Below are 286,677 nucleotides of genomic sequence, written 5' to 3'. Positions count from 1 at the left end.
GGAGAAATGTCAGCATGGTTCCCCAGATAGTGGGGCAGATGGCCCCTCCGCCTATGCAGTCACTGAGGGCTCCCTGAGATTGTTCAAACTTGTAAGCTTGGCCTTTGCCTTGGTTTTCTCTGAGAAACTCAACGCAGGGTGTGGCAGGCAGGGCTCGTTAGGGTGGGGTGGACTGTGTCACCCAGGGTGGGTTTTTTCCCCTTTACCTGTCCTCTGGCTGCTGGGAACAGCTAACTCCTCTCAGGAGAACTGGCCGTTTCAGCTTGGGGGCCCATGACCAAATGCTCCTGGCTGCTGTTTTACCAAGTTGCCCAGCCTCTCCCTAGGCATGGTGGATGGAGCTCCTGGGAAAACACTTCTTCCTCCCTGCACCAAAGCCTCAGGTGAATAGTTGCAATGAAAACTCCTGGGCTCTGGGTTTGGAGAGAGGGAGGGAAAACATAACACAAAAGTGTGGCCTTCTCTCCAACCAGCTCCGCCTACGGGTTCCAGCTTTCTCTGCATCCAGGAGCCCTGCAGCCTTTCATGGCTGGATGTTATGGGGCCTGCGGGTCTTGGCTCTCGGGTCTTGGCTCTCGTGCGCGGGGCTGTGGAGCCCAGCCTGGGTTCTGGGCCTCTGTCTTCTGAGGGAACAGGCTCTCCCACAGCGAGAAGATCCCTCCTCCTGCTCGGCCTGCCGGCCTGCCACCCCTGGGATCTAGGTCAGCTCTTCTCACGACCTCGCCCTTCCTACCGGTCTCCAGGTGTTTTTTGTCCTTCCTTGATATAAGCCTCCTCCTCAGCCGGACCTCAGTTGGTAATTCCAGGTGAATGTTCTCCAACTCAATTGTATTCCCAGTCTGGCCCTGGGACGAGGTGAATGACAGGCCTGCCTATTCGGCAGCCATTTTATTCTCCTCCCAATGGAGAGTTTTAACCAAGAGTTTGAAGCATGATGTGATTTTAATTTGTGGAAGACTGATATCCATTTCTGCCCCTGGTAGGTAACAGGGACTAAATGGGGTAATTAGAAAACTGGACAAAATGTGTGAAATAACTGTTGTTCACCATTGGACATCAAGCAGTCTCGGTCTGTGCTCATGGAGGAGACAGACCAGGTGAGCCCTAAAGTCACCCTGGCTTTCTACTTATGCTACCTCCTGTCTATGGAGCAGAGAGAGGAATCCCAGGCACGCACAACAGTCTTGATAAGTTGAGGAGGCACAAGTGGAAACTTGGGGAGCCAAAAAGGTTAGAATGTGTCGGGCAGAATTATACAGAGAGGGATCTAGGCAGTAAAAGAACTCCAGAAATTTGTATGGTCTTGAATCTTAACGGAACACTAAGATGCATGTGTATGGGGTGAAATTTCATGAAACCATATGAGCAGTGACCCAGGAGCTCTGAGCTAAACAGTTTCCAGGTGTAACAGAGATGGGTCAGCATTCAAGATTAGATTAGCCAGTGACGAGTCCTCCTTGACAACTCAGGGCTTTCACTAGAGAAACCAGAGGGCCAACCCTAGAGTAAAGTCTACATTTAGACTCACCCTAACAAATATTTAAAACAAGCCTCAGAAGATCAAACTGAGCCACAAGTTCAATTTGTCTGAAAAAAGATCTTGTCCAAAAAAGTCTTTATTTCACCATCTGCCTACCAAAACAAAGCTCAACGCTTTGTAAAGGAAGACAGAAAAATCTACACACTCAACAGTGTAATAACCTAACTCCCAGCACCCAATAAAAATTACTAGATATGTTAAGGAGGACAAGGTGATCCATAACCTACAGAAAGTCAGCAGAAACAAGACCAAAAATGATAAGAATGATGGAATCAGCAAGCAATGACATTAAACTAATGATTAATGTATATTCAGTATTTAAGGAAAACATGAATATAGTAAAGAAAGAAATTTAAGATATGAAAATAAGACTTTCTAGAGATGAAAATACAAGATCAGAAATGTAAAATTTACTCTATCGCATTAACAGCAGATTAGAAAATGTAGGAAAAAGAGTACTGAACTCGATGATAGAAATAATCCAAAATGAAACAAAAAGGGGAAAAGACCAGAAAAAAAATGGAACAGACTTTCAGTGACCCAAGTGACAATACCAAGTGTGTGAAATTGGGGGAACAAGAGAAGTGGGAGGTGGGGGATAGCGGACAAAAATTGGAAGAAATAATGACTGAAGATTTTACAAATTTGTTGGATGCTATAAATCCTCAGCTCCAAGAAGCTCAACTAGCTACAAACTGGATAAGCACACCAAAAAACGCATACCAATGTATGTCAAATTGCTAAAACAGGGATGAAGAGAAAAAAATGTACATATTCAGGGAAATATGACCCATTATGTATTGAGGAACTAGCAATTCACAAAAAAATATGTATTTAAGCCAGAATGACGATGGAATGACATCTTTAAAGTTCCGAAAGAAAAAAAAATTGTCAAATATTGGACAACAATAGTGTCCAATGGAATTCTATGCCCAGAAAAATTATCACTAAGATGATGGCAAAATAGAGACTTTATAGACAAAAGAAAAAAGCTGATAGAGTCCACCAGTAGCAGATTTGCCCCAAAGAAGTATAAAAGAAAGTTCTTAGAGCCAGCTAGAGACTTAAATCTACACAAAGGAATGAATGGCAAATATGTGAGTAAATATAAAATATATTTATTTTTCATTTAAAAATTATTTTAAAAGATAATTGACATAAAAAAATAGCAATTTGTAGTAGTTTTTAGAACATGTAAAAATAAAATATATGACCACAGAGCACAATGGATGAGACGGAGTAATGGCAGTCTATCATTTTAAGGTTATTACATTATATGTGAATGGCACATTATTATTTGAAAGAAGACTAGGGTAAGTTCAAGATTCAAATTGATAAAAGTGAAATTAAAAGGCCTAGTTTATAATCCAATAGTGAAAATAAAATGGAATCATTAAAATACATTAGCAAGATGTAATAGCTATAAATCCAACCATATCATAATAGCATTAAATGCAAATGGTCAAAATATACCAATTAAGCCCTGGCTGGTCTGGTTCAGTGGTTAGTGTGTTGGCCCACAAAACAAAGGTTTGTGGGTTCAATTCCTGGTCAAGATCACATACCTTAGTTGTAGGTTCTCTCCCCGCCCCTGGTTGGGGCGCATGCAGGAGGCAACCACTCTATGTGTCTCTCTCACATCGATGTTTCTCTCTGTCTCTTTCTGTCTCTCTCCCCTCCTCCTCCCTCCCTTTCACTCTCTCTGAAACAATCAATGGAAAAAAATATCCTTGGGTGAGGATATATATATATATATATATATATATATATATATATATACTGATTTAAAGACAGAGATAATGAGGTTGGATATAAAAGCAACTACATGCTATCTTTAAAAAGCCACTTCAACTATGAAGACAGGCCATTTAGAGTAAAGAAGATAGACTAGAAATGGAAGATAGACATAAGTAGCTGAAGTGGCTGTATGAAGTAGAATTCCACACAAGAAATAGCACCAGAGCTAACAAGATGACCTGCTGCAGTGATAAAGGAGTCTATGCATGTGACAGTATGTCAATCCTAAATATATACACATAAATCATAGAGATTTCAAAATACTTGAAAAGATACTTTAGCTGGAAGGAGAAATAGACGAATACAAAATTATGGTTGCAAATATCAACATCCCGAGTTAGAAATAGGGGGGAAATCAGTGTGGCTCTAGAACACCTGAACAACGTCACCAACCACCGCGGCCCACATGACATCTTCAGATGAGCACTGCTGGGAATATCCCGCCCAGCAGCAGAATATACTTTCTTTTACATCCATGGGCATCTTCACCAAGAGACAGCCGTGGGCAAACTACGGCCGTTTGAAATGAATAAAACTAAAAAAAAAAAAGACCGTACCCTTTTATGTAATGATGTTTACTTTGAATTTATATTAGTTCACACAAACACTCCATCCATGCTTTTGTTCCGGCCCTCCGGTCCAGTTTAAGAACCCATTGTGGCCCTCGAGTCAAAAAGTTTGCCCACCCCTGCCAAGAGAGATCACAGCTGAAAAGCGACACCTAAAATGCTGCCTTCACCCAGCGCTGGCGAGTGTGCAGGACAACGGGAATGCGCATGCAGCCACTTTGGGAAGAGTTTGCTGTTTCTTACAGAGTGAAACATGCATTTACCATCGGCCCAGCAATCCCAGCTGTGCAACCAGTTCAGTGCCGGATCGTGCTGAGCCTCGAATGCCAGGTCCAGACATGGCGTCTGACCCCACGAAAGGCCTCATGCCCAGGTGTCCCCTCCACCCCCCGTCCCCTACTCAGGTCAGTGCTGTCGGGACGCCAGCAGCCCATGCACATGAAGGGCACGCTGACTGGTGGCAGCTCGCCTGAGGCCCAGCCCTGCCCCACTGCAGGAGACACGGGGTCTCAGGGGTCAGGCACCAGAACGAGGGCAGAAGCTCAAGCTTTTTTGCTGTTGTTTGCAGGCCTTTTCTGTCTTTGCCGGGAGATGGGGACTTCTGGGAGCCTGACACGCTTTCCCTGCCTCTCTGCTCCCCCTGAGAGGGCAGAGCCTGCCCAGTGGAGGCAGGTGGCTACACTCAGTGTTGCCTTTAGACAGTAACAGAAGCCCGTGCACATGTGCTCCCTGCTCTCCAGCACATATGCAGCCGCGTGGGACGGCAGGTACCTGAGGAGTCCCCCCCCGCCCCCAGCTGCACGGAGGCACGGAGCAGATGGCAAGACCCCTGGAGTCTGAGCACACGTCGGCGTCCCCCCTGGAGGTACCCTTCCGTGTCCACTGCCTCCCAGCAGGACTGGCTCCGGGCAGAATGAAAGGGTGGGTCGCTCACTGAAAACATAGTCAGAATTTGAAGGCAGTGACAGCAGAACGTCAAACCGAGTGCAGACTTCCTGAGGGAGGGCCTCTGTGTGGCTGCCCAGTCAGGACCCTCTCCCCAAGCCCCGCTGCCTCTAGAGACCTGCCCTTCATGCTGGGTGGCTGTTTGCATCCTGGTCTCACTGACACGAGGGCACCTGGGCCTGGTGCCTCTCGGGTGCCTACTCGTCGGGCCCGGCCCAGCCCGTCGGGCTCCCCTGGCTCTCGAGGGCCGGGGGCTGTATGTTCTTGATTCTCCTCTGACCCCTCTTCCTCTTACTTCCCCACTCCCTCCTCTGAGTTTACAGTCTTAAGATATTGTCTTAAATTCCCTTGGATCAGTCCTAGCCCACCCCGTGTTGGTGGGCTTCCGCCGATCCTTTCATGTCCCCAAGAGCTGCCCCTCATCCTTCTTCAAAATGCCGGCCGCACCTGCGGGCGCGGTGGCCGTGGGACTGCTCACCAGGCAGGTAATTAGCTGGGATGGCCCCTTTCTTCTCCGGAGCTTTGAGCTTTCCTTCCTTCCAGGAGGCCGGCTCGGTCTCAGCACCGGACCGCGGGGCCAGGAACAAAGGAGCAGCCATCCCTGCAGAAGGGAGCCCCCAGCACAGCCAAGGCTGTGCGTTCATTAGCCCTGGCTCCATCTCTCCGGAGCCGAGGGGCGGAGTGGCTGGCTCTGTGCGGAGCGCCAGGTGCTGGGTGGGAGGCTGGAGGAGTGCGCTCGGAAGTTGGCTCTGAAGTCCCATCTCGGGTTCAAATCCCAGCCCTGCCACTTGCTAGGAATGTAGCGGGCAGTGTCTGAGCATCTCAGTCCTCAGTTTCCCCAGCGCCTACCTCACAGGGCTGTGGAGGGGTTGAGGGCGACAGGGCTGCAGTGGGGTGAGCTCTGCCCACTCAGGACCTGATAACTGTGAGCTGTGACGAACAAGCCCGGCCCTGATGCCATCCCTATGGAGGGTCCGAGCAAGACACTGAGGCTGGCCTGGCACTGGGCGTCTAGACTAGATACCACCCCCTCCCCGCCCGCCCCCACCTCCCTGCCTGGGCTCTGTCCGGCTTTGCTCTTCTTGGCCCCTCTGACCAGGGCTCCTTCCTCGCAGGCTCCAGGCTCAGCTGGGCATGCTTGTCCCTCCTGCTTCTGGTTTTGGTCACTCCTCAGGCCTCAGCTCCCTTCTCAGGGAGCCCCTCCCCCACGCAAAGCATGGCCTCCTCAGCGGCCCCCCATCTTCTGTACCTTTAATGTATGCACACACATATCTAAAGCTTTGCAGTTAAAATAGTGCTGTGACTACCTGGTTAATTTCTGTCTCCCCAGCTCTCTGGAAGCTCTGAGGGGACAGGACTGTGTCCATGTTCCCCACGCATCCTTGCTGTTTAGCACAGGGCCAGGTAGAAAGGCGATGCTAAGAAACCTTCGTTGCGTCAACAAATGAGTTTCTGGATGAGACAAGGAGAGAGACAGAGGTAGAGAGACAGAGAACTCAAGAAGGCCAGCGTGCCTGGGGTGTGGACGGGGTGGGGGGTGGGGAGCTGGCGGTGGCATCTAGATGTGGTCGGGCTGCAGACCATCTGGCCCTGGGCCGGGCGAGGACTCAGTCTTCCTCCCGGGGCCCCGCCCTCTGAAGGGCACCGCTGCTGCGTGGCGCATCCCATTTGCATTTTAGGAAGATGAGCCGGCAGCTGTGCAGAGTGGATTTATAGCCCGGCTTCTTTGTTCAAGTCCCCAGAGTCATTTTCTTCTTTTTTATAGGATTCTGCTTGTTAGGGCCTGAGCCAGGAACTGATTGTTTCTTCCTAACTCGCTTTGTGACCTTGGGTGAGTCCCGGCTGCTCTGTGGGGAGCCGGACAGACCCGCGGCTGCCCGCCTCTCCCAGGCTTCTGCTGCTTCTGCACCCCGCCCGCCACCCTCCCTGCCACTGAGGTGCCCCCGTGGCACAGTCTTCCCTGCATGGAGCGTGGCACACACCTCAGGTTTTCATGCTGCGGCTTCTCCAGAGGGGGGCACAGGCAGGACACACGCACGTGTCACCCTGGTCCTCCCTGGGGACCTGCTCTTGCTCAGTTGGTGGAAAACACAGCCGGGTCTACCCTGTTGGGTCCCAGGATTGAGGAGAATCGTGTGGACCGATTCTTGGTTTCTATCTAACCCCCTCTTCCCCCATCCCTCCAGTCTCCCCGACTCTTGGTCCGTCGTCATGGCTGCCCTGGAGGGGTGGCACCGCCAGGATCAGGGGAGCCGGCCTCTACTGCCCAGCCACCCTGACACCGAAGGGGCGCCCACCCACCCACCCGTCCGCACCGGGGCTCCACTCAGCACCGGGCCAGCGGCGTGCCCCCGGCACCTGTAAGGTTTGCTCAGGGGGGACCCTCTCTCCACTTGAAGAAACCCACCTACAGGTTTGGGTTTGTTTGTTTGTTTCTCTGAAAAACAGATGAAGGTTTTGGCTGGCCGTCCTGGAGGTGGGGGTGGGTAGGGGAGAGGACATTTAGCTGAGCTTTATTGCCCTGAGGAAAACACACTTGGGTTATGAAGTATGCCCCCTTGAAATCTCACTTGACATTCTGCAGAGAAAAAAGGAACGTTTTTAAGAACTTGGCCGAGCCACCTAATACCCTGGCTCCAGAGCGAAGGCCTTTTGAAAGATTAATACCGAGCTGCAGACAGTCCGTCACCGTAATTGCGCTCACCCCGCTCGGGCCTCTGCCCACGGCGCTGGGAGCCGCAGGAAGCTGCATGCAGCGGCAGCTCAGGTACAGCCCAGGCTGCCAACCCTCGGAGCCCTGCAGACCCCAGAAGCGCGGACTCGGCGGGGAGGCCGGGCCAGACGCTGACTTTGGGGTTTCTGGGCATTTTAAATAGGATTGAGGATGGTCTCCAAACTCACCTGCCTCGCACACTGCTTCCCCGCCGTCTGCTCAGGAACCGTAACCCCAAGTGGGCTTTTCACGGGCAGCCTCACCTTTCACCTGAGAAAGTTACATGAAAGAGAAGTTGGGGGGACTGGGACCGCCCCCGCCCCATGACCTTCTCAGACGCAAAATGCCCCCAGGGATGCTCTTTGCTGTGCTGGCTGCTCCTGAAAATGGCCAGGATGGTGGGCCTTGGCCCGGTCCCTGGAGACGACACCCCTCACCCCTGCTCCAAGGCCATGCCACAGGCTCTCAGGTAGGACAGGGGTGACCATGGCTCTGCCCTGCTGAGTCACAGAAGTGCCCCCACCCTGCACCCCCGCGGACCCTGTGGGTTTCTTCGTGGCACTCGCACATGCCTCTGATCGTCACGGTCGGGGCCACCTGGAGTCACCTGTCGGTTTTTCATTGACCTCTTACCTCCACTTGGCTGGTCATATGACCGGCCCTGAATTGTCACGTGGGCACCCTTGGGACCTCAGGGGCTGACTACTGAGATGGTTGACGCCTCCCCACCCCACCATCTGTGGGGGAGCACACAAGCCCCCAGTGACATGGTATTTAAATGGCGTCACCCCACGGAGAAGAGGCCGGGCTCTCGCCTGGCAGTGGGGTGGGGTCAGCACTGTAAATGTTAGGGAGACACGGTGTCTTCATCTGGGGGGGGGGGGCAGGGCGGGCGGCAGGTCTGCCCACGGAGAAATCGGAGCGCCAGACTCGCTGACCACTCCGCGGTGTGGACGGACTTCACCGGCGGTTCCCCTCAGTGTCGAGGGCAGCTTCTGACCCAGATAAAGTCTGCGCTAACCGTGTGACCTTCACGGAGAGGCAGGGCGGTGTCCCCTCGGGGGTCCCTGGAATAATAAATCACCCAGGAGCCGCCCGAGGAGGCAGACGAAGGACAGAGAGGGGACGGGAGCCCCCACTTCCAGGGAGCAGTCATTTCTGTGAAATGTAATTATGATCCAGTAACACAAACATCCACATCTGGAATTCTGCCGTCTGATTCCTGTCTGTCTGTTCAGCTGTGGAATGCTAAACAGGCCCCATTTCTTTCCTGCTCACGGACAGGTAGCAAGGCGCTCGGGGAAGGGCTGGCACGGGGGGAGAGCGGATCTGCTCGCTCCGAGGGTCCGGGGCCATCCCTTGGGCCCCCGCCCTCACTCATCCAAAGAAGCGAGCATCCCAAACCCAACCCAGCGGAGGCCTGGAGAAGACACTCTCGGAAACAGTGGTTTGAAAACCACCAAGAAGTAGGGCAGCCTCATCACAGATCTGTACTTGCCCTTTGCCTTTCTGTCCTGGCTCACAAGATGAATTCTAGGCCAGGAGCTTGAAGATCTTGCTTTTTTTCCTCCTGAAATTAAGGTCCAGGGAAGAAGCTGCTCTGCCCAGCAAGAGGCGGAAAGGGCTGTGATGTGCCCGGCGTCTCAGTGATTAGCGCCGCTGCCCTCTGGAAATTCTCTTTCCCATGTATTTGGCGTCTTTTCTTCTGGTAGTTATTACTTTTTAGCTTTTATTACCCTCACCTGTACATTCTACCTCAAAGGCCCTAAGACAGGGCTCAAAGGGGTTTGCAGACACTTAAAGTAAAGAAGTGCCCAGCGTGAGACCTGGCCCCGGCAGTGTGGTTCCCATCCCCGCACTGGGGGCGAAGGAGCACCCTGTGTCCCACAGGGGCTGGCGAACCCAGAACCACAGGGCTGCGGACCCTCAGCCCGGGGCCACTAGTTTTAATGAGCAGATGTTTGCCTCGCCAGAACCCATTTCAGTGTGCATTTCGTAAGCCGCTGGTCAAAACATGCAAGTGCTTTAAGCCCTGAAACAATCACTAAGTCAGAAATCCAGCCGTTTGTAAATCCGCAGAATGTTATGCCTTGGGGATAGCAAGTCTCTGTTTTTCTGTAGATAATGTACGTGAGACAGAAGTCATAAGTAGGGAAATAATGAAACCGCCGTGACTCCTCCCCCATCCCCCCCGACACAGGCAATCACAGATTGTAGCCCCAGCATCAGTTTGTCCCCACACAGTGACAGCTCCCAGAAGCCAGGTGGCAGGGCCAGGCTGCTTCCCGGGGTCAGGCATTGGGTCCTCGCCGCCTTTAATAACATTCTTCTCCCTTGACGTCTTCCCCGAGAGCCGGGGAGGAGGCCCCGCCGCCCGGCTCCCAGCGAGCTCGCGTCTGGGCGCTTGTAAGTGCAGGAGCCGTTACATTTTCCGTTTTCCGGCTGGGAATGGAATGTTGATACTGTGTGATTGTTTTATTTATTTTATACGTTTTCCTTGGAATGTCTGCATGTGGCCCCGGCCTGGCTTGGCGGCCTCTTGATTTACGGTAGTTATAAACATTCCAAAGTAGACATGCCAGTTAAATGATACAATAACATTATACAGTTACAATTCTGTTATAAATGTGCGGACGGTTCCAAAAACACCATTTTCTGCGTCCCCTCGCCCACCCTATTCCTTCCTGCTACCTCCGCCATGATGACTTTGGAAGCCGCCGGCCCAGTGGAAAGAGGGCAGAAGATCTGAGAGCTAGTCGTGGAGTGGCCTCACCAACCCCCACCCTGCTCCCTGGAAAACATTTCCCAGAAGCCTCAGTACTGCTGTCCAGAAGCAACAGGCTCATTTGAGAACACGTCTGAACTTTCCTTTCGCTGAAAATCACATTTATTCACATATCCGAGGTGACCTCCGAGGAATCGCGGGTCCAGCGTGGCGGCCAGGAGACTTGAGATGACCTGCCTCTCTCCTGTCCTCCTCACCTGACAAAGAGCGGCCTGTGTTCCTAAAAGATGCTGGAAGGGAGGAGGAGACAAGCCCTCCGCAGACACAGCCTTTCGGAGCCTTAGCATTCGGTCAGAAACCCGCCGTGGCGTCCCCCACAGAGAAGGACCAGGGAGAGATTCCTGCACCTCTTTTCAGAGAACACGGTGCCACTGCACAGACTGGCGGGACCCTCTCGTTTCTAACCTTAGGATGTGCGCACACCTGACAACCGATGCATGAAGTAAGATGTGCAGGAAACTCTCCCCCTCTCTCTCCTAGAGTGGAGGCCGCAATACGGCCCACGTAACTCCCCGTCATCCACTCTTCTCCATCAGCACTCAGATGATTGCAACAGTTTCCTACTGGTTTCCCTAAAACCCATCCATTTATCGGTTACTCCCACCATTTATGCCACCATCCCACCATCTATCAACCATCCCACTATCTATCCATATATCCCACCACCCATCTCTCCATCCCACCATCCATCTATCCATCCTACCATTCATCCATCTCTTCATCCCACCATCCATCCATCTATCCATCCCACCATCCATCTATCCATCACACCATCCATCCATCTATCCATCCCACCATCCATCCATCTATCCATCCCACCATCCATCCATCTATCCATCACACCATCCATCTATCCATCACACCATCCATCCATCTATCCATCCCACCATCCATCTATCCATCACACCATCCATCTATCCATCACACCATCCATCCATCTATCCATCCCACCATCCTTCTATCCATCACACCATCCATCCATCTATCCATCCCACCATCCATCTATCCATTACACCATCCATCTATCCATCCATCCCACCATCAATCTATCATCACACCATCTATCCATCCATCCATCCATCCATCCATCCAATCCATCCAATCCATCCATCCATCCAATCCATCCATCTATCCCACCATCTATCCATCCCACCATCCATCTACCCATCATCCATCACATGCTTATTTAGTTGTTACTATGTCCCAAGCACTGTGTAGGTCCTCGTCCAGGTGGGAAACAAAACAGATTCCCTGCTCTCAAATGAAATAGTAAATTTCAAAGTAAGATACCCCCGAGGGAAAAGAGTAGACTATCTGGAAAGAGAGTGACATCAGGGAGCTACTTAGGGTTTTTTGGGGGGAGGATGGGGGGCTCACCATAGAGGCAGAAAGAACATACATACAGTTTGTTGCTCAAACTGGGATGCTTTTGAGAGTGAGAAGGGAGATATTAGAAATTATTCTAGGGGAACAGACAGAAACAAGGACGGACCCCGGTCAGCTGAGAGGTATGGTCACCTTCCCACCAAGATTCAGAGAAGCTGAGAAGGTTAGGGACAAGGAGGAGGAGGGCTCCTTCTTTTCCTTGAGGAGAGAGGCTGCACACCAAATAAAAAACCAAACAAAACAGCAGAGAAAGGACGGAGGGAAAAGAATGGTTATGTGGTGTTGGGGCAATAGTGGATTTGGTTGAGGTTGAGTGAACGAGCCTCGGAAGGGAGAGGAAATAAGATAGAAGCAATGTTTCTCCAATTTTCAAGGGCCAGCAAGAGCTGCTGGGTGCCGTGGTTTTTCTTTTAGTGTGAAACACGTAGAGAATTTCAACGCAAGTCCCGCAGAGCTACTCTGTGAAAGTCGGCGGCGCCGACGGTGTTCTCACTTCAGCCGCTCCCACGATCTCTCGCCCAGGAGAAGGGGCCTCGTGTCTTATCTCCGTGCACCGTCTGTGTGCAGCACGGCACACAATTTCTGTGGACCCTTCACCTTTTCAGCATCTCTATCAGGAATGCCAAACCCAAGTTCACCGCTTGGTCCAAATTGTCCAAACACAAGGCTTAGACCAAAAATAAAAACGTTCCCTGGACTGTGAGCCGAGCTTCCTTCAGCATTGTTTTCATTGTCATTCTAGCAAAAGGTGCAGGTCAAAGAGCGGGGTTCTCTTTTCATTCCTTTAATAAGTTTGGCTGTTTGGAATGTATGTCTGAGTTTGCCTCCCAGCAGGCCCTGGGCCGGGGGTGGGGACCCTGAGGTTATCTAGGCACCCTCTCTTCGAGTCTTTTGTCTGCTCCCTCACTTGACCATGAGCTTTCTGAGGGTAGGGACTCGGCCGGCTCACCTCCAGCCCCAGCACCTAGCATGGGCTGACACTTAGTATGTGCCCAAAAAATGTGTGCTACGGGACTACCCACTGGGCACCCTCAATGAGACACCCTAGAGCAGTGGTTCTCAACCTTCCTAATGCCGTGACCCTTTAATACAGTTCCTCATGTTGTGGTGATCCCCAATTTTATTGTTACAGATTGAACATAATTAAAGCATAGTGATTAATCACAAAAACAATATGTAATTATATATGTGTTTTCCGATGGTCTTAGGCGACCCCTGTGAAAGGGTCGTTCGACCCCCAAAGGGGTCGGGACCCACAGGTTGAGAACCACTGCCCCAGCTCATGCTTCATTTCACGTCCTGTTCCCATGGAAATGGGGTTCTTAATGTCAGAGTTTCATCTTCTCCCACACATGGCTGGCCTCAGCTCCACGCCCGTCAATTCCCTAAGGCCATCCAAGGAGCCTCATGAGAGCAGATGGCTCACGTGACCTGAGATGAGCACTGAGCTCCACACCTCACTGCCGGGCAGTCTGGCAGCTTCTGTTAGAATCAGCGGGCCAGGCAGGGTCTCCAAGCAGAGCCCCCACGCCCTGTGGCCAGGCCTGTCCATCCTGGGCTACCACCCCTGAGGTCAGGGTGATCGTGGCCAGTGGTGATTGCGATTGCAGACTGGGGGGTCTCACCCTAAGCATTCCTCCAACTAGCTCTGCGAATCCGGGCGAGAGCCTGCTGTCTCTGAGCCTCAGTGGGCTCTTCTGTAAACTGGGGACAGCAGAATGTCCTGGGCAGTAGGTGACGGCGCCGTGCAGGAAGCGTGGCTGTCCCCTCGCACGGACTGCAGGCAGTCCGGCCCCTGCAAGGCCCTCTCTGGGTGCCCACGGCAGGGGCAGGTGAGGTCCTAAAAGGTGTGGGGACGCTCAGCTGGGCCTCGCTGCCTCTGTGACAGCCTCCGTTTGTCACCCAGCAAAGGCCACGGTGTCGACAGCACCTGCCCGTGGCTTTCTGTGGCCTCGTTCAAATACCTGATGACGGCTGGGCCTCCCTCCCAGGAACCTGGTAATGAGCACTGTCCCTGGATCCCGACACGATTTAAAACTCGCTGTTTATGCTGCTGGGAAGCAGACGAGACTGGCATTTGAAGTGGCCCACTGCGTCCCGGGGAAGGGAGGTGGTGCAGCTTCTGGGGTAATGATGTTTTCCGAGGCGCAGGCCTGAGTCTACAAGGCGGGAGGTGGGTAGTGGGTGTGAGGAGGGGCGTCAGGTGGTCAACTCCTTTGTTAGGGACGCTTCCTCCAGGGAGGAGCCCAGGGTACACGATGGCAACAATCCAACCCTGCATTCTGCTCTGTGGGCATCCAGCATGTACCAAACCCCCTGGGTCAGAGGGAGGGAGGGGGTGTCTGAGAGGACTGGGGAAAGCGATTCTCTAAAAAATGTGCGGGGTGGGCAGGGTTTAGGAAAAGCAGCGAGGCTGGGGTGGGCCTGGAGGACTGGAAATAGTGGGGACCTTTAGAAAGGGGACCCGGAGCCTGTGCCGGAGAAAGCAGAAGAGCGAGCCCCACCAGGTCTCCTCCAGGTGCCTCACTGGCCAGACGACCCAGAAGCCAGGGCTTGGGGCCTGTTGACTGGTCCCTGTGGCGCAGCTCCCTGGCGCCCAGAGTAAGGTGAGAAGGGCCAACAAATCATGCTCAGCCCGTAGAATCTCAGCACCTGGTTCAGGGATGCAAACTCAGGGGCCTCACGGGGCCAGGCAGGTAACGAGTAGGGGGAGCCACAGGGGTGTGTCCATAAGGGAGGGGGGAGAGTGTGGCAGATGAGCTTGTTCATCCAGGACGGAAAGTGGCCCAGGTGGCTGCATCTTCTAGCTTGTTTGGTAGAACCTGGAAATGGGTGGTGCTGTTTTTTTGTTTTGTTTTTTTATGAGTTATCTCTTAATTTTTAATCTTAGCAGCAAGGTCAACATTTTTAAAAGAAGACATTTTGCAGGCAAGACGAATGGGATCTGTCTGTTGGCGGCTGATACTCCCCAGTCCTGGTTAGGGAGCTATCGTCAGTGGGGCCGTGAGATAAATGAGTGTGAAGCCCCAAACTGGGCTCACTCCCAGGGCAAAAAGCGGGGGGAGGGGGGAGGCAGGGGCAATAGGCGGGGCTGCCTGGGCAGGGGCAGAGCTAGACCTGCCATTGGGAGCTGTGAACCTGGCACGCTCTGAGTGTTGTCCCTGACCAACCCACCCCCCACCCCCACCCCCCATTCTCCATCTGTGCACCCTGTCATTTATAGAGTATTTATCCCAACCTGTGAGCAAGTGTTTCTTTACTCCTTTAGTCAGCTTTCCCTCCCTTCCCCAGGACATATGTCTGTTTCCTACCTTATTCCCAGAGCCAGGCAAACAGAAGATGACGGATAGGCATTTGTTAAGTACCTGCTGTTCCACCTCCTTAGGGGAGGTATTGTTATTGCTAGCAGGAGTAGTAGCTGTCATTGTCATAGTCATCAGCCGTATTTTATAACTGAGGAGACACCGGATGGTTGGATGGTTAAGAGACGTGGTTAAGATTGCGGAGTCGGAAAGTATTGGAGTGGGGACTCAACCCCAGGACTGATGGATTCTCAGGACCTTGCTCTTAGTGTGGATGCTGGTTCATTCCTCAGCACCCCTTAGATTAGAGCATAGACCCTACCTCTTCCAGGAAGTCCTCCCTGACTTACCCACCAGCTGGATTAGGCACTGCCTCTGGGCTTCCCAGCCCCTCAGATCCTCTACCAGGATTTCCCTGTCAGCATTTTCCTGCTGCCCCTCTCTTGTGCCTGGGTTGTAAAGTTCACCTTGAAGGCAGAGAGCTTGTTTTGTCTATGATGCCACTCCCAATCCCTACAGCCCAGTGCCTGGGTGTACCCATAACGATAATTCTAATAACACTGAGAAATGAAGAGGCGTCTCGCTCCTGAGTGACCACCTTGTGCCAGGTACCCGGGTTTCATTTCATCTTCACCACGGCCTCCTCCTATAGACCCGGAGCCAGGGACTCTGAGAGCAGCTGGCCAGAGACTACATTGCTTGCCAGAATCGGAAGTAGGATTCAAAGCCAGCCCTGCCTGTCCCTGTCCTGGCCTCTCACCACTGTACTGCCAGGTCCCACTGCAGGTGCTTCGTAATCACCAAACAAAAGGGTGGGCAGCCTTGTTCTGGGGAGGGCGGGAGAGTAAACTCTCTGGGCTTTGGGGGCTTTGTGGTTTCCGTCACAGCTCAGCTGTGCTGTCAATACGCGGAAGCCGCCCTGAGAGCTCACCCACCAATGGGCATGGTTGTGTTCCAATAAAATTTTATTTACAAACACAAGTGGTGGGCCAGATTTGGGCTGTGGGCCTTAGTTTATGGAGCCCTGCTATATGTTGTTGCATCAAAGATGTCGATGTTACAAGGCATCCTGGTTTGAGAGAAATTGTCATGTGGACAAACTATGCATCTCAGAGCCAAAGAGTTTTGATATTTGTTGAATGAATGAAAAAATGAGTGAATGATCGATTTTGGGGGGGTGTCCCTGAGTGTTTGGCAGGAAAGACGAGTACCCAATAGTGAGTCCCATGAATGTACTGCGAATGTCCTCCAAGCGTGCTTTGCTCCTTCTTAGGGGACCACCACCATTGCACTGTACCTAAACGGGACACGGAGGCCCACTTTCCTGAGGGGAAACTGAGGCCCCAGGAAATCAGGGATTTGTTCAGGCCAACCCACCACCGTGGTTCTGGTGGAAGCCGGGTTCCCAATTCGAGGCCCATTTTGGTGAACGGGATGCAGTTCCTCATCAGGCGAGGAGCCAGCCCGAAACTCGTGGCAGGCGCACAAAGAATAAGCCTGCACCTCGAATCCATCCAGATGAATCCAATCAGAGCTCATTGCACACCTTTCGTCGCAGCTCAGAGGGGAGAGGGGAGAGGGGCCTATAAAACACAGCTCCTGCCCTCAGGGAGCCTAAGTACAGTGAGTCTCATAAGCCACCCGGATGGAAAACTGGCGTCTGAGTCCAGAGGCTCGGGCCAGCCTGGCCCCGTGGGGCCTGCCGAGGCCTGTGATGTGGACGTTGGAATTAATCACAGCTTCGTGGCCCTCCACACCGGACCTTACTTCATCCGTCTAGACCGGTGATGGCGAACCTATGACACACGTGTCAGAGGTGACACGCGAACTCATTTTTTTGGTTGATTTTTCTTTGTTAAATGGCATTTAAATATATAAAATAAATATCAAGAATATAAGTCTTTGTTTTACTATGGTTGCAAAGATCAAAAAATTTCTATATGTGACACGGCACCAGAGTTAAGTTAGGGTTTTTCAAAATGCTGACACGCCGAGCTCAAAAGGTTCGCCATCACTGGCCTATACAGAGCCTTACTCCACGGGAACAGTGTGTACTGTTCTCCACGGCGCACTCGCGAGGTGCCAGGCTGCTCCCTCCATCCCTGGGCCAGTCAGTTAGATTCAGATTAGGGGAGGAAGAGAGCCAGGCGGGTGAGCGAACACCAGAAGGTCGCTGCGCAGAGGTGGGCACATATAAAGCTCACAACGTCTGTGTCTGTCCGTAAGCAGATCGTCACCTTGAGCAAACCGGCTGGCCAGCAAGGGGCCGGGCTGCGGGCTGAGCGGCAGCCCTGATCCACCATCACACTCCTTTCCCGAACCCAGGTCGGTTCACTGCTGGTCTTTGATCCACCCGTGAGTCTGGACCACCTTTGACGCAGACCTCCCCTCCTTGGCTCGAAAGTTTTCCAACTTGGGGCATAAGATTTTTCAGGTGCCTCTGGGGAGCAGTGGCCAGGAAAGGGGCACGGGGAGGCTTGCCTGGAGCACAGTGGAGCGAGGAGGGGCTGCACTCCCCAAACTTGCCTGGGTGGACGAACCCCGAGGTGGATCTGGGTGCTTTAACAAGCATCCCGGGTAACTGTGTCCACAGCTTTGGGTCTCCCCGGGGCTCTAATCGAATCTTCCATAATCTTCTCAATCCCTGAACCTGACGCTCCAGAGAGCAGAAGGGTGGCTGCTTCCATTGCGGCCACCATCCTCTGCAGGGAAGGCCTGAGGGGGCTGGTGCCCTGCTGACCTGGGAGTTGGGGGCAGGGGCTGGGCACCTTGCCCGGAGTGCAGGGAGGAAGGGAGAACTCCTAAAGGAAGAGAAGATGGAAGGGGTCCCAGAGGACCCCAGCAAAGGCCAGGAAATCCGGGTGGGGGGAGGGCGGGGAGCCGAGGTGGAGAGTGGAACCACCCGTGCAGGGGTGATGTCGCAGGACCTCCCCCAGAGGATTCAAAGTGGGACCCCCCTTCCTCCCACTCCCCTCCCCAAAGGAAGTCCCGCTTGTCACGTGTGAACTCTTCAAGGTCCAAGTACCCTGACGTCGCTTTCTTCCATTAACAGGACCGTATGGAACGCGATCCTCTGTAACTTCTGTTCCGCGCGTCCATGCTTGGAGGTCTCCCCCATCTGTGGGAAGAGGCTTCCCACACTCTTTTATCTTTCTTTCAAAGCATCTGATTTTTATATCATTTTATAAATGTGGTCAAATACACATCACATAAAACGTGCCGCTGCACCTATTTGAAGTATATAATTCAATGGCATTAAGAACCCACAATACAGTGCAGCTATCAGCACAGCCTAGCCCCGGAGTTTTCCTCACCATGAAGGGAAACCCCGTACCTGGTAGGCAGGCATACCCCGCTCCCCGCCCCCTCCCGCCCCTGGCAGCCACTCATGACTTTCTCTCCGTGTGGATTCGCCTGTTCTGGGCATTTCATATTAATGGAGCCCTACAAGATGTAGCCCTTTGTGTCTGGCTCCTTTGACTAAGCGTGTTTTCGAGGTCCGCCCACATTTTGCATGAATCACTGCTTCCTTCCTTTCTAGGGCTGCGTGATGTTCCACTGTACGGATGGGCCCCGTTTGTTCAGCCATTCCTCTGGTGATGGACATTTGGGTTGTCTGTACCTTTTGTGAATAGTGCTGCTGTGAACATTCATGGACAAGGTTTTATGTGGACACCTGTGTTCATTCTTGTGGGAATAATCCTGGGAGTGGTCCTGTGGTAACTGTGTTTAACTTATAGAGAGCTTGCTCTTCTTGTTACCTGCTACATAGCATTCCAGGTTGTAGCTCCTTTACCGGGGGCCCATCAGCTTCAGGAAAGGCTGGATCCAGGTGCTTGGATAACGTCAGCAGGACTTGGAGCCCCTCTCTGTCTCTCACCTGCTTTCTTATATGTTGGCTAACTCTTGGGCAGGCTGTCCCCAAGTAGTGGCAGCTCAGCAATCCCAGTGGAAGAGAGGATCTTTTTCAAAAAAGTTCCAGTGAAAGCCCCAATCTTGGCTCTGATTGGACATTCTGGGTCACATGCCCACCCCAAGTCAGAGGTCAGGAGTTGAGTCTGACCTCGACTGTATGCACTGGGAGCGGGTGAGGGTGGTCAAATTGGGGGTTTTGAAGAAGGGGACTTCTTTCTCAATGATGTGGGCTCCTTGGGTGAGGCCAAGGACTGGGCACAATGTCCTCTGCACAGGGTGCCCCAGGGGCCAGTACATGGTACCAGCAGGGAGGAGGGGAGGCTGGAGCCTGAGGTCCCAGACGGTGGTCAGTTTGCCGAAGACAGCTGAGGTGCAGAGCAGAGGGTTTGAGGAGCAGAGCAGAAAGGCAGCCAGGCCCACTCCCAAGCCAGATGTCCTGCCTCCACGGCACCAGCCGGGGACCTGCTCGCGGCACGAAAGCATCAGCAGGTCTCCCTGACTCACTACACTGATTTCCCTTTTTGCCTCCGCTGCCAGGACTCAGGGACTTAAACAAGAAATAATGTCACCTTTGCCCTAAGCCCAGGTGTTTGGGAGACTGCCTGACCCCTCCTCCTGTGTGTTATTCTTGATTCTTCTCTTTCTAGTTAGCAGCCTCTCCATTTTATGTGTCATTTATTGTAAACCACCTCCAATCCTTTTTGGAAGCAGGCAGGGTATAAATTATAAATCGATTTAATTTTAAAAACTCAATAGGGCAGTTTCTCTGTAGGGCTTCTAGCAATTGCTTCTACTGACACTTTCTTTATTACCCCATGGAGAGGTGTCGGTGAGAGCAGCTGGGAAGGGGCTTAATTGTTGGGGTGCTGCTACGGGGGGTGGGGGGCTTGGCCTGGGTGTGGGGTAGTGCCAGGAAATGGGGCAAGCCATCCCTCCAGAGAAGCCGCTCTGGTGGAAAGCAGCCTCAGCGGTTAGTGTGGCCTGGCTATGTGATGGGGGTGGATATCCAACCTTTCTGAGCCTTCACTTCCTCCTCTGTAAAGTGGGTCTAAAAACAGAACCTATTTCAGAGGGCTGATGGGACGATAAACTGCGTTATGGAAACATATCTGAAGCTCAGAATGGTGAAGGCATCGCAGATGCTTAGCCCGATCTGTGCTTTTGTTCTGCACGTTTGCTTTTGTGAAACACACACACACACACACACTGATGTAGATCATCTTTACAAATTTCCTTCTCCTGTCCCTGGCCTTACGCAGAAACCCACATTATTTAACAGAGGCAAAGTCATACGAGCCATCTGTCCATTGGCCCTTTGTCCTCCCTCCCTCTCCCCCCGCCCCCTCCTTTCTTTCATCTTCTCAGGTGTTTGTTGAGCATGTACTTTGTTCTCAGCACAGAGGAGCACAGGAAGCAAAGACAGATGTGGTCCCTGCTCTCCTGGAAGCCACATTCCAGGCAATACTTAAGAAAACAAACAAAAAGAATTTCAGAAAATGGAAGGACGGTGCAGAAAATAAAAGAGTTTGGAGAGTGGATTGTGAAAGGTGGGGCTTGCCGGTCTGGACGTCTGAGATGGGGCCTCAGTACCAGGAAAAGCCAGGAGGGGCACTCTGGGCAGCAGGGAGGGACCGTGCAAAGGCCCTGAGGCAGGGATGAGCTTGGTGGCTTCAAGGCACAGAGAGAATGCCGGTGGGCTGGAGGGGATTGAACCAGGGGTGGAGTGGAGGGCGGGGAGGGGGGAGGTGCAGACAGGGGCCAACCCCGGTGGGTCTGGTATGGGTTTTATTCTAAGTGCTCAGAGCAGAGGAAGAGGACCCCAGGGGCTCCTTCTCTGGCCACATCCTGCCCCTGTCCTGAGGCCCCCAGGCCAGCTGACCATCATGACGGACTTATGGGAGTCAGAGCTGGGAGGATGGCAGTGGCCAGAGGCCTTTGGTGGCCTGACCTCCACAACCTGTCCCCGATATCGCTCATCCTGGGGCTGCCTCCCAGAGTTCTGGCGCTGCGGCCACGGGGCTCCGCACAGCGCCAAGGAGGGGACGGGGGTCTGTTGATGTCACTGGTTTATGTTCCATCGGCACAGAAAGTTTGTGCTTTATTACATAGACATGGCCTCCCATTTTCCAAGGGGGCTCTTTCTTTCCCACCTGCTCCACGCTACCTGTAGAGCTCTCCAGCTTAAAGGAACAGTGACTCGATCCATTGACTGCTCAGAGATCTTTTTGCTTCCCCTCTGTGGGGATGCCAGGCCTGGAGGACACGGCAAGCAGAGGTCATTGTTTCCGCCCTAAAGGAACTGGCAGGGGGGCAGCACAATAACCGACAGGTTAAAGACAGTGGAACAAAGGATGACTTGCTGGCGGAACCTGTGTGTCCGCAAACTGCGGAATATTCCTTCTCGAAGCTGCTGCTGAAAGAGGGCTGTGGCCAGACACGGTTAGATTAAGCAGAGTTAAGAAGCTGCCTTCTGCAAGACTTGCCAGAGCCTTCACACCCTCAGTTATCTCCTCATTTCCCCGGTCCCTCTACCGCTTTCGCTTTCTTATTGGTTCCTGAGAGCTTCCACGGCTGGGCTCCAGCACCTGCAGCTCTCTGTTGAAGGCTGCCCTTTGTCTGTGACCCTGATGAGCAGGGAATTCACACTCCTACCCTGGGCACAGCCTTACCCAATAACTTGAGGGTGTGGGTGTGAGTAACTCCCCTGCGCCCTTACTCTGATGGGAGGGGGTCAGTCGCCCTGCCTGGGACAGCCCCCGCACTTGACCTCCCCACCCGTTACCCCCAGGCTTCTTCTCCAGTCCCCTCTGGTCTCTCCTGTAAGTGCTTCCTAACACGTCACTCTGATGTCTCAGGCTGGGGATCAAACATGGCATTAGGCAAAGTTAGATAGCTGCCTATACTGCAGACCTTGTCAGAGCCTTGACGGCTGGTGCATGCTGGCACTCCAAGAGGGGAAATAGCAGGCGGCACGGCACTCACATTTCTTTGCCCAGGGATTGCTATAAGGAGAGGCGAACTCTCGCCCCTCTCACCACGTGGGGGGACGGCTTTGACCCCGGGCAGTCTGACACCAGAACTATCTCCCCGACTTATTCCCAATGTTTAGTTCAAAAAATTTCAAACATACGCAAAAGAGAGGAAATCGCCTGTTGAGCCTCTCCACGCCCATCACCCGTCACCGCCCGCCATGCTTTTCCATCCTTGTAGCGGGGCACCTCCCGGCCTGCACAGCCCTCCCGTGCATCGAGCTGCTGCGGCTCCGCTGTCCTGCTGTGGGTATAAGTAACTCTTCTGTCCCCACAGACAGCCTCCCCACTGGGATGCAGGCTCAAGAGTGGGGACTTCGTTTTGTCTGTTATTGTATCCCCAACACATAACTCAGTGCCTGGTACATAGTAGCTGCTCAATAAATATTTGCTGGCTCTCTCTCTCTCTCTCTCTCTCTCTCTCTCTCTTTCTCTCTCTCTCTCTCTCGGATGCTATGCATCTACCTATCTACCTACCTACTTTATCTTACTACCTACTCTATCTATCTATCCAGCCATCTATCTATCTCCACCTGTCAATTATATCAATCATCTACCTAAACACATATTTTAAATAAAAACAAGGTCCTTCTAAACATCCCGTTTTGTGACTTTCTGTTTTTCCCTAACAACTTGCCCTAACCACTGCTCCATGCCAGCAAGTGGGCCTCCTGCTGCACCAGAGTTAGGCCTGCACAGCGTTGCGTTGTACTAATGTGTCATCGTTTGTTTAACTGATCTTTGTGGCGTTGAGGTCATCTCCGATTTTTCGTTGTTGTAAATGATCCTGCAGCGACTCCCCTGTTTATGGGCCTCTGGGAACACCCACAATGATGTTTTAGAACCAAAGAAGTCTGGGTCAGAGAGTGCGCATCTTAAAAAGATAGTTTTAGTATTTTTAAAGACGTTTTTGATGGGTCTTAATGATGGACGGTGACCTTGATCAGTAAAAAGTGACTCCCTACTGAATTATTTGTACCTGGAATTCTGTTTGAGAAAATGGATATGAAAATAGGTGCCATCGAAGGGAGCTGGCGAGGGTCCACTTAGCTGGGCAGCACGGAGCGCGCTCAGCAGACGCGGCCAGTCTCAGGGGCAGCGCAGCCATTCCCGGCTGCTCACCCCCAGGGAGGCCCCATCTAGCTCACCTGGAGTCACCCCTTTGACTGTGAGCCTTTCGGGGAGCCTTGGTTGACATGTGGCCCCGCTGTCCCCTGTGGGAGGACATGCGTCTCCTCTCGGGGCAGCTGGAGTTTGGAGGCCGTATATCCTAGTGGCTAAGACCAGGGGCTTCTGGAACCAGGCAGCCTGGTTGGCGTTCCAACTTGACCATTTCCTAGCCGGGGGCCTCAGGCAGCTACTTACCCCTCTGTGCTTCAGGTAGAATCCCAAGTGCCCCAGGGAGCCGGGGTGGGTGCAGGAATGAGGACTGAGTGCTGGCGTGCAGGCCACCTTGCCGCCTCGCAGGCAACACAGTGAGCACACATGTGCCGGGGCCTGGCCCTGAGCCCTTTGGGTCCGGTGTGCTTGTCCTAAGGCCGAGGGAAGGCGCTGGTGCTGAGGGTCTGGTGTTGGCGTTCCCTCCCCCGCACTCCCGGGCATGGTAAACTCTAAGGAGCAGGGATCCTGTGCCTGGTTTGCATTGAACCCCCATGCCTGGCAGGTGGCAGGAAGTCCATGGGACAGCTGGGCAGGCAGCAAATGGCCCGAGACCCTGGGGACAGACACCTCAGATGACTGGCATCTCTCGGAAGAGAGAGGCAAGGAGGCCACCCTCCTTCCGCAATCATGGGAAGGGAATAAAGGGGGAGGACCCGAGCCCAGGGCAAGAGAGGGTGGTTCCTTTCTGCAGAATGCCGGCCAGACATCGGGACAGAGAGGACAGGCCTCCCGGGCAGCAGCGGGCAGGCAGCAGGGCGGCGGGCGAGAGCCCATCGTGCCTGTGTTGCTGGGCGAAGGGCCGCGCACAGAATCGATCTGGCTTTGGAGGCTGCAGTGTTGACAGAGGCTGGGGCGCGAGCTGCCTGTGGTGGCCGCGGGACATCCAGGCCCGGGGCTGGGACAGAGGAGCCGGGCAGAACTGGGTAGACATTCCAGCTCTCCCCACGATGTCATCATGTGCCACTGGCCGGGCACGGCCCCCCTGAGCCCCAGCGCCCTCAGCCTCCCGAGCACAGGGCTGGTGCTGGGTGGTCCTCCGTACATTCCTGTGGCCCCGCCCTCTTTCCCCAGCGCTTCCAATCGCTAATGTGTAAACCCAGCCGCCAGCACAGTGCCGGCCGGCACACAGCAGGCTCTCAATAAATGTGTGTGGGATGAATGGAGGACTGAGTCGTAACCTCCCTATTCTCCCCCTCCCAGTAAAATGAACGCCTGTCATTCATGATTGGGGACACGCACACCTGTCCCCCTGCCAACAGCTGCTGGCCACCATGCGAGACAGAGTGCTGGGCGGACGTGACAAACAGAGTCTGGGAAGTCCCAGCAACTTGGCCTCGAGTCACAGCTGAGCCACTGAGCTGTGTTGCTCCCCTCCCAGCCCCTTGTGTGTGCAATGGGATGACTCCCCAGACGGGTGTGGGACCAGGGTGACCCTTATACTGCGTGTGGCAGAGCGCTGGCACAGGGCGAGCACTCAGCTCGTTGACCCGTAGCGGTGCTGGCTGGTGAGCGTGGCCGCGGGGCTGACTCGGGAGATGAGGCTGGACTTGTCGCCTCCCATGATCACCAGTGTTGACGTGTCTTGCTCAGCAATGAGCCATTATGTGCTCTTCCTCACCTCTGAGATCGGGTGGGGCGACCCTAATCCTAACCCTAACCCACACCCTAACCCTCACCCTAACGCTCACCCTAACCCTCACCCTAACCCTCACACTCACCCTCACCCTCACACTCACACTCACCCTCACCCTCACCCTCACCCTCACCCTCACCCTCACCCTAACCCTAACCCTCACCCTCACCCTCACCCTAACCCTCACACTCACACTCACCCTCACACTCACACTCACCCTCACCCTCACCCTCACCCTCACACTCACCCTCACCCTAACCCTCACCCTAACCCTCACCCTCACCCTCACCCTCACACTCACCCTCACACTCACCCTCACCCTCACACTCACCCTCACCCTCACCCTCACCCTAACCCTAACCCTCACCCTCACCCTCACCCTAACCCTAACCCTCACCCTAACGCTCACCCTCACCCTCACCCTCACCCTCACACTCACCCTCACACTCACCCTCACCCTCACACTCACCCTCACCCTCACCCTCACCCTAACCCTAACCCTCACCCTAACGCTCACCCTAACCCTCACCCTAACCCTCACACTCACCCTCACCCTCACCCTCACCCTAACCCTCACCCTCACCCTCACCCTCACCCTCACCCTCACACTCACCCTCACCCTCACCCTCACCCTCACCCTAACCCTCACCCTCACCCTCACCCTCACCCTCACCCTAACCCTCACCCTCACCCTAACCCTCACCCTAACCCTAACGCTAACCCTCACCCTCACCCTCACCCTCACCCTCACCCTCACCCTCACCCTCTGAAGGAGAAACTGGAGTGAATGCCCCCATTTCCCAGACGAGGACAGAGAGGCTCACAGGGGAAGTGCTTTGTGCCAGAGTCCCACCATCACCAGCACAGAACAGTTCGCTTACTCAACCAGTGTGACTGTGCGTCTTTGTACCCTGGGCAGCATGCTTGGATCATGCTGTCCCCCCAACAGGGACTCAAGCAAGTACTATTGTGAGCCCCTTTGCAACCGAGAAGCCAAATCCAAGGTGGGAGGAACCAGGTAGCCTGACGCAGCATCAGGTGGCCAGGAAGTGCTCCCCCTCCACTCTGGGGGAGCTGGGCAGGCAAGGAACAAGTTCCTTTCTGGCTCTCTGGGCATCCAGCCCTCCAGTCTTCCAGACCCTGGCCAGTGTCCACAGCAGTAGACAGAGCTGCCCGACAAGTCCAGAGGCCCGAGGTAGAATCTCTGGGGTTGGCTGAATAATGGCCCACAGAGGTGTCCACACTCTAAAACCCAGAACCCGTGGAATTGTTACCTAATGTGGCAGAGACTTTCCGATGTGACGGGAGATTGTCCTGGGCCATCTGGGTGGCCCCAGTGTCATCATGAGAGTCCTTATAAGAGAGAGGCGGGAGGGTCAGAGTCAGAGATCAGAAGATGCTGCACTGCTGACTTTGACGATGAAGGAAGGGGCCATGAGCCAAGGAATGCAGGTGTCCTATGAAGCTGAAAAAGACAGGAAATGGATTCTCTCCTACAACCTCCAGAAGGAACCAGCCCCTACTGATGCCTTGATTTTAGGACTTCTAACTTCTAAAACTGTAGGATAAAGAATCTGTGTTGTTTTAAGTCACTAAGTGTGTGGAAATTTGTTACAGCAGCAAGAGGGTACTAATACAGACTATGTCTGGGAAGATGCTGTCCAAACCATTGCACCAGAAGGTGGTGCTCCAGCAAGGCTCTGGGAGAACTGGAAGCACCAGGAGGCATGGGGACGTACACTGCGGCCAACAGGGCTGAGTTGTCACCTCTGGGGCCACACTTGAGTGGCCATCTGCACTGCTCTTGGCCACACTGCCTGCTGGTTTCATGGCACCATTAGCTGCTACCAGGAACAGGAGCTCTGCCCCCAACTCCTTGTGCTCCTCCAGGGACAGCAGCTTTCTGGCAAGGGGGAGAGAAGCCAGCGGAGGTCAGGGTGTTGCCTGGAGCTGCTCGAAGCCTCCCTTTGGAAAGGGGTGAGGGCAGAGGGGGCAGTGGGCTCATTGCTGGGAAGGGGGTGGACTGTGATGAAGTTAGCTGGCCTTGGAGTGAGAGGTGGGGGGTAGACACTGCTTTCCCGAGAAGAGCCCACGTCACTACAGTCTGCTCCGTCCCCCTCGCTGTACCTTTCCACCTTTGCATCCATCATAAGCATCCAGCTTGCCCTCTGCCAACCTCGTTCTCTCCTGGGCATGTCATTGATTTTCTAATGGGATTGGTTGTTTTTTAAACTTATTGTCCCTTTCCCCACTGGTTCAGCAGGTGGACCTTAGGGTTGGGAGTTAGGGGTCCGGCACTGGACTGATGGCTGTCTTTTTGCAGCTTTGTGGCAAGCCTCAGAGCCTCGTCTTCCACAGCCATACTCCCTCCTTGTGGGCTGTTGGGGAGATTCTGTCTCCCAGCTCATCTGATGTGAGCTAGGTCATGTTCACCCTGGGGCCCCAGCACCCAGCTCACGAGAAGCAGCTCCTAGATCAGTGATGGTGAACCTATGACACGCGTGTCAGAGGTGACACCTGAACTCATTTTTTTTTGGTTGATTTTTCTTTGTTAAATGGCATTTAATTATATAAAATAAATATCAAGAATATAAGTCTTTGTTTTACTATGGTTGCAAATATCAAAAAATTTCTATATGTGACACGGCACCAGAGTTAAGTTAGGGTTTTTCAAAATGCTGATAGGCCGCGCTCAAAAGGTTCGCCATCACTGTCCTAGATGTTTGTTGAGTGAATGAGGCCCATGCATATATACAACTCAGTGCCGGCACACAGCAGGCTCTTGGCCAAAGCTTGGCCGTGAGGATGTGGCTGACATCCAGCCCCCATCCCATCCTACCTCCCAGCTGTCTCCTTCAAGCTGCGTCCAGACTGCCTCCATGTGGAGACTCTGATAGACTTTTTTAAATTGTCTTTCACAAAGCAACTTTGGAAGTTGGACCTTTGGTGTCTGGGCACACTGTGTGGGTGCTTTTCTGTTCCGTCACCGATGGGCATTGCGAATCTTCCCTGCCATCCGGGAGCTTGGCAAAGCAGAGAGACAGCTGTTTGCCTCTGCTCCTCAGAGGCACCTGGCCTCAGAAACCTGTGCTGCTGATCGAGAATGATGGACGGAGCGGGAAACAAGTGTGAGTGAAGAGTGAGCCTGGGCTTTGCTATAGCGCAAATGACCTTGGAGAACGTGCGTCTCTAGGGTCTGCATTTCTAAAGCATCATCCATGGATAAGCAATTCTGCCAGACATTCAAAAAATGCAAACGTTTGTGTGTTGTGTTTTTGTTTGTTTGTTTTTTGCAGCGGGAGGGGTGTGTGAGGTGTTCCCAGGGCCAAAACAGTTTGGGAAACACTGGAGTTTAACCAAATTCCGCGGGCTTCTTTGGGCAGGACTTCTCAGCGCCTTTACTCTGCTGGCGTGCTCTGCAGATTTCCCAAAGGAGCAGAGATTACAGTTTTCTGCAACATGTCGATCACGAGCCTGTGTTTCAAGCACAGGGTTCAGCAGAACAGGTGGTGGAAAAGCTGTTCCCGGGGGAGGCTGTTTGGAGGGGCTGAACTGCCCTGGTCTGGCCGAAGGAGAGGCAACTGAAAGAGAGAGCAGATGGCCACGCAGCCCAGGTCAAGAGTAGGTCCAGGAACGACAGGCTTGCTTGTTGCGAGGCAGGTGACCCCCTGCGAGACAGACTTGGCGTCTCCCAGGAGCCAGGGATGTGGTTATTGTTGTTGTCAGTGAACAATTACCTGCCTCTATTCAGGGCGAACAAAGGATTCTGCCGGGTTTTATGTTTTCTTCTTCTTTTGTCCCCACTGGGTCCCGGCCACAGGCCACGGTTCCCCCAGAAAGTGCTTGCGGAGGGTTAATCCATAAGGTCACTTGAAAACGAAGCCATTATTCCCTTCTTAAAGGTTAATGTATTTTTTCCAGGAGTGTGTGAGTGGAAATTTCAAGTATCCCACATTCTTCATTTAGCTGGGTAATGTCCTGAGCTACTCCAGAAAAAATGAGCGCGAGAACAACAAGAGAGCCCAGCAGGAGATGGGAGGGCGGCAGGGGTGGCTGGCTCTCCCAGGTGGGATCCCTGGCTCAGGAAACACAGAGTCTGCTAAGGATGCTAGGACAGACTCAACAGAAACCCCTAGGTTCCCAAATAGCCAAGGGCACCTGGAAGAGGGAAGGGTGGGCCAGTGATGGGTTGACCAGTTGGCCAGCAGCTGGAGTAATTTATCCCAGAAGTCTGCCTGGAGGAGGTGGTTTTGCATACTTCCTTGGATGCAGGGAGGAAGGGAGGAAGGGAGGAAGGGAGGGGATTCATCCGGATAGCCCAAAGGCATACCCAAGAGAGGCTGGGGCTGGAGGCTTTGATCCTCACCAGACCTCTGTCACATTCCTTTGACACTCCTCTGTGGAAATACTGCTGATTTCCCTCTACCTTAAAGAATGTAGCAGGGCAGTGATCACCCAGAATAAAGACCTTATTTCTCAACCTCCCTCATAGCTAGATGTTGCCCTGTGATAGATGTGGCCATTGTAATGTGAGTGGAAGTGGTGTAAGCCATTTCCAAGTCACACTCTTAATTGGAAAGGGCAGGCCCCCTCCTTGTCCCTTTATTCCTTCCCTCTGGAAAGCAGAAGTAATGGCAGGAACTGGCGCAGCCATTTTGCATCTTGAATTGGGAGTTATGTGTATGAGACACAGAGAAATGAGGTATAATTTACCTGGGTCTCTGAAGACCACAGAGCTTCCCTACCCACACTCTGGGCTGTGACCCTAGACCTTTATGGGAGAAAGAAATGAATGTGTTGTTTTAGCCACTCTCATTTGGGGTCTCTCTGGTACAGCAACCAAACCTATAACATAAGACACCCCAAGGCAGGCCCAGTAAACACACAATCTAAATAAAAGGGAGAGGTTTGCTATGCAAATGCAGCTCAGAAGCTTCTTCCATTTGGAAATTAGGGGGCCCCTCACTACTACTCTGCTCTGTCCTATGTGTCTCCAGCCAGCCTCCCTCCTCCATCTGGCCAGAGGCCAGCTCTCTCCCCACCCCAGGTCTCCGCATACATTTCAGGACAGAGGAAGGAGTGAGGTAAAGGAGGGTGCTCAGGCAGCGAAGGGCCACGGAGACTTCTCGTCCTCAGCAGCCCCTGACCTTCGCCTTGGCCTCCCCGCTCCCTGTGGACGGGGGCAGCTGCAGAGAATCAGGGTCAGATGTGCTGAGGGGCTGCTGGGAACAAAAGGCTGTCAGGATTGCAGATCAGCCTGCCAGGATGTCAGAATAAAAATTCAAGTCCAGGTTCATCTGGCCTCCGCCGGGCGGGGCTGCTTTTCTCGATGATCTCAGCGTCCCCATTCCAGCCCTGTTCCCATAAAATCACAGGACTTCTGCCAATTAACGGCCTGCCAGCCAGGCCCTCTGAATGTAATCAGCCATAATTACTTAATAGCCTGAAGTTTGGGAGGCTTCCTTTGAAGCCTGGAATCCTCAGCCCAGTAGCCCAGTGCTCCGGAAAAGCCTGCGCTGCCCTGACCATACCAATCATCTCTGCATTCCTGCTCTTGGGGGCACCTTGCCATCCCCCTGACAGCACCGTGCGTGCTCCAGGCTCCGGCCCCCATCCCAGCGGCGTCCCAGCACAGATTCCTGAGAGAAAACACAGTGCAGAGCACAAAAGGCTTGGCTGCAACCACGCACATCCACACACACCGAGGGAGATCGAAGACGGTGCCCACTGGGTGACAGAGATCATTCGAGAATGAGAAGGGCTATAATCAGGGAGAAGATGTAATATGCAATACTTCATGTTGGATTAAGTGTTCCATGCAGCTGGAAAGCGAGGCTGTAGATAGAAAACAAATGTTCCAACATCTTCGCGGGTGACCTCCAAGTTTCCACAGGCTCCTAATCCTTCTCTCATAATTCAAGCTCGTTGGCCGGGAGATGATGGCTTGGCCGGTGGAATTCCATGATCAATCAGCAGTTCTCCCAAGGCCAGCGCTTCCCTCCACGGACCGTGTGCTGACACGCCTCTCCAGCAGGATGGAAGCCATGTTTCCATGGGCTGGGCAGAAAACCACCTCTGAGCTCATCTTCCCCAGCTCAGCCGGTGCAGGGGCGGGGAGGGCTGGGAGAGGGCAGGGAGAGTCCGAGATGGGGCCAGTGTTCTGAAGGCCACGCTTCTCAAGTTTGTCCTTGGTGGAGGGGTCTTTTAGTGATTTTAGCATCCATCCTTCTGTTGGTCAGCGTGCCTACCCTTCCTCCCTCCTCCCTCCTTTCCCTTCTTCCTTCCTCCTTTCCTTCCTCCCTCCCTTCCCCCTCCCTTCATTCCCTTCTCCCTCCCTCCCTCCCTCCCTCCCTCCCTCCCTTCTTTCCCTACCTCCCTTCCCTTCTTCCTTTTTCTCTCCTTCCCTTCCTCCCTTCCTTCCTCCCTCCCTCCCTTCCTTTTCCTTCCTTCCTTCCTTCCTTCCTTCCTTCCTTCCTTCCTTCCTCCCTTCCTTCCCTCCCTTCTTTACCCCTTCCTTCCTTCCTTCCCTCTCCCCTCCTTTTTTCCCCCTTCCTTCTCCTGTCTACCACCAGTCATGCTCTAATCTTAGCACCACTTAAAAGCATCTACAATGTAGCCTATCATAAGTCAAACTTTTGGTCCGCTCCTCCATGTGTAGGCAGCTTCTGAAAAGACTCCCCCAGGCCTGGGTTTCACACCCTCATGTAGCCCCTCCCCTGGAGTGTGGGCAGAACCCAGCGATTCGCTGCTAACAGACTGTGGTAGATGCGATGGCAGGTAACATCTGAGATTGTTCCAGAAACTGACATCCATCTTGCCCAGCTTCATGGAGAGGCCCAGGCAGTGGGGAGCTGGTGTGTCTGGCCAACAGCCAGCAAGGCCCTGAGGCCTCAGTGCAGCTGTGAGAGTGGTCTTGGAGGCAGCTCCTCACCCAGGGGAGCCTTGAGATGACCACAGTGCCAGCTAGCACCTTGATTGCAGCCGCATGAGACCCTGAGCCAGAAGCACTCCACTAAGCCGCAGACACTGGGAGACAGCACATAGGGGTTGCTTCATCACTCAGTTTTAGGGTCCTTTGTCACTCAGCAGTAGGTGACTAATACACCCAGGTCCCTGGCTTGTGGCTGCATCACCCCATCTCCACCTCCAACTTCACGTGCCTTCTCTGTGTCTGCTCTCCTTCTGTCTCTTTATAAGGACACTAGAGGCCCAGTGCATGAATTCGTGCACAGGTGGGGTCCCTCTGGGTGGCCTGCAGGGATCAGGCCGAATCCCGCAGGCCAACGCCACCTGCAGCTCCTACCTGCTGCTCCCGCTCATCCCGGCCCCACTGTGCCTGCCATGGGCTCACAGTCAGTCCAGATCCGGAGAGGCTCATGCTGCTACAGCAGCGCTCACCAGCCATGAGCCCTGCATCTGGTGCCCTCCCAAGGGGAGTAGCCTGTGGGATCTTGCTGAAACTGGCTCTCCAACATTCCCAAGGGCTCCCAGATTTCGAGAAGGTGCAGGCCAGGCCAAGGGACCCCACTGGTGCATGATCGGGCTGGGGAGGGACCGTGGGGGGCTCCAGGGTGTGTCCGGCCCATCTTGCTCAGTCCCAATCGGCCAGACCCCAGCAGCAAGCTAACATACTGGTCAGAGCATCTGCCCCCTGGTGGTCAGTGCACATCATAGCCAGCGGTTGAGCAGCCTTAGCATATCATTAACATATTACGCTTTGATTGGTTGGTTGGTTGTTCTGCAATTTGGTCTATTTGCATATTACCCTTTTATTAAATAGGATATGTCATTGGGTATAGAGCCCACCTGGGTAATCCTGAATGATCTCCTCTCAAGATCCTTAACTTAGTTATGTCTATAAAGACCCTTTCTCCAAATAAGGTCCCAATCGCAGGTTGTGGGAGACATGTCTTTCAGGGGAATACCATTTAACCCACAACATCTTGCTCACCAATGTATTTAACTCTAGGGCCTCCCACAATTCCCAGCCTGTCTGGAAATGCTCACCAAGTGTTTGTTGAGGGAATAAATGAATGGATGAATGAGCTCACCCATTACTTTTGTGATTCTAAACGTGCCCTCACATCAGATTCACCAGGAGGGCTTCTTAGAACAGATTGCGGAGCCCACACTCAGAGTTTCTGACCCAGCAGTGTCTGGGGTAAGGCCTGATGATTTGCATTACCAATGAGTTTCCCAGGGTGCTGCTGCCGCTGCTGCTGGGGGAGGGTGGGCCACACTTTGGCACCCTGCTCTAGGTGGCTGTGCTTCCATTCAGCCATTCGCACCTGGGCTGTAATTAACATTTTATTTTCCCCTCAAAGAGCTGATAGGCCTCTAGCATCTCCCTGCTGTCCCAGGTTCTTCCTTGTCAAGGAGAAAAAACTATCTGATTACCTAATTCTTTCCCAGGAGTCTGGTACCTTGTGTCCTCTTGTAACCGGACAACCAAGGGGTCTGGGCTGCCTGCCGCTACTCGAGCCAATTCAGCAGAGGCAGGGTTGAGTCCTATATGAACGCGTATTCCAATCCTGAGGGCAGCGTGGGAGAGTAGCAGGTCACCCACAAACATCTGCTCTGCACCCCATAAGCCAGCTGCTAATATTGGGTAGAAGGACAAAGATTACATGGGGAAGTAGGACTTCAGGTATGGAAAGTGGGCACGGGATAATCATTACAGGTTACAAGTCATGGGGAGTTGGGGGAGCAGTGGGAGGGGGCGGGCACCTCCAGGCGCCCTGGGACCAGATTACAGGTAATAGAAGCTGGGGTTGTAAAGAGCAGGTGCCTCCAGGACTAGGCTGTCTCAGCCACAAGGTTGTAAATCTTTCCAGGATGACAGGCAGTTCTCAGGGCAGGAGGATGGACTGCATTCCGATGTGAGCTCCCATGTCCCAGGGCGTGCAACTCCCAGCCAGGTGAGAATGTGCTTTCTAATCAGAACAGAACAATCACAGTTAACAGAGCATGATTAATAGTTCTTATAATTATAGTTAGTTTCCAGTGTTCTCTTTCTGCCCCGACACTCCCTGGTGATAACTGCAGTGAAAACAGCTCTCCAAAGAAGACAGGGCAGAAGCAAAGATGGAGCCTCCACCAGTGACCGGGCACTGCTGGTGCAGAAGGTCAGGGTTCCTGCATTCTCTCAAATCACAGTCCTGGGCGTGGAGCGCGCCAGAGTCCAGGGGCTGGTGCAAGACTCAACCCAGATAGAATTTCTGGGTTCTGGGACACATGTTCCATAGAGAAGAAAATACAGACAGGGACTATTTGGGGGAGAAAATCACCATTGAGATGGATTTTTAGCTGGGAAGACAGGCGGTGCATTGGGGTGGGTCGCCCCTTAAGCACAGGTGCCTCACCTGGGGTGCTGTCTCAGGGACTCCCACCTTCTGTCCAGCAAGGCCTAGGGAATGTATTTTTTCTTTCCTTTTGGTCTTGATTTTTTTTAAAGCATTATAAAGATGTAATTCATACGCCACATGATTCACCCACTTTAACTGTATGATCTAATGGTTTTTAGTATATTCACAGATATGTGCAATCAATTTTAGGCCATGTTTGCAACCCCATAACCTTTAGCTATCCCACTCCTATCACTGCACCCCACCACCAGCCCTGAGCAACCATGAGTCTACTTTTTGTCCCTGTAGATCTCCCCGGTTTGGGTTTTCATCTATTTGGACTCACCTCCTATTTGTATTTTACGATCATCCAGCATAATGCTTTTGAGGTTCATTCATGTTGTAGCAGGTGGCAGGGTCTCTTCCTTTTCCCGACTGAATAATTCATATTCCATTTTCTGGATAAACTACATTTTGTTTATCCACTCATCAGCTGGTGGAAATGGGGGTTGTTGTGACTATTATGAATGCTGCTGTGGACATTTGTGTACACATTCTGTGAAGACCTGTGTTTTCGTTTCTCTTGGGCCGATACCTCGACCCGAATTGCTAGGTCATGTGGAACTCTATGTTTAATCGTTTGAGAAAATGCTGCACTGTTTTCCCAAGCAGCTGAGCCATTTTCACTTCCCACCAGCAGTGTGTGATGGTTCTGATCTCTCCACCTCCTGGCCAACACTAACTACTGGGCTTTCTTACTCTAGCCATCCTATCGGGGGGGTGTGGTTTTGATTTGCCTTTCCCCATGACTGCTGATGCTGTGCTTATCGGCCATTTGTATACTTTCCTTGGAGAAGTGTCCACTCAGATTCTTTGCTTATTTTAAAATTGGGTGTTGTTGTTTTTTATATTATTAAGCTGTAAGCATTTATTATATATTCTGGATACTAGACTCTTATCAGAGTCTAGTAAATATTTTTTTTCCTGTCCAGTGTTCTGTATTTTCACTTTCTCTTTTTAGATTTTAAAAAATCCCCACCCAAGAATATGATTTTATTGATTTTAGTGAGAGAGGAAGGAGGTGAGAGAGAGGAGAGAGAGAGAGAGAGAGAGAGAGATTGGTTGCCTCCCATATACCCCGACCGAAACCTTTTGGTGTAAGGAGTGATGCTCCAACCAACTGAGCCACCTAGCCATGGCTGTCTTTTCACTTTCTTGATGGTGTCCTTTGAGGCACAAGTTTTTAATTGTGAAGAAGTCCAATTCATCTGTATTTTATGTTGTTGCTCATACTTTTGGTGTTATGTATAAGAATCCTTTGCCAAGCCAAGATCATGAAAATTTGCCCCTGTGTTTTCTTCTAATAGTTTTATAGTTTTCACTTTCACATTTAGATCTTTGCTCCATTTTGGATTAATTGTTGTATATGGTGTGAGGCAGAGGTTCACTTCATTCCTTTGCATATGAATGTCCAGTTGTCCCAGCACCATTGGTCAAAAACACAATTCTATCCCCAATGGATGGTCCTGACACTCTTGTCGAATGGAAGAATCTTTTTAAAGTCACCTTCATTGAGGTATAATTTTCTTAGAGTGAAGTTCACCCTTTTCAAGTATACAGTTCCATGAATTTTGACAGATAAATACAATCTTGTAGCCACTGTTGTCAATAAGGTATAGAATAGTTTGTAACCCCAGAAAGGTTTCTCCTGCCTCTTTGTAGTCAAGCTCTCTCCCAACCCCCAGCCCTCAGAAACCACTGGTTTCTTTCTTGTCCATATAGTTTTGCCTTTTCCAGCGTATCATGTGTATAAATCATGTAGTGCGTATCTTTGTGAGCCTGGCTTCTGTCACTTAGCAGAATGCACTTGACATCCATCCATGCTGTGCAAATATCAGTAGTTGGTTTCTTTTGATTGACAAGTAGTCTAACATTGTAGGGATATACCATCATTTGTTGACAGACCTCCAGAGTGGTTTCTAGATTTGGCAATTACAAATAAGGTAGCTATCAATGTCCAGTCATGTGCAGGCTTCTCGTGAACATGAGTTTTCCTTTCTCTCGGCTAAGTATAAGTGGCATTGCTGTGTCCTGTGAGGAATATATGTTTAACTTCATGAGAAACTGCCCGGCTCTTTGCCACAGTGGCCACACCATTTTGCATTGCCACCTGCAGTAAGTGAGAGTTCCGGCTGTTCTATACCCTTGTCATCGCCTAGAACTGTCAGGCTTAGAAATGCTTTCTGTTCTAATAGGTGTGTGGCTGTGTCTCAGTGTGATTTTAATTTGGATTTCTCGGATGATGAATGATGTTAAGCATCTTTTCGTGTGTTTATTGACTACTCATAGATCTTTTGTGAAATTCCAGTTCAAATGTTTTGCCTTTGAGATTTTTTTTTTTAATTACTGTGTTGTGAAAGCTCTTCCTATATTCTGGATATGTGTGTTCTCTGGTATGGTCTGGCAGACATTTTCTCCCAAGTTGTGGCTCGTTGTATCAGTTCTCTATTGCTGTGTAACAACTTATCTCCGACCTTAGAGATGAAGATGACAGACACTTATTATCTCCCACAGTTTCTGGGGATCATGCATTCAGAAGCAGCTCAGCCAGGCTGGTTCTAGCTTGGGTTTTCTCATGAGGTTGCCAGCAACACATCAGCCAGGGCTGGCGTCATCAGAAGGTTGGACTTGGACTGGAGGATCTGCCTTCATGGTGACTCACTCACCTGGTGCTGCTTGAGCATCCTCACAGCGTGGCTGCCAGCTTCCTGCTGAGGGAGCAAGCTAAGAGAAGGCAAGGTGGAAGCCAGAAGGTCTTTTCTGACCTAGCCTCAGAAGTTACATGATAGTTTCCACAAAATCTTACTTAGGTTTATACAGATCAGCCTTAGTTGATATAAGAAGACATTTATAAGGTATGAATGAATGGATAGCAAGAGGTGAGAATCTTTGAGGATCACCTCGATGACCGGGGACCAACATTTGTATTTTCATCTTCTTACCAGCCTGGGGATTTGATCGTCCCTTCTGAGCCTCAGTGTCTTTATCTGAAAATGGGGGTGCTGATCCCATGTTCAGGAGCTAACATCTTTGAAAGCACTTTGTGGACCCATGTGGTCCATTCAGCTCCATGTAACTAAACTCCAGCTTCTCCCAGACCCCAGGCATCCATCCTCTCATTCATTTATTTATTAGAAACCCACCAGGAGCCTGACGCTGGGTGCTAGTGACTTAGCTGTGGACAAACTAGAGGTCCTGTCCTCATGAAGCTTCTCATGGGGAAAAATGGGCAGTCAACCAACACTAAGAGGAAATGAAAGCTAAGCAGGGTAGCATCAGCAACTCACAGGGCATCCCCGATGTTTCGTGTAATTCTCCCAGGATCCTACAATGAAGCCATGATAGGTCCATTTTACAGGTTTTGTAAAAATTCAGGAAGATTAAGTGACTTGCCCAAGGTCTTGCAGCTGGCCAAACCCAGCGGCATCTGGCTCTCAGCCTCTGGGGAAGAGAGTCAACTCCTAACACTCCTGAAGCATCCGTGAGAGTATTGGGGATGGGTGGGTGGGTGCTGGACCACAGGGGAGAGGCGGACCTACTCACGAGTTCTCGCATTGCCCCAGGGAAGCAAGCCCCTCGGCTCCGCCACCGTCCCCCCCAAGGTCCCAGCAGAACCACTGGCCCCTCGGCACCTGATCAGGGCTGAGGCAGATTTCATGAGCAATTACACTCCATGCAAGATGAGACCGCGGAGGAGATGCTTAATTAGATTCTGTTTAAGCCTTGGGTTTCTTTGAAATGAAACCGCCAGAGGGCTGTGGGTGTTGTGCGTGTGTCTGTTTTCCCAGAAACAGTCTCTGAGGCTGGAATGAAAACACAGCTGCTGCTCCGAGGGCATGTGGCTGGCTGCAGAGCGTGATCCGGCGCCCACACCCGACCCCCACCTCCCCCTGGGCCATCTGACTGCTGCCGTTGGTGGGAAACCATCCCAGGTGAGGGGGCAGGGTGGACTGTTTCTCACTCGGGAGATGCCAGGTATCGGGAGATGCCAGGTCTGAGCCCAGATGGCCCCTGACCACCAGGAAGGCCTCCTGGGGCCCCCATCCAGCCGGCCTCCGAGCCACCTCTACAGGCCTCTCTCGGAGGGACCTCCACAGTCGTGCCCTCTTGGCGTCACCTGTGCAAGCTGCTGGTGACCCTGGAAGGTGCAGCTGGAATGATTCCTGGGAGCAGGGGCCTTGTCTGTGTTGCTCAGGCGGGAGCCACGAGCTTGTGCTGTGCGTGGTGAAGGACACCGCCTGCCCGTTTGCGTTCCTGAGAGGCAGGTGTCACGCGGAGGCCTCTGGTTCCTTGGGCACCCACATCAGCTGGGGAAAGGGTGGCCAGGTTCAGTGCAGGACACCCAGTCAAGTTCAAATTTCAGATAAACAATAATCTCTTAGTGCAAGCATGTCCCAGGAGAGCACACCCCCTCTCTGATCCTCACCTCTCTGCTGTGACAAGTGGGGATCTTAAAACCCGCCTCACAGGGCTGTTGGGGGCGTTGGCGTGAGCACAGAATCTGGAAGAGAATTTGGTCTGGCGGCGGGGAGGGAATGGCTCTGACCTCAGCCTTCATCTGAAAGCCACATGTGCCCCTTCTGACTCCTCCAGTCCAGTCTCTATGGTGACCATGGTCCTCTTTTCCCCTTACCATGCTCCCTCCTGCCTCAGGGCCTTTGCATGAGCTGCTTCCTCTGCTTGGAATATCCTTCTCTGCAGAGCTCACTGGCCACGCCTGTCTTCTCTGTTTAATCACCAGCAGCAGCCTGTCCCTTGCTTTCATTAAGCTTGTTAGAGTGGGCTCGATGCCCACCCTGGGGCAATGACTGAACTCCCTCCCTCTGGCCCGCGAGCTCTGAGAGGGCAGGGCCATGCTGGCTCTTGTTCACCGTGCTTTCCAGCGCCGCACACCTCGCGGCCCACAGCGGGACCGTGGGTGGAAGGAGGCAGAGGATGGAGGCTCAGGAATCTCACGCTGAGCCCTGCACTCCTCCTCCACCCCTTTGTTCTGATCCCTTCCCCAGACGGCACGAGGCCCAGGGCAGAGGGAGGAAGCCACGAGGCTGTTGGCTACTACGGGTCTTGCAAGTTTGAGGTGAAATGTTCTGTGTGGCTTTTCTGAGGCTGGCTGGTGCCAAAATAGACACATTCCCCACCCTGCTTCTCCCGCCCTGGCTGCAGCAGACTCCTCTGGCCTGCAGATATGCTGGGGCTGGGCTCCAGTTTCCCTGGGCCCCTGGAGGGGGACGTTCAGGCCACACAGTAATCGGCTTCTTCCCACCAGCTTGCCCAGGCAGCGACCCATGCGAACCGGCCCGATGGGGACCTGGGTCAGGTCTCCGCCAGACCAGAGGGCAGGAGCGGGACCCTGGAGGCGGGAGGGACAGTACAGGGACACAGCCCCCGCCCCCCCCACCCCCCCCCCCCCCGAAGACTGCAGTTAAAAGAAGTTAAAGGAAAACCCAGACGTCACTGCCCATCGGCTTGATGTGCTCATTTCACTTTAAAACAAATACACGGGAGGCTGGACGGAGGGCACGGAGCGTGGAGAGCACCAAACCTGAGCTCAGTACCAAACCCTAATCTTGGCCTTCGCCTCCCTCATTCCAGTCCCTTCCAAGATTCCAAGAATCAAAGTAAAAATGTTGGACCACACGCCAACCACAGTCATCTCTCCCTCTAGTGGGTTGGGGAGATCCAGGGCCTTACCAGGAGGGTGAGGGGGGCTCATGGGGAACCTGGAAAAGGAATTAAGGGTCAGAGGACCAGGATTGTTAATATTTGGGCAACACTATCCTAGAGCAACAGTTCTGTTTGTTTGTCGACCTGCTCCTGCCCTTCGCCCTGTGTGAGAGGACAAGCTCCAGGAAGCAGGGGTTCATCGCCCCCTGGCCTCTGGGCCAAGGCGGCCGGGAGGCCTCAGGACCGGAGTGCTGTGGGCAGGAGGCCAGCCAAGGTCTTCCTCTGTCATGTCATTTACTCTTGCTGTCACCCCCACTTTACAGATGTGGACACCGCGAGCAGGGACTCCTGGTGTGTGCGAGAGCTCAGGAAGGCTGCAGGCCCCCCAGGACCCGGGGCGGGGAGGGGGGACGGTGGCTGGGAGGGAGGCCTCTGAGGACCCGGCTTTCCATTTCTCCTGATGGAGCATCATCCTGAAGTTCCCTGTTGCCTCTGGAGGGGCGAGCGGGGCTGTGAAGGGACCCAGGATTTGATGAGGCAGAAAGAGCCGGACCACAGGACGGGCGGCGCTAACCAAAGCTGACGCTCAGACATGTCCGAGGGCCCTGGAACCGAGGCCTCGAGCTCAGAGGCCTCCGTGGAACCTTCCTTCTTCCTGGACCCCAAACAGGCCCCTCGGAAGGATGGCCACCGGTCAGCACCACGCCCCCCGCCCGCCCAGCAGCTGTGAGGGACACGCCTGGGTCACAGAGACCTGTGGCTGCTCTTGCCAATGGGCCTCCAGGTGGGGGTGCCAAGAAGGAAGGTGGGGCCGAGCCCATGTTTCTTGGACATCTCTGCCAGCATGGAGCCATGAGCTTGAATTGGGCAGGTGATTAAACTCCTCCGGGCCTCAGTTTACCACAGGCCCAGGGGCCACACTCTGGCCCGCATTCCCAAAGTCCAGGTCCTCCTGCCGGCGGTGCCCACCTGGACCTTCTGTGGGCCTCCCCCAGCCAACTGCTCAGACACCCACTGGCTCCTCCCATATTAACACAGCCGCGTGTGGACCGGCAGTAGCTCCCTTCAGCCTTGAACTCGCGAACCAGGCCCTGGCGTTGGTGCACATCTTCCAGACGTGGACACTGAGGCCCAGCCACGTGGAGGGATGGGTGCCCGCAGGCCCTCACAGTAGCAATGGCAGCGGGGGTTCCAGGGCGACCCCGCTGGACGCCAGCGTATTTGAGCCTTTCACCCAGACTCACACTGTGCTTGAAGCATCCAGGTGGCTGGAGAGGAAGCTATCTCTCTCTCTCCCTCCTTTCACTCATCCCTCCCCACTCCTGCCATCCATTCATACATGCTTCGGAGTCCCCCCCCCCCCTCCCCCCCCCAGTAACTAGATGACTTAGCTCACATTTTCAGCTCGCTGCGCATGCCCCAGGTGAGCTCCCCAAGGGGCGGCGCCCTGGTGCAGCCAGGTGGACACCTGGTGGAAGGCACGGCTCTCACACCTGCAGACTAGCCAGTGGCCCAGAGAAGGCCCCTGGGGGTGGGCACGGGGAGGCGGGCCCGGGGCTCCCTGCCAGCAGGAGCCTCGTTTACTCTGGCACCCCATGAATAGACTTGGGGAGATGCTGTGCCCCACTTCCTTGGGGAGGCACCTCGTCTTTCTTAAGTCATTCCATCCTGTGGACAATGCCTATTCTTCCCCCCGGGCCACCTGCCAAGGTCAATGTTTGGATTGTTTTAAAAACTTACATTCTATCACTGTGGGAACCTGGGCGGACAGAAACCTTTATTTTTTGTTGTTTTAAGGAGGTGGCTGGGTGGGAGGCATGGGTAGGAAGCATTATTATTATTTTAAATTTTCCTATATTGCTTTAACACGAGACATGATTTGTATGGTCTTGGCTTCCTGCAGCTCCAAGAATATGAATTTATATTATGTTTGGGACTTTCTCCCTCTTCCTCCCCTGAGAGGGTAATACAGTCCCCGGCCATTTCCCAGATAAAAGAAAAAGGACCGAGGAAGAGGGACAGGGAAGGGAGGTGGGGGCTTCCTGGGACCCGCCTGTTCTCAGGAGGAAAGTTTGAAAGCTGCAGCCAGGAAAGAGAAGTCGCCTTGTTTGTCGCGGAGCCATCGGCCCTGCAGGGGACGAGGACAAAATTAGATCAGGCCTGGGCTTCAGGTACGTGGAGCCTGGGGACCTGTCTCAGGCAGGCTGGCCACCATCTCGTGCCCGTGACACAGCCGCCACCGACAGTAGGGTCCCCAAATTGGATGCCGTGCCCTGGCCTAGCTCAGGCTCAGGCAAACCAGGACACAGCTGCCATCAGCCCCCAGCCCAGGACACAGGGACTTGTCCTCGGTGACTTGAGACACCAAAGCTCATCTCGGGGGGACCAGCAAGCCCCTCTGTGAGCTAGAGAAGGACAGGGGGTGAGGGGTGCAGAGGGCGAGTGGGGCGTTAGCAGAGGGGACTGTGTAGACACAGAAATGGAGGAGGGCAGGCACAGGAGCTGTCACTCAGAACGATGAGCTGTGCTGCTGGCCAGACTGACGGGAGGGCACAGCACATCCTGGCAGCCTGCACAGCGAGGCCTCCCCAGGGCCTCGGGGTCACCCGCACGGCTGCCCTTCCTTCAAAGGCCGGCCCACCTGGTCTCTCCGTGACGCACCAGGGCCAGCCTGAGTCATCGTGCCCACGCGCCTGGGCCCCTGTGGACAGCCCACTCTGCCTGAGCACTTGCCCACACCTCCACACGCTCCCGGCAAACGTGCCCTCCCGGCCCCTTTCCCACTCGAGGGGAGCTCCCCCGGGCTGCTCACCCCTCCTATCTGCATCCTGGCAAGGATGCTGCCCACACTGAGGGCACCGTGCCACACACCCACCTGGAGGCTCAGTTAGAAGTGGACAAATGGTGATGGAAAAAAATTAATTAAATAAAATAAATTCTAAAAAAGAAGTGGGCAGGCTTACCTGGAAGGTGAGGAGCCAGGGGCACATGAAAGCAAGGACCCCTGGGAGCACGAGCCCTGTCGTCTGGGACTGCTTTCTCTTCCAGGACTGTGTCTGCTACTCTCTGCACTGCTTAGCTGTGCATCTTTGGGCAAGTGACTTAACCTCTCTGAGCTTCAGTTTCCTGTCCAATGGGGCTAGTGGCAGTTCTTGCCTTGTGGACTCATGGTGGGTGTGGGGGATTAACACACACAAAGCATTTAGAACAGTGCCTGGCACTGGGCACCCCTCGTTCATCTTTCGATCTCCCTCTGGCCCTGAGATCCCTGTCCCTCGATGCCTAGGTGCCCTGTGCCAGGCCCCTGTGTGTGCTTATGCTGGTTGTGAAATGGGAGACACAGACCCTCCCCTCGTCGGTGTGCCCATCTCAGCCAGGTGCCACCAGTGGCTGAGTGTCCTCTGGGTGCTGGGCGCTGGGTGAGGCCACTTGGCACGTCTTTTCTCATTGTGATCCCACAACTGTCCCAATCTCACAGATGAAGAAACTGAGGTTCAGAGTGGTCCAGCTGCTACCCTAGCACCTCACAGCCCGCGAGCAGTCCCACAGTGCACCCTCCCACTGGCGCCACCCCTGCCCCTGCCGACCGTGATGAACCTTCCTGGGCTCCACAGATGCTGCAGGTGTGTCCACCGGACTCTGAGGAAGCAGCAGGCGTGGCTCCCTCGCCAGGGTGCCGTCAGCAGGATGCCAAAGGCATCCCCGGGCTGGCTGGCTGGCTTGGAGGGAGGTGTCTGCAGGAAGTAGCGAAAAGACTCACAGAGCTGTCCACATGCTCGTTCCTCCTGAAAGCATCTCCTCTGACAAAGAACAGCCAGGCCAGGTGGGCAGAGGGCTCAGGTTGGCGCCAGGGCCCAGCCAGCATCGTTCTTAGAGGCACCGGCCATTCATCTCATTGACCGATGGGATTAGGAAAGTGGTGAGACAAACAAGGCACCCCACACAGAGCTGGGGGGCTGCTGGCACATCTGGGCCCGGGGGCAGGCAGGGAACCAGGGATGCTGGCCTCAGAGGGCTGTGGCACGGTGGGCTCCCCCACCTGCCCTGGTTGCTGCTCAGGGACGCTGGGCGAGGCGAGCGGGCCACGTGGGACCCAGCCTGGCACACGGCCGGGATACCACCGCCAAGGGTGGGAAATGTCTGACTCAGGCCGGAATTCTGTCCACACTCGGAGCTGGAGGGCTCTCTGCTGCGCTGGGGGCCTGCTGGCTCGGTCCCATCAGGTCCTTCTGGCATCATTTGGCCAACGGCGCTGAGCACCGTGCCAGTGCCCGTGCCCTTCAGCAGGCCTGGGGCCGCTGAGCTGCGGGCAGCCATACAGCTTGAGCGGCTGCTCCCTGGGAGGTTCCGGAAGGAGACTCTTGAGCCCCACCGGTCCCAGGACACATCCGGAAGTGCCTCCTAAACAGGTGCAGAATAAGCTGACGAGGGCCCGCCCTGCCTGGCTGGGAGCTCAGCCTTCAGGTGCCGTCTCTCATTTCATCTCCCAACAGCCCCGCAGACAGGCGTCGTGCTGGGGCCATGAGCTCAGGGCTCAGAGAGGAGGAGGCAGGGGTGCCCAGGCCAGACAGGGGCCCACCGCCACGAGTTCTAACTACTCGACTGAGAACCGCACCCTTCGCCTGCGTGACGGGTACAATTCCAGGGCTTTCGGCCTCGTTTCAGAGCTGTGCAGCCGCCACCACAATCTGCATTTTAGAATACTGCATCCCCCCACAGCCCGTCCGCATTATCAGTCACCCCACTCCTTTCCGTCCCCTGCCAGCCGCAAGCAAACACTGGTCGCTTCCCCTCTGCGTGGATTTGCCCCTCCTGAATGTGTCATGTGGAGGGATCTCTGGTGCCGGCTCCTTTCACCGAGCATCATGCTTGAAAGTTTATCCATGTTGTAGCAGGTGTCAGAACATCATTTCTTGTTGTGGCTGAAAACGATTCCGTTGTCGAGAGACCGTACTAGTATTTTATTTGTTGGGTCATGAGTTGATGGGCTTTTGAGCTGTTTCCACGTCTGGGCTCTCGTGAATGATACCGCCATGAACATTTGCGTCCACGTGTTTGGGTGGACACAGTTCTCATCTCTCCGGTGCACACCTGGAGCGGGGTGACTCCACCAGACGGCAGTTGTGGGAGTGACTTCGGGAGGAACTGTCAAGCGCTTTCCCCAGGCAGCTGCGCCGTTTGACGCGCCCACAGCAGCATATGGAGGTTCCGTTCCTCTGAATCCTCGCCAGCTCTTGTCTTCTTCATTCCAGCTGCCCCAGAGGGTGTGATGTGGCGTCTCCTTGTGGTTTTTATTTGCATTTATCCACCAGGTTTACCATACTGCTTACCCTCTATCACAGCGGTTCTCAACCCGTGGGTCGCGACCCCTTTGGGGGTCGAACGACCCTTTCACAGGGGTCGCCTAAGACCATCGGAAAACACACATATAATTACATATTGTTTTTGTGATTAATCACTATGCTTTAATTATGTTCAATTTGTAACAATGAAATCGGGGGTCACCACAACATGAGGAACTGTATGAAAGGGCCGCGGCATTAGGAAGGTTGAGAACCACTGCTCTATCGAATGAACGAAGTGGTCGTCCCTCCCTGCCCCTCTCCCTGCCTCCGCTCCACAAGGCCGCCTGACGGAGGGTGGCGTGGCGTGTTTGAAAGGACGGGAGGGACAGCAGACCGGGCCTCCGCTCTCCATGCTAAAAGTCCATGGCCAGGTCTCAATGAAGCGCTGGAGGTGCGACTGGCCCTGCAGGGGGCCAGAGGGGGCGGGCACGAGAGCCATGCTAGGTTGTACCATGAGGCAGGGCACGCGCGGGGAGGGGCACAGACAGCCCTGCAGTTGTGCCTGGAGGAGGGCTCTGGAGGACAAGAAGCATTTTGATGAGAGGAAGGGATGAGAGGCTTCGTATTTTTTCCTTCCTTCACTTAATAACTATTCTTTAATTGCCGATTGCGTGCTGGGCATTGTGCATAGAAGCCAGAGACGCAGGTGTGGGGCGATGCCCATTCTCTGCCCCTCCCGCCAGGTAGGTGGGGCCAGTGAAGGCAGGCTCAGCCTGGGGTTTGCTGCAGTCCCTCCCACTGTGAGCAGTCCCTAAATCGCAGGCCAGCTTGTGTCGCCAACGATTTCATACAAATCATGAAGATGAGAACAGTGACATTTGTGACCAACTGGACACACATAAGCAGCCACCAGTGCCTTTGTAGCCATTAAACACAATGGCCCGTGCAGCGGCCTTCTAATTGCTCCTGCCCGCAGCCGCAGGCCCCGCGGCGCAGCCCAGGAGTACGTTACTAGCAAGATCTCGGTGTTTCCATCTTGGTCTCATGGGCGTCTGGGCCATTGGGAGAGCGGTTCCCAGGGAAGAACCCCCCGCAAAGGGTCAGGTTTTTATTTGATGGGGTTCCCGGGTTCTTGATGGCATACACGCTTGTGCGTGGCAATTATTTTGTTCAAGGTCTCAATCCTTTTCTCCAATTCAGGATCGGAGCATAGAGCTTTGGGGGACAGACAGTCCCGCCCCTGGGCTCCTGGGGTTTGGGCAGAGGCTCCGGCCACCCGAGGCCGCCCCTTGGATCCCTGCCAAGTGGAGCCTTCCATCACGGCCCCTGCAATAACCGCGCTATCGGCACCATCTGTGGCTGTCTCGCGGCCCCGTCATGATTTATAGGTTTTCTAGATACTCCGCGTCCCCGCGTCTGCGAGGACTTTTCAATAAAAAGCGAGGTCGTTTGCTTTGTGTTGGGGATGTGAGGGGCCCTTTTCCTGTTTCTTTTTCACTTCAGCTACAAGTGCTGCATTTTAGAAAACAGCGCCTCGGCCCCGTCTGCAAAGGAACCATCCTGGCTGCTGGGAAATGTGAAAACGGAGGCCGTCACGGGCGTCTTCGGCCTCACGGGGGGATGTGGGAGGAGAAAGTGGTGAGCTCGGCTCACTAATTATATTTTAAAATCTAGCCCCGCTTCTGCAGCTGACCATGTCACCGAGACCAGGCCCGGCGTTGCTCGGGGACGAACGACCCCTGCCCTTGGCTGCCAGGGGTTGGCTGAGCGTTTGCTCTCCAGGGGCCCCACCTGGGGCACCCCCTCCGGACCTCAGACAAGTTCAGGCCCCCATGAGGGCTGGAGGTGATGGGCAGAGCAGCCACAGGGCCCATCTGCTCCAGCCCCGGGGTCTCTGTGGGGGAGACGCAGATTCAGACGCAGAGGAAACCAGGGAGAGACGCCCTGAAGGGCAGAGAATCCAGGACAAAAACTGGGGTGCATCTCAGAGGTCAGCAGGCTCCAAGGGCAGATGCAGCTGTGGACATCACCAGCCCCAACCCGGGACCTCTCCTGGAGGTCAGAGAGCAGGGAGGCTGAGGCTGGGCAGCTTCCTTCTGTGCCCAGAGCCTGGCCCGTCCAGAACGCCAGGGGCTCTGAGCCTGTCAGCCTGTCAGTGGGGGCTTCCTGCACCCCTGGGGGTTCTGGCTCCCCCCCTCAGCCCGGAGGCTGCTGGGTAACAAGTGATCCCTGCTCCCCGCTGGGGTCTCTCCCTGAGGGGCAGGCAGACCGCAGGTGGCTTGGCACCCTGCCCTGTCGCTCACTAAGCTGCACCGGTTGTTCAGTCGCGCAAGGCTATTTTCATTCAATGCTGACTGACTCCTGCCACACACACCGCCCCCCCCCCTCCCCCCCGGGGCTGCACTAACCCCCTGATGTGCGTGGGGAGCGAAACCCTGCCCCCCCCCCCCCCCCCCCGCTCCAGGCTGCCAGCTGGGTGCAGGAAATCCACGAAATAAATGAACCACACATGTAAACATGTAATTACATATAAACATGCAATTACAAATGTCGAAATAAAAGAATCATGCACGTAAACATATAATTACAAATGTGCAACGCGCCATGAAGGAGAATGAAAAAGACATGATGAGCGATTACAGCGAAGCTGACGTATTTCAGAGGAGGTGGTCAGAGACAGCTGGGTTTGGAGCAGGCCCTAAAGGAAGAATCGTCATCAATCATTTTTGGGGTGCTTCATAGGTAGCGCGGTAGCAGGCATGGACTCTGTGTTGACGTATTTGATGTTGATGTGACATGAGTAAGAACTGTCGTTTTCTCCATCCTGCGAATGAGAAAACCGAGGCTTGGCAAGGCCCAGGGTCCTGTCCTGGACAGAGCAGTGAAGAGCTGGGATAGGGTTAGGGTTAGGGTTAGGGTTAGGGCAGTGGTTCTCAACCTTCTGGCCCTTTAAATACAGTTCCTCATGTTGTGACCCAACCATAACATTATTTTTGTTGCTACTTCATAACTGTCATGTTGCTACTGTTATGAATCGTAATGTAAGTATCTGATATGCAGAATGGTCCGTGAAAGGGTCGTTCGACCGCCAAAGGGGTCGCGACCCACAGGTTGAGAACCGCTGGGTTGGGGTTAGAGAGGATGATTAGCACTTTCTTAAACAGGGGCATGGCCTGAGTTGGTGATGCTTTTCCGGTGGGGAAATGCAGGCACAGCCCAAGCCTCGGCCCCTCCAGCCCAGCGGGGGCCCCTTCAGGAGCCTCAGCCCTCGTCCTGTTCATGCCCACGCCACTGCCGGGATGAGGCTGGGCGGGGCAAGCCCAGTTTTCTAGGCCAGTCCCTGGCGGCCCAGTGCCCTCCTGACTTGATGGCGGAGGAGGGGTTCTCAGGCCTGGCCTCTGCCAGGTGCCCCATGCCCGGCCCACCAGCACACTATTCCTACCCTCGGTGGGCAGGGGAGCGGGCCGCCCCAGCATCCCGCAGGTTCCATATTGAAACCGAAACATTTGTAGGGGACACTGTGCTCCCAAACCGCCGTGGACAGCAGTGGAGACCACTCGGCCGCTTTGGCCTCTTCCCTTTGGTTAGAGACAAAGCAGTATGTCAGGCTGCGGCCTCACATCCTGGAGCCAGGCCCCACGGCACCCTGAGAGAAATCCTGCTGGAGTGGGTGCCGCGGCTCCTTGCCAGGCTGTGCCAGCGCTCCGGGGCGGCAGGGGGCGCCCGAGGGAGGGAGGGCCGGCGGGGCCGGCAGGTACCAATGCGCGCCTGGCAGCGAGACTAGATAAGCGCTGTGGGCCTGGAGGCAGCTCGGATGGGCAGCTGCGGCTGCATCTGGGAGCTGCCGGTGGCTTCTGTCCGTGGGGAGGATGCTGGGTTTGGGGTCTGCTTTGTGGACGTGTTCCTCTCCCCTGGCTCCCCACTCGGAGGATTAAACAGATTGGAGAAAGCAAGGCAATAGCATCTTGGTGACAGCCCAGTTTTCCTTCCGTTGGGAAAGGTTTTCACGTCAACTCTCACTCCCAGGTCCTCTCCCAGAGCTCCTCTGCGCCTCTCTGCTCCCCCTTTCCAGCTTGCGGATACTGGCCTAGAACACCCCACCTCCCCTGACCCCGCCAGCCAGGGAAGGCTTCGTAGATGGTAACACAGAGACGAGCCCCAGGCCATCCAGCACAGGCATGCGAGACCCTCTGCCTCCCACAGCCCGGCCCAGCCTGGGAGACCCGGCTGCAGCTCCATGTTGGTCCCGGGACCCAGAACATAGCTCTTGGTCCTGCTGGGCACCTGGGCTCCCTGTGGCTGTTTCTTTGTATCTTTGGGACAATGGGCCGAGCAGTGCCTACCTACTTCCTAGTCCCTTGAAAGCCTTTCTGAGAAGCCACCAATGGAAATCTTCTTGGAGTTAGAGTTGAGGTTGGGGTTACGGTACAGTAAGCTTTAGGGTTAGGAGTAGACTTTGGATTAGAATTGCGTTGGGTTGAATTGGGTCGAGATTGGGTTGAAGTTGAGTTGAGTTGGGTTTGAGACTGGGTTTAGAGTTAGGAGTAAAGCTGAGTTGGGTTAGGTTGGATTGGACTGGGGGTAGAGTTGGGTTGGAGTTGGTTTAGGTTAGATTTGGAGCTGAGGTTGAGTTGAGTTAGTTAAGTTCACTTGTAGTTAAGTTCACTTGTGGTTGTCCTCTCTCTCTCACTGTCGTTCTCCTGTGAGTAGGAATTACGTTTAGTTAATGTGTGCATGTGTGAATGTGAGTGTGAGAATGTGTGAGTATGTGAGTTTGCATGTTTTAGTGGGTATGTGTGTATTGTTCTGTTTAGTAAATCTAGCATCTAAACCTGGCCTATTCTGGGTGGTCCCAGAGACAATCCCACCCAACTTTTAGAAGCCATGAACAAAAACAACCTCTACAAACAACAAGCCCATCGTGACAAGCCATCTCACAAGGTGGATTCGGGGCTCCGAGACCTCGCCGTTGAGGGTCTCTCCTCCCTGTTGGGGTCCCCTTCCCACCTCCCTCCCTGGTCCTGGGAGGCCGATGGGCAGTGCCTGGAGCAGAGACCCAGTGCCTCTGAGAACTGCGTAGGAAGCCTTTGTCATGCTTCCTGGTTTTCCGTGATGGTCTTGGACTGCTGACTAGACCCACCAGGTTGGAGCCCAAGAAAATGAAGCCTGGGGGCCCTTGAAGTTCTGACTCTTGTGTAGAGTTTCCTTCTGTGGGCTCAGATGCGCTGTGGTACCCACTTTCCGAAACTCTGGGGACTCTTGCTGTGGGCTGGAACTAAGCACAGCGCTTACAGATGCCATTGAGGTCGCTCCCTGGGCACCAGCCTTCCCCCCACCTCCATGGCTCTCACCCCACCTCCTCCAGAAGGCTGCCCAGCACTGTCCAAATCCGGGGTCCCCATTAGAGAATCCCATCCGCCCGCTGAGGGACTCATGATCTTCCTCCAACCTGCTCGCGCTGCCCTGTTCTCAGGGAGCATCACCACTGCCCCCTTCCTGGCCATCCAAGTTCAAATCCATGCATCAGCCTTCACTCCTCTCGCCCTCACTTCACTTGAACCCTGGCCGTGCCACCTCCTCCAGGAGCTGTGCCCTCGGGTGGGCTGGGGTATGCATCTCTGGTTCCGAGGCCTATGTTCTTAATAGGAAGGGTGGGAGGGAGGAGAAGGGGAGAGAAAAGGGAGGAAGGTGTGCAGGTGTGGTGCGTAGTGAGAGTGCATGAGTGTGTGGGTATATGTGCAGGGTGTGTGAGTGTGAATTTGAGTGTGTAGAAGTGTATGTGCCGGTGTGTGTATTTGAGGGTGTATAAATGTGAGAGTGTGTGCGCACATGTGTGGCATCCTCCTGTGCTGCCTGCCAGCTCTCCCATTATCAATGTGCATTTTTAATGCCGGGTCTCATCGCTGTGCCGAGGGCATCCGCACGGAGCTGACTCACACCACTTACAGGGTGAGTCACTCCCCGCCTGAGCCGTGGAAGCGGGGGCGCGCTCGCGCTAAATCCCGCTGGCCTTCGGTTCTCAGTCTGAGCCCCCGCCGAGTCACCCACACCCACTCCTGAGCCGGTTATTGTGTTGAAAATGCCACTTCTTGAGCTGGAAAGGAAGAGTGACAGGCTCAATGAGACAGTGGATGCTCCCCAGCCAGATGGGAGAGGGCAGAGGGCAAGCAGCTGCCTCTCCAGACCACCCTGCTCAGAACCCCATGGGCGCCTCCCACGTGCAAGCTCTGTCCAGTCCACTGGGAGGGTCCAACGACAGACAGACAGATAAATAACAAGGAACAGACTAGATGGTGGGAGGTGCTGCTCGATGCTCTTTTGTAGCTGTCAGAACCCCTGAAATTACCGTCCACAATTGTTTGTTACCTGAATGCCAACCCCCTCTGTCCAGGCCGGCCCGTGCTCACCTGGCCTTACATTCCTGCCTGGCCCCTTTCACCCTCGTCCTGCCCAGTGGGGAGCAGGGCAGCCCAGGCAGGCTCCAAAGAATGGCTTCGCCCGGCTGTCACCTCACCCCACTCCTGGAGTGCCCACCGGCCCTGAACTCAGTCTATCAACCGTGTCCAAACACCCAAATTTGCAGGGAGCCATACAATCAGCCGTTTCTCGGCGAGCTTGACTTCGGGGGACTGCGGGAGCTATTTGTTGCACTTTTAAAGCCTTTTATAGATCAGTTTGTTACCACTGATGACAGAGAAAGAAATCACGCTATTAGCGGCAGAAACTTTAAACGGTTTTGGGTATTGGGTGTTTCTGATCGGACGCCGTGCTGGGAATAAATGCCTGTCCTCGGGGAGCTGCGTGCGTGCTGACGCCAGCCGCCTGGTTCTCCGAGCCACGCGCCCTTCCCTTTGTCTGGGCTGCGCTTGACTGAGAACCTGTCGCCAGCTTGCGGCCTCCCAGGCACCCAGCTCAGGGATGGCCCAAGTGTGGGGTTAGATGTGGATTTCTTGGCTGAACCCGCTAGACAGTCAGCTCGAACCCTTGAAGGTCATTCCGTCTCTCTTGGTGGCCTCACACTTCCCTCTGCCTGGTTCTCGCGCTCTCCTGTGCCCCTGCCTTTGCTCTGCCCTGTCTCCCACCTTCTCTCTCTTCCTCTTCTCTCTCTTTCTACTCTTCCTCCTCCCCCTTGCCTCTTCTCCGCCGCTCTCGTCCTCCTCTCTCCACGTGGAACCCAAGGAGCTCCGAGGACAGGACAGGACACGACAGGGATCGTGTGGGTTCTTGGCCCTGAGGCCCGTCTCATGCTGAGGACTAGGTCCCTTCCCAGGCCTGTTGCAGCTGCGGGAGTCTGTGGGGCAAACATGGGAGACCCATGGTGGTGCGCCGCCCCCGCCCCCCCAAGGCTGCCAGACTAATGCCCCTCCCAGTTCCTCTTCCGACACATGGGTTGAGTCTCATTTCCTATTAGGGGCTCACTTTCTGGGAGGAACCAGCCACCAACTCAGCTGGCCGTGGCGCAAGGCAGAGGACCGGAGGCCAGTGGAAGAACCCAGACCCAGGCGGGGGACCAGATGTGCTGGGGGAGGTGGCATGGGAGCTGAGCAGGACCTCAAGTGGGTGAGGTGCCACGGTGTGGCAGAGGGGTGGGGGTGAGAATGGCATTTTAAGAGTCAAAAAAGTGAGGTGGGTAAGAAGATTTAGATCTGGGTTCAAATCTCGGTTTCACACTTTTTGGCTGTGTGGCCTCAGTCAAGCCCCTTCCCCTCTCAGATCCTGTTTCTTGACCAATTAAAGGGCCACCCCGCGCCTCTTTTGTGAGGGAGTGACATGAGCTCAATGGAGGTCTTCTCCGCCGTGATGCCCCCCCCCCCCCCCCCCGTGGCAGCAGGAGAAACAGGCCTGCGAAGAGAGCGTGTGGAGCTGGCGTCCCGCCTCCTGCCCGCTGGCCCGCCTGTTGACGGGCTTCGGAGGCCAGGCTATGCATCTGGACTCCAAGGGGTGGACAAGGGGACAGCATCCCTGGACATTTCCGTGCGGAGCCAGGCGCCGTCTGGTCCCTGTGGCGGCGGGTGCGGGCCTCAGGGCTGCGGTGGCAGCTGGCGCTCCCATCGCGGGACTTCTCCCCCCGCCTGTCCAGCGTCTCTGGGAGGCTCTCCTCTCCTTCCGACTTAGTGTCCTGACAGCGCGGTGTGCAGGGCGCTCAGGGGAGATTTTCCTCCAAGAGCTCAAACAACCTGTGAAATGTTTGGCAGCGTGTTCTCCGTAAGACCCAGGCCCTGGAGAGCCTGTCTTCCAACGACGAGCAGGGCCTTCAATGCCGAAGCTGCCTTCCTTGGGGACCAACAACATATGGAACTTATTTTTAATTTAAAAGAACAACAGACTGCTTTCTCCCTCTTCCTCCCGCTGTCTGCTGCCGTCCCTGGCTGCCCCATAAACACAGGCTTCTGCTACCTCCGGGGCTGGCTCACTGTGTCCAGCCTGGAGAATCTTCTCCCAGCTCGGCTTGGCCAAACATTCCCACGCTTCGGAGCCAGGCCAAGACTCGGGCTGGACCAGGGACGCCCCACAGACATGCTTGACCCTCCCCATCCCCCCTTCTTCACCCCTCTGACTTCTCCCTCCCAAGCATGTCCCCTCTTCCGGCCCTTGAGGGAGTGTCCTGGGAAGGAAAACAGTGGCCTAAGGGTTCGAAGGGTTCAGATGAGAAGTCCAAGGGGACTTGGTCTCATGGCGATGTCCCTCCATGGTGAGGCGGTGCCTCCCCGACTGTGAACGGCCTGGTGCTCCAGTGCCATCCCCCCCACAGTGGCACCCCGGCCTGTGCCCTCGCTGCAGTGCCAGGCACTAACTAATGGTTGGGATGCGCAGTTTGATGTCACCCTTGTCAAAAGCCCATTTTACAGATAAGGAAGCTGAGTCTCAGAGGCCTGCGTGGTCTGCCCAAAGTAGAGGGGTACATGAGGACTTGACCCCCATGCTGACCCTGAAGCCTGCCCCCCAACTCCTCCGCAACACTGTTCCCATCACAATTCCATTACAGCTGATTTAGAACACAACGGGGGAGGGGCGCTTCGATGACAACGATGGTCACAAGATGTTCTTTCACAGGCACCGGTTATTTCAGGAGGGATTCAAGTCAGTAAGGTTTGGGGGAATAGAGAATGGGAGAAGAGCGGCCATTGTGGCTAATGCAGTGCCCAGCACACGCCTCTCCGGGCTGCGGCTGCAGGAGCCCCCTCCCAGCTGTGACGGCAGCAGCCAGCCCCTGCAGATGACAGCCTGGGTTCATCACAGCCATCAGCTTTCTCTCCGCGAGGGACGCCAGGGCTCAGCATGGCCCACGGGCGGCCGTGGGAGGGCGGCCGGCCTCTCAGGATGGCTGGCGTTTGGGAAATGCTGGGCGTCCTGCCCCGTCTGCAGATAGGGGCGTCTCACCACTTCGGGTTGCAGTTTCGAAACAGTCAGATAACCCTGCTCCCAGAGAAATGGCCTGAACACCATTTATAGATAGTGACACAATTTAATGAGATAAAGCCTGGGGCATCCATGAACCAATTTATGGTACCAGCCGTGATGAAATGGCTCTTCTCTTAATAGATACCCAACTGAGCACAAGCCAGCGCTCAGAGCCTCAAAGAAACTTCTCGGCTCCAGCCTCTTGAAATGTTGGGCACAATCCAAACACTTGTCAGTCTTATCACTGCCGTGAAAATGATGCGTTTGTGTCATATTCTGTGGAACCTGCCTGCCTAGGGGGAGACACCCCAGCTGCTCTCGGGGATCCAAGCCAGCGTCTTCACCCTGTGTCCACGCAATGCAGACCCTGCATTCCAATGCCACCTTCTAGACGGGAGATCTGTGATGGATGGTTTGTCCAGAAGAAGTTTAAACAGCTGGACGGGGAGTAAATATCGTGTTTGCTGGTTCTCCGTTTCCTTGAGGCAACTGGTTGGCTAATGACTCCGGCGTGGGTTGACTGTAGCCAAACAGAATATCAGGCCTACTTAAGAAAAAAGAGGAAGATTCTCCCCCCCGCCCCAATTCCCGCCATCATGGGTCCCCAAGACAATGACCCCCTCCGGCCGCAGCCCCACAGGCCCCTTCAAAGGGGCAGTCACCCCCCGTGGTGTCTGTCTGTTCAGCCTGGAGAAATGACTTCCTCCCTGAGCTCCTAAAACATTTATCATCCGGACGATTGGCCAGGCAATTAATCATGTCCTGCCTTGAATATCTCTTCTATTGTTGTATTGAACGGCTATTTAACCCTTATCAGTGGAAAAGTTTTCAATAGCCTGCCTTTCTGACAAGACGGGAGCCTCCCGAGTGCCGGGCAGAGGCCCACCTATCCCTCTCCCGCCCAGAGCCCGGATGTACCTGGTCCTGTACAGGGGGCAGGGCTGGCTCCACACTGAGAATGAGCGCTTAGCACAGGGGTCGTTTCTCCTACGTGCCCAGTAAAGGGCCAGCGTCTCGGCCTGATTCTGAGCATCGCTCTTGGCTCCCTCAGGTACTGATCAAGCACCTTCACGGGACCAGGTGCTCCGGACACCACACCACCAGCAAATGGTGACCACCGGTCTCCTCGAAGGTTCTGGAATCCGGTCCCTCGCTGGGAGGATGCATTTGTCCCTCAGGGAGAAGATGTCTTTCCTTAAAGGCCCTCGGTGGGTGCCAAGGACCCTTCAAGTCTGGGCAAAGTGGGTTGTTTTGGTCTTGAGAGCTGTGTGTGACTTTCAAAGGATGGAGGTGGGAGGCAGAGGTCCTCGTCACCTACCCCAGAGAAGCCTGGGCATGGCCAGAGGGAGGAAGTGCTCCAGCAGGGGTGGCTGGAGACCAAGGGACAGGGTGCAAAAGCACAGGCCGGTGAGGGACGGGGAGGGGAGTAGATTCAAAGGGGTGCCCCCCCCCCACATACAGCAGAAAACAAATGTAATAAACACAGAATTGTATATGAAAAGTGTGTCATATTTTTTGTGAAAAGTATATCAGAGGGACTGGCTCGTCTGGAAATGGAAGAAATGGCAATGCCAGTCCTGCAGATAGGTAATATTTAGCTATGCTTTGAGGGCAGGCAGGAGTCTGCTCGCATAATACAAGTCTTTTAGGGAAACAATAATAAATAGATTTTCCTGCATTTGATATAATAAGAGTTATGATTTGTAAGCATAATACAGTCCATCTAATAGAATACATTCACTCTGTGGCCTGTAATATATAACAGATTGAAAAGTATATATGAAATGCTCTTTCAGTAAGATAGTTTTCATTGGACCAGTGGATACAGCTTTTAACTCTCTCACTGATTTTTAAAAGATCCCTCTGGTCCCTGTGTGGAGACTCTTTGGGGATGCAGGGGGAACCCAGGATCCCAGTGAGGGGAGCAGTCATGGTTGTCCTACACCAGGGAGATGGGGGAGATGGGGAGCAGCTAGGGCATTCCAAAAACCTTCCTTCTGGATCTCCCACTCCTGGGTCCCCGCCTTCTTCCTGCCCCCACATGCCTCACCCCTGCACCCTGTTTGTGTGTTGAATGGGGGACTCTGTGAGGGCAGAGTCAGCTGGACCGTCTCTGCCTGCTGAGCACGGGTGGGTTCAGCTCTTCTTGGGGATCCCATCTGTGGGCTTTGTTACAGCAGCGCAGGCCTGGCGTAAGAGGAAGCTGTCTCCCAGGCTGTATATTATTCCGGGCAAATCCTAGCTTTTTAAACCAGACTTCATTCCTGCCTGGGGTTTATGACTCTCACGGGGCCCATTCTGCAGCCCACTTCCCAGCAAAAGCCAGATTTGGGGACAGTTGAGACCAGCCCCAGACCCTAGGAGAGAGACCTACATCTCCCCAGAGGGCCGCTGGCCCCTTGGACAGTGGATCCTCTGTGAACCTGTGGTGACCATTACAAGGACATCAAGACTTCCTGCCCCGGTGCCTGTTAAGAAACAACACACACACACACACACACACTAAAAATTACTGATGATGATGGAATCCAAGGTGACCTTACCTCCATCTGGGCCCAGAGAAGGCAATGAAGTCCCTTCCTGAAGCCACCCTGGAAAACGGGGGTGTGTAGACCCGCTGAGAGAGCTCTGCTCCGAGGAGGCACAGGTGGTGCAAAAGTGTAACACCCGCTGGGTAATGAGCAGGGGAAGCTCTAGCCACTCCTGTTCCCTCTCCTCCCAGACATCTCGACCTGAGGGCAGCCGCGAACACCCGGGACATATGCCTATCGCCAGCCACTGCTCTGATGACCCCTGGACTGGATTGAATAGTGCCCCCCTAAATTTCACACCCATCAAGGACCTTATTTGGAAATAGAGATCTTTGCAAACGTACTTAACTAAGGATCTTGAGATGACATTATTCTGGATTTAGGGTGGGCCTAAGTCCAATGACTTGGTGTCCTTGTAAGGAAAGGAGAGGACATAGCGATTCCATTTCATCAAAGACAGATGCCTAGGAGAAGGGAGACAGCTGACACACTGGCACATCTCCTCCTCCAGGAATTCCTTCAGGGTGGGCTTAGTGGAGATGAGCAGCAACACTGTGAAAGCCTAGGCCTCTCGCCAAGGCCTCATCTGACCATCATCACCTGTAGCTTTGTCTCTTAAGGTTCTTTCCATTCTGAGGGGTGGGTTTCTGATCCTCCTAAGATACGCAGAATAAAGCAGCATGATGTCTCTGTTCCTGCACTGATCACCAGGGTTGATGTGACCCAACTGGCTGGTCAAGCAGATGGCCCCTGACCCCCCAGAGGTCAAAGTGATAAACCTTCCCCAGGAGGAGCAGCCCAGAGCTCCACATCTGGCAGAATTCTGAAGCTACAGAATTGTGCAGTGATTGATTAGCAATGTCTGCTAGGAGCATGGGGGTGGGGAGGCGGGGGGAGACATGGGGACAGGTGTGCCATGCATTTGCCATCCTTCATAACTGAGAACCTCATTCTCCCTCCCCAAAGCCCCATACATTTTCTAGGTCTTAACCCAGTGGCATATACATGATAGATGTTAAAAGTATTTGTTATTTGATCGATAGTTTATTCAGTAGTCATTTTATAGCCCAGTGACTACATGCTAGATTAAGAGAGAGGGTGTCAGGGAGGAAAGGGGAGAAGAATATGGCTGCCAGAGAGGAGACGGGAACTGTGCTGAAGTCAAAGATCAGCCATCTCACCAATCTGGGCATGAGAGGTCCTTCTTTCTATGCCGACCAAGGACCTACGATGTGCCTGGTGCTGCCTTGGGGCTCAGGGTGCCATGCCCATGCTCAGGAAGGCACGCTGCCCATCTCTAATTTCATGAACTTTATGCCAGGAAACCCTGCTCGTCTCCCCCAGGTCTTCAGCACTGAGCCACTCACCCCGAGGAGAGGAAGGGGGGCTCGGGGTCTGTTTGACAAACACTCCGATGAAAGCAGCCCTCAGCAGCGGGAGAAAGGACCTATTTTCCAGGGCCTTGTCAGAGAGTCCAGAGTTGAAACTCTTTTCTTGAGAAAGGAAAATACCATGCAGACCCACACCCGCAAATGCATAAATGTGGGCGTGATTTATGAGCCCACACGTCAACCAGTGTTTTCTCTCGGTGACTGAAATCTTTCCTCCTCTTGGACCAAGACATCAACAGTATGGTCATTGTATGTTTTTCCACTTTTCCCAGAGCCAGGAACCAGGAAAAAAGCTAAAAATGAAAATGTAAGAAAAATGAAGTTCAGGCCATACCCACCACAGTTTGGGGAGCCGTGGAAGGCCGCTGTCTCAGAGGCCCAGGGCCCGACCCCTAGAGCCTCACTCTCTGACCTGACATGCCTTGGAGACACACAGGCTCCGGCCCCACACCTGGCACTCATCAGCACGCCTCTCGTGGGAAGGCCCTGCGCTGTAGGACGCTGAGTGGGGAGACTCAGTGGCCTCCAAAGGCTTCTCCGCATCCCTGTTGCCTTCTGAGTGTTCAGAGGAGACGACACCCTCTCTGAGGGGTGGCCGAGCACCAGCTTTGGACTAAAGTCTCTCCTGGTCCCCCTCAGTGTCACTGCTCCAGTCCCTGAGTCACCAAGAGCCTCTCTGAAGGGCACCAGGCCCAGATAGGTCCCAGTCACATGAGGACACCACCCAGGCCTTGCATGTGAAAAGCAGCAGATCTCAACTGGGTGATCCCCCCACCCCCCAGGGGCCATCTGACCGTGCCTAGAGCCATTTGCAGTTGTCACAGTTCTGTGGTGCTGCTACTGGCATCTCATGCATGCAGACCAGGGACGCTGCTAAGCACTGACCACGCACAGGGCAGCCCACAGCAGAGCACTCTCCAGCCCTCATCGGGGCTGCCCCGGCTGGGACGCTGGTCTGGAGAGATTTCTCTCCTACACCTTCTCCTTTGAACCCTTTCTGCCATGTGACTGCCCCTCCTTTTATCTCTTGGGACCTTCCCATGGTTCAAGAATTGATGTGCCCATTTGAAGAGGGAACAAACCAAGGAATGGAGTGGGGCATGGGTTCCTCACAGGCTAGGACAGCCACCTGCCCTCCTTACTCACTCCCTTCCTCCTGTTCTTTGATGGGTGGCCTGTTGCACCTTCAAAACTAAAATCGAGTGAGAGCGAGTGCCAGATGCAAGCCCAGACTTTCGCACCCGAGGACAACTGAAGATCGGTGGTGCTGAGAGACCCCAAAAGATTGGGAAGAAAGAGAACGTTCTTAGTGGTGAATGGCTCTGGAGCAGAGAAGAAAGCGCCGGCCGGCCCTCTGCATGGAGATGGTCTGTAGAAATTCCCAAAGAAGGGCCTCTCCATCCTTCCCTCCCAGGAGCCTGCAGGGAAGGCGGAATGAGGCCACCCAGCTGGTGGGAGCCCGCCAGACCCAACATGGAGAGGAGGGGCCAACTCTGAGCCTTCTTCATGGCCGGAGCTTGGAAGCAGATTGAGCGCTCCCAGCCTGGAGAGCCCTTGGGGAGCTGAGCTTTGGGAACCAGAGAGCACTCCAGGGATTGGTGATTGATTACATCAGGCTCAGGCGAGTCCTTATTGGCTCTGCATCCTCTGGCCTCTGACCTTCCCCGCCCCCGCCTGCTGCTCTATCCCCAGGCACTTCCTACCTCAAGCTTGCCCTGTTGTACCCTCTCCCTGTGACATTCCTCCCGGACAGTTTCTCTGCTCCAATGTCACCTCCTCCTAGAGGCCTTGCCTGAGTCTCTATGACCCTCCATGTGTGTCTACCATCTGGGCAGGGACCTTGTGTCTTGCAGGCCATGCCCGGCAAATGGCAGCTGCTCTGTCAATATGTTGCTGACTGGGTCGCACTCCTGTTCTGGGGGCTCTGCCAGGGCTTCCCCAGGTGACTGACATATGAGGTGCTCTCCCCTGACTGGCTTAACTAAGCTCGTCGCGGGTGGTATTAGTAGATTCCCCCCCAAATTAACAACATGATTGAGAGGCTGGCGTGGGCTCTGGATCTAGCCGGACCTGAGTTCCAGCTTGGCTCTCCCTCTCCGTGACCTCAGGTCAGCCACATGCAACTGCTTCTTTGTCTATAAAACAGAGGATAGAAGCCTTGGTGCCTAGGACTGTTTGGAGAGTTAGATGAGATGATTCGTTTGGGGTGCTGAACCCCGTGGTAGGTATAGCACCCCCTCCACACCAGGAGAAGCATGGTTAGGCAGAGGTCCTGGAAAAATGGGACAGTTTTTCTCCCTGACCCGGGAGCCTGGGGATGTCTCTTTCCCAGTAGTTCCTTTGGGGACCACCAAATTGTTCCACCCTCCAGGTGAGACTCATTTGAAAAGACCAAGGGGCTGTAGAAAAGCCTCTCCCTGCACATGGGAAACTCAGTCATGGGATTTGCATGAAAAGCATCGCAAAGCCGCCTTATTCAGCCTTCAGATATGCGTGGCCCCTTCCCACCGCCCTTGCCAAATATTAGAGGCGGCCCGTTGGAGCTTCCTGCACTGAAAACAAAAGACGTGTAGATTTGGTCGCTGTTAACATATGCCCAGCAGAGCTGGCAGGGCCCCAGAGAGCCCCACACCGGCCAGGCTGGCCTCCCGCCGCCAACCCCCCACCTCAAGACAGAGCCTAGTGAGGATCTGCATTCTGGGCTGGCGATGGCTCAGCTCCCAGGGAGCAAGGAAATGCCCCAGGCCTCCTATCACTCCAGATCCATCTGTTGCCTCCAGAGTTCCTCCAGGACCAGGCCCCGGGCCAACGCTGGCATGTTTGAGCAGAGCGACCCCTCATTTCACACCAGGCTGCACCCTGAGTCCCCAGACCTGGCATCCGCATGCCCACTCACGCAGCCCCCCACCTAACTTCAAGCCCAAGCGCCTTGGGCTGCAGTGCAGTGTGGCCTGTGGGGCCCTGCACACTCTCCACACAGCCTGAATCCCCAGGTTGTCTCAAAGGCCAGCCCCTGCCACGGGCATTGGGGTCCCTGCTTTCCTCCCACTGTGAGGATGGCCTTTTGCTTTCAGGAGGTTCATTCATTCACTGTTCATATTTTCTTTCATTCACTCAACAAATACTTACAAAGCCCCCCCACCTGAGTGAGCATAATGCAGAAATGAATTCAGAATCCAGGGTCCCACCACTCTGTGTGGCTCTGAAAGACAAGTGAGAGCGTTTTTCTCAGCCGGTGGGCCTTGCTGTTCTTTCGGTCTGCCTGGCATCAGCTTTTCCTGCTTAGGGAGCCACAGCCTGGTTTTGCCTGGGGAAGCATTCCCCTGCCTGCCCTGCCATAGTCAGGGGGCCCGGCCCAGTGCTGGCTCTCTCCTGAGCAGGTGAGCCAGGCTGGGCCAGATTAGAGCCTCACACCTTCCTGAGGGAGGAATCGATTGGGTCAGGGATGAGAGGCACGTGATCCAAGTCAGGCCAATGAGGCTCAGTTCTGGGACCTTGACTGGAATACCCAATGAGTCCAGAAACACTGCTCAAGGCTGAAGACTCCATTCCTTCTTCCATCAATCCAGAAAGGCTTCCTGAAGGTGGAGCTTCAAGTCCATCTTCAGGAAGGAAGGAAGCGATTCCAGCCAGCACTCTCCTATGGCCATCAGCCACCTACTGACCCATCCGCCCAACATTAGTTGAAGACCTACTATGCACCAGGTGGTTCCAAGGAAAGCTGGATGTATTCTATGCTTACTTGTGGCTTGGCAAAAAGATTGGGGACCTCTCACCAGCATATAAGTGGTTTCTAACACCCCTCCCCCTCCGCCACTCCAGCCCCTGCTTGAGAACTAGACTGTGATCTGAGTGAGTTCCTCTCAAAGGGAGAAATGGCAGCAGTCCCCAGAGAACCCCAGTCAGGAGCACTGGCTGTGAGGAGGTTGTCAGGACGCGCTGAGTCCTCTTCGAGGGCCTCCACAGTGCGCTAAAGCGGCCTGGGCGTCAAGCTGGGTTCAGGGCAAACCCTGCCCCTGGGCAGCTGTGTGACCTTAGACAAGTGGCTTCCCTTCTCTGGCCTACATGGTTTCTAGGAGCCTACTCAGTAAAGTTGTTATTTCCAAGTCAATCAGATAGAAATGCCGAGTCCAGGAGGCTGGGAACAGGAGGCAGAGTCCGCGGGGCCGCCCGGTGACCTCTCGGGAAGGTGCTGCCATCTGTCCTGTTTTCAGAGGTTCCTCCTCCACTGGACCCCCAGTTGCCCTGAAAGGGCCTCTTGCCACACCGAGCCCAGGTTCCCAGCACCACCCGCCCCTTCTGTCTTCTTTCTGTTCCAGACAGAACAGGGTGGGAATTCTGTCCAAGGAAGACAGAAATGCTCAGTGTTGCTAATGGGATCCCAGGAAAACGCAGCGTAAAACCGAGCCAGTTATTCAGCTTCACACGGTGCTTCTCACAGGGGCCTGGCTAGAACCCTCAGGGAGGGCGAGTCTGGTTTCCTTGGAGAGGGCAACTCTGTGAGAACAGCCTCCCAGCACAGAGGCCGGAGAGGGGCTCTGCAAGGCAACCCGAGACCAAGACCCAGGCATGAAATGTCTCTCTCTCTCTCCTTACACACACACATGCACAAACACGCACATGCACACTTGTGTGCACACACACATACACACAGAACGAGGCCGTTTCTTCTCCACTTTTCAAAAGCTGTGTGTGGGCTTCACTTGGCCCACTTTGGAAGATGCCTCGACTCCGGGAGGCTCTTAGAATAAAATCCAAACTCTGCACGTCCAAGGCCAACAAAGCCTTGGCTCTGACCTCACCCTGCTCGCTCCCTCCTCCTTCATGACCCGCCAGCCCGCCTGGCTCCTTCCTGTTCCTCGAAGACTCGGGCTTGTCCTACTTCAGAGCCTTTGACATCCCTGTCCCTTTAGTCTGAGTGCTCTTTGGGGGGCCATCCCTGCTGCCCCTCAGGCCTCAGCTTGATGTCTCTTGATCTGAGAGGCCTCCCTAGAATATCCCCCGTCTAAAGCAAGCCCCCCTTTTTCGTTTTCTCCTGGCACTTCTCATTCTCTGAGAGCATGTTATTTATTTGCTGTTTTATTTTCTGATTCCTCCTGGCAGAAAATGAACTGTGGGAAGGCAAGCGTCACATCGGCTGTTCATCATTGTATCCCGAGTCAGAGACAGCGCCTTCCGGATCTTGCAAGAATCTCCTGCTGGCCCGTCCTATCTGCAAACATTCAGAAGGGCATTCTCGGAGACGTGCACAGCCTGGCCAAGTGCTATGGTCTGAATGTTTGTGTCCCTCCCAAGTTCCTGTGTTGAAATCCTAATCCCCTATGTTAAGAGGTGGGGCCTTTGGAAGGTGCTTAGTTCTATGGGGATTAGTGTTCTTAATAAAAGAGGCTCTTTGTCTCCTTCCACCAGGTGAGGACACAGAATGGGCTGCCTGTGAACCAGGAAGAGGACTCGCACCAGAGTACAGCTGCGCTGGCGCCTTGATCTGGGACGCCCAGCCTCCAGAACTGTGAGAAATAAATTTCTATTGTTTATATGCCATCTAGTCTGACATTTTGTTACAGCAGCAGAGCCGGACTGAGACACCAAGTTGACACATTACAAAGCCATCATACTAGGTCCATGTCATACGGACAGATAGAGTGAGTGAGTTGTTTTGGATTAGGGTGTGATGATAATCCTGGTACATCATTCTCTGGGAGGTCCTGCCTCTGCCTGTCCTCCAGCTGCCTGTCCCAATTCCTCCCTCCCCCCCCCCCTCAAGGGCCCGCAAACACCCCAGGCTCATCTGGACTATCGTCGCTGCCCAGAACACTGATCCTCACCCCTCTGCCTGGGTACTCTCAACACCTTTCAGTATTCGAGCTTCAACAATAGCACCTTTGGGAGCCACTGCCAACCAAGGCTAAGTCACAGACTTCCTCTGTGTCCCTCCCTGCAAACTCCATTATTCCATGTTTCTTGTGTCTCTTTCCATTCACCAACAAAATATATATTTTTTTCTCACATGAAAGATAGCACCCATTGTATATTTTTTTCTGCATCTTACATTTTTTTCTCTTAACACTGTTTCTTGGAGACCTTTCTGAATCACTATACATGAGATTGATTTTTTCTTTGTAACTGCTGCATGGGATTCCATGAACGGGGAGGAACCATAATTTATTCAACTGGTCGCTTTCTGTTGGAAATTCAGACTGCTGGCACTATTCCACTCTGATAAGCAACTGTGGTGAACATCTTCGCACATGCCCAGATCATGCTTCAGCCCCTCCGACACCTGGCCGGCGTCTAGTGCTCTACAGGGTCCCCTCCAAGGAGCCCCCCCTAAATCCTGGCTAAGTTTGGCTGGCTGCCCTCTGGGACTTCCAGGCCATGGCACACACCTGCCCTGTAACTCTTACTACAAGGTATTCGTGTGTCTCACTTTCCTTGTGTGCTTTCACCTCTGACTCTCCAGCACAGTTCACGGTGCCTGCCACACAGTAGGCATGCGACTAGGAATTGAATGAACATCAAAAGTAAGCCCTTGGCTTTCAGGGCCCACCAAATCTTGCTCTGCCCTAGTTTACTTCTGTTTTCTTTCTTTTTTTTCTTCCTAGTTTACTTCTGCATCCTCACCTCCTACGGCCCCTCCGTGCCCACCCGGCTCACCGGCCGTCTCCTTGTCCCTCGCCAGCCTTCGCTCATGCCCTTTCCCCTCTCTGGAATGCCCTCCCCTTCCTGAAGCCCTCTCCCTTCCTCCACCTCCTTCACCAGGGACGCTTTCGCTGAAATATCAATCTCTCCCTTTCGTGAACTGCTGCTGCCTTTATAGTCACTTTGGCATATTTTTTCAAGCTCCATTGCTCACTAATTGTTTCCCGTCTGTTGGTTTTGTGTCCCCAGATAGACAGTGAGTTCTTTGAGAGCGGAGTGTCTTACACAACTCCAGCATCTCCTGCAGCGCCCGGCTCATGGTGGCTGCTCAGTACTTCCGTATTGCTAAAGCAATTGGCTCCTTCATTGATTGAGTCAGATTTCCACACTGATTGCTGGAGATTGTCCTTGGGGGCCCAAGGAGGTGCTAAGCATCATGGTCCTCATGCCCTTTCTAGTAGGAGACACAAGCCATGTGTCCGTGGGAACTGGCTCTCCCTAGACCTCCACCCCAACCCACTTAGACTGGGCCTTCTGCAAGAGAGGCCTCGGCTTTCACTGCTGGGTGGGCCCTGTGGACCTAAAAACATCTCCTGTGGAAGTTGCATGTAACACCTGTCTTGCTTCCTTGGCTCTTCGGGATACACAGAGCCTCCAGAGAGAATCAAGTGAGCTTCACCCAGACTCCATGTCCAGTCATATTTCAGAGACAATTAGACACGAGTCTGACTCAATCAGCCTTTATTTCCATCAAAAAAGACAGGAAGCAGGCCACCCATCCCATTAGGGTAGAAGAGTTAAGCCAGATTTAATAGAGCCCCCAAAAACACTGAACTAAATTTGCAACTAAACTTTGGGAGGAAAAAAAGAGAAAGAGGGTGCCAGAGACGTGTGTTTACCACCGACAGTCTAAGCTTGGGGCTCAAATTGATTTAGCCTGCCGGCTAAGGATGAGCTGGCCTGGCAAAGGCAGGAGGAACAGTGCCAATTGCAGATGCAAAATTCAGCTGGAGGTTTTTTCTCTGTTCTTGGTTTATTTATTCGACCTTCTCATTAGCCCACATACCCCTCAAGGCACTTGGGTTTGTGGATGGTTTTGGACTCCAGGGAGCAGGCCCTAAAGGCATCTATCTAGGCTCTGCCTGGCCCAGCACAGTCTCACAAACCTCCCATCTCAAACCCTGGGCTTTGATTGCCAAACAAGGATCTGCCTTCCTACTGTGAGATGCCTGCCCAGCTCTTTCTGATTCTGGTGGGCTCACTCCACTCCCTACCACACGACAGGGATGCTCAGATGTCTTTATTCAGTCGAGTGCAAGGAGGGAACACCTCCTCTGGCAGCCCCTGGAGACTCAGACGTGATGCCCACCCTCCCCGTACTCCCCATCTAGTGGAGGAGAGTCATGAAAACAAATCAGCACAAGACAGGGCAGCATGTCCTGCAGGTCATGAAGGAATAGGGTGCGTTGGGGCTCTGTGCTCTAGAAGCAACAATGACTGATGTTTCCTGGGTGCGGGGGGGGGGGGGGAGGGCGAAGGAGGGCTCAGCTTGACATCTGAGCTTGATCTTGAAAGGGAGTAAGAGTTTTCCAGGAGAAGGGGGTGTAGAGGAGGAAAGTATTCAAGGTAACAGATATCAAATGTCAAAAGGGGCAGCAATGGTAGGTATGGAGTGTGCTGAGAATGTTCCACAAGGCCAAGGATTCCAGGTGGATGTGGCTCAAGAGGCCACAAGCACCTCGGGCTTTTAGAGGCAAAGTTAAGGCGTTCGTTGTTTCCAGTAAGCAGCAAGGTGACAATGCAGGTCTCTAATCAGAAGAGGAACATGAACAGATCTTTTTAGAAAGATGATGGTTCTGCGGCAACCCTGCCCCAGGGACCATTGGAGGTGTAGAGACCTGGTAGACAGGCTGATGCTGCAGTTCTCCAGGCTAAAGAGTTGAGCCCAGTGAAATGGTGGTGGGGATGGAAAGGAAGAAGGACCGCTGAGACTTAGGAGGCAGCATCCTTTGCATTCTGGTCGTGAATGGTATATTGGCTCAGGCACAGGGGGCTAGGATGGTGGGTGATGCCAAAGGCTCTATTTAGGGGGATGGAATGACTGGTGATGCCATTGCCAATGGCCAGGAATAGAGGAGGAGAAGCATACCTAGGTGGGAAGCCAGTGGTTCACTGTGGGACATGGAGCACACCTGGGCAGCTCTGTCCACATGGAGTAGAGTGCTCAGAATGAGCGGTGAGGGCAGAGGGTGAGGTTTGTGGAGACATCCTACGTAGTGGTAGGTGAAAGGTTAAGACAGAAAAATAAGACCCAAACACTGGGGGGAGATGGACACTTGGGCTGGGCCTCAGAGAGATTAGGAAGGGGAGGAAGCAGTCAGGACCGAGGGCCAGAAGTCAGAGCAGTAAGCTTCAAGGAAAGGCAGATGGCAATGCGTAAGGATGGAAAACTGGCCCAAGGCAGAAAGCTGTTGCACTTGAACACCCACCATCCCTCTTCTTGGGTCCAACGCACTGATTTCAAAGGGAGCAAACTTATAGCGCATTTTGTTTGGGTGACTCTGACCCTGCCACCCTCGCCTTCCTGAGTCCTGAAGTGGTCACATGACCCAGGCCTGACCAGCAGGATGATCACTACCTTCTGGCCACAGTTTAGGGATAAAACTGTGACTCGAAAGAGGCCAGTGAGAGTCCATTCTAGGGCCTTTGTTGAAACCTTTGGGAAAGAGACTCGTCCTTCCTATTGGGGTTGCTATGCTGTAAGATAGCAGGGAAGAGCTCCCAGATCTCAATTTGTCACCTGCTGGGAGAGCTAGCCTGAACATGAAACCAACACGGGGAAAAAGAGCTGAGACACAGAGACTGCTGTTGATATCATTTACTCCTTGCATCCAGCAATTCCTAGATTTTTTAAAAAGTCATTTGGGCCAACACATTAGCTTTTAAGCTTAAGCCGATCTCATCTGGGTCCTGTCACTTACAATCAGAGGGGTCCTGACCCATCCAAGGCTCCGTGGCAGTTGAGAGGCTGCTGGATATGAGAGTGGCATCTGGAAAAGACTCGAGTCCAGCCCTGCACATCACACAAAACACCACAAACAGATTATGGTCACAGGAAAACACACACAACTAGAAATGGATGAACTGGCTGTGTCTCAATACCTGTCAGCCTGCAAACACAAAGATTCCCTTTACGTTTTTCAAGGGCTGAGTCACACAGGCCAGGCTTGGCTGGGCACGTCAACGTATTGTCCCTGCCAAGGAAGATGGTTAAGATGGGAAGGTTGATTTATTTGAGTACTCGTGTGTCAACATCATCCTGAAAAGAAGAGAGAGCATAAGATGTTTTGCTGGCATGTGCTATGACCAGAGGTCTCTTTCTTGTCCTCAAAGACCCAGAGCCCATGAGGTTAGATGTTGTTTGAGGAAGTTGGCTGAGCATGGGCACATGGTATGACGGGCCCAGGGGCCTGGGAGAGGACAGTCCTTGCCCAATGCCACGGGCAAGGTGGGGGTGACTACTTTATATGTAGCGGTCTGGGACCTGAGTCATGAGAAGGAGCCAGGTCTCTGAAGATGCTAGGTAGGAGGGACTACCAAGTGCTAAAGTCCGAGGAACAGTAAGAAGGCCAGTGAATCCGAGCCACAGTGAGTGAGAGCAGGAGAGAGGACCACCACATTCTCCATGTGCCACCCATTTAGGCTCTTGGCTATCTGGTCTACTCTCGTACTTAATATATTTAGTCTCATCTTTCCATCTGCCCATTCATCCATTCATCTATTCCACAAACATTGATCACACCAGAGAGCAGGCAGCACTAGGTCCTGAAGGAACTGTTCTCCAAGCAGAAAGGGAGGACCCACAGTCTAGGCCAGCCGTGAGCAAACTATGGCCCGCGGGCCGGATCCGGCCCGTTTGAAATGAATAAAACTAAAAAAAAAAAAAAAAAAAGACCGTACCCTTTTATGTAATGATGTTTACTTTGAATTTATATTAGTTCACACAAACACTCCATCCATGCTTTTGTTCCGGCCCTCCGGTCCAGTTTAAGAACCCATTGTGGCCCTCGAGTCAAAAATTTTGCCCACCCCTGGTCTAGGCAGAGAAAGCCACAGGAGCCAAAGCCTGGAAAGGAAAAAGCTCCCCACTGGGCGGGGCCTGTTGGAAAGGGCCTTGAATGCCTGGCCTCCATCTCCACCATGTTGCTAGAGCAGAGCACCTACATGGAGAACACCGGGAAATGTTGATACGTGAAAAAAAAAAAAGTTAATATATGATTCTGGGAGAAATATGATTATAGTCTAATACAGCCTAGTGGTAGCAGGGACCAAAGGCTTAAGGAAAAGCGAGGGGAGGGACACTTATAATGGAGACTATTCCATCAATTAGCTAATTTTTTCCCTGCCAACCAAGAAAAGCCCTTCATTAGTTACTGTTAGTGATGGCCCGGCCTGGAGCACCTGCTTTCTGCCGAGCGTTGCCGTGTGGGCCAGAGGGAGCTGTTTCAGGGCCTCAATCAGACAGTGACGTGATGAGATTTGTGCTGTGGAAAGGTCACCGCGGCTGCAGGGCAGAGGATGGATGGAGGGGAAGACAAGGTGTCCGTTAGAAGGCTGTTGGGGAAACACACACAATGAGAACAGCATGTGAGCAGAGGTGGTGGAGACTGGGCAGGCTGGCACAGCCACGGCGACGTTCTTAGACATGCCCACTGAGTTGTCTGGTTAAAAAAAAAAAAAAAAAAAAAGAATGGAGTCTAGACAACACAAAACTGTTGCCTCTCTCTGGAGTCCCTCTGCCTGGGAGAGGCATTGTAGCTGAAGGCAGGCAGAGCTAGGGAGTTTTCTGAGGCTGGACATACTCAATAGTTTTGAGCAGCTCTTTGGGGAGATAGAACCCAATGCTCCTGTTTCCTCAATCTGGCCAGAATTTGCCTATTATGTCAGATTTGTGCCAATGAGACATTCATTAAGCTTGGGGGCTTTTTCTGCTCACCTTGATAAAAGACTGACCTTTTATCAAGGGTCTGACAGTAGGCGGTAGAAAGGCCAAAGTGCAAAGGTGTCCAGTGTGGCCACTGAAACCAACCCCTCTTCTACATGAGAGTATGGCAGGCACATCTGGATTCCCCAGCCACAGAACAAGAATCTCAAAAATGTGCTGGGGAGTGCGTATCCAGTTCCCATCACCATCCCCTCCTCTCTGGAATTTGCTGTGATGCTTTCCAGGGAAAGTGGAGCCAGTGTGAGCTTTGTTTCAACAAGATGGCCATGGTAATGAGCCATGTTGCCCATTTATGGGGCACTTACTCTGTGCTGCCCGCCCCCCCCCCCCCCCCAGGGCTTCATGAGCCCCGCCTCATAGAAACTTCTTCACCCAAAGGGGTGAGTCTCGCCCTGCTGACCTATTTTGTCTAACCACAAACCTGCTAGCACTGGAAACCTTCTTGTGCACATGCCATTGCCTGGCTTAAGCTGGGAAAGTCTGTGTTTATGGTTCCCTTCCACACTGATTAAGATGACAAGAAGACAATGAAGCACTTGTCTCCAAAAGTGACTTCTTGGATCCACTGACAAAATGTTAGAAAGTGGGTATGAAGCCCAAGAAACAGGACACCCAGGCTCTTTGAGCTTGGGGAGTATTACAGAATCCTAGCCCAGGCCAAGAATGAGTCACAATGAAAGCTTTTAAAATATAAAACCATCAACCTAGATTTCAATTCCAAGGAAACACATACTTGGCCATGTGGGAATGCTTAAAAAAAAAATCAGGCTTAAACCACTTGACAGGAAAATAAAACAGCCAAGGAACATTCAAATATAATGATTTACATCCTCCCCTCCCTTCCCCTCCCTTCCAATATGGGTCAGGGCAGACCCAGGCTTGGTCCCTGCCAGTGTGCTTGTCCCTCTCCCAGCTCCCTGCTTTTCACTTAACACTATTGCGTGCATGCAATCCTGAGCCGGGCTAGCGCTGCTTGGTGCCGCCTTGGGGTGGCCATGCGGATCTCATGGATTCTTCCTGATTTCCCTGTGCTTGGGCTCTGGGTTTGCTGGAGGTGGCTTGGGAATATGAGAATTTTTCTTCCATTATTTATGTGTGCAAGCACTGTTCATTTCTCTCAAAGAAATGGAAGCCTGGTTGATTTCCTAAATGTAAGAATGAGACTGCCCTGCAATAAATATTTAAGACTGACCAGGAAGGGCGACCACCATCTGCTAAAACACCAGCCCAGAAATCACTTTCCCAGGGAAGGAAATGAATGAATAACCATCCTATATCATATTTGCTCAGCACCTGATAGTTTACAAAGGTTTTTCACTTATCTCATTTAATCACCACAATAGCCCCAGAGAGGTAGACAGGGCACAGATTACAGGGATTTATTCAAACCCCACATTTTTTTTTTTCTTTCTTGGCAGATAAGGGCTGTCAAGGCTTAAAGCCACTTGAGGAACGTCAGACAGCATGGGGACTACATCGAGGGTCTCTAATTCATTCATACACATATTTAAACGCACACACACATTTATCTGGAGCCTATTGGAAGCCAGAGGAAATGGCAGCGGGACACAGACGAAACCCGGTCTTTGCTAGGAGGAAGGTCGCGTTCCGGCCCAGGGAAGAGCCAGGTGAAGTAAACAGGTTCCCGCTTTGCAAGGCCCTGAGTGCTTCAGAGACAGGCACAGAGCACGGACCACCTTTCTAATCTGATGTTTTTAGGACCATCGGCTCAGGTATTAACATACAATATCTGCCCTGCGAAGGGGGACGAGAGAGTCCCAGCCGTGTGCCCGGGGTCAGTTGTCACTGGGGGGATCATATATGGTGTGGGGACGGAGCTCTCCCTCATTTGGCAAACATGCAAATGTTTCCCGGGTGCCGGGCTAAACCGGGGTCCATGCACAGGCTCCCCGAATTTCCCTGCACGAGGTAACTCGGGGTCTCTGCCTTTACAGCGGCGTCTTTGCCCTGCCGCCTCCCGCAGCTGGGAAAGCAGGCGGGCAGCTAGCTGGCTGCTAGCTGGCTGCCTGCAGCCCGGCCGCCGCGGCGACACGCGCTGCGGGGGTCCGAGTCGCCCGCGCCGGGTCCCGACCCGGGAAAGTGCGAGCCGGAGCTCCGGGCCCCGTGCGCCCCGCTCCCGGACCCGCAGCCCCTTCCCCGAAATGAACTGGCCAGCCCGCTCTCCATTTCTTGTTCTCTTATGTGATGCATTTTGATGTATCTCCCGAACAGATTTCAACATTTTTAGTGACACAGCCGACACACAGAAACATCCTCCTGCAGAGAACAATGTGTGTGTACACGGGGTCGCCGCGATTCGGCCGAGCCGGTTCGGGACCCGCCGTCGCCGCGCCACGCCCGGCCCTTTGTGAGCGCCGCGGCGGCCGGTGTGCCCGCGGCCCCGCTCCTCTGCAGCCGGCGTGCTCAGCACACGGGGAACGCGCAGACACGCGTGTGTGCAGTTTGTGTCACGCAGGAACAGACACAGGGATCAGGGCATGACCCCGAATTCCTTTGTTAGGACCTCACTCCCGACCCCTGCCCGGCGGCCCCGCAGGGGTCTCGGCTCGCCCTGCGGGAAGCCGGCCCGGCCTGGGCGCCTGGCCCCGGGGAGGCGCGGTCGCCGGCTCCGCGACCCCGACCGGCTCGGCCCAGACCGTTCCCGGCTGCAGGATGGTCTCCTGGACCCGCTCGGGCTGGGGCGGCTCGAGCCCAACGCGGACCCGCGGGGTCCCTGCTCGAAACCCGCGGACCCGGGACCCGGGCGGCGTGTCGGGGTCGCCAGCCACCCCCATCTTCACCCCCTCCACACCCCTGGCACTGGCCGGAGAGCGAGAACGCGCGGCAGGAAAGCGGGGCACAGGGCCAGGCCCGGCACGCCGGCGCGCGAGCCCCCTACCCAGCAGGGAAAAGTTATTTGGGGGGAGGGGGCTGTCAAAGTTTCTGGGACCCTTTCCATTTGAGATTCCGCAACCCTGCAGTGCCCCCTACGGAAGGGGACCGCCGGGGAGGGGGGAGGGCGCCCCCACGACCCCTGACTACCGCCCCCGGCGCAGCTCGGGCGGCCTGGAGCTTTAGCTGTTGCTTTTGCCTTTTTTTTTTTCCTTGTTGTTTTTCAGATTCGTCTTTTTTTAGAATTGGGAAGAAAAAAAAAAAAAAAAAAGCGAGCGCGAGCCGCGGCCTGCAGTGGAGCGTGCTCGGCCTCCAGAGGCAGTCGTCTCCAACTTTTCCTCTCCCGCCCCAAGTCCGGCGCCTCAAACTTTGGACCTGCTGGGGCCCAAATTTGCCTGCCACGCCACTCCACTCCCATGTGCGCCCCCAGGCCCCTGGCAGAGGCTGGACGCGTGGGGGCCACAGTCCCGAGGCCCAGGCCGGCCCGCTCCCCGAGTCTAGGCACACAGAGAACCGGGAAACCCGCAGCTCCCCGGGAGAGGGCGGAGCCCTCCCGCGCCCGGGGCAAGGGGCAGGGAGCTCCCGCGCCCGGAACGTTGTGAGCGAGGCTTGTGAGCGTCGCAGGGGGCACTCTCGAGAGACGGACAGGAAGAGGGCCAGGGGGGACGCCAGAACCCGGGACCACAGTACGGAAACGGCCCGGGGCTGAGCTGCACTCGGATCCGGGGATGGAGGGAGCCGGAGAAGAGGCGTGAGGAGGCCGGGAAGCAGGCCTGGCTGCCCTCCTGTGCCCCTGGAGGCCGCCAGCCTGCGGTGGCAGTGGAGGAGCAGGCAGCCCAGAGAGAGAGGGGTCAGGAGGTCGCGCCTGGGCCTCAGCAGGCTCAGCCCAGGCCCCGAGGCCGCACCAGGCGCCCTGCAGTTCAGGGCCCTCGCCTCGCCCCGTTGTCCAAAGAGGGCCTAGGCCACTGCTCTAGGGGGGGAGTTGAGCCTGACCCCGGCCCCAGAGCACGGCCCAGACGCGTGTGTGAGCCCAGTGAGGGCCAGGGAGCCAGGGCCTTCGAGGGTCCCCGAGACTTAAGGGGGGCAGGGGGCTTCACGGGTTCCCTGAGCGGGATTGGCGAGTGAGACGCTTGTAGATCGCAGGTTGGATTGGGGAGGGGTCTCTCAGACGTTGGCCAGCTGGGCGACGATTGGGGGGATTCAAGTGCTTAGAGATCGAAGGCAGGTCTTGGGGAGGGGGACGCAGACCACTGGGAAGCCTAGATGGTATTCGGGGAGGGGTCTCCGCGCCTGGGCGAGGTGCAGAGCTGCTCCTGCCCGGCTCGGGGTCGGCGGCCTGACAAGGAGCTTTTGTGAAGGGCGGGCCGGCCAGGCCAGGCCGGGAGAAGTGAACAAAGCAGGACGATCAGTGGGCGGGGGGCTCCTGAGCGGGGGGGTCACAGGGGTGAGACATGGCCACCAGGCGTTTAACCGACGCTTTCTTGTTGTTGCGGAATAATTCCATCCAAAACCGGCAGCTGTTAGCCGAGCAAGTGAGTAGTCACACCACCTCCAGCCCTCTGCATTCACGTAGCCATGCTGCGGTGAGTCCCTGGGCGGCCTCTCCGACACACGCGTCGTGTGCACTGCGGCTCTGCCTGTCTGTCTGTCTGTCTGTCTCTCTGTTTAAAAAAAAAAAAAGATAAGAATAATACGGAAATGCAAGGTCTCTTGGCATCTGTAACCCTGGATGGGGGAAGGAAAAAAAAATCAGTTTTAGGTCCCTGCTCTATCTCTGCCTGGCTCTCTCTCTCCTCACTTCCGCCACCCTCCCGATTCGCCCCCCCTCCCCCTCCCGTCGTCACTGCACGACCAGCCGCCTCCAATTTACATATGTTTTAGCACGAAGATTTGGAGGCTTTCTGAAGCCTTTTTGTTTCGTTTTGTTTTCACCCCCCTTCCCCCCCCCCCTCCTCCCGCCCCCGTACGGAGCCTCACTTCGGTTCTGATGGCCGGGATGCGTGATCGCAGACCCAAATCCTTGCAAATGCACGACACCCGCCCCCACACGAGGAAGGAGTGTGTTTTTTTTTATTTTGTTGTTTTTTTTTTCTTCTCTCCCGTTTTCTTTAATGGCCTTGAAGCCCTCTGTACCCTGTGAATAATTGCTTCCCTGTTTTTCCTGGGGGCTCGTGTGTGTGAGACTTTAAGGTGCTATTAGATTCTTCGTTTTCCATTTCCCGGGCAGGAAATTAAGCTTTTCCCTCCATTCCAACTTAAAACATAACAAAATACGATGTGTTTGTGAAAACGAACCCCAAATCACACAGGGTTTTGTTTGTTTCATTAGCCTGAACCTTTCTTTAGCCCAGCAGTAGGATCTTCATAGGGAGGGCTCAAAGATGACTGATGTTTTTGTGTGGTTTTGATGAAGGCTTCCTTCCCCTTTCTGAGCCTCAGTTTTCTGCTGTTAAATTAGGGGCGCTGCGGCGGGGGTGGGGGGTGGGGTGTCTGGGTGATCTGAACAAGACAGTGATTAGCGGCTTTGTAAAATCTTAAATGGAAAAGTGAAGTTATGAAACTAATTGTCAGAGGGGGGTCCAGGCTGAAGACAGCTCAGGTTTGACTAAAAGCAGCATTGAAGAAAGGGAATAGAGGCACCCCCAAACCAGATTCTTGGGGATTATACTGGAAATATACAGCTTTGGGAATCGAACACTTATTTCACCTCTTAGGGACCGTATTGCCTTTTAATTCTTTTCCTTATGACATTATCTAAATGCTTCAGAAAAAAATTATGCCATGCGCCTTAATTACTGACAGGTTGTCTACATAGACAGTTTTTCCTGTTTGTAAATCACAAGTGGAAACTGTCTTTGGCCGTATGGCTCCTATAAAAAAGCTATTCTAAGCCGTGTGAGGAGTTTCAGGAATAAAATCATGTGTAATCAGATCAAAAATCATAGAAAACAGGGATGGAATGTGTTTAGGTTTTTATTTACTTTGTGTTTACTTAAGAATTTGACGGTTCTTTTTTGTATTTGTAAACTGAAAAAAAAAATGCTATTATACTGAAATTAGTGTAAAATGGAAACGGAGTAATTTCAGCACTAATTTTGAAAATATTCTGAAATAAGCCAGGAATTAGAGAGTAGAAATTGAATGAATAAAATTCTACATTGGAACTAAAATTTTGTTAAAGAAGATGTAAAAATTGCATGGCCCTTAAATGGCTTGACTTTATACTACCTCGGGGGAAAAAAACAAAAACTCAGCCTTGTTTCTAAGATACCACTTTTAATTGATTGAAAAATATATTGTTTGCTTTTTAAATTTTTATAAAGTTAAAAACACCTTGAAACGTTGGGAAACATGACACTTTTTAATTATTAATCATCATAATAATTAGGTCAGACAGTTTAAAAACCTCGTGTCTGAGACTGGCAGCTTTTTAAAAGTGCATCTCTAAGACCGATTTTTAAAATGGTTCTCTAAGTTAGGCAATTAAAAAAACATGTCAGCTAAGTCAAATTATTAAAAATTGATGCCTAAATTACACAATTTGGAAAAATAGATGTGTCAGAAACATATAACCTAAGTAAAATAATTAAAAATCAATACCTAAAGTACACAATTTAGAAAAATAGATATGTCAGAAAATGTACAGATATTTTTAGGCAACTCAGACAATTTCTTGAAAATAGATTTCTAAAATCAAACTGAAAATACATATCTATGTCTGAACATAAAAAAATACTTTCTGTAGTTATACCATTTAAAATGTTACATTTATTAGTCTGACTGTTTAAAAGATCAGTATAAGCAATCAGGTCATTTAAAATATTTTTGTAGTCAATTCAGAAAATCTAAAATATAGATTGGCAGTTAAAACAAAAATGGTTTGCCTATTCTAGAATTAAAAAAAGAACATATTTTATAATATTTTTAAAAGTATATATATTTTATAAATATATGTATTCTAATTGTGTGCATTAAAAAACACATAGCATGTCATGTGTTTAGGGGTGAAGTATTCTATATGCAGTCTGCTTACAGTTAATTCTACAGAAACTATTCTGACACACACATAAAATCAAATATGGCCAGATTTTAACATGACTAAATAGAGAGTACAGTTTTTCAACTTCTGGAAGTTGGAAAAGTGTTAAAAACATTTTTTTGGGAAAAACCCTTCTCTAACAATTTTTTTTTTAAACTTTGAATAACTCATGCAACGTTTTTCACTGCATATCTACCTCCTAAAATTTTTAGATCTCATTTCTGACTGTAAATTTCAAAACCATATAGCAAGTTAAACTATATCTGTCAAATTTGAATATGGGCTGGGTTTTAGGTGATATTTTTAGGAAATTATTAATTAAACTGATTAATTGACTTAATTTTTAATTTTGTTAAAGAAGCCTGCTGAAATTTTTAGTGGTGAAATGTCACAATATCACTTATTTTATAGTTTTACACCCCCCCCCCCACATAAAGGAAAAAAATAAGGCAAAAGTGTTACTAATTGTAATGATCATGTTTCTAAGGTATCGGTTTTAATTGATTGAAAAACATTGTTTTTAAATTGCTTTTTAAATTTTTATAAGGTTCAAAACACCCTGAAACATTGGGTGACATAAGATTTTATTATTATTCATAGTAATAATTAGGTCAGACAGTTTATACCATTTTTATACTTTTCTGTATGCTTGAAAATTATAAGTAAAAACTTAAAATATATATACATCTATTATGTTAACATGCGCAAAACAATTAAAAGAAGACAATTTGTAAATATCTAAAACTCAAGTAATTAAAAAGGAAGTAACTAAACTCTAGAGTTTAACTTAATTTAAAAAATCAGAACCTGAAATTTCTAGTTCCTAGTTAGAAGAACAAGCTGTAGACATTTATTTTGGTGTGTGTGTTTGTTATCTCCCACAACTGAAAATAAATGACATCTAAAGTAAGAGGTTTTGTTTTTTTAGTTTTAAACTTGAATTTCCACATCCTTATTTAAGGAAAATGCTGTGGAAATTGGTTATAAATTGGTGTGTGTATCCCACACACGATGAAACAATGCATGGCTAAAACCCTATAATTCAAAACATTTAAATATGCATTTTTTGCATCCTAATTTCAGGGGAAAATAATGGAGGCTGTTTGGTGATGATGGTGGAGTTATTGTGGGTACCTATATGTGCATACTAAGACAGATTTATTCAGCATTCAGGCAAATATGTCACGGCAATTCAAGGAAATGTGCAGTGTCAAACAATAAGTCCTAGGGGCCAGAAGGGACCTAAAGGTCATTTGACCCAACACGCCTGGCTGTGATAAATCCCTATGCCTGCCTTTCTTGACCATGTTCTGTGATGGCGATAAGAAATTCCAGCAGCCGCTCAGTCCACCGTTTGTACTTGCAAAAAAAAATGTATATATGTATATATATTTGCCTCATTTAACCCCAACCTGGCCTGTATTGTGCATCCTGGGGCTCTAGCCCAGGTTCTGGCCATTAGGGTCTCTTTTTTCTTCTGCATGACAACCCTGCAGGCTCCTTGTTCCCGGGAGATTTCTCTAGCCCAGCCATCCCGGCTCAGACGAAGAGGTTAAATTTCTTGCCAGTGAATGAAGTACAATTTTTTGTGTCCTTTTTAAGTTCAACACCCAGAACTGAACAAAATTCCACTTAATTGTATTCTTGGTTGTATTGATAAAAGCAGACTAGTTGTTAAAAGCAGACTAGGGGTTGATTTTTAGACTATCAGCAAAGTGCAGTTGTTGGCATTTCTCATTCATTCTGTTTAGGCCTCAGTTTTGGGTCCACCATCATGGTTATGCCTCGGGGCAGCATGAAATAAAGGAAGGAGCATTGGACTCTAATTCCAGGAATTTAGGGCTAAGTCCCATGGCCCTGGCCCTGACTCAGAACGTGTCTTTAGGCAAGCTTTCAATCTCTGGCTATCTTTTGCCTTATTTATAAATTGACGGGTTTGAGTTAGGTGGTTTCTAGTGGCCCTATGGATTTATTAATGCTTCTTCAAGTTCTGTTTTATTACATTGTTTCTTCTCTGACCAAGGCACACAGCCTTAGCTTTCAATTTGTAATGGAGAAACCCATAGTCCACAATAATGCTGCCGCCCAGTTAGCCCAATGTTACCAGCAAAAATCCTTAGAAGTAAACCCAATACTATGCAAAAATATTTTGACATTATATCAGCCAAATGCAGGTTTTAAGGTAGTACCTAATTCAAGTAGTTACAGGCAGTTTGGCTTTAAGAAGCTGAAATGAATTTACAAAGTTAAATAATCATTCAAAAAATGTTTAAGGTTTTGAATGAATGAATGAAAAGTAGATATGGAGTTGCTTTTCTGATCTGATGAGGTGCCCTGTGACCTATACGGTTTCTCTTGATCTCCCAGAATGATCTAATGGAGAGATTGCAGCTACTTTGTTAGTGTTTACTGCCTAATCTATTCTCTGCTTTAAAATAATGCACAATCTATAAATGGAAGCTAGAGTTAATTGGTCTTAGATTAGTTTGAAACAAGCACATTATTTTTAATAAAACATGGTATGCTTTGGGGGAAAAACAAAGGATTAACTATGGTTATAAGAAACCTGAGGTCCTTCAGTCTTGACTATGATATTATTAGCTAAGATTTATTGAGCATTTACTATGTGCCTAGTATTGGGCTAAGTCTTTTTGCATGTCCAGCCCCAATTTATCCTCACAGAGCTGTATCAAGTAGGTGTTGCTGTTTTTCTCATGATATAGACAAGGAAACTGAGGTTTAGAAGAGTTGGGAATCTTGCCCAGTGTCACCTAATAGGCCCGGGAGCTGGGATGGAACTCGGGCAAACCTGGCTCCCAGAGCCCTGTGCTGCCCTAGTGGGCACCATAGCACTGCTGTTTTCCCAGGGCTGATGCTGCAGATCCTGGAAATTGCAAGGACCCATTTTTTTGTTAGTTTGTTTGCTTGCTTTTTCCTTAAAAATAAGAAAGCATCTTTCTTTATCTCACTTTACAACCATATATAGTCCATTTTAACTTGCATATTGAAGGTTCTAAGTTTCAGTCCAGGCTGAGTCTGTTGGGAAATTAGTTCTCTGCTTTTAGAATCCAAGTATGAAATCATTGTATATTTCTCTTTAGATCTATTTGCTTTTTTGTTTCTAAAGATTCAATTTGAGCAGCAAGGCTTACTTGAGAATAAGGGTACTTTGTTGGATAAAAGTGAAGCAAACTTTTATTTTGGCAGTAATGGAAATAAAGTAAATATCACTATAGCATAGACTTGAATTTCCAATTCATTTTACTCAACTTTTCCAGACTTCCTGAATAAACACAGATGGGTTTCCACTTATTTTTCAGTTTTATGTAGAAAGTTCTTTAGACTGTAAATTCCACATGCTACTTGGAGTTTTCAATATTTTCTTGATTGCATGCCATTGGCAGGTCAGAAACCTAGATTCAGACATTATAAAGATTTAGAAGGTGATGATGCGTAGTAATGTGTTTTCATTTGGCTGTATTTTGGTTTTTCCTCATGGCAATTCTAAATGTTTTACTTCAAGTCTTGATAAACTTTTCTGGAATTTGGTGGGGTTGGGGGTTGAAATTCTTTGTTTTTTAAGTAGCAGATTTGGGTGGGAGTGGGGTTCCTTCGAAGAGATGACCTTCTGAATTTAATTTCCGATATGGTGTAATGGTGGCTGCCTATCACTTGTAATTCCCTGAATGGAGAAGTTGGAAGGTGAGGTGGAAAGAGGCCTGAACACCTGGGTCTGTCCCCATGTCAGCCCGCAGTACCAAGCTCTGTGGCTTTGGGGAAATGGATTTATACATTCTGAAGCTTGGTTTTCTTATTTGTAAAAAATAGGGTTGTATCTAGCCCATGACTCTGATCCCACCTCTTATCAGCTAATAATTGTAGAAACCAAGGATTAGGGTGTGTGCTTGGTTAATAACGGGAGAGGACAGGCGCACGTGTAGCGGAAACCTCAACCATGTTTTGCAGTAATAACACTGTTCAAAGCCGAGGCCAGAAGCCGCTGCAAAACGGCGGATGTGCACATGAGACACCGAAGTTGGGGCTTTGCCTGTGTCTTTTTTCAGTAATAAAAAACACTTAAATGCTTTGTTGCTGAAAATGTTATGTTTAAAAAATACAAACATTGTCTTTTCTTCTTAAAGTAAAAGGTAATTAATTCAGATTTCCATTTGACACTATCTTCTCTATTAATATCTTCCATCCCACAATTATGGCAGGGTGTGTAGTTCTCTTTTACTGTCATAACAAATTGTGGAAGGAACGCAGAGGACGCTCAGCTTTCTATAGCATGTCAACTAATTGAATTTTTACATAGAGGAGTGTTTAATTACATTTTTATTGCTCTCATTGTTTAATATATTTTGGCTCTGATAGACCAGTTTCATTTGCACTATTAATTTTTAAATAGGAAGTTATGTTTTTTTGTGTGTTTTTCTGAATTTACTGCTAAGCATTAAAAACAACACAGTTGATTATTGAAATTCACCATTAATTATTTCAGGGATCAATACTGTGGAGAAAAAAAAAAGAGCTAGCTGCTTAAATTATCTATCATTAGTATATGTCAATTCAGAAGATGGAGTTCCACGTTGATCTGAAAAAGAACCTTTAGTTTTCAATTGAAGCTTAATTCTTTGGGTGCCGGGGCTGCTTCCTTCCTACTACCCCTGAAAAATTTTTTTTTCTCCTTCCCTGTTTTTGTTTTGTTTACTTGCTTTTATAATAGCTTTATAAATAAGCGTGCTTTCTAGACTAATAGTAACATATGCCAAGCAAATGGGGAGAGTTTTTCTCTGCTTTTACCACCTGTGTCTCTCTCCGGGGAAGAGCGGTTTCTCGGCTTGCTTGTTACCGCGGGGAAAGCTCGGGCTGCGGGATTGAATTTGTGCAGACCTCACATATGTGGTCACTCAACTATTATCTAAATACAGCCATAGACAATTTTTGTGGGTTGTTCATTTTCTAATTTTGCTGCATTTGCAGGGCTGATTTACATGTTAAAATATACATGCATTTGACACGGTAAAATTGCATTTCAGCGTTGCTCTCCTATTTTCTCTTCCTAGGGGGAATTTAGAATATTGTATGTAATAGTTGGCATTTATGAAACAGATGAGCATTACGTTTTAGTGAAACTAAAGCAAGTGTGTTTTACTTGTTTCTATTGTGTTTGAATTTTTACAACTATGCATTGTATGTTTCCTATTACTTCCAAAACAACAATCACAGTAAATAAAAATAAAAAACATATTTATGTAGCTTTTTTATAAAAAAAAAAAAAAAGGAAGAATCATAGTGGGGAGATTGTTTAAATGCCTTGGTTAGTGGATCTTTATTTTTAGTCAGCTTTAGAGTTATTTTAAATCTCAGTGCTTTCTCAACTGACCATACCTTATCTGTCTGTCTGTCCCCATCCTGCTTTCTCTTTGCTGTCCCTAACTGGATGGGACTCTTGGGACCGACATATCTCTTCAGGAGCTGGATGAGGTATTGTGTTTTGAATATTTTTGTATGTTAATTCATGAAATTATGCCTGTTTTTCTGAAGTCTCTGGTCATATATAAAATGCTAACAGAGCTCACACACATTTTAGCATTTGTTTTGATTACTTAAAATTGCTGTGTTTAATAATTTAACACCTAGGATTTATTGAATATATTTTCACACCAGGTGAATTGATGATTTAGAGAAAGGTTGGGAACAGTATTTACTACTCTTGGGAAAGTGACTCAACTTGGGAAGCAGGACAGGTGGAACATTTCCTTGAACTTATTAATAAGCCAAGTTGTTTTTAGGGTCATAAGTGTAACTGCCTTGATTTTCTGAGAAGTTGCTCAGGTGGAGTGTGAAGGACCTGCTTCTGAGGAAAACCCTAAGGGAAGAGAAGGAGGAAGGAGGAGGCCAGCCACTGCTTCTAAGGGCTCTTCAAGGTCATTGCTGCCTTGACTGGACAGATCACTCATGATCCCCTCCCTGCCCCCTAGCTCAGTCTCCCAGAAGATGGGGAGAGGACATACCCATAGGGCTTTGTTCTAGTAGCTTGTAAAAGAGTTGAGGAAAAGGGGGGTTGAACTGTGCTTGTTAATTTTGTGTGCTTCTGTTACCTGCTTCAGTGATGAAGGGGTAAAAATGGTTTTCCTGAGGGTAGACCTTTTAGAAAGAGTAATTGGGGGGAGTGTTGTTTATTTCGGTTAGTTTAATTTAGAAGAATGAACAGTGAGGTGGGATTAGGGCGACTGTCTTCAAAAACAAGGAGGTTCCTCATTTGTAGATTAAGATCTACCAGTAAGTTCTAAAAACTTTAACTAGTTGATAATGACCATAGACTGGCACAATTGAGTGTCCCTCCCTGAGAACTGGCTAACTACATTAGCATCTCTACTTCTCTTCCAGGTGTGAGGCTGCGACCCAGTGAGCTCCCTATGGGCGCTCAGTGCCGAGGGACTGATGCAAAATAGTGTGGACACTGAGGCCCCCCTCCTTTTTTATGTTTAAGAAAAATAACTCACATTTATGCTTGTGTGTTCATAGAAACTTTCTGAGAAGAGACACAAGGAACTGTTAACAGTGGATACCTTACAGGAAAAGGCTGGGAGGGAAGAGAAACTTCCTTTGTATTGCAAACTTTTTCCTTAGGTTGGATATATATTTTTAAACCACCTGCAAGTATTACTTGAGTCATTAAGAAACAATTAGTATTTATAAAGAAGCCCTCAGCTGGTGGCTCACTGAGCCCGGTGCCATGGCCATGCCTGCCTGAGGAACCTTCCTGCCTGTACCGCCTGGGCACTGGGCCCAGAGAGGTCAGAGGTGACTGCAGCTCACACACAATGAACCTCAGCATCTCTGGGTCACAGCAGTCGTGGTGGGTTTGCTGACCAGACACTTGGGACATGGAGAGCAGGCCTTTTAGAGCAGATGTTACCCCTTACTGCACAGTTTGGAAACGGGTCTCATGGTCCCAGAAGGAAGTTTATGATGGGAGAAATGACCACGGAACAGCCTTCCATTGAAGAAGCACTGAGTACTTGTCACACGCGGGGCAAGCACAGCTGTGGTCACCCTTAGCGGTCTGCCATCTGACTGGTCTCAGGCTCTCCCTCATCCTCTTCAGGCATCAGGCTCCACCGCCTGGCTGCTCACGGGACGAGCAGACCCGCTGCTTGGCCTACTCTGAGCTTCTGGGTGTTCGGAGGGGGCCACATTCTGTGACGCCACTTTCTCCCCCACACCCAGTGCTGTTAGAGTTCTCTGCACGGAGCCCAGTACTCTACTCTGGGCACCTCATCCCCTTCAGTAGTTTACTTGCCTCTTCTTGTCCTTTGTCCACAACCTTTGTGTCTTTTATGAATTAGCTTTTAGAGTTGTACATGACATATTTACTTCATTCGTTCATTCCACCCATTTGTTGTTGACTCATTCAGCTAATTATAATTGGATAGTTATGACTGCTGAGTGCCAGGTGCTGAGCTAGGCGCTGGGGATGGTGTCCAGAGCCTTGCTTCGCCAAGCCTGCAGGGTGCTTCAAACAGCCGTCTTCTGGGAAGAGTAAAAGTGTGGCCCCAGTTCCCGGTGTGGGTTAGATGGGAGGCCAGCCCAGTAGGTGAGGCCTGAGCCAGCTTTCCTGACTGCAGCACTTGGGCTTCCCAGAGTAAAGCCATGTGGGGCTTCCTGTCGTTTGTCCACATTAGTGGGTCATTCTACTGAAACCAACTCAAAATCTGCATCCTGGGGATACCAGCCTCGTTGTCCTGCAGAATACTGAGTGCGGTGTCCCCTAGGAGGAGGCCTCACCTATCCTCTAGACAGTCTTCCCTCCTGGTCTCTACTCTAATCTCATTCTTCTGGTGACAGTCATCTTAAGAGGAGTTGTCTCAAGGTTGTGGGTTTTTTAAAAATCTGCATAAGAATATTTATCTCTTGTAATTAAGAGATAAATGTCAAACTCCCAAACCACTGTAGCCTGGGGAGGGCAGGGTGAAATAAATGGAGGCCATAGGCTGGGCTGCCTGGTCACCCTGCTGAGGGTGGCTTTGAGAAAGTCTCTGAACCCAGCTGGGCCTCACTGTCTGTGTTTGTAAAACAGGGCGTGGTGCCCAATCCCCTCTGCAGGTTTGTTGTTGGGACTAACAAAACAAAGTCTGTGGAAGTGCAGCACCCAGGTGGCGCAGGTCATTATTGCTCCCTCTCAGCGTTTTGAAGGGAGTGTAGTCGTTGAGAAAACAAGGAAAGCCCATCAGATTAGCAGCATTTATATCTGAGTGCTGTGATTCTCAGATTTTTTATGTCTATAGTTTTGCACATTTAAAGCAGTGTCTATTTTGAACATTTATTGTTTCACAATCAGGAAAATAAACACTATTTTAAGAGCATCACAGCTCTAAAAGTGTAGTGCTGACATTCCGATTCTCTCACCCAAGTGCTTGTTCACTCCCTCAAGGAAGTGAGGTTTCTTAAATTGTATTCGGGAAGCGTATGTATACGTTTTACGTTGACTGGTAGTAGAGCGCAGGACACGTATTAATACGGTTTTTTATAGACTAGCGGTAGAATGTGGGTAACGTATAAATACGTAAACTAAAGTTATCGTAATTTTACTGAACATTGCCATTTGTGCAAAAAATTAGCAAAGATGGCCTGCGCCACGCGCCACCTGTTAGCGCGCGATAAAAACTACCCGCACACAATGTGTTAAGCCTAATAGTCCATCAGTGAAGTCAGGAGCCTCTGAACCCGGGAGTTATGCTTGTGCTCCAGGATTGTCTCACGTGGATGAGAGAGTTGCTAGGCTGTTGTTTTCAACGTCCCTTCTGGATGTTTTAAATGCTCATTGCCACAGATGATCCGGAGTTGTCAGTGTTGCTGCTGATCAGCATGCATTGTGGCTGAACCTAGTTCATTGTTTTAGATGGGGCGGATTGTATGTGTCTGACTTTTTTAATCTCAGCAGCAGCTTTGCCATTTCCTTAATCTTACAGTTCCCTAACTCAGACATCTCGTAAAGGCAGGGTTTTATAAGTAGGAAGGCTGTATGTTTGGAACAGCAAGATTTATCCGCAAGAGCGTGTGTGCATGTGCATGTGCGCCTTCTATAGATCAAGAACTTGTCCACGCAGCCTGGCACTCTCCAGGGACACAGGTGTCAGCATTTAAAGTGGACCAAGGGCAAAAGATAACTAGTGAAACTAGCAAGAAGCCGTTGGGTGTGATGTTTTGAGCACCTGCTGGAGTTTTCCTGCGTTGGTGAGGGTGAGGTAGATGAGTGTGGGCTCAGATAGTCACCCCAGAGTTCTTGAAGGACAGAACTAAAAACAAAGAGACAAGAGTTCGTAAGTTCTTAATTCTCATAAGTACAATATTTTATTTAAAAAGTTTTCTTGTTTAACAAATATTTTATTTTATTTTTTACTTCAGAAGCAGAAGTTCATGTAAGAAAAGCTTTAATCACCAACATCATATATCTGGAGGGAGATTACGTTGAAGTTCAGCAAGGATAAGTAAAGAGAATTAAAAATCTGGCAGGTTTTTAAAGGTCTATATTGACTAAGATGGCAACATGTCTTAGATCTTCAAAAGATTAAGAAAAACAGGTTTTTAAATGGGAAATGAGATTTCTGAAGTTGAAAGGGTGATTTTGCTCTTAAAATGTGTTTATGTTCATATTAGTTCCCATTTTAAATAATTGACACTTATCTTCTATTATGTTTTTCCTTCCAAAAACATACTCTTTAAAAAAAAGAAAAGAAATAGTACAAACTGTGATATAGATCACAAGCCACACCAATAAAAACATGACACATTTCTTCTGAGTCGGCTGCATTTCATTATCATTTTGAGCTGTTGCTATAGACCAGCAGTCGCCAGCCCTTCAGACCTCACGGACTGCTGCTATAGACTGTCCCAAAGGGGACAGGTTATTCCCTATTTAGTTTGCAGTCCCAGAGTCCGCTCTTGTGTCTTACTGGCAGAATCCTGACGTAGAGTGTGGGCAGACCAGGGCCAGCTCGGTGGGCTGCCATCTTACCACATCTAACGTATAAACTCAAGTACTGCTTTAAGTAGTTCAGTGTACTTCAACGGACTTTTCATACATGATTTAAAATTTCTCATTTGTTTCAGATAAGTTGATACTAGTTACTTTGCAGATATCTCTTTATCTTTTTAGTTTAATGTCTATTTGTAAACAGTAAAAACAGTACATCCTGAATTTAAAAACTATAAATACAAAAAATTATTATTATTACTCTAGTGAAATGATAGTGGGTTAGATAATAAACTGCCACAGTGGCAACATTATGACCCATGACCTTAGCAATTTCAGGTTTTGCTTTGTATAAAAAGTTGGAGGTTAAGTTCAAGTTTTGCTCCAATCAGGTAACAACTCTGTGTCCAACACCGGCTGTAGAGCTGGCAGGAGCTGAGAGCTGGGCATGTGGTTTGCCCCTTGTTCCTTGGTGAGTGTACCCTACACAAAGTCGCACCTCTGGGTGACTTTGCGGTGGGACCTCAGGAATAAACAGCTCTGCCTCTCACGGTCTGTGCCTGCCCTGAGTGGATGAGGCCTGAACCGTGTCCCTACGTCCGTAGTTGGCCAGAGAGGCTGCTTTTGTTGACACTTGTGTGTTCGTGGGAGCCTGTCCTGTGGTTCCTGGTGGCGGCCTGTTTTGTGTTGTGGTTTTTGTTGTTGTTTTAATTGACTTTAGAGAGAGAGGAAGAGGAACCGAGAGATAGAAACATGGATGAGAGAGAAACATCATTGATCGGCTGCCTCCTGCACGCCCCCCACTGGGGATCGAGTCTGCAACCCGGGCACATGTCCTAACTGGGAACTGAACCAGTGATCTCTTGGCTCAGGGGTCAACGCTCAACCATTGAGCCACACCGGCAGGGCTTGTGTTGTTGTTTTAATCTGAGGGTGTTTATTGTCCTGATTCGTTTTCTTAGCAAATTGCAATTATATTTCATGGGCCTGTCAAAGTGATTGGCAGCTGGTGGAGTGCATGGGGCTTCTGGAGTCAGCCAACCAGGTTTTAATCTGTCACTAATAGCTTTGTGGCCTTGGGCAAGGTTCTTAACTTTTCTGAGTTTCAATTTCCTCACTTACAAATTGGAATAATAGGTTCCTAGCTCACCTAGCTTTTGTGAGGATTAAAATCAAAAAAAGGTTGGTAGAATTCCTATTAGTGAATTCTTAAAAACAAACAAGATGACCACCTCTCAGACTCAGAGTCCCAGGCAGTGGAGGTGGCTGACGCACCATTTTTGTTTTAAAAACTGAAATGACGCAAATGCAGGTGACTTACTCAAGCTCACCTCTCCGAGACAGTGATGGGCACGGTTCCTTCAGTATGTGAGACGCACTTCCTGAACCCACAGAATGCTCTGAGGAACGGGGGCAGAACCGTACCGGGGGTGCAGGGGGAGCATTGCAAGACCTCCAATTGCTTTTAGGGATTTTGCTGTCAGTCAACTCCCTGTTCAGAATTCAGGGCTCATTACTTGAAGGATTCTTTTGATCTCAGTTTTTCTTATGTGATATATTTCCTCCTTCATCTGTGGGTTTAAAATTTTTGTCTTGTTCCTTTATTGTTAAAAAAGCAAACAGGTATTTGCTGAATGAATGAAAATGTAAATTTAGATAAATGCAGGAAAGGGGGGGAGAAAGGCAATATAAATTCTTCCCCCCAATTTTGTAGTGTGGCTTAGAAAATGTACAAGTGTTTACCTACAAAGGACTTTTATATGCTGTTTGCCATCCTGTTTTCCCCCTCATTTGGATCTTTTGAAACGGGCATTTATAAATTCTGAGCTCCGGAGGGCTCCTCAAGAGCCTTTCTTCCTGCTGACTGCCTCCAGTCGAGAGAACAACTTAACCAACCCCCAAACCCATGATTTCCTTCCCGTTCTCCAGAGCTCTCTAAAGCAGGGTATTATATAGGTAAAATAAGCAACGACTATCGGTATTATTTCAAAATAAGTGAAAATGTTGTCTGTGGACATTTTACCTAAGAAAGGAAATGACAGTGTAGGACTGCATTGAGATGGTAAGGATTGCTTTTGCCAAATGGTAGATAATTTGCTAACAGTTTAAGCATTTCTTTTACACATTTGAACACATGGTTAATGCTCTCATGGCCAAGTTAACTGGATCAACCATTTCCAAAATAAGCTGAATGTATGGAAGTAAAGGCTGCTGCTGCTGTTGAACTTTGCATATTGATTCCACTTACTGCCTAGTATTTTATTTTCAATTACAGTTTACATCTAATTTTATTTGTATTCATTTCAGGTGTACAGCATGAGTGATTAGACCAACGGTTCTCAACCTGTGGGTCGCGACCCCTTTGGGGGTCGAACGACCCTTTCACAGGGGTCGCCTAAATACATCCTGCATATCAGATATTTACATTACGATTCATAACAGTAGCAAAATTACAGTTATGAAGTAGCAACGAAAATAATTTTATGGTTGGGGGTCACCACAACATGAGGAACTATTAAAGGGTCACGGCATTAGGAAGGTTGAGAACCACTGGATTAAACAATTATATACTTTACAAAGTGCTCCCCCTGATGTTTCCAGTACCCACCTGGCACCTACGTAGTTATTTGAATATTATTGACTATATTCCTTATCCTGTACTTTGCATCCCAGCCTAGCTGTTTGTTTTTTACTTCTGTCTGATCACATTAATTGTTGAGTACTAAGAGGTCTTTTAAGGAGCTTTTGTTGACTTTCTAGTTATATTTCTATAGGCAGATCAAGTCAAATTTATGTTCACAAGTATGTCCAAGAAAATTAAGAACTGGTGCATGGAAAGCTAGGAAAGCAGTTCCAGTCTTAGCAATCTCAAAAGCATGTGGATTGTCAGGCACGTGCATGTGCTCCTCCATTTCTGTACTTTCTCAGGGAGAGACACTTAGAAGGGAGTAAGCATGTGCTTAGCTAAACTGAATCTGAATGGTTTTGTAACATTCCTTTATTTCCCTGTAGCTTGCCGATGACCGGATGGCTCTGGTGTCCGGCATTAGCTTAGATCCAGAAGCAGCGATTGGCGTGACAAAACGGTTACCTCCTAAATGGGTGGATGGAGTAGATGAAGTAAGTTGAATATTAGTTTTACACTATCTTATTTATTTAAGTAGTTGTGACATTAACATGTTTTAAGATATTTGCCATAAAAGCTGATTTGGCTACGCTTGAATGCATGTCCTAGGAAAACTTTAGCCTTTGGTTAATTCAGTGTGCACACCACAAGAAAGGTGTATGTGAGAGAGAGTGAGTGAGTGATTTTGGCTTAGCAGCAACTACCTAACCATAGAGAGAAATTGAAGAAATGCGTAACATGGAGGAGTGGTATTTGAATTTCTGGCTCTCTGAATGGAACGTTGCTCATGCGTCAGGCAGCCTACAAGTTGGCTGGAGACACAACTCTACCTGGAGTGTCACTGACTGTCTCGGTGGCAGGCAGGTACCTGGCAGGCTCAGTGGAGTTCTGGTGATTTCATTTGTTTAGATCCAGTACGATGTTGGCCGGATTAAACAGAAGATGAAGGAGTTAGCCAGCCTGCATGACCAGCATTTGAACAGACCCACCCTGGATGACAGCAGTGAGCAAGAGCACGCCATTGAGATAACCACCCAGGAGGTCACGCAGGTGAGCCTGGAAGTCAGTTCCCAGCCTTCAGGACCACCTCGGAGCTGTGGCTGGTGTAACTAAGGGCAAGTCTACCTACAGTTTCACTTCCCAGCCTGAGGTTCAGGAAGTACAAGTGGAGGCTGAGCTCCTCCCGGTGTCGGCTACTAGCGCCATGTCTGGATGAGGGGGGACGGCTTTCAGTTGTTGATACATACTACTGTGGATTAATTTAAAAAATTAAACCCAGAGCATTACTGAGTTCAATCATTTGATTTTAAAATGTGTGTAACTTCTATCATATACTAGTGTTTAAACATTTTTTGTGTTAAAAGTGGTCCTCATAATTGGAGGTTGGGAGTTTCTGCCCTAGACTGAGAAACTTAGTATCCTAGAGAAATGTGTCCTAGGAGAAAACCTCTTGTAAAATGCTAAATTTGAGTCATGTTAAGCCATATAACCAGTATTTATTTTTTAATTTTTATTTATTTTTAAATATATTTTATTGATTTCTTATAAAGAGGAAGGGAGAGGGATAGAGAGTTAGAAACATCAATGAGAGAGAAACATCGATCAGCTGCCTCTTGCACTCCCTGGACTGGGCATGTGCCTGCAACCCAGGTACATGCCCTTGACCGGAATCGAACCTGGGACCCTTGAGTCCTCAGGCCGACGCTCTATCCACTGAGCCAAACCGGTTAGGGCAAGTGTTTAAACTTTAGTGTTTACATTTTTTATTAAAGTCTTCTGGGTGCTCATGATGAGAGGGGGGGTGCTGAGGAGAAGCTAGGTGAGGTACTGTTTGGATGTGGCTCTCAGCAGTGGAGCAGTGGCCAGATTCTCTTTGAATCCCCCCACACCAGGGTTCTTGTCTGCAACATGGGAAGAGTAGCACGTGCCTCTGAGGAGGGCAGCGGGGGAGAAGGAGGCTAGAGCAGTGGGGCGTGGGTGTGGGCGGGCATCCGAGCTCAGCGGGCTGCGCACACAGCGGCCTGCGTGTGGATTTGCCCTGTGCCCTGTCGGTGCTGGTCTGTCCGAGCAGAGTTTCAGCCTCACGGGGCCTCCTGGCTCGTTTCAGCTCTTCCACAGATGCCAGCGTGCGGTGCAGGCGCTGCCCAGCCGGGCCCGCAGGACCTGCTCGGAGCAGGAGGAGCGGCTGCTCCGCAACGTGGTGGCCTCGCTGGCGCAGGCCCTGCAGGAGCTGTCCGCCGGCTTCCGGCACGCGCAGGCCGGCTACCTGAGACGTGAGTGTGGGACCGCGGCCTGGCCGCCTGTTTGGTCTTCTCTGCCGGCCACTGGTTCTCCGCTCGGCCCTGAACCATTAACTGTGCCACCCCCGTGTGACACCGGCCCCATGGAGGCCCGGGTGGTGTCATGTAGTGCATAGCTAAGAAGACAAAACTTACTAGGTGTCAAGCTTAAAGAACTTGAAATTCAACCCACACCATGTGAAAACCTGTAGTTTTCTAGGTGTTGGAATGGGGAGCTGGTAATTAATAGGTAAAACCCGTCCTAATCGTATTAAAGCTCCGTGTTTCCATAGCAACCCAGGTCTTTGAGGGGCCGGCACCTTTGTGGGAGGAGTTTCAACACTGCTTCAGGCTGGGTCTCGTGACTCTAGCAGCGGTTCTCAACCTGTGGCTCCCAACTCCTTTGTGGGTCGATCCACCCTTTCACAGGGATCGCCTAAGACCATCCCGCATATCAGATATTTACATTACGATTCATAATAGCAATATTACAGTTATGAAGTAGCAATGAAAATAATGTTATGGTTGGGTCACAACATGAGGAACTGTATTTAAAGGGTCAGAAGGTTGAGAACGACCGCTAGTAAAGAGATGTGATTCCAAAGAATTGCTCAGGGTTCCCTACAAACTGTTGTTTTCTTTACCACCATTGGCATCAGTAACATCCCCACATACTCCAGCGGCCTAGTCCTCCCTTCCTCTACAACTGCATCTTTGTATTTTAATTTTGTTACTCCGAAAATTTTATTTAAGGCCATTTGGAACTCGTACTAGAGATGCTTCTAGAGAAAAATATTGTTTTTTTTTTAATGTTTTGTAGCAGCAGTTAGATTAAATATTTCACTCCACTTAGAGATTCTTAGATGGTTCTGTCATTTTGTCATTCACTTGGCATCAAGTGAACTATACACATTTACAGTGTCATTTGGTCTTTCACATGTTGTTGTATGTTTATAATCTTTAATGCCCTCCCCTCCCCAAAGCTGCTGAGAGTATCTCCATTTTGACTGTTGAGTTTAAATCTAGATTTCCCCTTTCTAATGGTGGAGTAGTAACCAGGATGGTTTACATATTCAAATAAAGTGAATTATCTGTGATAGGCATGAAGAACCGAGAGGAAAGATCCCAGCATTTTTTTGATACATCAGTACCACTGATGGATGATGGAGACGATGATACTCTTTATGATCGGGTATGTGAAGGGCCTATGTTCTGTTTTCTTCTCTTCACAGACCCGTAGCTTTACAGGGCGATGGACTAGTGCTGCGTGACTCGTCCATCAAGTAGATTTTACAGCAGGCTGGCGGACAGTCATGGGCCATACCTTCTTCTTTCCAAAGGCTTCAGGGAGCCCTTGTAATTCCCTTCTGGACTTGGGGAGAGATACGCATGGCTCTCCCCCAGGTTCTGCTAGCCAGGCCTTGCGTGGCCGCAGGCAGGAGGTTCTCTCCAGGCGTTCTGCTTTTACCAGTCCTGCTTTAGGTCCCACTTGCTATGGGAATTTGGGTTTTTCCTTTTAGGGAAAAATAAGTGTTTATGTGCTTTATAGAAATGTTTTTAGGTATCATTTTCTTTAAATTATGTCTAAAATGGTACACCAAAGCTTTCTCCAGGGGGCAATCTAACATGTGGATTCTGTACTCCTTTCTACTAGGGTTTCACAGATGACCAGCTGGTGCTCCTGGACCAGAACACACTGATGGTGGAGGAGAGGGAGCGGGAGATCCAGCAGATTGTGCAGTCGATTTCTGACCTAAATGAGATCTTTAGGGACTTAGGAGCAATGATTGTAGAGCAGGTACGTCAGTTTACCTTCCTCCTCAATGGGTTTTTCTACCATAAAATCTGGTCCTTCTCCAAACTTGGTTGACTCTGCACTCCTATCAGGAAAAAAATAATAACCTCTTCGCCCAATGTATGCATGTATATGCAAATTATATATGTATACCACTTCCATTTTTCATTTTAAAACAGTAAACTTTTCTCTAGGTAAATTTCAATAGAAGTTCTTGTGTTTTCTGCCTCAGGGGTGCTTGTAAGAGCGCCCTCCCTGGGGGCCTGGCAGTGCTGCCCAGGCTCAGCAGTGATTCTGGCAGGAGATAAGGCTTTCCTTTGAATTTTGGCAGGTTATTGGGTAATGGCGACTGGAACCACTAGCTTTCAAGTGGAATTAAATTGTTTGTTCACTGCTACAATCTGATTAGGGTATTTTATTATCTTGCCAGTAGGGATTTGGGTCCTGATCCCCCTGAAACCAGCTGAGAATGGAGTGTCAAGGCTACGGAAGATCTAGTTACATTAATTACTCCCGTGGTTCCCAGGGAACTGCTCTTGCTATCTCTTCTAATGCAGCGTGTTTCCGTTAAGAGCCCTGTTCTTCCATATAGCCCAGTGTTCCCTGCTCTCTGTCTGAACCAAGAGATTAAACAATTAAGAACAAAATTCTCCTTGAGGCAGATGTGAAATTTTACATGGTGGATTGGAGCTCACTGTTGTTGCTCTGATCCACGGAGACCTGTGCTGACGTCTGTAGACATGATAGTCAATTTCTAATCATAACCGGTCGAACTGAGCTAGCACTCTGCTTTCTTGAATCCCAAGTATTTAAGCAGCAGGTGGGCACAGAAGCTCGCCCTTCATCACTTAGAGCCTATTTCCACTGAACCGTATCTGTTTTAAAGCACCAGTAAGTCTGAATATGGCATATCCTATAGTAGCAAAATCCAAGACAAACCTCAGTTTATTAGTATTTCTTCCTCATTAACTAGACTTGATTGCAACCAACACCACACTCTTCCCCTGAATGCCTGACGCTGCTGGGTGGTGGTCCTAGAGCTTCCAGGGTGCCCTGGGCAGCGAGGCTCAGTCAGACAGATACTCGTGTGCATGGCGACATCGCGATCTGCATGTGGGTTCCTGAGGCCACTTCCCCACGTGCATTAGTTGATTTTCTGTCACTGTCATTTATTACCACAGGGCACAGTCCTTGATAGAATTGACTATAACGTTGAACAGTCCTGTATCAAAACTGAGGACGGCTTGAAGCAGCTTCACAAGGTAATCCCTTATCTTTCAGTGGTTGAGGACTGGAGGAACTGTTGCCACGTATCGAAAATTCATCAGGGTTGTCTTCCGTCACAACTGTCTTCAGCACTCTTGCCCGCCGTCACTCAGTGTGATAGTGCGGACATGGGCGTCATGCCATCCAGAGCTGACCACGTGGGCTGCCGCCCCTTTGCTGTAGCTAGTGTTTTCAGGGCACTCGCACTTAGGTTGGAAGTTATTTTCCTCCTTTTAGAAAACATTTCATTCTTTGACTCTTCTTGTTTGAGGAAATCAGTTGAATTTGCATTTGCTGAGATATGGTTAAGCATCCTGTTTGCTTGCTGCTGACGCAGCCTCTCGTGCCGTGATACCTTTCTGATGAATTGCTGGTGGAAAATCACCCTGGAGAAGACAAAAATCTAATTTTCCCTTTTAATTACCACCGTACATCTGTGTACTTACCTTGACAAAAGAGTAGTTTGTTGAAGTGAAAGTGTTATTAGCTCTCATATTCTTTGCTAATAAGGTAGCTATTTCAGGGATATTTTTTATGATATTTTAAAAAAATAAACGGAAAGCATTGTAGAACTCTGGTAATTGTTTGTGGGAAACATATCCATACGCTGCTGAATGGCTCTCGTGTGTGATCGGGTGCATGTTTTCTCTAAAAAGAATATAATACTTCACAAAGTAAGTGCTGTCCATCTCCCCGCATCTTTGAGACCCATTGGTGTTTCTGCCACATCCTGAGCATTTTTCCAGTTCATGACTGCACTGTCCCATCCTTTTTCCCAAACCAGCCCCTTCCTCTAGCAGAGCGGCACGGCTGTGCCAGGTCTGCCCAGGGACCTTCATGCTCTTGGTGTGCTCGTCGCTGCGCGGGGGTGGCGTTCGGGTCCGCCTGTAGCAAGGAAGGGGAAGGCTTGCCCTGTATGCGGAGGACTTGTTAAGCACTTAGATCCATTTGGGGGCCAGGTCTTGTTTATTAAAAGAGTAAAACGGACTTCAGTTTCTCACTCCGTAATACCCATGTTTTGATCTGCTGTGGGATTATGCATTGGTCGTGAAGTTTCTTAAAATCTAGTGAAACATGTTTTGTAGTATTACACAGGTAACGGGAAAAGCTTGTGTGCAGGAGTGTACAAATCTAGTGGGAACTAAACATTTTGTTTTAGGTTTTCCTTTATAAATCATTCTGAGAGGTTTTAAGGTATATCATTTAGTCTTGGCTCCCCTAGTGCTCTGGGTTACTTGGAAAAGTAAGCATGTTCGTCTTATCTCTCACGTCACATTGCTGGCCGTCTCCTTGGTAGCAGCTCACCTAAGGATGATTGAGCCTCGGGAGTCACTTCACACCCTGGACTCTCAAGACCTGTCTGTCCGAATGTTTCCTCCTGACGGAGGAGTGGTCCTGGGGGCAGGGCGACCCACTTAGCAAACAGAACTGCAGCCAGGTGGTGGGGACATGGAAGGACGACAGGTATTTTCATCAGTCTGTCTCCTTCTTGTCCTTCACCGTGAAATATCGAAATAGTGTCGGGGCGGGCATGCCCTTCTGGATGTGGTTAGAGACCCTCACACCTCTCTTCTTCACTGCCCCTCCTCTGGTCTTATTTCTGCAGGCAGGCATGGCGCCTGGGAATAGGCCAGGCTGGTGTGTGCAGGTGAAGCCTGGAGGTGTTGTGTCATCAGGAGCACAGGGACTTATCTGGGGAGGTGGGGGTTCTTTCTGCACTTGACCCCAAGGGGAGCACTTCTTAGTTTTATTTCAAAGGATAAGTTTTCCTTGTTACCATATTCAGGGAAGGTAGGAATCAAGCTGTTTGGGGCCAGCGGTTGCACATCACTGCTGTGGCGCCCTTAGCCAGCAGAGTGATTTCATTATGAAGGTGCGCCTGCCAGAGGGCCTTCCTGGAGAGAGGGGTCCTCAGGGCAGTGGAAGTAGCGGCGAGCGGGAGCGGGCTCGTCTGGGCTGAAGGCTGACCTTTGCCTTCACCCTATGTCTGGGTGGCAGATCCCACACCGCATTAGTGCCTCCTGGGAGGCAGTAGATCCAGGTCAGGGGCCCTTCCACGCATGCTGAATTCGTGTGAATTGATGGAAGGTTGTAATAAAGGAGTCTGTAGCCAAGAGGTCAGCTATACAGAGGATAGGACTGGAAACGAGTGAGGCTTGATTTTGGGGAAAATGACGGCTTTTTTCCCTCCTCTTTCTGTAGGCAGAGCAGTATCAAAAGAAGAATCGGAAGATGCTTGTGATTTTAATATTATTTGTCATCATTATTGTCCTCATTGTTGTCCTCGTCGGCGTGAAGTCTCACTAAGCGGCCTGGGGGCTGTGTGTGCCGCGTGGATCCGGGCGCCGGGGGCTGGGCTGCTGGCTGCCTGCGGAGGGCCCGGCCCCGCGTGGCCACCAGCATCTCGTGGACTCCTGCACAGTGCTGAAGCGAGGGGAGTGGGCTTCTGTTTTTCCTCCATTGTGGAGAATTTAAAGACCTTGGTACTGCTGCAGACTAGAGATGGAGCACTGTCATCAGTTACACTATCTTTTAGAAAGAGAAAATGAGTGGGACGTTTACAGCACTCCACAAGCTGTTCGATATTATTGTGAATAAGCTATTTTTCTTAGCAATCATGTCTGAGCAGCGTGTTAAAATCATTTCTGGGAAAAAAATTTTGAAAACCATCTGGTTTTTAAGGATTTGGTACCAAAAATTTATGGATAGAGGCAAAAATGCCTCTTCATCTTTCTCTCTATATTTTCCAGTTGAAAACAAACTGAGAAGTCCTTTAAGAATTTATAATCCATTCCCCATTACCTTAATTTCGCTTTTCCATCACTGTTAATGATCAGAGTAACAAAGTGTGAAAAATAAGAAACCATCATTGATGTTAATTAACACATTTAGATGGGCCAGTTAAAACAGCTTCATAAGTTTAAATTAATTGTAAATGGAGTATTCCTCATCTAAAATTTATGCATATTTTCTACTGTAAACCAAAAGGGGTTGCTGAGCAAAACCACCTAAATTTAAAAGTTGGTGATTTGAACTAACCTCGAATTAAAAGAAAGCTTGGCAGTGTCATGAATGTCACCAGAATTGGGCAGTGTGTCCCTGCACACATCCCCAGCCATCCTCACTCAATCCATTGCTCATATACTAACCACATAATGACCTGTTCAAACCAGCCACCATTTAATGAACTGTGAATTTACACAGAGGCCATTCTAAATGGGTCACCCCATTTGGGTCTGAAATTATTAACCAAACATCATTGCATTTCAAAGTAAAATATTCCACCAGAGGTGTGATTTATTGGCTCTCCCATTGCCACTTAATATGCCCAGAAAGTAGGCATGTTCCAGCAGGTGGTGGGAAGCAGGACCAGGCAGTCCCTTGTTTGTAAAGTGAGTGCGAATCAGATCACCAAAGTGGGGCTTTGTCATGTCCTTCCCTGTTATCAATATGGTGCTCAGATATATCCCCAACTATAGAGTCATGAGGAAAGTGATGATGGCTTTAAAAACAAAAGTTGTTCATGTTTTCAGTTGCTCTTGAGACGCAAGTATAGTTTTAATGGTCTTTGTATATTTTTTTTATGGCTTTTCCATTGTTTTTATCTCTAATGGGTTACATTTTATTTGGACCAGTCTCGTAAAATGCTACTCTAGAATTTGACTTTGGAGTTGTTGCTAGAAATTTAAACCCCAGGCCAGAGATTCAAGTTGTCTCAGCCATTTCTTCCCAGGTTGTTGATGGCGCTGGGGAGCCACTGTTTTTTTTACGGATGTGGCCGTAGAATAATCAGCAGGTGTCCCTGGCATTTCAGGAAATAGCATGGTGTTCCCTGACAAGTATTTGTTAGGAAAGAAGGTCTGGGAATAAAAATTCAGCCCTTCCTTGATCGTCCCTGAAATGTGGGGCTTCTACAGCAGTTGAGGGTAGCTGTAGGCCTTCGTCCTCATCCCGCCCAACCATAACCCAACGACCAGCTGCTCCTAGGAGTGGAGCTGCTCAGACCAGGGGCTTCCCTCCCAGACGGTCTCTGATGGGGATACTGGATCACTGTTAAAGCTTTTAAAGCTGTCTTAACTATCCTTGAAGGAAAGTGACCCTTTAAGAAAGGGTCACCATTTATTTATATTTTCAGTGAATAGAGTGATTAGGGTTGGCTTTTGTCTCCCAACCCATTTGAGTGAAATCATGGATCTGATTAGAAGTGATTTTAAGGATCTCATTGGGGTGGTGGGACCGTCCATTCTGACTGAAATCAGGGCAATGCCAGCTAAAGCCCCAGCTGCTATGACCGTGACCTGGAGAGGGACGCAGCCTGCAGTCTGTGCGCCAGCTTGCTGGGCTCCTCAGAACACTGTCTTTCTCTGTTGAGCCTTTCCTGAGGGCAGATCAGCACAGGGGCAGTGAGAGAAGCTTAGTCATGCTGCCCTGAAGCTTCAGCTCCTTTCCTTGCTGAAGCCCATGTCTGTGGGAAGGCAGGGCCCTCCGTCTCCCTGAGTTGAGGCCAGCAGGGACACCTGCCCCTCTACGTGCTCCGTGATGGCTCTGTCAGCCTGGGCGCGGGGAGAAATGGGACCGTTTACTGTCAGGTCTCCAGAGCTCCTGATCTTACCCCAGATTGTGGCTAAAATCTACTGTCTCTGGTTTTATTAATTTGGGAGGGGGGTGGCTTGCCATGGGCATGAAGCAGTGTTTGTCTAATGGATTGACGTCTCTCTGCTAATTGAGAGAGCATTATTTATTTGTTTTGACACAGTGCTTTCAGTGTTGTATCCTGGCTAATGGCTTCCTAAAGGTAATGAAACCCTCCCAATCTAATTGGTCAGATAAGACTTTTTTTTCTTGTGTGCTTAAATAAAGCAATTAGTGAAGCGCTTCTATCCAACATGCCTTTTTTGTCCTTTTTTTAAACTAATTTACTGTTATTGGAAACTTTTTGTACAATAAAGCAACTGTGCAGATTTAACAACATCCTGCAATCCTAGTGTTAATTTTGATGATGGGTTCATGTTTTTTTCAAACACATGGGGGCGGGGGGGGGGGGGGCGGGGGGGAGGGGCAGATGGCAGGGTATTTGGGCTGATGACTATTTTGTACCCAAGGCCTTTGCCTCGATGTCTGAAGGTCTGTCTATCTAGTGGACACTTTGAAAGGAACCAATCTCTTTGCTCTCCAGTAGACATAAAGGCAGATAATTGTCTCATGAAAATCTATGCTTTATATACATACCAAGAACCAGTTCTCACCTATTGAGGGGTCACAGCACAGAAGCACCCTCTTACTATGCTCTCCCCTCCTTTTTAACTGGACATTCTATTCCCCCAACTTCTCACAAGCCATTGGCTCTGCTCAATAATCAAATCCACTCCAAGGATAGGCATGTCCCCATGGGCTTTAAGAACATTCCAGACCAGTGATAGTGTTGAAGACCTCTATCCTGCTGAGGTCAGCTCTGTAGGGTGCGTGTGCTTCTTGCGTGGTAACCTCACGGGCTTTTTCCAACTGAGTTTTTGGTGGCCCACTCTTGAAATGGTGCTACACAGATTGTACCTGCGTGCAGGTACAACCAGGCACATTGCCTATTGAGCAGAGGGCTGGAGACCCCGCGGGGCCTGGCCCTCAGGTGTGACTGGAAGGTTGGGTCTTTGGGTGGTTGCTCCTGAATGCCCCGGCGACTGTAGGACAGGCTGGGTGTAGGGTTATCCTTGTTGACAGTGCTGAACATCCTCTAAGACGGCGGTTCTCAACCTGTGGGTCGCGACCCCTTTGGTGGTCGAACGACCCTTTCACAGGGGTCGCCTAAGACCATCCTGCATATCAGATATTTACATTACGATTCATAATAGTAGCAACATTACAGTAATGAAGTAGCAACGAACATAATTTTATGGTTGGGTCACAACATGAGGAACTGTATTTAAAGGGCCAGAAGGTTGAGAACCACTGATTTAGATAATCAGGTCCCTTACTTAAGTCAAAATGTGGGAGCCACATAGAGAGACGTGGCTCACGTGGCTTCACAGGAGGACAGTCATTAGTTCGTGGCGGGGGCCGGATAGCGGTTTGGAGGTGCTGATTCTTTGATGAGTTATGAGTTTCCATTCTTCTAAGACAGTTAGGCAGACTTGGTTCATTTGATGTTGCTACATTTTGGAACTTAGCACTGTGCCTGCATGTAAATGTGGGCCGTGAATGGTCAATTTCTGTGTTAGCCTTTAAAAACTAAATTTTCTCTTTCCAAACTCCCTTGACCACCCGGTGCCACCTCTTACCTTGTTGCCTGATGTTTTAGTTTAGTTTTGTTTTGAAATGGAAGGCAAACAACCCCTTTCGAAAAGATGGGTATTAGAGTGAACCAGTGAGGGCTCTGGGGGGTCGAATAGAGACTTCCAGCTCATCAGAAAGTGGCTCAGGTCTAGGACGTGGGGTCGGTGGGCTCTGTGTCCTGCACCCGACTCCACGCCGACCGTGACGTCATTCTGCCAGTCTGTGGTGGAGACTTCTTACGCTGTAGGAACCTTCCCAGAGTCAGGCGCTCAGACTTGTGCAGTGACCTGGCCAGTGGAGGCAAAAGCAAACAGTCATTTGTCCAGTCGTCCTCATGAGCTCTCTGCACTGTCCTGAATGCTCAGGGTAATTGTGTGGGCCTGCTCTTGAGCTCGTCATCTGGGTAAAATGGACCATTTCAAGGAAACTGCATTCAACACAGTGTACATTTAGACCAGGCTTAGAATAAACCCCTGGGTTTAGTGTTTTCTGCTGGTCAGCTATTATTCTAGAATTGCTTTTAGCTAATCATCCAAATTCTGCCATTAGTAATCACCATTTCTCTCATTTTATAAAAACATGTCATAATGGAGGCTAAAGGGCTTGGGTTTGCATCATTTGTTCTCTTTCTCGGAGGAAGAGCTGAGGGAATCAGATATTTTTTTAACATGGTGTTCTGACTCAGGACACTGTAATAGGTCTCTGTTTCATCACCGCCCCTTTTCCAGATGGGTCGATGGAGACCCAGGTGTGGGCTTGCCGAGGTCACACAGCTAGTGTGACCCCGGGCTGGCACTAGAATCTTCCCTGTTCTCATGTCAAGACCAGTACTGCTTTTGCCATTTTAATTGTTCATTTCTTTGCATAAAATTAAATGACCTTCAAGAAAGATTTAATGGTCAAGATGTGATTTGGTAAAAGCTTCCTCAAGGATTTTTTTTCTATTGCAAAGATGAGACACGACTGAGGCTGAGAGAGGTTTGCAGACAGTGGTATGTCATTATCCCTCGCTCGGTTTTTCGTGTAATTGGTGCGAAGAGATTGCTGCTGGTGACTAAGCCTGCCACGGAGCGGAAAGGAATGATTCCGTGTGACGTGACTGGGTGCGCATACGTGGGCATTTGTGGCTGTTTCAAAAAAGTATATGTTATGCACAAAACGCCTACCAAAATGGATCGTGTCATTTTAACGTTGTGAATAATAAAAACATAGTCTCCAGCAAAACTGATTTAACAGTTGCCCGAAAATGTAGCACTTCGTTCCCACACTGTGCCATGGCTAGAAATTGATTTTTTTAAATCCAATTAAGCCTCAAGGTTGGTTATCCATTTAAAAGGTCGGCCGAGTTAAACAATGACAGTACCTCAGTTCATGCTAATTATTAAATATACACGGAACTTCAGCACTTCCGTCATGCCTCACGCAGGCACACATCATGTGTTTTGCACCACAGGGGCTGCGGAGGTCCCTGGCCATGATGCGGGCACGCCCGCAGACCATGAACCCTGACCTGGTAAGTCTCCGAGTGGTTGCCATCCCCATCGTTCCTTCCCCTCCAATTTCTGCAGCCCACACTGGAGAGTTCTGGTCCCAGCAAACGACTCTCCCCACTCACCTCCCGTCTTCCCTTTTCTATGGCCCCAAGAGTATTGGGAAATGGAGTGTAACCTCTTACTTAAAGAAAAACAAAAGAGGGGAACTCTTGGTGTATATACACTAGGCTTCATGGGCTGCCAAGTTCATAATGTAATCGTGTTTTTAAAATAGTGCTTTATACTGTGTTCCCAGCATGTTAAGAAGAAGACTTCAAAATGTATTTTTCTAGTTCTCATAGGTAATGTGTAAGTATTGCTGAATTTACTAAGATCTTAGAACCACGACACGACCCTGATTGGAATGTCCTTTTCATTCTGCTAAATTGGGTTAGAATGTCCCTCGAGTTTCATAAATCATCAGGAAGGGTAAGTGGTGGTCTTTGCACTCTGGCACCTTCACCTGCATTGTAATGGAAGGAAGGCTGCCCCTTTTCAGTACTTTTCATCTGTGACTCTGAACTGGCCCAAAATATGGAACCTTCAGATTTAGTGAGAGAAAAAAATTAAATACCCTTCTCATGGCCCTTAGAAAAACTAACAAATCTGGTTCATTTTTCCTTCCCCCACCCTTTCCTCACACTGCTCAGCCACCAAAACCCTTCTACTTTTAAAAAGATCCGCATTTAGACACTAAGATCGAGGTGTTGCTTGACACAAGGTGTTTCTGGGAAAAGTGTGACTCAGGGTTTTGAAGAGTGAATCATGTTCAATGCACAAGAGAAACATCCTGCTTAAAGGACCCTGGAAGGGAAGGTTTTCTAAGGAAAAGAATTCTCCATCAAAATACACATTTGCCCTTCGTCTTGCTTTTCTATAATCTCCATTTCATATGCTGCTGTTTCCAGGAATGTGGAACCAGCATGCGGTCTGTTAATGATTTCTCTTTGCCTTCCTGTAGCACCGCCCCCTCAGGTCTTCATATGCCCTTGAAAACTTTTGCAACTACAAAAAAATAATTTTGCTGGTGTTCAGAAATAAATAGGAATTCAGTGCCCGAGACACGAGGGTTATTGCCACCTGACACCGTGCCCTTCTTGGAGAATAATTTAGACTGCTAGAATGACAAGGGACCTCCAAGAACAACTCGTTCAGCCCCCTCGTTTTATCAAAATGTCCTAGAAACTGATGAGAAGGAATGCTTTTAGTCATTAAGAAATGGCTCCCTGAGTACATTTTTATTAACACGGTGTCTAATCCCACTGATATTGGAAGGTAAGAACATCATGCTTTAGATGACATTACAAAATGTGCTTTTGAGGGAAAGTGCAAAAGATTGCATGCAATGAGCTATTTTTTGTGTCAGATACATGAATATATATGACCTGGTATTTTTTTTAAAAAGAAAAAAATAAAACCCAAGCATGATAAACAGAAAACTAATAAAAATGCTTCCCTGTGGAAGGATGAGTGAGGGGGAAAGGGTGGGAGGCCCAGGAGGTTCCCGCGAGCTTTCCTTTTTACAGTCTCGACCGTAGAAATGTTTTATGTATTCAAAAAATGGAAATGGAAGAGAAATGAGCACAGCAAAGCCTTACATAGTATACAGACAAGAGTACAGGAATTAGATGTACACCAGATAGACCACACCAAAACCAATAAATTCTGACTAGATCAGTGAAATGCATTCTAAGAACAGAAAAAGACAGTAGAGAAATCTTGAACTTTAGGTGTTAGGTCTATTGCTGGGAATGGAGACTGTCCGCTGAGTGTTGTAGGAACGGGTGAGTGAGTGTCCCTAGAAGGGAGATTGGGACCAGGGTTCTCACTGTGGGAGATGGAGACCGATCCGGGTGGCAGCAGGTGAGGGGGAGGTCAGCAGCGTGGGGTTTGAATTGAAGGAGTTGGTGTGGCCTCCTGAGATTAAGAAAACAAATCTTACTCCTGGCCTCTGAAAGGATCATAAACAATGGCCAGGGAGCAGTGAGCTTACCTCCCACACAAACCTGGGTTTCTAGACACCCATTGTCCCGATTCACAGGACAGAGATTTCTTGAAGGAATGGCTGACTCTAGAGTTGGGCAAAGGAGGAACACAGCTGAGGGATCGTCTTAATGTTCCAGAAAGGACAGAAGTGCTCAAAAACAGATAGGAATGTTTGAAAAAGGCAGGAGCCGGCCTGGTGGGCTCCGTGGCCTCTGTGGGGACACTGGGGGCCGTGATACTGGAAGATACACACAAGCCATGGGGACAGGGTGGCTCCTGGGCATGCAGCCTTCGCACTCACATGGGGCCCACTTCTGGCTTACTTAGTGCTCTGCTGTTGCCATCTTGGAATTCTTTGTTGAAGAACGGGTTCTGCACCTTCAGCTCTGCACTGAGCCTCACAGTGCAGTCTTGAGGAGAGGGGAGGCAAGGAGGTCTGTACACAAGAATGGGGGATACCTGGCCGGTATTTCTCAGTGGTTAGAGCGTCGGCCTGCGCACCAGAGGATCTCAGGTTCAATTCCCAGTCAAGGGCACATACTTTGATTGCAAGTTTTGGATTGCAGGTTCCATCCCCAGCTGGTCCAGGCATGTGTTGGAGGCAACCAATTGATATCTCTCTCTCACATCAATGTTTCTCTCTCACCCTCTGCCCCGCCCCCTTCCTTCCACTCTCTCTAAAAACCAATAGAAAAAATATCCTCTCTCCTTGGGTAAGGATTTAAAAATAAATTTTAAAAAAATAGCAGGTGCTGTGTGTGGAAGGAGGAGTTGGCCGCAGCTGATGCTTGATTCAGACAGACACCACCATTGCACACAAAAGCGGGTGGGGGGGGGGGCGGGGGGGGCGGGCGGGGAAGGCCGCTGGAAACAGATCATCCTATTGTTCTCAGAGTGTCAAACCACACATTAGGAGGAGGAAACTGACCCTGATTCTATTAATTATGAAGGGTGATTTACATCTTCACCATGTGAACCCGTGGAAACCAAGCAACTAGCCTTGGCCAGTAATGGGAGCTTACATGGGTTACATGGCTTCTGATTGGGTGCCGTGGGAAACAATATGTATTATTGCCAAAAAACGTTCATACCAGATCTCACATAAGGAGACAACCAGGAGAGTCCAAACTGTGAGACCTCCAGGAGAGACCAAGGCAGGGGCAGTTCTGGATTCAAGGGAACAACCAGGTGGGATGCTTGATGCCCATTTGGATTCTGATTTTAAGAGAAAAGACCATGAAGGACATTCTTGGGACAATTCAAGAAATTCCAGTGTAGACATTTTTTTTAGGTAATAACATTGCTTCAATGACAAATTGTCATGGATATGATCAGGATGTTATTGTGACTAGGGGGGTGTTGGAGGCTGTGTCCCTTCTTCCTAAGAAAGATGTAGTGAGGTATTTAGGGTTAAATGGTGCAGAAAAATAAATATCTGAATATAGGTAAAGAGTATAATTTCTACTGGCTTTTCAACTTTTCCATAAGTTAATGCATTTTTCAAGAGTTTCTAGAGAAAAGTTATTTTCATGGCGATTAGTTCATTTTTCAATCCTTCGGGGAACCCTGAGTGCAAACCTTCCAGGTGGCACGTCTGACAATTTTTTAAAATTGATTTGAGAGAGAGAAACTGATGTGAGAGAGAACCATTGACCGGTTGCCTCCCGACCAGGGATCAAACCTTCCACCTTTTGAATGCAGTTGTGTCTGTCACGGGCTGCATTTGAGGAAACTGTCAGGCATTTGAAGTGGAATAATTCCTTAATTGGACTTCTCTCCAACCAACCGAGCTTCTGGCCAGGGCCACATGTGACAATATTTACAGAGTGCGACCAGGGCATTCCCCGATGCGCCGGCAGCAGGGGCCAGGGGAGGGAAGGCAGAGTCTGGCAGGTGGGCTCCCTTCTTGGCCAGCTGCGCCCAGGATGCCAAGGATGCAGGTGGTTGGTGCTGAGCCCTTCCTCCTATGAAGAAGGAAAGAGCAGGCCATTCTCAGCCAGGCACGAGCCCCACCTCTGCTTCACGCCAGTCCTAACTGAGGCATTTCCCCTGGCTTGCAGTTACCCACAAGGTCAAGTCCAAACTCCTTGGCTCGGTGTACATCGCACGCCCAGCCCATATCACTAAAGCTTTTGACGGTTCTGGATGGACCACACCCTTTAGTACTTTGGGCCCTTGCTGAAGGATTTCCTTGTCTGGGATCAGCCTGCCTGGCACACGCCTCACCCTCAGGACCCAACTCCCAATATCCTCCAGACTCAGCTCCCAGTGGCTGGATTGCTGGGCTTTACTGCTGTATTTGCTCCCTACCCTTGCCACACACACACAACCACACCCCTCCCCCACTATGTCCCCACAGTCTGACCCGGCCTGGAGCTCTTCAGAATTGATATTCAATAAATCTATATTGAATGAATGAATGAAAACACTAGAAAGCTAAAACAAGTGCTCCCAGGGCAGGTGGGTGGTCAGTGTTTCCGTCTCCTATGAGGTGTGGTGGGATCTGGAGCTTCGTGGCTGTGGGTTGAGTCTGACAGGGATTAGGGGATTTAGTGCAGGTGAGCTCCAGCATGCAGTGAACACAGGCGTGTACAACTCACACACCCGGAGCCATCTCACATGATGTCATTCAGAAATGTGTCTAGAATATGAACTATATCCCAAAACTTCCTAATAAGTCCTGGGAACTTTATTCTGATTTCTTCCAGAAGTTTTTAGCCTTTTCCTCAATTCCTAAATTAAGTCTGAACACCCACTTGAGTTTGGAAGGAGTCTCAAGTCACCAAAAACTTAAGTTACTTCTCGGATTGCATTAAAGATCTGGTAAGTTATTTTGCATTTTTAGAAGAAAATGTAATTAAGGTGAGTTTTTTATTGATGGTGAAATATATTCCAACCTGTGGACTAACAGCTTCATAAAATGCATCTGAACAAAGTGCGCCTGTCTCAGTCTGAAGTCTGGAAAGTGCAGTGGAAAGTGTCCTTTCCTGGGAGGTATTTGTGTCTGTCACGGACTGCATTTGAGGAAACTGTCAGGCATTTGAAGTGGAATAATTCCTTAATGTTCTGTTTAGTTTGGATTTCTTTGATTCAGGGGTGGCTTAAAACCAGAATCAGTAATGTCTGCTTCCAACAAGCACATCCCATTTTTTTTCTTGCTTTGTATGGAATAAGTGTTCAATAAATGTGGTTGCATTGAATCATCTCGTTCGTCCTGTCTTGGGGCCATCTAAAAGGAAAGAACCTCCCAAATCATCTCATCACCGACAGCTCCTTTCCTTTCCAGCTCCCCCTACACAGAGCGCCAGGATCTGGCTTTCTGAAACACTTCTTGGATCCTTCCACAGTTTGCAGAAGTAGATGGAGTGATTCAGACTCCCCAACCCACCACCATCACCCGTTCCTCCCCTTCTCTGTTCTCCAGGGACACCCTGGGTCTGTACTTTCTTGCCGGGCCTCTCCCCACTTAGATGCCTTCCCCTGTCTTGTTTGCCTGTGGGAGTCCCGTTTCATCCATCAGGCACAGCCTTACCTCCCTCACCCTCTGGGACGGTCCCCTGTTGCCTCACCCCTGCTAGAAAGCCCTGCGCTTGTCTGCAATGTGTTTGCAAACAAGAAAAGAGTGATAGATCTTCATACGTGCTCTTCATACCCTTTACAAATGTGTGAAAACATTCAGCTGCTGCAAAATCTTTTGAAGAAAATAAGATCCAATTAGCACCGACTTTTATGTCGGAAAGCTGAGGGTTTCGAAGGAATTCATTGCGCCATTCAAAAACTGTGTTTTGAGCACCTGCTCTGCCAGGCGCTGGAGAAAGCAGACAAAAAGACCTGCCTGCAGAATGCCGAAGCTCGAAGCTCGGAGTCTAGTGGGGTGTTTCCAAGGAACGGAGGGAGCAGCAGGGAAGGTGAAAGTGTGGCTGTGGTTGGATTACAAGTCAGGGAGGGAGACAGGAGAGGGGCTGAGCGCCTTGGGTGCCACACTAGGGAGTTGGCTTTGCTATTTCAAAGGCTGATCATGAAAAGGAAACACTAAGAAGAGGGGTGCCAACCAAAAGGCCTTTGGATAATGACTCGGGTACAGCTTCCACAACTGGGTCATCAATCCCCAAATCTTGTACCTGAGCCACAGCGGGAGCCAGGACCCTCACCAACATCGTCCACCATCCACAAGGTGCCCCCAACACCCTTCAGGCACTGCCCCTCTTCAATGAGAGAGCTCAGGTGCTGTCTTGTAAACCACTGACTTGCCCCCTTCTCCTATACCTTCTTATCTCCCTAAATTGGGTGAGCCTGCAGCTGGCCCAGGCTGTTGCCAGGGGTGAGCGGCGGGAGGGGGAGGGCACTCAACAAGGCAATAACCTGGACTTACAAGTGGCCACCCCCGACACAGCTACCTGGGCGGAAGGCCGCGTCCCTGACCCGCTGTCACTTCCAGGACAGCGCCTGGCACATAGCAAGGGCCTGAGCGTTATGGAGGAACCCATTCCGTGAGGAAGGAGAGGCTTGACCATGCCAGGCAGGGGATCTAACAACCTGGAGCTGGCACGGGTCCAAAAACCACTATGCCCATCCCAACCCGAGCCAGGCTGGTGTGGTCAGGGCAAGCCTGCCCGTGTGGGTCCCCCAGGTCACCACGGGGTCCTGAGACTCCTGGGCCTGCCTCCCGTGGGAACGGGGCCTGCTCGGGGCTCACGGACACAGGGCGGCGGGCGCTGCTGGGTGGCCTTGCGGTTGGGCCTGAGTCTGCGGAGGCCCCGCTGGAGGCCAAGGCCGAGGTCCGCGGGCTCCGGCGAGCAGCCGGCCAGGCCCTTCGCCAGAGCGCCGTCCGCGGCGGTGCTTCCGGCTTGGAGGGCAGGACCTGCTTGGGGGCCTGCCCGGGTTCGGGGCCTGCTCGGGCGGAGGCCTGGAGCTCGGGGCCTGCTCGGAGTTTGGGGCCCGGACCTCGGGGTCCGCTCCGCGCGCCGGCCAGCCCTTCCCCCGTCGCGCCCCCTCGCGCTCCGGGCGGGCCCTGCACGTCTCGCGAGCGGCCCGGAGCGGCGGGGGAGGCGGGGCCGGGCAGGGCAGGGCCGGGGCGGCGCCGAGGCCCGGCGGGAGCGGAGCGGGCGGCGGGGGGCCGCGGGCCGCGAAGATGGCGAACGTGGGGCTGCAGTTCCAGGCGAGCGCGGGGGACGCGGACCCGCAGAGCCGGCCACTGCTGCTGCTGGGCCAGCTGCCCCACCTGCACCGCGTGCCCTGGAGCCACGTCCGCGGGAAGCTGCAGCCCCGGGTCACCGAGGAGGTGAGCGGGCCGCGCCGCCGCCCTGCGCCGCCAGCCGAGGACGCGGGGCCCGGGCGGGGGGCCGCGGAGGCCGCCTGGCCGGGGCGATCCCCGCGCCCAACCCCCGCCGCCCGCACTTCCTGCCGGGCGCGGCGCCAGGCCGGCCTCCAGGCCCAGGCCGCCGCCTCGACGCGACCAGTTCGCGCGCACCGGGCCTCCTCGAAGGAACGGCCTCCTTCCACGCCCCGTGGCAGTGCCCACTCGTCCCCACTTCCAGGGGCACCTGGCTGGGTCCCCCCAGCGTGCGTTTCCTGCGTTCGAAGTAACGCAGCCCCCCGACTGGCCTTGTTGGCAACTGCCCACTGCACTGCTCAGCCCCACAAAGCGCCTGGTGCCAGCACACACACCGCGAGCGCGGTGCACACTCCGCTCGGTGCTGCACTCGGCCGGCCAGTGATGCCCGCCCGGCCCGGGGTCACCTGCGGGCGGAGTCTGATCTCGCTCTGTCTCTCTCTCCCTCCCCCCCTCCCAGCTGTGGCAGGCTGCTCTAAGCACGCTCAACCCCAACCCCACGGACAGCTGCCCCCTCTACCTGAACTGCGCCACCGTGGCCGCGCTGCCCTCGCGGGTGAGCCGGCACAACAGCCCCTCCGCAGCGCACTTCATCACCAGGCTTGTGCGGACCTGCCTGCCCCCAGGAACGCACCGGTGCATCGTGGTGAGTGGTCCGAGAGGAGGGCTCCTGCCTGCAGGGCTGCCTCCGAGCCCAGCCCGCTGCAGCATGGCCCAGAGCTCAGAGCTGCCGCCACCGGGCACGGTCACCCCACCTTTAGCACACCGGGAAACTCGGGGCGGAGAGAAGCCATTTCCCTCAGAACAGTTCTGTAGGCACATCTGAGACTCAGATCCAGACTCGGGTCTACTGTCAGGTTGTGAAACAGTGGTTCCGGGGAAGGCCCCGGGGTGAAGGCTGGTTGGGCCTCCTGTGTGCACATTGTATGCAGGGTGGCCTCCGAGCCTGCTGTGAGCCCTAGCACCCCTGACTGCAGCTCCCTGGGGACCGTGTCCTGCCCCCGCCCGCCCGCCCGCCTGCCCGCCCTCATCACCCTCTCCTCTCTGTGCTGCAGATGGTCTGCGAGCGGGCTGATGCCTTCGCCTCTGCCTGTGCCCTGGCCCGAGCCTTCCCGCTGTTCACCCACCGCTCAGGTGCTTCCAGACGCACAGAGAAGAAGACGGTCACAGTGGAGTTTTTCCTGGTGGGACAAGACAATGGGCCAGTAGAAGTGTCCACTTTGCAAGTGGGTGTCTGGATGTTCAGCGGAGTCTCTGGGCCGCTGGGAGGGAAGTCTGGGGAGTGCTCTCTCCCTTGGGGAGGACGGTTGGGCTGCTGTCCTTCCTGAGGAGGCCTTTGCTAGCCGGCTGTGGGCTCCTCTCCCTCAGGGTGGTCTGTTTTCAGGATGCGGGTTTGTGCCGCTAGTGTTTATTGAGCACCTAAGCAGTGCCGGCTCTTTCATGTTCGAATGCTAGTCGTCCTGTGCACGTACATGTCACATACCCTTTACGGCATACTTTCCCATATGTTATTTCGCCGGAACCTCAGGACAACCCTTTGTGAGCAAGGCCAGGCCAGAAGTGATTTCCAACTCACAAGTCTTGTATGGATTGAGTGTCAGCTTCCCTCCCCTGTGGTGTGACCATCTCAGATCCCACCGATGAGCTGTAGCCCTCCCACCTCCAGTCCCATTCCGGTAGCCACACCTGCGCTGTCCTTTGCCCATCTCACCCTTCTGTCTTGGGAAAGTGGTCACTGTCGCTCCGGAGCTCCTGGAGGGCAGAGGCCTGATCTGACGCATGATTTTCCCAGGACTTGGCTCAACTGCCCACTGCCTCGGGGTGCCCCACCCACACCTCCTGCTCTCCTGGACCACTGCTGCCCCCAGGTCCCTCCCCATTGCCTTACACACGCGCACCAGTGTCTTCAAGTGCTTGTCAGGTAGCAGGCCCTGTTCTCAGCCGATGTGTGCACACTCACGGGTCAGATCACTGAATTGTCACAACAGCCCTGTGAGGTGGGTCCTGTTGTTATTACCGTTATAGAGCTGAGCAAACTGAGGCTCAGCGACATGAAGTGACTTTCTGGGGCCACTCCAGCAAGGGGTAGAGTGAGTTTTTAATTGCAGCCGCTGTCTGTCTAGAATTGTGAGCACAGGAGGTGCTGATATCCCATATGGCCTTGTCCTCACTGTGGGGACCTCTTCAGCCCCCATCCACATCCTGGTCTCCTTCAGGTCACTGTAGCCTTGAATGGAATGGCATGCTGTGGTCTCTGCTGGACTTGAGTCTCTTGGACATCTTTGGATTCTAAATCCAGTGTGGCACCCAGTAGGTGCTCGAATAAGCATGGATGGAATGAGTAAATGAATGAATGATCCTGTGAGTGTGGTGAAGTGATGAGGTACAAACTCTACCCAGGTCCACATGGCTCTGTGTGTTTTCTGCCCTCGAACCCGCGCCAGCTGCGTGGGAGAGCTTGCTCACCGGAGGTCTGTGAGGCAGCCACCTGTCCTCCTTCGAGACCAGGCTCAGGGCATTGACGCACTTCCCAGACAGCGGCCACAGGCTGCGTCAGAGATGAGCAATGGATTTGTGTGTGTGACGCCCACAGGTGGGGACCTGGTCCTCCCCTGGGGAGAGCCCGCTGACAGTCACCGGGACCCCACAGGCACATCTCATATCTGAGCTGTCAAGTCCTGTATCTCTGCCTTTTAGGCTTTGGGGTTTAATTACCTCAGAACAGGCAGAGCTCGCACAGCAATTGGACAGGGCCTAGGAGGTGGCGGGCTGGCGCTGTTCCTGAGCCTGCCCGCCCTGACACCATGGGGCCAGAAAGCCGCAGATGAACTCAGTGCTGTCTGCACCCCCGCTAAACCTGCACAGCTTTTCTCTTTTAATATTGCCGCCTGTCTGAAGCTTGGGGGTGGTTGGGGGGATGGACTGGGGCAGAGACAAAGGAGAGAAGGCAGAAAACTTCCAGGTCAGGGCAGAAGCAAAAGTGAGATGGGAGTTCTCAGCAGAAAGGCTGGGGCGGGGTGGGGGTGGGGCAGCCAGTGTCTGGGGCGAGTCTGTAGGCACCGGTGCGCCCCTGCCTGACATGCCTGTGGTGGCTGGCTTGGGGTGCTGGGTGCAGGATGGGCTGCACAAGGCAGGTCTGCCTGTTTCTTCCCTCGCTTCTGTCTCAGAACAGAATGGCATCAGGTGACCAGGAAAACAAGGGTGGGCTTGGGTCTGCAACACACTCACCAGGGGCTCACGTCAGAAAAACGCCTCCCCGAGGGCCAGCGGGGAGTGCTTTTACTCTGGAAAGATCCAGAGGAGCTTCTGCGGCTGTGGCCTCTGAGCAGTGCCTCGGGATGGCTGGGGTCTTCAAGAGAAGAGAAGGGAGGGTGTATTGGTCAGCTCAGACTGCCATGAGAAAATACCCCAGACGAGGCAGCTTAACCAACTCATCTACCTCTCACAGTTCTGGAGCTGGAAGTCGGAGATCAGGGTGGGTTCTGCTGAGGGCTCCCTCCCTGGCTTTCAGAGGGCCACCTCCTCGTTGTGCCTTACAGGGCAGAGAATGTGCTTGTAGAGACACTAATCCCATCAAGGGGGCCCACGCTGTTGACCCCCCCAGAGGCCTCCTAATACCATCCCAGTGGGGGTTGAGGCTTCCACAGTGCATCTGAGGGGCTCAGACATGTTCGTAATAGAGGTCAGCACCTCCTGAGAGAGGGTGTGGGGATTGGCAGAGGCCACAGGTGGGAATGCCCAGGACACGTTGCAGGCCAAGCGCAAGGGTCACCTGCCACCGTGTGGAGTGCAGTAGCAGGCGAGGAGGCTTGGGAAGAAGGTGGGCCCCTACAATGCGAGGCCGGACGCTAGCCAGGCGGAAGGGTCACTGGCATTCTGTAGATCGCTGGGTGGGTCAGGAGCTGGGGGGTGAGAGCAGCAGCTTGACTCTTGCTTTCCCCTCCACCTGCCCCTGCTGCTTTGTCAGCAGCCCCGCCACCTCCCCCAGGTGACGAATGCCTCTGACACCTTCCAGTCACCAGGGGAATGGACAGGAGGGACAGCCCCCTTCCACCTGGTCTCAAGGCCCTGGTGACAGCCTCTATTTCTTTCTAGTGCTTGACCAATGCCACGGACGGCGTACGGCTGGCAGCCCGCATTGTGGACACACCCTGCAATGAGATGAACACAGACACCTTCCTTGAGGTGCGTGGCCCTAGGGGTCAGGCCAGGGGGTGGGACCGGGATGGGGTGGGTATTGGTAGACCACAGGGGGGGGGTCACAGGAAAGCTGGGGGCCAGAGAGGGACAGTGTTCATAGTCTCTGTTCTTTGCCTGGGGAAGCCTGGGGCTGCTGCAGACAAAGACCTACTGTCCACCCAGCTCTCAGGGGCCAGCAGCCTCAGCCGAGGGGGTGGGGGACAGAGCCTCTTTCGAAGGCCCCTCTGCAGGACTCCAGCCAGGAGCTACAGGAAATTGCAGAGTTTGGAGGGCCAGCCTTCTCTCCTGGGTTTAATCACACTCAAAGCAAGAGACTCAGAGCCGCTGGCTTCCAAGCCTGGTTCCTCCCCCACCGTGCAGCCATCAGCTAGTCCTTGGCCCAAAGCCTCGGCCTCGCCTTGAGTTAAGCTGTCTTCACGTGTCTTTGTGTTGTTGTTTTTTCCACGAACATATCCAGGAGATTAAGAAAGTTGGAAAAGATCTGGGGATCGCCCCAACCATCATCCGGGACGAGGAGCTGAAGACCAGAGGGTTTGGAGGTGGGTGGGGGCTGGTCCTTGCCGGACTGGGCCTCAGGGAGTGCTCCGGGGCACTTGGCTGGCAGAGTGGCAGTGGGCAAGTGGTGTGTCATCCCGAGCTTCACCCTGAAAGAAACCGGCCTGTGTCCAACCCCAAGACCAGACCCTGGGAAGCAGACTGTCACTGGGGAGAAGGAGGCAGTGGTTCAGGTTCTGATTCAGATTCTGGAAGCCCTAGGGTCCAAGGCCTCCCCCGCCTGCTCCCTCTCCAGCCTCCTCACGTGTTACTGTCCTGGTCCTCGGGCCAGCTCATCAGGGCCTTTCTGTTCCTCGAATACACACAGTCACGTCCACACCAGGGCCTTGTACTACCGACTCCTGTATCTAGGATATGTTTTCCTAAGACGCTCTCAGGGCAGGACTGCCCTAACCTGCACACCTCAGCTCAAAGCCACCTCCTCAGAGAGACTTCCCTGATGAGTAGGCCCACCCTCTCCCGCTGCCCGGCCCTGGCGGTGCAGTGATGACCAGGACACGGTGCTTTCAGACTGGCTGGGTAGGCTCACTATTTGCTCTCCATGTTCCCAGGACAGATTACCCCAGAAGGTAGTGCAGAAAGGGATGCTGCATGTCTCACAGCTCTGGGGGGGACGGGGGCCGGGGGGCAGGAGAGAATCGGGCCAGGGTCTCTCCCAGGCTGCCACCAAGATATGGACTGGGACAGCTGTCATTTGAAAGCTTGACTGGGGCTGGGCTTGTGCTCCCAGCAAAGCACACTCATGGCTCTGCCAGCAGGCCTCGGGCTCCCTGGCTGCTCCTTTCCACGCCCTCTCCTCAAGAGGCGCAGCGCAGTAGCTTCTTCCCTCAGGGCAAGGTCTCTTTGTAACCTAATCTCGGAGGTGGTGTCTCAGCATCACCTCCAAGAAGAAGTGAGACACAGGATCTTGCCCACACTTAGGGAGGAGGTCATCTTAGAGGCGCCAATTACAAGTGGAGGGAGAGGCCACTCCCGTAGGGGAAAGCTTCACAGAGGAGGGGTCCTTTGCAGTGGGTCTTGCAGGGTGAGTAGGAGTTTGTCAGGTAGCCATTATTGGCTCTTGTCCTGGTTGCTGTGATCCTTCAGTTACTTGGGGCCCCAAGGCATGGACTCTGCCCACGGCAGGCATGATTTTCTATAGCAGATGGGGCATAAACTGAACAGTGAGGCAGTAGTTGGAGTGAGCTTAGAAAGGGTGATGTGGTGTGCTGAGTGCATGGAGGGTTCAGGGAAGGGAGAGCAAGCGTGGGCTGGAGCAACCTTGAGGCATTGTCCAAAAATCATTTCATTCTGCAATCCTGTTCATTTCTTTCTGGGAACGATACAATATTTTTTTCTCAGCGGGTTTTCTTGCCTAACAATGCTTCGCATAGAATTTGTTTGCAGTCCAGAGCTTTGGAACTAATTTGCATTCCTCATCCCCCGCTGGCCAGGGGCAGGAAAGGGGGCAGGGAGCTCAGTGTGGACAGCACAGCTCTCCAGGAGCAATACCCCAAAGCCTGAGGATACTTCCTGTGGGGGAACTGATGTTTCTTGGGGGTGGGGGGGCTGCTGGGTCTCCTCTGCTCAGTTCAACCTGAGTCTGACTGCCCCTCCCTGTGCTTCCCGTAGGAATCTATGGTGTTGGCAAAGCCGCCCTCCACCCGCCAGCTCTGGCCGTCCTCAGCCACACCCCCGACGGAGCCACCCAGACCATTGCCTGGGTGGGCAAGGGGATCGTCTACGACACCGGGGGTCTCAGCATCAAAGGGAAGGTGAGGTGCTGGCCGCTCAGGCAGTCCCGGGTGCGGAAATCTAGGGGGTGCACGGCTCTCAAGTGTTGGAGGAAGATGGCCAGGAGCTTGGCGTTGGGTGCACCTCTGGGGAGCTGGGTTCGGGAAGGGAGATAGTGGATCCAGTTCTCCTTCTGAGAGGGATAGTTACGTGCCCCACTTCAAACAGGGGTCTGGAAACAGAAAGTCTGGATAGGATCCAGAAACAAGCTGCAGAAGTGATTAAAGGGTGGGTCAGGAGAACTGGGGAGGCCGCGTGCGAGGAATCAGGCGTCTCTGTTCTGCGTGAAGATGAATGAGCAGGTTTCCAGGGACCAAATGCTCAGGGGTGGTCTGTACAGAAAGCATAGCGCTAGGTGAAGCCAGGGGGATGTGGGCCCAGAGGCAAGCCCCCTGGGGTGTGGCTGCGAGGCTGAGATCTCAGCAGTCACGTCTGTGGGCGGCCTTTGGAGTTGGCTGTCTCGGGGATGGATGCATGTGGGATGTCAATCTGTGCCCGTGTCCGTCGGCCTCTGAGAGGCCTGCCTTCCTCCACACTCAGCTGGGCACAGGAAGAGCCAGCCACCTTCACCGGTCACCCCACACACTGCACCAGGCCTGGGCCGGGCTCTAAGGGACAAAGACTAGGGAGGGACTCGGAAAGAGCAGACATGTGACATGTATGCAGGAGGAAGTCTGAAAGGAGGAGAAGCAATCATCCCAGAGAGAAAGCTTTAGAAGGGAGAGGACAAGTGAGCTCATACAGAGCAGACACTGAAAACTGGCTGCCCGCGAGCCTCACAGATGTGTCCTGTTGGCCCAAATGGTGTTTTAACATTTGAATTAGTTACCAGCTTTTAAAAACAGGAAGAATTCTCCCAAAAGACTGGGTTTCTGACTTTTTGTAACTCAGAAGGTCTGGCCATGCCTGTCCTGCATCCCCCCTGGCGGCCGACACCATGGATATAGCTTACACCCTGCAGTTTGCCACAAGCCCCATCACTCCCTGCCGCCTCTCAGACATTGAACTACTTAGGGTAGGCATTGTGCTACTGGTTTTTGTACTTGAAGTCTGTCTAGTATTTGGTTCCTACAGTGGATGATCTGTTTGTTTAGTTTTGTGTTTGATTTATAACACTCTCCCTTCTTCAAACAACAAAATTATTTTCAGGACTAATCAGGAAATGAAACTAATTATAATAAAGGTTTTTAAAAAGCACACACCAATAGTGAATTAACCGACAGTGAATTCTCCTTTATTGAATTCCATACATATTTTCATGCCAGTAAAAACTCTTAAAATAAATATTACAATGCAAATGAACAAAACAGTAATGGATTAACACTTTTAAATAGAATTAATGTAATCTGTATTTTTTATTTTCTTTTTATGTATTGGTTAGAGAGAGGGAGAGAGAGAAACATCCATTTGTTGTTCCACCTATTTATACATTCATTGGTTGCTTCTTGTATGTGCCCTGGCTAAAGATCAAACCTCCAACCTTGGTGTATTGGGATGACACTCCAACCAACTGAGCTACCAGCCAATGCATAATTCTTTAAAAAAAAAAAAAAAGTATTGATTTTTTACAGAGAGGAAGGGAGAGGTATAGAGAGTTAGAAACACCGATGAGAGAGAAACATCGATCAGCTGCCTCCTGCACGCCCCCCACTGGGGATGTGCCTGCAACCAAGGTACATGCCCCTGACTGGAATTGATCCCAGGACCCATCAGTCCACAGGCCGACACTCTATCCACTGAGCCAAACCGGCCAGGGCCATAATTCTTTTAATAGAAAAAAATGTATGCCTCCATATTGGTTGTGTTAGTAGATGTCAGCTATAGTTTTGTTCTCAGGCATTGGCGTCTGCAGATCTGTCAATGACTTAATCAGAAAAGATCTCCACATTTTCACAATCACTGGATAGACAAAGGCACCAGATTTGTCAGTCTGTCTTCACTCATGGCCCATAAAAACACTCTTCATTTTAATTTTGAGGAGTTTCTGTGACATGAAGTAACACACACAAATACTCAGGAACAGTCTTTAGCATAAGTATCTCTTGCTGAAGACTGCTAAAATCTCTATTACCCAAGAAACTCCAGAAATTGCTATACTGTCCATGTGTTCAGTTCTTTGAGATTGATTCTAGCAGCTTTCAAATATCCGTGGAGTAAGAACGTTTCAAACACAACTCCACGCATTCACCTGGATTGAGAGGCGAGGAGACGTGAGCTCATGGCAGCCTCGGGTTTACTGTGAGTCCCGCGGACACCGTGGACACTGACACACAGAAGGCAGCCCTCGCCATTCTGACCGCTGGGAACGGCCCTGGGGCTGTGCGTGTGGGGCCAGCTGTGAAGCCAGCAGTTATTACCATCCATTAGAATAATGTTTCTAAAAGGATAAGTAATTAAAATAGGCAATTTGAAGCTTTTATTTAGAAGATAAGGACTCACTTTTACCAGCTACAGGTTTTTTTGGGAGGAAGAATTTACCACTGATGACAACAGGCAAACTGACTTTTAGTCAGTGTATTACTGCTCTTAAGTTCTCCCCAGACAATGAGCCTCTCTAGTCTTCTGTTGCCGGCCACCCCCTCCCTCCCACCCTTGCCCCAGAGGCAGCTGAGTGCTGGCCGGTAGAATTGTGGGGTGGTTTCTCCTGGGATCAGAGGCTTCTTTTTGATGTTGGCTTGTTGGAGGGTCAGAGTGAGAAGCGGCTTCCTATGAATTAGTCATTTTTGCTGGTGGCACCAGCTCCCCATTTTGCAGGAACACTCATAGCTCCACTTCCAAAGTTTCAAAGACAAATCAGGATCAGCATGAACTAGCAGGTGTCAAAGACGTTAGTCTCAGGACCCCTTACACTCTTAAAAATATGGATCCAAAAAGGTTTTGTGTATAAGGTTGATGTCTGTTGATATTTCCCCTACAAGAAATTAAAACAGAAATTTTAAAGATATATTTACTAATTCATTTAAACCCAAAGAGGCCCACACTAAGACACATCATAATTAAAATGCCAAGGGTTAAAGACAATCTTACAAACATCAAGAGAAAAGTAGCTAGTTACCTACAAGGGAATGCCCATACAACTGTCAGTTAATTTCTCAACAAAAACTCTGCAGGCCAGAAAGGAGTGGCAAAGAAATATTCAAAGTGATGAAAAGCAGGGACTTACAACCAAGATTACTCTACCCAACAAAGCTATCATTTAGAATTGAAGGTCAGATAAAGAGCTTTGCAGACAAGAAAAAGCTAAAGGAGTTCATCACCACCAAACCTGTATTACATGAAATGTTGAAGGGTATTCTTTAAGAAGAGGGAGAAGAAGAAAAAAATTAAAAATATGAACAATAAAATGGCAATAAATACTATCTATCAACAATTGAATCTAAAAATCAAAATAAATGAACAAGAAATCTAATGAACAAAAGAAACTGATGAATAAAGTAGAATCAGAAGCATGGAAACATGGAACAGACTGACGAATCTCAGAAGGAAGGGTGGTGGGAAGAGACTGACCAAAGATCTTATATCCATAGATGCATTACCTATGGACACAGACTATAGGGTGGTGAAGGCTGGGGGTGGGGTGGGAACAGGTTGGAGAGGGGTTATGGGATAAAAAGGGGGCATCTGTAATACTCTCAACAGTAAAGGTTTTTAAGAAATGAACATAATATAAACCCATTTTAAACCTGCATGTTAACGTAAATGTTATAAAAGAACTATTTTCCAAAGTGGAAAACAGCGAGGAGAGTGGCATGTTACATTTCTGCGAATCTCTTCAGTGCTCGCCTTCATAGAAGATACGTGTGGCCATGTGTCTGCTGCATTTAGTGTATCGTGATATGTTGTTTCAGTCAAATGTCAAAAGAAAGTTTGGCTTCACTCACTTCATAGTTGGAAAGGGAGAAGTAGGGTAGTACAATTCGAGGAACTGGGGCCGTTCGTCTTGCTATTACACCAAAACTCTCCAAGCAGTGGCTCTCAAAGGCTCACTCTGATGCGGAACCTGAAACAATGTCAGTGAATGTTTATGCTGTTACATTAGAATTGAGTGGTCCAGCTTGGACTTTGCCTGATTCTGTAATGTCGCGCCTGGGTCATTTGGAAGACGTTGTTTGTAGAATTATGCAGACTTTTAAAGCTTGACACCTTCCATTAAATCACATTTCTTAATATCACCATTCGTCTCATTTAAAAAGTCATTGAGCCGAAACCGGTTTGGCTCAGTGGATTGAGCGTTGGCCTGCGGACTGAAGGGTCCCGGGTTCGATTCCGGTCAAGGGCATGTACCTGGGTTGCGGGCACATCCCCAGTTGGAGGTGTGCAGGAGGCAGCTGATCGATGTTTCTCTCTCATCGATGTTTCTGACTCTCTATCTCTCTCCCTTCCCCTCTGTAAAAAATCAATAAAAAATATTTTAAAAAATAAAATAAAAAAATAAAAAGTCATTGAGTATTTGGAAGCCTGAGGCAGATACAAGTTTTCCAAAATTCTGATTTTTTTTCTTAAAAGCTCAAATTTTGCCATTAGCAACAAATAACAATGGAACTGTTTTCGTGGAAGTAAGAGGCTTGCTTTGTTCATTTTTGAGGAAATGTCTGCCAGACACCTATGTGTGAATAACCACCGTGTGTCAGCTGCTCTCTCAAGGAAAAAGGGTGCTGGTGAGAACGGAAGCCAGACGAAGCGGGAACTCCAGGCTGTGTCCGGCCTCAGGATGGAGGCGCGTCGCTGAGGCTGTGCGTGGGGCCAGCCGTGAAGCCGGCAGCCATAAACCTGAGCCCTCCGGTGCTCTGCGAGTACCTTCATTCCATCACACAGAATATGGAAAGTGGCTGCATCAGTGGTTGAGATGTTTTCAAGTTAATAACTTCACTGCTTCAGCAAGGATACGCGAGTGAAATGGGCAGCGCTTTCCTTTCCTGGAGGCTGGAAACGAGGCCGGGCACCGGCAGCTCACTGGGTGCCATGCCTTGCTCAGTGCCGCCTGCAGCCCACTTCTCACTTGCGGGCCATAGATACAAGCGTTAGCCCAGTGCAAAAGGGAAATGCCACCGTCATGTCAAGATGGGGATCGTTTCTTTTATAAAAGTAGGAATGGGTTTTGGGGGTGCTGCAAAGCAAGCACATGAGTAGATCTACCCCTGTGGTTTGGTATTGTCTGCCCGTGGTTGGGAGGCTGCGCCAGTGACAGGGACACCGTTCCAGTGACCATCTCGAGCAGTTTTCTGTGGGCCATTTTGCAAGTGGTTTGCTTCCAGATCCGAGACCCTATTTTTCCTTTTAAACAGTCCTGTGCTTTCTCGCAGTTTAGGTCAAAAGAGACAGCTTATTTTCAATAGTGCTAGCTGGGTCATTTTCACTCAATTTAATTGTAAAAGCAGCTCAGTTTATACCTAAAAATACTTTCCATTAAAACTCCGGGCTCATGTAATCCGATAAAGGTTCAAAACATTGCTCAGTACATTTCAAACCCGAATCCTTATATGTGATGACCTGCTGTTAATTTAAAATATGAACTTGTCAATTAGCATTGGGAGCCTATAAAATGTAAAAATATGTGACCACTCTCCACCAGTTTATAGAAAATCACAATTACCTCTGTGGCAGGAAGGTACCTCTGTTTCTAGCAGCCTCTCATTAGACTGGTCTACCCAGGAGATGCCAACGGATGGGCAGGGTGGTGGGGCTGCAGGTGTCCTTGCCAGTGTGTGTGTGGAGGGGGGGGGGGGGCGGGGGGGGGGCGCCTTGGTGATGTGACAGTGACATTTGGGAAAATTTCACATTATCCCAAGTGGATGGCTCAAGAAAGTGACGTGGAGAAGCAAAGAGAGCTGAGAACAAAAGTGTCAATGAGGCCAGATGGTGCCAGCTTTAAATGCCAGTGCAAGGAAGTGGGCCTGTTTCCAGGACAGCCTGGGGACCAGGTGACAGCCTGGTCTCCAAGCCATGCTGGCCATGTTTGTGTGTGTGTGTGTGTGTTTTAAATAATTCTTTATTGTTGAAAGTATTATGTATTACCCATTCCCTCCACCCCCCTTGGTCCCCTCCAGCCTGCCCCCGCCCCTGTCCAAGGCCCCCATCGCCCCATTGTCTGTGTCCATGGGCCATGCATATATGCACACAAGGTCCTTGGTTGATCACATCCCACCCACCCACCCTCCACCACCTTCCCTCTGTGGTTCCGCACTCAGTTCCAAGCTTCCATGTCTCTGGATCCACTCCGTTCATCAGATTATTTTGTTATTTAGATTCCACATATGAGTGTGATCGTGTGATGCTTGTTTTTCTCTGACTGACTTATTTCACTTAGCATGATACTCTCCAGGTCCCTCCAGCTGTCTCAAAGGGTAAGAGATTCTTCTTTTTTACTGTTACATAGCATTCCATGGTGTAAATGTACCATAGCTTTTGCATCCACTCATCTACCAATGGGCACTTGGGCTGTTTCCAGATGTTAGCTATTGTAAATTGTGCAGCTGTGAACATAGGGGTGCGTACATTCTTTCTGATTGGTGTTTCGGGTTTCTTAGGATATATTCCTAGAAGTGGGATCACTGGGTCAAATGGCACTTCCACATGTAATTTTTTGAGGAAACGCTATACTGTTTTTAAAAATGGCTACACCCCCACCAGCAGTGTACTAGGGTTCCCTTTTCTCCACATCCTCACCAGCACTTGTCATTTGTTGATTTGTTGATGGTAGCCACTCTGACAGGTGTGAGATGGTACCTTATTGTTGTTTTGATTTGCATTTCTCTGATGATCAGTGACTTTGAGCATTTATTCATATGTCTCTGGGCCATCAGTATGTCCTGCTTGGAGAAGTATCTATTTAGGTCCTTTGCCCATTTTTTAATTGGCTTGTTTGTCTTCCTTTCATAAACTTGTATGAGTTCCTCACATATTTTATATATTATCCCTTTATCAGATGTATCATTGTCTAATATGTTCTCCCATGCAGTGAGCTCTTTTTTCGTTTTGTTGATGGTTTCTTTTGCGGTGCAGAAACTTTATATATTGATGTAGTCCCATTTGTTTATTTTCTCCTTAGTTTCCTTTGCCCTAGACCATGGTCGGCAAACTGTGGTTCGTGAGCCACATGCGGCTCTTTGGCCCCTTGAGTGTGGCTCTTCCTAAACCTTAGGAGTACCCTAATTAATTTAATAACAGTGTACCTACTTATATAGTTTAAGTTTTAAAAATTTGGCTCTCAAAAGACATTTCAATCGTTGTACTGTTGATATTTGGCTCTGTTGACTAGTAAGTTTGCTGACCACTGCCCTAGGAGATGTACAGTGGGGCCTTGACTTACGAGTTTAATTCGTTCCGTGACGGAGCTCGTAACTCAAATTACTCGTATGTCAAATCAAAAATTAAACGAGATTCTCCAGGAAATTACAAAGGTGAAGGGCCAGGGTCTCAGCCCTGGGCCTGATCTCCGAGGTCAAGTAGCTCGCCAAGGTGGTTCACCGGTGAGGGGGTCGTCTACTGTAGATCCAAACTGTCAAGACTCTAGGCTTAGGAGAGACCAAGATAGCGGCATAGGTAAACTCCGGAGATTGCTGCCGCAAACAACCTCTTCAAAAATACAACTAAAAGACGGAACAGACATCACCCAGAACCACAGGAAGGCTGGCTGAGGAGAGACTCTTCAACTAGAAGGAAAGAGAACAGCATTACGAGGCTCAGAGGAGGCGCAGTGTGGAAAATACTAAGTTGCAGAGGTGCGCGCGCAAAGCGGGCTGGTGGCTGAGGGCGCGGTTGTCGTTTTCAATCAGGAGGGAGTTTCAGACTCTGAGCTCCAGATCCGGGCAAGTCTCTAGGGACTCAGACTCAAAAGGGAGAGGCGAGATTGTCTGGCATCAGTTGGAACGTGAGGGCAGCTTTCTCTCCGAGGTTTGCAGTGGTTGCTGGGGTTCTGAGAAGCAGAGTCTCTGGGAATGGGACTGAGAGCAGCTATAACTGCTCCCTCCGCCCGCCCTGTTGACCCCATGCGACCCGCCCCGCCCAAGCCCTGCACAGAGCCATTTGCCGGATAGCCTCAGGCAAAGGCTAGATTAGCACCTCTCCAGAGGACAGAAGTTTTCCCACTGCAGATACAGGTGATTCTCACAGCCAGTCGGCCTGGTGGTCAAATCCCTCTAGTATTAACTACAACAATCAAGGCTTAACTAGAACAAGACTGCGCACAAAGACCACAAGGGGGTGCACCAAGAAAGCATAAAAAATGCGGAGACAAAAAAACATGACAGAAATGGAGGCTATAGAGCTAAAAAACGCAATTTTGAGGGCTTGCAATAATGTGCTAGAAGCTGCCAATAAACTTGATGAGAACCTCACGAAATCTAATGAGACCCTCGATGCTGTGATAAAGAACCAACTAGAAATTAAGCATACACTGACTTAAATAAAGAATATTATACAGACACCCAATAGCAGGCCAGAGGAGCGCAAGAATCAAGTCAAAGATTTGAAATGCGAAGAAGCAAAAAACACCCAACCAGAAAAGCAAAATGAAAAAAGAATCCGAAAATACGAAGATAGTGTAAGGAGCCTCTGGGACAGCTTCAAGCGAACAAACATCAAAATTATAGGGGTGCCAGAAGATGAGAGACAGCAAGATATTGAAAACCTATTTGAAGAAATAATGGCAGAAAACTTCCCCCACCTGGTGAAAGAAATGGACTTACAGGTCCAAGAAGCGTAGAGAACCCCAAACAAAAGGAATCCAAAGAGGACCACACCAAGACACATCATAATTAAAATGCCAAGAGCAAAAGACAAAGAGAGAATCTTAAAAGCAGCAAGAGAAAGAGACTCAATTACCTACAAGGGAATACCCATACGACTATCAGCTGATTTCTCAACAGAAACTTTGCAGGCCAGAAGGGAATGGCAAGAAATATTCAAAGTGCTGAATACCAAGAACCTACAACCAAGATTACTTTATCCAGCAAAGCTATCATTCAGAATTGAAGGTCAGATAAAGAGCTTCACAGATAAGGAAAAGCTAAAGGAGTTCATCACCACTAAACCAGTATTATACAAAATGCTGAAAGGTATCCTTTAAGAAGAGGAAGAAGAAAAAGGTAAAGATACAAATTGTGAACAACAAACATGCATCTATCAACAAGTGAATCTAAGAATCAAGTGAATAAATAATCTGATGTACAGAATGAACTGGTGATTATAATGAATCAGGGACATAGAAAGGGAATGGACTGACTATTCTTGGGGGGGAAAGGGGAATGGGAGATGCGGGAAGAGACTGGACAAAAATCGTTCACCTATGGATGAGGACAGTGGGTGGGGAGTGAGGGCGGAGGGTGGGGCGGGAACTGGGAGGAGGGGAGTTATGGGGAGGAAAAAAAGAGGAACAAATGTAATCTGAACAATAAAGATTTAATTTAAAAAAAAGTGAACGAGTGAGACACGTGATGGTGGGCTGATGTTGTGGCGTTCACTGTGACGTCGCTGCGCCAACTAGGGGTGGGGTATCTGAAGCTGGCTCGTAACCCGAATTTTAGCTCGCAACTCAAAGAAAAAATCGGCAGAGAGACGGCTCGTATCTCGAAAAACTCGTTACTCGTAAGTCAAGGCCCCACTGTATCTGTAAACATATTGCTGCAAGAGATGTCTGCCATTTTGCTGCCTATGGTTTCTTCTAGGGCTTTTAAGGTTAACTGACTTATACTTAAGTATTTTATCTATTTTGAGTTTAATCTTGTTTATGGTGTAAGTTGGTGGTCTAGTTTCATTGTTTTTGCACGTATCTGTCCAACTTTCCTAACACCATTCATTGAAGAGACTGTCTAGACTCCATTGTATGCTCTTGCCTCTATTGTCAAATATTAATTGGGCGTAATGACTTGGGTCAATCTGTGGATCTCTGTTCTGTTCCATTAGTCAATATGGCTGTTGTTGTGCCAGTACCAGACTGCTCTAGTTATGGTGGCTTTGTAATATATCTTGAAATCTGGTATTGTGATTCCTTCAACTTTGTTTTTCTTTCTCAAAATTGCTGTAGCTATTCCGGGTCTTTTTAAATTCGTATAAATTTTTTTGAGTGTTTGTTCTAGGTCTGTGAAATATGCCGTTATATTTTAATAGGGATTGCATTGAATCTGTAGATTGCTTTGGGTAGTATTGACATTGTAATGATTTTGATTCTACCAGTCCCTGAACACGGTATATTCTTCCATCTGTTTCTGTCTCCTTCCATCTCTTTTTTTAGCGTCCTGCAGTTTTACAAATACAGGTCTTTTGCCTCCTTGGTTAAGTTTATTCCTAAGTATCTTAATTTTTTTGTTGCAATGGTAAATGGGATTGCTTGTTTAGTTTCTCTTTCTGAGAATTCACTATTGGTGTATACAAAAGCCATCGATTTTTGGATGTTGATTTAGTATCCTGCTCCATTGCCAAATTCATGGATTAAATCTAGTAGTTTTTTGGTGGAGTCTTTAGGGTTTTCTATGTACAATATCACGTCATCAAGAATAATAAGAGTTTTACTTCCTCCTTTCCAATTTGGATGCCTTTTTTTTCTTCTTCTTGTCTGATCTCTCCGTGGCTAGGACTTCCAGTGCTATGTTGAATAAGAGTGGTGAAAGCGGACATCCCTGTCTTTTTCCTGTTTAGGGGAAATGGGTTTTTTTTGCCCATTGAGTATAATGTTCACTCTAGGTTTGTCATATATGGCTTTCATCATGTTGAGATATTTTCCCTCTATTCCCAGTTTGCTGAGAGTTTTTATCAAAAATGGGTGTTGGATTTCATTGAATGCTTTTTCTGTGTCTATTGATATCCTCTTGTGTTTTTTGTCTTTCAATTTGTTTCTGTGATTTATCAAATTTATCGATTTACTAATATTGTACCGGCCTTGCATCCCCAGAATAAATCCCACTTGGTAGTGGTGTAGATCTTTTTCATAGATTGCTGGTTGTGATTTGCTACTATTTTGTTGAGGATTTTAGCAGCTATGTTCATCAGGGATATTGGCCTGTAATTCTCTTTCTTTGTAGTGTCTTTAACTGGTTTTCTAATTACAATAATGCTGGCCTCATAAAACGAGTTTGGAAGTATTCCTTCCTCTTGGATTAATCTGAAGTAGTTCAAGGAGTATAGGTGTTAGTTCTTCTTTGAATGTTTGGTAAAACTCTCCTGTGAAGCTGTCCGGACCCGGGCTTTTGTTTGCTGGGAGTGTTTTGATTACTGCTTCTATTTCATCAGTTTTCATTGGCCTATTCAGGTTTTCTGATTTCTCCTGTGTCAGTTATGGGAGGTTATATTTTCTAGGAATTTGTTCATTTCATCCTCATTGTCCAGCTTGTTGTCATATATACTAAGTGGTCAGATTATTATGACCACCCCATCAGTACTTCGTTGGGCCACCTTTTGCCTTCAATATTGCGGTGATTCTTGGCATTGACTCCACTAGATGTTGAAAGGTGATGCGAGGAATTGGACACCATGCCTGGTGAATAGCACTGTCCAGTTCTGTGAGATTTGATGGCTGTGGAACCAGCTGCCTGATGGCTCTTTTAACTTCGTCCCACAAATGCTCAATTGGATTGAGATCTGGTGATTTTGGAGGCCACCTGAGCAAGGTAAAGTCTCCCTCATGTTCTTGAAACCACTCCTGCACAATACGAGCACTGTGGCATGGCGCATTGTTTTGCTTGAAGAAGCTATCTCCATTGGGATACGCCATCAACATGATAGGATAAACTTGATCAACAACAATACTTAGGTATGTTGTGCTATTCAGACATTGTTCTACACGAATTAAAGGGCCCAGATTATGCCAGGAAAACATGCCCCAAACCATAACACTGCTCCCACCAGCTTGAAGGATTGTACTCATGCATGTGGGGTGCATGCTTTCATGCTGTTTCCGCCAAATTCTCACTCTGCCATCTGCATGATACAACTAGAAACGTGATTCATCGGACCACATGATTTTTTTCCAATGCTCGACTGTCCAATCCTTGTGTTCCTGTGCGAATTGGAAACGTTTTATCTTGGTAACTGCAGACAGCAAAGGTGTTCGAACAGGCCTTCGGCTTCCATATCCCATACGATGCAGTGTACGGCTAATTTGCCTACAAACGTCAGGTGGTCATAATAATCTGGCCACTCAGTGTAGGTGTTCGTAGTATTTTTCCTGCAATCTTTTGTATTTCTGTGGTGTTAGAGGTTAGTTCTCCGCTTTGGTTTCTGATCTTATTTATTTGGGTCCTTTCTCTTTGTTTTTTGATGAGTCTTACTGGCAGTTTATCAGTTTTGTTTATCCTTTCAAAGAACCAGCTCTTGCATTCCTTGATTTTTTGTATTTTTTTTTTAGTCTCTATGTCATTTATTTCTGCTCTAATCTTTATTATTTCCTTCCTTCTACGTACTCTGGGCTTTTCTTGTTCACTTTCTAGTCTTTAAGTTGTAGAGTTACATAATTTATTGCTGATTTTCCTTGTTTTTTGAGGTATGCCTGTAGTGCTATTAACCTCCCACTCAGAACTGCTTTTGCTGTGTCCCAGAGATTTTGGGTTGTTGTGTGTTCATTTCCTTTGTTTCCAGGAAGTTTTTTATTTCTTTCTTGACCTCATTGGTCATCCATTCATTGTTTAATAACATGCTCTTTAGTCTCCATGTGTTTGAATGTTTTTGAGTGTTTTTACTGTAGTTGATTTCTAGTTTTATTCCACTGTGATCTGAGAAGATGCTTGATATGATTTCAATCTTCTTGAATTGTAGAGACTTGTTTTGTGTCCTAACCTGTGGTCTATCTTTGTGAATGATCCATGTGTACTTGAGAAGAATGTATATTCTGCAGCTTTGGAGTGAAATGTTCCATAAATGTTAATTAAATCCATCGATCTAGTGTGTCCTTTAGAGTCACTGTTTCCTTGTTACGTTTTTGTCTGGAAGATCTGTCCAGTGAAGTCAGTGGTGTGTTAAACTCTCCTACTATGACTGTATTGTTGTCGATCTCTCCCTTAAATTCCTCTAGAAGTTTTTTTTATACATTTAGGTGCTCCTCCTATATTGGGTACATATATGTTTACCAGGGTTATATCCTCTTGTTGGATAGATGTAGTGACCTTTGTTGTCTCTTGTGATGGCCTTCATTTTGAAGTCTATTTTGTCAGATATGAGTATCGCTACTCCAGCTTTTTTTTTTCTTTCCCATTTACATGGAAAATTTTTTTCCATCTCTTCACTCTCAACCATTGTGTGTCTTTTGTTCTGAGATGGGTCTCTTAGATGACATATAATTGAGTCATAGTTTTGTATCCAGTCAGCTACCCTATGACTTTTTGTTTAAAGTATTACCTCTGTCTCCTTTTCCCCTACTTGACTCCCCTCCCCCCTGCCACTCCCGCTCCCCAGGATAAGTGCCCACCGCCCCAGTGTCCATGTCCATTGGTTATGCTAATATGCATGCATACAACTCCTACTATAGTTGACCTCTTACCCCCCCTTCCCCTGCCTTCTCTCTGAGGTTGGACGGTCTATTCAGGGTTTCTTTGTCTCTAGATCTATTGTTGTTCATCAGTTTATGTTGTTTATTATATCCCACATATGAGTGAGATCATGTGATATTTATCTTTCTCCGACTGGCTTATTTCACTTAGCATAATATTCATTCTTTTTTATAGCAAAATAGTATTCCATTGTTGTAGATGTACCACAGTTTTTTAATCCACTCATCTGCTGATGGGCACTTAGGCTGTTTCCAAATCTTAGCTATTGTAAATTGTGCTGCTATGAACATAGGGGTACATATATCCTTTCTGATTGGTGTTTCTGGTTTCTTGGGATATATTCCCAGAAGTGGGATTACTGGATCAAATGGGAGTTCCATTTTTAATTTTTTGAGGAAACTCCATACTGTTCTCCACAGTAGCTGTACCAGTCTGTATTCCTACCAGCAGCGAACTAGGGTTCTTTATTCTCCACATCCTCACCAGCACTTGTTGTTTGTTGATTTGTTGATGATAGCCATTCTGACAGGTGTGAGATGGCACCTCATTGTTGTTTTGATTTGCATCTCTCGGATGATTAGTGACTTTGATGATGTTTTCATGTCTCTCAGCCTTCTGTATGTCCTCTTTCAAAAAGTGTCTATTTAGGTCCTTTGCCCATTTTTTTATTGCATTGTTTATCTTCCTTTTGTTAAGTTGTATGAGTTCCCTGTAAATTTTGGAGATTAAACCCTTATCTGAGATAGCATTGGCAGATATGTTCTCCCATGCAGTGGGCTTTCTTGTTGTTTTGCTGATGGTTTCTTTTGCTGTGCAGAAGCTTTTTATTTTGATGTAGTCCCATTTGTTTATTTTCTCCTTAGTTTCCATTGCCATAGGAGCTGTATCGGTAAAGATGTAGCTACGACATATGTTTGAGATTTTGCTGCCTGCGGATTCCTCTAATATTTTTATGGTTTACCGTCTTACATTTGAGTTCATTAACCATTTTGAGTTTATTTTTGTGTATGGTATAAGTTGGTGATCTAGTTTCATTTTTTTTTGCATGTACCAGTATCTGACCAATTTCCCAGCACCATTTATTGAAGAGACTGTCTTTTTTTTTTTTTAAATATATTTTATTGGTTTTTTTTACAGAGAGGAAGGGAGAGAGATAGAGAGTTAGAAACATCAATGAGAGAGAATCATCGACCAGCTGCCTCCTGCACACCCCCTACTGGGGATGTGCCCGCAACTAAGGCACATGCCCTTGACTGGAATCGAACCTGGGACCCTTCAGTCCGTAGGCCAACGTTCTATCCACTGAGCCAAACCAGTCAGGGCTGAAGAGACTGTCTTGACTCCATTGTATGCTCTTGCCTCCTTTGTCAAATATTAATTGAGCATAATGGCTTGGGTCGGTTTCTGGGTTCTCTGTTCTGTTCCATTGGTCTATATATCTGCTCTTGTGCCAGTACCAGGCAGTTTTGAGAACAGTGGCTTTGTAATATTGCTTGATATCTGGTATTGTGATCCCTCCAACTTTGTTCTTTTTCTCAGGATTGCTGTGGCTTATTGGGGTGTTTTTTTAATTCCAGATGAATCTTGGGAGAGTTTATTCTAGGTCTGTGAAATATGCCATTGGTATTTTAATGGGGACTGCATTGAACCTATAAATTTCTTTGGGTAGTATGGACATTTTAATGATGTTGATTCTACCAATCCATGAACCCAGTATGTTCTTCCATCTGTTTATGTCTTCCTCTATCTCTTTTTTCAACGTCCTGTTGTTTTCTAAGTAGAGGTCTTTTACCTCTTTAGTTAAGTGTATTCCTAGGTATCTTAATTTTTTTTGTGCGATGGTAAATGGGATTGATTTTTATTTTAGTTTCTTTTTTGGTGAGTTCATTATTGTTGTATAAAAAACCAATAGATTTCTGCTACATTGCCGAATTCATTTATTAAGTCTGGTAGTGTTTTGATGGAGTCTTTAGGGTTTTCTATGTACAATATCATGTCATCTGCGAATAATGACAATTTTACTTCTTCTTTTCCAATTTGGATGCATTTTATTTCTTCTCCTTGTCTGATCACTCTGACTAGCACTTCCGGTACTATGTTGAACAGGAGTGGTGAAAGTGGGCATCCCTGTCTTGTTCCTGTTCTTAGGGGAAATGGTTTTAGTTTTTGCCCATTGAGTATGATGTTGACTGCAGGTTTGTCATATAAGGCTTTTATTATATTGAGGTATGATCCCTCTATTCCCACTTTGCTGAGAGTTTTTATCAAAAAAGTGTTTTTGATTTTGTTGAATGCTTTTTTTTGCATCAATTGATATGATTATGTGATCTTTGTCTCTCAAATGTGATGTATTACATTTATTGATTTGTGAATATTGTACCATCCTTGCATCCCGGGAATAAATCTCTCTTTAGTCATGGTGTATGATATTTCTAATGTAATGCTGGATCCAGTTTGCTAGAATTTTGTTGAGGATTTTAGCGTCTGTGTTCATCAGGGATATTGGCCTGTAGTTCTCTTTCTTTGTGGTGTCTTTATTTGGTTTTGTCTTTATCTTTGACTTTATCTAAGCTTCATAGAATGAGCTTGGAAGTGTTCCTTGCTGTTGAATTTTTTGGAATAGTCTGAGGAGGATAGGTTTTAGTTCTTTTTTGAGTATTTGGTAGAACTCCCCTGTAAAGCTGTCCGAACCAGGATTTTTGTTTGCTGGAAGATTTTTGCTTACTGTTTCAATTTCATCAGTAGTTATTGGCCTATTCAGGTTTTCAGATTCTTCCTGATTGAGTTTTGGAAGGTTGTATTTTTCTAGGAATATGTCCATTCCCTTTAGATTGTCCAGTTTGTTGGAGTGGAGTTGTCTGTTCGTAGTTTTTGTTTGTTTGTTTGTTTTTTACAGTCCTTTGTATTTCTATTGGGTCTGTTGTTACCTCACCTTTTTCATTTCTGATTTTGTTTATTTGGGTCCTCTTTCTTTGCTTCTTGGTGAGCCTGGCCAGAGGTTCATCAATCTTGTTTATCCTTTCAAAGAACTAGCTCTTGATTTCATTGATCTTTTGTATTGTTTTTTGGTCTCTATGTCATTTATTTCTGCTCTGATCTTTATTGTCTCCTTCCCTCTGCTCACTCTTGGCTTTTCTTGTTGCTCTCTTTCTAATTCTTTTAAGTTGTAGCGTTAGATAACTTATTAGCATTTTTTCTTGTTTTTTAAGGTAGGCCTGTAGAGCTATAAACTTCCCTCTCAGGACTGTTTTCACTGTGTCCCATAGATTTTTATTTTAATAAATCTTTATTTTTCAGATTATTACAGTTGTTCCCCCTTTTTCCCCCCATAGCTCCCCTCCACCCAGTTGTCACCCCACCCTCTGCCCTTACCCCCCACTGTCCTCATCCATAGGTGTACGCTTTTTGTTGCCGGGTCATACACATGGAATATGTAGCTATTTCCATCTGTGACGTGTCCCTGTGTTCAGCCACACAGGGACCGTCTCAGCCTCACAGGGGCCGTCGCAGCCTCACAGGGACCGTCTCAGCCTCACAGGGGACCCATAGATTTTTGATTGTTGTGTTTTCATTGTCATTCGTTTCCAGGATGTTTTTAATTTCTTCTTTGATATCTTTGGTAGCCCAATCATTGTTTAATAGCATGCTATTCAGCTTCCAAGTGTTTGATTTTTTTCATTATTTTTATTGTAGTTGATTTCTAATTTCATGCCATTGTGGTCTGAGAAGATGCTTGATAGGATTTTTATCTTCTTGAATTTGAAGAGACTTTGCCTGTGTTCCAGTATTTGGTCTATCTTTGAAAATATTCCATGTGCACGAGAAGAATGTATATTCTGTAGCTTTGGGGTGCAATGTTCTGAAGATGTCAATTAATTCCATCTGATCTAGTGAGTCATTTAGAATTAATGTTTCTTTGCTGATTTTTTTGTTTAGAGGATTTATCTAGTGGTGTCAATGGGTTATTAATATCCCCTACTATGATTGTATTGCTGGCGATCTCTCCGTTGATATCTTCCAGAAGTTTTTTTATGTATTTGTGTGCTCCTGTATTGGGTGCATATATGTTTACCAGAGTTATATCCTCTTGCTGAATTGCTCCATTTAGTATTATGAAGTGGCCTTCCTTATCTCTTGTTATGGCCTTCACTTTGAGGTCTATTTTGTCAGATATAACTGTTGCTACCCCAGCTTTTTTTTTTTTCTTTTCATTTCCATTTACCTGGAAAAAATTTTTTCTATCCCTTCACTATCAGTTTGTGTGAGTCCTTTGTTCTGAGGTGGGTCTCTTGTAGACATCAGATATATGGGTCGTGTTTTCTTATCCATTCAGCTACCCTATGACTTTTGATTGGAGCATTTAATCCTTTAACATTTAAGGTTATTATGGATAGGTAATTATTTATTGCCATTTTAATTGTGTATTCCTGGGTTTCTCTCTCTATTTCTTCTCATTACAGCAGTCCCTTTAGCATTTATTATAATGTTGGCTTGGTGGTACTCCTTTAGTCTTTTTTTGTCCAGGAAACTCTATATTTGACTGTCTATTTTGAATGATAGCCTTGCTGGATATAGTAATCTTGGTCTCAGATCCTTGCTTTCCATTACCTTGAGTACTTCATGCCATTGCTTTCTGGCCTGTAGAGTTTCTGATGAGAAATCAGTTGTCAGCCTTGTGGGAGCTTCTTTGTAGCTAACAGTTTGCTTTTTTCTTGCTGCCTTTAAGATTCTCATTTTGTCTTTTATTTTTGGCATTTTAATTGTGATGTGTCTGGGTGTGGGCCTGTTTGGGATTTTCCTGTTTCGGGTTCTCTGTTCCTCCTGGACTTGTGTGACTTTTTCCTTTACCAGGCTAGGGATGTTTTCTGCCATTATTTCTTCAAACACGTTTTCTACCCCTTTTTCCCTTTCTGCCACTTCTGACACACCTGCTTTTCGAATATTGTTATGTTTCACCTTGTCCTACAGCTCCCTTAAGCTGTCCTCCTGTTTTTTAATTGTTTTTTTTTTCTTTTTGGTTTGCTGATTGAGTTATTTTTACAACCCTGTCTTCTAATTCATTGATTCAGTCCTCAGGTTCTCCTAATCTGCTGTTTATTCCTTCCAATATATTCTTTATTTGTGCTATGTCATTCTTTATTTCTGTTTTCATAGTTACTATATCTTTTATCATGCTATTGAACATCTTTACCATCATTATTCTGAATTCTGTACTACATAATTTTTTTTATCTCTGGTTCATTTATCTCTTCTGGAGAATTCTCTTGTTCTTTCATTTGGAGTTTGTTTCTTTGCCTCCCAATTTTGGCTGCCTGTTTGGGTTTGTGACTGTGTATTAGGTAAATCTGCTACACCTCTCAATCTCTAGTGCAGGACTGTGTCAAATGCTGTTTCTGACTAATTAGATCAGGCAAGATTCAAAGCCTCCGGTAATCACCTCTGTCTACAGACTGATAGGATTTTGTCTTGAATTGCCCTCAGGCAATCATCCACATGTGTGGCAAGAGTGTTTTCAACAGGTGGGGCAATTGCTTCTGCCTGGATGCTATTGTTATTCTGTCTCTTAATGGGCCTCAGAAACTCTGCACTGTGGTGCAAGGCATTTTCCAATAGGGTGGATCAACTGTCTTCTCCCCAGGCCAGGTCACCTGTATAGCAAATGTCTGTGTGAGAAAGATGACCTCCGCAGTGTGAGGGAATGACTCAGCACAGGAAACTGGGGTGTCTGCCTTCTGAGCTCTAACCCCAGAGCCTCTGATCCTGGCTTCTGCTCACACAGCTCCAGTCCATTCTGCCTGCCCTCTGTTGGAGCACAAGATGGGTGGCTCCATAGGGAATTTTGTGTGTTGGCCCTTTAAGAGAGAGATGGAATTTCCAGTCTCTCCCTGGCCCACAGCCACCCTGCTGCTTCTCACAGCCAGAGGTGATATGGGTACCCTCTCAGTTCTGGTGCTTTCTGATGGGGGGCCCAGCTTGGGGATTAGACCCCACAGTTCTCAGTGGGAACCCCCACAGCTGGGATATCTCTCAGAACTTCAGTTGCTGTCTGTGGGAGCCCTGCCAGCCCTTTCGCCCCTCCGCCCCTCCGCCCCTCCTACCAGTCTCTATGTGGTCTCCACTCTCTGTCCTCAGTTATCAGGGTTCTCTCCAGAGAATCTTCTGTTGACTATTCAGGAATTTTTCTTTATTTTAGGTGTAATTCGTTTGGTCCTGGGAGCATGTCCGTGTACCTTCCACTTACTCTGCCGCCATTTTTAATCTCCTCTGTTGTGTGTTCTTTATCATCGCTCCCCTCCCTCTCCTCCGGCTCCTCCTCCTCCTTTTCCTCTTCCTCATTCTCCTCCTTCTCATTCTCCTCCTCCCCCTCCTCCTCATTCTCTTCCTCCCCCTCCTGATTCTCCTCCTCCCCCTCCTTCTCATTCTCCTCCTCCTCCTCCTGATTCTCCTCCTCCTCCTCATTCTCCTCCTCCTCCTCCTCATTCTCCTCCTCCTCCTCCTCCTCCTGATTCTCCTCCTCCTCCTCCTCCTCCTCCTTTTTCTCCTCCTCCTCCTCCTCCTCATTCTCCTCCTCCTCCTCCTGATTCTCCTCCTCCTCCTCCTCCTCCTCCTCCTCCTCCTCCTCCTCATTCTCCTCCTCCTCCTCCTCATTCTCCTCCTCCTCCTCCTCATTCTTCTCCTCCTCCTCATTCTCCTCCTCCTCCTCATTCTCCTCCTCCTCCTGCTCTTCATTCTCCTCCCCCTCCTCCTCATTCTCCTCCTCCTCATTCTCCTCCTCCTCATTCTCTTCCTCCTCCTCCTCCTCCTCCTGCTGCTGCTCTTCATTCTCCTCCTCCTCCTCCTCCTCCTGCTGCTTTTCATTCTCCTCCTCCTCCTCCTCCTCCTCCTCCTGCTCTTCATTCTCCTCCTCCTATTCCTCTTTCTCCTCCTCCTGTTCATTTTTCTCCTCCCCCACAGTTTCCCTGGATAACCCCCAAAACTCTGCTCAGGTGAAAGGGTCCCCTGGTCTTTGGCCATTACTGCCCGTTGCTTTTAGAGAACACCCACCTGACCAGTGAGAGTGTCCTGACTTCCCTTCTGTAGATCCTGCTGGTCTAGGGAACCCCTCTGGGCCCCAGGTGCTGAGTAGGGTGGGATGGGGCAGGTGGGTAGCAGTCAGCATTTACTCACTCCTCTCTCACCCATCGGTGCTGTCCGCAGACTACCATGCCCGGGATGAAGAGAGACTGCGGGGGTGCTGCAGCCATCTTAGGGGCCTTCAGAGCTGCCGTCAAGCAGGTTAGTGGGGTCCCACTCCTGCAATCCTGAGAGAGGAGGACCCCCATCCTATCCTTCCTGCGGAGTCCACACCCATCACAGGCCAAAGGCTCTAAAAGGGGAAGAAGTGAGGGCTCCAGGGCAGCTCCTCACCTGCCCGGGGTGGTGATCGCTGCCAGTGGGTGAGGTTGGGGGGTGCATGTCCTTTGGAGCCCAAAGCCCATGTCAAACGGGTAAAAAGTGTGTGTTCAACAAAGGGGTGGTGTGCCCTGACCACCACAGGGACGACTTACCTCCTGAAAGGAGCTGCTACGGCTGCTTCTAGGGGGCCCAGCTCTTCCTGTCACCAAATGTAAGGCCTCTTCTCTCTGTAGGGCCTACCTGTTTGGCTTGGTTCCTGGGGGTAAACTTAAAGTGAGAGCAGAAGGTCTTGGCAAAGTTTCTAATTAATGTCGATCAGGAGCCCAGCCTGTTCCCTGCCAGAGGAGCAGAACTTGCAGGAGGGAGGGGCCCAGAGCCTGGCAGCTCTTGCTTCTGCCCCGCACAGCCTCATTAGAAATGGACCTTCCTGGGGTCTCTGAAGCACAGCCACAAGCCACAGGCACCGTGGTCCCTGCAGGGGAGGCGGCACATGGAGCACCAGCATCCGCTCTCGTCCCCTTGCTGGCCGGAGACTCACGAGGAGTGTGGCCAGCATTCACCTTGCTCAGCACGACAGGCTCTGCCTGGGGGACAGCACCGGCTCCTGCCACCTGCCCTGCCCCTCGCCCCCTTTGCCCCGCTGCCTCCCTTGATGAGCATGTCAGAAAGACTCCAGGGGTCCGAGCACTACCAGCCTGTAACTGGAGCCTCTGCCCACATCTCCTCCAGGGTTTCAAGGACAACCTTCATGCGGTGTTCTGCTTGGCCGAGAACTCGGTGGGGCCCAACGCAACGAGGCCTGATGACATCCACCTGCTCTACTCAGGAAAGTAAGACCACCCCTCGATCACCACGCAGCCCAGGGCCCTCGACCGTGCTGTCCTCTCCTTCCCAGGCCAGGCTGGTCAGCTGGAGCCATGCTGGCTGGGGGCAGATTTCACCTTGCTTGCTCCAGCCAGGGGCAGACCCTGTTGGAGATGCCCTGTGACAGGTAGCCCTGGCCCACAGGCTGCTTGCTCCCAGGGTGTCCAGAAGGGTGACCAGGGTCCTGGCTCGGGGCTCAGGAACCACCCTGCTTCACTAGGGTGAGCCCTTCTCTGCCACATGGTGCCCATCCCCAGGGTTAGCCTGACAGGTAACCCTGCACTTACCTAGGGCCAGAGAACGGTGTAGATGCTGCCCACACAACCTTGTTCTCCCATCTTACAGAAGAGGAAACTGAGGCCAGGAGCTGGGTGGCTTGTCCAGCTTCTAGCTGGACAGTGATGGGCGGGATTGACACAATGGCCTTTGCTCTTGACCCTGGCACTGTGGAGGGGTAGTGAGGTAGTTACAGAAACAAGGGCTCTAGGTGGGGTCACCCAGTTCCAAAGGGACTCACTACCAGTGCCTCAGAGAGTGCCATCCTGAGTGGGGTGTCTGCTGCCCCCAGGACAGTGGAAATCAACAACACGGATGCTGAGGGCAGGCTGGTGCTAGCGGACGGCGTGTCCTACGCCTGCAAGGACCTGGGGGCTGACATCATCCTAGACATGGCCACGCTGACCGGAGCACAGGTGGGAGCCTAAGGCCACCTGGCCTCCAGGAAAGAGGGGTGCTGTCATTTCATCTTCATAACCTGGGGGGGGACCCAGGGAGGGTGCAGGTAGCGGAGCCCGTGGACGGAGGCCTGGGTGCCCGGGCGGGCGGAGGCCTTCCTCCCCTGCGTCTCTCACCGCCTCTCTTGCCTTGTTTGTTCCCTCTCCTGGGGCTCTGTCCCACTCTCCCTGTCCCCCAGGGCATCGCCACGGGCAAGTACCACGCTGCCGTGCTCACCAACAGCGCCGAGTGGGAGGCGGCCTGCGTGAAGTCCGGGAGGAAATGCGGGGACCTTGTGCACCCCCTCGTCTACTGTCCCGAGCTGCACTTCAGCGAGTTCACCTCGGCCGTGGCCGACATGAAGAACTCCGTGGCGGTAGGTTTGGAGTGGCTCCTGAGGTGGGGGAGCGTGTCAAGGTGTCAGCGTGACCCCAAGAAACAGCAGCAGTGTAGACGAGGGTCACCCCCAGGAGGCCCCAGGTCTTTGCTGTGGCTGAGGGGGAGGCAGGGGGGATCTGAAGAGGAGATATACCATTCAGTGGGCTCCCTGCCAGCGCACGCACCACGTCTGGTACTGGGTTTCCTCCCCATCTGGGGTCTGTCTCTTGTCCCCGTCAGTCCCTTTGCTGACTGCCCCCTTGCCTTGGGGTGAAGGCAGACCTAAGCCCACATGCAAGGTCCTTGGGGTCCCAAGTCCCTCTCAGCTGCCACTCCTGCGCTGGACCCTCCCTAGCCCCTTTCAGACACCAGGGGCGGTGGCTGAGGATGGCAAGGTGGGTCCACAATAGGCCCTGATGGTGCTCTTGGTGGAGCCCCTCACCCAAGCCCCCACTGCTGGGAGGGGAAGGGTCACTGTCTGTCCTTCTGTCTCCCCAGGACCGGGACAACAGCCCCAGCTCCTGTGCTGGCCTTTTCATTGCCTCACACATTGGCTTCGACTGGCCTGGGGTCTGGGTCCACCTGGACATCGCCGCGCCTGTGCACGCAGTGAGTGCAGGGCCCCAGCGGGCGTCCCCCTCTCCTGGTTAGGACACTTCCTTGGCTGGCCCTCCAGTCTGCTTCCCCTCCCGTCCCTCCCCTCGGCCTGGCTCCCGCCATCGGATGCGCGTCCAGAGCCCTGTCTGGCTCCAGAGCTGCAGGCTGAGCTCATCGGAAACATTCTGTGTTGAGGGTCATACTGTCTATGGCCCAGCCTCCCGGCCAGCTGTGGTCCCCCCTGACCTCTGGTCTCCTCATCGCTGGGAACAGAGTGGCTGCTGTTTGCGATCCTTCCCCAGCCAGCCGTCCTCAGCAGGAGGCCCGGGCCCTGGTCTCACCCTTTCGCAACCTGGTAAAACCTGAGTGAGGCCAGAGCACTCCTTGGTTCGAGTGTTCAGGGCAGCAGAGAGGGTCTGCAGGGAAAGTGGGGGCCCTCTCCCTGGCCCAAGCCTCTCCCCGCAGAGGCGGCTCGCTGAGGGGGTCTGGCTCCCTGGCAGGGGCTCCACCTGCACTTTGTCCACAGGGTGAGCGCGCCACGGGCTTCGGGGTGGCCCTCCTCCTGGCGCTCTTCGGGCGAGCCTCTGAGGACCCTCTGCTGAACCTGGTGTCCCCGCTCGGCTGTGAGGAAGACCCCCAGGAGGGCGACACGGACAGGGACTCCAAGAGGCGCAGACTGGTGTGAGGCTGGCCGCCCGCCTGGCCCCGTGGCAGGGGCTCTGCCTCACTTGGCACTGATCAATTATAAGCAATTGGAAGATTATACCTTAAGATGGGCTTTGGTTTGTTTTTGTTTTTAGTTGTTGTGGTGATGGAAATGGCTCCTATGTCTTAGACAACAGCTCGGGGGGCGGGGGGGCGGGGGGGGGGGCGGCTGAGGAAGGGCTGGAAGCATCGGGCTGTGTGAGTGGTCGGCAGGCCTCCCACCAGCTTCTGCACTTGCTTCCTGGGGCCTCCGCATGGGCAGCCCAACGCCTTTGGCTTACTGGCCCTCAGGCCTCCTGCATCTCCTTGGCGCCCAGATGGGTGCCCATGGCCCTGCGTCCTGCCCCAGGTTCCCCACATGGCCCACGTCACGGAGAGCCCCGGCCCGTGCTCTGGCCCGGGCTGCTGCTGTGTCCAGACAGCCCACCCTTTTGAAAGGATGGAGGCGACTTGCGTGGGGACTCAGTTTTATAAAGCGAGAGGAGTCTCTGCTCTGGCCCCTTAGAATCCACTGGCGGTTGAATTAAATGTGGCTGCACCACATTGCATCTTGGCCTGTGTCTCACTCTTTCTCCCGCCCTGTTTTAGAAGCTCACCCCAAGGCCTGCTGTCACCTTCTCCCAAGTGAGCACCAGGCCCTGAGAGCCCAGGTCTGCAGGGAAGGCTGTCCACCCCCAGCACATCCTGAGGCTGAGTGTTGTACTGGGTCAGGTATGTTTCCTTGGCACTGAAGGCACGATTCTAGGGCTGAAGGGCAAGAGCGGCCAGGATTCAGGGAGACCTCCCACCTGACCCCAGATGAGGCGGGCCCAGGGCGCCTGGGAGCCAGCTTCTCCTGAGTTCAGCGAGAGTGCAGGCAGGGTCTCTGTACCCTCTTGTGCTCTATCCCACAGCTGCCTAGGCGGAGGGATCAGGGGCTCGGGCCCCACCTGGCAGAGAGCGGCTGCCCGCGCCTCTGCTGGAACGGGTCAGAGCACAGGTGCAGGTCACATGTCCCCAGTTTGTGCCCTGGCCCACTGACTACCTCACCCCTGACCAAGTGTCCCCAGATCAAGTCCCTTCCCCAGCCTTGGAAATCAAGGTGACTCTGCGCTTGATTCGAAATAAATATTTATTAACTGCCTGCTGTGTGCACAGCCTTAGCTCAGCTGGAAGAGTTAAGCAGCAGCTCCCAGACCTGGCCCCGTGTGGGAGAACTGTGGCCCGCCACGTTAAGTAACAGTCATAGCGGTCACAGGGCGGGCGGTGGGTAGCAGGCTCTGTGAGCCCAGCGGAGGCACGACCAGGGTGGCCAGAATGGCCAGGAGCCTTCATGGGTCGTTAGCTTGCTTAATGGCCTTGCAATAAGCAGCTCAGAGGGAGGTGCCCCGAAGGAGACAGAGGTCACTGCGGTGGTCCAGTTCCTGCTCCAGGCAGCTGGCACTATCCGCCCCCCGCTGCCAGGAGCTGCAGGATGCAGGGTCAAGGAGCAGGAGAACTGAGTCTGCCTTGTGTGGGCACAAAGGCGGCCTTAGGGCCAGGGACCCAGCTGGGGAGCAGCTGCCGGCTCAGGGCCTGCCTACGTGCCAGGCCTTAGGGAGACTGGGGCGGCGGTGGGGGGGGGGCGGGGGGTGGCTGGCAGAGCGGCTGTGAGCCGGAGGCCTTGCTCTCCCAATAGCCAAAGGACCTTAGGACAAGACAGCTGCTTCCCTTGACCCCACGAAGCCCAGGCCAGTGGGTCAGGGGGTGGCAGGGGGGCAGGTGGGCACAGTGGGTCCACTTGATAGTGGTTCCTGCGAGTGATACAGAAACTGAGCTTGGCACAGAGATTCTGCTGCCCCAGCCCCGCTCGCGAGCCAGGAAGGTGTGTGCGGAGCTGGAGCTTGTGGCCCACAGCAGCTAGCCGGGCAGACCCGAGAGAGTGGGCAATGCAAGGAAGTGCTTCTGGGTGAACTGGGCCACAACTGTCACCACCGACACGACATGGTAGAGCCCTACTTGGCTGGGGAGGCGTGTGGGGTCGCACCCTCTCCCCGGAGAGGAGACCACAGCCCTGCACTCAGCCAGGTGGGAGGGGGGCAGGCTGACACGGCCTGGGAACTTCCCGTGAGTGGTCTGCGACCCCGCACCCTCCTGGGGTTGGAGGGCAGCCAGGAGCAGAGCGCGTTACCCAGCAGGCAGAACAAGAGACAGGGAAGGGCAGTGTCTTTTGCGAAGGAGGTACCTGGGGTGGAAAGAACTCTTGGCTTCCTGCTGGACTTGGGGAGCAGGTGAGAGGACAGGAGACCCCACTCTCCTGTGAGAGGGTGAAGCCTAGACGCAGCTGTTCTGGGAAGCAGGGGTGAGGAGGCCTGAAGGGTCAGAGGAGCCCAGGCCGGGAGAGCCTTCCCATATCCCGCCAGGAAGCCCGGGCTCTGGGGCCTATTTGTCACTATAGACCACCCACTCCAGGTCCTGGTCACAGCCTGGCCACCGCTCCTGGACCACCTACTGCCCAGCAGCTGGGCTGGCAGCAGGCCTCAGCGGCGGGAGCCAGACTGTGACACTGTGGGCCAGCCGGCCTCGTCCTGTGCAAAAGAGGGGTGTGGTCAGCAGCACCCCAGGAGAGGGACCGCAAGTCCAATCCCAGCGCTGAGACCAAAACCCCATCCCCGAGGTCAGGTCTGTGTCAGCAGAGGTGGCGACACTAGGAGAGAGCCTTTGTCAGGCCCTGCAGGGCTTGTGCAGGCCTGGGGAGACAGGGCCACTCGAGGGGAGGGCCTCTGACACGTTTAGGGAAGCCTTTGTCACCTGGCTCTCAGGAGAGTGAGGAGGCCACAGCCCTGGGAAAGGGGCAGTCACCTGGTCACTGAGATTCCGGGTTCACCACTACCCCCCGGAGACAGCGGAGCTGTTGCTTCCCCCACCCCGCCCTGTTCATGAGAGGGAGGACTTCCCACCGTCACTCCCTGGCCTCTGCGCACAGCTGTGGCCACAGGAGCCCCCCAATATATGTTTGCTGAGTTGAATTTGCTGTGTGATTCTCTGCCTAGAACCTCCCTTCAGACCATGTTCCCTGGTGAATTTGGTGAATTGATGTTTAGCATTTTTGTTTATTTGTTTGTTCTTTAACAAAAGGTTGTTTTGGTTTGAGATTCAGCAAAAACATAGCTGCATTCAGCTTCCTCCCCATTCAGGAGTCAGTAAATGAGTTGTTTTCCAGTCTGCCGCGAGTCCTTGCCTCAAATGAGCCTCCAACAAGATAATGCATTTAAAAGCCCTTGGAAAAGTACCAGGCCCCACGCACATTGAGATGCTGTCCTCATGGGAGCGGTGGCTCAGCCCTGCACCCTGAGCCAGGCTCAGCTCTCGGAGAATGCTGCCCAGGTGGGGGTCCTTGCACACGTGGCTAGGACGGGGGAGAGAGGCTGCCTTCATCCTCCTGCTGCCAGTTAGGTCCCTAAACCCAGGCCCGCTGGCCCAGGGAACGCTGTGTCTTCCCGGCAGCAGGTGGGGGCCAGGGCCAGCCGTGTGAGGGCAGGAGTCTCCAGAAGGCCCGCACTCCCTCCAGGGGCAGAACTGGTCCGCAGGGACTTCCAGCTGCTGCGCTGGTTTCACTCCAGTCTCCACTGTGATCTTGAAAGCTTTGGGGATCAGTCCAGGGCGCATCCTTCAGTCAAGAAACAAAATGAAAAAACAAAACCCCCAAATCGGAAACCTCAGAGACCTGGTTTACCTTCACCGTTAGCACAGTTAGAACACGGTGGCCTCGCCCTGTGCTGCTAGGACCCCTTCCCCCACCTCCAAACCCATTGAGGAAGTTTCCACAAACTCCGTAACTACAGACCTCTTGGTAATGCCGGGACTTCTTTTTTCCACCCACGGGTTGGGTGGCTTTCTGTGGCTAGTTTGCAAATTTGGGGGAAGAGGGGGACCTGTGTTCTCTCTGCTTGATTTCTGCTTCTGTCCTAAGACCTCTGGCCTTTGGAGCTCCTCCCCTACAGAGGAGGGAGAAGAATCGATAGACGCAGCGGCTCAGTGCAGCTCATCGCTGGCTGAACTCGCCAGGGAGCCCTGAGGCCCTGGGCTTGGCCCCAGCGTCCTCACCTATGAAATGGATGGGCCCTAGATCCCTCTGGTTTCCTGTGACCCGAGAGCAGGATGCTGAGTCTGCTGCTGAAAGGTTTCGCTCAGCAAACAGGACTTGGTGGAGGCCGGCTCCCGGCCCTGCGCTGCGCACCAGGGGCATCCACTGACTCCTGAGCCTCAGTTTCTTTGTCCCGCAAACCAGAGAGAAGGGGTGGAGCCTGATGGCGACCTGCAGCCAGGCGCAGCTGCAGTTGGTGCTCCACAATGAAGGCACGTTGGCGTCTGGACAGTAGGCGCTGAGCATTGCGGCAGAGAGACCGGCGCAAGTGGACAAGGACGACATTCACACCTGCACTGACTTCTGAGGGCCCTGCAGGATCCTGCCATGCTGCCCTCACCTGTGAAGGGCTTTTTTTTTTTTTTTTTTTTTTTTTTTTGAGATTTTTCAGACACTAAACGAATGCGCCCCGTGAGTCGTGAGTCAGAAGGGCTTGGCGGCACAGCCCCGCCGGCCGGCCCCCAGGAAGGCGCCGTTTCCTCCTGTGGCTGGAGAACAATGAAGTCCCATTTCCTCCACCGCTCAGGTAAGAAAATGTGCTATAAATACACAGCCCACAAGTCGCAGTTATAGGTGAGGGGCTCGGCAGGAGAGAGGGCCAGCGGAGGCAGGCTGATCTCCAGGAAGTGGCATCTGAGCTGAGTGCACGGATGAGTGGGTATTAAATGGTGCAGAAGATGGAAAAAATCCTTTCAGGCAGTGGAATTGCATGTGCAAAGGCCCTAGGGTGGGACAGGTGATGCCCAGCTAGCAGAGCAGAAAGGAAAGGAGAAAAGGATGGAGATGGGGCGGTGAGGGGGGGTGCACGTGGTGAGCAGGGCCCGAGCATGCGCAGCCTTGCAGGCTATGCGAGGAGTTGAGTTTTATCTGAGAGCAATGGAAGCCAGTGAGTTTTTAGCAGATGAGAAACAGATTGAAGTGTACACGCACTGTCATGACTGTCAATGCCATAACATTTTTCATCTCTAAAAGTTTCCTCCTTCCCGTTTTGTTTTTCTGTTTTTCTCTTTTGGTGGTAAGAGCACTTAACCTATGATCTATCCTCTTAGCAATTTTTTTGAAAATACACAATTCAGTGTTATTAATTATAGGCCCTATGTTTTACAGTATATCTCTACAACCTATTTATTTTAATAGCCTAAATATTTATAGTTTCCACCAGAGTCCAAAACAATTTTATGAAAGAATTATGGCTAAGCCTCCCCAAATATATTGGAAGACTTAAATTTACAGGTTCAAAAGATGTAGAGAACTCCAAACAGGGTAAATTCAAAGAAAACCACACCCAGATGCAACAGAATCAAATTACTGAAAGCCAAAGATAAAGGAAAATATTGAAAGCAGCCAGAGGAAAATTATGCCTTACTTGAAGGGGAAAATGACTGAAGATTTTTCATCAGAAACAATGATGGCCAAAAGAAAGGGAAACAAAACAATGTCTTTAAAAATATGCAATGAACTGTCAGCTCAGAATTCTAAATACAGCAACAATATTTTTTTATGAATGAAGGCAAAATAAAGACATACTCAGAAAAAGAAAAAAAATTACAAGTCCACCAGCAGAACTGCTCTAAAAGAAATAAATATAAAAGAATGTTCTCCAGACAAAAGGGAAATGATAACAGAATAAAACTCAAAACATCAAGAATGAAGGAAAAACAACAGAAAAGGTAAATATCTGGGCAAAAATAATGGAATATTTTTTAAAATATATTTTTATTGATTTCAGAGAGATAGTGAGAGGGAGAGAGATATAGAAACATCAATGAAGAGAGAATAATTAACTGGCTGCCTCCTGCACCCCCTCGCTCCCCATGCACACACACACATACACCAGGGATTGAGCCCACAACCCGGGCATGTGCCCTGACGGAATTGAACCGTGACCTCCTGTTTCATAGGTCGATGCTCCACCACTGAGCCATGCCGACCAGGCAATGGAATATTTTTAAAGTACTTTAAAACATGTATAACTTTAAAAAGCAAACATGAAAACATTATCTGAGAGATTTAGGCTATATAGATGTAATACATATGACAACTATAACAGAAGAGAACATAGAGAAGGTAAAGATGATTATAAGGCTTCTATATTTTACATGCAGTGGGAAGATGTTAATTCTAAAATAGATTGTGAAAAGTTTGGTTTATATATCCCTAAAGCAACAACTAAAAAGTAACACAAAGAGACACAGCTAAAAAACCAATAGACAAAATTGATGGAATACTTTAAAAAAGAGTTCAAACAAATTCAAAGGCAGAAAAAGGAAAAGAGAAAAAAATGAGAGTGATAGAAATGTAACAAAATGGTAAGCCTAAATTCAGCTCTAGCAATAATTACATTAAATCTGAATGGTCTAAATACAGCAATTAAAAACATATTACCATATTGGATTGAGAAAAAAAAGAGGACCCAATTAGATGCTGTCTACAAGAAATGTACCCTACATAAAAATCTATAGGGACTAGTGAACTGGCCAACAGGTCAAATCCAGTCCATCTCCTGTTTTTTTGTTTTATTTTGTTTGTTTTTTATATATTTTTATTGATTTTTTACAGAAAGGAAGGGAAAGGGATAGAGAGTTAGAAACATCGATGAGAGAGAAGCATCGATCAGCTGCCTCCTGCACACCCGCCACTGGAGATGTGCTTGCAACCAAGGTACATGCCCTTGACCGGAATTGAACCTGGAACCCTTCAATCCGCAGGCTGACACTCTATCCACTGAGCCAAATCAGTTAGGGCCCATCTCCTGTTTTAAAGAAATTAAAAAAAAAATATTTTGTGAGGGTTATGAAGAAAAGAAGAAGGAAGAGGAGATCATACGTGGCCACAAAGACTAAACGATTTTCTTACTGGCCCTTTATAGGAAAAGTTTTCTGGCTCCTCATATTGATGGATTAAAATTAAAGGGATGGAAAAATACATATCAGCCTAACACTAATCAAAATAAAGCAGAAGTGGCTATATTAATAGCAGACAAAGAATACTTCAGAACAAAGAAAATGACCAGGTATAAATAGGGACGTTACCTAATGGAACAAGGATCAATTCACCAAGAAGACAGAACAATCCTAAATAGGGATGCCCCCAATGACAGAGTTCCAAACAGCACAAGACAAAAACTGACTGAACTAAAAGAAATAGACAAACCCACAATTCTATTTGGGGACATCATCACTTCTTTCTCAATAATCAACAGAATAATAAGTAGAATGAAAATCAGCATGGATCTGGAAGACCTGAACGATACTATCAACTTGACCTAGTTGACATTTATAGGCCACTCTAGCCAACAGTAACAAAATACTTACTATTTTCAAGTGCAAGTGGAACATTCACCAAAATAAATCATATTCTGTGACATTAAAAATTAAAACCTTACAGGAGTTAAAATTATACAGTGAATATTCTCTGACCATAATGGTCCTAAAATAGAAATCAATAACAAAGATATCTGAAGACTCCACAGATATTTGGAAATTAACATACCTCTAACATGTAAAACCAAAGAGAAAGTATCAAGTAAATAATCTAAGATTCCACTTTAGAAACTAGAAAAAGAGCAAATTAAACTCAAAGCAGAAGAAAAGAAATAAGCAAGATAAGAAATTAGTATAATTGAAAACAAATAGAAAATAAATTAAACCAAAAATTAGTTATTTGAAAAAATCAATATATGTGACAGCTCTTTAGGCAGACTGACCAAAATAGAAAGTGAAGACATAGGTTATAATGTCAGAAATGAAAAATGGGATGTCATTACAGATAATATAGATATTAAAAGGAAAATAAGGCAATGTCTCTATGCCATAAATTCAACAATTTAGATAAAGACTACTGATTAATTGAAAGACACAAAACACCAAAACTCAAGAAGAAAGTGATATACTATAGAAATTGAACTCTTAAAAAAAATCTTCCAACAAAGAAAACTCCAGGCCCAGATTATTTCAAAGGCAAATTCTACCCAAGCTCTTCCAGAAATAGAAAAGATGAGAACACTTTACAACTCATTTTTATGAGGCCAACATTACCCAGATATCAAAACCAAAGCCATTAGAAGAAAAGAAAACTAACAACCAATATACCTCATCAATATATACATAAAAATCCTCAATCAAATATTAGTAAACCGAATCCAATAATATATAAAAAGGTAAGACATCTTTACCAAATGGGTTTGAACATTACAAAGTAAATCAATATAATTCATCATATTGACAGACTAAGACTAAAGAAGATGGATCATATTTCAATAGATGAGGGAAAAGTATTGGACAGATTCAACATGTATATATGATAAAAATTCTCAGCAAACTGCGAACAGAGGGTGCTTTCTTAATCTGGTTAAGGGCATCTATAAAAAAAAAAAACTACAGCTAACATCGTACTTAATGGTGAAAGGCTGAAAGTTTTCCCCTAAGATCAGTAAGAAATAGCATTGGCAAGGAGGAGGGAAAATGATATTTATTCACAGATGACATGATTGTCTACATATAAAATTCTAAGATCTGAAATCTACAAAAAGTCCCTAGAATATGAAATTATTTTAAGGAAGGTAAAGGATACAAGGCCAATACTGTATTTCTGTATATTAGCAATGAATATTTGATATGTAAATTTTAAAAAATCAGTTAGACATCTATGTTCATAGATAGTAGCATTATTCACAATAGTCAAAAGTAAAAGCTACTCAAGTGTCTATCAACAGATGAATGGATAAATAAAATTGTATTCCGTGGTAAAAGACTTCAAGATTTTCCTGAAGATGAAGAACAAGGCAAGGATGTCAATTTTGCCATTTCTATTCAACATAGTACTAGAAGTTCTAGCCAGAGTAGTTAGTCAAGAAAAAGGGGGAAAAAGGCATCTGAATTGGAAAGAAAGAAGTAAAATTATCTCTGTTCACAGATGATATGATCTAATATGTAGGAAATCCTAAAGATGCCACAAAACAATTTTTAGAATAAATGAATTCAGCCAAGTAGCAGGATACAAAGTCAGCACACAAAAATCAGTGGCATTTCTATACACTAACAACACACAATCCAAAAAAGAAATTTAGGAAGCACCTTCATTTTACATTATCATGAAAAAGAATAAAATTTTTAGGAATTAACCAAGGATATAAAAGACTATACAATCAAAACTAAAAAACATTGCTGAAAAAATTAAAGATTACATAAACACATCCTATGCTCACAGATTGGAAGACAATATTGCTAAGATGTCAGTGCTACCCAAATCAATCTACATTTTCAATGGAATTTCTATCAAAACCCCACTGACATTTTTTTTTGCAGAAATAGAAAAACCCCTTCTAAAATTCATATGGACTCTTGAGTGACTCCATAACAAAGAGCCAAACAATCTTGAAAAAGGAGAACATAGCCAGAAGACTCATACTTCTTTTCTTTTTTCTTTCTTTTTTTAAAATCCTCATCCAAGGGTATTTTTCCATTGATTTCTATAGAGAATGGAAAGGAGGGAGGAGGGGAAGAGAGAAATAGCCACATGGGAAAGACACATGGATTGGTTGCCTTCCCCGCGAGCCCCTACTGGGACTGGGGAACCTGCAACCAAGGTATGTTCCCTTGACCAGGAATGGAACCTGAGACCCTTCAGTCTTCAGGCAGATGCTCTAACCACTGAGAAAACTAGCCGGGACCCATACTTCTGATTTCAAAACTTACCATAAAACTACAGTAATCAAAATAGTGTAGTACTGGCATACAGAATAGAATAGAATAGAGAGCCTATAAATAAACTCTTGCATGTATGGTCAAATGATTTTTGACAAGTGTGTCAAGACTATTCAGTGGGGAAAAGACAGTCTTTTCAATAAATGATGCTGGGAAAACTGAATATCTACATGCAAAATAATGATGTTGGAACCTTACCTAACACCACATACAAAAACTAACTCAAAATGTGTCAAAAGCTTAAATGTAAAACCTAAAACTATAAAACTCTCAGAAGAAAACATAGGGCAAAAGCTTTATGACATTGGATTTGTCATTAATTTCTTGGATATGACACCAAAGACACATGCAACAAAAGAAAAAAAACAGATTTCATGAAAATTTTAAAAATTGGCACAGCAAAAGGCACTTCCTTAGAGTAAAAGGGGAACCCATAGAATGGGAGAAAATATTTGCAAATCATATATCTGATCATTAATATCCAGAATATTATTATATATTAAATATATAGGATAATTAATATCCTAAACTCAACAACGAAACAACCTGATTCAAAAATAGGCAAAGAAGATATACAAATGGCCAACAACCACATGAAAAGATGATCAACATCACTAATCATTTGGGAAATGCAAATCAAAACTACGAGATATTACCTAATACCCATTAGGATGGCCAGTATAAAACAACAACAACAAGCAACCCGGGAAGTAAAATGGCTGGTGTGAATGTGGAGAAATTGAAACTCTTGTGCACTGTTGGTGGGAATGTAAAACAGGACAGCCTCTGTGGAAGACAGTATGGTGGTCTCTAAAACAATTAAAAATAAAATTATCGTATGATCCAGCAATTCCACTTCTAGCTACATACCCAAAAGAATTGAAAACGGGGTCTCACTCCTAGGAATATATCCCAAGAAACCAGAAACACCAATCAGAAAGGATATATGCACCCAGATGTTCATAGCAGCACAATTCACCATAGCTAAGATCTGGAAACAGCCTAAGTGCCCATCAGTAGATGAATGGATTAGAAAACTGTGGTACATCTACACGATGGAATACTATGCTGCTGTTAAAAAGAAGGAACTCCTACCATTTGCAACATCATGGATGGAACTGGAGAGCATTATGCTAAGTGAAACAAGCCAGTCAATGAAGGAAAAATACCACATGATCTCACTCATTCATGGATAATAAAGACCATTACAAACTTTTGAACAATAATAGATACAGAGGCAGAGCTGCCTCAAACTGATTGTCAAACTGCAGTGGGAAGGCCAGAGAGAGTTGGGGGACAGGAGGGAGGGGAGTAAGAGATCAACCGAAGGACTTGTATGCATGCATATAAGCATAACTAATGGACATAAGACACTGGGGGGTAAGGGAGGGTAGGGGTTTGTCAAGGGGGGGGGGAAGGATACTGATGTAATACCCTTTGTAATACTTTAAGCGAAAAATAAAATAAAAAAAAAAAAAAAAAAAAAAAAAAAAAAAAAGAAAACGGGGTCTCAAAGAGATATTTGTATACCCGTGTACATAGCAGCATTATTCACAACATGTGGAAGTAATCCAAGTGTCCATTAATGGATAACAGATAAGCAAAGTATGGTATATTCATACAATGGAATGTTACTGAGCTTTAAATAGGAAGGAAATTCTGACACATGCTACAACATGGATGAATCTTGAGGACAACATGCTAAATTAAATAAGCTAGTCAAAAAAAGACAAACACCATCTGATTTCACTTATATATGAGGTACTAAGAGTAGTCAAATTCATAGAGACAGAAAGGAAATTGGTGGTTACCAGGTACTGAGGGCGGGGAGAGAATAGGGAGGTAGTGTTTAATGGGGACGCAGTTTCAGTTTTACAAGATGAAAAGAATTCTAGAGATGGATGGTGGTGATGGTAGCACATTATATATGTACATATTTAATACCACTGAACTGTACATTTAAAAATGATTATATGGTAAATTCTGTTTTATAATCCCTGGAACAGACATTAAAAACAAAGTGTAAAGTTGCATATTTTAAAAGATAACAAGGAATTAAAATGGGATTTTAAAAATACTAAAATGCTCCTGTTAACTGAAGAGAGGGAAAAATACAGAGAAGCAAAACAAAACAAAACACCACATTAAAAACAAATAGGGCCCTCGCTGGTTTGGCGCAGTGGTTAGAGTGTTGCCCTCAGACTGAAGGATTGGAGGTTCAATTCCCAGTCAAGAGCACGAATCTCGATTGCAGACTCTATCTCTGACCCTGGTTGGGACTCATGCAGGAGGCAGCTGATCGATGTGTCTCTCACATCGATGTTTCTCTTTTCTCGGTCTCTCCCCCTCACTTCCACTCTCTCTAGAAAAATCAATGGAAAAAAATATCCTCTGGTGAGGATTAACAAAAAAACCCACAAAAACAAATAGGAAATAGTAAGCTTAAACGTGACCTTATAAATCACTATCTTAAAATACAAATGGACTAAACACTCTAATTAAAAGGCAAATATTGTTCAATTAGATTTAAAAATACAGGATCCAACTACATGTAATTTACAACAGTCAAGACAAAGACACAGGTTAAAAGTAAAAGGGTAAAAAATATATATTATGCAAACAGCAAGCACAATTCGGTTGATAGGGTTACATTAATATAACAATATGGACTACAAGAAAATAAGTATTAAAAATAAAAAATTTTAAACAAAAAGAAAGTATTACCTGAGATTATAAGGAACATGTCATAATGATGAAACACTTTATAATAATGATGAGAACATTACACAATTCATCAGGGAAACATAGCCATAAATGTATATGATCTAATACCAAAATTTCAAATGCATGAAGTCAAAACTTAACAGCCATAAGTATGGAAAGATCCGTAGACAGATTTTAATACTTCCTCTCTGAAATTGGTGATAAAACTAGACAAAAAATAAACATATAAAAGATTCCAATATTTAACCACCTTCCCTTTTTGACATTTATAGAACACCATACCCAGCAACTACAGAATATACATTTTTCACATAAATATGGATATACATCAAGATAGAACATAGACCCTGGCCAGTGTAACTCAGTAGTTAGAGCATCGGCCTTTGGACTATGGGGTCATGGATTTGATTCGCACGCAGTCAAGGGCACCTACCTGGGGTGCAGGTTCGATCCCCAGCTCCAGTCCGTGCAAGTGTGGGAGGCAATCCATGTGTCTCTCTCACATCAATGTTTCCCTCCCTCCCTCCCTTCCTCCCCCTCTCTTCCTCCCTTCCACTCTATCTAAAATCAGTGGGGAAATATCCTTGGGTGAGGATTAATAATAACAACAAAAAAGATAGAACATATGCTAGGCCATGAATTATCTCTGTAAATTTCAAAAGATTGAACACTTAGGTTTTTTCCCATTGTATGAACACAATGGAGTTCAATTAGAAATCAATAAAAAAGATATATAGAAGAGCTCCTAAATATCTGGAAATAAAGCAACACGTTCAAATGAGACATGGATCAAAGATGAAATCTCAGAGAACATTTTAAAAAATACTTCCAACTGAATGACATTTTGACATAAAATTTGTCAGATGCCGTTGAAGCAGTGCTTCGAGAGATATTCATAGATTTTAATTTGTATTGGAAAAGAGAGAAAGGTTGAAAAATCAATGCTATGAATTACCATTTAAGAAGCTAGAGGAAGAAGAGCAAGTTAAGCCCGAGTAAGAGAATAAAGGAAATAAAGATAAAAGCAGAAACCAGTGAAATAAAGAACAAGCAGCAGACAAGACAGCAATCCCTGAAGCCATGCTCTGCGCCCCATGCATTATGAGGCCTTTCCACCAGGAATCATGGGAATACAAATTATTCCTGGCCTACTTTGAGCTCCAGAAATTATTCTTTCTGTTGCTTTCCAGTGGTTTTTTTCCTACCACCTTGACAGTTTTCTCACACACACTTCATGATCAACACTCAGCTACAGACTCAAGGGGAACCTCTGCGGATGTAAATGTTTTCCCTGTGTTCAGCTTTCTCTTCTCTCTACTCTGACTTGCAAATTCTTACCACCTTGGGCTCCCTGAACCCCAAACTCTGCTCAACTCATGGAGTCACTGGACTATGTTTGCATCCCCATTCCCTGTGCTGTGGCCCTGAAACTCTCTCCAGACACACACACACACTCTTCCTTCCTTCCTTCCTTCCTTCCTTCCTTCCTTCCTTCCTTCCTTCCTTCCTTCCTTCCTTCCTTCCTTCCTTCCCTCCTTCCTTCTTTGTTTTTTTTTGGAAGCGTTTGAAGAGGATTGGTGTTCATTCTTTAGATGGCAGACTCACACACACAGGAAATGAAAAACAAATGGACCTTTAGCTCTGACCGGTTTGGTTCAGTGGATAGAGCGTCAGCCTGTGGACTGAAGGGTCCCAGGTTCGATTCCAATCAAGGGCATGTACCTTGGTTGCGGGCACATCGCCAGTGGGGGGTGTGCAGGAGGCAGCTGATCGATGTTTCTCTCTCATCAATGTTTCTAACTATCCCTCTCCCTCTCTGTAAAAAATCAATAAAATATATTTTTTAAAATAAAAGAAATCTCTCTTTAAAAAAACACACACAAAAAACAAAAACAATAAAACAAATGGACTTATGAAACCTGCAACAACAACATCATTTAAATTCAACCATATCAATTATCGCACAAAATGCAAGTACTCTAGATGTACCAGTTAAAAGGAAGAGATTGGAAATAAAAATAATACCCAATTCTATACTGTCTAATCAGAAACTCACTTCAAGACTTCTAAGTAAAATGGTGGAAAAAGATACAATCCTAACACTAACTAAAAGAAAACTGGAGCTGCTATATTAAACAAGACAAGGTGAATTTAAGAGCAAGGGATATTACAAGGATAAAGAGGACCATTTCGTAATGATTAAAGGGATGATTCATCAAGAAGACCTAATCATCTTAAATATTTATGCACCAAGTAATAGAACTTCAAAATACATGAAGCAAAAACTGACAGATTTCAAAGGAGGAATAGACAAATCCAGAATTAATTGCAGTTTTTGACACCCTTCTCTTAATAGTTGATAAAACAGGCAGACAGGAAGTCAGTAAAGATACAGAAGACATGAACAACACTGTCAACGGTAGTAGAATACATATTCATCTCAGGGGCAGATGAAACATTTATCAAGATAGATTATATTGTGGGCCCTATAACAATTCTTAATAAATTTAAAAGCACTGAAATTACACAAGTAATGTTCTCTGAGCACAACAGAATTACATTAGAAATTAGCATCAAAATATCTAGAAAGTCACAAATATTTGAAACTAAAAAAGATACTTTTAGGTTTTTTTTAATGGAATAAAAAATATTTATCAAATATAACAAAAGACAATAAAAGAGGCACAAAAGCATGTGGCATACAGAGAACAGAGCAAAATGGCAGGCATGGGTTATATTAAGTCTGCATGAGGTATTTCTTCATTCTATTAATGTGGTATATGGCATTTATTGAATTTTGTATGTTGACTCACCCTCATATTCCAGAAATAAATCCCAATTGGTTATTGTGCATCATTCTTTTCTTATTCTGTTGAATTCTGTTTGAAGGTATTTTGTAGAAGATTTTTATAGCTATGTTCATAAGGGATATTGGTCCGTGGTTTTCTCTTTTTTTTCTTTTTTTTTACTTTATAATTCCTTATTGTTGAAAGTATTATATATGTCCCCTTGTTCTCCCATTGGCCTCTTCCAGCCTTGCCCCCGCCCCCAACCCAGACCCTCATCCCCCATTGTCTGTGTCCATAGCCCATATATATGCAAACAAGATCCTTGATTGATTACCTCCCACCTACTCACCCTCTCTGGCCTTCCCTTTGAGAGTCGGCACTCTGTTCCATGCTTCCATGTCTCTGGATCCATTCCGTTCATCAGTTTATTTTGTTCATTAGATTCCACATGAGTGAGATCATGTGATACTTGTCTTTCTCTGACTGACTTATTTCACTAGGCATTATACTGCCCAGGTCCCTCCATGCTGTCTCAAAGGGTAAGAGATCCTTCTTTTTTACTGCTGCATAGTATTCCGTGTTATAAATGTACCACAGCTTTTTTATCCACTCATCTACTGATGGGCACTTGGGCTGTTTCCAGATCTTAGCTATTGTAAATTGTGCTGCTATGAACTAGGGTTGCATACCTTCTTTCTGATTGGTGCTTCGGGTTTCTTAGGATATATTCCTAGAAGTGGGATCACTGGGTCAAATGGCAGTTCCATATTTAATTACTTGAGGGAACTCCATGCTGTTTTCCATAATGGCTGCACCAGTCTGCATTCCCACCAACAGTGCACTAGGGTTCCCTTTTCTCCACATCCTCACCAGCACTTGTCATTTGTTGATTTGTTGATGGTAGCCATTCTGACAGGTGTGAGATGGTATCTCGTTATTTTGATTTGCATCTCTCAGATGTATAGTGACTTTGAGCATGTTTTCATATGTCTCTTGTCCATCCCTATGTCCTCCTTGGAGAAGTGTCTATTTAGATCCTTTGCCCATTTTTCAATTGGCTTCTTTGCCTTCCTTTTGTTAAATTGTATGAGTTCCTTATATGTTTTGGATATTAACCCTTTATCAGATGTATTATTGTCAAATATGTTCTCCCATACAGTGGGCTCCCTTTTCGTCTTGTTGATGGTTTCTTTTGCTGCGCAGAAGCTTTTTATTTTGACGTAGTCCCATTTTTTTATTTTCTCCTTTGCTTCCTTTGCCCTAGGAGATTTATCCGTAAACATGTTGCTACGATAGAGTCTGAGATTTTCCAATGGTTTCTTCTAGGACTTTTAAGGTTAACTGACTTACATTTAAGTGTTTTGTTCATTTTGTGTTTATTCTTGTGTAGGGTATACGTTGGCGGTTAGTTTCTTTCTTTCTTTCTTTCTTTCTTTTTTTTTTTGCATGTATGTGTCCAATTTTCCCAACAACATTTATTGAAGAGACTATCTTGACTTTATTGTATGGTCTTGTTTCTTTGTCAAATATTAATTGAGCGTAATGGCTTGGGTTGATTTCTGGGGTCTCTGTTCTGTTCCATTGATCTATATGCCTGTTCTTGTGCCAGTACCAGGCTGTTTTGATTATGGTGGCTTTGTAGGATAACTTGAAATCTGGTATTATGATTCCTCCCACTTTGTTCTTCTTTCTCAAGATTGTTGCAGATATTTGGAGTCTTTTTTGGTTCCATATAAATTTTTGGAGTATTTGTTCTAGATATGTGAAATATGCGGTTGGTATTTTAATAGGGATTGCATTGAAGCTGTAGATTGCCTTGGGTAGTATGGACATTTTAATGATGTTGATTCTACCAACCCATGAACACGGTATATTCTTCCACTAGTTTATATCTTCTTCTATCACTTTTTTCAGCATCCTGTAGTTTTCCGAAAACAGGTCTTTTGCCTCCTTGGTTAAATTTATTCTAAGTATCTTAATTTGTTTGTTGTTGTTGTTGTTGCAATGGTAAATGGACTGCTTGTTTAGTTTCTCTATCTGAGAATTCATTATTGGTATATAAAGCCACTGTTTTTTGAGTGTTGATTTTATATCCTGCTCCATTGCCACATTCATGGATTAAATCTAGTAGTTTTTGGTGGAGTCTTCAGGGTTAACTATGCACAATATCATGTCATGTGGGAGTAATGAGAGTTTAGCTTCCTCCTTTTCAATTTGGATGCCTTTTTTTTCTTCTTCTTGTCTGATTTCTGTGGCTTGGACTTCCAGCACTATGTTGAATAAGAGTGGTGAAAGGGGACATCCCTGTCTTGTTCCTCTTTAGGGGAAATGGTTTTAGTTTTTGGCCATTGAGTTTGATGTTCACTGTAGATTTGTCATATATGGCCTTCATCAGGTTGAGATATGCTCCCTCTATTCCCACTTTGCTGGGAGTTTTTTTAAAAATGGATGTTGGGCCCTAGTCGGTTTGGCTCAGTGAGTAGAGCATCGGACTGTGGACTGTAGGGTCCCGGGTTCGATTCCAGCCAAGGGCACATGCCTGGGTTGCGGACTCGATCCCCAGTGTGGGGCGTGCAGGAGTCAGCCAATCAATGTTTCTCTCTCATCATTGATGTTTATATCTCTTTGTCCCTCTCACTTCCTCTCTGAAATGAATAAAAATGTTTTTAAAAAAATGGGTGTTGGATTTTGTTGAATGCTTTTTCTGCATCTATTTGTATTACCATGTGATTTTTGTCTTTCAATTTGTTTATGTGATGTATCACGTTTATTGATTTGCTAGTATTGTACCAGCCTTGCATCCTCGGAATAAATCCCACTTGGTCATGGTGTATGATTTTTTAATATGTTGCTGGATGCAATTTGTTACTATTTTGTTGAGGATTTTAACAACTATGTTCATCAGGGATATTGGCCTGTAATTCTCTTTCTTTGTAGTGTCTTCATGTGGTTTTGGAGTTAGGGTAATGCTGGCCTCATAAAAGAGCTTGGAGGAGTTCCTTCCTCTTGGATGTTGTAGGATAGTGTGAGGAGTAGAGGTGTTAGTTCTTTGAAAGTTTGGTAAAACTCCCCTGTGAGTCCATCCAGACCAGGCTTTTGTTTGCTGGGAGTGTTTTGATTACTGCTTCTATTTCATCAGTTGTTCTTGGCCTATTCAGTTTTCCTGATTCTTCCTGATGCAGTTTGGGGAGATTATATTTTTCTAGGAATTTGTCCATTTCATCCACATTGTCCAGCTTGTTGGCATATAGTTGTTCATAGTATTTTCATACAATCCTTTGTATTTCTGTGGTGTCAGTGGTTAGTTCTCTGCTTTGATTTCTGATTTTATTTCTTTGGGTCCTTTCTCTCTGTTTCTTGATGTGTCTGGCTAATGGTTCATCAATTTTGTTTATCCTTTCAAAGGAGCAGCTCTTGGTGTCATTTATTTTTTTTTCTTTATTGATTAAGATATTACATATGTGTCCTTATCTTCCCATTGCCCCCCCCCCCCCCCAACTCATGCTCTCACCCCCCTGGTGTCTGTGTCCATTGGTTAGGCTTATATGCATGCATACAAGTCCTTTGGTTGATCTCTCCCCCTTACCCTCACCCTCCTCTACCTTCCCTCTGAGGTTTCACTGTCTGATCGATGCTTCTCTGTCTCTGGATCTGTTTTTGTTCATCAGTTTATGTTGTCCATTATATTCTAATGAGTGAGATCATGTGCTGACTGGCTTATTTCACTTAGCATAATGCTCTCCAGTTCCACCCATGCTGTTGGAAATAGCAAGAATTCCTTCTTTTTTACAGCAGCACAGTTTTCCGTTGTATAGATGTACCACAGTTTTTTAATCCACTCATCAGCTAATGGGCCCTTAGGCTGTTTCCAAATCTTAGCTATTGTAAATTTTGCTGATGTGAGCATAGGGGTGCATATATCCTTTCTCATTGGTGTTTCTAGTTTCTTGGGATATATTCCTAGAAGTAGAATCACTGGGTCAAATGGGAGTTCCATTTTTAATTTTTTGAGGAAACTCCATACTGTTTTCCACAGTGGCTGCACCAGTCTGTGTTCCCACCAGCAGTGCACGAGGGTTCCTTTTTCTCCGCATCCTCTCCAGCACTTGTCGTTTGTTGATTTGTTGATGATAGCCAGTCTGACAGGTGTGAGATGGTACCTCATTGTTGTTTTGATTTGCATCTCTCGGATGATTAGTGACTTTGAGCATGTTTTCATATATCTCTTGGCCTTCTTTATGTCCTCTTTTGAAAAGTGTCTATTTAGGTCCTTTGCCCATTTTTTGATTGCATTGTTAAGTTGTATGAGTTCCCTATAAATGTTGGAGATTAGGCCCTTTTCAGATATAACATTGGCAAATATGTTCTCCCATGCAGTGGGCTTTCTTGTTGTTTTGTTGAAGGTTTCTTTGCTGTGCAGAAGCTTTTTATTTTGATGTAGTCCCATTTGTTCATTTTCTCTTTAGTTTCCATTGCCCTAGGACCTGTATCGGTAAAGATGTAGCTACCACATATGTCTGAGATTTTGCTGCCTGTGGATTCCTCTAATATTTTTATGGTTTTCCTGTCTTATGTTTAAGTCCTTCATCCATTTTGAGTTTATTTTTGTGTATGGTGTAAGTTGGTGGTCTAGTTTCATTTTTTTTGCATGTATCTGTCCAATTTTCCCAACAGCATTTATTGAAGAGACTGTCTTGACTCCATTGTATGCTCTTGCCTCCTTTGTCAAATATTAATTGAGCATAGTGATTTGGTTCGATTTCTGGGTTTTCTATTCTATTCCATTGATCTATATGTCTGTTCTTGTGCCAGTACCAGGCAGTTTTGAGAACAGTGGCTTTATAATACAGCTTGATATCTGGTGTTGAGATCCCTCCTACTTTGTTCTTCTTTCTCAGGATCGCTACAACTATTCAGGGTCTTCTTTTATTCCAGGTGAATTTTTGGAGAGTTTGTTCTAGATCTGTGAAATATGCCATTGGTATTTTAATGGGGAGTGCATTAAATCTAGATTGCTTTGGGTAGTATGGACATTTTAATGATATTGATTCTACCAATCCATGAACACGGTATGTTCTTCCATCTGTTTGTCTTCTTCTTTTTTCAATGTCCTGTAGTTTTCCGGGTACAGTTCTTTTACCTCTTAGTTAAGTTTATTTCTAGGTATCTTAATTTTTTTGTTGTGATGGTAAATGGGATTGTTTTTTCAGTCTCTCTTTCTGTAAGTTCACTGTTGGTGTATAGAAATGCCATAGATTTCTTGGCATTAATATTGTATACTGCTACATTGCCGAATTTATTTATTAAGTCTCCTATTTTTTTTTTTGAGGGAGTCTTTAGGGTATTCTATGTACAGTATCATGTCATCTGCGAATAATGACAATTTTACCTCTTCTTTTCCAATTTGGATACCTTTTATTTCTTCTTCTTGTCTAATTGCTACGGCTAGCACTTCCAGAACTATGTCCCAACAGGAGTGGTGAAAGTGGGCATCCCTGTCTCATTCCTGTTTTTAGGTGAAATGTTTTTAGTTTTTGCCCATTGAGTATGATGTTGGCTGTAGGTTTGTCATATAGGGCTTTTATTATGTTGAGATATGATCCCTCTATTCCCATTTTGCTGAGGGTTTTTATCAAGAAAGGGTGTTGGATTTTGTCCAATGCTTTTTCTGCTTCGATTGATATGACTATGTGATTTTTATCTTTCAGTTTGTTGATGTGATGTATCACGTTTATTGATTTGCAAAGATTGTACCAGCCTTGCATCCCCGGAATAAATCCCACTTGGTCATGGTGTATGATTTTTTAATATGTTGCTGGATGCAATTTGCTATTATTTTGTTGAGGATTTCAGCATCTATGTTCATCAGGGATATTGGCCTGTAATTCTTTTTCTTTGTAGTGTCTTTATGTGGTTTTGGAATTAGGGTAATGCTGGCCTCATAAAAAGAGCTTGGAGGAGTTTCTTCCTTTTGGATGTTTTGGAATAGTGTGAGGAGTAGAGGTGTTAGTTCTTCTTTGAAAGTTTGGTAAAACTCCCCTGTGAGTCCATCCAGACCAGGCTTTTGTTTGCTGGGAGTGTTTTGATTACTGCTTCTATTTCATCAGTTGTTCTTGGCCTATTCAGTTTTCCTGATTCTTCCTGATGCAGTTTGGGGAGATTATATTTTTCTAGGAATTTGTCCATTTCATCCACATTGTCCAGCTTGTTGGCATATAGTTGTTCATAGTATTTTCATACAATCCTTTGTATTTCTGTGGTGTCAGTGGTTAGTTCTCTGCTTTGATTTCTGATTTTATTTCTTTGGGTCCTTTCTCTCTGTTTCTTGATGTGTCTGGCTAATGGTTCATCAATTTTGTTTATCCTTTCAAAGGAGCAGCTCTTGGTGTCATTTACTTTTTTATTTTTTTTAATATTTATGTTATTTATTTTTGCTCTAATCTTTATTATTTTCTTCCTTCTACTTACTCTGGGCTTTTCTTGTTGTTCTCTTTCTAGTTCTTTAAGGTTTAGTGTAAAATAGTTTATTGTTAATTTTTCTTGTTTTTTTGAGGTATGCCTGTAGTGCTACTAACTTCCCTCTCAGGACTGCATTTGCTGTGACCCAGAGTTTTGGGGTTGTTATTGTGTGTTCATTTTCATTTGTTTCCAGGAAGTTTTTTTATTTCTTTCTTGATCTTGTTGGTAAACCATTCATTGTTTAATAACATGCTATTTAGTCTCCATGTGTTTGGGTGTTTTTGCTGTAGTTGATTTCTAATTTCATTTCACTGTGATCTGAGAAGACGCTTCATGTGATTTCTGTCTTCTTGAACTTGTGAAGACTTGTTTTGTTTCCTAACATGTGGTCTATCTTTGTGAATGATCCACATGCACTTGAGAAGAATGTATATCCTACAGCTTTGGGGTGAAATGTTCTATAAATGTCAGTTAAATCCACCTGATCCAGTGTGTCCTTTAGAGTCACTGTTTCCTTGCTAAGTTTTTGTCTGGAAGATCTATCCAGTGAAGTCAGTGGGGTGTTCAAGTCCCCTACTATATATATATTATTGTGAATCTCTCTGTTAAAGTCCTCCGGAAGATTTTTTTTTCTCTCTAATCTTTTTTGTAGTCTTTAATTTGCTATATTTTTCCCATGAAAAATTTTAATTTCATTTACTTTAAAATTTGATAATCTTGATTTTATTCTATATTAAACTGTAAAATTTGTATCACATTATTGAAGTAATACTTTGATTCACAATAATATTATATATATTTAAATTAAACTCAATTACAAAATAAATTGTTTACTTAAGCAATATAATTCTACTCTAATAAAAGTAGCTTTATATATAAAGTTTGACTTTATTTATTTTATTGTATTTTTTTAATTGCTTAAAGTATTACAAAGAGTATTACATATGTTTCCTTTCCCTCCCCCTTGACATTCCCCTGGCCTCCCCTACCCCACAGTGTCTTGTGTCCATTGGTTATGCTTATATGCATGTATACAAGTCCTTCGGTTGATCTCTTACCCCTCTTACCCCCACCCCCAACCCTCCCCCGGCCTTCCCGCTATAGTTTGACAGTCTGTTTGATGTTGCTCTGCCTCTGTATCTATTTTTGTTCATCAGTTTATAATGGTCTTTTTTTTTATTGTTTTATTGCTTAGAGTATTACAAAGAGTATTACATATGTCTCCTTTTTTTCCCCCGCCCTTGACAATCCCTTGGCCTCCCCTACCCCCCAGTGTCTTATGTCCATTGGTTATGCTTATATGCATGCATACAACTCCTTCAGTTGATCTCTTACCGCACCCCCCTCCTGCCTCCCAACCCTCCCTGGCCTTCCCATTGTAGTTTGACAGTTTGTTCGAGGCAGCTCTGCCTCTGTATCTATTTTTGTTCTTAAGTTTATAATGGTCTTTATTATCCATAAATAAGTGAGATCATGTGGTATTTTTCCTTCATTGACTGGCTTATTTCACTTAGCATAATGCTCTCCAGTTCCATCTATGCTGTTGCAAATGGTAAGAGTTCCTTCTTTTTTACAGCAGCATAGTATTCCATCGTGTAGATGTACCACAGTTTTCTAATCCATTCATCTGCTGATGGGCACTTAGGCTGTTTCCAGATCTTTGCTATGGTAAATTGTGCTGCTATGAACATAGGTATGCATATATCCTTTCTGATTGGTGTTTCTGGTTTCTTGGGATATATTCCTAGAAGTGGGGTCACTGGGTCAAATGGGAATTGCATTTTTAACTTTTTGAGGAAACTCCATACTGTCTTCCATAGTGGCTGCACCAGTCTGCATTCCCACCAGTAGTGCACGAGTGTTCCCTTTTCTCCTCAACCTCTCCAGCACTTGTCGTTTGTGGATTTGTTGATGATAGCCAGTCTGACAGGTGTGAGATGGTACCTCATTGTTGTTTTGATTTGCATCTCTCTGATGATCAGTGATTTTGAGCATGGTTTCATATGTCTCTTGGCTTTCTGAATGTCCTCTTTTGAAAAGTGTCTATTTAGGTCCTTTGCCCATTTTTTAAAAAAATATATTTTATTGATTTTTTACAGAGAGGAAGGGAGAGGGATAGAGAGTTAGAAACATCGATGAGAGAGAAACATCGATCAGCTGCCTCCTGCACACCCCCTGCTGGGGATGTGCCCACAACCAAGGTACATGCCCTTGACCAGAATCAAACCTGGAACCTTCAGTCCGCAGGCCGACGCTCTATCCACTGAGCCAAACCGGTTAGGGCCCTTTGCCCATTTTTTGATTGGATTGTTTATCTTCCTTTTGTTAAGTTGTATGAGTTCCCTATAAATGTTGGAGATTAAACCCTTATCGGTGATAACATTGGCAAATATGTTCTCCCATGCAGTGGACTTTCTTGTTGTTTTGTTGATGGTTTCTTTGCTGTGCAGAAGCTTTTTATTTTGATGTAGTCCCATTTATTTATTTTCTCTTTAGTTTCCATTGCCCTAGGAGCTATATGGGTGAAGAAATTGCTTCGGCATATGTCTGAGATTTTGTTGCCTGTGGATTCCTCTAGTATTTTTATGGTTTCCCGTCTTACATTTAAGTCCTTTATCCATTTTGAGTTTATTTTTGTGTATGGTGTAAGTTGGTGGTCTAGTTTCATTTTTTTTGCATGTATCTGTCCAATTTTCCTAACACCATTTATTGAAGAGACTGTCTTGACTCCATTGTATGTTCTTGCCTCCTTTGTCAAATATTAGTTGAGCATATTGGTTCGGGTCAATTTCTGGGTTCTCTGTTCTGTTCCATTGATCTATATGTCTGTTCTTGTGCCAGTACCAGGCAGTTTTGAGAACAGTGGCTTTGTAATACAGCTTGATATCAGGTATTGAGATCCCACCTACTTTGTTCTTCTCGGAAGATTTTTTATATATTTAGGTGCTCTTGTAATTGGTGCATATATGTTTACCAGGTTTATATCCTCTAGTTGGATAGGTTTTCTTTTCTTGTAGTGTCTTTGTCTAACTTTATGGTATCAGGGTAATGCTAGGTTGTTGATTTTTTTAAAAATATATTTTATTGATTTTTTACAGAGAAGAAGGGAGAGGGATAGAGAGTTTGAAATATCGATGAGAGAGAAACATCAATCATCTGCCTCCTGCATACCTCCCACTGGGGATGTGCCTGCAACCAAGGTACATGCCCTTGACCGGAATCGAACCCGGGACCCCTCAGTCCGCAGGCCAACGCTCTATCCACTGAGCCAAACCGGTCAGGGCTAGGTTGTTGATTTATTTGAATTTGGAAAAGTGCCTCTTTTTTTTTTTTTGAAACGTTTGAAGAGGATTTGTGTTCACTCTTTAATGTTGGTAGAATCACCAGTGACCCTCAATTGATCCTAGGCTTTTCTGTGTTGGGACATTTAGTATTTTTGTTTGGTTAATTTTAAAATTGATTTTAGAGAAAGAGGAAGGAAGAGGATGAGAGAGATAGAAACATTGATGGGGTGGGTGTGGGCCGGGGAGAGAAAAATAATGAAATATCAATAGGAGAGAAACTGGGTGCCTCCTGCATGCCCTATACTGGGGAATGAGCTGTCAGCCTGGGCTGTGCCCCGACTGGAATAGAATGGGCGACCTCAGTGCATGTCTCACGCTGAACCATTGAGCACAGCGGCCAGGCTCGTTGGGACGGTTTGATTTCTGATCCAATCTTCTTACTAATTATGGGTCTGTTCAGATTTTCTGTTTCTTTGTGATTCAGTCTTGGCAGGTTTTGTGTTGGTAGGAGTTTGTCTGTTTTGTTGGGTTATCCATTTTGTTGGTGTACAGTTGTTCTTAGTATACTCTTATAATCCTGTCTTCTGCGGCATCAGTTGTAATGTCCCCTTGCAAATTTCTAATTTTAGTTTTGGGGGTCTTCTCCCCACCCCCCCCCCTTTTTTTTTTAGTCAATATAGTTTGACAATTTTGTTGATTTTTTTGTTGTTTTTTGGTCTCATTGACTTCTGTATTGTTTTTCTATTGTCCATTGTATTTATCTCTGCACAAATCTTTATTATTTCCTTTCTCTTGTTAGTTTTGGGTTTAGTTTTATCTTCTTTATCTAGCCCCTTAATATGTACAATTAGGTTATTAATCTGAAATGCTTTTTCTTTTTTAAAAATATGGTTTTATTGATTTTTTATTTTATTTGTTTTTTAAATAATTTTTTATTGTTGAAAGTATTACATATGTCCCCTTTTTCCCTGCATTAATCCCCTCCAGCTTGCCCCCATCCCTGCTCCAGGCCCTCACCACCCCATTGTCTACGTCCATGGGTTATCCATATGTGCATATAAGGTCCTTGGTTGATTACTTCCCATCCCCCCACTCTCACCTCCGCCTTCCCTCTGAGATTCCAAACTCTGTTCCATGTTTTCATGTCTCTGGATCCACTCAGCTCATCAGTTTATTTTGTTACTTAGATTCCGCATATGAGTGAGATCATGTAATACTTGTCTTTCTCTGACTGACTTATTTCACTCAGCATGATACTCTCCAGGTCCCACCATGCTGTCTCAAAGGGTAAGAAATCCTTCTTTTTTACTGCTGCCTCGTATTCCGTGGTGTAAATGTACCATAGCTTTCTTATCCACTCATCTACTGATGGGCACTTGGGCTGTTTCCAGATCTCAGCTATTATAAATTGTGCTGCTATAAACATAGGGGTGCATATATTCTTTCTGATTAGTGTTTTGGGTTTCTTAGGATAATTTCCTAGAAGTGGGATCACTGGGTCAAATGGAAGATCCATATTTAATTTTTTGAGGAAACTCCATGCTCTTTTCCACAGTGGCTGCACCAGTCTGCATTCCCACCAGCATATGTACTAGGTTAGGGTTCCCTTTTCTCCACATCCTCACCAGCACTTGTCATTTGTTGATTTGTTGATGGTAGCCATTCTGACAGGTGTGAGGTGATGCCTCCTTGTCGTTTTAATTTGCATCTCTCTGATGATCAGTGACATAGAGCATTTTTTTCATATGTCTCTTGGCCATCTGAGTGTCCACTTTGGAGAAGTGTCTATGTAGGTGCTTTGCCCATTTTTTAATTGGCTGCTTTGTCTTCCTTTTGTTAAGTTGTATAAATTCAAAAGATAATTTTATTTATATAATTTTTCCCCATCCTCAGTGGAGGATATTTTTTCTCCATTGACTTTTTTAGAGAGCATGGAGGGGGGGAAAGAGGGAGAAAAGAGAGAAAGAAAGAGAGAGAGAAACATTGATGTGAGAGAGACTCCTTGATTGGTTGTCTCCCATTTGCACTCCAACCGGGGTCAGGGATCGAGCTTGCAACCGAGGTATGTGCCCTTAACCGGGAATTGAAATTGTGACACTTCAGTCTGGGGCCTGATGCTCTCACCACTGAGAAAACCAGCCACAGCTAAAAAACATACTTACATTTAATTTATGAGTTAAAGAAGAAATCACAATAAAAATGATAAAATATTTGAATTGAATAAAAATGAAAACATACTTAAAATTTGTGACATGCAGCTAATGCTTAGAGGGAAATTTTAAGCATAAAGTGCTTATATTAGAAAAGTAGGAAAAAACTTGAATGACCTAAACTTCCACTGGAAAAAAAAAAAAAAAGGTAAGTTAAACCCAAAGTACAAGAGAAAACTGAAAAACAATATAGGAAACAATAAAAGCAAAAGCTCATTTCAAAAGAATATCAATATAATTTATAAACGTATGGTAAGATTGATCAGGAGAAAAGGAAGGAGACATAAATTAATATCGAACTAGATGTAATCATTAAAGATCCTATAGATATTAAGTGAGTATTATGAACAATGTTTTTTCAATAAGTTCAGTAACTAAGATAAAATGGACAAATTGCTTAAAAGACAAAGTCTACAAGAACTTACCCATGGTGAAATATAAAGCCTGAATAGCCATGTAACTATTAAATAAATTGAATTTGAACTTTAAAAACTTCTCACAAAGACAACATCAGGCCCAAATAGCTTTGTTGCTAACATTTAAGAACCAGATAATATCAATTCCATGCAAACTCTTCCAGAAAATAGGAGAGTGTACTTCCAAACTTACTTTATGAAGCCAGCATTGCTGAAACCAAAACCACACACATGCATTACAAGGATAAAGCAACAGAACAATAACCCGCATAAGCATAGATGCAAAATTCCTCAACAAGGTTCTCTCAGATTTATGTAATAATATATATATGCAATGCCTCATGATGAAGTAGGGTTTATCCTGGGAACTCAGGCTATTTTAATGTTAGAAAATGAATGAATGTAATTAATATCTACAGACCATACAAGAAAAGTATGTGACCGTCTCAACAGGTACAGGAAAGGCCTTTGACAAAATTCAATATCTATTCACAGTAAAGGCCTCATCAACTCTTAAAACTCAGTCAGAAACCAAATGACCCGATTTGTTTAGGTCCTAGGTCCTAAGACCTAAACAGACACCTCACCAAAGATATACAGACGGCAACTAAGCATATGAAAAGACGCTCCACATCATGTCATCAGGGAAATGTAAATTAAAACAAAGAGATACCACTGCATACCTGTCAGAATGGCCAAAATTCAGAACATTATTAATGGCAATTGCTGGGAAGGTGGAGCAACAGGAACACTCATTCACTGCTGGTGAGAATGCCGAATGGTACAGCCACTTTGGAAGATAGTTTGGCAGTTTCTTACAAAACTAGAGAGACTCTTACCATGCAATCCAATTAGATCACTCTTACATTGATAGGAAGGGACAGCCAACCTGGGAAACAGTTTGGCAGCTTTTTAGGAAACTAAGCATGCAACATGACCCAGCAATTGCACTCTTGGGCATTCACTCAGAGAAATGGAAACATATTTCACAAAAACCTATACACAAATGTTCATAGCAGCTTCAGTTGTAATAGACAAAAAAAAAAAGACAACCCAGATGAACTTCACTGGGTGAACAGTTAAATAACTGGTACATCTGTACCGTGAAATACTACTCAGTGGTCCTAAGAAGGAACAGCTATTGACATATGCGACAACTTGGATGTGCTCAAGAGAATCATGCCGAATGGACTTCATCACAATTAAGCTTTGTTTGCCAAAAGACACTGTTAAGAAAAGACAAAGCAAGCCACAGCCTGGGAGAAAATATTTGCAAAACACATAATTGACAAAAGACTTTTATCCAAAATATATAAAGACCTCTTATAACTCTTTAACAAGAAGACAAACAACCAACTTTAAAATGGCCTAAAGATTTGAACAGACACTTCACTGAAGAAGATATATAGATGGCAAATAAACACATGAAAGGATGTTGAACATCATTTTTCAGTAACTGCAAATTAAAACAATATGATAAAATTAAAACTATAATTTAAAAACGATCATATTAAAGGTTGTTTTAGCCATTAGAATGTCTGAAATGTTTAAACTGACCACAGAATGTTGGAGAGGGCACAGAACAACTGGAATTCTCAGACAGTGCTGGTGAGAATATAAAATCGCACAATTCCTTTGGAAAATATTTTGATAATTTCTTAAAAGTTAAAGAAAACCTACCACACAATCCAATCATTCTACTTCAAGGTAGAGGAATGAAGGCATGCAGAGGCTTACACACGAATGTTCATATTTGTTTTATTGATTAAAACTGGCAACAACTCAAATGTGCAGGTGAACAAAGAAGTAAGTTTTGGTATTTCTTTACAACATAATACTACACATCCGTAAAAGGCAGACTTGTGATGCATGCACTAGTATGGGTGAATGAATCTCAAAATCATGATGCTGAATGAAAGAAGCCAGCTCCAATAGTACCATATATACCAGCCGTGGGCAAACTACGGCCCGCGGGCCGGATCCGGCCCGTTTGAAATGAATAAAACTAAAAAAAAAAAAAAAAAAGACCATACCCTTTTATGTAATGATGTTTACTTTGAATTTATATTAGTTCACACAAACACTCCATCCATGCTTTTGTTCCGGCCCTCCGGTCCAGTTTAAGAACCCATTGTGGCCCTCGAGTCAAAGAGTTTGCCCACCCCTGATATATACTATATATTTATCTATATAAACTTCTAGAAAATATAAACTGATCTTTAGTTGCAGAAAGCATGGAGGTGGAGGTGGAGGTGAAGGGAGAGGAATCACAGTGAGGCCTGAGTAAACTTTTAGGTGATGGAAATATTTATTATCTTGATTATGGTGATGGTTTCATGGATGTATATGTATGTCAGTATTCATCAGATTGTGCAGTTTATACATAAGGTATGTCAGTTATACCTAATAAAGCTCTTTTAAAATCCCTAGCAGAACTGATCAAGATAAAAGGGAGTGGGGACTAACCAACTACCAGTATCAGAAATTAAAGAGAGAATATCATTATAGATCCAACAGACATAAAATAATTATTTTGGGAGGCTCTATGCCAGTGAGTTTGAAACTTATATGAGGTGGACCAATTCCTTGAAAAACACCAGTTACCAAAACTGATACAACTTGAAGTAGATACTTTGAATGGCCCAATATCTATGAATGAAATTGAATTTGTTATTGGATTCTTCCCACAAGGAAATCCAGGTCCAGAGTGCCTTACTAGTGATCACTACCAAACACACAGGGGAGAAATAATACCGCTCTGACACAAACTCTTTCATTCAGGAAGCCAGCCTAATCCTGATACCAAAACCTGACAGAGACATTATAAAAAAGACTACAGACCAAAATTCCTCATGAAACAGATGCAAAGAATCCCTAACATAATATTAGAAAATTAAACCCAGTGATACATATAATGGTAATACATCATAATGAAGTAGTTTGTCCAAGGAAGAAATGCAAAGATATGACATTTAAAAACCAACTGATATAATTCATCACATTAACAAAACAAATGAGTAAAACCATATGATCATTTTAAAAGATACAGAAAAGGTACCTGACAGAATTTAGTGCCTATTCATGACCAAAACTGTCAGCAAACTAGGACAAGAAGAGAACTTTTCCTTGATAAGGGACTTGTGAAAATTCTAGTTAACATCATATTTATTGCTGAAATATTAAAAGCTGTTCTCCTAAGATTGGAAACAAGGCAAGAATGTCTATTCTCATCATTCTCATTCCACACTGTACTGAAATGCCTAGCTAGTGTCATAGGCAAGAAAAATAAAAGTTGTAGAGACTGGAAAGAAACAACAAGCCTCCCTATACTTATAGATGTCATAATTATTTATGTGAAAAAATTTAAAGAGTATACAAAAATATTACCAGGAGTAATAAATACCTTTAATAAGGTCATAGGATACAAACTCAATATGTAAACCCAATCAATTTTTTCCAGCAGCAAATAATTGGAAATGAAAATTTAAAACAATTCCATTGATAATAACATAAAATACTTAATTATAACTTTAACTAAAGGTATGTAAGACCTATATATTAAAAAGTAGAAAACAATGCTAAGAGAATTTAAAGATCTAAATGGATAGATAAACCCATGTTCATGACTTTGAGACTCAATATTGTTGAAACTTCTCTCCAAATTGGATCATGGTTGTTTATAGTTTTAACACAATTCCAATCCAAATATCAACAAGGTTTTTTGTACAATTGACAAGTTGTTTCTAAAATTTCAATGAAAATACAAAGGACCTAGAATAGCCAAAACAATCTTGAAAATTAAACAACCAAATAGGACAGTGATGGCGAACCTATGACACGTGTGTCAGAGGTGACACGTGAACTCATTTTTTTGGTTGATTTTTCTTTTGTTAAATGGCATTTAAATATATAAAATAAATATCAAAAATATAAGTCTTTGGTTTACTATGGTTGCAAATATCAAAAAAATTTGTGTATGTGACACGGCACCAGAGTTAAGTTAGGGTTTTCCAAAATGCTGACACGCCGAGCTCAAAAGGTTCGCCATCACTGAAATAGGAGAACTCCTGACTTTAAAATGTATCAATAGCGACAGTAATCAAAATGGTGTGGTATTGAAATCATAGAGTAATGGACCAATGGATTATAATAAAGAACCCAGAGATAGATTTACAGTCAACTGATTTTTATTTTTTTTTTACAAAGGCAATGGCACCTTCAATGAGAAAGAAATATTTTTTAGCAGATATTTCCTAGAGGATTAGGAAAATGTGTTCAAAAAATAAGTCTTGCCCTGGCCGGTGGCACAGTGGTTAGAGCATTGGCCCATGGACCAAAAGGGTCCCGGGTTTGATTTCCCAGTCAAGGGCTTATACCTCAGTTGCAAGCTCAATCCCTGGCCCTGGTTGCATGCCTGCGGGAGGCAACCAATCTATGTGTGTCTCTCATGTCTGTCTGTCTCTCTCTCTCTCTCTCTCTCTCTCTCTCTCCCTCTCTCTCTCTCTCTCTCCCTCTCTTTCTCTCTTCCTCTTTCCTCCCTCCCTCCCTCCACTCACTCTAGAAATCAATAGAAAAAATATCCTCGAGTGAGGATTTTAAAAAGTATACTTCACAACACACATAAAAATTAGACCTAGATCATAGACCTAAACATAAAAGCTAAAAGTATAAAGATTCCAGCAGAGTACATACAAGAATATCTTCATGAACTTGAGGTAGGCAAAAATTTCTTAAAGAGGACACAAAAAGTACTAACCACGAAAAGAAATATTAACAAATTAGACTGCAAGATTAAAAACCTCCGCTCATCAAAATTCAACATTGAGAATATGAAAAGGCATGTCACAGATTAGGAGAATATATTTTTAATGCATAGATCTGACAGAAGACTTACATCAGAATATTTAAAGAATTCTTACAATTCAATAACAGAAAAACACACAACAGAACATGACTTAAAAAGGCACTTCACAAAAGAAGATATACAAATGGACAATAAGCATATGTAAAGTGGATATTATCAGTCATCAGGGAAACACAGTTTTAAAAAACACAATGAGGTGCCACTCACATCCATCAGAACGGTCACGACTCAGAGGATTGCTAATATCTGCTGTTGGTGAGGATGTGGAGGAAGTAGAGCTCTCATGTGTTGCTGCCGGGAGTGCCAGATGATGTACCTACTTTGGAAACGGTTTCTAAGTTTCTTAGAAAGTTAAACATACAACTACCCCATCAGGAAACAATTCCAATACTAGGTGTTTGCTCAAGAAAAAGGAGAACATGTATCCATAAACATGGGCACAACGCAAATGTCTATGAATAGGTGAGTGACTAAATTGTATATATTTATACAATGAGATGCTCCTTGGTCAAAGAAAAGAACAGCCAGCCAATACCTGCAGGAATATAGATGAATCTGAAAAGCAGTGTGTTGTACAAATGAGTACATATTCTGTGATTACATGTATATGTAGGTCATGAACAGGGAAGATTGATTTACAATAATTGATAAGAACAGTGGTTGTAGTCAGTATGAGCTAGAAGGAAACTTTCTGGAACAATAGAAATAGCTGTCTTGATTAGAGTGGTTGTTACAGGGGTATTTACATTACTCAAAACTCATCAAATTGTGAGTTTACTGTATATAAATTTAGCCTCAATAAAAATGTTATTACGAATACATATTGTTCGACCTTCAGCTGGCATACTTATGCTTTCATATACCCCATTTAATGTTCCAAAGTTGTTCCTGAGAAAATCTATAGCATTACACAAATAGACCATGAAGTAAAAAGGTGATAAATTAAAAGCCTATTAACATAATGTCAAAATAATTTGGGACAAGTAGCATAGTTTGTCCCTCAGCAAGTCTACTTTTGAAACAGGTTCTTTCTAATCCTATTAAAACTGAAACAAATGGTATTTGTTTTATTCTGGTATTGTGTCTCACAAAATAAAACAAATCACAGTGACTGATTTTAAAAACAAATAAATTAAATTAAATAAAACCTAATCTGTGTTGTTAGAGGTCCAGGTGGTGGCTTCCCTTGGGAGCAGGGTGGAGCTGAGGGGAAGTGAGGTGCTCTGAAGGGGACAGGAAGTTCTGTTTCTTGATCTGGGTGCTGGTTACACACGTTTTCTGCTTGTGAAAAGTTACCAACTTTGCACTTATTTTACTTATACAGATATATACATACGTACACACTTTCCTCAATGTCTCTCAATTATACTTTTATAAAATTAAAAACAAGAGTAAATTAATCCTAAAATGTTAATCATAATGAAAGACTGGCAACAATGGATAAACTCAAAATAGAAATTGTTTTTTGAAAGAGAGAAGAGAACAGAAGACAGCAAGGAGAAAAGGAAAGGAAGGAAAGAAGGACAGACATCCGGACAGAGTTCCCGATCCCTCCGTGGTCCTCTTTTAAGGTCAGTCGTTATGATCATTTTTGAAATGTGGCTCAGAGCTTCCTAATGTTTATCGGTGAGATCCACGAACAGCAGGGGGTTCAGACAGGGCTGTGGATTGGGTGATGCCAGGTTTCTTCTGGATGGTACAGATGGAGATGGTGATGTAGATGCAGGTGGTGATGGAGACAGAAATGGTGATGTAGATGCAGGTGGTGTTGGCTAGTTCCCTGACCATAGCTGCTCGGTTGGCGGGATCGATGCCCCATAGCAGACTGGCGTGACTTTGGCTCTTGGTGAGAATGAGGTCCTGGGGTTTGTAGTTTGCTAGGAACTGCATGCAGGCTGCGGAGCAAGGTGAGGAAAAGGGAACCTGCTCCTGGACAGGGCGCCATCGCTCATCGTCATTGGAGTTCGTCTTCATGCTCTTGTTGCATTGATTTCGCCTCCCTTTCCTGTGCCAGGTCCGTCCCGCTTTAACAATTGCCGTGTTACACAGTCTTACCATCTGGTAGGAATCCGGAAGGAACACACAGGTGGGAACTGGATGCCCGGTGGTTTCTTTGGGCTTGAGAGGCAGTGGGGTTGCTGGGTCAGCCGGTCATGGTCTGTGTCTGAAGGGGACCAGGTTCTGCTGCTGGGAGCTCATGGGAAATTGGGGTCCGAGAGAAAGGAGGACAGTGGGGTGCTGCCGACGGAGGCAGAGGGGCACAGAATCGCGCCCTGTGCTCAAGGGGCTCCATTCTCTCTGGGTGACGCACAGCTGGGGTGAGCAGAGGTGCTCAGGGACGCTCAGAGGCCGGACCTGGAGAAGAGGCGGCAGGTGTGGGAGATGGGAAGGGTATGTCGGGAGAAGGACAGCAAGAACATAGGGCAGTGGCAGGTCTGAGCTCTGAATCCAAACACAGCACCACAGCGTGGGGAGTAGGTGCCGGCAAGCCCCTCCCGAAGCATCACCCCCTTCCTCCTGCACTGCAAACCCCTCGTGAGCACTGATGCTATCGACAGACACGGGCACAGCTGGCTGGCCAGTCACCCACCATCTTCGGCAGGGACGTGAAAACCAGGGAGCCACACGAGGAAAACCACAGCGAGGTGACGATGCCCCCAACTCCGTGTTTCACAGCTTCAGCGTCTGCCCCCAACGTGGAGCAGAGAGGAGAAGGCGTTCGTGAGAGACGAGTGTGAGCAAAGTGAAGAGAGGAGAGAGTCCGGAGAACATGGAAACAGCCAGCGGGGCCCTCCTGGAGGGGCCCTGCCGCTCCTGGCGAGTCCCAGCCAGATGTGTATGAAGTTGGTTGTCTCCTCACCCATTGAACAAGATGAGGTTGATGAAGTTGAAGGTTTTGGTCAGAAAATTGCCAGGGATCCAATTTGGGGAGCCGCACTTGACCTCATAGGCACACAGGCCGAAACAGGTGCATTTCACCAGGCCCAGGCCTAAGCCACAGAATTGAGATGAAACCTGCAGATGCCCGAGATGCTGGTGAGCCGGCCATGGCTGGCGTGCACCTCCCACCGAGGAGGGGGGCCTCCGGGCAGCCGCTGGGACCCTCAGGACCCACACAGCTCCCTGGGTTCATCAAAGCCAAGAGGAGAACTGGGGTTATTCTTTCAAGAATTGTTGTTATTTGGGGAGAAAGGAAGGAAAAATAAAACTACCTTTCACCAAATGATTTGATTTGCAGGTGACCCCTGGGGACACCTGGACTCCCTTTGGTTTCCTGTAAAAGGCGAGTTTTTATTTTCCCCTCATCTGTTCTTGACAAAGAAGCCACAGCCACAGCTGCAGGTGCTGAAATCTCGCCCCTCTAGGCTGCCTGCTGCCTGGCTGCTGATTTATTATTAAGATAATCCTTAAATCTTCTTCATTGGGCCAACCAATCTGCCTCGTCAGAGGGGCCTTGGGAAGCTCTTGACATTCCTCTTGGCAGAACGGGGAGAAATGAGCCCCCAGAAAGCTTGCAGCAAATATCTCTGCCCAGAGAGAAATTTGGTGTGAGACCCGGGGGTGCACCCATGGGTGGGGAGGGTTATGTCTCCAAATCTGGGCTTAGAGCCCCAGGCCTGGGGGCAGTAGGTTGATGCCACCTTGTGTGCCTGCCATTCTCAGCAGGTCTGGGCACCACCTTGTCCCTTCCCTGGCAGGCCCGGTGTTTGCCTTTTTTGTAGGGAGGGAGAGAGTGCAGCTGGGCTGAGCTAGAGTGGTCCCTGGGGGAGTCTTGCTGGAGGAAGTTGATGAGGCCGATAAATATTCCTCAAGCTGATATCCAAGCTCAGCCCAGATGCATCAGCTGTCGAGCCTCCCACCTCTCACTCCTTTGGAATTGCAGATGCTTCCCTGGCAGGTGGGTCTTTCTTTAATTTTTTTATTTATTTTGGGGACAAAGAGAAAGGCCAGATAAGGCAGCAAAGGTCCCTCAGTGATGCCTGCCCGGCGAGATGAAAGCACGCTTCCCGATTACGGTTTCCGCAGGTGGAGGGCCCGGTCCACTGTCAGTGCGCCGGACAGCATGAGCACCATTGCCAGGAGCGCGTCGGGCACCTCGTCCTCTGAGAGTGACTTGGCGGGACCAGAGGCTGAGTGTTTCTACTGTGGCCAGAGAGCGGCGTCGGAAGAGGGCCAGGCCTGAGCAGACACTGATGCTCAGGGAGACATCCTCCTCTTTAGCCTGGATTTCAGAGGCCCCTCCACCCCCAAACCTGAGCTTGGCACTAGCCTCTAATTCCTGCTGGCCTCATTCTGCTCACCCCCTACACAGGGGTCCCTTCTCCACTGCCCTCAGGAAATGGGGGGGGAGCATTGCTCCTCTTTCTCTCTTGTTCTCCTTTGACTTGGCCCTCAAGGCCTTGGTCTACTGTCTCCTGACTCCAGAAAACTCTCCTGGCCTCCCCTCCCCTGGCCCCAGCAGAGTGGCCATCCCCTGCACAGCCCGGACCTGACTGGCTGCATGGCCCTGGGACCCTGGACATCCTCTGGCTCAGGTGTGGTTTGCGGTTCCCAGATGGAGAGATGCATGTCCCACTTCCTCCACTGAATGTGCAGCCCCTGGGTGGCTGGGGCTGCCTTGAGCACTTCTGTGAGACCAGGACACAGGTGGACGTTTACCCGAGGTCCCAAGCTGGGGCGACTTTGCTCCCACTGTCTGCACACAGGCCTGACTGAGAGTTCTGAGGGGCAGTCTGGTCTCTCCCTCCAGCCCCTTCTGGTTGGCAAACGTCCCAGTTCTTGGGTTGATGGTGCAGGCCTTGGTGAATTCTCAAGGAAGGACAGGATCCCTGGGCAAGGAGGAGGTGGCAGCACAGGGCCCCGAGTGAAGCCCACACAGCCAGCTCAGTGAGGGGCCTGTACCTCGCGCTGCAGCCCAGCCCCATCTGTATCTGGCTTTCACCTTAATTAGTAGGAGCTTTTCAGAGAAGCAATAAAACAACGACATAGCAACTTGGACAGGGCATGGAAGGCAAGAGCCATTTCAGTAATGGAGTCAGTGGAATTGCTATTCTAAGAAGAGAGGGAGAGGGAGACCACTCTTTGCTATTAAGAGCCGAGGGCAAAGCTGTCCTGTCGTCTGCCTGGTTATTAAGGATAACTGATGCCCCCCCCCCCCCCCCACCTCCAACAACACAGGGAAATTGCAGCTCCATGAACCCAGAGTTCTGGACAGTGGTTCCCAGAAAGCCTAAGTGCTGAGCGGTGGTCCGAGAGAGGTGCGTGGGCCCAGGCTCGCTGGCTCACCCCAGCGGCCCAGGCCCAGAGAGGATGATGCGAGTCCAGCCCTCCACCGGGAAGGGAGGACAAATATGTCATGCGCTGGGCTGACCTGGGGCTGGGTGAGGTTGTAGAAGAGCTGGCGGTGGGGTGGTGGATCCTGTAGGGGAGAGGGTGATGTTGATGGCCACCCTCCTGGTGGAAGCACACCTCAGCACCAGCTAGAAGGTTCTGGGAGCTCCCTGGTTTGACACATGGGGCAACTGAGGACTAAACACGAGTTCATTTTCCCAAAACCTGTATTTGCAAGAAGCACAGAAGGAAGCTGTTCTGGTGTTTGAGTAGATGCCATGCTTCTTTCTCTCAACACCTTCATGTCCACCTCGGGGAGGGCTGGCTGCCCGTGATTGGACCCTGTAACTCTAACCCAGTCAGAGGCTCTTGAGGATCTCACCCAGAGGCCACTCAGATGCAGAATGAAGACTCTGAGTGGTAGGATGGCGCCAGGTTCAGGTCCTCACTGTTCGTCACGAAGCAAGTTCCCTGTTTCCAAGCTCCAGGTTCCTCACCTGCCCACTGAGGAGGATGCGCCGGGCCTGGCGATGGGCCGTGGTGAGGGTGCAGTGCTGGGTAGAGGGGGAGCAGCATCGGGAATGGGAAAGTGATGTACGAGAGCCCTACAGATGAGCAAGGGTATGGGGCGGGGCGGGGGGAGAAGGATACATGGTAGGTAGGATGACAGTCAGTGGATGGGTAGATGGGTAGGTGGGATGGTCAGCAGAGGCTCTCGTAGTCTCCTAAAAATGTTGATCCGGGCGCCACTCCAAAACCAAACAGGTGACTCTGGGCCCCAGGAGGGTCTCTGGGATGGGAACGGGGCATGAGGTACCAGAGTCACCCTCTGCTGTTCATCTCCACACTGTCCACCGTCCTGAGACCTGATGTCGGGGTGCCTCAGCCTAAGAGTGGGGTTTCGTTGTGTGTTCCCTACCCCTAGAATGGTGACTGCACAGAGGAGCAAGCCAGGGGTGCCCAGGGGTGCCTGGGAGAGAGCCAGCTGGAAGGAGGGTGCACCAGCATTGTGAACAGCGGGTGGACAGTTCTGACCTCTGAGTCCTGTCTAGGTCACTTCCCCACCATCCAGCCTTCCGTGGGAAAGAAGCAGAAGGAGAGACAAGGATCTGGCAGGAGATGGAGAGGGGGTTTCCTGGAAGGGACAGCAAAGGTGTTGGGAAGAGGCTCTGAGGTGTGCGACACGGTGGGGCTGGGGTGGAGCGAGGGGCCCTGAGGTCATCAGGGGGCGGTCCGGACCAAGGGGGAGGGCTTGCTGCGCAGGCAGGCCCCACCCAGGTGAGTGCAAGGACGCACTCAAGGGCCAACCTGTGCAAGACCTGCGTCGGAGTGAGCTGCTTAGGAATTCAGCTGCTGCGCACACCCTGTGGGAGTTTCCCCGGGGACGGGAAAGTGTCCAACCCAGTGATTTAAAACTTCACTAAATAGAAAATACACTCCGAGAGCAGACGCGGTGGAGGCTGCAGCAGACGTCAGCAGTGTCGTGGTCAGCCTCTGCCGTGTGATGTCCCAGGAGGAGACGGTCCAGCAGCATGGAGTCTCAGGCTCCTCATCTGGATTTTTGGGACGGTGACTCTGTCCGCAGCCAACCCACCTCTCACTGTAATTACTAACAAACGGTGACTCGTGGAGAATGAAGCCGACAGTCGCCGCTCCTCTGAGGCCCATGCACGTTCATGTGGAGCCGGGGAAGACCGGATGAGCGCCTGCAGGAGGCCGCACAGGATCAGCATCCTTCCTCTCAATCCCAGTTACGTTTGGCAGAGAAAATGGCTTTTCCCTGTGGAGGGTTAGGACAGCATATCCAGGGTCTGGAGAAAAAATCCAAACCGTGGCAAATATCTGACCATGAGAGTGGCCTGAAAAGTGGAGGCGAGAGAGGCAGAGTCATTGCAAATGGTCTGATGAACATGTGAATGTTCACACACATGCACACTCGACGGCAAGCACTTACAGGCTAACAGGCTCCCCAGTGCGCCGGCAGAGGCTGGAGAGCAGCGGGGCTGGCCCGTGGCTGCTGAAGGCCGGTGGGCGCTGTTTTTCTGGGAGCTCTGCCTCCCCTGCTCACTTCTCCTGACCCCGGCTGCCTGCTAAGTCAACTTGCTGCCCTGCAGGCAGGTAACACAGCTCTCCCAGCCCACCCCTCACACGCGAGCCTCGGGACAGTGATTTTAAGACATTGTCTTTTTATGCTGAAAATGCTCAAAAATGGCTTCGTTTCTTTTGGCAAGAGGGAAAGGTCAAGTTCTCATCCTTCTAATGCGGCTTGATTATCCAGCATCAGGGAGAGAAGCCGTTCTCCCCAGCCCAACAGTGAGGAGCCGCCCAGAGACGTCCTGCAGACTTCCTCTCTGCGCCTCCTCCCCGGCCCCAGAGTGCAGGCTCTCAGCCAGGGGCACAGCCTCCTGCCTCCAGGGGACCCCTCAGGTGGCTGAGGACACTTCTGTTTGGAAATAGGAGGAATTGGGGAGGACCTCCAGTTCACTGGGAGGACACAAGGGTGGCGGCCACATATCTGTCATCCCTAATACTGGCAGCCAGCGGCAAAACTGTGGGTGGGGACTCCATGTTTAATGTGGGAGAGGCCGTCAGCAGCGGGGCTGTCCTAAATTCTGTTTGGGCCTGGTGTCCTCTTGTTTTCTTGTCTATGAAATTAGAGGGTTGACACTAACTTTTAAACAGAAAAGCCTGTTTGCTCGTCAGTCTGCACAGAGCAGGAGACGCCACCCTCTCGTAAGAGCGCTCGTGCAAAAGCACCCGCCACCGGTGCCGGTGCCGGAGCTGGGGAAGCCCCAAGCGATTCCAGCGGGGCCAGCTCAGAGGCTGGGCGTCACTCTCTCCACAGGGCCCTGTGGAAGGTGGGGTGTCATCAGAGCTGGTGCTGCAGCTGGATGGCAGCTGGAGCCCCCAAGGCCTTGGGCAGGAACAGGGGGCTTCATGGGAGCGCCACCTCCGCGTCAGTAGGAGTTGAGGCTGTGACAGGCCTCCTGGAGAAAGGACCTGGGGGGTGAGGACAGGGCACATGCATTTCAGAGAGCCTGTCCTTTCCTGGTGTGGGGCAAACGTCAATAAACACGGGGACAGGAGGTGTGGACCCGTCAAACCCTCAAGCTCCCTCCCTCCACAGTCCGAGCTTCCAAACACCCTGTCCCGAGACCCCTGATGGGAGGAGGGAGGAGGGGAGAGATTGAACCACACAGACTATTTGGGCCAAGCCCTTCGAGTGCAAGATGGTAGAAACTAAAAGCTACAAGTATAAGAATACTTTTAGGGGAATTCCATTTTATTGGACTCAGCTATAAGCAGTAAATTGAAATAGATCTGTTTCATTTGTAATTAGAAGGGTCTACTTATATACAAAAAATATTGTATGGACTTTTGAAAGCATATCCTTCCACTGGATTAAAATAGTCCTTATAATGGTGTTTATTGGTTAAATCTTTCTTCCTAGCTCATACAGTGTCGGCTCTCACAGCCTAAGGAGCCTGACTGGACAGAATCCAGACTGGCTGCTGCTTCCCATGGGGGTATTCACAGTGACTCTGAGGAGGGCACTCCAGTCCAGGAGGCTCCCCTCCCCCTTGTGCAGGACTCGGGGGCAGGGGAGGAGCAGTTCATTCACACAGGCTTCTAGAAATGGTGTGATGGGAGAAACAACCAAAGGCGTAGTACTTAACTTTCACTCTAATTCATCTCATGGACAGATTGTCCTCAAGTTGACAAATGTTGCATCTGAGTTAGAAGGTGCACCAGAGAGAAAGAGCTGGTAGCAAACCACATCCAAGATGCCAAAGAATTAAATTAAATTACAGTCATAGAAACCTGCATTGCCAGAGCCCACTGAGAAAAATCCACAAGTGTTTACTGTGTGCCTAAAATGTGCAGAGTGCCATGGGAGTGGCCATTAATCGCTTCATTGGGCTCTTGAAAGCTAATGTACCCTTGGGAGAGTCTGATCGATAGATGGGGAAGTGTGAGGGTTCCCCTGCCACATCGCTAACTTGGTTCTAGCACTTGATACGTTGCCTTGAAATCATGTCACAGGTGTGTAGAGTGGATGGGATGATCGTGGGAACCGTGCTTCATCCTTTGACAGGAGCTGGGTCTATGAGGGGCCTTGGGCCTCACCTTGGCACCTATCTCTGTGTAATAATTTGTTGCCATTCACAACCGCTTGGAGGGCCTTGGGACTAAACACATGGCACACAACATAGGATGGGGAGAACCATGGACAGGACGTAAGTGGGGAGCATGTGATGCAGAATGATCACAGGGTAGCAGGGCATCTGACTGGGATGCAGCCACCTGGTACAAGTGAAGGGCAGCTTCACCTGGCCTGGCAGGCTCCTGTGAACCTGTCTGACTGTTCCAGCACATCCTCCTGGACGTCCTGGAGGGACAGAGACCCTGCTGCCAGTCCAGGCCAGACAGGCCCCTGGTCTTAGATGGGGTGGGTGTGGCCCTGCCTTGAGAATACCCAATAGGAAAAAATAACTCCACTTTTTGGAACTCTGTACAGGAAGCAGTTTTTTACTTTCCTGGAGTACTCAAAAGTTTTCTGTCTAACAGGCAGTCCCCAGACACATTAAAATATATTTGTGATTTGCAAAAAACTCAAATGCTCACAATTCTCTATTGAGTAAAGTATTTTAAAAACAAGTAAACAACTGCAAAGAACCACTTACTTTGCCTCCTCGAGTGTCTAGCATAACACCTTTTAGCTTAACTTGCTAACTCAAGGACAACAATTTGGACTGCTGCACTGAACAAGAAAATTGGGCTGGTTTCTGTCTTGGGTTGCAGATACTTCTTCTAAGATACAGATCACTAGCAGGCAGCATACTGAAGTGAGGTTTTCTTCTAGAATTTCTGGCCGTTTTTATTCTCTGAATGGGTGGGATATAACAGGAAGGCTGAGGGGCTCTTGGATCTGCTAGCCTACTATCTACAGAGGACACCGTGCCCAGGGTAGGGTCCTCCCTTTCTTCCTACATGTACCTTTTCCCAACCTGGCTGACCCCCAGCAACAATTACCATCTTTTTTTTTTTTTTTTTTTTTTTTTTTTTTTTTTTAATTAAATCTTTATTGTTCAGATTATTACAATTGTTCCTCTTTTTTCCCCCTATAACTCCCCTCCTTCCAGCTCCCACCCCACCCTCCACCCTCACTCCCCACCCACTGTGTTCATCCATAGGTGCATGATTTTTGTCCAGTCACTTCCCGCATCTCCCACACCCCTTTTCCCCCCAAGAATAGTCAGTCTATTCCCTTTCTATGTCCCTGATTCTATTATAATCACCAGTTCATTCTGTACATCAGGTTATTTATTCACTTGATTCTTAGATTCATTTGTTGATAGATGCATGTTTGTTGTTCATAATTTGTATCTTTACCTTTTTCTTCTTCTTCCTCTTCTTAAAGGATACCTTTCAGCATTTCATATAATACTGGTTTGGCGGTGATGAACTCCTTTAGCTTTTCCTTATCTGTGAAGCTCTTTATCTGACCTTCAATTCTGAATGATAGCTTTGCTGGATAAAGTAATCTTGGTTGTAGGTTCTTGGTATTCAGCACTTTGAATATTTCTTGCCATTCCCTTCTGGCCTGCAAAGTTTCTGTTGAGAAATCAGCTGACAGTCGTATGGGTATTCCCTTGTAGGTAACTGAGCCTCTTTCTCTTGCTGCTTTTAAGATTTTCTCTTTGTCTTTTGCTCTTGGCATTTTAATGATGATGTGTCTTGGTGTGGTCCTCTTTGGATTCCTTTTGTTTGGGGTTCTCTGCGCTTCTTGGACCTGTAAGTCCATTTCTTTCTCCAGATGGGGGAAGTTTTCTGCCATTATTTCTTGAAATAGGTTTTCAATATCTTGCTGTCTCTCATCTTCTGGCACCCCGATAATTCTAACATTAGTGCGCTTAAAGCTGTCCCAGAGGCTCCTTACACTATCTTCACACTTTCGGATTCTTTTTTCATTTTGCTTTTCCAATTGGGTGTTTTTTGTCGAATCTTTTGTTTGATTATTGTGCTCCTCTGGTCTGCTATTGGGTATAATATTCTTTATTTCAGTCCGTGTATGCTTACTTTCTAATTTCTTTATCGTAGCATCGAGGGTCTCATTAGTTTTCGTGAGGTTCTGCAGAAATTTATGGCAAGCCCTCAAAATTGCGATTCTTAGCTCCATATCCTCCATTTCTGTCATGTTTTTTTGTCTCCGCATCTTTTATGCTTTCTTGGTGCACCCCCTTGTGTTCTCTCTGTGCGCAGTCTTGTTCTAGCCAAGCCTTAATTGTTGTAGTTAACACTAGAGGGGTTTGACCACCAGGCCGGCTGGCTGTGGAAATCAGCTGTGTGGAAAACGTCTGCCTTCTGGGGAGGCGCTTAATCCAGCCTTTGCCTGAGGCGATCGGCAAATGCCTGTGCGCAGGGCCTGGGCGGGGCGGGATCAACAGGGCGGGGGGAGGGAGCAGCTATGGCCGCGCTCAGTCCCGTTCCCAGAGGCTCTGCTTCTCAGAACCCCGGCAGCCGCTGCAAACTTCGGAGAGAAAGCTGCCCTCAGGTTCCAACTGATGCTGGATAATCCCGCTTCTCCCGTTTGAGTCTGGGTCCCTAGAGACTCGCCCGGATCTGGAGCCCAGAGTCTGCGACTCACTCCCGACAGAAAACGACAACCGCGCCCTCAGCCACCAGCCCGCCTTGCGCGCGCACCTCGGTACCTTTGTATTTTCCACACTGTGCCGCCTCTGAGCCTCGAATTTGCTGTTCTCTTTCCTTCTAGTTGTAGAGTCTCTCTTCAGCCAGCCTTCCTGTGGTTCTGGGTGATGTCCGTTCAGTCTTTTAGTTGTATTTTTGAAATGGTTGTTTGCGGCAGCGGTCCCCGGTGTTTACCTACGCCGCCATCTTGGTCTCCGGACTAGATCAACAATTACCATCTTTGTGACCTCTCTAAAACCCAAAGACATAATTTTTTTAAAACTTTTCTTCTTAAACACAAAATTGGTTTTTTTAAATTTTTTATTATTTTTAATAGTTTTTAATTGTTGAAAGTATTACATATGGGAGAAACCAAGATGGCAGCATAGGTTAACGCCGGAGTTTGCTGCCTCGAACAACCACTTCAAAAATACAACTAAAAGACCGAACAGACATCATCCAGAACCACAGGAAGGCTGGCTGAGTGGAAGTTCTACAACTAGGAGGAACCGAGAATCGGAGGAGGCACAGTGCTGAAGTAAAATACTAAGGTGCGGAGTGCACGCGGTGCGGGCTGGTGGCTGAGGGCGCGGTTGACTGTTTCAATCCAGAGGGAGCCTCAGACTCTGAGCTCCAGATCCGGGCGAGTCTCTAGGGACCCAGGCTCAAACGGGAGAAGCAGGACGGTCTGGCTACGGTCCCTCCGAGGTTTGCAGCTGTTGCTGGGACAGAGAGGCAGAGCCCCTGGGGACAGATTGAGAGCAGCCATAACTGCTCCCTCCTCCGCCCTGTTGATCCCGTGGGACCCGCCCCGCCCAAGCCCTGCACAGAGGCATTTGCCGGATAGCCTCAGGCAAAGGCTAGATTAGCACCTCTCTAGAGGACACAAGTTCTTCCACTGCAGACACAGCTGATTATCACAGCCAGTCGGCCTGGAGGTCAAATCCCTCTAGTATTAACTACAACAATCAAGGCTTAACTACAACAAGACTGCGCACAAAGACCACTAGGGGGTGTACCAAGAAAGTGTAAAAAATGCGGAGACAAAGAAACAGGACAAAACTATCAAGGGAGGATATTGAGTTCAGAACCACACTTTTGAGGTCTCTCAAGAGGCTTCTAGAGTCTGTCGATAAACTTGATGAGATGTACAGGAAATCTAATGAGACCCTCGATGGTGTGATAAAGGACCATCTAGAAAGTAAGCATACACTGACTGAAATAACGAATATTATACAGACTCCCAACAGCAGACCAGAGGAGTGCAAGAATCAAGTCAAAGATTTGAAATACGAAGAAGCGAGAAACACCCAACCAGAAAAGCAAAATGAAAAAATAACCCAAAAATACGAAGATAGTGTAAGGAGCTTCTGGGACAGCTTCAAACGTACCAACATCAGAATTATAGGGGTACCAGAAGATGACAGACAGCAAGATATTGAAAACCTATTTGAAGAAATAATGACAGAAAACTTCCCCCACCTGGTGAAAGAAATAGACTTATAGGTCCAGGAAGCGCAGAGAACCCCAAACAAAAGGAATCCAAAGAGGACCACACCAAGACACATCATAATTAAAATGCCAAGAGCAAAAGACAAAGAGAGAATCTTAAAAGCAGCAAGAGAAAGAAACTCAGTTACCTACAAGGGAATACCCATACGACTGTCAGCTGATTTCTCAACAGAAACTATGCAGGCCAGAAGGGAGTGGCAAGAAATATTCAAAGTGATGAATAGCAAGAACCTACAACCAAGATTACTCTATCCAGCAAAGCTATCATTCAGAATTGAAGGTCAGATAAAGAGCTTCACAGATAAGGAAAAGCTAAAGGAATTCATCACCACCAAACCAATATTATATGAAATGCTGAAAGGTATCCTTTAAGAAGAGGAAGAAGAAGAAAAAGGTAAAGATACAAATTATGAACAACAAATACACATCTATCAACAAGTGAATCTAAGAATCAAGTGAATAAATAATCTGATGTACAGAATGAACTGGTGATTATAATAGAATCAGGGACATAGAAAGGGAATGGACTGACTATTCTTGGGGGGGAAAGGGGAATGGGAGATTCGGGAAGAGACTGGACAAAAATCATGCACCTATGGATGAGGACAGTGGGTGGGGAGTGAGGGCGGAGGGTGGGGTGGGAGCTGGAAGGAGGGGAGTTATGGGGGGTAAAAAGAGGAACAAATGTAATAATCTGAACAATAAAGATTCAATAAAAAATAAAAAAAGAAAGTATTACATATGTCCACCTTTTTCCCCCATTGATCCCCTCGAGCCTGCCCTGCCCCCAGCGCCCTTAACCATCCCATTGCCTGTGTCCAAGGGTTATGTATATATGCATATAAGGTCCTTGGTTGATTACCTCCAAACCATCCACTTTCCCTGCCTTCTCTCTGAGAATCCCCAATCTGTTCCCTGCTTCCATGTCTCTGGATCTACTCCATTCATTAGTTTGCTTTGTTACTTAGATTCCACATATGAGTGTGATCATGTGATACTTGTCTTTCTCTGAATGACTTATTTCACTTACCATGATACTCTCCAGGTCCCTCCATGCTGTCTCAAAGGGTAAGAGATTCTTCTTTTTTTACTGCTACATAGTATTCCATGGTGTAAATGTACCACAGCTTTTTTATCCACTCATCTACTGATGGGCACTTGGGCTGTTTCCAGATCTTAGCTATTGTAAACTGTGCTGCTATGAACATAGGGGTGCATACATTCTTTCTGATTGGTGCTTCGGGTTTCTTAGGATATATTCCTAGAAGTGGGATCACTGGGTCAAATGGCAGATCCATATTTAATTTTTTGAGGAAACTCCATACTGTTTTCCATAATGGCTGCACCAGTCTGCATTCCCACCAGCAGTGAACTAGGGTTCCCTTTTCTCCACATCCTCCCCAGCTGATTTGTTGATAGTAGCCATTCTGACAGGAGTGATATGGTACCTCATTGTCGTTTTAATTTGCATCTCTCGGATGAATAGTGACTTTGAGCATTCTTTCATATGTCTCTTGGCCATCCTATGTCCTCCTTGGAGAAGTGTCTATTTAGGTCCTTTGCCTATCTTTTAATTGGCTTGTTTGTCTTCCTTCTGTTAAGTTGTCTGAGTGCCTTGTATAGTTTGGATATTAACCCTTTATCAGGTGAATCATTGCCAAATATGTTCTCCCATGCAGTGGGCTCCCTTTTCGTCTTGTTGATGGTTTCTTTTGCTGTGCAGAAGCTTTTTATTTTGACATAGTCCCATATGTTTATTTTTTTGTTTATTTCCTTTGCCCTAGGAGATGTATCCATAAACATATTGCTGTGATAAATGTCTGAGATTTTGCGCCCTATGGTTTCTTCTAGGACTTTTAAGGTTAGCCGATTTACATTTAAGATTTTTTTCCATTTTTTAAAAAATATATATTTTATTGATTTTTTACAGAGAGGAAGGGAGAGGGATAGAGAGTTAGAAACATCGATGAGAGAGAAACATCGATCAGCTGCCTCCTCAACACCCTCTACTGGGGATGTGCCCACAACCAAGGTACATGCCCTTGACCGGAATCGAACCTGGGACCCTTCAGTCCGCAGGCCACTGAGCCAAACTGGTTAGGGCTCTTTTTTCTATTTTGAGTTTATTCTTCTGCATGGTGTGATGCTTTTTCTGCATCTATTGATATGATCATGTGATTTTTGCCTTTCAATTTGTTTATGTGATGTATCATGTTGATTTGACTTGCGAATACTGAACCCGCCTTTCATCCCCAGAATAAACCCCACTTGGTCATGGGGTATGATCTTTTTAAGATATTGCTCGATGCAATTTGCTGATATTTTGTTGAAGATTTTAGCATCTATGTTCATCAGGGATACTGGCCTGAAATTCTCTTTCTTTGTAGTGTCTCTAACTGGTTTTGGAATTAGGGTAATGCTGGCCTAGTAAAAAGAGCTTGGAAGTGTTCCTTCCTCTTGGATGTTTTGGAATAGTGTGAGCGGTATAGGTGTAAGTTCTTCTTTGAAGGTTTGGTAAAACTACCCTATGAAGCCCTCCAGACCCGGGCCTTTGTTTGCCAGGAGTTTTTTTTTATTAATGCTACTTTTCATCAGTTGTTGTTGGCCTATTCGGGTTTTTTGATTCTTGGTGATTCAGTTTTGGGAGATTGTATTTTTCTAGGCATTTGTCCATTTCATCCACATTGTCCAGCTTGTTAGCATATAGTTGTTCATAGGATTTCCTTACAATCCTTTGTATTTCTGTGGTGTGAGTGTATAGTTCTCCACTTCGGTTTCTGATTTTATTTATTCGGGTCCTCTCTCTTTGTTTCTTGATATGTCTGGCTAACGGTTCATCAATTTGTTTATCCTTTCATAGAACCAGCTATTTTTTTTAAAAAAAATTCTTTATTGTTGAGAGTATTACATATGTCCCTTATTCCCCTCCATCAAATCCATCCAGCCTACCCCCATTCACCCCAGGCATATAGGCATTCAAGTTCTTAGGTTGATTAACTCCCACCAACACAAACTCCCCCACCTTCTAGTTTGAGGAAACTCCATACTGTTTTCCATAATAGTCCCATCACTCTGTATTCCCACCAGGAATACACTAGGGTTCTCTTTTCTTCACATCCTCACCAGCACTTGTCGTTTAATGATTTGTTGATGGCAGCCATTCTGACAGGTGTGAGATGGTACCTCATTGTCGTTTTAATTTGCATCTCTCTGATGATCAGTGACTTTGAGCATTGTTTCATATGTCTCTTGGCCATCTCTATGTCCACATTGGAGAAGTATCTATTTAGGTCCATTGCCCATTTTTTAATTGGGTTGTTTGTGTTTCTATTGTTAAGTTGTATGAGTTCCTTATATATTCTGGATATTAACCCTTTTTCAGATGCATTATTGCCAAATATGTTCTCCCATTAGGTGGGCTCCCTTTTCATCTTGCTGATTGTTTCCTTTGCTGTGCAGAAGCTTGTATTTTGATGTAGTCCCATTTGTTTATTTTCTCCTTTGCTTCCATTGACCTAGGAGATGTATCCGTAAACATATTGCTGCAAGAGATGTCTGCCATTTAGCTGCCTATGGTTTCTTCTAGGACTTTTAAGGTTAACTGACTTACATTTAAGACTTTTTTTCCATTTTGTGTTTATACTTCTGCATGGTGTAAGTTGGTGGTTAGTTTCATTTTTTTGCATGTATGTGTTCAATTTCCCAGCACCATTTATTGAAGAGACTATCTTGACTCCTTTATACACTCTTGCCTCCCTTTTCATGTATTAATTGTGCATAATGGGTTGGGTCGACTTCTGGGGTCTCCTTTCTGTTCTGTTGCTCTATATGCCTGTTCTTATGCTAGTACCAGGCTGTTTTGATTATGGTGGCTTTGTGGTATAACTTGAAATATCTGTTATTGTGATTCCTCCAACTTTGCTCTTCTTTCTTGATATTGCGGCAGCTATTTGGAGTCCATTTTGGTTCCATGTAAATTTTTAGAGTTTTTGTTCTAGATCTGTGAAATATGCAGTTGGTATTTTAATAGGGATTGCATTGAATCTGTAGATTGCCTTGGGTAGTATGGACATTTTAATGATGATAATTCTACCAACACATAATCACAGTATATTCTTCCACCTGTTTATATATACTTCTGCCTATTTGTTCAGCATCCTATCATTTTCTGAATATAGGTCTTTTGCCTCCTTAGTTAAGTTTATTCCTAAGTGTCTTAATTTTTTCTTGCAATGGTAAATGAGAATGCTTGTTTAGTTTCTCTCTCGGAGAATTCATTTTGGTGCATGAAAAACCCATTGCTTTTTGGGTGTTAATTTTGTATCCTGCTCCATTGTCAAATTCAAGGATTAAATCTAGTAATATTTTGGAGGAGTCTTCAGTGTGTTCTATGCACAATATCATGTCACATGGGAGTAATGAGAGTTTTACTTCCTCCTTTCAAATTTGGTGCCATTTTTTCCTTCTTGTTTGATCTCTGTGGCTAGGACTTCCAGTGCTATGTTGAATCAGACTGGTGAAAGCGGACATCCCTGTCTTGTTCCTGTTCTTAGAGGAAATGGTTTTAGTTTTTACACTTTGAGTTCAATGTTCACTCTAGGTTTATCATATATGGCCTTCACCATGTTGAGATATGCTCCCTCTGTTTCTGCTTTGCTGGAGGTTTTTTCTAAAATGGGTGTTGGGTTTTGTTGAATGCTTTTTCTGCGTCTCTTGATATGATCATGTGATTTTTATCTGTCAATTTGTTTATGTGATGTATCACGTTTATTGATTTGCAAATATTGTACCAGCCTTACATCCCTGGAATAAATCCCACTTGGTCATGGTGTATGATCTTTTTAAGATATTGCTGGATGTGATTTGCTAATATTTTGTTGAGGATTTTAGCAACTATGTTCACCCAGGGATATTGGCCTGTAATTCGCTTTCTTTGTAGGGTCTTCATGTGGTTTTGGAATTAGGGTAATGCTGGCCTCATAAAAGAGCTTGTGTGCCTTCTCCTTGGATGTTGTGGGATAGTGTGAGGAGTAGAGGTGTTAGTTCTTCTTTGAAGGTTTGGTGAAGCCCTCCGACCCAAGCTTTTGTTTGCTGGGAGTTTTATGGTTACTGCTTCTATTTCATCAGTTGTTGTTGGCCGATTCAGGTTTTTGGATTCTTCTTGATTCAGTTTTGAGAGATTGTATTTTTCTAGGAATTTGTCCATTTCATCCACATTGTCCAGCTTGTTGGCATATAGTTGTTCATAGGATTTCCTTACAATCCTTTGTATTTCTGTGATGTGAGTGTGTAGTTCTCCGCTTCGGTTTCTGATATTATTTATTGGGGTCCTCTCTCTTTGTTTCTTGCTGAGTCTGCCTAATGGTTCATCAATATTGTTTATCCTTTCAAAGAACCAGCTATTATTTTATAAATAAATCTTTATTGTTTTAAAGTATTACATATGTCCCTCTTCCCCCCCCCCCCCCCCGCACCCCCCATTGGATCCTTCCAGCCTGTGCCCATCCACTCCCATGCATCTATGCATTCAAGGTCTTTGGTTGATTATCTCCCACCTACCCATCCCTCCAGGATTCCCCTCTGGGATTCCGCACTCTGTTCCATGCTTTCGTGTCTCTGGATCCACTCTGTCTTTCCCTGACTATTTCACTCAGCATGATACTGTCCAGGTCCCTCCATGCTGTCTCAGAGGGTAAGAGATTCTTTTTTTTTTTTTTACCATTTCATAGTATTCTATGGTGTACATGTACCACAGCTTTTTTATTAACTCGTCTACTGATGGGCACTTGGGCTGTTTCCAGATCTCAGCTATTGTAAATTGTGCTGCTATCAACAAAGTGGTGCATACCTTCTTTCTGATTGGTGCTTCGGGTTTCTTAGGATATATTCCTAGAAGTGGGATCACTGGGTCAAATGGCAGATCCATATTTAATTACTTGAGGGAACTCCATGCTGTTTTCCATAGTGGCTGCACCAGTCTGCATTTCCACCAGCAGTGTACTAGGGTTCCTTTTTCTCCACATCTTTGCCAGCACTTGTCATTTGTTGATTTGTTGGTGGTAGCCATTTGACAGATGTGAAATGGCATCTCATTGTCCTTTTGATTTTCATCTATAGGAAGAATAGAGACTTTGAGCATTCTTTCATGTGTCTCTGGGCCATCAGTATGTCCTCTTGGAGAAGTGTCTATTTAGGTGCTTTCCCAATTTTTAATTGAATTGTTTTTCTTCCTTTTGTTAATTATATGAACTTCTCATATAATCTGGATAGTAACCCTTTATCAGATGTATCATTGCCAAATATGTTCTCACATAGAGTGGACTACCTTATCGTCTTGTTGATGGTTTCCTTTGCTCTGCAGAAGCTTGTATTTTTATGTAGTCCCATTTGTTTATTTTCTCCTTTGTTTCCTTTGCCCTAGGAGATGTATCCGTAAACATATTGTTGCAAGAGATATCTGAGATTTCGCTTTCTATGGTTTCTTCTAGGACTTTTAAGGTTAACCGACTTACATTTAAGCTTTTTATCCATTTTGTGTTTATTCTTGTATGTGGTGTATGTTGGTGGTTAGTTTCATTTTTTGCATGTATGTGTCCAATTTTCCCAGCACCATTTATTGAAGAGACTGTCTTCACTCCATTGTATACTCTTGCCTCCTTTGTCAAATATTAATTGTTTATAATGGCTTGGGTTGATTTGTGAGGTCTCTTCTGTTCTTTTGATCTATATGCCTATCCTTGTGCCAGTACCAGGCTGTTTTGATTATGATGGCTTTGTAGTATAACTTGAAATATCTATTATTGTGATTCCTCCAACTTTGCTCTACTTTCTTGAGATTGCTGTAGCGATTGGGTCTTTATTGGTTCCACATAAATTATTGAAGTATTTGTTCTAGATCTGTGACATATGCGGTTGGTATTTTAATATAGGGATTGCATTGAATCTGTAGCTTGCCATAGATAGTGTGGACATTTTAATAATGTTGATTCTACTAACCCATGAACGTGGTATATTCTTCCACCTGTTTTTATCTCCTTCGGTCTCTTTTTTCAATGTCCTGTAGTTTACGGAATACAGGTCTTTTGCCTCCTTGGTTAAGTTTATTCCTAAGTATCTAAATTTTTATATCGCAGTGGTAAATGGGAATGCTTGTTTATTTTCTCTTTCTGAGAATTCATTATTGTTGTATAAATAGGCCATTGATTTTTGGGTGTTGATTTGGATCCTGCTTCAATGCCAAATTCATGGATTACATATAGTAGATTTCGGTGGAGTCTTCAGGGTTTACTATGCACAATATCATGTCCTTTTCCAATAATGAGAGTTTTACTTATTCCCTTCCAATTTGATGCTAGTTTTTTTCTTCTTGTTGTTGTCTGATTGCTATGGCTCGGACTTCCAGGGCTATGTTGAATAACAGTGGTGAAAGCGGACATCCCTGTCTTGTTCCTGTTCTTAGGCAAAATGGTTTTTGTTTTTGCCCATTGAGTTTGATGTTCACTGTAGGTCTGTTATATATGGCCTTCATCATGTTGAGATATGATCCCTGTATTCCCATGTTGCTGGAAGTTTTTATAAAAAATGGCTGTGGGTTTTTGTGGAATGTACTTTCTGCCTCTGTTTATAAGATCATGTGATTTTTGCCTTTCAGTTGTGATTATCATGTTTTTTGATTTGCAAATATTTTACCAGCCTTCTATCACCAGAATAAATTCCACTGGGTAATGGGGTATGATCTTTTTAATATATTGCTCCATGCGATTTGCTAATTTTTTTTTTTTTTTTGAGGATTGTAGCAACTATGTTCATCAGGGATATTGGCCTGTAATTCATCTTCTTTGTAGTGTCTTTATATTGTTTTGGAATTAGAGTAATGCTGGCCTCATAAAAGAGGTTGGAAGTATTCCTTCCTCTTGGATATTTTGGAAAAGTTTGAGAAGTATAGATGTTAGTTCTTCTTTGATGATTTGGTAAAACACCCTTGTGAAGCCATCAGACCCACCCGGGCCTTTATTTGCTGGGAATTTTTTGATTATTGCTTCTACTTCATCAGTTGTTGTTGGCCTGTTCAGGTTTTTTTTTATTCTTCCTGATTCAGTTTTGGGAGATTGTATTTTTTTAGGAATTTGTCACTTTCATATACATTGTCCAGATTGTTGGCATATAGGTGTTCATCGTATTTCCTTACAATCCTTTGTATTTCTGTGGAGTCAGTGGTTCTAAATTGGTTAGCTTTGATTTCAGATTGTATTTATTGGGGTCCTCTCTCTTTGTTACTTGATACATCTGGCTAACGGTTCATCACTTTTGTTTATCCTTTCACAGAAACAGCTCTTTTAAAAAAAAAATAATTCTTTATCGTTGAAACTATTACGTATGTCCCTTTTTCCCTCTCATTGCATCCCTGCAGCCTGCCTCCGTCCAACCCCGTGGATATATATATATGTCTTTGGTTGATTACCTCCCACACACCCACACTCCGGGGCCTTCCTTCTGAGATTCCACACTCTGTTCCATGCTTCCTTGTCTCTGGATCTACGCCGTTCATCAGTTTGTTTTGTTACTTAGATTCCACATATGAGTGCGATCATGTGATGCTTGTCTTTCTCTGACTTATTTCACTCAGCATGATACTGTCCAGGTCCCTCCATGCTGTCTCAAAGGGTAAGAATTCTTTTTTACCGCTGCATAGTATTCCATGGTAGAAATGTACCACAGCTTTTTTAAATTGGATTGTTTCTGTTACTTCTATTAAATTATATGAGTTCCTCATATAATCTGGATATTAACCCTTTATCAGATGTGTCATCATTGCCAAATATGTTCTCCCAGACAGTGGGCTTGCTTTTCGTCTTGTTGATGGTATCCTTTGCTGTGCAGAAGCTTGTATTTTAACGTAGTCCCATTTGTTTATTTTCTCCGTTGCTTCCTTAGCCCTAGGAGATGTATCTGTAAACATATTGCTGCAAGATATGTCTGAGATTTTGCTGCCTATGGTTTCTTCTAGCACTTCTAATATTAACCGACTTACATTTACGTCTTTTTTCCTTTTGTGTTTATTCATGTGTAGGGTGTATGTTGGTGGTTAGTTTCATTTTTTGCATGTATGTGTCCGATTTCCCCAGCACCATTTATTGAAGAGACTGTCTTGACTCTATTGTACACTCTTGCCTCCTTTGCCAAACATTAATTGTGCATAATGTCTCAGGTAGATTTGTGAGATCTCTGTTCTGTTCCTATGATCTGTATCCTGTCCTTGTGGCATTGCCGGGCTGTTTTGATTACGGTAGCTTTGTAGTATAACTTGAAATATCTTTTATTGTGATTCCTCCAACTTTGCTCTTCTTTCTGGAGATTTTTTGCAGCTATACGCGGTCTCTTTTGGTTCCATATAAATTTTTGAAGTATTGGTTCTAGATCTGTGAAAAATGTGGTTGGTATTTTAATAGCAATTGCTTTGAATCTGTAGCTTGCCATGGATAGCATGGACCTTTTTATGATGTTGATTCTGCCAACCCATATACACGGCATATTCTTTCACCAGTTTTTACCTTCTTCAGTCTCTTTTTTCAGTGTCCTGTGGTTTTCAAAATACAGGTCTTTTGCCTCCTTGGTTAAGTTTATTCCTATGTATCTTAATTTTTTTGTTGCAATGGTACATAGGATTGATTGTTTATTTTTTCTTTCTGAGAATTCATTACTGGTGTATAAAAAAGCCATTGATTTTTGGGTGTGATTTTGTATCCTGCTCCACTGCCAAATTCATGGATAAAATCCAGTAGTTTTGGTGGAGTCTTCAGGGTTTTCTATGTACAATGTCACGTCCTGTGCAAATAATGAGAGTTTTACTTCCTCCTTTCCAATTTGGTGCTGTTTTTTTCTTTTTCTTGTTTGATCTCTGTGGCTAGGACTTCCAGGGCTATGTTGAATAAGACTGGTGAAAGCAGACATCCCTGTCTTGTTCCTGTTCTTAGGGGAAATGATTTTAGCTTTTGCCCATTGAGTATGATGCTTATCAAGGTTTGTCATATGTGGCCTTCATCATGTTGAGATATGCTCCCTCTATTCCCAGTTTGTAGGTAGTTTTTTATCAAGATTGGGTATAGGATTTCGTTGAAAGCTTTTTCTGCGTCTATTGATAAGATCATGTGATTTTTGCCTTTCATTTTCTTTATGTGATGTACCACGTCTATTGTTTTGACATATTGTACCAGCCTTGCATCTCCAGAATAAATACCACTTGGTCGTGGAGTATGATTGTTTTAACATACTTCTACATACAATTTGGTAATATATTGTTGAGGATTTTAACAACCATGTTCATCAGGTATATTGGCCTGTAATTTTTTTTCTTTGTAGTGTCTTTATCTGGTTTTAGAATTAGGGTAATGCTGGCCTCATAAAAAGAGCTTGGAAGTGTTCCTTCCTCTTGGATATTTTGGAATAGTTTGAGGAGTATAGATGTTAATTCTTTTTTGAAGGTTTGATAAAACTCCCGGATCAAGGCTTTTGTTTGCTAGGCGTTTTTTGATTACTGCTTCTATTTCATCAGTTGTTGTTGGCCAATTCAGGTTTTTTGATTCTTCCAGATTCGGTTTTGGAAGGTTATATTTTTCTAGGAATTTGTCCATTTCATCCACATTGTCCAACTTGTTGGCATATAGTTGTTCATTGGATTTCCTTACAATCCTTTGTATTTCTGTGGTGTCAGTGGGTAGTTTTCCGCTTTGGTTTCTGATTTTATTTATTGGGGTCCTCTCCATTTCCTAATGAGGTTAGATAACGGTTTATCAATTTTGTTTATCCTTTCAAAGAACCAGCTTTTTTTAAAAAAAAGAAATGATAATAATTCTTTATTTTTGAAAGTATTACATATGTCCCTCTTTTCCCCCCCAATTGAATCCTCCAGGCTGCCTTTGTCCACCCCTTGGATATATGTATAGGTCTTTGGTTGATTACTTCCCACCCACCCACCTACCCTTCCCGGCCTCCCCTTAGTTCCATGTTTCCATGTGTCTACATCCATTCCACTCATCAGTTTGCTTTGTTACTTAGATTTCACATATGAGTGCAATGATGTGATACTTGTCTTTCTCTTACTGACTTATTTCACTGAGCATGACACTGTTGAGATCCCTTCATGCTGTCTCAGAGGGTAAGATATATATATATTTTTTTTACTGCTGCCTAGTATTCCATGGTGTACGTGTACCACAGCTTTTTTATCCACTCATCTACTGATAGGCACTTGGGCTGTTTCCAGATCTTAGCTATTGTAAATTGTGCTGCTAACAACAAAGGGGTACATACCTTCTTTCTGATTGGTGCTTCGGGTTTCTTAGGATATATTCCTAGAAGTGGGATCACTGGGTCAAATGGCAGTTCCATATTTAATTACTTGAGGGAACTACATGCTATTTCCCATAATGGCTGCACCAGTCTGCATTCCCACCAGCAGTGAACTAGGGTTCCCTTTTCTCCACATCCTCAGGAGCATTTGTCTTTTATTGATTTGTTGATGGTGGCCATTCTGACAGGTGTGAGATGGTAACACATTGTCCTTTTGATTTGCATCTCTCAGATTAATAGAGACTTTGAGCATTCTTTCATATGTTTCTGGGCCATCTGTATGTCCTCTTTGGAGAGTGTCTGTTTAGGTGCTTTGCCTATCTTTTAATTGGATTGTTTTTCTTCCTTTTAGTAAGTTTTTTGAGTTCCTTATATAATCTGGAGATTAACCCTTTATCATATGTGCATTGCCAAATATGTTCTCTTATATAGTGGGCTCCCTTTTTGTCTTCTTGATGGTTTCCTTTGCTCTGCAGTAGCTTGTATTTTTATGTAGTCCCATTTGTTTATTTTCTCCGTTGTTTCCTTGGCCCTAGGAGATGTATCTGTAAACATATTGCTGCAAGATATGTCTGAGATTTTGCTGCCTATGGTTTCTTCTAGGACTTCTAATGTTAACCGACTTACATTTATGTCTTTTTTTCCTTTTGTGTTTATTCTTGTGTAGAGTGTATGTTGGTGGTTAGTTTCATTTTTTTGCATGTATGTGTCCAATTTTCCTAGCACCGTTTATTGAAGAGACTATCTTGACTCTATTGTATGCTCTTGCCTCCTTTGCCAAACATTAATTGGCTTAGGTTGATTTGTGATGCCTCTGTTCTGTTCCTTTGATCTCTATGCCTGTCCTAGTGGCAGTACTGGGCTGTTTTGATTACGGTAGCTTTGTAATATGACTTGAAATATCTGTTATTGTGATTCCTCCAACGTTGCTCTTCTTTCTCAAGATTGCTGCAGCTATTCGGGATCTCTTTCGGTTCCATATAAATTTTTGAAGTATTTGTTCTAGGTCTGTGAAATATGCTGTTGGTATTTTAATAGAGCTTGCATTGATTCTGTAGTTTGCCATGGGTAGTATGGACATTTTAATGATGTTGATTCTACCACCCCATATACACTGCATATTCTTTCACCTGTTTTTATCTCCTTCGGTCTCTTTTTTCAGCGTCCTGTAGTTTTCCAAATTCAGGTCTTTTGCCTCCTTGGTTAAGTTTAGTCCTAAGTATCTTAGATTTTTTTGGTGCAGTGGTACATGGCATTGCTTTTTTTAGTTTCTCTTTCTGAGACTTCATTACTGGTGTGTAAAAAAGCCATTGATTTTTGGGTGTTGATTTTGTACCCTGCTCCATTGCCAAATTCATGGATTAAATCTAATAGTTTTTTGGTGGATCTGCAGGGTTTTCTATCTACAATGTCATGTCCTGTGCAAATAATGAGAGTTTTACTGTGTGGACGAAAGGAGCGTCATGCTAACCTGAAAAGCTCAGGGGAGGCCTGCGTGGCAGTCTTGCAAACTCAGAGACCTAAAATAACCACAAAAGATGGTCTGAATATTAAATACTTCACTACAAACAGGTTCTGGTGGGTAGTCATGTCCTAGGCCTGTATTTTCCCTGACAAAGATCAACTTAGATCTTTACTGAGCCCATTTGTCTTTTTGCCTCTAAGATAACATATCTGTGAGATGTCTGGGTAACTTGCAACTTCCTTTTTTTTTTCCAGACCCCTCAGGGCACAACAAATGGCACCTGGACATTCCCTCATTGTTATTGTTATCAAGTTAATTGTCAACTGTTAATTATGTAAAACTATCCTGTGTCCATCTTTGTAAAAGAAGCACAAGTCCATCATTTCCCTTTTTACCCTCCCACTTCCTTAATCTGTCACCAATGAATTTCATGTAACCCACATGCGTCCCTGTCCTTTGATCACAATGTATAGATGCAGATGTAACCCGCCATTCTCCAGAGCATTATCTCAATTCATTGAGGTTCTGCTTCCCAGTATATGTCCACAGTTTGGCTCAAATAAACACAAATTCTTTACAGGTCTGAATGCTTTTTTTGTTAACAAGTTCCTCTTTTCCAACTTAGTGCCGTTTTTTTCTCCTTCTTGTTTGATCTCTGTGGCTAGGACTTTCAGGGCTATGTTGAATAAGAGTGGTGAAAGCAGACATCTCTGTCTTGTTCCTGTTCTTAGGGGAAATGGTTTTAGTTTTTGCCCATTGAGTATGATGCTTATCTAGCTTTGTCATATGTGACCTTCGTCATGTTGAGATATGATGTTTGCTGGGAGTTTTTATCAAGATTGCGTGTAGGATTTCGTTGAAAGCTTTTTCTGCATCTATTTATAAGATCATGTGATTTTTGTCTTTCATTTTCTTTATGTGATGTACCACGTCTATTGATTTGGGAATATTGTACCAGTCTTGCATCCCCGGAATAAATACCACTTGGTCGTGGAGTATGATTGTTTTAACATAATGCTGCATGCAATTTGGTAATATATTGTTGAGGATTTTAGCAACCATGTTCATCAGGTATATTGGCCTGTAATTCTCTTTCTTTGTAGTGTCTTTATCTGGTTTTGGAATTAGGGTAATGCTGGCCTCATAAAACGAGGTTGGAAGTGTTCCTTCCTCTTGGATATTTTGGAATAGTTTGAGGAGTATAGATGTTAATTCTTTTTTGAAGGTTTGATAAAACCCCCAGACCAGGGCTTTTGTTTGCTGGGAGGTTTTTTGGTTACTGCTTCTATTTTATCAGTTGTTGTTGGCCAATTCAGGTTTTTTGATTCTTCCTGATTCAGTTTTGGGAGACTATTTTTCTAGGAATTTGCTCATTTCATCCATTGTCCGGCTTGTTGGCATATAGTTGTTCATTGGATCTCCTTACAATCCTTTGTATTTCTGTGGTGTCAGTGGGTAGTTTTCCGCTTTGGTTTCTGATTTTATTGGCGTCCTCTCTCTTTGTTTCTTGATGAGTTTGTATAACGGTTTATCAATTTTGTTTATCCTTTCAAAGAACCAGCTCTATTTTTAAAAAAAATTAATACTAATTCCTTATTTTTGAAAGTATGACATATTTCCCTCTTTTCCCCCCAATTGAATTTTCCAGGCTGCCTTTGTCCACCCGTATGGATAGATGTATAGATCTTTGGTTAATTACCTCCCTCCCACCCAGCCTCCCCTCTGAGATTCCACACTCTGTTCCATGCTTCCATGTGTCTGGATCCACTCCGTTCATCAGTTTGCTTTGTTACTTAGATTTCACATATGAGTGTAATGATGTGATACTTGTCTTTCTCTGACTGACTTATTTCAGTCAGCATGATACTGTCCAGATCCCTCCATGCTGTCTCAGAGGGTAAGAAATTCCTTTTTTTTTCTTTTCTTTTTTTTACTGCTGCATAGTATTCCATGGTGTACATATACCACAGCTTTTTTTATTAACTCATCTCCTGATGGGCACTTGGGATGTTTCCAGATCTTAGCTATTGTAAATTGTGCTGCTATCAACATAGGGTTGCATATCTTCTTTCTCATTGGTGCTTCGGGTTTCTTAGGATATATTCCTAGAAGTGGGATCACTGGGTCAAATGGCAGATCCATATTTAATCATTTGAGGGAACTCCATACTGTTTTCCATAATGGCTGCACCAGTCTGCATTCCCACCATCCATGTACTAGGGTTCCCTTTTCTCCACATCCTTGCCAGCACTTATCTTTTGTTGATTTATTCTGACAGGTGTGAGATGGTACCACATTGTCCTTTTGATTTGCATCTCTCAGATGAATAGACTTTTTTGCATTCTTTCATATGTCTCTGGGCCATCTGCATGTCCTCTTTGGAGAAGTGTCTATTTAGGTGCTTTGCCCATTTTTTAATTGGATTGTTTGTGTTACTTCTGTTAAGTTGTATGAGTTCCTCATATAATCTGGATATTAACCCTTTATCAGATGTGTCATTGCCAAATATGTTCTCCCTTACTGTGGGCTCGCTTTTCGTCTTGTTGATGGTTTCCTTTGCTGTGCAGAAGCTTTTATTTTTATATAGTCCCATTTGTTTATTTTCTCCTTTGCTTCCTTTGCCCTAGGACAGGGGTGGACAACCCCTGTCATGCGTGCCAAATATGGCACGCCAGTAACTTTTGCTGGCACGTGAAACCCTCTCTTATAATCTTCCATTTACAATTTTTTTCTTAATATCGACTTTTTTATTTTTCAGATAAATTCAGTGTAGGTGCGTCTTAGATAAATAAATAATTTTACATAACAAGTTATCTTTTTTTAAAAATATATTTTATTGATTTTTTACAGAGAGGAAGGGAGAGAGATAGAAAGTTAGAAACATCGATGAGAGAGAAACATCGATTAGCTGCCTCCTGCACATCTCCCACTGGGAATGTGCCCGCAACCCAGGTACATGCCCTTGACCGGAATTGAACCTGGGACCTTTCAGTCCGCAGGCCGACGCTCTATCCACTGAGCCAAACCAGTTTCAGCTATAACAAGTTATCTTAAAGACCATAGACATGGATTGACGAGAGAGGGGAAGAGCAATTTCTATGCCTCTGCCTTAACTCTCCCTGCCTTCCTAGATCCGACCAGTGTTTTGGTTTCATCCACATATGCTTGTGAATCTTTGTTCTCAGTGATGAATTTTGTTAAGTCTCATAATAGGAGTAGCCTGATGGGTGAAAGTAGTCGCTCGTGCGTATCTCTGAAGGTCACGAAATATAAACCTGATGTAAAATCTCTGTCATCACTGATGCAGCAGCAAAAGTCCCACTCATAATATCAAACGAAGTCATAAAGTTTTCTGTCGGACTATCAGTGTACATGTAAACATTAAAAAATAAATGTATTTTTCATCATCATATACTGTGTTTTTGTCGCTCGAGTGAATTTTATTATTTCTTCAAGGTTCTTTACATATGTACACCTTAAGAGATATCAAGTAGGAGTAACATGTTCTCAAAAAATTAGGGTTGGCACGCAGAAGAATTTTGAGTCAGAGATTTTGCTGGTTTTGGCACGCACTCACAAAAAGGTTGCCCACCCCTGCCCTAGGAGATGTATCTGTAAACATATTGCTGCAAGAGATGTTTGAGATTTTACTGCCTATGGTTTCTTCTAGGACTTTTAAGGTTAACCGACTTACATTTAAGTATTTTTTGCATTTTGTGTTTATTCTTGTGTAGGGTGCATGTTGGTGGTTAGTTTCATTTTTTTGCATGTATGTGTCCAATTTTCCCAGCACCATTTATTGAAGAGACTGTTGACTCCATTGTAAGCTCTTGCCACCTCTGTCAGATATTAATTGTTCGTAATGGCTTGGGTTGATTTGTGAGGTCTCTGTTCTGTTCCTTTGATCTCTATGCCTGTCCTTGTGCCAGTACCGGGCTGTTTTGATTACAGTAGCTTTGTAGTATAACTTGAAATATCTGTTATTGTAATTCCTCCAACTTTACTTTTCTTACTCGAGATTTCTGCAGCTACTTACGGTCACTTTTGGTTCCATATAAATTTTTGAAGTATTTGTTCTAGATCTGTGAAATATGAGGTTGGTATTTTAACAGGGTTTGCATTGAATCTGTAGCTTGCTGTGGGTAGTATGGACATTTTAATGATGTTGATTCTACCAACCCATGAACATGGTATATCCTTCCACCTATTTCTACCTCCTTCAGTCTCTTTTTTCAGAGTCCTGTAGTTTTCAGAATACAGGTCTTTTGCCTCCTTGGTTAAGTTTATTCTTAAGTATCTTAATTTTTATATCACAGTGGTGAATGGGATTGCTTGTTTATTTTCTCTATCTGAGAATTCATTATTGTATAAAAAAGCCATTGATTTTGGGGTGTTGATTTTTGTATCCTGCTCCATTGCCAAATTCATGGATTAAATCTATTAGTTTTTTGGTGGAGTATTCCAGGTTTTCTATGTACAATATTATGTCCTGTGCAAAAATGAGACTTTTACTTCCTCCTTTCCAATTAGGATGCCGTTCCTTTTTTTTTTTTTTTTACCGCTGCATAGTATTCCATGGTATAAATGTACCTCATCTTTCTTATCGACTCATCTACTGATGAGCACTTGGGCTGTTTCCAGATCTTAGCTATTGTAAATTGTGCTGCTATCAACAAAGGGGTGCATACCTTCTTTCTGATTGGTGCTTCGGGTTTCTTAGGATATATTCCTAGAAGTGGGATCACTGGGTCAAATGGCAGATCCATATTTAATTACTTGAGGGAACTCCATGTTGTTTTCCATAATGGCTGCACCAGTCTGCATTCCCACCAACAGTGTACTAGGATTCCCTTTTCTCCACATCCTTGCCAGCACTTGTCATTTGTTGATTTGTTGATGGTAGCCATTCTGACAGGTGTGAGATGGTACCTCATTGTCCTTTTGATTTGTATCTCTAGGATGAGTAGAGACTTTGAGCATGTTTTCACATGTCTGTGGGCCATCTGCATGTCCTCTTTGGAGAAGTGTCTATTTAGGTGCTTTGCCTATTTTTTAATTGGATTGTTTTCCTTCCTTTTGTTAACTTGTGTGAGTTCCTTATATATTCTCGATATTAACCCTTTATCAGATGTATCATTGCCTAATATGTTCTCTTATATAGCGGGTTCCCTTTTTGTCTTGTTGATGGTTTCCTTTGCTCTGCAGTAGCTTGTATTTTTATGTAGTCCCATTTGTTTATTTTCTCCGTTGTTTCCTTTGCCCTAGGAGATGTATCTGTAAACATATTGCTGCAAGAGATGTCTGAGATTTTGCTGCCTGTGGTTTCTTCTAGGACTTTTAAAGTTAACAGACTTACATTTACGTCTTTTGTGTGTGTGTGTTTATTCTTGTGTAGGATGTATGTTGGTGGTTAGTTTCATTTTTTGCATGTATCTGTCCAATTTCCCCAGCACCATTTATTGAAGAGACTGTCTTGACTCCATTGTACATTCTTGCCTCCTTTGCCAAACATTAGTTGTGTGTAATGGCTTAGGTTGATTTGTGATATCTCTGTTCTGTTCCTTTGATCTCTATCCTGTCCTGGTGGCATTACCGGGCTGTTTTGATTACGGTGGCTTTGTAGTATATCTTGAAATAACTGTTATTTTGATTCCTCCAACTTTGCTCTTGTTTCTGGATATTTTTGCAGCAATTCGGGGTCTCTTTTTGGTACTATATAAATTTTTGAAGTGTTTGTTCTAGATCTGTGATATATGCAGTTGGTATTTTGATAGGGATTGCATTGAATCTGTAGCTTGTTGTAGGTAGTATGGACATTTTAATGATGTTGATTCTACCACCCCATGAACATGGTATATTCTTCCACCTGTTTCTATCTCCTCCGGTCTCTTTTTTCAGCGTACTGTAGCTTTCCAAATACAAGTCTTTTGCCTCCTCGATTAAGTTTAGTCCTAAATATTTTAATTGTTTTGTTGCAATGGTACATGGGGTTGCTCTTTTAGTTTCTCTTACAAAGAATTCATTACTGGTGTGTAAAAAAGCCATTGATTTTGGGGTGTTGATTTTGTATCCTGTTCCATTGCCAAATTTATGGATTAAATCTGATAGTTTTTTGGTGGAGTCTTCAGGGTTTTCTAAGCACAATGTCATGTCCTGTGCAAATATTGAGAGTTTTACTTCCTCCTCTTCAATTTGATGCCATTTTTTTCTTCTTCTTGTCTGATCTCTGTGGCTAGGACTTCCAGTGCTATGTTGAATAAGAGTGGTGAAAGCGGACATCCCTGTTTTGTTCCTGTTTTTAGGGGAAATGGTTTTAGTTTTTGCCCATTGAGTATGATGTTCACTGTAGGTTTGTCATATATGGCCTTTATCATGTTGAGATACGCTCCCTCTATTCCCACTTTGCTGGGAGTTTTTATCAAGATTGGGTGTAGGGTTTCATTGAAAGCCTTTTCTGCATCTATTCATAAGATCATGTGATTTTTGTCTTTCAATTTGTTTACGTAATGTACCACATTTATTGATTTAGGAATATTGTACTAGCCTTGCATCCCTGGAATAAATACCACTTGGTCATGGAGTATGATTATTGTTTTAACATAGTGCTGCATGCAATTTGGTAATATTTTGTTGAGGATTTTTAGCAACCATGTTCATCGGGGATATTGGCCTGTAATTTTTTTTCTTTGTAGCGTCTTTATCTGGTTTTAGAATTAGGCTAATGCTGGCCTCATAAAACGAGGTTGGAAGTGTTCATTCCTCTTGGATGTTTTGGAATATTTTGAGGAGTATACATGTTAATTCTTTTTTGAAGGTTTGATAAAACTCCCAGACCAGGGCTTTTGTTTGCTGGGAGTTTTTTGATTACTGCTTCTGTTTCATCAGTTGTTGTAGGCCCATTCAGGTTTATTTATTCTTTCTGATTCAGTTTTGGGAGACTGTATATTTCTAGGCATTTGTCCATTTCATCCACATTGTCCAGCTTGTTGGCATATAGTTGTTCATAGGATTTCCTTACAATCCTTTGTATTTCTGTGGTGTGAGTGTGTAGTTCTCCACTTTGGTTTCTGATTTTATTTATTTGGGTCCTCTCTCTTTGTTTCTTGATGTGTTTCGATAACGGTTCTTCAATTTTGTTTATCCTTTCAAAGAACCAGCTATTTTTAAAAATAATAATAATAATTCTTTATTTTTGAAAGTATTACGTATGTCCCTCTTCCAGCCCAGCCCCTCCCCCATTGAATCCTCCAGGCTGCCTTTGTCCACCCCCATGGCTATATTTCTAGGTCTTTGGTTAATCACCTCCCATCAATGCACCCTCCCCGGCCTCCGCTCTGAGATTCCACACACTTTTCCCTGCTTCCATGTCTCTGGATCCACTCCATTCATCAGTTTGTTTTCAACTTAGATTCCACATATGAGTGTGATCATGTGATACTTGTTTTTCGCTGACTATTTCACTCAGCATGATACTCTCCAGGTCCCTCCATGCTGTCTCGGAGGGTAAGAGATTCTTCTTCTTTTTTTTTTTTTTTTTTACTGTTGCCTGATATTCCAGAGTGTAAATATACCGTGTCTTTTTTATCGACTCACCTACTGATGGACACTTGGGCTGTTTCCAGATCTTAGCTATTGTAAATTGTGCTGCTATCAACATAGGGTTGCATACCTTCTTTCTGATTGGTGCTTCGGGTTTCTTAGGATATATTCCTAGAAGTAGGATCACTGGGTCAAATGGCAGATCCATATTTAATTATTTGAGGGAACTCCATGCTGTTTTCCATAGTGGCTGCACAGCCTGCATTCCCACCAACAGTGTACTAGGGTTCCCTTTTCTCCACATCCTTGCCAGCACTTGTCTGTTGTTGATTTGTTGATGGTAGTCATTCTGACAGGTGTGAGATGGTACCTCATTGTCCTTTTGATTTGCATCTCTAGGATGAGTAGAGACTTTGAGCATGTTTTCACATGTCTGTGGGCCATCTGCATGTCCTCTTTGGAGAAGTGTCTATTTAGGTGCATTGCCAATTTTTAATTGGATTGTTTTTCTTCCTTTTGGTAAGTTTTTTGAGTTCCTTATATAATCTGGATATTAACTCTTTATCATATGTAGCATTGCCAAATATGATCTCTTATATAGTGGGCTCCCTTTTTGTCTTGTTGATGGTTTCCTTTGCTCTGCAGTAGCTTGTATTTTTATGTAGTCCCATTTGTTTATTTTCTCCGTTGTTTCCTTGGCCCTAGGAGATGTATCTGTAAACATATTGCTGCAAGAGATGTCTGAGATTTTGCTGCCTATAGGATTTCTTCTAGGACTTTTAAGGTTAACCAACTTAAATTTAAGTTTTTTATCCATTTTGAGTTTATTCTTGTGTAGGGTGTATGTTGGTGGTTAGTTTCTTTTTTTTTGCATGTATGTGTCCAATTTTCCCAGCAACATTTATTGAAGAGACTGTCTTGACTCTATTGTAAGCTCTTGCCTCCTTTGCTAAACATTAGTTGTGTGTAATGGCTTAGGATGATTTGTGATATCTCTGTTCTGTTCCTATAATCTCTATGCCTGTCCTAGTGGCAGTACCGGGCTGTTTTGATTACGGTAGCTTTGTAATATAACTTGAAATATCTGTTATTGTGATTCCTCCAACTTTGCTCTTCTTTCTCAAGATTGCTGCAGCTATTCGGGGTCTCTTTGGTTCCATATAAATTTTTGAAGTATTTGTTCTATATCTGTGACATATGCCCTTGGTATTTTAATAGGGATTGCATTGAATCTGTAGCTTGCCGTGGGTAGTATGGACATATTAATGATATTGATTCTACCAACCCATATACAGGGCATATTCTTCCACCTGTTTTTATCTCCTTCGGTCTCTTTTTTCAGCGTCCTGTAGTTTTTCAAATACAGGTCTTTTGCCTCCTTGGTTAAGTTTAGTCCTAAGTATCCTAATTGTTTTGTTGCAATGGTACATAGGGTTGCTTTTTTAGTTTCTCTTTCTGAGAATTCATTATTGGGTATATTAAAAAGCCATTGATTTTGGGGTGTTGATTTTGTAACTTGTTCCATTGCCAAATTCATGGATTAAATCTAGTAGTTTTGGTGGAGTTTCAGAGTTTTCTATGTACAATGTCATGTCCTGTGCAAATAATGAGAGTTTTACTTCTTCCTCTCCAATTTGATGCCATTTTTTAATTCTTCTTGTTTGATCTCTGTGGCCAGGACTTCCAGTACTATGTTGAATCAGACTTGTGAAAGCGGATATCCCTTTCTTGTTCCTGTTGTTAGGGGAAATGGTTTTAGTTTTTGCCCACTGAGTATGATGTTCACTGTAGGTTTGTCATATATGGCCTTCATCATGCTGAGATATTCTCCCTCTATTCCCAGTTTGCTGGGAGTTTTTATTAAGATTGGGTGTAGGATTTCATTGAAAGCTATTTCTGCATCTATTTATAAGATCATGTGATTTTTGTCTTTCATTTTCTTTATGTGATGTACCATGTCTATTGTTTTGGGAATATTGTACCAGCCTTGCATTCCCGGAATAAATACCACTTGGGCATGCAGTATGGTTATTGTTTTAACATAGTGCTGCATGCAATTTGGTAATATTTTGTTGAGGATTTTAGCAACCATGTTCATCAGGTATATTGGCCTGTAATTCTCTTTGTAGTGTTTTTATCTGGTTTTGGAATTAGGGTAATGCTGGCCTCTTTTTTTTTTTTTTTTTAATATATTTTATTGATTTTTTACAGAGAGGAAGGGAGAGAGATAGAGAGTCAGAAACATCGATGAGAGAGAAACATCGACCAGCTGCCTCCTGCACATCTCCCACTGGGGATGTGCCCACAACCAAGGTACATGCTCCTGACCGGAATCGAACCTGGGACCTTTCAGTCCGCAGGCCTACACTCTATCCACTGAGCCAAACCGGTTTCGGCAATGCTGGCCTCTTAAAACGAGGTTGGAAGTGTTCATTCCTCTTGGATTTTTTGGAACAGTTTGAGGAGTATAGATGGTAATTCTTCTTTGAAGGTTTGATAAAACTCCCGGACCAGGGCTTTTGTTTGCTGGGCATTTTTTGATTACTGCTTCTATTTCATCAGTTGTTGTTGGCCAATTCAGGTTTTTTGATTCTTCCTGATTCAGTTTTGGGAGACTGTATTTTTCTAGGAATTTGTCCACTTCATCCACATTGTCCAGCTTGTTGGCATATAGTTGTTTATAATATTTTTTTACAATCCTTTGTATTTCTGTGGTGTGAGTGTGTAGTTCTCCACTTTGGTTTCTGATTGTATTTATTGGGGTCCTCTCTCTGTGTTTTGTGATGAGTCTGACCTAAGGTTCATCTATTTTGTTTATCCTTTTAATGCACTGTCTCTTGGTTTCATTGTTTTTGGGTTTTTTTTATTGTTTTTCAGTCTCTATGCCATTTATTTCTGCTCTATTCTTTATTATTTCTTCCTTCTACTTACTCTGCGCTTTTCTTATTCTTCCTTTTCTTTTTCTTGTTGTATTGTGAAATAGTTTATTGTTGATTTTCCTTGTTTTTTGAAGTAGGCCTGTGGTGCCATGAACTTCCCTCTCTGGACTGTGTCTAAGAGATTTGGGGTTGTTGTATGTTCATTTTCATTGTTTTCAGTGCAGGTTTTTATTTCTTTCTTGATTTCTTTGATGACCCATGCATTGTTTAATAACATGCTATTTAGTCTCCATGTGTTTGAATGTTTTTCAGTGTTTTTATATTGTTGATTTCTAATTTCATTCCACTGTGATCTGAGAAGATGGTTGATGTTATTTCAATCTTCTTGAACTTGTAGAGATTTGTTTTGCATCCTAACTTGTGGTCTGTCTTTGTGAATCATACTTGTGCACCTGAGAGAATGTATATTCTGCAGCTTTGAGGTGAAATGTTCTAGGAATATCAATTAAATCCATCTGATCCAGTATATTCCTTGGAGTTACTGTTTCCTTGTTAAGTTTTTGTTTGGAATAGGTATCCAGTGAAGTCAGCAGGATGTTAAGGTCCCCCACTATGATTGTATTGTTGTCTATCTCTTTCTTAAAGTCCTCTAGAAGTTTTTTTAAAATATATATTTAGGTGTTCCTATATTGGGTACATATATGTTTACCAGGGTTATATCCTCTTGTTGGATCAATCCCTTTAGTATTATGCGGTGACCTTTGTTGTCTCTTCTGAGGGCCTTATTTTGAAGTCTATTTTGTCAGATCTGAGTAGTGCTACTCCAGCTTTTTTCTTTTCTACTTGCATGTGAAATTTTTCCCTTCCTTCACACTCATCCTGTGTGTGTATTTTATTGTCAGGTGGGTCTCTTGTAGACAGCATATAGTTGGGTCATGTTTTTGTAACCATTTAGCTACTGTATGCCTTTTTATTGGAGCATTTAATCCACTTAGGGTTATTGTGGTAGGTGCTTGTTTATTGCCATTTTAATTCTGTATGCCTACGTTTCGCTTCCTGTTTCCTCATCTCATTACAGCAGTTTCTTTAGCATTTCTTGTAATGCTGGCTTGGTGGTGATGTACTCCTTTAGCCTTTTGTTCTGGAAAGCTCTCTATTTGACCATCTATTTTGAATGATAGCCTTGCTGGATATAGTAATCTTGGTTTCAGATCCTTGCTTTCCATTACCTTGAGTACTCCATGCCATTCCCTCAGGCCTGTAGAGTTTATGATGAGAAATCAGGTGTCAGCCTTATGGGACTCCTTTGTAGGATACTGTTTGCTTTTCTCTTGCTGCCTTTAAGATTCTATCTTGGTCTTTAATTTTTGGCATTTTAATTATGATGTGTCTGGGTGTGGGCCTATTTGAGTTCTTCTTGCTTGGGGTTCTCTGTGCCTCTTGGACTTTTTCCTGTACCAGGTTGGAGAAGTTTTTTGCCATTATTTCTTCAAATATGTTCTCTATGCCTTTCTCCCTTTCTGCCTCTTCTGGTACACCTGCTATTCTAATATTGTTATGTTTCTCATTGTCCCATAGCTCCCTTAAGCTGTCTTCCTTTTTATACATTGATTTTTCTTTATGGTTCTCTGATTGAGTGCTTTTTTTCAACCCTGTCTTCTAATTCACTGATTCGATCCTCAGCTTCCCCTAATCTGCTGTTTATTTCTTCCTATCTTTTCTTTATTTGTGCGATGTCACTCTTTATTTCTGTTTTCATAGTTACTATATTTTTCTCATGCTGTTGAGCATCTTTACCATAATTATTCTGAACTGTGTATCAGATAATTTCTTATCTCCCTTTTATTTATCTCTTCTGGAGAATTCTCTTGTACTTTCATTTGGGGGTTGTTTCTTTATCTCCTCCTTTTGGCTGCTTGTTTGGGTTTGTGACTCTATATTAGGTAGATCTGCTATGCTTCTCTGTCTCTGATGCTGGACAGTGTCAAACTCTGTTTTTGATTAATTAGGTGAGGCAAAGAATCAAAGACTCCAGACACTACCTCTGCTTACAGACTGATAGGATTTTGTCTTGAATTGACCTCAGCAATAGTCCACAGTTATGGCAAGAGTTTTTTTTAACAGGTGGGGCCATTGCTTCTGCTAGGAGGCTAATTTTTATTCTCAGTCTCTTAGTAGACCTGAGCAACTCTGCACCGTGGGACAAGGCATTTTCCAATAGGGTGGATCAGCTGTCTTCCCCCGAGGCAAGGTCACCTGTATAGCAAATGTCTGTATGAGAAAGATGACCTCCTCAGTGTGAGGGAATGACTCAGCACAGGAAACTAGGCCGTCTGCCTTCTGAGCTCTAACCCCAGAGCCCCCAATCATGTCTTCTGCTCACACAGTTCCAGTCCATTCTGCCCTCCCTCTGCTGGAGCACAAGGTGGCTCCACAGGGAATTTTGTGAGTTGGCCCTTTAAGATGGTGCCTGAATTTCCAGCCATCTCTCCCTGGCAGACAACAACCCTGCTGCTTTTCACAGCCAGGTGTTCTGTGGGCACTCTTTTCAATTGTGTTGCTCTCTGCTGGGGGCTCAGCTTGGGGATTAGACCCCAGAGTTCTCAGTGGGAACCCCCACAGCTGAGCTATGTCCTGAAATGTCAGTTGCTGTCTGTGGGCGCCTGTGAGCGCTTTCGTGCCTCCGTCCCTCCTACTAGTCTCTATGTGGTCTCCAGAGAGTCTTCTGTTGATTATTCAGGAAGTTTTTCTGTATTTTAGTTGTAATTCTAGTTTGGTCCTGGGAGCATTTCCATGCAGCATCCACCTACTCTGCCGCCATTTTTAATCTCCTCCCCAAAGACATCATTTTTAAAAACATTTGATGGCCAATAGACTGAGTTTGCACCGGAGGGCATTCTATGTTTTTTACAAGGCTCATGAATTTTGATTCCAGACTCCTCTCATCTGGAAGCTGCAGTCACTTTTACGGTCTGAGGTTTATTCCTTCATCTTCGATAGAAACTGCATTGCTTTGTTTCACAAGTCTGTTGCAAACATGGAAAGACTGCTGTGTTCTAGACCTTGAACTAGACTGCAGAGACACAGAGATGGACACAGCAAGCTCTGTCCTCCTGGGGCTCACACCGTGGGGGAGTGAAGCCCTGATGGTGTGCAGTGGGCCTGGGGTGCAGGGTCTGAGGGGAGTGACTTCTGAGGCAGCGTGGGGTTGAGGGAGGACAGGGGTTGGGCTGCGTCTTAAAGGACAAGTGGAAACCCCTCCAGGCAGAGAAGCCTATAGAAGGGACACTCCACATATGGCTTATGTCATATGCAAGCCAAAGAACATGGACCTTGGGGAACAGAAAGCCCAGATCCTGAAGGGCCTCGTAAGCCAGGTTGAGGGTGTGGGTTTCTTTCTGGGGAGATAGGAAAGCCATTAGGAGGTTTTGAAATGGATGACAAGGACAGCTGGGTGGGGAGTTTGGGTCAATGCAAAGGGCATGTCAGGTGGAGAAGCTGGTTGCAGGGAGAATTGGCTAACAGATCAGGTGGAAGTCCCAAAGGTCAGATTCAGGACAGTGGGCATGTGGTGGGAGAGATGGGGGAGGAATTCAGAGACATTTCCAACATGGAGTCCATGGGGTGTAATGCCCACTGGTGTGCGGGGAGGGAAAGGAAGGGACTGGTGGTGACTCCTGGCCTCCGCAGCAGGGGCTGGATGGCTTGTGAGGGCTCTGCCTGAGGCTTGAGCCAGTCACCAGGAGGAGTGGCTCTCCCCAGCAGCCCTGAGTACCAGATGGGGCTGCTAGCAGTGGCAGCGAGGTAGCAGAATGTGGCAGCGGTGCGACCTTGGGCCAGCCAGGTACGCTGCCTGGGCTCGGCCTCCTCTTGTGTCACAGGGGATAACAGTTTGACCATCCTCCCAGGGGTCTTGATGTCTAGAGGAGTTAAACACGTAGAATTGCTCAGGGCCAGCCCGGCATGGTGAGCGCTTGTGAAAGGCCATTGTTCTTCTGATGGGATGACGTGCCCACACGTCTGTCTCCCTGTCGCTCTGTGGGCTTCTGGGGGCCAGGTGTCTGGCCTGGCCTCTGTCCTGCAGCGCCTCGGACACCCACAGCCAAGACAGAATAGAGGGGCGCTCGGGCCCAGCTTTCTCAGGATTCCCCACCGAGTAGTCGTCCTCCCTCTCCAGTCCCCTGAGGTGTGCCTGGGCCACCTGCTCCCTCCAGCCCTCCCAGGTGACTTTTAAAGGAACACATTTACCAAGTCGCAGCTCCTGTGGGGTCACTTAAAGTGCACAGAGAAAGGGGCCCGTCAACAACACCCAGGGCCGCCTCCAACTTCTCTAAAAGCCAGATTTTGCATTTGAGGAAAATTACTCCTGTGCCTGCCGTGGGCCACTGTTATCGACTGGGAGCATAATTTCGTGGCATTAACAAAAATGACCCTTTACAGCTCTGTAAGTGTCCTTGGCCCACAGAGCGCAGTCTTGACCTTCAGAGAGACTGAGGTTTCACAGGGGGCCTTTTCACCCGAGACCCCGCAGGGCGGGGAGGCTCCCCCAGGCTGAAGGCACCTGCGCCTGCCTCAGGGGGTCATCCAGCTCCTCCTCGGGGCTCTCGCTGAAGCTGCTTGTGTTTCTGTGCTGATCCTCTGGGGCCATTTCTTCTTCCTTTTCACCAGGCAATTGAGTGTCTTCCTGGAGGCAGGTAACCCCGTGGTGCCCGATGCCCCTCCCGCCGCCTGCCTCCTGGCTGGGGCTGCTTGCGGGTTCCCTGCCGTGGGGAGTGGCAGTGTCTCAGGAGGTTCTCCATGGTGGCCTTTTCCCTGCAGAGAAATTTCAGGTCTTCGTGACATTAAGAAAAGAAGAGGAGGGAGCATATGAGGATGAGGAGGGAAGGAAGGTAGAGAGCTGTGGGTCTGCTCTCCGTTATAGGGAACACGATCGTTGCGATTGGCCTCTCTGGACAGGAGCCAGGGTCACCACGGATGGCGAGACACAGACGCCCTGCAGGCTCCAGTCGGAACTTGCGGGGAGGGTGCCACCAAGGCGCGGCAGGGGGGCAGCGGAGGCCTCAGCAGCCACCGCCGGGAGCTAATGCCAGGCATAAATCATCCGCCAGCCTCCACAGTGACTTTCAGAGTTGTCGGAATGGAATAATTAAAATGGATGCCGTAGGAGAAAGCGTGTCTGCCGTCACAGGCTCGCCTTCCTGACAGCTCCCGCCATGCGCGTCCTCAGCGTGCCAGGCTTCGCCTCGGGCGTTCCCTCTGCAGTGCCCCGGGAGGACTGGCCAGTGATGAGCCTCCGGGCCACACCCTCCGTGGGGAGGTGGTGTCCTGGTGGCTCAACTTTGCGCCGTCAGACACAGAACCAAACCGGTGCTGGTGACCGCTGACAGTCACTGATGGAAGCGCACCGAGACCGACCTGCCCCGCAGAGACACAGTGAGGTCGCCGGCCGCCCTCTGAGCGTCCAGGAGCTGCTGAGGGAGGCTCCACGCCGGGAGGGCTCCTGGCCGAAGTGGGACCTGGGGGTCCAGCTGGAGACACCAGTGTGGCTGAGAGAGGCCTTGTCTCCCAGTGCCCTTGGCCTCCACCCCTCCTTCCACAGGAGGAGAGGCGGCCATGTTTTTCGCAGCACCAGTGGCTAACCTAATGTGTAGCGGCACTTGCTGTGTACAATGCACTGCTGTGGTTCTACGTTTGGACCCTTTAGTCCTGTGGCAGCCCTCTCACTCAGGTGCTCTTATTATCTGCCCTTTGAAGATGGAGAAACGGAGTCATTAGCCCACGATCGCACCGATCACGCTGGCTGGTGAGGGTGGAGGTGTCTGACCCAGGCCGCCCACATTTGCTCTGAAGAATTTGAGATCATGGATGGGGAGACTGGGACAACGGCTCTGCAGATGGGTAGGGGTGAGCTAGAAGAAAAGCTGTCTGTTAGCTGGACCCGCTTTGTGCCCAGGTGGTTCTGGTGCTGAGCCTGGCTCCCGACTCTGGCTGAGGGGCCGTGAGCCGGTTCTTTAACCGCTCAGCCGCCACCGTGAAGCCGGCAGAGGCGCTGGAACCGTAGGATTGTTCCAGCTCACAGGGCGCCCCGGTGGCACCAGCCATTGGGATGCTGGTTGCCATCTTGGTGTGACTCTGCGCCCCTTTCCCTGGCCTGAGGATGCAGGTGTATTCAGCCTTCTTGCTCATGAATTTTCAAGTGGGAGAAGCACGTTGAGGAACCAGGGCACGCCAGCCCCTCGACGCTGCCTGTGCCCAGAAGTGAAGGCTCCACCTCCCGCTGAGCAAGAAGCCTAGAGCCACAGGTGCCGCCCTGCTACCCTCACTGGGACGCTCAGCCCTTCTTACCTGGGCTGGGTTCATGCTGCATGTCCCTGAGCTACATCTTCCCATTTTATCCTTGAGCAAGCGTGTCCCACGTGTGTACTGACTCAGTAACATGTTGATCCTCCTGTAGTGTTTTTCTGGTTGGACGCGGTGGGATGGCCACGCATGCCAGGTGCCTCCAAATGCTCCGCTCCAGCCTCAACCTTGGCCTCGTGAGCTGCCGGCCTCTCACCTCCTGAATCAACCAAAGGAAAACAAAGTGGATGGCTGCCGGAAACCCCGTCTGTTTTCCATTTACATTTCTGTAAATGTTCCTCGCCCAATAAGGGCGTCTGTGTGTCTAAGGCAGGCGTGTTGATGGGGCCGTGGAAATTATGGTCCACCTTAAACATACATAACATTGCGGGCACTTTTAGGGGGTGGCTGGTACACTGCAGGCATTAATGTCGAATCACCTGATCTTCTTTGCAGACGCTAGAAAAAGCAGGTCCGTCTAAGAGGAAAGCCTTTCAAATTTGTATTGGCTCCTGTCTGCTACTTGTCAGGGCCCAGGCTTAACTCCAGTGAATGCCTCACTTAGGAAAGATTGGACACTCGACAGACCACATATTTATCTCTCTGGGTCTGGTCAGTGTGTTCCAAAGCTCAAGCCATTATGGAAAAAAGACTCGGAGAAATGCATGCCGCCAGTGTCTCAGGCGGCAGGTGGGCCCCAGCAGATAGCCACTGCCCAAGCAGTGCGGGCAGCCCGCAGGCCCCTCCACTGGCAGGTAGAAAAGATCCCCTATGCTTCCTATACTCGCCATGACCTCATCTTTCCTACACAGTCCGTTCGTTGTCAATGGACCCAGTCTCAAGCCAGAGCTGTTTGACGCCAGTGTTTCCTCGCCGACCATCTGTTGATCAAAGTTACCACACAAACCCCGTTTTGCCGTGGACAGTACCTCCACAGCGGCGCCGCCGGGCCCCACTTCTTCCCGCGCTCAGCCGGGTCGACCCCAAGCTGTGGGGACAGTCGGACCCAGCTCTGTTCCGTGGCAGTGTCAGGCACCCACGGGCCCAGACCTTCCTTCTCTCCCTTTAAAGGTCAGAATCGAATTAGAACCATTGCTAACTGGGTATTCTCGTTGTTGGTAAGCCTTAAATAATAAAAATCAGACCCAATGAGACTAATCAAGGCAGATGGAAAATCGATGTCATATTTGTTCCAAGTAATTTCCTTTCAGAGGAGAAAAGGCTCTTAGGAGTGGTTTGTGGATTTAAGAGATGTTTAAAGTTGCATCGAGACAAGGGAACATCAAAGTCAACCCCAAACAGAATCTCACTGGATGCTCTCTCCTTGTTCCCGGAAAAGCCAGTGCCGCTGGGTACAAAGTCTAAAATGGGGGAGCCTTTCTTGTGTCTGCTGTGAGTAGTTCTGGCTTTGCCAAAAAAATTATTTTTTTTTAAATGGATCCCTGAATATATGAGCAAAGAGTAAGTAATGTATGGGATTCCTTTTCCTCCCTTCAGTATTTTTCTGGGTAATTACTTTCAACCAGAATGCACACTTAAGGGAAAACCCTAAATAACAAGACTGCAACAGAGACACACAGAGAGACATGGTGGAGAAGAGGAGGAAAAATCTCCTCAAGTGATGCATCCTTTTGCCTGAAATACCCCAAGGACGAGGATTGGCCTCGCCAGGTGAGCCCCCTGTTCTCCACCTGGTCTTGCCTGTGTCCGTGACAGTGGGAGGATTTATGCCAAGAGACGGCTGACGCTTCCAGGATACTCAGAAGGGAGGCTCTGGAGCGGAAAAGACATCCCCACTGTTGCTCCCTGATCAAAGGCACCAGGCACCGGGCACCACGGTGGCTGCTCCAAAGCAGCAGTTGCCCCTTTTATACTTAGAAATTCCCCAGAGGAAACCAGCGAGACCGGCCAGAGTTCTGTTCCAAGCCCCTTGTTCTGCAGGCTGACCTACTGCGTGCAGAGCGGCGCACCCTTTGGCACGCACGGCTGCCTCCCACCACTGCATCCACCTCATGGGCTGAGTCCTGTTCAGAGGTTCCCTGGAGAACTGTTTGGGGCTTTGGTGGATGGTCCGTTATTTCTGCCCCACTTCCTTCTTCTGGCCTTTTCCTCGCTCCCGGTCTCACTAGGAAACCTCTTCAGAAAGAGCCTGGAGAGAATCCAAGATGGCGGCATAGGTAAACACCGGAAATTGCTGCCTCGCACAACCACTTCAAAAATACAACTAAAAGACAAAACGGACATCATCCAGAACCACAAGAAGGCTGGCTGAGTGGAAATTCTACAACTAGAAGGAAAGAGAAAAGCACACTGAGACTCAGAGGAGGTGCAGAAGTAAAGTGCAGAGGTACGGAGGCGCACGTGGAAAGGGCTGGCAACTGAGGACATGGTTGTCTTTTTCAATCGGGAGGGAGGCACAAGCTCCCGACTGCTCTGAACTCCAGTTCCGGGCAAGTCTCTGGGGACCCAGACTCATACGGGGAGAAACTGGACTGTCTGGCATCGGTCATAACTCGAGGGCGGCTTTCTTTCAGAGGTGCTTGCAGCGATTACTGTGGGACACTGAGACCCGGGGTCTCTTAGGGTAGGACTGAGGAGCAGCCATAGCTGCTTGCTCCGCCCTGTTGATCCCCTGAGACCCCGCCCCACTCAAGCTGTGCCCAGAGGCTTTTGCATATGAAAGGCCTGGCCCTTTGCAATCTGAAAATTACCTAACAAACTGCAGCTGGGTCAGAGAGACCCAGAACTTCCAAAAGAAGGCCCAAGGCCCCACAGCAGCTTGCATTGCTTCACAGCTGAGCCTCATCTGGGCACCTCCAAACCCCAAACAAAGAAGAGGAATCTGCAGATCTCTCCAAAGCTCCTGCTGGGTAGCCTCAGGCAGAGGCTAAATTAGCACCTCCTTAGAGATCCAAGAGCCAGTGTACCCAGTGGTCAGAGTGGGACCATCCAGATTACAACTCCTCTGATCCATAAGGGACACACTCAGGGGGCAGACTCAGTGAGCACCAAAGCCCCACTGAAGCAAGTCTTGCCCCAGAAAAGTGTCTCCAGCACAGAAGTTCTCCCACTGCAGACACAGCTGATTCTCACAGCCAATGGGCCTGGAGGTCAATTCCTCCCAGTGATACCTACAACAATCAAGGCATAACTACAACAAGACTGTGCACAAAGCCCACAAAGGGGTGCACCAAGAGTGTCCACCTCAGGTAATTGGGGAGGCTGAGCCACTGGGACCTATAGGATACCTAGCACAGAAAGCCACTCTATCAACACAGGGAAGCATAAAAAATGCAGAGACAAAGAAACAAGTCACAAATGACAAAAATGGAGGAAAGCAAACTACTGGATATAGAGTTCAAAACCACACTTATAAGGTTTTTCAAGAATTTTCTAGAAACCGCCAATAAATTTAGTGAGACCCTCAAGGATATGAAAAAGGACCAACTAGAAATTAAGCATACACTGACTGAAATAAAGAATATTATACAAAATTCCAAAAGCAGACTAGAGGATCGCAAGAATCAAGTCAAAGATTTGAAATACGAAGAAGCAAAAAACACCCAACCAAAAAAGAAAAAGAAAAAAGAATCCAAAAATATGAAGATAGTGTAAGGAGCCTCTGGGACAACTTCAAGCATACCAACATCCGAATTATGGGGGTGCCAGAAGAAGAGAGAGAGCAAGATATTGAAAACCTATTTGAAGAAATAATGACAGAAAACTTCCCCTACCTGGTGAAAGAAATAGACTTACAAGTCCAGGAAGCACAGAGAACCCCAAACAAAAGGAATCCAAAGAGGACCACACCAAGACACATCATAATTAAAAAGCCAAAAATTAAAGACAAAGAGAGAATCTTAAAGGCAGCAAGAGAAAAAAAGTCAGTTACCTACAAGGGAGTACCCATATGACTGTCAGCTGATTTCTCAACAGAAACTATGCAGGCCAGAAGGGAGTGGCAAGAAATATTCAAAGTGATGAATAGCAAGAACCTACAACCAAGATTACTCTATCCAGCAAAGCTATCATTCAGAATTGAAGGTCAGATAAAGAGCTTCACAGATAAGAAAAAGCTAAAGGAGTTCATCACCACCAAACCAGTATTATATGAAATGCTGAAAGGTATCCTTTAAGAAGAGGAAGAGGAAGAAAAAGGTAAAGATACAAATTATGAACAACAAATACACATCTATCAACAAGTGAATCTAAAAATCAAGTGAATAAATAATCTGATGAACAGAATAAACTGGTGATTATAATAGAATCAGGGGCATAGAAAGGAAGTGGACTGACTATTCTCGGGGGCGAGGAAAGGGTGTGGGGGGTGCGGGAAGAGACTGAACAAAAATCGTACACCTATGGATGAGGACAGTGGGGGGCGGGGTAAGGGCAGAGGGTGGGGTGGGAACCAGGTGTAGGGGAGCTATGGGGGGGGGAAAGAGGAACAACTGTAATAATCTGAACAATAAAGATTTAATTTAAAAAAAAAAGAGAAAGAGCCTGGAACACATCCCTACTGCCCCTTTGCCCACAGACCTCCGTGGCAAGTGCCGCCCACCTGAGGTGCATCTGATGTCTCCATGACCCGGTGGCGTGTTGTTTTATGCATGAGGTTCCCCCTCCCGGCACATTCTATAAAGATATAAACACTGTCAGGACAGTTTATCTTTCCCCCTGAGTTTAAATGATGTGTTAGAATTGATATTTCTCATTAGACCCCTGCGGACGCCGTTTCCCTTTACTATCAATCCACCTCCTTAGCCATGCAGTTCCAACCCGGCTTCCTCGGCTGCGGATGCTCACTCGGAGCCTGCACACGTGTCAGCCACAGCACCCCACATGCTCCCCGGGAGGCGGAGGGGCCCTGTGGCTCCACTGCCACAAAGGGCGTTTCGTTTCTAATGGCCCTGATGGGGTGACAAGTGTTAGCCATCTGCCTATCTTCTTGCCACATCCTCACTGTGTGAAATGACAGGCATTTCCTGGTCAGTGGGCCCATTTTAGGGCCACCTCGCCTAGCCAGCCCTCAGCACTCGGCCTCTGAAGGGCTGGGCTCTAGGGGGTTGTTAATGCTCCCGGCTCACTGGAAGGGCACTTCCCCAAGGCTCTCCTGCACTTTCTCCTCTGCATTTGCTGTCATACTGCGTCACCAAAATACAGACAAGGCCACATGTACTGGCCATCACCACCTGGACCAGGTCGCGGGGGTTCAAAAGAGGAACCAGACCAAAACCTACTCATCTGCTGGAGAGATCAGAATCAACTCACTGAGCATTTATTAATTCCCCACCCACCTTACAGAACTATTAGACAAATTAATTAGTGCAATTAAAATGTGAAACGGAAATGAATAAACAACTGAAATTAATATGCTGTTTTCAAGTGTGGGCACGCCGGCCTGGCACTAAGCTCACCAGCTCGTCTTCTTTCTGCTTCAGGAAGATTCCCTGGGGGACACCACCGGGCAGTGCTTGGGAGACCAGTTCTAACGGTTTCATGAACTTGAAAGTACTAAAATGGAATATCTTTTCTTAAAAGCACTATAATTCAGTCCTGTCACTAATTCAGACAGCGTGTCCCCCAATTAGAAAGGTTAAACCATGTATCACACGCTGCATATAAATCGCCAGACGAAACAGTCATCTTATCAGTCGGTAGCCAAGGCATGACGTTATTTTCTTTAACTTGTTAACTGAAAGAAAGAGAATCCAGTCCAATTTAAAAGTAACAACTTTAGGAAGATATTTTATTTATTTCATGACCAGTAGAAATTGAAACATCTTTCTTCTTTATCCACCTAGCCCTGTAGGGACAGTCACGTTTTCTGAAAAATCTCTAAGCTGGAAAGCAGGAAATGCGACTCAGGTAACCCACGGATTTCCGATTTCCCAGGGCCAGGGCTCCGCAGGAGAAGGCCGCTGGACTAGGGGTGTTTTTGTTTTGCAAATGGGGAGGGGTCCTTTCTGTGACTTCAGTTTGGGTTCAGAATTTCACCTCAAAGCACAATTCTAAATCTCAGCTCCATAGATGCATCAGACAAAAAGGCACTTCCATTATACTTCAGTTTTGAAGAGAGAAATCCATTTTCTTGTGGGCTCCTGTGGTGGCTTGGGGGTGGAGGGATCAGCTTAATGTCCCTGTTTCAAGACCATCGGGGGCAGGCTATGTCCACGCGCCCTTCGCCACAGCTCACCGTCGCTGCGGCCCTGTCGCAGCTTCCTCTCTGGGCAGGCAGGTCACGCTCAGGGCCAAGTCGGCAGGACTCCTTCGGGCTGCTGCAGAGCGGCAATTTTCTTTTGCTTTGCTTTGATTTTTCTCCATCCTGGCAATTGAAGACAGACAGAGAAAGCCATTTCCTCCCCGCCAGTCCAGGCGCCTTTGCCATTTTGTTGGTTTCCGTGCTTGCCTTTTTCCCTAGACCCGGGCAGAGGAAAAGGGGTCCAAACTTCTGCTCCCAAGTTTCCCTTAGTTACCAGGGGCCGCGGCAGCCAGCATCTTGGGCAACAACGGGGTCTTGTTCTGGGTGCTGCACAGGGTCCATGGTGAGAGGCAGGACCAGGCACACGTTACCCGCGGTGAGTGCGAGGCCAGTGCACAGAGAAGCGGCTGGGCTGGGCGGCCCGGTGGGCTCAGGCAGTTTGGAAGGTCAGACTTGAACAGGCAACAAAATGGTACTCTACCAGCTTCAGTCATGTGCGTACCATGATTTCTCCAGGAGTATTTCATTTTCAAAGTTGATTAAAGTCAATTCCCTTCTTAAACTTAGCCTCCTGCTAGGCAATAATATCCTTGAAGTCATTCACTAGATGTTCTAGATACCCCCTCACCCCCGAATTGCATTAAGATAAATAGTGTAACCTTTAAGCGAAAAATACATTCATGTGTTACCACCTTAAACCTCCCTGGAGACCACCTGGGTGCCTGCATTATAGTGCTCTGAGGGATGAAGCATGGTCTTGGCCAACCAGAGTAGCCGGTAGCCCCTCTTAGCAAGGGACAGCCTGAATGAGGCTTGGGCCCAGGAAAGCAAGTGGCCTTTTGGGGGACAGGGATGTACCCAACGCAGAGTCTGAGCCGCTCAGAGTGGAGGGCAGCAGCTCCTCCCGTAGGAACTGCGTGAGGTGATGGGTCACGGGGGATGCTCCCATCACTCCCCAGAACACTGCCTTTGTTTTCCGAGTTAGAAGAATCAGCCTGTGATTTCTGCACCTCCATCTGCTGATTGACCCACATTTACAGCTCGTTAGCGCGCCACACTCTGAACACTGGCGCATTTCCAGCCTCACTCAGGCTCTTCTGGGGAAACTCACCAATAAGGGGGAGAAAGGGAAAGGGGGAGGTCTGTGTAAAGAAAGGAGTGAGCAACAAGAAGATGGCAGGTCCTTCGAAAGGGCCACCTTCCAGGGGGAGAAGAAAATCTGGCTGCCTCATGGTGACCATCAGGACTGTCTCGTCGTCTGCACAGCTTGCTAAACGACAGCTCCGACCGCTCAGCCCCTCGGTGTGCAAAACTGCAAATTTAAAGAATCTTCGCTGGGTGACATCTTCCTGTTGGTACAATGTCATTGTCAGTTTTTGCACCAAAAGTCAAGATGAACTGTATCCATCATTCATATAACAAGACAGAGCTAGCTGGCTACTCGAAAGGAACCCTTTTTTCTGGTCTCCCCAAAGAGCATGAACCTAGAGAGCATACGGACCAAGTTTAGCTCAACAGATGGAAGACAGGACACTCAGCCACCATGGGCATTGCGAGCGGGAACGGGCGCTCACAGCATGCTGCAGACGGGGGTGCAGAAGGAGCCCAGGGTGAGAGGTTGTGGAGTCTGAGGGGCCAGAGTCCTTGGTGGCATATCTAGTTCTGGAATGTTGGTCTACACTACCTAGATGGAGGGTGTGGCCCCTGAAACCACACCTGCCCCTTCCCTCTGGCACAGGTCCTTGCTCACTTCACTGAAGGAGTGGCCAGGGCTGTTAGATTCCCTGTTCGGTGCCAGCTGAGGAATCTGTCACTCGTAGGGACCGTCGACCAAGCTGGGCAAGCAAACATTCCAACAAAGACCGAAATCGAAGTCCGGGATGGGTGGGGGCTGCCCAGAGAGGTCCCTGGGCTCCTGGACGTTTGCAGGGTGGCTGATTCTGCACAGAAGTTAGCCAACCTCCCCCTTGACTCTGAGCTGGACTTGGTCCCTCACAGCCATGGTTGGCAAAGAGAGAAGCTGGCCCTGTGCACTTGCCCTTCCTCTATGTTTACAAGTCAGTATCTCCCAAGGCCTCCCGCCTGCCTAGCAGAAGCCCTGGGAGATGAGCAGAGCCGTGGGGTGGAAAGGCACTGGGAAGGGCTGGAGTCAGCCCTGCTCTGCACCTTAGCGGAGTCACCCAGCAGTGAGCCTTGAGCCTCCGCTCTCCGGTCTAGGAGAAGGCTGAGATAGGTGGTCTGAGGTGTCTCTGATTTCTAGTGTCCTGATCCTTAGACTACAGATTCCGTCCTATCCCATCGAGCCCCTGAAATCAGATGGATGTCCTCATTCTGAGTGTCCTGGTACCTGGATGCTGAGGCTTTGGTAGCATCCAGATCAGCCACCACATAAAGGTGTTAATAGCTCAGGAAGCTCTGTGTGTGGATCAGCAGAAAGGTGAAACACACTGCAGCCCAGAGGATCCCCACTTCCTTTCCTGGGGGTCCACAGGGCTCATCCTCAGGGATGGTTGCATGGAAGACAGAAGAAGCCAGGAGTCTCGCCAGTGCAGTGGGACCACCACTCTGGGTGGGAAGAGCCCGGTCTCACCGTGCAAACCCTGCCTGCTTCTCTTCGGGCTCTTCCATTCTTTGCTCCGCTTCTCACCAACATGGTTTTCTAGGGGAGCAGGAGGTGAAGCTCTCCGGCTGCATGGGCCCCTCCCTGGAGCCTGAGCCCACCCCACTTCCTGTTCCCTTAGGCGACTCGAGCCCACAACACCCCAGCCTTCCTCCTGGGGTAAACAGTGGAGCTGGCTGACAGGTGGGACAGGTAATCCATGGGGCTCGAGAACCTTCCATCTCGCCGGGATGTTCAGAAACTGCACTAAGCCCCGGAGCTCCGGGCTCGACTGTGAGAGATGAGAGGTGTGTCTGCACATATTTTCTTGACAAACAGAGAGAGTGAGCGCTTAACCCAGGATGTTGGTCAGAGGCAAGAGTTAAAACAAACATGTTGCTCCTTTCCCTCATGCATAAAAGGAAGCCAGTGACAGCGCCCTTCCCGTGGGACCCAGGGCTCCGCCCTCCGCTGAAAGGCCAGAGCCTGGCTATGCATGGCGTGGCCCGCGTTGCGCAAACTTGGAGGGAGCGCTGCTGGCACAGAGTGGGGTGTCCTGAAGCCCGAGGCCATTGGGTCTCAGGGCAAACCTCTCTCCTGTTAGTCCGGTTCCTCAGAGAGAACGGGTGTCTCCCTATCCCACTGGCTTCCCTCGGGTCCCTGTACAGAGAAGTCTGGCAAACGACCAAGTGCAGCGCAGGAACTGTGATTGGATTCTGGGTCCAAGTAATAGCAATAATCACAATGATTAACAATCGCTCCTCCACAGCTTAGGAGCAAGTGGGGCGCTGGCGTGTAGATCAGCTCCTCGGGGATTTGGTGGACTTAGAGTTAATTTTCTTAGGATGAGCTGGTAATTGTGTGGTTGTGTAGGTGAGTTCTTGGTGTCTGCGTCTTTCATCCAGTGATTTCACAAAAATACTCCCACACACACAAATAAGGAGAAAGCGAAGGTGGCAGAAAATAGCTGTAAATCTAAGAATGGGGTGGGGGCACTGTCGTACTTTCTGCTTTGCTGTGCGTTTGACCATTTTTTCCCAATGACGCCTGTGGGCTCTGCACCAGTCGTGCCCGATCCACGCCTGCGGGGAGTGTCCCGGGCCGTACCCAGCCGGTGCCCTTTCACTGCAGCCCACGCGGCCTGCAGGGCAGCCGGCAGCGGGCGGGAGGGCCTCCAGGTACACGCACTGCTGAGGAGCCTGGAGAAGCCTCCGGGCCCTGGGGTGGCACCAGCCCCATCGAGGCCTCAGTTACCAGCATCGCCTTTCCTTTGTCTCTGTTGCGAGACCCTGAGTGTGGCAGTCACCCAGCAGAGGAGTATTTGGCCGTTCAACCCAAGAGGTCTCCTCACGCTCTTCCCCAGAGCGTAGGGGGGTTACCGAGCGCAGACGCTACAGAAGAGTCTTCGGTGTCGATAAGGACTGAGCGTCGTGTGGTCAAGAGCGGGGCGTTGCCCTTCTTTCTCGTTCCCAGTGTTCGGTCTGCACAGTCACCACGTCATCTCCGAAGACTCCTCCCCAGCTCACAGCCTGTGATCTTTACGAGAGGAGGCCTGCTGGCCATTCAGAGGGTGAGGACCTGAGATGTATGACACGAAAGGACCCTTCAGTGCCTCCACCCACAGGGACACAATGAGATAAATTGGTCACACACATGTCACTGTGCCGCTGAGCTGAAGGTTGTGTGTGGGGCCTGGCAGATCAGGCAAGGAACCAGCACTGGGGCCTGGAGGTGGGTCCAGTGTCTCCTGGACCAGGTGTTGGGCCCGGGCTGGCCTCTTCCTTCTCTGCCTTCATCTTTCAGGTGGAGGGAAATCTGACGTCTTACCAACCTGAGATGAGGGCAGGGAGGAACGAACCAGGTGACCTCTGGAGGCCCCTTCCAGTTCTCAGACCCAGGGCTTCTCGAGCCTTCGGGCTGCTGGGTCGATCTGCTTTGTCCCGCCGCACTTGGAAATGCCAGCCCACGCGGGCCGGAGGGCGCGCCCTATCACAATGGATAGGCTCCGCTTGTTCGCCAGGCCTTCCAGCACGCTTTCCCCTGCACCTCCTCCCTTTTCCTCTGGATCCCCTTGAAGCCCAGAGCTCTTCAACATCAAAAGCTACGCCAGAGCGCACTGGCTGCGCCGCGCATGACCTGTGAGGAGCGGTCACATCTCTCTACCTTCAGTAAACATGTCTTTGAAAGGGCCTTTTAAGGTGGCTGTTGGCTTTGGCAGCACCTCTTTTAGGTATTAAGACAGTCAGGCTGGAAAACAAAGAGCAGCCTTGAAAGAAGGACTGTCCCAGGCCGACAGGAGAGACTCCCCAGCAACCACCAACGCTGGTGGGGGACCAGGCAGCCCAGTGCCGGGGTGGCCTCAGGAGGAGGTGGCCTCCACGCAGCATGCAATATCCGAAGGCTACCAACCTGGCACCCGGGACCTTGCTTTGGGTCATTCCCGCAAGAAACACCAGGCAAAGCACAGACCAGAAGTGACACCCCAAACAGCAGTTTTTACCGTGTCCAAAGAGGGCCTGAAGGGTTGAAGAGGGAGTAAAAGCAAAGATGACGTCACTGGGTCATCTTAAATCAGGACACAAAACGGGAGGGGAGAGCAGCGGGGTGAGCGGGGACCCTCGGAGACGGAGACGCAGGTAGGCCGCTCCCGAGGCAGGGTCTTTTGTAAAGTTGGGAGTTTGGGCAAATACATGCAATTCTGCCCCCCCCCACAGTCAAGATAATAGAATTTTCCCATCATCCTCAGCGTTTCCTGTGTCCTTTGTAGCCAGTCCTCTCCCCCACCTCCAGGGAATCCTCCATCTGTTTTCTGCCCCTATAGCTTTGCTTTTTCTGAAATATGTAGGGGCACCAGACCCCCTGTCACCTCTGGGTCTGGCCTAATCCTTCCGAGAGCCTCCTGTGACTGTATGCGCCAGCAGCTCACTGCTGCATGGAATTCCATTGTACGGATGTACCGCCATTTATCCACTCACCCGTTAGTGGGCGTTTGGGCCTCCAGCTCAGTGAGTGCCGTGAACATGCCATCCACAGCCTGCGACAGGATTTTGTGAGACTGAGTTTGCATTTCACTTGGGTGGATCCTGAGGATAGAATGGCTGGGCCGTGCGGTCAGTGTGGGTTGGACATTATGAGAAACTGTCTTCCAAAGTGTCCACACCATTTTGCGTCCCCACCAGCGATGAGTGACAGTCCCCGTTGTTCTTCCTTCTCTCCCGCACTTGGTGTTGTCAGGTTTGTGGCGAGTTTTTTAATCTTAGCCTTTCTACCAAGCGTGTACTGGCATCTCACTTAATTTTCCTAATGACTAATGGTGTTGAACATCTTTTCAAAATACCCTTATTCTCTTTTTGATTAAGTGTCTATTCCAATCTTTTGCCCATTTAAAACTTGGCCTTTTTTTCTTCTTATTGAGCTGTGAAAGTTTTGTGTGTGTTCAGGATATGAGTCCTTTATCAGACACATGCTTGCAAATCTTTCCTTCCAGTCTGGGCTTATCTTTTCATAATCTTAACAGTGTCTTTTAAGGAGCAGAAGTTTTTATATTTTGATGAAGTCCAGCTTATCAACTTCTTTTCTATTAGGGCTTATGCTTTTTGTGTCCCATTTAACAAATCTTTCTCCAACCTCAGGTCACAAAGTGTTTCTCCTATTTTTTTAATAGAAGTTTAATAGTTTGGGGGTTTACATTTAGGTCTATAATCCATTTCAGGTTCCATTTTCCTATATGATATGAAGTATGGATAAAAGTTTTTTTTGTGCTTTAGTGTTTGAGGGTTTTTTGTTTGTTTACTTTGATGTGGACATATCCAAAAATATCCCAGCACCATTTGTTGAAAAGACTATTTTTTTCTGCTAAGTGAAATAAGCCACTCAGAGAAATCAGTAACATGATCTCACTTATATGTGGAATCGAATGAACAAAATTAACAAACAGAATAGGAACGGACTCACAGATCAAGAGCATACTGACAGCTGTCAGAGGGGAGGTGGTCGTGGGACTGGGTGAAAAAGGCGAAGGGATTAAGCAAAACACACACACAAACCAATAGACAGAAATAAAAGACAATTGTTTCTGAACTACCTGCTCCATTGATCTAGGTGGCTCTCCACTCACCAGCAGCTAGCATGGTCTTGGTGACTGTGCTTACAGTAAGTCTTGAAATCGGCTGGTATTAGTCCTTCAACTGTGTTCTTCTTTTTTCAGAAATGTTTTGGATATTCTAGGTCCTTTGCTTGTCTGTATAAATGTGTCCATTTATTTTTTTAAAAGCGCCTACTGGACTAAGGTCAGGGCCTTTTTTTCCTGTGGAGTTCCTAGTGCCTTGAACAGTGCATGGCACATACAGGTGCTCACAGCAGCGACCCAGTCCACATATGGTCTGTGACTTGGGGAGGCTTTGAGAAGTCACAGGAGATAGTATGACTGCAAGTCATAGTCATTTCTTCTTCAAAGAAAGCAGTTATTGGGCCCATGGTACTGAGAGGGACTGCAGACTTCCCACCCCCCAGAGTGCCTTGGACCAGGGCCTCAGTGCTCACTGGCAGAAAATAAAGTTGGGGACAGGGCTGAGCTGGCAACGGTTTCTGGCGTCAGCTCTGCCGCTCTCCACGGTGTTCCTGCCTGAGCTCTCACTGATGCTGTGTGCTCGTCGGCAAACGCTGCCTGTGGCAGGGAGGCCAGGGAGAAGCGGAAGTCAACTGGGAAGACCCAAGGAAGGCTCCTGGCTCTTGGTAGTGACGGCCCCATCCAGTGGGCACGGGTGCCCGAAGATTGAGCTTGGGAACAGCCACACCATCAGGAGCCACCATCAGGCGGTGTGTGCGGGGGCCGAGCTCATCCTCCCCATCCATGGGAACTTCCCTTGTCACCCTCTCGTGGCAGGGCCATAGGACACGGACACTGTGCGACTCTCCAGGAGTCACTGGGAACCCCGAGAAGTCACAGGCCGAGCTGCGCCTCCGCACGCTCCCTCCGCTCAGAGCGGGACTCCAGAGCACAGGCAGCGGCGAGCCTGGTGTTCCATGCGGGGGGCACACGTTTGATGGATAAATGGATGGATGGGTGAATACTTACAAAATGGATTCTTCATGGGACAGAACTCGGAAAAGGTAAGAAGCGGATAAAGGTCATGAGAACCGACGCTTCCCCCAGTTCACATGTAGGAGGCAGCCTTCTTCAGGAGGAGGGTATTTCCTGGACTAACTGAGGAGGGCACCCCCCACAAAGAGCAGTTGGGTAAGTGTAACTTACAGAACCCAAATTTTGGAAGGCCTTTATTTGAGATGACATTTGGAAATCTTACTTGCAAATCAGGCGTCCACTTTTTATTTAGGATCTAACCAAACCTCTGGGTTTTAAATCATCTGTTGAAAGTCCTCCCCACCCCCACCCCCTCAAAACAATGCTTATGAAGTGGAATTCTCTCCAGTGCAAGCATTTTTTAATTAGATGGAGACCTTGGAACCTGGTAACTATATTTCTTCTCTGAGTACCATCTGGGTGATTACAAGAAGATGAGATGGAGAAATATCAGAAAGGAGATTGGCAGAGGAGAACTGCAGCGGCACTTGGCCTGTCCCAGGTTCTCAATTGCCTGCCCAACCTGAGCTCCTGACGTGAAGAGGCACTCAGACACCCTCGGTGCTCGCAGAGTAACAAATTGGCATCCGGCTCCTTGGCAAAGTCTGGGAGATACAACCACTTAATGAGATTTGAATGTATTTCTGCACTTGTAGTTCTCCATGGGTAATCTGTAAAGGAAGGAGCAATTTTCTTTTTGTCTTCATTATTTTTCTAAAGACCATTGAGTCTATGTTCTGTTAATGCTTCTTTCAAATTATATGGAATGACTAAGATGTTGGATATGATTTCAGGGTCAAGAGAAGGACTTTAAAAAAAAAAAAAAAAGTTGGGAGCATGCTGGGACCTGCTTCACCCCCTGACAGCTGCGGGCCTGGGGAACACTGAGTGTGCTCATAGTGTTGGGGTGCTTCATGGAGACGACCGCTAGCCTGCGTTCCAGGCAGGGGCCACTCAGTCACTGTGATGCGCACGTGACCCACCCAGGTGGCACTCCCCACTCTGGGGATCAGGGACTGGGCATGACTGTAGGGTGAGAGAAATGAGTGGGAGGGAGTAAAGGTCTCAGCACGCGGGAGAGAGGTTGACCCTGGGAACAGCCTGGGAGAAGAAGAGGGAGAGAGAAGGCAGGAATGGAGGGAATGTGACTGTGTGAAGAAGAGGAGGCAAAGAAGGGGGAAATGTGGGGGAAACAAGAGAGAATAAGGGGAAGGCTGGAGAGGAGACAGGAGAGAAGAGAGAAGCACAAAGAAGAGAGAGGAAAGAATAGAAGAGGAGGGCGATAGAGAGGAAAAAGAGGACAGGGAGGGGAGAGAGGAGACATGGAAAGCCGGAGGGACTCAACGTAGGACGTGACGAAGACTAGAATGTTCTTAGCAAAACTCGTTAAGGGACCAAAGTTGTATGTGCTAGGGAGATGGTGCCTACAAAGAGAGCAGAGGTTTTAAATTTCACTCAGGACAAAGTTCTGGATCTTTACCGTGTTGGGATCTTTACCGTGTTGGGATCTTTACCGTGTTGGGATCTTTACCGTGTTGGGACAAGATGAGCCAAGGAGAAGACTGCCCAGGTCCAAGTCTGCAGACCCGGTCCTCTTTGGCCTGTCCAACTGTCAGCACCCGCACGGCTCCAGGTGCAGCCTGTGCTCCTTTCCTTTCAGCCTCAGCTTCCCCATCTGTGCAGTGGGAGTGTTGGTGTCTGACTTAATCGGGTGGATCGCTGTGAGCAGGAAGGAATCCAAGAGTGTGCTCAGTGCCTCCAGCTCTCTTCATTTTGATTTGCCCTTTAGAGAGAGGGGCCCCAGCTCTTTCTCTCCAGGCAACATGGGTGAGCCGAGGGCCTGGTTCTTCTCAGATGTGGCGATGCTGGTCAATGCACCCTGGGAACAAGATGCCCCCAAGATAATTTCTGAGGCCCTGCAGCCCTCGGTGAAGCACTGCTCCGCAGGAGGGACGGAGGCATGGGGACCCCAGCCCCCCGCCTGAGGACACCAGCATGTCTAGGGCGAGTCAGCATTCGCCAGAACTCCGAGTTTCCCGTGCAGAGGCCAGGGTGTGCAGGTGGCTTGGCTTACCTTTGCAGAGAACAGGAGGCAGCCAAGTCACAGGAAATATTGAAAGATCATAAGACTGACGAGAAAACCACAGTATCTGGGCCAGGCTTGGCAGTTGCTTTTCTCCGCTGAAGATGCAGCAAATAAATCAGCCAGATGACAAGGATGAGGGAGGAGAAATCCACGCGCTGCCCTATGACACTGAGGGCAGCCACCAAGCACAGCTGAAGTGCAGGGTGAAAGGTGCGAGACAGATGTCCATGTTCATCAGGGGCAGGATGGGCATCTCAGTCCCTGGGACCAGAGGCTTCTGGGGTTTGGGGAGGCTGGGAAGTTGGGTTCGTGATTGTTTTTTGCATTAGTGCTTTTACATAGCACCCCCACAGCCCAGACATTCATCACATCATTTGTATGTCAGCAAATTGGATAAATACAAGACCCAGTTTGCTACAGATGGTCCAGAGAGAAGATGGAGCTGAATCCAGCAACCACAGGTGCAGAGCACCGTGGCTCCGTGGCCTGTCAGTGGGCGTGAGGTTTAAAAAGAAGGGAAGGCAGAGGGCAGAGCCCATTGGGAAGATCCTGGCAGGGAAAGCCAGGACTGCCCTCTGGACCACGGGGATCGAAACATTGAAAACCTGTTGGACACCTGGGGAGGGTCCTACACACCAGCTCCCTATCTTAAAAAAAAATCAAGCATTTTTATTGCCTTGTTCTTCGGTTTGGGGTTGTTTTGGGGTTTCTTGTTTGTTTTTTTTAAAAGGGCTGCATCTCAGGGAAATTGAAAAGTTGATGAGGGAATGCTTCTCTTCATGGAAATCTTTCAGTTAATGAAGGAGACACAATAGAACTAGAATTTCACCATTTGAAACAAACCTGTGGGGGTGCAATCAGCAAAATGCAGACTGAAAACCTCTCAGCATTTGCTCAGGTTTCTTCAGTAAATTGCAGGGACAGAAAGAGAATCTGTAGAGTAAGACCCTATACATCAGCCAAGTAACCCATGATAATGTGTGGACTTATTTGGATCCTGAATTAAACAAATTTCCTTTTAAAGTTCTGAGCCAATCAGGAAAATCTGGACACAGATTAGATATTTGATTTTGAGGAATTGTTCCCTTCTTAGGTGTGAACTGGTATTGTTCTTATATTTTTTGAAGAATGTGTATCTTTTAGAAATATTCATGATATTTGGCATTTCCATAACCCATGGATGGGGGAGGGAGGGATGGATGGAAACAAGATTGCTGTGTGTTGAGATTTGCTAGAGATGGTGAAGGATATATGGGGGTTTATGATGCTGTTCTCGCTACTTTTGTATATGTTTGGTATTTTGCTTATTTAAAACAAAACAAAACAAAACAAAAAAAACAGCAGCAATCTAGGAAATGGGAGTATATGTAGCCCAAACTGGTAAAATGCATTGTTGATGAAATACTGCCACGCACTGCATAGCTCATTGTCAAGATGTGCTTAAGTGATGGTGAGGGGCTCTGGCAGCTGACTGCCAATCGGTGGGACCTCTGAGGCCAGCTCACTGTCACCTCCAAGGTCATGAGGGCCAAAGTGGCGAACTGGTTCTGCCAAGCAAAGGCGGTGCTCCCTGGGACAGAGCCTTGCTGCTCAGGGCGCTCCATCCCGCAGACCGCGGACATCTCCATCTGCACTCTCCATCCTCAGCTCTCCAATAAGAAGTGGTTTGGGTGATAAACACCGTTTACCATCCGAGCCACCTGCCCACTCCCAAGAGAAGACGCGTGTTTCAGCATCAGCTCTTAGGAAGCAGAGAGACGGCTGCGAGGCCCAGGCTGTCAGAGGACCGAGTACTGGCCCCCATGGTCCCCAAACCTTTCCTTCCATTTCTTCCTTGAGAGGTGCTCTCCACAAACACCAAGGCATTGATTTTCCAATCGATCGAGGTGGAGAATGCTTCCTACAGTTATGACTCCTGACAAGCGGGAAATAAAAAGCCAATCATAATGAGTTCATTTACTTTGCTTGATTATATTACCTTATAACACAATATAACTCCCACACACCCTTTCAAGGACGTCCCCCCCCCCCCCCCATGCTGCCAGCTCTTCAGGCTGCCGGTTAACGCTACAATCCATCTTGCCACATGATGTGTGAATTTAAAAATCATCCTTAGTCGGCTGCTTCTTCTTTTGTTTGTTTGTTTGTTCATTTATTTGTTTGACGCCACGCCATGGAATCTCTCCTGCAACCAGGAAGACTTGGTTGATGCAGTAGGAGTCACTCAAATTCAGGGGTGGGGATTATAGAGGGTGGTTGGTGGTGGGCAATGGGGGGAAATGCAGTGAAAGCCTAATTGTTGGTTATAAATATGCTGTATTTTCCCTATTGATTATCTGACACTGAAAGGAAAAGGATTACCTTGTTTGCTCGTATTTAGCCGTAAGTATGCCCTGTGTGCTTCAACCCGGGGCACTTGCAAGAGACTAACTAATTCTTTGAGATGAAGAGCGTGGTCTGTTTGGCGCTCCAGACAGTCCAAGTGCCATCCCTCTTCCCATGCAGATGCCCTTGGCCTCCTCCCGCCTTTCATGGGCCTCATAGAGATGCTCTGTTCTGACCAGCCTCCCGCGGCGGAGCAGAGGCCTCCTGCGCATCCCCTTAGCCAATTAGGAAACGGGACTAAATAGGACTTCTGTTTGAGGAGTCGGATGGCTGGCTGGTCCTTTTCCATACGCTTTTGGGGGCAAGGTCTGGAGCTGAGTGGTAATCAACCAAAGCTGATGCTTCTTAAAATAAAATAAAATGTCCTGCAGTGAAGGCCCAGCCCTGCAGAACTCCCAGGAAATGAATCATGGTCGCTTGCCCATGGTGACTCAGACCAGAGCAGAGCATTTGCCCCCTGGGGCCGCAGAGCTTGTAGTTAATCTTCTTGATAACTTGTTTTAAAAAAGAAAGCGGAGGGTTCTGCCCTTCCCTGCCTCCTTAACAGTGTGTATGGGACACAATTAGTTCTTCAGTGGTGAGGGAGGTCACCCTTCCCTCGCCTTCCAGGGCACAGCCTGACTGTCCTGGGCTACTCACACCGCGATCTGCCTGTGTCACTATGAGAACAAGCCGTAGAGCGGGGCTGATGTGGCCGCCTCTCTCTGGGTGGCTGTGGCGGAGCCCCGACCCTCTGGGCCTCGCGACGCCATGAGAAGCGCCCATCCTGCAGGCAGAGAGCAGATGCAGCGGTCATCTCGGAGGGTGCCAAGGGGCGGGGTTCTGGGCACACAAGCACCAGCCACTCTGTCTTTACCACCCAGTTTCTCCGCCGGAGATTCGTGGCCGCCACGGTTGTTCCGCACGTGCTCAGACAGTGGCGGCCGGGCCTCCTCCTATTTGTTATGTAATTCCTCTGTCCTAGGGCCTGGGGACGCTCAGGCCACTAGGGTGGGGCACTGTGGATGCTTTCCTCTCCTGCTACTGTGGGTGGACCTTCTCCACCTGCTTCTCGCTCTGCAGGTGTGACCTGGCCGGGTGAGCTGTTCCAGCAGCCAAGCGTGACCCTGAGATGGGATCTCATTCCAGCCCTACCAGGCCTTCTCTGAGTGATCCTGGACAAGTGCTTCCACCTCTCTGAGCCTCAGGTCCTCCTCTGGAAAGGGGGGTTACACCCCTTAACTGCAGGGTGGAGCCGAAAGGGTTAGGATCTCAAGAGACAGGCCCTTGCAGACTCCCTGTACTCGGAAGAGGCTCCGGGATGGGTAGCAATTAATCTCCCCATTCAGGCAGGCAAGGCGCCACCAGGCTTCGATTTTGGCCGAGTTGTTTAATTTTCGCTTCTGCTAACAGCCCGCCTTTGATGTCACCCCTGTCCTTATTCACTCCTGGCTTCGCAAGCTGCCGCGGAAACCTCTCTAGGCAAAACAGTAAAAGTGAATGATATGCTGCAGCCGGGTTCATTCTCGGTGATACATAACTTGGCCACTAAAGCAATTACTTAATGGAATGTTCCTCGGGAAGGGGTGCTGGGATCACTGAGTGGTGTCTGCCGTGTGCCGGGCCCAGCCGGGCACCTCAGCTCACCCCAGAGCTCCCTGGCGTGGGTCCTGCAGGTTTGCGCTTCCCTCACATCCCCGTTTTTCCGTGCCCACTAACCCTGGCCATTGTCCCCCCACCTCAGACAAGGCACACCCTGTCATCCCACTTTCTTAAGGCTCCGGGCCACTCGCTGGGCCCACGGGCTGCAGAAAGGACCGAGGTTTTGGCGAGCTTGGCCGATGGGCACATACTGTTTCTTTGCCACACCTGGGGGGAGACAGAAATGGTGGCGGTGTGTCTGTCCCAACTGTGGGCCCCAGAAGGGACTCCAGCTGTAGGGCTGCCTAGGAAGGTCTGTGGCCGAAAGACTCCAGGCAGAGCCCTGCCCTCAGTTTCCCCGTCTGTAAAAAGCCAGGCTGGGCCAGAGGCCTTGATTCTTCTTTGAAAGTCTTCAGTGCGGACTTAAAGCTAAACCAGAGGGCCCGGGGGCAGGGGGGGGTCCCCGTTAAGAACAGGGTCACCTTTTCAAACTCCCCTCCAGCTCCGTCATCCCCATCCCGAGGCTGCGGGGGAGAGGCAGGGGCTCTGTGCAGTCTGAAGAGCAGAGGGAGGGCATGGCCCACTGGAGGTGGTGCGCCATCTCACAGGCCAGCGGAGAGCGGATGCCGGAGCACAGCCTGGACTTGCTCAGGGACACACCTCAGGGTGCACAGCGGGTGCTCATCAGGGAGCCGGAGGGAAGGTGTTGAAGTCTGGGGCTTGGCGTGCTCTTCTTCCCGCCGGCAATCAGAGCATTTCAGGTTAGGGGGGAACGGGAGCCAAAAATACACCCACTGGCCTTTCATGACAGGTCAACACTGTGCAGAACAAAGAGCGGAAGGTCTCGAAACCTGACTCTGCTGCTCCGAAACATGACGGCACGTGGTCTCTGGAGCGGCCATGGCCTCCTGCAGCGCTGGCCGTGGCCACAGGGGACCCGGCGAAATGATGTGTATTTCCAGGACGCGCTGCAGAAACACTTGAGTGCCATTAACCATTTCTAGAAGCTTCAGAAAGCCAGCGGTCAGCTTGTCGACGCCGCATCCCAATCATCGCTTCCTTCTCTGAGGGGCAGGGAAAGGCCCTCACGGCCCCCGTGACTCCACAGGGGCTAGTTTCTTGCTGAAAACAGCGTGAAGACCTCTGCATTTAGGGGAAGTCAGAAAAAAGCAGATAAAACTTGGAAGTGGTTGATTTTCTTGTAAAGAATGCTATTCTGTAATCATGCCAATCACAGCCCGGCCTCGGTCCCCACACAGATCCGCCCCCTCTACCCCGAAGTCGCCCTCAGGACACAGTTCTCCCAGGTCCCAAGTGTCTGCTGAAGTTCCTGTTTCCCCTGACCAGGCTGCAAGCTGCTTCTCAAAGGCCCAGATGAAGGTCTGAGTCTTCGCAGGCTGCGCAGCCCCACACAGACGCCAGCAGACCCGAGGGGCCGCTGTATCAGGAACCGGAGGTCGGTGGGGCGGGGGCCACGGTTTGCTGACCCTGCTCTAGACGTGAGTTCCCTGAGGGGAGAAACACCAAGTATTTGCCTTTATTCCTCCAGTGCTTGGCACGGTCCCTCGCGCAGAAAAGGCACTCTCTAAATGGCCAGTGATGGGGCATGAATGAATGAAAGCAGACCCACTGCCCAGGAGTCTCAGTTTAACCACTGCCCAAGAGGAGTCTTTCTGCATTAGGGACTCAATGTGGATTTGAGAACGATTATAATTTGGTAAAATGAAAGAAGCTAGTATGAAGCACTTAGACTGGGTCAGGCTCGAGTGCCCAGCGTTTCTGATGTCAGTCTAGGCATGCGCGGTCCCAGTCACTGTGAGCAGCAGCTCCCCAAATAAGCACAACAGACTCCGGAGCCTCTGTCACTTCTAACCTGCAAGCGATGCTTTCGTTGAAAGTGCAGCCCGGGCCGGGGGCTCGGTTGGTTGGAGTGTCGTCCCATCACCAAAACGGTTGCCGGTTTGGTTCCTGGTCAGGGCACGTACCTAGGTTTTGGGTTTGATCCCCAGTCGGGGTACAAACAGGAGGCAACCAACTGATGTTCTTTCCTCTCCCCTCTCTCTCTAAAAAAAAAAAAAATCAATAAACATATCCGCGGGTGAGAATTTTAAAAATAATAATGAAAGAAAAAATCCATAAGAACATACCTCAGTATTCAGTGAGGATTAAAAAAGAAGAAGAAGAAAGAAAAGAAAAGAAAGTGCTGTGGCAGCCATCAGCCCAGCCACTGTCAGAATTGTCATGGAATTCTGAATGTGAGGGTCCAACGAACGGGCACTGGCTCCGCATCTGGCCTGGGGATGAAGACGAGGCTGCTGAGGCCGAGCAAGGTGGGGGGATGGCATCCTGGCACCCACTTCTGGGACAATCTGCAAAGCAAACTCTGAGGAGCGCATGCTGAGGTTGTGCTGAATTGGGCAATTAAGTCAACAGCATTGCTGGTTTTTTTGTTTGAACAAATCAACTGTTTCCCTGAATTTTTGGCAGGATTCTTCCACTCATCCTGCGCAAGGTGGCTTACTTTGTTTGCAGGTTCTGAGTTGCCTCTTTTCCCCCCACTGGATCCCAGGCTAACAGCAAAGGCAGAACACTCTTAGGCATTTAAATACAAGCAACGGAGAGCTTGCTAGCCTGCCTTATCGAAGCTGGCAAGTAAATGGGTCCAAGCCAGGAGGAAACGTGGGGACTGGACAGAACCAAGGACTTGGACACGAGGAGAAAGGCTATTTGGCCTGGTGCGTACTGTTCCACAGGGAATCACTTTTATGCTTTGTGCACATTCTCTGGGCACTATTGACTCCAGAAATTGAGCTGAAAATGCATTTCCTTCACTATTTAGTTCTTACCTCTTCTGAAATTTCCAAAGTGAAACTTTAAGCCTGAAAGGGGGTGGAGGCGAAGGCTCCTCTGTTTGTTTGTTTGTTTATTTTGGGGGACTGTAGATTTTATATCCTGCTACATTGCCAAATTCAGTTATTAAATCTAGTAGTTTTTTGGTGGAGTCTTTACCGTTTTCTATGTACAACATCATGTTGTCTGCGAATAATGAGTTTTACTTCCTCCTTTCCAAATTGGATGCCTTTTATTTCTTCTTCTTGTCTGATCGCTGTGGCTAGGACTTTCAGTGCTATGTTGAATAAGAGTGGTGAAAGCGGGCTTCCCTGTCTTGTTCCTGTTCTTAGGGGAAATGCTTTTAAGTTTTGCCCATTGAGTGCGATGTTCACTGTAGGTTTGTCATATGTGGCCTTTATCATGTTGAGATATGCTCCCTCTATTCCCACTTTGCTGAGAGTTTTTATCAAAAATGGGTGTTGGATTTTGTCTAATGCTTTTTTTGCATCTATTGATACGATCATGTGATTTTTGTCTTTCAATTTGTTTATGTGATGTATCACGTTTATTGATTTGCGACAATTGTACCGGCCTTGCATCCCTGGAATAAATCCCACTTGGTAGTGGTGTATGATCTTTTTAATATATTGCTGGATGCGATTTGCTAATATTCTGTTGAGGATTTTAGCAACTATGTCCATCAGGGATATTGGCCTATAATTCTCTTTCTTTGTAGTGTCTTTATCTGGTTTTGGAATTAAGGTAATGCTGGCCTCATAAAAAGAGCTTGGAAATGTTCCTTCCTCTTGGATTTCTTGGAATAGTTTGAGGAGTATAGGTGTTAGTTCTTCTTTGAAGATTTGGTAAAACTCCCATGTGAAGCCATCTGGACAAGGGCTTTTGTTTGCTGGGAGTTTTTTTGATTACTGCTTCTCTTTCATCAGTTATTTTTGCCTATTCAAGTTTTCTGATTCTTCCTGATTCAGTTTTGGGAGATTGTATTTTTCTAGGAATTTGTCCATTTCATCCATATTGTCCAGCTTGTTGGCATATAGTTGTTCATTGGATCGCCTTACAATCCTTTATATTTCTGTGGTGTCAGTGGTTAGTTCTCCGCTTTTGTTTCTGATTTTATTTACTTGGGTCCTTTCTCTCTTTGTTTCTTGATGAGCCTGGCTAACAGTTCATCAATTTTCTTTCTCCTTTCCAAAACCAGCTCTTGGTTTCATTGATTTCTTGTATTGTTTTTTAGTCTCTATGACATTTATTTCTCCTCTAATCTTTATTATTTTGTTCCTTCTACTTACTCTAGTCCAGCGGTTCTCAACCTGTGGGTCGCGACCCCTTTGTCAGTCGAACGACCCTTTCACAGGGGTCGCCCAAGACCATCCTGCATATCAGATATTTACATTATGATTCATAATAGTAGCAACATTACAGTTATGAAGTAGCAACGAACATAATTTTATGGTTGGATCACATGAGGAACTGTATTTAAAGGGCCAGAAGGTTGAGAACCACTGCTCTAGGCTTTTCTTGTTGTTCTCTTTCTTATTCTTTACATTGTAGGGTTAAATAGTTTATTGCTGATATTTCTTGTTTTGTTTTGTTTTTGAGGTAGGCCTGTAGTGCTATGAACTTCCCTCTCAGGACTGCTTTTGCTGTGCCCAGAGATTTTGGGTTGTTGTGTTCATTTTCATTTTCATTTTTTTCCAGGCAGTATTTGATTTCTTTCTTGATCTCATTGGTAACCCATGCATTGTTTAATAACATGCTATTTAGTCTCCATGTGCTTGAATGTTTTTCGGTGTTTTTACTGTAGCTGATTTCTAATTTCATTCCACTGTGATCTGAGAAGATGCTTGATGTGATTTCAATATTCTTGAGACTTGTTTTGTGTCCTAACATGTGGTCTATCTTTGTGAATGATCCACGTGCACTTGAGAAAAATGTATATTCTGCAGCTTTGTGGTGAAATATTCTATAAATGTCAATTAAATCCACCTGATCCAGTGTGTCCTTTTGAGTCATTGTGTCCTTGTTAATTTTTTGTCTGGAAGATCTATCCAGTGAAGTCAGCCGTTGTTAAAGTCCCTACAATGACTGTACTGTTGTCGAGCTCTCCCTTAAATTCCTCTAGAAGTCTTTTTTTATATATTCAGGTGCTCCTGTATTGGGTGCATATATGTTTACCAGGGTTATATCCTCTTGTTGGATCGATCCCTTCAGTATTATGTGGTGACCTTTGTTGTCTCTTCTGATGGACTTATTTTGAAGTCTATTTTGTCAGATATGAGTACTGCTACTCTAGCTTTTTTTCTTGTTTTTATCCCTTCATTGTCATTCTGTTTGTTCTGAGGTGGGTCTCTTGCAGACAGCATATAGGTGGGTCATGTTTTTGTATCCATTCAGCTACTCTTTGCCTTTTGATTGGAGCATTTAAACCATTTACATTTAGGGTTATTATTGATAGGTACTTACTTGTTGCCATTTTAATTCTGTATGCCTAAGTTTCTCTCCCTGTTTCTTCTTCCCATTACAGCAGTCCCTTTAGCATTTCTTGTAATGCTGGCTTGATGGTGATATATTATTTTAACCTTTTTTGTTTGGGAAGCTCTTTATTTGATCGTCTATTTTGAATGATAGCCTTGCTGGATATAGTAACCTTGGTTTCAGATCCTGGCTTTCCATTACTTTGAGTATTTCATGCCATTCCCTCTGGCCTGTAGAGTTTCTGTTGAGAAATCAGGTGTCAGCCTTATGGGAGCTCCTTTGTAGGTAACAGTTTGCTTTTCTCTTGCTGCCTTTAAGATTCTCTCCTTGTCTCAAATTTTTGGCATTTTAAACATGTTGAGTCTGGGTGTGTGCCTGTTTTGGTTCTTCTTGCTTGGGGTTCTTTGTGCCTCCTGAACTTGTGTGACTTTTTCCTTTACCATGTTAGGGAAGTTTTCTGCCATTATTTCTTTTTTATTTTGTTTGTTTTGTTTTTTTTTCAAGAAAAAAATGTTTAAGTATAATAATGTTATGTGCATTTATCAAGTTTAGTAGTTTTTTATTAATATTTCCAGAAAAACGATTTTACATATAATAATATTACATGTAATAAGTTAATACTTCAAGAAAAAAGATTTAAAATATAATAATATTACCAAAACTGTACTAACATAGTGTAATATTACAAAAGTTGTAGGAAATATTAAAAATCTGCAAATAACTGGATTATGTCCATTATATTCAAAAATATATTTTCCTCTGGATCTATTTTGGTTCATCAGTTTATTTTGTTCATTATATTCCACAAATGAGTGAGATCATGTGATATTTATCTTTCTCCGATGGGCTTATTTCGCTTAGCATAATGCTCTCCAGGTCCTTCCATGCTGTTAAAAATGGTAAGAGTTCCTTCTTTGTTACAGCAGCGTAGTATTTCATTGTATAAACATACCATAGTTTTTTAATCCACTCATCTGCTGATGGGCACTTAGGCTGTTTCCAAATCTTAGCTATTGTAAATTGTGCTGCTATGAACATAGGAGTGCATATATCCTTTCTGATTGTTGTTTCTGATTTCTTGGGATATATTTCTAGAAATGGGATCACTGGGTCAAATGGCAGATCTATATTTAGTTTTTTGAGGAAACTCCATACTGTTTTCCACAGTGGCTGCACCAGTCTGCATTCCCAGCAGCAGTGTACTAGGGTTCCTCTTTCTTCACATGCTCGCCAGCACTTGTCATTTGTTGATTTGTTCTTGGTAGCTATTCTGACAGATGTGAGATGGTACCTCATTGTTGTTTTTGTTTGTTTGTTTGTTTTTTATGAACTCATGTATTTTATTTTATTATTTTTTTACTACTGATTTTTTTATTCATTAAGTTATTACATAAGTGTCCTTATGCCCATGTTACCCCCTTTACCCCCCGCTCATGCCCTCACCCCCCTGTTGTCTGTGTCCATTGGTTAGGCCTATATGCTTGCATATAAGTCCTTTGGTTGATCTCTCCCCCTTACCCTCACCCTCCTCTACCTTCCCTCTGAGGTTTGACCATCTGATCGATGCTTCTCTGTCTTTGGATCTGTTTTTGTTCATCAGTTTATGTTGTTCATTATATTCCACAAATGAGTGAGATCATGTGGTATTTATCTTTCTCTGACTGGTTTATTTCACATAGCATAATGCTCTCCAGTTCCATCCATGCTGTTGCAAATGGTAAGAATTCCTTCTTTTTTACTGCAGCATAGTATTCCATTGTGTAGCTGTACCACAGTTTTTTAATCCACTCATCTACTGATGGGCACTTAGGCTGTTTCCAAATCTTACCTATGGTGAATTGTGCTGCTATGAACATAGGGGTGCATATATCCTTTCTAATTGGTGTTTTTAGTTTATTGGGATACATTCCTAGAAGTGGGATCACTGGGTATGGAGTTTCCTCATTGTTGTTTTGAGTTGCATCTCCCAGATGATTAGTGACTGAGAATGTTTTCATATGTCTCTTGGACTTCTGTAGGTCCTCTTTTGAAAACTGTCTATTGAGGTCCTTTGCCCACTTTTTGATTGGGTTGTTTCTCTTCCTTTTGTTAAGTTGTATGAATTCCCTGTAAATTTTGGAGATTAAACCTTTATCAGAGATATCATTGGCAAATATGTTGTCCCATTTAGTGGGCTTTCTTGTTGTTTTGTTGATGGTTTCTTTTGCTGTGCAGAAGCTTTTTATTTTGATGTAGTCCCATTTGTTTATTTTCTCCTTAGTTTCCATTGCCTTAGGAGATGTATCAGTAAATATATTGCTACGACAGATGTCTGATATTTTGCTGTCTATGGATTCTTCTAAGACTTTTATGTTTACCCGTCTTACGTTTAAGTCCTTTATCCATTTTGAGTTTATTTTTGTGTATGGTGTAAGTTGGTGGTCTACTTTCCTTCTTTTTTCTTTTTTTTTTTTTTTTTTTTTTTGCATGTATCTATCCAATTTCCCCAGCACCATTTATTGAAGAGACTGTCTTGACTCCATTGTATGCTCTTGCCTCCTTTGTCAAATATTGAGCATAATGGCTTGTGTCGACTTCTGGGTTCTCTGTTCTGTTCCATTGGTCTATATGTCTGTTCTTGTGCCAGTACCAGGCAGTTTTGAGAACAGTGGCTTTGTATCTGGTATTGTGAACCCTACAACTTTTTTTTTTCTTTCTCAGGATTACTGCGGCTATTCGGGGTCTTTTTTTATTACATGTGAATTTTTGGAGAGTTTATTCTAGGTCTGTGAAATATTCTGTTGGTATCTTAAAGGGAATTGCATTGAATCTATAGCTTGCTTTGTGTAGTATGGACATTTTAATGATGTTAATTCTACCAATCTAAGAACACTGTATATTCTTCCATCTGTTTATGTCTTCCTCTATCTCTTTTTTCAGCTTCCTGTACTTTTCCGAGTACAGGTCTTTTACCTCCTTAGTTAAGTTTATTCCAAGTATCTTAATTTTTTTGTTGCAATGGTAAGTGGGATTGTTTTTTTAGTTTCTCTTTCTGTGAGTTCATTATTGGTGTATAAAAAAGCCATAGATTTCTGGGTGTTAATTTTGTTTCCTGCTACATTGCCGAATTCATTTATCAAGTCTAGGTTTTTTTTTTTTATGGTGTCTTTGGGGTTATCTATGTACAATATCATGTCATAGAAAAATGACAGTTTTACTTATTCCTTTCCAATTTGGATGCCTTTTATTTCTTCCTCTTGTCTGATCTCTATGGCTGGCACTTCCATTACTATGTTGAACAGGAGTGGTGAAAGTGGGCATCCCTGTCTTGTTCCTGTTCTTTGGGGAAATGGTTTTAGTTTTTACCCATTGAGTATTGATGTTGGCTGTAGGTTTGTCATATATGGCCTTTATCATGTTGAGATAGGCTCCCTCTATTCCCACTTTGCTCACAGTTTTTATCAAAAATGGAGTTGGAGCCCTAGCCAGTTTTGCTCAGTGGATAGAGCGTCAGCCTGCAGATTGAAGGGTCCCAGGTTCAATTCCAGTCAAGGGCATATACCTTGGCTGTGGGCACATCCCCAGTAGGGGGTGTACAGGAGGCAACTGATGAATGTTTCTCTCTCATAGATGTTTCTAACTCTCTATCCCTCTCCCTTCCTCTCTGTAAAAAATCAATAAAATATATATGTTTTTAAAAATAGAGTTGGAAATGAATCTAAGAATCAAGTGAATAAATAACCTGATGTACAGAATGAACTGGTGATTATAATAGAATCAGGGACATAGAAAGGGAATGGACTGACTATTCTTGGGGGGAAAAGGGGTGTAGGAGATGCGGGAAGAGACTGGACAAAAATCGTGCACCTATGGATGAACATAGTGGGTGGGGAGTGAGGGCGGAGGGTGGGGTGGGAGCTGGAAGGAGGGGAGTTATGGGGGGAAAAAAGAGGAACAAATGTAATAATCTGAACAATAAAGATTTAATTAAAAAATAAAAATAAAAATAGAGTTGGATTTTGTTGAATGTTTTTTCTGCATCTATCAATATGATCATGTGATTTTTGCCTTTCAATTTGTTTACATGATATATCACATTTATTGATTTGCAAATATTGTACCAGCCTTGAATCCCTGGAATAAATTCCATATGATCATGGTAAATAGTCTTTTTAATATATTTATTGCTGGATGCAATTTGCTAATATTTTATTGAGGATTTTAGCATCCGTGTTCATCAGGGATATTGGCCTGTAATTTTCTTTGTAGTGTCTTTATCTGGTTTTGGAATTAAGGTAATGCTGGCCTCATAAAAAGAGCTTGGAAGTGTGCCTTCCTCTTGGATATTTTGGAATAGTTTGAGGAGGATAGGTGTTACTTCTTCTTTGAATATTGGTAAAACTCCCCTGTGAAGCTGTCCAGACCCAGGCTTTTGTTTGCTGGGAGTTTTTTTATTCCTGCTTCTATTTCATCAGTTTTATTGGCCTATTCAGGTGTTTTGATTCTTCCTGATTTAGTTTTGGGAGTTTGTGTTTTTCTAGGAATTTGTCCATTTCATCCACATTGTCAAGCTTGTTGGTATATAGTTGTTCATAGTATTTTCTTACAATCCTTTGTATTTCTGCGGTGTCAGTGGTTTCTCTTCCACTTTCATTTCTGATTTTATTTATTTGGGTCCTCTTTCTTTGTTTCTTGATGAGTCTGGCTAATGGTTTATCAATTTTGTTTATCCTTTCAGAGAACCAACTCTTGGTTTCATTGATTCTTTCTTTCTTTTTTAGTCTCTATGTTATTTATTTCTGCTCTAATCTTTGTTATTTCCTTGCTTCTACTTACTCTGTGCTTTTCTTTTTGTCCTCTTTTTAGTTCTTTAAGTTCTAGGTTTAAAAAGTTTATTGCTGATTTTTCTTGTTTTTTGAGGTCTGTCTATAGTGCTATGAACTTTGCTCTCCAGACTGCTATTGCTGTGTCCCAGAGATTTTGAGTTGTTGTGTGTTCATTTTCATTTGTTTCTGGGAAGTTTTTTTTTTTTCTGTTTAAAGTATAACAAATAGTAGTACATGTGTCTCCTTTTTTTCCAATTGACCTTCCCCCAGACTCCCCTACCCCCGGCACATGCCCTCACCCCACCCCAGTGTCTTGTGTCCATTGGTTATGCTTATATGCATGCATACAAGTCCTTTGGTTGATCTCTTACCTCCCCCACCCCTCAACCCTCCCCAGCTTTCCCGCTGTAGTTTGACAGTCTGTTTGATGCTTCTCTGCCTCTGTATCTATTTTTGTTCATCAGTTTATAATGTTTTTATTATCCATAAATGAGTGAGTTCATGTGGTATTTTTCTTTCACTGACTGGCTTATTTCACTTAGAATAATGCTCTCCAGTTCCATCCATTCTGTTGCAAATGGTAAGAATTCCTTCTTTTTTATAGCAGCTTGGTATTCCATTGTGTAGATGTACCACAGTTTTCTAATCCATTCATCTGCTGATGGGCACTTAGGCTGTTTCCAAATCTTAGCTGTTGTAAATTGTGCTGCTATGAACATAGGAGTGCATATATCCTTTCTGATTGGTGTTTCTGTTTTCTCGGGATATATTCCTAGAAGTGGTATTACTGGGTCAAATGGCAGTTCCACTTTTAATTTTTTGAGGAAATGCCATAATGTTTTCCACAGTGGCTGCACCAGTCTGCATTCCCACCAGCAGTGAAGGAGGGTTCCTTTTTCTCCACATCATCTCCAGCACTTGCCGTTTGTTGATTTGTTGATGATGGCCATTCTGACAGGTGTGAGATGGTACCTCACTGTTGTTTTGATTTGCATCTCTCGGATGATTAGTGACTTGGAGCATGTTTTCATATGTCTCTTGGCTTTCTGAATGTCCTCTTTTGAAAGGTGTCTATTTAGGTCCTTTGCCCATTTTTTGTTTGGGTTGTTTCTCTTCCTTTTGTTAAGTTGTCTAAGTTCCCTGTAAATATTGGAGGTTAAACCCTTATTGGAGATAACATTGGCAAATATGTTGTCCCATGCAGTGGGCTTTCTTGTTGTTTTGTTGATGGTTTCTTTTGCTGTGCAGAAGCTTTTTATTTTGATGTAGTCCCATTTGTTTATTTTCTCCTTAGTTTCCATTGCCCTAGATCCGTGGTCGGCAAACTATGGCTCTCGAGCCACATGCGGCTTTTTGGCCCCTTGAGTGTGGCTCTTCCTAAGCGTTAGGAGTACCCTAATTAAGTTAATAACAAAATACCTACCTATATAGTTTAAGTTTAAAAAATTTGGCTCTCAAAAAAATTTCAATCATTGTACTGTTGATATTTGGCTCTGTTGACTAATGAGTTTGCCGACCACTGCCCTAGGTGCTATATCGGTAAATATATTGCTATGACAAATGTCTGCTATTTTGCTGCCTAAGGCTTTTTCTAAGATTTTTATGGTTTCCCTTCTTATGTTTAAGTTCTTTATCCATTTTGAGTTTATTTTTGTGTATGTAAGTTGGTGGTCTAGTTTCATTTTTTTGCATGTATCTGTCCAATTTTCCCAACAGCATTTATTGAAGAGACTGTCTTGACTCCATTGTATGCTCTTGCCTCCTTTGTCAAATAGTAATTGAGCATAATGGCTTGTGTCGATTTCTGGGTTCTCTGTTCTGTTCCACTGGGCTATGTCTGTTCTTATGCCAGTACCAAACAGTTTTGAGAACAGTGGCTTTGTAATATAGCTTGGTATCTGATATTGTGACCCCTCCAACATTGTTCTTCTTTCTCAAGATTGCTGCAGCTATTCCGGGTCATTTTTTATTCCAGATGAATTTTTGGAGAATTTGTTTTAGGTATTTGAAATATGCTATTGGTATTTTAATTGGGAGTGCGTTGAATTTATAGATTGCTTTGGGTAGTATGGACATTTTAATGATGTTGATTCTACCAATCCATGAACATGGTATATTCTTCCATTTGTTCATGTCTTCCTCTATCTCTTTTTTCAGCGTTGTGAAATTTTCTGAGTACAGGTCCTTTATCTCCTTGGTTAAGTTTATTTCTAAGTATCTTAATTTTTTTGTTGCAATGGTAAATGGGATTGCTTTTTAAATTTCTCTTTCTGTGAGTTCATTATTGGTGTATAGAAAAGCCATAGACTTCTGGGTGTTCATTTTGTATCCTGCTACATTGCCGAATTCATTTATTAAGTTTAGTAGTTTTTTGATGGAGTCTTTGGGGTTTTCTATGTACAATATCATGTCTTCTGCAAATAAGGACAGTTTTACTTCTTCTTTTCCAATTTAGATGCCTTTTATTTCTTCTTCTTGTCTGATCGCAATGGCTACTACTTCCAGTACTATGTCGAATAGGAGTGGTGAGAGTGGGCATCCCTGTCTTGTTCCTGTTCTTAGTGGAATTGGTTTTAGTTTTTGCCCATTGAGAATGATGTTGGCTGTGGGTTTATCATATATTGCTTTTATTATGTTGAGGTATGATCCTTCTATTCCCACCTTGCTGAGGGCTTTTATCAAGATAGGGTGTTGGATTTTGTCAAATGCTTTTTCTGCATCAATGGATATGATTATATTGTTTTTATCTCTGTTTGTTTGTATGGTGTATCTCCAGGAAGTTTTTGATTTCTTTCTTGATCTCGTTGGTAACCCATGCATTGTTTAATAACATGCTATGTTGCCTCCAGGCGTTTGAATGTTTTGATTTTTTTTTTTTTACTGTAGTTGATTTCTAATTTCATTCCACTGTGATCTGAGAAGATGCTTGATATGATTTTGATCCTCTTGAACTTATAGAGACTTGTTTTGTGTCCTAACATGTGGTCTATCTTTGTGAATGATCCACGTGCACTTGAAAAGAATGTATATTCTGATGTGTTGTGGTGAAATGTTCTATAAATGTCAATTAAATCCATCTGATCCAGGGTATCCTTTAGAGTCTCTGTTTTGTTGTTGAGTTTTTGTCTGGAAGATCTATCCAGTGAAGTCAGTGGGGTGTTAAAGTCCCCTACTATTACTGTGTTGTTGTTGATCTCTCTGTTAAAGTCCTCTTGAATTTTTTTTTATATATTTAGGTGTTCCTATGTTGGGTACATATATGTTTAGCAAGGTTATATCCTCTTGTTTGATCGATCCCTTTAGTACTATGTAGTGACCTTTGTTGTCTCCTATGATGGCCTTCATTTTTAGTCTATTTTGTCAGATATGAGTATTGCTACTGTAGCTTTTTTTTCTTTCCCATTTGCATGGAAAAATTTTTTCCATCCCGTCACTCTCATCCTGTGTGTGTCTTTGTTTTGATGTCTCTTGTAGATAGCATATAGTTAGGTCATGTTTTTTTTTTATCCTTTCTGCTACCCTACACCTTTTGATTGGAGCATTTAGTCCATTTACATTTAGGGTTATTATTAATAGGTACTTATTTATTGCCATTATATTTCTGTATAGCTAGGTTTCTCTCTCTGTTTCTTCTTCTCATTACAGCAATCCCTTTAGCATTTCTTTTAATGCTGGCTTGGTGGTGATGTACTCCTTTCGCCTTTTTTTTTTTTGTCTGGGAAGCTCTTTATTTGACCGTCTATTTTGAATGATAGCCTTGTTGGATATAGTAAGCTTGGTTTCAGATCCTTACTTTCCATTACCTTGAGTACTTCATGCCATTCCCTTCTCACCTGTAGAGTTTCTGATGAGAAATCAGGTGTCAGCCTTATGGGAGCTCCTTTGTAGGTAATAGTTTTCTTTTATATTGCTTCCTTTAAGATTCTCTCTTTGTTTTTAATTTTTGCCATTTTAATTACTATGTAACTGGGTGTGGGCCTGTTTGGGTTCTTCTTATTTTGGGTTCTCTGTTTCTCCTGAACTTGTGTGACTTTTTCCTTTACCGTGTTAGGGAAGTTTTCTGCCACTATTTCTTCAAACAGCTTCTTAATGCCTTTCTCCCTTTCTGCCTCTTCTGGCACACCTGCTATTCGAATATTGTTATGTTTCATGTTGTCCCACAGCTCCCTTAAGCTGCCCTCTGTTTTGTTTTGTTTTGTTTTTTGTTTGTTTTTTTAAAAATATATTTTATTGATTTTTTACAGAGAGGAAGGGAGAGGTATAGAGAGTTAGAAACATCGATGAGAGAGAAACATCAATCAGCTGCCTCCTGCACACCTTCTACTGGGGATGTGCCCACAACCAAGGTACATGCCCTTGACTGGAATTGAACCTGGGACCCTTGAGTCCGCAGGCTGATGCTCTATCCACTGAGCCAAACCGGTTAGGGCTGCCCTCTGTTTTTTAATTGTTTTTTCTTTTTCGTTCTCTGATTGAGTGATATTTTCAACTCTGTCTTATAATTCACTGATTCAGTTTTCAGCTTCCCCTAATCTGCTGTATATTCCTTTCAATGTGTTCTTTATTTGTGTTATGTCATTCTTTATCTCAGACTGTTCTTTTTTCATAGTTACTATATCTTTTCTCATGCTGTTGAGCATCTTTACCATCATTACTCTGAACTCTGTTTCAGATAAATTTCTTATCTCTGCTTCATTTCTCTCTTGTTCTGGAGAATTCTCTTGTTCTTTCATTTGGGGGTTGTTTCTTTGTCTCCTCATTTTGGCTGTCTGTTTAGATTTGTGACTGTGTCTTAGGTAGATCCTCTATACCAGTGGTCGGCAAACTCATTAGTCAACAGAGCCAAATATCAACAGTACAACGATTGAAATTTCTTTTTTTTTATTAAATCTTTATTGTTCAGATTATTACATTTGTTCCTCTTTTTTCCCCCCATAACTCCCCTCCTTCCAGCTCCCACCCCACCCTCCACCCTCACTCCCCACCCACTGTGTTCATCCATAGGTGCATGATTTTTGTCCAGTCACTTCCCGCATCTCCCACACCCCTTTTCCCCCCAAGAATAGTCATTCTATTCCCTTTCTATGACCCTGATTCTATTATAATCACCAGTTCATTCTGTACATCAGGTTATTTATTCACTTGATTCTTAGATTCATTTGTTGATAGATGCATGTTTGTTGTTCATAATTTGTATCTTTACCTTTTTCTTCTTCTTCCTCTTCTTAAAGGATACCTTTCAGCATTTCATATAATACTGGTTTGGCGGTGATGAACTCCTTTAGCTTTTCCTTATCTGTGAAGCTCTTTATCTGACCTTCAATTCTGAATGATAGCTTTGCTGGATAAAGTAATCTTGGTTGTAGGTTCTTGGTATTCAGCACTTTGAATATTTCTTGCCATTCCCTTCTGGCCTGCAAAGTTTCTGTTGAGAAATCAGCTGACAGTCGTATGGGTATTCCCTTGTAGGTAATTGAGCCTCTTTCTCTTGCTGCTTTTAAGATTTTCTCTTTGTCTTTTGCTCTTGGCATTTTAATGATGATGTGTCTTGGTGTGGTCCTCTTTGGATTCCTTTTGTTTGGGGTTCTCTGCGCTTCTTGGACCTGTAAGTCCATTTCTTTCTCCAGATGGGGGAAGTTTTCTGCCATTATTTCTTGAAATAGGTTTTCAATATCTTGCTGTCTCTCATCTTCTGGCACTCCAATAATTCTGATATTAGACCGCTTAAAGCTGTCCCAGAGGCTCCTTACACTATCTTCACACTTTCGGATTCTTTTTTCATTTTGCTTTTCCAATTGGGTGTTTTTTGTGGAATCTTTGGTTTGATTATTGTGCTCCTCTGGTCTGCTATTGGGTATAATATTCTTTATTTCAGTCCGTGTATGCTTACTTTCTAATTTCTTTATCGTAGCATCGAGGGTCTCATTAGTTTTCGTGAGGCTCTGCACAAATTTATGGCAAGCCCTCAAAATTGCGATTCTTAGCTCCATATCCTCCATTTCTGTCATGTTTTTTTGTCTCCGCATCTTTTATGCTTTCTTGGTGCACCCCTTTGTGGTCTCTGTGCACAGTCTTGTTCTAGCCAAGCCTTAATTGTTGTAGTTAACACTAGAGGGATTTGACCACCAGGCCGACTGGCTATAGGAATCAGCTGTATGGAAAACGTCTGCCTTCTGGGGAGGCGCTAATCCAGCCTTTGCCTGAGGCGATCGGCAAATGGCTGTGCGCAGGGTTTGGGCGGGGCGGGGTCAACAGGGCGGGCGGAGGGAGCAGTTATGGCCTCGCTCAGTCCCGTTCCCAGAGGCTCTGCTTCTCAGAACCCCGGCAGCCGCTACAAACCTCGGAGAGAAAGCTGCCCTCAGGTTCCAACTGATGCCGGATAATCCCGCTTCTCCCGTTTGAGTCTGGGTCCCTAGAGACTCGCCCGGATCCGGAGCCCAGAGTCTGAGACTCACTCCCGACAGAAAACGACAACCGCGCCCTCAGCCACCAGCCCGCTTTGCGCGCACACCTCGGTACCTTTGTATTTTCCACACTGCGCCGCCTCTGAGCCTCGATTTGCTGTTCTCTTTCCTTCTAGTTGTAGAGTCTCTCTTCAGCCAGCCTTCCTGTGGTTCTGGGTGATGTCCGTTCCGTCTTTTAGTTGTATTTTTGAAATGGTTGTTTGCGGCAGCGGTCTCCGGTGTTTACCTACGCCGCCATCTTGGTCGTTCCTGAAATTTCTTTTGAGAGCCACATTTTTTAAACTTAAACTATATAGGTAGGTACATTGTTATTAACTTAATTAGGGTACTCCTAAGGCTTAGGAAGAGCCACACTCAAGGGGCCAAAGAGCCGCATGTGGCTCGAGAGCCGCAGTTTGCCGACCACAGCTATACCACTCAATCTCTAGTGGAGGATAGTGTCAAACGCTGTTTCTGACTAATTAGATGAGACAAAGGCTCACAGCTTCCAGAGACTGTCTCTGTCTACAGACTGATAGGATTCTGACTTGAATTGCCCCAGTGCAATCATCCTCAGGTGTGATAAGAGGTTTTTTTAAACAGGGTGAAGTGTTGCTTCTGCCTGGAGGCTAATTTTTATTTTTTATCTCTTAAGTGGCCTCAGGGCAAGGTGTTTTCCAATAGGGTGGGTCAACTGACTTCCCCCCAGGCAAGGCAAATGTGTATGTGGGAAAGATGTCCTCTGCTGCCTGAGGTGTCTACCTTCTGAACTCTAACCCGAGTCCCCAGTCCTGGCTTCTGCTCACACAGTTCCCAGTTCACTCCTCCCTCCCTCTGTTGTAGCACAAGGTGGTTGGTTCCACAGGGAATTTTGTGCATTGGCCCTTTAACAGGGTGCCCAAATTTCTAGCCGTCTCTCACTGGCAGACAGCTACTCTGGTGCTTTTCATAGCAGATGTTATGTGGGTACCCTCCTCAGTTCTGGTGCTTTCTGTTGGGGAGCCCAGCTTGGGGATTATATCCCACAGTTCTCAGTGGCAACCCCCACAGCTGAGATATATCTCTGGAACTTCAGTTGCTGTCTGTGGGAGCCCGGCCAGCCCTTTCTCGCTCCGCCCCTCCTACCAGTCTCTATGCGATCTCCCCTTTCTGTCCTTGGGTATCAGGGTTTCTCCTGCGAGCCTTCCACTTATTTTTCAGGACGCTTTTCTGCATTTTAGTTGTAATTCCAGTTTGTTCCTGGGAGCATGTCTGTGCAGCATCCACTTACTCTGCCGCCGTTTTTAATTTCTCCAGTCTCCTCTGTTTATTAAAGTATTCCTTTTCATTTGGATTTCTTTCAATAGCAAACTCTCTAATGGATTTTTAATAGTGTATTTATTTGTTATATTGACTGGACAGTGCATGTCATAGTTAAAAAATAATTCGAAAGATACAAAAGGTTCACAGTGAAAAGTGACCATCTTTCTCACCTCTCTCCCTCCTGAAAGGCAGACGCTGGCCAGGTGTCGTCTGCATTCCTCACAGCTGTGCTTTGTATATATAAACGTGTGGTGTGTGTGTGTGTGTGTGTGTGTTTCCCTCACATGAACTGCAGCACATTTTGTGTACAGTGCTGTGCACCCTGCTCTCTTCACTGGGCAATCTACCACGAAGGCTTTCCCGTTCAGTATCTGAGGAGCTGCCCAGACACCCCATCAGTAGTCCAGCCCCCAGTGATGGGCATGCCTTCTCTGCTGGGATTGTTTAAAGCGAGGCTGGGGAACGTCTGGCCCGGGGGCCGTATGAGGCCTGTGAAATCATTCGGTCTGGCCCTGCCAAGGCATGAGGGGTAAGTTAATTAAATGTTTGACCAAATACAGCAGCTAATTTTTAAGTTGATAATTTTGTTTGGCCCTTGAATGATGATATAAATATCCAAATGGCCCTTGGCAGAAAAAAAAGGTTCCCCACCCTGGTTTAAAGCATGAGACTAGCAGGGTGAGGAGCTGGGTGCGGCTGGGCTGGTGCTGAGCGCAGGGCTGAGGCCCTCAGGGGAGAACCCCCACAGGAGGAGAGTCTAAAGAAAAGATACTGCCAGGAGATGCGAGTAGTGTCCTTCGTGTTGCTGGGGATACAGATCACAGGGCACTTGTGTTGGAAATACAGTGGGGGCTGGTGCTCATGTTACATCACCATGGCAACCCAGTCCCCAACCTGGTCAACTGCCTCTGAAAATCTTCCCCCTTCATGCCCTTCCACGAGTTGACCCAGCGGGGCCCAGGAGGGAGGCCTCAGAAGAGAATGTTTCTCTCCAAGCTCTGTCCTCACGATCCAGCAGGCATGTGGTCAGTGTCACGCGTCTCCCAGTACATGGGCTCCCAGGTGGCTTCCGGCCCCCGCGGGGCAGGTGGGCTCACAGCACCTTCCCTTTGCCTTCAGAGCTTTCAGCTCCCAATGTGGATGTGAGCAAAGCTGAGTAAAAGTAAAAAACAAACCATATAATGTTGACAAAAACGAGTATTCTACAACCCCTGGGGAGAAAAAGAACCAAGCTGTGGGGTTTTGTGTCATTTTTCACAGAGCATGTGGAATGTTGCTCGGTTCGCTCTGAAAACCAGATTCGGGCCCTAAGAAGACGCAGCCTCTGCTTAATTTTTCTTAGTTAGAAAACGAATCGCTTTGGCAACGTACAACCTCTTAAAATAATAATTCTGCGAAATATTCTAACATATTAGTGACTCAGTCTGAAAATTAAGAAACTTTTCAAAGCCAAGTTTCACAGCCAGCGTCTCAATTTAGTGAGAGTACAGAATGGTAAAAACAAAAATAAAATAAAACAGGTCCTTGGGCATACAGAACATCAGCTAAGCAGCTGCTGTGCACGTGAGCCTTGAAGGAGGTTCAGCAAAAACAAAGCGCCCAAAACAAACAGAAAACAAAACAAATAAAGCTCATTCTGTTATAAAAAACAAAACTGAAAACAAAGCACCCTGCCGGCAGTTTCTGCAGTGGGACACTCCCATCGTCCACGGACCCTGCGAGGACGCACGGGCCGCCTTCCCCACCGATGTGGAAAGAACACCTGCAAACGGATGACTCAGCAAATGGAAAGTAAATCTCATTCTCATCCTCGGAGCGAAACCCATCGCTGAGTCTATTAGCAGGATCTCCGAATGCTCCGCGGGGACCGCAGTCCCTGTCAGATGAGCCCTTCCATTCAATGGGAATATTATGCGGCCGGTGGTCCCAGCAAGTCTCCACCACAGTGATGAAGCTGAAGGATTCGAGCAGCCGGGATGCAGCAACGGGACCTCCACAGTCAGCGCCAGCGGCAAAGTGCTGGGGCCGTTCTCTGACCTGGGAGGGGGCCCAGGAGAGGAGCCTCACGGCAGAGAAGCAGGTCCTGCCTGGGTCCTACCTGACAAAGAGACCGTCCTCCAGGGGCCCTGCAGCCATTTCTACTCATAACCGAATAGCATTTCGTTTCCAGGGACCCAGGAGTCACATCTGAAAGGGAACTCCAGGGGCTTAGGTGGGTGGCTTCTGTGGCCTGAGCAGGCCCAGCACTCTCAGTGAGCCACCGGGACATTTGCTCTAGACTCTGACTCGCATTGAAATCGAGGGTGTGGGCTGTGGATGGGTTTGCAAGGGTCAAACGAAACCCCAAAGGGTGGGTGAGGCGCCCTGCGGTTTCAAGTCCATGGGCTCCGGATCCCGACAGAGCAGGAGGGCTCTGGAAGCAAAGTCCTGATGGTCCCCCCTCCCTGGACTCAGGTACTGACTCGAAGCCTTGGAGCTGCCAGAGGCATCGCCACAGACCGGAGGCGCCGGAAGCGCTGCAGAGGGGTCCAGAGAGCATGGAGCCAGCTCTCCACCTGGCTGCCCCGCGGCTCCTGCTCCCAGAAGCCATGCTTTCTGGCAGAACTGGGGCCTTTCAGCAAGTGGGGCTGCAGGAGCGACACCCAGCATCAGAAAGCCACCTGCACGACAGCAAAGCTCAGCGTGGAGGGTGCCCACCTGGAGGGCCCGGAAGCCACGGGGTGGGGGCGGGGGGGGGTGTGTTGAGCGATTGGGGTGGTATTGCAGGTCCGCCTCTCCCTCTCCCTGTTTCTGGTACACTCACTAGCTCTCCCTACCTGCGAATCGGGACTTCTGGCTTATCTGGAGCAAAGTGTCGATGTGTCTAGTTCTGGATGGGGCTCCGGGACCTCACGGAGAACTGCAGTGGGCCAGGCAGTGGCTCTCTGGGCCTGCACAGCTCTGTCTCTCTGTGAGGACCCCTGGATTTGCCACTGAGAGACGCAGATCAGGCCGAGGAGGTGTGGGCGCCAGCTGGAGACCTCCCTGCCACCCCCGTCCCTGCCCGATGGCCGGGGAGGTAGTGGCCTCTTAGGACCCCGAGGGGTTAGAGGAGCTCCCCCAAGACCCCTGCTCATCCCTACCTCCCCCGCCCCGGGGAATCACTCTTTTCAGTATGGGGGCTGCGGCTCAGATCCACGCAGGCCCAGAGAATTCTAGATCAAAGTCTTGAAGGACAAAAGCTAGTGCCGGAAGAGCTATTGGCCAACATGGCATCTCCTGGGCCATGGACTGTCCTCGGGTCCTGCCCTGAGCTTCTGGGAGTGGCCTGGACTGCCTGAGACCACTACCTGTGAGCCCGTTGAAAGCTATCGGGGCCAGCAGCCTGGGCCAGGGGGTGCCTTCACCTTTCCCTAAGGCTCTGCGGTGCCCAGATGAATGGTTAACTCAAAATATGCACAGAAATGTCCTGGGAAGCTACTGGAGCCAGAGGCAGCCCATCCCCAGACCCACCCTCACCATCGCTTCCCCACAGCCTTCCCTCCGAGCGTCTTTCTTTGCCTCTGCCAGCATCACCTCTCCAGGACCTGCTGCGGCAGCAGCAGCCAAAATAAAAATGCATAGACTCTGCAGTGGAAAACAAACGACAACTTTATTGCTTCGCCGCAGCCTCCCCGGGACATGAATCATGAGTTTCCATGCTGTCACCGGGGCCAGGAGCGGAAACCGGCTTCTGCTTCCTTCAGAGGCCCTGTCGTCCGAGGCGCGGGGGCTGCAGTGGCCAGTGCAGGGCTGTCGGGGACTGGGGAGGCGGGTCTACCCGTCCTGGGTGCCTGGCTCTCTGGTCATCTTGCTACGCCCGCGCCCGCGGAGCCCCTGGGTGCAGAGTTGAGGATTCATGCTGCCCCCTCCCCCAGCCCCACATCTCGCAGAGGAGGAATTTGATGCTCAGAGTGAAGACGGATGCACACGGGCAGGCCCCCCTGACTGGCGTATACCCCGCTGGACCTGGTGCCTGGGTGGGAGGCTGAAATCAAGGGCTTTGTGACACTCCCAGGACGCCTGATGAGGCTGGGCATGCGGAAGCGGCGGGGGGGGGGGGGGGGGGGGGGGCTGTTACCCTGACATTTCTGGTGAGGACTTGTGCAGAAGCAGGGAAACCCCGAGGGCCTTGGGTGTCTTGCTTGGCGGAGTTGTGATGTCTAAAACACCTGTTTCAGAACCTGCGTCTTTCCTACCTGCCCCTTCCTTTCATCAGCCCCATGAACTTGGGTGCTCCCACCTTCCAGGACCACAGGCATTGCAATGGCCCCTTCACAGCTCTTGTTGTTCTAGCCTGGTCTCCGTCTCACCTGTTCTTCGCTGCGCTTCTGAAAGAATCATCCGAGGGTATCTGCATTCTGTTACCCTCCCCACCACCTGCAGCACCAACAGCCCCCAACATACACCGCCGTTTGGGGGGCCCTCTGTGGTCTACACAGCGGTGTTTAAACTCCTTGGCCACTTCAAGGTCTCATGTGTCCATCCATTCAGGGTCTGTGATGTGCCCCGCATACAGCGAGGAACAAAAATAGCCCCCGTTCTGCCATCCAGTCTGGGAGCAGAGACCTTGAAGAACCACACACACACACACACTCACACACACACACACACACGCACGCACGCACACACACGCATGGCACACATGCAAAGTTACGGCTGGGATCAGAGGTCAGAGAGTCAGGGCGGCTCTGGGAGCAGGTGAGGACTGGGCTGAAGGAAGGATAGTGAGGCCTGGTGAAGGGGGAAGCAAAGTGGAACATATTGGTCTTTATCCGAAGAGCAGCGGGGAGCTGCTGCAGGCTTCCTGGGGGCGGGGAGATTTACTGACAAGAATGTCTGTAGCTGCTGTGTATAGAATAGACTAGAGAGGACAAGACTCTGTGGGCACAGTGGGGCAGTGCAGCGGCTCAGGGAGAGCTGGGGGACGTGTGCCCTGGGTTGGGGAGGGGACCGGAGAGGGCTATCTTTATAGGTTGAGGGTGAGGGACAGAACTTGCAGAATTTGGCTGGACACGGCTATCACCCACTGAGGCAGGACTTTCGGGAAGGAGACCAGATTCGGGGAGGTCCTCAGTCTGGTTTGGGGCAGGTGAGTTCAGAGGGCCTTGAGGGCATCTAGTTGCACCCCCCCCCCCCCCCCCCCACTTTAGCCAATGCTCCTTTTCAGCCCAGAGCTACTGCCTTCACATCGAGAGATATTTACTTCGCCCGGGATATTTCTGCACCCGGGAATGACCTTTCTCCCACCTCCACTCCAGAGACCCTAACCATCCTTCACGCCAGCTCTTCCTACAGGACATCCTGCCGCACACCAGCTCCCAGCACCCCTCACGGAGGCGTGAAGTGAGGCGCAGAGACACCAGCGCCCATGGCCCAGGGCCAAGCAGCAAGAAGCCCCTCCCCGTACCGAAGGGCTTCCCACTCTGCTGCTCTCGCCCTACACCTGGGTGCTCAGTTCTGGAGGACAGGACCCACCCTTACAGGCTTAGCAGCCCCCACAGCCCACGCCCGGGGTCTTGCCAGAAACGTCACTCAGCCCGAGTGTTAAGGACAGCCTCCCCCAGGAGCCTGGCGGTCCAGAGCCACATAACATCTCAGTGTATGCATTCCAAACAGGCCGCGGGAGGTGCGCGCTAAAACACCATTCCATCTCGCGCTCCGCGGCGAGGCCGAGCAAATGGATCTGTGCAGAAATGCTCTTTAAAATGCATTATGTGCCTGCGTTTAAAGAGACGCCCGCTGCTCGGTGAATTTCAAAAAGGAGCAAGCGGGTGATGAACGACCTCGGCTTGTTAGCAGGCTGAGGAACAAGGGGCTGTGTCTGTCTGCCGGTAAATAAAGTGTGGACATCTATCCCCTGCAGGGCCGTGCGGGGAGGGGCCTGAACCAGTTGGACGGGACAGCGCAGTTCCCACGGTCCTGGTGTCGACCGTCAGGTGCTTACTTGGGTGGCATGTGGAAGGAGCCACGGGGCCAGGATCCCATCCCGCCCTTGGGCCGGCCTCGGGGTGGTGGCTCTTACGCAGAGAGGACGCTTCTGGGCGGCCACCTCCAGGCATGGGCACGCAGGTGTGCTTGGCTTCGGTTTTGTGTTTTTAGCTAACCCAGCAGGTCCTGGTTTGGGACTTTGGTGCCCTGGGCGGCACTCTGGGACAGGCGTGAGGCCGTTTCCCCCAGCCTGCCTGAGGGGGAAGGAAGGGATGTGATGGAGGCGGCTCTGACGGATTTCCCTTCCCTGTATTACAGGTCCTTGCCGGCGCCTTTGGGCTGGGCTCCCAGTGTCGTCTCGGGGACGTGCACAGACGCAGATACAAGATAAAGGATGGGCCTGTCCAGCCAAGGTGAGCACAAGTGTCATCACCCTGGAGCGAGTGGCGCGGGCAATCATTCACACAGACGATTTCTTCCGAGATGGACAGCTTCTCGCCCAGCCTCGGGGAGCTGGGAGTGTGACCTTGGGCAAGTTATTTGCTTCTGGGGGCCCTGACACCCCCGGTGAGATGAGCAGCACCTGCCAGCCAGCCGCCGTGCATCCGTGAGCCCTCGCCACACCTGCCCAGGAAACATCACAGCCTGCCAAGCAGGGCCGGGCAGGGTGGCCGGCCACTGGCGCCATCCCGGGGGGCTGAGCTTGGGCTTTCCCCAGCGATTTGTCTGAACTCAGCTGCGGGCACGTTTTCCCAGCAGGCCTCCCGCTAAGGAGACAACAGGGCTGGCGTCCGGTGTCACCACCGAGGGGGCTGTACTGAGTGGGTGGCACTCCCCGCTGCCCGTTTCCTCGTCTGTCAAACAAGGATGGCAATCATGCAAAGTGCTTCGTTCTTACTGTTGCTGCTACTGTGTCCATGAGGACATCTCAGTAATAAAGTCCGAGGTGGCGTGGCCTGTACCCCATGTTGGTCTTGGTCTTCCTTGCAGCCCCAGGTCCGAGCTCAGAGCGGAGCTCCAGGTCCTCGCTCTTGCTGGCTGCCCTCCTGGGGGGCACCTCCAGCGCTTCTCGTTTCTGGAGGAAAACAGCTTCCACAGCCCCCGCCGCCCACAGAGCCCACCTGCGCACCTGCCGCCGGGGATGCCTCCGTGCGGAAGGGCTGACCCGAGGTCGCGGGCCCCAGGAAGCCCTGCCTCTGGCATCTCTGGGCCACTGAGTAGGAACCCCCTCCCTGAAATCACAGCTCTGCTCACCCTCTGGGGCAGGGCTGCTCTGTGTGGGGGTGGGGCCGTGAGTGATGATTTCAAACACCCAAACGTTGCTATTTGAACAGGTTCACAATATGAAGAACCATCGTGATACCTTACGTTCTTTTGGCCACAGCAAGTTTTCAAAACCTAGTGTGTGTTTTGCTCTTTATAGCCTTGCAATTTGAACACTAACTTTTCATCGGAAGTACTTGACCTGTATTTTAATTTCATAAAATTTAGAGTGGAAAACACAGATCCACTCACCTGAGTTGTTCCAAACAAACTTTCAAGTTTTCCAATAACTGAGTCAAGTGTTCGTCTTTGAAATTTCATTTTAATTTGGTGAAATGAAACATCTGTTTCTCAGTTGCCTGAGCTACATTTCAAGTGCTCAAACGCCACGCTGGCCGGTGGCTGCGCCCTGGGTGGTGCTGATGGAGCACATCTCCATTGCCCCAGGAAGTGCTGCTTACCGGTGGCTCCAGCACAGAGCTCGGGGGGCCCGAAACCCCCAGCGTTAAGTCAGAAACATCCACATCAGCATGTTGGTTAGAACCCGGTGAAGAAACGGCCGGAGGAGCAGAGGAGGGAACAAGGGCGGGCACAGGACCCTCATTCCCGTGAGCAGTAAGGACTGTTAGGCGCTCTGACGCATGTGTAAATAATGCACATGCATTGCTTTGGTGGAAAGAAGTTAGAGCGAGACCAGCTTCCTTAGTTCACATAATCAGAGTAAGCGGGTCCGAGATGCGGTAACATGGGGGGTGGCATCAGAGCTCGGGTATGCAGCAGTCCAGAACACGGCCAATCTAATGTCCTGAGGCACGGAGTGTCCATCTCAGTAGATCACAACCCAGAAACGACAGCAGCATCTGTACTCGGGTGACCTCACGCGTGGGCACGGGCCCGGAGGAGGCACAGGAGGCTCCGAACCAGACAGTTGTGGGAGGCAGGTGGTATCCAGCAGCCGGATCGCAACACGTCCTCTAATATCCATTTCAGCCAGGATTTTATTTTTTTTAATAATAAGCATGGATTTCTATTGTAATCAGAAGAGCTTATGCTATAAAAATATGTAAAAAATCAACTTAGAGGCAGTACATGTAACTTTATGTTTATTTGACTCACGCATGGCTCAGGAAACAGGAGGGACCCGGGCGAGTGAGGGAGTCAGCTTGGGAGTCAGCGAGGCCAGGAGAGGGGACACACAGGAGCTGGTCCGTCTCAGGAGCAGATAAAACACAGCACACCGGTGACTGGGATTTCAGACAAACGATGGGCAGTGCTTCAGTACCGGTCAGTCCTGTGGAGTATTTGCACCTGGCTGGGTGCACTCAAGTCAAAGGCGGAGCTTGGGGGCATTACCCATGCCCAGCGCCGAGAGGCGGCCTCAGTGCCGGGCGCACAGCGGTGGACGCCCCCTGCGTAGCCGGGCCCTCGGGGCACCAGGTGCTGCTCCTTTCCTGGGAGGTGGTTGCTGTCCAGTGCCCTTCCTTGGTAAGGTGAAGCGTGGCCGTCTCCCCTCTAATTATTCCTACTGGTCTATGCAATCCCCAGACTGGGGATCGGGTCCTTCCCCGAGCAGTAAAAACAACCTATCAGTGTGTTAACCGACTGGAAAGAAGTGTCCCTGCGCGCCTGCAAATGGTTTCTATTTATCCGCCTCCCTGTTTACACGCAGGGTGTTCTGACCCAGGATGTCTGTGGGCCTCCATAGCTTTGTAAAACAAGGCAGCGCAGAGTATTTAATATTGATCCCAAGCAAGACACTAAAGAGACGCGCTCTCGCTCCAGCCAGCAGACATAAAAAGGCTATGGCTTTAAAGGCGGGTTCGGCGGAGGACCGTGGTCCCTGTCGGAGGCTGTCATCCGGCCTGCCTCCCGGAGTGCCAGGGAAGGTGTGGGGAAGAGCGGAACCAGGAGCAGAAGTGCCAGGTAGAGGATGGAGAAGCCGTCGTACCTGAGTAACACAGCTGACCAGAAAAGCAGCAGCTGGGGCGAGGTAGCAGGTGGGGGTCAAGATGAAGGCAGGCCGGGAAATGAGTGGGGACCGGACGTGCTGAAATTTCACTTCTTAGAGCAGTGGTTCTCAACCTTGTCTGCACATTAGAATCACCTGGGAATCTTTTTAAAATCCTGATTTCTGGGCCTCAGCCTCCGGAAATTCTGTTTCTTTGTTATGGGGTGGGGCCACAACATTAGTAACAAAGAAACAGAATTTCCGGAGGATGAGGCCCAGAAATCAGGATTTTAAAAAGATTCCCAGGTGATTCTAATGTGCAGCCAAGGTTGAGAACCACTGTCCGAGGGTCTTGAAAAATCAACCCATCAGGATTAGACGTTTGTTCTTTCCAAGTGGTTTTTGAATTTTCAGGGCTTTTTTTTTTAAGGAAATAAATAATTCTATAGATTCTTCTCCCAATCAGTGGCCTGCCTGTGAAATTAACCATTTCCCCGGCTCGCCCTCTGATTGGGATCGCGTCCCTCCTCAGTCACTCTGAAGTGCTATTGTGCAGGCTCTTACATGCTCAGCCACACACAATGTAACTTCAAAATGTGAAGGGAAAAAAATTAGCATTTCCAGTGAACTGGAAAGAATGCATCTGATTTCAAAATGTGTGCTTAAGGGAAAAAAGCGCACCTAAATTGATTCTACCAACGAGAGGACATTGGTAGATCTGAAACACATTTTTGCAAAGGGACAACTTCATTTATGATTTTTTAGAGAGGAAGGGAATGTGAAGATGCAGGCACAGGGAGAGAAAAGGGCCTCTTGAGGATTTCCTATAGCTTGGATTAATCAAGGCGCCTGCTTTTAAGCGGCATGCCCCCATAGAGGAGTGAATTAATGAGCAATTTATGCAATGAATATATTTTTTTCTTTAATTATCTAGGTATTTCAGACGAACGTGCTTCTTCTGACTTGAATTCTCCAGATACTTCTCTGAAATCCTAGCTTCACTTTGCATGTATAATTACAGCCTCGAGTTCTTCGGCGAGCAGGTCTCAAGGTGGCGGAAAACTTCTCTGCCCTCCCACCCTCATGCAAATCAACGTGGTTGCCCACCACTCAACCTCCACTCTCACCAGCAGCCTTTGCAAAGAAGGCTCCATTTTGGAATTATCCTTAGGCCCCTTCTCTAAAATGGGTTTGGGGGAGGGAGGCTTTAATGAGGATGCAGACCCTGGCCCCACTCCTGGAGACAGAATCAGCAGATCTGAGGGCCTGGGGATCTGTATTTTTAAAGGTCCGTGTAGCAGAGTGGCCAAGCCGCACCTCCCCCCCACCCCCCCAACCACACACTCACAGGGAAGAAAATGCTCATTTAGGCAAGTTTGGCTCATCTGTTGGCTCATCTGTCACCCACAGGTGGTCCTAAAGGCTGGCTCTGGATGAGCAATAGACGGGTTTTCCTCTCTCACAGAACAAACTCAGTTGCAATCTAGATCCCCAGGAATGTGGGGTCGGGGTGCTGGACACCACCTGAGCTCGCAGCGCCTGCGGCCCGCGCCCCTGGCCGCACCAGCGTTAGTGCTTGGCCTCCAGTAAGTGGGAGGAGCTGGGCACTAGGTGGTGGCGTTCCCAGGCCAGGGCCTAGAGCAGTGGTTCTCAACCTTCTGGCCCTTTAAATACAGTTCCACATGTTGTGACCCAACCATAAAATTATTTCCGTTGCTACTTCATAACTGTCATGTTGCTACTGTTATGAATCGTCATGTAAATATCTGATATGCAGGATGGTCTTAGGCGACCCCTGTGAAAGGGTCGTTTGACCGCCAAAGGGGTCGCAACCCACAGGTTGAGAACCGCTGGCCTAGAGTGTGTCAAGGTCATCTCATCTTCCCTGCAGCTTTATCAAAACGCACGGCCAGGTGGCAAGAGACAATAGGTGGGGCCGCCAAGAAGACGGGAGCTCCGGCCTCGGCCACCAGGCCACCCAGCTGGCAGCCCTCATCTTTCCACTTTGTCCCCACTTAGGAGTAAAGGAGGGGCTAGTTCCAAGACAGTCTAAGATGGACTTCCTGGCGCCTCTCATCGCCCCCACCCAAGAACTTTCCAGAACCAGAACCTTCAGGAAAGTACAAGAGTGGCCGCTTCTTCCAGCCAGTGCTCCCCTTTGCATGTTTCCATTAGCACCAAATTGCGGCCTCCAGAGCCCCTGCAGTTCTCATTAGTTCCAGTCACATTTACCTGAGCTCTTCGGTGACACAGGTCATCTCTCCACACACCCAGCCAACAGAATCCACAGCTCTGCCTCCCGCCTTCCACCTACGCTCACGCCTGCAATGTGGAGGGTGGGCAACCGGTTCCATCTCTCGTGCATATCAGGACAGAGCGGTCCCCGTAGGGCCCTGGGGAAGGTGGCCTCACACCTTCCCTGGACCCCCTCCCATGTGTCTTCACAACGTAATCAAGCTCACTTGCATTTGAGGAAGAATCCCATCAAGCAATATGGCCACCTCGCCCGTTGACCAGTCTTTAGACCACAGGTCTTCCTGTGCAGGGCTTTCTCCCGGGACCCCTCTGTGGCACTGCCTGCTGTAACAGCTCTGAGAATGGGCTGCAGGCAAGTGTTGCTCCAGCCAACCCTGAGGCCCACTGGGCCTCCCTTATCAGCTTAGGATCAGGCACTGAAAGCATAATTGACATCGAAAAATGGGCCATACCTTCTAACAGGGAATGGAAAACACCTTCTAAAAGGGGATGGGAAGCGAGGTCTCCGTGCGGAGGTGGACCGACCATGCGCAGGAGCACGGTGTACTTTGGGGAGCTGTCCCCGCCCACCTAATGACAGGACACCTGGATTTGCTGCTCAGCAGAGCCCCCGAAAGCTCACTGCAAATGCCCATTTTTTTTTCTCTTTTCTTGATCATATTGAGTCAGGGAGCCCAAGAGGCCAGGTGATTGAGAGTAAAGTGGATTTGCTGGGGGTGATGCTGTGCGGAGCTTCGTGTCCCAGATTTCAGCAGCCAGGTCCCGGCTCTGTGGTCTTCGCACATCTGCAGGCTTAGCTGTGCTGTTATTCACTCAACATTTCCTTTTTCTGTTTTTGCTCTTGCGTTACTTAAATCATCCCTCGCCACAGACAGGAAATAATATCCAAACTCCCAGTCCATGCGATCCGCAGAATAACCATCCGCCCTGATGGGGGGCCTGGGGCGAGGGGCCACAAGCTCTGGAGAGCGTTGAGGGCCACGCTGTAATTAGAAGACGCCAAATTATTACAGGATATTAACCAAGCAGAGAATCCTTAGACCACAACTGCCGAGGGAAAGACTTCAGGACCCAGAGAGGGGCCTGGATCTCCCCAAGGTGACACGCTCAGGTTTATTTCCTCGGAATTCATCATTCCTCCCCCGCGATGTGTTTTTCTTAACAAATTAGCGCTTTGTGGGTGTTTTTTTCTAAAAGGAAATTTAATTTTACATGTTTATTTCTGAGCACTTATTTCTGGTTCAAAAATCAAAACTTACAAAAGGCTGTGTGTGGGGTGTGCTCTGGCCTCCCTCCCCGCCTGGGAGGCAGCCAGCTGAGGGACTCGGGGTGTACACCGGCCAGAGCACACCTGTGTGTTTTTTCCTTTTTTCATAAACACGGATGGTAGCACAGCATACACACCATTCCCGCCACGCCAGCCATGCGGTGACGCGTCTCCCCTCACCCTACAGTGAGCCTCCTGGCTCTGTTTGCAGCGCTGCATGGTCGTTCCATGGCGAGGGAGGACCGGGCTATCTAACCAGCTCTCCGCGGCAGGTAGCGACGTGTTTTCCAGCGCAATGAGTAACCCCGGGTACCTGTCATCGCGGCCGGTGAGGAGTCAGCACGGGACACATTCCTAGCCATGCAGTTGGCATGTGTCTTAGAATGTTGTTGCGAGCGCGTCTGTCATGTTCCCGTCCCTATGGGATGGAGGTCTGGGCTGAGGAGGTCCAGATCAGGGCACGTGAGCTCCAAAGAGTTGTCTTTTCTGTTCTGCATTTCAAGAAAATGCCTCTCCCAGCCCGAGTCTTTAGAAAGAAGGACCATTCGTTTCAAACTGCACACCCCCTTGACTGGGTTATCTATGAATTATGGATTTTTAGAAAGAGGGGAAGGGATGTGAGATATTGTATTTCCAGACGGGTTTTATTTTATCTGATTCCATTTCAAGCTCAGCTCCTGAGTCTGATGTAGGCGCCGGTGCGCAAAGTGGCTGCAGGAGCGCCTGCCCAGCCTGCCCGCCAAGTCTGTGGGGTTATGTGCTCCCAGGAAACACAGGCTCCTTCTGCCCGCCCGTCGTTGTCTGCAGGAAAACCTCCTGGGACTTGACTAAAGAGCCCCCTCAGGGCTGCCCACAGGGAGGATTTGTAAAGGTGAAGACGTGGGCCGGGACTCAGCAATGACGCCAGTGGCGTCCGGACTCAGGAGCCCGCACCATTTCTAGGAGGTCCTCTGCTTAGAACAGCACGCTGACCGTCTCTGCCAGCGTGACCTGGCATCCCCACCGGCCTTTGGCCTTGACTAGAGACATCTTGGGTTGTCGGGACTTGGGAGAGGATGGGTGGGGGCCAGGGATGCTGCTGTACATGCTGCAGTGTCAGGATGCACACTTTGTGGGTGTTTTTTTCTAAAAGGAAATTTAATTTTACATGTTTATTTCTGAGCACTTATTTCTGGTAGAAAATGATCCCACCTCCAATGTCAATAGTCCGCTGATTGAGAACAGCAGCCAAAGCCCAGCCTTGAGATGACATAAAAGTGATCTAGGGACTAAATGCCTCCTTGGAAAGGGGGCACCCAGGCCTCCCACCCTAAGGGAGGAGGCATGCAGAACCCACCTGTGTCCCGGTCTCTGGCACATAGAGGGCCCTCCTGAGTCCCGTCCTGAATTTCTGTGGGGAAATGGACACAAGGTCTCCGAGGGGCTGCGTGAGAGCAGCAGCTCAGCATTCGCCACCTCCTCCTCCTCCCGCTCCCCGGGCCTGTCTAGGACGGCGGGACTCTGCACCCCACCACGGAACGCAGGCCGGACTGCTGCTCTCACCGTCCAGACAGACTTCCCCTCGAGCTGGGCCCGACAGCAGCTAGCAGGAGCGGATCAGGCTCGCCAAGTCCCAAAGCCCCTTTTTATTTCACAGAATGAAAACAGCTCTTTTTATTCCCTGATTATAAAAATGATGCATGCACATTGTTTCTTAAAAGGTTCAAACAATACATAAAAACATAGGGAAGAAAAATAAAAAATCACCCAAATCCTTTCACCAAAAGATAAATAATTGTAGACACCTGGGGGTTTGTCTTTCCGGCCCTTTCTCTCCTGTGGGCACAAACTTATTTTTCCCACCATTTCCCCAGATCAGGGATTCTCCCCCAGCCCTTCCTGGTCTGGGTGGTGCTCTCCGTGGGCATCCTGGGCACTGCAGGATGCGTAGCAGCAGCCTTGGCTTCTACCCTCCCGACGCCAATATCACCTCCTCACCCCTAAGTGTGACAACCAAAAATATCCCCAGAAAGTGCCAGATGTTCCCAAGGGGGCAAAACTGACTCTAGAGAAAGACCGTTGAGATAAATGGTCCCTGTACCTACTGTCCTGTGTAAACCCAATGTTTGCAGAGAGCTGGGGAGAGAGAGAGATGGGGAGGAAGGGAGGGAGGGAGGGAGGGAGGGAGGGAGACAGGCAGGGAGAGAGAGAGAAGAGTAAGGCTATGACTTTGTGTCCTTCGGTTTTTAGTGTCAGAGTTGGGGATCAAGGCCCAGCTCAGATAATCACAAGGGAAGAGCTTTAGGTAAATTACTTGACTTTTCTGAGCCTCAGTTTCCCTGTCGGCAGACCTGACCTGAGACAGGAGGACATCTGTGCCAGGAATGACCCCCAGGACCTAAAGGAAGGCTGTGCCTGGGTGGTCTCGCTGGGCCCTCGCCCTGTGCTTCCTGTAGGGACACCTGCCCGGACGGAGGAGGCTTGCCCTGCACAGGGTGGGGGCGGGCAGAGGGTGATTCATTCCAGCATCCGGATGAGTGGAGCAGCTGGGGGTGGCGCAGACAGCGGCTGAGACTCTGTGTGTGGGCTTTGTTTTTTTATTCAATTCTTCTAGGAAACAGATAAGCACACGTCTGCTTCAATCTAGTGTCTAGGTTTTTTCTTTTGGTATAAATTTTGGGTTCCTTTGAGCTTGAGATATTAAAAAAAAAAAAAAGGCAAAGGTGCAAAATCAGTTGGAGGTTTAAGCAAATTGGTTTATTCCAGTGCCAGGCTAATTGGGGTGGATGAGTCCATGGAGCTGTCAGTTTTACCAGGCAGTGTTTGGTTTCGGTGCCAGGGGCCTCCTGTCCCCACCCCACACCGGCCCTGCCTCCATTTCTCCATGGACTTGCTGTCTGACCCCAGGCCCTCCTGGCCCATTCAGACCCAGGTCCGCATGTGGAAGGGCCCCTCCCTTCATGAATCCTGGTGTCTGGCTGAGCCTGTCCCTCAGATGAGATCCCGACACGCAGATCTGACTGTGTGTCGTCCCCTCCTTAACAAGTCAGCACACCCACGCTCTCGGGATCACAGCACGAGTCCTCTGTCCTTCCCCTCGCTGGCCTGGCCTGCGTGGGTGCCTGCTCCCCGGGCTCTCTCCCACAGGGTTTTTGCTCGTAAGTCTCCTCTCCTGGTCACGCCTCCTCCTGGGGACCTCAGCGGGTCCTCCTGTGCTCAGGGGAAGGGCCTGCACACCCTCCTCAGCCATTGGCCTGTGCTTCTGTGATTATCCAGTTAACGTCTGGGCCTGTGTGGCTAAAAGCAGCCTAGGGCTGAGCCCTGCAGTGCTGGTCCCTGTGGTAGCACCAGCGCTTCAGCACGCCGGGCAGAGTCCGTAGATGTGTGACGGAAGGACAGAGGCAGGGAGGCCCTCCCATTTCAGGAGTGTGATTTCTTCAATACCCCAGCCTTCCATATTCAAGTGGTACATGGACCTAAGCTCTCCCTGCCTCCTCCTCCCTCCTCTTGTGACTGGTTGGGGTTACCAGCTGGGACCTCAGTTATCCCAAACAGGCGCAGGTCAGTGGAGAGGGACAACGGCCAGGCTGGTCGCTCCCTGGGAAGCCAGAAAAAAGAGGGCCTTGGAGGCACGCGCAGGGAGATAGCCCAGGGCGAGCAGTAGCTGCCCATTGCTCCCCTGGTTGCAGGTCTCTTGGGGTCCCTTAGAGGCTGGGGGCTGCGTGCCTGTGGTGAGGGGAAGGGGAATGGATCGGAGGTAAAACGCCAGCGTGAGAGAGATGACGGCCCCCAGCTCCTGGGTTTGAAAGAGGGATTTTCTGGGTGGAGACTTTCATTTGCATTCAGGGGTGATTGACAGAAACTATCTTTCTTCTGGGCATGACCTTACCCATAATGTATACAGAAAAACCCACGGGCACGGGGTCAAAACCGAAATGCAAATTTTATTATAATTAGTCCAGGGCCTTAGTGAGGTCGCATTGGCATTGAGGTCATGTTGTTTTCCTGTGAGCCCGCCAAGCACCGGCTGGCCGGAACCTGCCCGCTGGCCTCTGCTGGGCCGCCAGAGAGAGGAGGTCTGAAGGCAGTGTTGGTCCGACCCTGCTAGGGACCAGCCGCTCAGGCCTCACTTCCTGCTGAGGTGACATCTCCCATCAGTTGACTTGGAGACCCTTCCATTGTGCCACCTGTGATGTCCCCTGGAACCCCGGCCAGCGCGGGGGAGAAGCATGACTCAGCGCCTCCCCAGCAGGAGTGACCGAGTGGCCCGCTCCAGCCTTCGGAGGAGCCGTCCTCTGCCCTTAAGGGAGAAATTATGTGAGGCATAATTTATAGTAAAAATCAAATGAACATTAATTCCACGAGTCACCCAAGCAGAAAGGGCACCGGTGGCTGCAGACGTGGGCTGTGGCTGAGGATGCCTGAATGTTTAATCAAAGGTAGGGGCAGACCATCTGTGTGCGGCGGGGGTGGGGGTGGGCATTTGGTGTCTGAGCCCTTCTCGGCGGCCCCAATCACACATTCTCAGCATCTGGGGGCTACCAAGCCCGGAGGGGACTTGGCCAATAGCCCGTCAAGCTCCCTTATTTGACAGATAGGGCCACAAAGACTGGGAAGACACCCCACTCGTTGCATGTCTCACCCCAGACGGCCCCTCCCCCACCTCACCCACTCTGCCCAGGCCTTGCCCCAGGCCCTGCCTCCCCGGCTCCCTGGCCCAGGGCTGCCACCTCTCCAGAGGTGACTCCACCAGCCTTCCGCCTTCTTTGTCTCCCCACATCCACTCTGGCCTCAAATGGCATTCTGGAAGGAACTTTCCAAGATACAAACTATGGCTCATTCCTGCCCTCTTGGTAAAATCTAAGCTGGGGTAGAGGTTATGGGAGTTGTGCAGGGCCAAGCCCTGACCCAGGACTGGCCCCTGCCCCGTGGGCACACTTCCCTGTTTAGTCGCCAGGTACCTCCTTCTCATTCCACTTCCACGATACCTCCTCCAGGAAGCCCTCCCTGCTTCTCCTGGCCAAGCCCTGTCTGGCGACATGGCCAGGGTCTCTCTCAGGCTCCAAGCTCCATGAGGACAGGCCCATGTCCATCTTGTCCTCCTCTGTGTCCCTGAGGCCCAGAGTAGGGCATGACTCACAGTAGGTGCACAGATGTCTTTTCAGACTGTCCACAAGGAGGAATGGTAGTGACAGCCTCAGTAAGCTGGCAAAGGCGCTGGGCGTCCCTGCTATCTTTTCTTTTCCCTGAGCTTTCCTGGCTCTTCCCACCCACCTGCCCTCCGTGGACCCGACTGCCCCTCCCCAGCCCCTCCAGCCCTCAGCAGCACCTCACAGCTACACGGGAGGCACAGGCCGCAGATGGCTTCCATGTGCAGGCGGGTACCACGTGGTTTTTGAGAGGATGGCATCGGTCCCGCTCACCTCAGATGATGAAACATCCTACCTGGTGAGAACGTGAATGCCAGGAGGCAGGGAGACGTGAGGCAGACAGCTCCCCCAGACCGCCTCCTGCCCAGTGTGCGGCTTCCTTCACCCCGTGGGAGCCACGCCGGCCGCAGCCTCGGCACGGACAGCTCTGGAACCAGCGCTTCCCACCTGAGCAGGGCTGGCCTTTCCCCGAGGAAGTGGCTGGCGCACGTGGTGGCTTCCAGGGCAAAGAAAACCCTCCACTCCTTCCCACGCCCGCCCCGCCGCAGGCCCAGCACCCCCTCTGCCATCTTTGGTCCCAGCCAAAGCCCCAGGCACCTCATGGACACCGACTACCTCCCTCCCGCCCACGGCCACCTCCTTCTCACCTCTTCTACCTGGATGTTGGGAGACCCCAGCAGGCGGAGCAGAGCTGAGCCCCGCTCTGCCGCCTTCTCCAGGCCGAAGAGCCCAGGCCCTGGAAACACAAACGCGAGGGGGTTCTGCCTGTTTCCCCTGCAGCGCTCGTCCCATCCAGCAAGGCCCAGGGCCGCACCGGCTGTGGACGTCCACCTGCCCTTCAAGTGCTCTCACTGCAGACGGGCCTCAGGTCTGCAGAGCTGCCGGGCGGCGGCGTGAGTGTGCAGCTCCCTGTCTCCCGCACCCCGTGGCGATTGTCAGGCTCCGGGCCGGGTCCATACAGCGCTGGCACCTGGCTGAGCACTGCATTTCCCCTTTCTCCCCAGGCCCTTCTGCCCGGGGTCCCACCCAGGCGCGTGGCTGTCACGTCTCCTGGGTCTCGGCCTGGCTGTGAGCTCCGTGTGAGGAGTGCTGGGCGGGCTGTGGGATGTCCTGGTCAGATCCATCGCGTCCAACCAGGCCACGCCTGAGCCCTTGCCACGGTGTGAACTGGCCCCGCTCCGACGCTCACTCTGAGGTGTTGCCGTACTGACTGCTGGGCCTTGTGCCTCCGCCCAGAGGATTCTTTGGGATCCTCTGTCAGAGATTTGTCTCTCCCACCCATTGACCTACTCACCCATTGAGCAATGTTTGGCAACATTTCTGGTCAAAACTCGGGGGCTGGGATATTGCTGCTAAACATCCACAGTGCCCAGGGGCCTCCACAGAGAACGGTCCAGCCCCAAATGTCAATATCGCCCCAGGTGGAGAAGCCTTTCCCATCAAGTGTCTGCCTCTTGCTCTGCCCATCCAGCCACCAATGACCTAGTGCCTGCTCTGTACTGAGTGGGCAGGAAAGGCAGGCTTGCTCTTTGGGGCTCAGTCTGGTGGGGGGACAGGCATTAAAGAAACAAGCTACAGCTCTGTGCTGTGAGGAGGGCTGTGAGGAAAAGCGCGGACCGCAGCGAGGGAAGCGACGGTGGGGACCTGGCTGGATCCGGGGCGAGGAAGCGAGTGTCAGGGTTTCCCCGGACCTGGAGCAGCCACCGTGCATGGAAGGCAGTGAGGGGCACGGGAGCAAGGATGGACACATGTGGAGCTGGGCTCCAGGCAGAATGCACAGACGCCCACGACTCGTTCTACACAGATTTATTAGGCACCTACTGTGTGCTGCATGGAGACAGAGCAGACTGCATGCAGTTGGCAAGGCGCCGTCTTGGCGAGGAGGGCAGTGAACATGCTGTCCAGCCTGATGGGCTTCCCGCTAATTCTGCAGACCCCAGGCTGAGGAGACCCCACAGCAAGCTGAGAGCGGGTTCCTCAGAGGCCGCCTGCTGGGCCGGGTTCAGAGCCAGGCGTGGCTCGGCGCTCGCTGGCATTTGCAGAGAAGGCGACGTGGAAACTGCAGAACAGCTGGGTTCTGGGGGAGGGGAGATCAGCCCTCACCTCCCAAGACCTTGTTCATAAAACTATTTTCTTAGCAAACCTTTCCTTCGAGGCAAAGGTTAAGTAAGCTCCCGTCGAGAAGAGGCTGGAGCGTTCAGCTTTCCAATCACGGAGGCTGCGTCGGTGGGTCTCGGAGGTGCCACAGCGCCGAGGGCCCGGCTGCTGCGGGCGCCAAGGACACTGGAGAGCAGCAAGGCAGGGAGTGGAGAGAAAAGGGGAGGAAAGGACTCACAGAATAAACAAAACCACACACACACACACACACACACACACCCCACGGTCAGACTCAGGTGGCTCTTCCACATGATGTCCTTCTTCCAATGGCCAGACCGCCATCAGTGCCACTTAGATTCACGGCAGATTCTCGGCTGTTGTCTGCTGTTGGTTTAAGAGAGAAGCCGTCATGGTTCTGAAAATGCGCCCCTTTACCAATGAGGAGAGGCTGGTGATGAAAAGGCCGAGTCGCCATCTCCAAGGCCTTCTTCCGTGATCTTAGACAAGCCACCTGCCCGAGTCAAGGGCAGAGTGCGGAGCCCTTGCCGCCGGCCCTCCCGTGGGTCCCGTAGCGCAGGAACAGGGAGTGGGAGGCAAAAGGAGAAAGGGGGCAGCTGAGCCTGTGGCCTTGTCCAGGAGGAAGCGCAGAGCTGGTGGGAACGTCATCTCTGTGCCCGCCCTGCTCCAGGCCAGGTCCAAACGCAGCTCCAGGCGGTATCTGGGGCCGAACGGGCCTGCAGGACCCACCCAGGGATTGTCTTGAGAAGGGCCCCTGAAAGCCCCACCAGCATCATGACTGCGCTGCGCCCCTTGGTGGTGAGGGGCTTGGCCCTGGGACACAGTCACCGGAGAGCAGGCTCCCATTTTCTCTAGGGGCCGGGAGAAGTGGCTTCAGGCACTGACCTCTCTCAAGGCTCCTTATCCTCACCTTCAGGAAAAATACACCTAAAAATCCAGAAGATGGCTGCTGCCTCCAGAGCGCCGAGGAGGAGGCTGGGGCCCTGCATGCATAGTGGTGTCTGTCCCCCGCCTGCCCATCAAACACAGCCAAACCCCTGCCACCCGGTCCTCGCTCCAAGGCTGCCTCGCTGTGTGTGCTCCAGGCTGAAAGAAGCCAGCTCTGAGGACAGGCCGAGCTCCGAAGGGCTGAGGAAGATTCCGGAAGTACCAGGGACCCTCCTCTATACTGTCAAGAAAGAGAGCTCGGAAAGAAAGCCCCCCCAGATTGAGCACCTCGGCAGCAGACCCCCAGATGCCCGAGCGCAGACCCGTGAGCCAGTCAGCTCTGCCCTCTCACTTAATCCCGTGCCGGGAGGCTTGGGACACAGCATCCGGGCCAGCTGGTCCCCCTCAGACAGTCCCTCTTCCACTCAGGAGCAGAGAAAATCCCAGGAGACAGAGATGCAGACCCGTTTAGAGCTCTCAGTGCTTCCACTGCCCTCCTCGCCCACCCTCTCCTCCCTGCCTCCACGGCAGCTGCAAGGCCGGCTCCTGACTCAGCCCCAGCATCACAGACCATCCTGGGCCCTCCCTGGAGCCCCTCACCCCCCTGAGCAGCGCTCAAGGGCGTTGTCTGAAAAGTGGGTTCCAGACTCTAACACTTTTTAGCTGTGTGGCCTTGGACAGGCTGTTTGAGCTCTCTGTGCCTCAGTTTTCCTCTAAGGTAAGGACTAGGGCAGTGGTTCTCAACCTTCTGGCCCTTTAAATACAGTTCCTCATGTTGTGACCCAACCATAAAATTATTTTCGTTGCTACTTCATAACTGTAATGTTGCTACTGTTATGAGTCGTCATGTAAATATCCGATATGCAGGATGGTCTTAGGTGACCCCTGTGAAAGGGTCGTTCGACCGCTAAAGGGGTCGCGACCCACAGGTTGAGAACCCCTGGACTAGAGGAATTAGTGTGTTCCCTAGTGCCTAGACCAGTGATGGCGAACCTTTTGAGCTCGGCGTGTCAGCATTTGAAAAACCCTAACTTAACTCTGGCGCTGTGTCACATATAGAAATTTTTTGATATTTGCAACCATAGTAAAACAAAGACTTATATTTTTGATATTTATTTTATATATTTAAATGCCATGTAACAAAGAAAAATCAACCAAAAAAATGAGTTCGAGTGTCACCTGACACGCGTGTCATAGGTTCGCCATCACTGCCCTAGGGCGTGGCAGGCACCATGAGCCACGTCAAATAAATCAGAAACAAACAAGCGAGGAGGGAAGGTTCTCTGGGCCAAGACCAAGCTGTGGGGAGGGGGTGGTGCTGCTTGTGAACCTCCAACCCTAGCATTTCTCCCGCGGGCTCTTCAAAAGAGGGATCCCCTCAACCTTCATGAGGCGCCTGAGGCCCAGCCGTAGCCACTGCTGCCAGGGTTTCTTCACCGAGGCCTGGACAAGCAAGACAGAAGACGGGCGGGAAGAGTTAACTCTAGGCTGCCTGCTACCAGCCAAGGCCCAGGAGAACCCACGGCGCCTCCTCCCTGCCTTCCCTGTGCTGAGACGCCCACCCGGCTTCAGACCACCTGGCCCGGAGCCTTCCTAAGCCCTACCCGGCAGGGGCCGAGCGGCCCGGAGGCCCAGGTGTTGGCTGGCCAGTCGCTGCCGAGCCCTGTGGTGTTCTGTGGAGGCTACTAAGGGACCTCAGGGAGGAAAAGGGGTGACGGCGCTAGCTCCTCGCCCTGGCCAAGGCCCCATGAAAGCACGTTCACCCCCTTTCTTCGCTTTCTCTCCCCAGGCCAGGCCCCCAGTTCTCAGAGCCCATGAGCCCAGGTCTCCCAGACCAATGTCACGGCAAAGTCAAGGCGGCCCGGCCAGCACCTCAGTGCCAATCCGATGGCCCTTGTTCCTTCTGAGATAATAATAGCTCCACTTGACTGCAGGGGAGCAAGTGAAAATGCCCAGAGGCCAGGCCCACTCAGGGATGAGTGACAGGCCAGGTGGCCGCTGGCCCACGACGGTGGGTTTGCAGCTCACAGGCAGGGGGCAGCCGCCCTCCGGCTACGGCTGCTGTGGACAGGCAGGAGGCAGGGCCCGGCGACTGAGGCACCCAGGCCAAAAGCAGTCGAGTCTACAAAGCACTCAGTAAAATCTGCTAATACCTGAACGTTGGCAGCGTGATAATTCAGACCCTGAGAAAGTCCTGTGCTGCTGAAACACAAGTGTTTCCGGGTGGGACTAGGCCTGACGGGCGGCTGCTCACAAACATTTGCTATTAATCACAGCACCACCGTTTAGGGCCTCCTTTCTGAGCGTCAGGTGCTACCTGCCGGCTTAGTCACAGCAGCCCTGGTCCCGTCCTTGTCACTCAGCAGATCGGTGAGTTGCCCTGGGGTGTGGGGTGGACAGTGGGGGCTGAAGTTGGTGCTCAGTTCAGTTTGACACCAAAACCAGGGACCCCGACTATAGGCTTTGGTCCTCAACCCGTTCCTCTGGGCTTGGGGGCCTGGCCTGCTGACCTCTCAACTTAGACCTGTCTTTGGCATTTCCACACGCCCACAGCCCCTGCCCTCCTGCTTCCCCGGGGACCCTGGTCCATCTCTTCAGGGGACCTCACGTGCTGGGCTTTTCCCAGGCACTGACCCTACCCAACCTCCTGACCAGATTAGGCCCCAGCCCCCTCCCCTCTTCCCTGCTGCCAACTGAGCTTCCATTCGGCCTGTGACATTTAAAACTCCCTGTCCAGCCCTGGCATGTAGAACCCAATACCCCAGCTGTTGACAGAGCACTGCCTCATTCGGCCTGCACATGCCCCGCTTCCAGTAAAAGCGTAAGCTGACCCCGAGTGTGGGGCCACCTCTACCACGCCCCCCTCAATCTGGCTCCCTCTCGTCAAGCGTATTGTCAGCTGGAGCCCGTTCCTGACCCTACAAGGAGAAGGCAGGCGCGCTGGGGGGCTGGCGTGGCAGGGCACGTGGGGCCATCTGGGCCGTGGCGGGAGCACATGCCTGGAGCATGGCGCGAGGCCTGCCTCAGCTGTTCCTCCCTCCTGGCTTCCCGGCCCCCTGGGCCCCACGGCCCTGCTATTAATATAGCGCAGAGGGGCCCAGCAGCTGGCCGGGGCACAACCTTTCCACACGGACGGTGACAACTGACATGATCTGGGCTCTGTACCTTCCAAACGTGTGTTCTTTCAGAAAGCACAGCTGAAATGTGCCTGGTCGCGGACAATGTGCCCACTTTGCTTTGGGAATTCCCCAGCGATCTCTCAGGGGGCGTCTAAAGGGGCCGAGAGCTCGGGTGGTGGCTTTGGGGGACTCCCAGGAGCAAGGGCGCCCTGGACCCGAGCAGCGATCCTCGGGAGGAGAGCAGACCAGGGTCAGGATCCTGACCCCCTCTCCTCGGAGGGAAGAGGGCATTCAACTGACGACAAAGGCCCTCGGAGTGGGGTGAAGTGATATGATTTCTGGGATTGCTCAAAAAGACACTCAAAGAAAAGGTGGGTGCAGAGGGAACAAGATGGACAGGGCCCATGGCTCCGCAGCTGTGCTGGGGCTCCGGGCCCCCTCGCCGCCTCAGTGCGCTCAGAAATTTCCTTAACAAGTTTAAATGTCTACATGTGCAAAAATAGTCAACAGACATGCTAGGAACGCCCTGGCCCTGTACAGAGGAAGGAGGCCGCAGAGGCCCGCGGGTCAGCCACGCACGGCCTGCACGGGCCCCGGGCCTCACCCCACCGGCCTGGCCCAGCGCCTGGATCGCTTCAGCTGTCCAGGTCCTTGACCCCAGGCGGCAGTCTGAACACATTCTTTTAACATTTAGTGTTTAAAAATACAACTGCCTGGAATGCTCCAGCCAACCCCAAAAAGGGCGCAGCCTGTAACCGGCTCCCCAGTGCCCTCTCCGTCCCCCGGGCCACCTTCCCAGGAGGTGACAGACCTAATCTGGGGCTTGCCGTGCGCTGGCTGTGGGCGCTTTAGTGTGTCACACACACATGCAGGCTTAGTTTGCCTACTTGTGGCCCGTCCGACCAGGTCTGGATATACTAGTATTCTTAGGCACAGGCTCTTTTCTGGCATCCAAACACGAACAGAGAACAGGATGGAGGAAAAGACCCAACTTCCCCCACTCCCACCCCCAAAAGAGGAAAAGCCTCGGCCGTCAAGAGGTGGGGGCCATGAGATGTGCCAGCAGGAGAAACAGCGCCCACACTACTGCCCTGTAGTTGGGACACAGCTCTATGGAGGCCACGGGCACAGCTTAAAGCCCAAAAGATAAGCCTGTTTCTTGGCTGCATCTGCAAACACAAACATGTGAAGTGGCGGCAAATGTCATGGTAAAGGCGGATCAAGACAAGCACATCTGTCGATTTATTATTAGAAGGCAAATGCCATGGAGAGAAAACATGCCCTGAGTAATTCGGTCCTGTGGAAACACGGGCCCCAGCTGCTCAGAACCAGAGCCTGTTGCACCACAGAGACCCCTGTCTTGGTAACCCCCGAGGGTCCAGACGGGTGCCCTGTGGATAGACGAGGCCCTGCCCATAAACCGGGGACAAGAGAGGGCTGGGCTAGATCAAGGTGGTGGCCAAGATGACTCGCAGGGGACACGGGTGCCCATCAGTAGATGAGGGGGAAAAAGGCTGCTATACCATCCATGTAAAAAGCAATGTGCATTTAAAAATTCTTAGCTAGAAGCCAAAATTGGTACAATTGACCTTTAAAACTAAATTAATTTACATAAAGAAAACAAGTTGATTTCATTTTTTTAAAAATTGTTATTGAATTTATTGGCGGTGACATGTTAATAAGATTATATAGGTTTCAGGTGCTTAATTCTATAATACATCATCTGTATATTGTGCTGTGTTCGCCACCCCAAGTCCCCTTCCATCACCATTTATGCCCCTTTACCCTTTTCCACCGCCCCACACCTCCCTTTTCCTCTGGTGAGCATCATACTAGTCTGTGTCCATGACTTTTTTTTTTTTCTTAATCCCTTCACTTTTTTCAGCCCCACAACCTCCCTCTCTTCTGACAGCTGTCAGTCTGTTCTCTGTATCTATGAGTCTGTTTCTACTTTATTATTTGATTTTGTTCATTAGAGTCCACATATGAATGAAGTCATATGGTACTTGTCTTTCTCTGACTGGCTTATTTCACTTAGCACAATGCTCTCCAGGTCCATCGATGCTGTCACAAAGGGTAAGAGTTCTTTCTTTCTCACAGCCAAGTAGTATTCTACTGTGTAAATGTAGCAGTTTTTTTATCCACTCATCTACTGATGGGCACCAGGGTTGTTTCCAGATCTCGGCTATAAAAAACACTGCAACAAACACTGGGAAGTATATACTCTTGAATTAGTGTTTTGGGGTTTCTTCAGGTATATTCTGAGAAGTGGAATTGCTGGGTCATAAGGCAGCAAGTTGATTTAAAGGAAACTGTTAAGTGTAGTTACAGTATGGGAATATGGCAAAAATTGTGGGGGTAATTGAAATCTGAGAAAGATGAGCTCAGTATTTCTAAGAGACTATAAGACATTTCCTAATTTCTAAGTTATTTTTAAGCTCAGTTTTGACTACATTCTCGGCCTACAATGGCCATACTACCCCCACACAACCTGGGCAGAGCCCTCTGCTCCAGGCCCAGCTGTGGCGTGGTGACGGCTCTGCCACCAGGGGCTGCAGAGCCACCGAGTCCCCACAGATATCTGCGGCCACTGCCCCCATGTGCCTCCTCGAGTTCCCACAGACTTCAGAGAGAAGCCCTGCCGCCAAGCTCACAGGCGCTCACAGGAGACCCTCCTCTCACCCCATGCAGCTCTATTTGAATGAGCTAAAAATAGTCGTAATATTAATTATATTTTTCATTTATTTATAATTATAGTATTATAACTATATTATTAATAGCAATATCCTGCCCTCGCTGGGTGGCTCAGTTGGTTGGAGCATCATCCTGTACCCCAAAGAGTTGCAGGTTCGATCCCTGGTCCAGGTGCATATGGGAGGCCACCAATTGATGCTTCTCTCACATTGATGTTTTTCTCTCTCTTTCTTCCTCTCTCTCAAATCAATAAAAACATACCCTTGGGTGAGGATTAAAAAAATAATAATATAATAATAATAGCAGTAGTAATATCCTCATTAAGGAAAAGCCAGGGTGCCCACATGACCTGGTTTGCCAGGAAAATCCTGGTTTACCCGTCTACTGTCACCAGCATCCCCTCCAGCTAGCACTGCCTTTCATGCTCAAAATGTCCCGCTCAGATGACAAACTATACTGTTACCCTAGTTTTGCCCCATGACTAACTCATCTGTGCCTGCAGCGAGCAGGGTGGGGAGCAGACAGGGAGGACAGAGGCCTCAATTTCAAAGGCTGGGCGCATTCTTTAAATTGTGGCCATTCCCAATGTCAACCGTCTAGATCTGCACCAGGAGAGGTCTCTGTGCAGGACTGGGACGGGCAGTTTCTCCCAGGAACGCTCTCCTAGTCTGTCTCTGAAAGGTATTCAGTGAAGGCCCCACAGGGCAACAGCTCCCAGCCCCCCTCCCAACGCGGGGGGTCCAGCACCCTGGCAGGCGCAGGGGTGGCGTTAGAGGGACAGGCACTCGGCCCCGCTGGTGGGACAGGCGGGCCTTGTGTTGAAGGGCAGCTGTGACCAGCAGCTGCACTGCCCGAAGCTGCCCTGGAGAGCCCTCGTGAGCGTGCAGAGGCCGGTGCCAGGATGGGACCAAGTGCCCACAGCGCAGCGGCCACGGAGGGCCTTCTGTTCAGACCACCCACAACAGGGCAGGTCTCCACGGTGCCCGCTGGGGCACAGGCAGCGGCGTGACAGACACTACCCGTGTTTAACAAAAGGCACTTCTGTGGGAACTGGTCACTGTGTGTGAGGCTGGCAATCTGGGGAGGACTTGAGAGGTTGGGAATGGACTGTGGCTGGTGGAGGGTCATTACAGCCGACTTGAGTCTTTTAAACTCCTGGCGTATCTAATTCAGATATTCCACTGTAACTGAACATTAAATTCTTAACAGTAATGGTGGCTGCTGGGCCCCAGGTCTCACAGAGTGGGCTCCCTTTCTTATGCCTAACCCCCACTTTTGGGGCCCAGCTTTCAGTAATAACTGCTGCTTTGGAGTTGACTGGACTTTTGACGAATCAGCAGAAGAGTGCCACCAAATGACCCCAGCCTTCACCTCGCCAGCCGTGCGGCCTTGGCCAAGCTTGCTTGTTAAGGGCATGGTATAGTTCTATTTCCAGCTCCCATGCCACTCTAGCCGGCTCCTGCTCGCTCGCTCTTCAGTAAGGAGCTGGTGGAATGTGAGCTCTAAAGTGAGTGAGAGAAGAATGCGAGGCTGTGAACGGTCCGTGCGGATGCTGACAAAAAATAGATCTGCTATCAAGGGGGCTGACATCTGAGCCCTTGGCTCATGTCCCCTCTCCGCAGGAGGAGTCTCACTTGGCGCAGTGAAAAAAAAAGGGACTGAGCGAGGACTACAAACCATTCTGCCCAAGAGATGGTGTTGCGGCGAACTAGCCGGTCCCAAGCCCTCTCGGAGCCTCAGTTTCCTCACTTGTACAGTGAAGGGGCTAAGACTTCATTTCCCAAGCCCATTCCAGCTCTGGGGCAACTTCTATCCACGACTTCAGATGGAACTCGATTTGGGGTGTCCTCTGTGCCCCCAACACTAGCTTTTTCTGCTTCTGCTACAGCCCATTGCTGACCTCTAAATGCATGACATCTTTCTGCCTCACATGTGGTCCAAAGGCACTTCCAACTCGAGTCAAAGACAGGACTCACGGCTGCCGTCAGCCCACCCCAGGCCTCTGTCCACCCTTCCCTAGCTCAGTGAATGGTCCTGCCTTCCACTAGTCCCCACATCCATTTGTCACCAAGCCTTTTTAGACAACCTCCTCAGTAACTCTCAAGGCCACTCTCACCACCCGTTTTGTCTATTTCTAGAACCACACACCTCCCTCGACCCAGCTACCATCATCTCTAGCTCCCTCTCAAATTCAAGCCCCTACCATGTGGCCAGAGAGGTTTCCGAAGCAGACAACTTGGCTACAGCACCTCCTGGCCCTCAGGACCAGGGCTTCCCACTGTTCCAAGGATGGTCACGACACAAGACTGCATTTTGCTCTGCCTCCGAGGCAGCCCCTGCAGACTCCTGCCACTCTGTGCTCCAGTGTCACTGACCTCGCCGGCTTCCCCACGGCGCTCCTTCCAGCAGGGGGCCTGCGAACACCTCGTTCCCGCATGGGAACTCCGGGCTGCCAGTGCTCCTCCTCCTGCTCCCAGGACGACTGTGTGCGGGTCATCTCTGCAGAAGTATTCGCTGACATGCCCGACTCCAGGGCAGCTCCTCTGTACACTGAAAACACACGTTTCTCTCCCAGTGCCCTGGCTCGAGCTGTGATGAGACCCTACTGAACGTGATGATTCATTCTTCCGAATCCCCCACTAATGGCACTGAGTAGAGAGAAGAATCTGACTTAGCTCACCATCGTATTCCTGGTGCCTGGCACTGAATGGCCCATAGTGGGGACTCAGTGAAGATTTGGAGATCAAACTATGGCTTCTAAGACCTTCCATCAAGAGGCCATGAAGAGAGAACTGAAAATTCAGAGGAAAAAAAAAACTTCACTGGCCTTTCCAACTTTCCTTTTGGTTCTTTCTGCCTAGCTGCGCTCCTCCCAGTCCTCACCATCACTCTCTCCTCTTGACCTTTCCTACCTCCACCAGCATCACCACCTCCACCACCTCTACCACCATCACCACCACCACCGATACAGCACCATCATCAATGACAGCTGCAGTGACACCTGAACTGCCGGTCTGACCATTGCTGGGCACTTTCTATCTCTGTCGGTTTTTATTTGCCCATCTCAATACCCCTGGAAGGCAGGGTTTTGTTTTTTTTTTGTTTTGGTTTTTTTTGCGGGGGGGAGTGGGGGGGACTCTAGAAGGACCTTATTTTGCAATCGAGGAGACAGAAACCCAGATAGGTAATGCCAGTGGGAGGCAAGATGTATATTCAGGCCCATGTGGCCCCAAACCTGGCTCTTCACCTCTCACCTCCCAGCCCCTCTCACAGGGTCCTCCCGTGGTTTGGTTAGGTTTGGTTTTTAAATCCACCTAATTACTGTCAGAGAGAGGACATTAAAAGAAACCCCTTTAAAACAGAAAACCAGTCCTGGCCAGATGGCTCAGTTGGTTGGAGTGTTACCCCCAGCACCAAAAGGTTGCAGGTTCGACGCATGTATGGGAGGCAACTGTGATGTTTCTCTCTCTCTCCTTCTAAAAATCAATACAAACATATCCTTGGGTGAGAACTTTAAAAAAAGAGAGAACCCAATGAGGGTGCCCCTTCCATCCCTCTCATTCTCACAAAGTGAAGGAGTGAAGTCTTCTCCCTCCTGCACTTCCCGCGAACACGGTGAGACACAAAGGAAAGGCAGAGAAACTGGCAAAAGATAAAAAAGAATATAAAAACTAAATGATGTGACTAACTAGAATACAAAAGAATAAATAAAAAATTATTTTGAAATAAAAAACGAAGTCCTGAATTACCAAATATCACAAAAGTGAAGTGCAAGAGGGCACCAGTGGGAGCTCCTGATTTTGAGATTTCAGACGGTGCTAAAATTTCAAAAGAAACGTGGGTGCCAATCTGGGTTGCCAGCTGGTTTATTCTTTTTAAATATGCTAAGTAAAGTCTTTCTTTAAAAAAACAAATAAAAACAAAATTTAATTTTAAAAAACTAGTATCTTAAAAACAAAATTTAGCCTTTTAAAAACTACTATCTTAAAGCAAAACAAAAACCCCCAAATTACTATCTATTAACATTAGGAAATAAATGCCACTGAAATACTGTGAGCAGGAAGCCCGCCCCTCCCCAGAGCCAGTGCAGGCTGCCAGAAATCTCCATCTTCTTTATCTTTTCTGTTTCACTGCGGATTGGCCTTGGCAACTAGGATGCAGCCCAGCTCTCTCCCTGGTTCGGGAATCCCTGCTACCAAAGCCTCTAGCGCAGCGGTTCTCAACCTGTGGGTCGCAACCCCTTTGGGAGTCGAACGACCCTTTCACAGGGGTCACCTAAGACCATCAGAAAACACATATATAATTACATATTGTTTTTGTGATTAATCACTATGCTTTAATCATGTTCAATTTGTAACAATGAAAATACATCCTGCATATCAGATTCATAACATATCAGATTCATTACCATTCATAACAGTAGCAAAATTACAGTTATGAAGTAGCAACGAAAATAATTTTATAGTTGGGGGTCACCACAACATGAGGAACTGTATTAAAGGGTCGCGGCATAAGGAAGGTTGAGAACTACTGCTCTAGCGAGTGTCTTCACGAGCAGGCCTTGGGCTACTGCATCCACCACCAACTCTCAAAGGCACCAACTCTGATAAAAATGCACAAGAATCAATACCATTCCTATAAACACATCATAAACAGTCGGAAAGCATAATGAAAACAGAGAGCCTGTTCACAACAGCAACAGAAGTATCAAATTCTTGGGAGCTAGGACACACAGCAGACTCCACGTTGACATATTAGAATTATATAATGCAAAACACAAACCCTGAAAGGGAGAAACAGAAAATAAACGGAGAGATCATACTTCTGGCTTAAGGCTTAAATGCAGAAAAGAGGACATTTTCCAACTTAATTTACAGACAATGCAATTCCAGTCAAAATATCAGCCAGGCCATTACAGAACTTGATAAAAATGGTTAAGTTCTATAGAAAAATAAATGGGCAGAACTCTCAGGATTCTGAGATAACATGAGGTAGAAGGCACTTGCCCCAGCAGATCTTAAAATACAGTGTAAGCAATGACGGCTAAGGCTGTAAGCCAATCACAGCAGAACTCAGGGAAAGACATGACAATGCAACAAGGGCGGCCGGGATAAAGCACTATTAATAAGAACACACGTAATTGACATTATGCCTCCATAGTCTGAGGACAGATGCTTATTTAACACATTGCATACCACATAGAAATCTCTAAGACATACTCCAGGGACCACACGTTTTTGGGCAAACTGCACGTTATTTAAATCATCATAATGCACTTTAGGTGTTGTTTTTCAATAATTATAACATTTTTATTTACTTAAACAATTAAAGTTCCTAGTACTTTTTTAACGTATGGTACTGCGTAAAACATTTTCCTTTATGAAGAGGGACCAAACAAAATTTACATAAGTATCTAGATTCGCTCCTTTCTCCATGGGCGTGAAAAACGAGAACACTTGTGTGTGGTCCTTAACAGACGGCGCGCGAAACACGAGAAAACTCTTGAGCGGTACGAAATGTGTTAAAACCCTCATCTCTATTGTGGACAGGAACTTTTGGTTTCTTTCTTTTTTTTTCTCTTTCTTTCTTTTTAATGAATTAAGCAACATCAGAAAATTTAAAAGCGACAAAGATGAAGATTTCTTGACAGTCTTAAAAAACTGGAATTCCTATCCCTTTTCCTAGGGTCATCTCCAGCCCCGTTCCTAGAGCGCCAGTAGTCAGAAGCACATTCAGATTTGGTCAGATT

General features: G+C 48.0%; 2 protein-coding genes and 2 long non-coding RNA genes across 9 annotated transcripts in view; all 4 read left to right on the top strand.

Annotated features, from left to right (window-relative positions):
- LOC139014404 (uncharacterized) overlaps nucleotides 1-63,920 on the top strand; it is a 126,793-nt gene extending 62,873 nt beyond the window's left edge. Inside the window, exons 4-5 of the long non-coding RNA XR_011472222.1 lie at nucleotides 63,556-63,721; nucleotides 63,862-63,920. This is a non-coding gene — a long non-coding RNA (uncharacterized lncRNA). The remainder of the gene's footprint in view (nucleotides 1-63,555; nucleotides 63,722-63,861) is intronic.
- Nucleotides 63,921-73,651: 9,731 nt separating this feature from the next.
- On the top strand, nucleotides 73,652-108,012 carry STX16 (syntaxin 16). 6 transcript variants are annotated; one of them, XM_070419697.1, is made up of 9 exons: nucleotides 73,652-74,571; nucleotides 90,022-90,129; nucleotides 90,545-90,685; nucleotides 91,743-91,908; nucleotides 93,015-93,106; nucleotides 93,569-93,712; nucleotides 94,891-94,971; nucleotides 107,469-107,583; nucleotides 107,672-108,010. In XM_070419697.1, the coding sequence occupies exons 1-8, from the start codon at nucleotides 74,440-74,442 to the stop codon at nucleotides 107,574-107,576; spliced, it is 972 nt and encodes a 323-aa protein (XP_070275798.1). In that variant the 5' UTR covers nucleotides 73,652-74,439; the 3' UTR covers nucleotides 107,577-107,583; nucleotides 107,672-108,010. The 6 variants fall into 6 exon arrangements, with proteins under 6 accessions (XP_070275798.1, XP_070275797.1, XP_070275800.1 ...); XM_070419696.1 differs by having other exon boundaries at nucleotides 107,469-108,012; XM_070419699.1 differs by having other exon boundaries at nucleotides 73,652-74,520; nucleotides 107,469-108,005.
- A 1,827-nt stretch (nucleotides 108,013-109,839) lies between these two features.
- Nucleotides 109,840-140,894, top strand: NPEPL1 (aminopeptidase like 1). Its single transcript, XM_070419695.1, has 12 exons — nucleotides 109,840-110,041; nucleotides 110,553-110,738; nucleotides 111,148-111,318; nucleotides 114,188-114,277; nucleotides 114,750-114,831; nucleotides 116,459-116,601; nucleotides 137,296-137,373; nucleotides 138,223-138,323; nucleotides 138,926-139,049; nucleotides 139,271-139,447; nucleotides 139,948-140,058; nucleotides 140,573-140,894. The coding sequence occupies exons 1-12, from the start codon at nucleotides 109,892-109,894 to the stop codon at nucleotides 140,729-140,731; spliced, it is 1,572 nt and encodes a 523-aa protein (XP_070275796.1). The 5' UTR covers nucleotides 109,840-109,891; the 3' UTR covers nucleotides 140,732-140,894.
- Nucleotides 140,895-140,925: 31 nt separating this feature from the next.
- LOC139013593 (uncharacterized) lies at nucleotides 140,926-261,159 on the top strand. The gene is made up of 4 exons (XR_011472088.1): nucleotides 140,926-141,462; nucleotides 145,001-145,382; nucleotides 174,780-174,878; nucleotides 260,529-261,159. It is a non-coding gene; the product is annotated as an uncharacterized lncRNA (long non-coding RNA).
- Nucleotides 261,160-286,677: the final 25,518 nt, after the last annotated feature.

The sequence above is a fragment of the Myotis yumanensis genome, unplaced genomic scaffold (assembly GCF_028538775.1).
Source record: "Myotis yumanensis isolate MYYU_CA2020_CCGP unplaced genomic scaffold, mMyoYum1.0.hap1 SCAF_7, whole genome shotgun sequence".
In the NCBI taxonomy this organism is placed as follows: domain Eukaryota; kingdom Metazoa; phylum Chordata; class Mammalia; order Chiroptera; family Vespertilionidae; genus Myotis; species Myotis yumanensis.
The sequence above is the reverse complement of the archived record's forward strand: the minus strand, read 5'-3'. Positions and strand labels throughout refer to the sequence as shown.

What these genes read in the sequence shown, in the direction of transcription:
- NPEPL1 (XM_070419695.1), top strand. Translation starts at nt 109,892, where the DNA reads ATGGCGAACGTGGGGCTGCAGTTCCAGGCGAGCGCGGGGGACGCGGAC. An exon ending in TCAGAGCTGCCGTCAAGCAG is followed by an intron (nt 137,374 to 138,222) that starts GTTAGTGGGGTC and finishes CATCTCCTCCAG; the next exon opens with GGTTTCAAGGACAACCTTCA. An exon ending in CCACGCTGACCGGAGCACAG is followed by an intron (nt 139,050 to 139,270) that starts GTGGGAGCCTAA and finishes CCTGTCCCCCAG; the next exon opens with GGCATCGCCACGGGCAAGTA.
- STX16 (XM_070419696.1), top strand. Translation starts at nt 74,440, where the DNA reads ATGGCCACCAGGCGTTTAACCGACGCTTTCTTGTTGTTGCGGAATAAT. An exon ending in CCACCCAGGAGGTCACGCAG is followed by an intron (nt 90,686 to 91,742) that starts GTGAGCCTGGAA and finishes GGCTCGTTTCAG; the next exon opens with CTCTTCCACAGATGCCAGCG. An exon ending in GAGCAATGATTGTAGAGCAG is followed by an intron (nt 93,713 to 94,890) that starts GTACGTCAGTTT and finishes TTATTACCACAG; the next exon opens with GGCACAGTCCTTGATAGAAT.